This window comes from Schistocerca nitens, chromosome 6, assembly GCF_023898315.1.
Source record: "Schistocerca nitens isolate TAMUIC-IGC-003100 chromosome 6, iqSchNite1.1, whole genome shotgun sequence".
NCBI classification, from domain to species: Eukaryota; Metazoa; Arthropoda; class Insecta; order Orthoptera; family Acrididae; genus Schistocerca; species Schistocerca nitens.
This window is the reverse complement of record NC_064619.1, coordinates 144,420,712-144,709,069: the sequence shown is the minus strand read 5'-3', so window position 1 is coordinate 144,709,069 and position 288,358 is coordinate 144,420,712.

The following is a 288,358-nucleotide window of genomic DNA, read 5'->3' as shown; positions in this document are numbered from 1 at the left end:
CTTAACAATTATTTCTCAGCACAACACCCTTACAAACTATTGAGACTATTTCTGACCACCTTAGATAGATGAATGGAGAAGAAAATTAGGAACTTGTTAGATGACGCTTAGTTTTTAGTTTAGCGAAGGTAAAGGCACCAGGGAGGAAGTTATGACGCTGCACTTGATAAAGGTAGCCAAGACCGAAGGAAAATCAAAATATGTTCATAAGATCTGTCGACCTAGAAAACACGTTAGGCAATTTAAATGGAACAAAGTGTTTGAAATTCTGAGAAAAATAGGAGTAAGCTAAAAGGAAAGACTGGTAATACGCGAAATGTACAAGAACCAACAGGAAACAATAAGAATGGAAGACCATGAATGAAGTGCTCAAATTAGAAAGGATGTCAGAAAAGGATGCAGTATTTCGACCTTACTGATCGATCTGTACAATGAAGAAACAATGGCGGAAATTAAAAAAAATCAAGTTCAAGAGTAGGATTAAAATTCAGGGTGAAATGATATATTTCTATCCTTTGTGAAAGTGAAGAAGAATTACAGGACTTGTTGAATGAAATGAAGAGCCTGATGAGTATAGAATGTAGACTGAGAGTAAACCGAAGATAGAGGAAAGAAATGAGGAGTAGCAGATATGAGAATAGCGAGAAACTTAATATAAAAATTGGTGACCACGAAGCAGACTGAGTTAAGGAATTTTTCTATATTGTATTCAAAATGAAACATGACAGACGAAGCAAGGCGCAAGTAGAAAGCAGACTAGGACAGGCAATGAGGAAATCACTGCATCAAACATAGGTCTGTACTTAAGAAAGAAATTTCTGTGAATGTACATTGGAGTGTAGCATTATATGGTAGTGAATCGTGGACTTAGGAATAACCGGAAATGCAAAGAATCGAAGCATCTTAGATGTGATGCTACAGAGTGATGTTCAAAATTAGGTGGACTGATAAGATATGGAATGAGGAGGTTCTCCACAGCAACAGCGAAGAAAGCCATGTATGGAGAACACTGACAAGAAGGGACAGGATGATAGAACGTAGGGGAAGGCAGAGATTGGATTATATCCAACAAATAACAGGGGATGTAAGGTGCAAGTTCAACTCTGAGTTGAAAAGGTTGGCACAGGAGAGGAATTCATAGCGGGCTACATCAAACAAGCCAGAAGACTGATAACTGTTGGGGGTGAGCGGGCAGGGGGGAAAGGGTCTTGCTTTCAAAATGCGCCCACGGTCAACTGCACACGAACAAAACTTACGAGAAACTTACACTCTTTTGTAGTGCGCTGTATAGCCAGGCAATGGAGCTTACCGTGGAGCAACAATTGACCATCAATTTTGTGTGTGCTGCTCCGAAAACCCGTAACTGTCACACAATCAGGGTTTCAGCAGTCCTCTGGGGATAAGTGCCTCTATGGGGTCGGGAAGAGGTGGAGGACCAACTCCAATCAGGACGCCCACCCAGGGGAAATCCATGTGTGACCTTTTATTTAAAGACCGTCCATTTGCTGTCGAATTTGTATGGCTGAACAAAACCAGTGATCCCGAATATTTACGGCGGTTCTTACAGAAGTCTTCTAAACTGCAAAGCACAAACCACCAACCAGAAGCAGAGAGGTTAAGCAAGATCGTGTACATTTTTTCTTTGAAAGCAAAGGATCGCTCCATCATCAAGTTGTGCCTGAGGATTGACGTTTCAAATTGCAGAGGTTTGATAGCGATTCTCATAATCTGCCTGCTCCGTTCTTAAAATGCTAGACTATTGTTTTTCGACGATCCCTAGTCATAAAATACTACATGTATAATCCACCGACCTGAACTCGAAAATACGTTGTCATATCCTGAAGTAACATGATCTCGAATCACCATCGACCATCATATCACAATCAGACGAAAACCGCAATAGTATTTCTGGCTTTCAAGCAACATCCCCGTGATTTTATGTTGTTTGATCTATATTTATCCACATCTGCATTTATACTGCGCAAGCCACCCAACGGTGTGTGACGGAGGGCACTTTACGTGCCACTGTCATTACCTCTATTTCCTGTTCCAGTCGTCTATGGTTCGCGGGAAGAACAACTGCCGGAAAGCCTCTGTGCGCGCTCGAATCTCTCTAATTTTACATTCGTGATCTTCTCGGGAGGTATAAGTAGGTGGGAAGCAATGTATTCGGTATCTCATGCAGAAACGCACCCTCCCGAAACCTGGACAGCAAGCTATGCGGCGATGCAGAGCGCCTCTCTTGCAGAGTCTGCCACTTGAGTTTGCTAAACATCTCCGTAACGCTATGACGCTTACCAAATAACCCTGTAACAAAACGCGCCGCTCTTCTTTGGATCTTCTCTGTCTCCTCTGTCAAAACGACCTGGTACGGATCCCACACTGATGAGCAATACTCAAGTATAGGTCGAACGAGTGTTTTGTAAGCCACCTCCTTTGTTGATGGACTAAATTTTCTGACTCTCCCAATGAATCTCAACCTGGAACCCGCCTTACCAACAATTAATTTTATACGACCATTCCACTTCAAATCGTTCCGTTCTATGTATTCGCAATACATTACATTTGTCTATGTTAAGGGACAGTTGTCACTGCCTGCACCAAGTGCCTATCCGCTGCTGCAGATCTTCCTGCACTTCGCTGCAATTTTCTAATGCTGCAACTTTTCTGTATATCCTTTCCATTCACATATTGTACGCCACCACCATTGCTGCCACTGTCTACGATATGTTGAAGATGAAAATTTCGTACAGCATCACAATTCAAACTAGATACCTCAAGTCTAGTTGCACCTCACTACCTTGACTTACAGGCCTCGGCTACCTACAAAATACTACACTTAAATCATAATAAAGAAAGTTACACTTAATCTATACGAGTGATATAAATGCGGAGTTAAGTGCGTCTGTTACTTTTTCACAACTAAACCGCTTAACTGAAGAATGTAGGCTTCTTTAGAAAGTGTGTAGTACGTACAAGATATTTATTGAGCTGAAGAATATTTCGCAAAATAGGGGAAAAGTATTTACTCTTTGAAAAAGAGGTATTTTATCTTTGGCATTTCAACTTAATCATATATGTGAAAATACTTTTACTGGTTGACAGGTTCTGCGTAATATGATTCGATGCAAGGAATACTATGCTTCTACAGTTCTCAAAGCATTTAATACATACTTCCGAACTAACATTATTAAGCACAAAAGCACGTCTGCACCGGCCGCTGTGGTCGAGCGGTTCTAGGCGCTGCAGTTCGGAACCACGCGGCTGCTACGGTCGCAGGTTCGAATCCTGCCTCGGGCATCGATGTTTGTGATGTCCTTACGTTATTTAGGTTTAAGTAGTTCTAATTCTAGGGAACTGATGACCTCAGATGTTGAGTCCCATAGAGCTTAGAGCCATTTGATCCATTTGAAGTAAGTCTGCCTGTTATGTTTTCACTACAAAACCACTGAACCGATGTCCATGAAATTTGATACGGATATAGCTTGAACTCCAACGAAGAATATAGTCTGCCGGCCGCGGTGGCCGTGCGGTTCTAGGCGCTTCAGTCCGGAACCGCGGGACTGGTACGGTCGCAGGTTCGAATCCTGCCTCGGGCATGGATGTGTGTGATGTCCTTAGGTTAGTTAGGTTTAAGTAGTTCTAAGTTCTAGGGGACTGATGACCTAAGATGTTAAGTCCCATAGTGCTCAGAGCCATTTGAACCATTTTTGAAGAATATAGTCTACTTTATAAAGTAAAATAAACTTATACTCCCTAACAGGGTGAAGTAGGAAATGGAACATTTGTTTTACGTCAGTGAACACAAACAATATTAAAAAACGCTAAATATGTTGCATAATGTTTATTTTGTTTAATGTATAGCTACTTCACTAGCATGATGCACAGATACGTGTTCCTGCTCGAGCTCCTCTAGACGCATTGCTTGGCAGTGACAGTGTGCCGCCGCTTCACGCGTTAGGGCACTTTGGGGGAAGAGGGCAATACACGAGCTGTGCTCATCTGAGCATGCAGACACGTCAGGGCAACTGGCATTGTTGCACGTACAGCAGCTTAGTTGCCCACCATCACTCATCGTAATAAAACTACTGGTATGTGAGGGCAGCTACCGGCAACAGCTAGTTTTATTTATAAGATGCTAATGATGGAAAATATTGCTTCAAAACATAAACAGTTTGAAAGCTTTCGAAAACTTAAAAGAAGAACTGTGAGCTAATGGAATTTAACTCATGACATATTGACAAAATATTGTACGTAGAATGCACATGTAGATAGACTAATGCTAACGAAAGAAAAAAAGGAAACGGAAATCAACTTACGTACACAACTAACAAGGGGAAGGCCTCAGACACGGCCAACCGATTCGGCTCATATTTGGCAGGTCGCTTGTGTACAACCTAAAACTAAGGACTCTAAGATATTTCGTGTCAACACCCCCGCAATTTTGAGGCATTTTTCATCATCAGGTATGGGGTCCGAAAACGCATACTTTTCCAGAAATGGAGGTAAGAAACTTTCACAACTGCCGCTTCTGTACCCAGATGGTAAACGCTTTTCGTCGACAGCACCGATAGCACAACGGCCAAGGTAACTGGCTCGGGATCGGAGAACCCTCTTTCGAATCTCGAAGAAACGTAGCGGATGTTCTTCTTTTCGTTTGTACTTTTCCATATCTCAATTGATAGGGATAGAAGGGTTAATAAGGTAAGTAAATCAATAAGGAATGACACTAATAAGGTCAACAAACTAATTTCCCTTGGTGCTGCGAGTATACTTGTTTCGAATGTTTATATGACAAGTACCATCCATCTAGTTGTTCGAAGAAAAGTGAGGACACGTAACAGTGACTGGAAGAGCCATTGTAAAGTGACCTGGAGAAACATTTTAGTTGTTTACTATCCCAAGAGGTTTGAGAAATTTATTTGCCTACCTTATTATCATTCCTTATTGATTTACTTACCTTATTAACCGTCCGATCCCTATCAATTGTGATATGGAAAAATACAAACGAAAAGAAGAACATCCGCTACGTTTCTTCGAGATTCGAAAGAGGGTTCTCCGATCCCGAGCCAGTTACCTTGGCCGTTGTGCTATCGGTGCTGTCGACGAAAAGCGTTTACCATCTGGGTACAGAAGCGGCAGTTGTGAAAGTTTCTTACCTCGATTTCTGGAAAAGTATGCGTTTTCGAACCCCATACCTGATGATGAAAAATGCTCTATTTACAATTATCTATCGATCCCGCCAATTTGGAGTCGATTGCTCGTCATAGCGTTTAGGAGTGATTTTCTCAAAAACGCGGGGGTGTTGATCCAAAATATCTTAGATTCCTTCGTTTTAGGTTTTACACAAGCGACCTGCCAAATATAAGGCGAATCGGTTCGCCGCGTCTGAGGCCTTCCCCTTTTAAGACAAGAAACAATTGTACCTCCACAATCATAACTACAGTATTAAAACTTGCCTTTCTGTATGAATAAAGTCAGCTCTAAATCCACGCAAAAGAAATGCATCAGTTGCAACATTCTTTGTCGATATCGAGTTCTCAGTGACAAGGTAGTTAGATACTTGGAAACGACATCATAAGTCAATAATATTTTACTTCCATAATAAAAACAAATCGTTCATATAATATGCACGAGACACTTTGTTTTCAGTATGTGGCTCTACCGTTCACTTACGTCACGAATTAGAGCAGCAAATAATAGAGAAGGCTGTTAACTTGGCTCAGTCAGCTACGAATTCGCGGCCTCTGCCGTTATTTGTTACGCCAGAAGATTCAGATGACGTGGATTACAAAGGGGAGACCAATTTCCAGCGCAGGGCCTGCGCTCGCGTGCGCCACTCGAAGAAGCATCGAGTAATCCCGCCGGCCAAATGAGGTGTCTCCGAGCGGGCACGGCCAGGATTAATCACGGCCCACCCACCCACTGCTCTGCGCCGTGGAAAATGAACGCGCGTGAAATTTATAACGCCGATACTCGCAACTCCCTTCTGTAGGGCTGCGTGGCATTCAGAACAGGCGGGGTAGCGAACTAGCTCTTATCAGCAAAAGTGTCAGGCAAAGAAGAACTGTAAATCGAGTTACTCAGCCAATGATTTCGGAACAAGTTGCGGATATTTTACTTCGCGCAAAACGTAATACGTCGCATTATAATCGATGCACACCAGAACAATTATCATAAGATTCCTTTCTGTCCTGAACGATTCTCCGCAACGTGTTTACCAGCGATGCCTAATGGGTAATTTTGTCTCTGTACGCCCAATTTGTAACTACACGATGACGTGACAAAAAGACATCGTTTGTAGTGACCATTGCCTGGCTAAAAATCAACTATTGCTACTACTGACAATAGCTGCATAGAATTCACATCATAACGTCACGACAATGCGGCTGTGTACTTGGGCTGCTCTAGACACGGAAAGGAATCAGAATGGCTAGTTATGAAAATGGTTAAAATGAACAAGACCTTCCTTCGAATTTGCCGGCTGTGGTGGCCGAGCGGTTCTAGGCGACAGCTACGGTCGCAGGTTCGAATCCTGCCGCGGGCATGGATGTGTGTGATGTCCTTAGGTTAGTTAGGTTTAAGTAGTTCTAAGTTCTAGGGGACTGATGACCTCAGATGGTAAGTCCCATCTCAGAGCCATTTGAATTTCCTTCGAATTTGATATTCTTGACAACTGCGAATATATTTTTATAAGCTGCTCTTTGAATTCTGATCAAAAGTTGCCATTAAAGCGCAATCTATCGATGGGGTTTGTGTGTAAGTGTGAATGTTTGCATTTATTTGGCTTTCAAATAACTTACGGGTTTGCTGCCGGGTGACGTCGTTGACCACCGCCGATATTTCGACAGGAGCGCACCCTGCCATTATAAAGGCTCAACTGCACGGAGGAAGCAATATGCAAGGGAATTTAATACCTCGGTCCACAGAGGAGAAACAAGGAAGTTACCACACACAAAATAAGTAACCGCAGAGTCAACACACAACCAAAGATAACCAACATCAGAAATATCGATAGTGATAGTGACTATTAATCAACAGGTGAGGTAGCACTAATTCTGTCCCTCTGTTTTTTGATGAGAGACAGAGCCGGATTCCAAGCAGCATTTAAGCAAAATCCACCATCTCTGTTTATAAGGTTGCTTGATAGTTTGATTTCAACAGCTTCCTTAATAACACTATCCCAATAGCTGGACGTACAAGCCAGAATCTCCGTGTTGTTGTATTCCATACGGTGACCGATGTCAAGGCAATGTTCTGCAATAGCGGATTTGCTCGGCTGTTGTAAGCGTGTGTGACGCTTATGTTCAATACACCGGTGTTTCACAGTCCTGATTGTCTGACCAATATATGACATGCCGCAACTGCAAGGAATACGATCGACACCAGCCTTACGCAAACCAAGATCATCTTTTACGCACGCCAACAGGGCCTTAATCTTAGAAGGTGGTCGAAAAACACGTTTCACATCATATTTCCGCAAAATACGGCCAATCATTTTGGAAATGCTTCCTGCGTAAGGCAAAAAGGCCGTAGACTTAGGTGCCACTTCGTTGCTATCGTTACTCAGCCGTTGCACAGAAGGCTGATAGCGCAACACACGTTTGATCTGCCTCTCACTATAACAATTCTGACGAAAGGTGACTTCGAGATGTGATAGCTCAGCTGCTAAACTTTCAGGGTCTGCGATAACGGCAGCGAACCCGTAAGTTATTTGAACATTCAATTCGCCGGGAAAAGTTAAGGTCTCACATTTATTTGGCTTATTTAGAGAACATTTTGTTAATCTAAAATGCAGGATCATTAAAACAAACAATAAAAAACAAAAGTAGGTTGCCAGTCACGTTGTGGCCAAGGAGGATTAATAATTTCCCGAACTATACCTCAGCAAATCTCTGATCGCGACGCTGCAAATTATTTTTGTAACTACACGGTTGTTCTACTTCTTTCACCGGAAATATTAAACCAGAAAACCAGTTCGCGATACATAGAAAAGGGAAAACATTCCGAACTTCTATTTGGATTGTAGCTATAACTTTTTTCGATTTACAGCCGAAAAATTTTTAAAGGGCTATTCATTTTGTGCCTTTGCTGTATTTATTGACGATCGAGCTTTTATTACCCACGATTGACCAATTTCAGCTTCAAGCCATCTTCAAGTGAACACATGTAAAGATAATATAAATCAGTTATACATATCATGTACACTAATCAATTTGCAAGCATATGAAATTTCACACTGTACATATACAGATAAGCGCCCCAATGATGGTTAAAAACAAAACTCAGTATTGACACGAAATGATAACCAAGTTATGCGCCCCTCAAAGCTGAAATAATATCGGACCATGATTACTACCAATAGTAAAAAATTAACGTTCCTTAATTTGCAACTGCAATAACAAAGACTGAAAAGCGGCATTAGCAACGCTATCGCGAACACGACATCACACATGTCTGAGATGATCTGAGGAGACAGGTATGACGTCTGTCTCAATCCACGTGGGTAACGTACTCACACATGCACCAGACGTACACCTAGTTAGCCTTCATAACTGCGCCGACATGTCGTAGCATGGCTTCCACGAGATACAGAAAAACAGAAATCGTTGGGGAACCTCCCTCACACACACCAAAAAAGGAAAAAATGACAAAGATGAAAGGTGGGTCGGAGGCCTTGAGTCATCTCAGATGAGGCCAAAGGGGGTGTCTGGTTGGCCTATAGAGCCAGAGAAGCAAGAGAAGCAAATTCGTATCTTTGGAGTGCCCCTGAAACCATTCTGACAATTCTGCTTCAGTCACACGTAAATTTACTTGTGGATGTGACGTTTAGTTGTCACCTGATGATGGCCTGCGAAGCCAAAACTCGACTTTTTAATGAATAACCAAATAATGATTGCTATACACCAAAGAACTGTTCTTCTTTCGTTGTTATTTTCACGTTCTGCCAAGCACCGACGGAGAATTGGATTAATGTCGTTTATATACGTTCAAATGGAGGGCTCAAATGGCTCTGAGCACTATGGGACTCAACTGCTGTGGTCATAAGTCCCTTAGAACTTAGAACTACTTAAACCCAACTAACCTAAGGACAGCACACAACACCCAGCCATCACGAGGCAGAGAAAATCCCTGACCCCGCCGGGAATCGAACCCGGGAACCCGGGCGTGGGAAGCGAGAACGCTACCGCTCGACCACGAGATGCGGGCTCAAATGGAGGGAACAAGATTTTTGTCGTCAACGTACTTTGCCTCCTCGCCGCCTGGCTTTGTGAGAGGTACGTACGAAAAGTAAATTTTCCCTCATTGTCGTATTTCGCTACGCAGCACCAACAGTGATTAACCTTTGCTCTTAGTAATAAATAAATGTGTAAAATCCATCCTCGGAGTAACGTGGAAGGACCGAGTGACCAACGAATCAGTGCTATCTAAAACTAACTGCAACAGTATTTCAGCTATCTTGAAGCAGAGACGACTCCGCTGGCTGGGACACGTCCACCGTATGGATTCTGACAGATTACCACGTGAGGTGATGCTTGGAGAGATCTCTATAGCCAAAAGACCTGTAGGACGTTCTGTATTGAGGTTTAAGGACTCCTGTAAACGAGATATGGAGAGCTTTGGAATCGACACAAACAGATGGGAGGCACGGGCTTGCATGAGACCAGAGTGGCGTGATGATATATCATCTGGAATGCCGAAGCATGATGAAGGCTTGTTAGACAGATTAAGGCAGAAAAAGCTTCGCAATGCTACCACTGCTCCTACCTCAGCAGCCAGATACACTTGTGAAAATTGCGGCAAGAGATGCCGTGCTGTCATTGGCTTGACAAGTCATATGAAAAAATGCAACCCATAAACACACAGACACTGCAACTATAATCTACCAAGATGTCGTGGCCGATATATAAAATCAGGACAACTGCACGTAAAACTGACGTTTTGTGAAATTCAAACATTACGTTGGCAGAAAGATTAGCATCTGTAAACTAACTTATTATTTCTTTTTTTCCCCTAGTTGTATCCACAATTTGGCTTCATTGTGACTATTTTAGAACGTTTTCGTTCATTATGGAACTATTACTCGAGTTGTTCTGAAACAATTACTGAAGTAAGCATTTGAACTAATTCATCATTGTGTGCCCTTAATGTAAGTGCCTTTTATACACTGAGTCCTCTTTAGCTGACAAATCAGAGTGTAGTAGACAGCCGGCCGGAAAGGCCGAGCGGTTCTAGGCGCTACAGTCTGGAAACCGCGACCGCTGTGGACGCAGGTTCGAATCCTGCCTCGGGCCTGGATGTGTGTGATATCCTTAGGTTAGTTAGATTTAAGTAGTTCTAAGTTCTAGGGGACTGATGACCTCAGGAGTTAAGTCCCATAGTGCTCTGAGCCATTTGAACCATTTGTAGTAGACATTTACATTAAAGGCGCAGAATGTTGGAAATTGAACAGTTGTGAATAGCTAAAAATGTCAGATGTTATTTCATTATTCATTTCAGAACCACCCAGGTAATGGTGACCATTAACACAAACTGCCAGTGCTGCTGAGACTGAAAAATGAAGAAATAACTGAAATTTTGGATTTAATGGAAAGGGTAAACAAACAGCGATACACGAGTCAAATGACAATGTCGGCGACACGCGTAGTACGCTGTGCTCGTCCCGCGTGGATATCGCTACAGAGTACTGCAACACACGTGGATCCTACATCTACATCTACATGATTACTCTGCAATTCACATTTAAGTGCTTGGCAGAGGGTTCATCGAACCACAATCATACTATCTCTCTGCCATTCCACTCCCGAACAGCGCGCGGGAAAAACGAACACCTAAACCTTTCTGTTCGAGCTCTGATTTCTCTTATTTTATTTTGATGATCATTCCTACCTATGTAGGTGGGGCTCAACAAAATATTTTCGCATTCGGAAGAGAAAGTTGGTGACTGAAATTTCGTAAATAGATCTCGCCGCGACGAAAAACGTCTTTGCTTCAATGACTTCCATCCCAACTCGCGTATCATATCTGCCACACTCTCTCCCCTATTACGTGATAATACAAAACGAGCTGCCCTTTTTTGCATCCTTTCGATGTCCTCCGTCAACCCCACCTGGTAAGGATCCCATACCGCGCAGCAATATTCTAACAGAGGACGAACGAGTGTAGGGTAAGCTGTCTCTTTAGTGGACTTGTTGCATCTTCTAAGTGTCCTGCCAATGAAACGCAACCTTTGGCTCGCCTTCCCCACAATATTATCTATGTCGTCTTTCCAACTGAAGTTGTTCGTAATTTTTACACCCAGCTACTTAGTTGAATTGACAGCCTTGAGAATTGTACTATTTATCGAGTAATCGAATTCCAACGGATTTCTTTTGGAACTCATGTGGATCACCTCACACTTTTCGTTATTTAGCGTCAACTGCCACCTGCCACACCATACAGCAATCTTTTCTAAATCGCTTTGCAACTGATACTGGTCTTCGGATGACCTTACTAGACGGTAAATTACAGAATCATCTGCGAACAACCTAAGAGAACTGCTCAGATTGTCACCCAGGTCATTTATATAGATCAGGAACAGCAGAGGTCCCAGGACGCTTCCCTGGGGAACACCTGATATCACTTCAGTTTTACTCAATGATTTGCCGTCTATTACTACGAACTGCGACCTTCCTGACAGGAAATCACGAATCCAGTCGCAAAACTGAGACGATACCCCATAGGCCCGCAGCTTGATTAGAAGTCGCTTGTGAGGAACGGTGTCAAAAGCTTTCCGGAAATCTAGAAATACGGAATCAAATTGACGTCCCCTGTCGATAGCGGCCATTACTTCGTGCGAATAAAGAGGTAGCTGCGTCGCACAAGAACGATGTTTTCTGAAACCATGCTGGTTACGTATCAATAGACCGTTCCCTTCGACGTGATTCGTAATGTTTGAATACAGTACATGCTCCAAAACCCTACTGCAAACCGACGTCAATGATATAGGTGTGTAGTTCGATGGCTTACTCCTACTACCCTTCTTAAACACTGGCGCGATCTGCACAATTTTCCAATCTGCAGGTACAGATCTATCGGTGAGCGAGCGGTTGTATATGATTGCCCAGCGGTCTGCCGAGCGCGCCACGGCGTGTGAGCTGAGCTCCAGCTGGCAGCGTGCCAGTGAGCTCCTGACTCGCCTACCTGGCGTTACACCGGTGCGTCCTGACGTCCCACGTGTCCCACCAACGGTAACGGGCCGCCACTCCGTCCCGTGGGCCGCCAACTACTCCCGCAGAGGACACCCGACTCCAAGCAGGCGTCACGGGTCAAGCGACGTCTCGAATGTATCGAGACACACAGTTTGAGCCTTCTTACCTATCGTCATCATCATCATCATCATCATCATCACACTTATTATTATTATTATTATTGTAACTCCATTAGTAAGTTGTATAACTGGACATTTGAATCACAATGGAATTGGAATATGATATACCGATAACAGCGAACAGTTCCCTGAACCATTAGTCTCTATCTACATCCACATCCATACTCCGCAAGCGACCTGACGGTGTGTGGCGGAGGGTACTTTGAGTACCTCTTTCGGTTCTCTCTTCTATTCCAGTCTCGTATTGTTTCGTGGAAAGAAGGATTGTCGGTATGCCTCTGTGTTGGCTCTAAGCTCTCTGATTTTATCCTCATGGTCTCTTCGCGAGATATACGTAGGAGGGAGCAATATACTGCTTGAGTCCTCGGTGAAGGTATGTTCTCGAAACTTTAACAAAAGCCCGTACCGAGCTGCTGAGCGTCTCTCCTGCAGAGTCTTCCACTGGAGTTTATCTATCATCTCCGTAACGCTTTCGCGATTACTAAATGATCCGGTAACGAAGCGCGCTGCTCTCCGTTGGATCTTCTCTATCTCTTCTATCAACCCTATCTGGTACGGATCCCACACTGCTGAGCAGTATTCAAGTAGTGGGCGAACAAGCGTACTGTAACCTACTTCCTTTGCTTTCGGATTGCATTTCCTTAGGATTCTTCCAATGAATCTCAGTCTGGCATCTGCTTTACCGACGATCAACTTTATATGATCATTCCATTTTAAATCACTCCTCATGCCTGCTCCCAGATAATTTATGGAATTAACTGCTTCCAGTTGCTGACCTGCTATATTGTAGTTAAATGATAAAGGATCTTTCTTTCTATGTATTCGCAGCACATTACACTTTTTACATTGAGATTCAATTGCCATTCCGTGCACCATGCGTCAATTCGTTGCAGATCCTCCTGCATTTCAGTACAATCTTCCATTTTTACAACCTCTCAATATACGACAGCATCATCCGCAAAAAGCCTCAGTGAACTTCCGATGTTATCCACAAGGTCATTTATGTATATTTTGAATAGCAACGGTCCTACGACACTCCCCTGCGGCACACCTGAAATCACTCTTACTTCGGAAGACTACTCTCCATTGAGAATGACATGCTGCGTTCTGTTATCTAGGAACTCTTCAATCCAATCACACAATTGGTTCAAAATGGCTCTGAGCACTATGGGACTTAACATCTCTGGCCAACAGTCCCCTAGAACTGAGAACTAATTAAACCTAACTAACCTAAGGACATCACACACATCCATGCCCGAGGCAGGATTCGAACCTGCGACCGTAGCGGCCGCGCGGTTCCAGACTGAAGCGCCTAGAACCGCTCGGCCACATCGGCCGGCCACACAATTGGTATGATAGTCCATATTCTCTTTGTTCATTAAACGACTGTGGGGAACTGTGTCGTACGTCTACAGGGGCTGGAGGAGAACATGGAAACCTAGTGAGAAATGCATGCTTCAACATAAATGCAGACGCTTGTCAAGCCTGCAGATGGCGCAGTTGTATTTGACGACGAATGACACTCTACAATGTTCACAACACGTTGCAAGTGTCAGTCGCGGTCAGAAGAGTGTTCATTGAACTTGTGAGTGCACCATGTCGGAGCTAAGTGAATTCGAAAGTGGACAAGTTGGTGGTGCTCGTATTCTGGGTGCTTCCGTAAGAAAAGAAGCAAAACTATTGGGTGTTTCAAAAGGCGTCTCGGAGATATGTACCGCATACAGGGAGCCAGGAGTTATGGTCAGGGGTGGCATTTCACTTCGTAACAGAGCCCTTTGGTTGTCATCCATAACACCCTTAAAGAACAGCGGTACGTCGACGATATCCTATCCCCCGTTTTGTTGCCCTTCATGGCAAGCCGTCGTGGGCTTACATTTCGGCAAGATAACGCCAGCCCGCACACGGCAGTGTTCTACTGCTTGTCTGCGTGCCAGACCCTGCCCTGGACAGCAACGTCGCGGAATCTCTCCCCAATTGAGAACGTTTGAAGCACTATGGGCCGCAGCTTTCAGTCATTACTTACTAACTGATGACTGTGATACTCACGTCAGTCGGCACCTGCCTTCTTTTTGAATAGAAGTTACCATCTTGCTGTTGAAGCCTTAGAATGCTTCCCCTGTCATACATCTTGTGTACAAGGTACAATAGTTTCATGCTGCCTGGCTTTCCGAAGATTCTCAGTAGTACTTTGCGAATGTCTTCTACATAAGTGACCTCGTTTCAACTTTGACTTTTCAGTACTCTGTCAAATCCTTCTCGCATTGTCGTATCTCTTGTCGCATCTTCATCTACTCCCTCTTTTCACTGTATAACATTGTCTTCAAGTACGTTACTGCTATGTTGGCACTCTATACACCTTTCCCTTTCCAGTCTTCCCTTCTCTGTTTAGTACGGACTTGCCGTCTAAGCTCCTAATATTCATACATCAACTTCTCTTTTCTCCACAGGTTTCTAACTTTTCTATAGATAGCGTTTATCTCACCCCTAGTCATGCATGCTTTTACAGTTTTACAGTGCTTGTCCAATAATTTAGTACTTTCTGCCAAACCCATATGTTAAACGTCTATATTTCCTTTTTGTCTACTTCATTTCCCTATCTCTTCCCTATCAACTCGTGTTTCTTCTTCTGTCTCGTCATCAGGTCAAGTCCTCCACTTCAGAGAAACCCACAATGTACTCTTTCCACCCATCCGCTCTCTCGTCTGCATTTAACAGTGGAATTCCCGTTGTACTTGCAATATTACCTGCCTTGCTTTTACTACAGTATGGCTGCCACTGCACTCAGCACACGACAGTTTTTACTTTTCTATAATCTCGGTAGGTCTTCCGACAGTCATTTCTTTTTCGATTTCTTCACGGCCGGCCGAAGTGGCCGTGCGGTTAAAGGCGCTGCAGTCTGGAACCGCAAGACCGCTACGGTCGCAGGTTCGAATCCTGCCTCGGGCATGGATGTTTGTGATGTCCTTAGGTTAGTTAGGTTTAACTAGTTCTAAGTCCTAGGGGCTAATGACCTCAGAAGTTGAGTCCCATAGTGCTCAGAGCCATTTGATTTCTTCACATTTTTCATGTAGCCATTTTGCTTAGGTTCCTTGCACTTAAAGAGCTAAAAATCAACTAGGTCCGGCTCAGTCCAAGTGGTCTAAGACATCCCCTCTGCTGTAAAGACTGTCGTGTTCTGAGTGCGGTGGCGGCCATACTGTAGTAAAACCACTCGTGTGGGGTACCTAGCGAGGCTTCGTTTTTTAACAAACGCCGCTTCCGCTCGTCTTCTTACAGCGAGGCAGTTCTCCCTTTCTCGTATTTGTGGGACATCTGCTGCCCACATTTCCATTTTTTTATTTTCTTCAACATGTCACGGAGGGTTATTTGGGGGTTGGCGGGTGGGGGGAGGCGTGTCGGAACGCGACGACTGGGACGCAATCACGTGACAAAAGTTCAGCGCGTTGTCCTTCGCCGCCAGAACTTGCTGCGGCACGAAATGAAACTGTCAGAAAGTAAACTGCTCCATTATACAGGAATCGGAACGAGCGATGGTCTGTGGATCTGTTGCCGTGATACAAAAATAGGAAACTACAGAAGTTTGCGAACGACCAATGTCTGAATAAACGCTTTCGTCCTTCGTGGGAAATTCTAGCAGGCGCAATGTATGGTAATACCGTTTGAATATCTATGAAATGAGCACGCAGATGCGCAGAACAGAATTTTTGTAGTCAGTATATATTTCCTGCAAAAGTCATGTGAATTGTTGTTGTTGTTGTGGTCTTCAGTCCTGAGACTGGTTTGATGCAGCTCTCCATGCTAACCTATCCTGTGCAAGCTGCTTCATCTCCCAGTACCTACTGCTACCTACATCCTTCTGAATCTGCTTAGTGTATTCATCTCTTGGTCTCCCTCTACGATTTTTACCCTCCACGCTGCCCTCCAATGCTAAATTTGTGATCCCTTGATGCCTCAAAACATGTCCTACCAACCGATCCCTTCTTCTAGTCAAGTTGTGCCACAAACTTCTCTTCTCCCCAATCCTATTCAATACTTCCTCATTAGTTACGTGATCTACCCACCTTATCTTCAGCATTCTTCTGTAGCACCACATTTCGAAAGCTTCTATTCTCTTCTTGTCCAAACTGGTTATCGTCCATGTTTCACATCCATACATGGCTACACTCCATACAAATACTTTCAGAAACGACTTCCTGACACTTAAATCTATACTCGATGTTAACAAATTTCTCTTCTTCAGAAACGATTTCCTTGCCATTGCCAGTCTACATTTTATATCCTCTCTACTTCGACCATCATCAGTTATTTTGCTCCCTAAATAGCAAAACTCCTTTACTACTTTAAGTGTCTCATTTCCTATTCTAATCCCCTCAGCATCACCCGATTTAATTTGACTACATTCCATTATCCTCGTTTTGCTTTTGTTGATGTTCATCTTATATCCTCCTTTCAAGACACTGTCCATTCCGTTCAACTGCTCTTCCAAGTCTTTTGCTGTCTCTGACAGAATTACAATGTCATCGGTGAACCTCAAAGTTTTTACTTCTTCTCCATGAATTTTAATACCTACTCCGAATTTTTCTTTTGTTTCCTTTACTGCTTGCTCAATATACAGATTGAATAACATCGGGGAGAGGCTACAACCCTGTGAATATTGTATGGTATAAGTTTTGCCGTAGGCACTCCGCAGATTTTGAATGTCATACATCTCTAGTGTAGAGCGACCGCGTTCAAAAATATGTCGGATTTTTGTGCAAGTGTTTCACAGGACTCTTGATACGAGTGTGTGCTGAAGAAAATTGCCTCTCAATTTTTGTGTGAAAACTCTTACAGTTTCTAAATAAAACAAACGTTATTAACATTCTACATCTGTATTCTTCGTGTATTCATATTTACAGCCCACTGTCGCTAAAGGACTTGGAATTCTAGCGTGTAACAGAGTGGTGTGTGACGTAACTATGTCGGCGCGTGAGTAACGACATGCTGTAATAGGGTTTCGAATTCGAAGAGTTTGTCCTGCCGAAGGAGAAGATGTTCCACGTGTGGACGATGCCAGACCACACACGCGCACTGCGATATCTGCAACAATCCGACGCCTTGGGTTCACCGCCATCGATCATCCTCCATACAGTACCGAGTTGCCCTTCCGATTTTCAGCTGTTTCCAAAACTTAAAGAATACCTTCCGGTCCTCATTTTGATAGTAATGAAGCGTTGCAAGCGGAGATGAGGTTCGTCAACGAAGTCAAAGATTCTACACTGACGGGATCAACAAATTGATCTCTCGTTGGGAGAAATGTGTTCGTCAACTGGGTGAGTATGCTGGGAAATAAATATGTAGGCATGAAGAATAGAGATGTAGGATGTTGATAACGTTTATTTTATTTAGACAGCTTTAAGAGTTCTCACATAAAAAATTCGGAGGCATATTTTTCATCACGACCTCGTAATTTGATTTAGATTTCAACTTGGTTTATGGCTTTGAAGAAATGACTGCAAAGGCATTTTGCTTGTTTGCATCAGGTATCACAGTAGCTAATTTTTTGTAGTACGAAATGAAGGGATGGCCACAGCTATTTTTTAGGTTTTGTACTACACTAGATCGTATCGTCGACGCTTTTTTAATAATTCAGTCGGCGGTTACACTGCGAAATAGTTTCCTAGTACGCCAAAGTGAAAGCGTACCTGAAAACTATGTGTTTGTAGCTACACAAGCGGTGATTTATTGAATATTGAATTATTTTCTGGGATGAATTTCTTTTGTTTCACTTTCTGGTCCTCCACGTCTTGTTTACTAGTAATACAGTTTTCTAGGATCTGCCTTAAAATACGCACAATAATATGGACGTTATCGATCTTGTCTGCATTTCACAAATGCTCCAAATGTGAATACATTCAATGGATTGGCTCACAGCACCTCCCATACTATCGAATTTATCTAGCACTTGTTTCTCAAAACTATAGCCTTGTAGAAATGTAAATTAGTCCTATGATATTAACTATTTACTGTGACTCGATGGTTTTCAGTACAAAAATCATCTCTTCATTCTACGATGACTGAATTTTTACATGAGTCCATAGCCGCAAAAGGAATTTCCCACTGCTGTTACTAATGTGAAACAGGTAATGAGTAATATTTAGTTTTCTTACTAGTGCAATAAGTGAACAAACAGTGTTGTACAAGTCGCAAGGGCTATTTTGGTTCGATGTTGGTGATATGCGCAGTACGCTATGCTCACTCCATATGTGTTGCTGCTCTATAGCGTCGTGTTACGAAACTCTTCGATTTATCAGAAAAGTAACGACAAAAATAGTCGTATGGAACTGATAGGTACGTCAGTCTCTACAGAAAGGTTTTGTATCTCGGCGCTCTACGGGCTCTTTCCAACAATGTATCAGTGTTGTGTCTGTCGAGTAGCTTCATCATTTATATATTCTGCTCTTGTGTTTTCCGTGTTTGGAGTTGAAATTATTGGCTACAAGGTCCGCCAACTATGCAAAACACTGTTTTTTTTCAGGTAACCCAAACATGTTTCAGCACCTTTATGTCATTATCTACGGGATTGCGTTATTCAAATCTGAAATGTGAAAGTGTATTAAGTGATAACTAATCTACGAAAATTAGACCTAAAGAACAGTTTCTGCCTTTTTGTCATTACGTCAATTCTACATTGTACTGTTATGCAGGAGCATTTGTACATTATCACGCATTGGTAGAGTGTCATCTGCAATGTGAATTTGGTAGGCGAGTTAACACATCACGTTATGATTAAACGTGTTCACGTTTCCTTTTGGCAGATCATTTTTCTTTTGCCTTCTCATGAGCTGTAGAAAACTACAAACGAATACTACATACGTTTTATAGAACTGTGTTTGTAGCAAACTTTTCAGTTTGGTTCACGTATTCTCAAGTGAGTTTGGTGCTCGATTTGAATTCTGTTTAACTTCTCTCTCCCTCTCTCTCTCTCTCTCTCTCTCTCTCTCTCTCTCTGCGTGTGTGTGTGGTTTTAACTGTTTCTGTTTTATCCTTAAAGTTCGTTTAATGTGCTTAATACTGTGCCTTTACATAGTGTAGTGTAGCTGTGTATTCATTTCTAACCTATTTCCTTTTGCTATTGCCTTCTGTAGGTGTCTAGCAGAAGTAAAACAGGCTTTAAATGAATGCACTGCACTATGCAAAAGGACACTATTTAACACATTAAAGGAACTTCACAGAAAAATAACAAACAGTTGGAAAGCACCCACCCATGCACGCACCCACCTATGCACGCACACGCACACATACACACACACACACACACACACACACACACACACACACACACACACACACAAAGACAGAAAGAAAGAGAGAAAGAGAGAAAGACAGAGAGATAGTTTACACTACGTTTTCGCAAAGTGAGAAGAGATTTTATAAACAAAATTTTACAAAATGTGTGTAGTATTCCTGTGTGGTTCCCAATAGTTCATGAGAACTCAAAAGAAAAAATCTGCTTTGGAGAAACGTAAGTAATAACATATGTTCGAAATATCTTAACGCAAAATGATTGCGTTAAGACATTTAGATGCGTTAACTCCCCAACCAAACTCATGTTTACATCATTTAGTTACATTAGTACATGAATATGTACAAATGGTCCTGCACAACTGTGTAATGTAAAACTAAGAAAATGATAAAAAAACAAAAGCTGTCTTTAAGCCTAATTTTCGTAGGTTGGGTATTGTTGTGTTGGCAGAAGAGCCAACACCGTGTTACTAGTAAAGGCCGAAATGCACGCGTTTTAGCTCACGCAGGCTGACGTGAGGAGGGAAGGACTATACTGACGTGAGGTCTGGAACATGGCAAGGAATTAGAATTCAGAAAGCGGACGTAATTAGTTTGATACTTAACTTTAATCCATTAATGATGAACGTCGCTCTTGATGGTACATGATTCACAATATTATCGGTTCAGATTGTAGTAACTGAATATGGCGCCTTGCTATGCTAGGTCGTAGCAAATGACGTAGCTGAAGGCTATGCTAACTATCGTCTCGGCAAATGAGAGCGTAATTTGTCAGTGAACCATCGCTAGCAATGTCGCCTGTACAACTGGGGCGAGTGCTAGGACGGCTCTCTAGACCTGCCGTGTGGCGGCGCTCGGTCTGCAATCACTGACAGTGGCGACACGCGGGTCCGACGTATACTAACGGACCGCGGCCGATTTAAAGGCTACCACCTAGCAAGTGTGGTGTCTGGCGGTGACACCACAGTTTTCACGTGATATAGATTTACATTTCACAGATTTGAATGAAAACCCACTGATGCACAGAGGTGTTGAAACATGTTTGGATCACATGAGAAAATAGGGTTTTGCGTAACAAGGGGACCATATATCTCATAATTTTGTGTATGTTTGAGGTACAGATGACTGTGTTACGTGTTTCTATTTTGTGGAGTCATGTTTGCGCTTACGATGATGGAACATGGGATAGGGTGAAACCGTGTGCCTGTACACAAACTATACGTCTCGCATATCACCAGGTTAACTGCCGAGAGTGACGTTCCCAACCGGTGGACGGATCACCATCAACAGTCACATGTCTTCACTCCATGAGACATTGCGGACGTTCGTAAATTTAATGACGGATACTGGCGCAAGCTGTGGTGGTCATAAACCGTACGCCACTCTCTCCTCTCCTCGCTGGCCAAATATTGCGGGCGAAAACTTCTCCCAATACCGAGATTCGAACGGGCTACCTGCCAGCTGAGATCCACCGCGCAGTTACAGTTAGCAACCTCGGCTGCAGAGGCGGGTGGGTTGACCAGACATGACTGGAAACACCATCACACGTAGCACAAAGGATGTCGCTAGTTTCGTTTGTTTGACACACTGCGAAGTAATATACAGCGTAATCCTGTATGTTCTAGTTTTATAAACCTAAACATATACCGAGATAACAATAGTCTTGGGAAACCTCCTAATATAATTTCTGACCTTCTTTTGCTCGGTGTAACGTTGCAGCTCGACGTGATGTGGTCTCAACAAGTCGTTTGATGTCCCCTGCAGAAATATTGACCCATCCACATCTACATCCATACTCTGCAAACCACCTGACGGTGTTTGGCGGAGGGTACCTTGAGTACCTCTATCGGCCATGCTCCCTCTATAGCCTCCATAACAGCCAAAGTGTTACAGGTGAGGAATTCTGTGCATGAACTGATATCTTGATTATGTCCCATATGTTCCGGCATAAAGTCAAGCGCCGACACGCCGGTCGGGAATATTACAGCAGAGAGGGCTGTGAAAAAGACGTCAGCCAATTGCATGCGGACCGATCCCTATCTAGGACGACAACCTGACGTCAGCGCGCTCGACACGAAGAGGAAATAAACACCGCGCCGCCTGGCCGTGACCCAGTTGAATGATGATGATGATGTTTGGTTTGTGGGGCGCTCAACTGCGCTGTCATCAGCACCCGTACAAAGTCCAAATTTTTACGCAGTCCAATTTTTTTTCTACCCAATCCAATCTAGTCACTGTCACGAATGATGATGATGAAATGACGAGGACAACACAAACACCCGGCCGGGAATCGAACCCGGGACCTTGTCATCCAGAGGCAGGAACGCTCGCCACAAACCACGAGCTGCGGACGGCCCAGTTGAAGACTAGCCGTTCTGCGAGCTCTACAGTAGCGACTTAGGAACTGTTTTATTTCACTTGCATTAGGAAGTGTGTGTACTAAAGAGATTTTCTTATTCTGTCTGTCGCCCATTGTTTGCGTCACATTATTGTAAATTTCTCAGAGTTAAGTATTGTCATTTATTTTCTGTAAATAAAATTCATTAATACGATTTGTTTGAACTGTTGTCTAGTGATCCTAGAAGCAGGTTTGCTAGATACCTCATATTTGACAAGTAAGCAGGACACAACACCATAAATGTGGGATACGGTTGATGTTGGGCGATGTGGGCGGCCAAATCATTCGCTCGCATTGTCCAGAATATTCTTCAAACGGATCACGAACAACTGGAGCCGGGTGACGTGGTGTTGCTTAGCAACTGAAATTGGAACTCATCTGATCAGGCCACGGTTTTCAAGTTGTCTAGAGTCCAACGGATATGGTCACGAGCCCAGGCGATGTTGTGCTGTTAGCAAAGGCACGCTCGTCGGTCGTCTGCTACCATAGCCATTTAATGCCAAGTTTCGCAGCACTGTCCTCAGTTTGTCGTACCTCTCACATTAATTTCTGCGGTTATTTCACACACTGTTGCTTGTCTGTTAGCACTGACGCCTCTACGCAAACGCCATTTTTCTTGGTCGCTAAGCGAGGGCCGCCGGCCACTGCGTTCTCCGTGGTCAGAGGTAATGCCTGAAATTTGGTATTCTCGGCACACTCTTGGCACTGTGGATCTGGGAATACTGAATTTCCTAACGATTTCCGAAATGGAATGTTCTATGCACCTAGCTCCAACTATCATTCCGCGTTAGAAGTCTGTTAATTCCGGTCACGTGGCCGTCATCACATGAAAGACCTGAGTACAAATGACACCTCCGCCGATCCAGTCCCGTTTTATGCCTTGCATACGCCATATACACCATACTACCGCCAACTGTATATGTGCATGCCCTGTTGCATGACTTTTGTCACCATAGTGCACGTGTCGTACAGCGAAAATTTTGTATTCCTTTCTTCATGAGATACAAGCTCGATCTCTCTCTCTCTCTCTCTCTCTCTCTCTCTCTCCCTCTCTCTCTCTCTTTCTTCTTTATTAAGATCTCAAAACAAGCCTTTGACTACAAAAGATATCGTAACATGTGGAATGAAAAGGAAGTTATATGAAATGGATGGTATGAGGACTTCGTTAGTGAGGAGAAAACACAAATAGTAAATGATAGCAGCTAGGTTGCCAACGTATTTAGTAATCATCAACACCTGCATATTTTCATAGACAACCAATCTGAAGTGCTGATTCGGTGAAGTAGCTCAAAAGACTACTTTCGACAGTTCAAAGGATAAAGAAAAAGAAGCTATGCAAGAAAGGCTGCCGATGCTGCATACATACATGCGGATCACAATTAACTCCATGCCCTACCAAATAAAAATACAGGTAATCAACCATCAAAAAATTCTCATGGATTTTATATACCTCTAGTAATTTTCTAAAATCTTGGCCTTCAAGTATATGCAATTTATTGAGCCTCATATGCAATACGTATGCATATTGTGCGAAAAGATGGAGAAAACCTCGAGAAAATAATCATGGAAGTGAATATCGAGGGCAAGAGACTGCGGGGAAGAACAGCGAGCCGGTGTACAGATCAAATCAAGATTTCTGGTCTACCTCTTCAGCAGGTTCACAGAGAAGCTAGTAACCATCTGGAATGGAGGTGCTTGGTTCATGGGGTCACAACACACAGCAAAGAGCATAATGGCTCAGATGATGTTGGTGATGGTGATGATGATGATGATGCAATGCATAACGACCAAAGTGTAATTTCCAAATAGAAATTTGCCATTGTCGAATCCCTTAACAAGATTTAAATAATTATTGACCAGTTCCATCATTTCCTTCTCGATGATACTAGGAAAGTTATGTATACAAGAATAATAACTAACCAGATGAAAAATAAGGTAGTCTGTCTCAATGTGGATTTCGAAATAATCTTTTCATATATCATGCCATTTTTCGATTCACAAATCAGATTACTCGAAACTTAAACCACAAAATAGTGCCAAATGGTGTTGTCAGTAACTTCTCAAAAATTCAGTTTGCATTGTTTTACTAGAAAAGTTGAATTATTATATCAGAGATCTTGGCAGGAACTAGTCTTCACCCTATCAAAAGGATGCAGAGTATTACATTAAGAAATACAGGGGGTATATGCTATGAAAGAGAATCTTCAGAGTGAGGGTTAGACACTACTGGTCCCACATGGAATCACTATTAGGTCTGCTTTTGTTCTCATATGTTATATATATATATATATATATATATATATATATATATATATATATATATATATATATGTGTGTATGTTCAGGATCTCCTCCTAAACCTGTGAATCAATTTCAACCAAATTTGTCTCACGGACAGCACACATAATGAATATCAGCACTGTGGGATTTATAATGTCTTAACTCCAGCAGGAGCAGAAATACAGGCAGAAACGTGTTTTTTGCAACCTCTGGCATATACACCGCCCTGCATGACAGGCATGTTGTGTGGGAGCTGTAATGCAGGGCAGCCTATGTGTAAGGGAAAAGAAGCTGTTTTCTGCCTTGCATGACAGGCATGTTGTATAGGAGTAATATCAGCCTGCTTAATCGATCTGGTTTTCACAGGAGCTTGTAGGTCAGAGGCAAATAAAAGATTTTCAAGCCCCTGATGTGTAGCCTGCCCTACATGACAGGAGTGTTGGAGTGGTATCGGCCTGTTTCACTGAACTATATAGCAGGGACTACACATGCCAATGAGCATGGCTGGGGACTGGCTGAAATGAATAGAAGAGAGGATAGACAGAGCGAGGGAAGAGGAGGAAATGGACAGAAAGAGAGAAGAGGGGGAGATGCATGTAGTAGGTGGAAAGTGTAGATGGTAGTTGGTTGGTTGGTTGGTTTGAGGATTAAAGGGACCAAACTGCATAGGTCATCGGTCCCTTGTTTCATAAACACACAGAGCACAGTGAAACCATCCATTAGTCATTCGAAGCACAAGATAAAAATTCCAGGGGAAGAAAATTCCCAAGGTCAATAATAAAGAAACATGGAAAACGGAGCACAGCAACAAAAACAACAAAGAGAAGAAAGGCATAAGAATTAAAACTGTACAGCAGAGGATCGTGGCTGGCTGATCACGAAAATAATAGGATGAGCCAGCCACTCTGCAACACGTTAAAACCTCCAGCCTAAAACATTAGGATGGAGTCGAATTACAACAGAAAACTAATTAAAAGATACAGCTCAAAAGAGGGTGATGTAATGAAATTAAATGGACCTATAAAAGCCGCTTGCGCGAATCAAACTTAAAACCCGATCTGCCATAGAGACATTGTCACCTAAAAGAGAGGATAAATCACCCTGGAGATTAAAAGCACGCCTGAGAGCGGTTGAAAGAGGACATTCCAACAACAGATGGGCCACCGTCATGGTTGCACCACAGCAACAATGAGGGGGGGGGGGGGTCCTCTCGACGCAGCAGATGACCATGCGTCAGCCAAGAGTGACAAATGCGGGGCCTACAGAGAATAACAGAATCCCTGCGAGAGGCCCGCATGGAGGAACCCCACACGGTCGTGGTCTCCTTGACTCGCCGCAGCTTGTTGGGGACAGACAGAGTGCGCCATTCGTCTGCCCACATCCCAAAGACCCGACGGCGTAACACCGATCGGAGATCAGTTGCCGGGAGGCCGATATTCAACGGCAGTTTGCGGGTGGCGTCTTTATAGCTAAAGACGCCACCCGCAAACTGCCGTTGAAGATCGGCCTCCCGGCAACTGATCGGCGAGTTCGTTTCCCGCTATCTCAACGTGTCCCGGGGTCCATACAAACACCACCGAACGTCCCCGCTGTTCAAGAGCATGAACGGACTCCTGGATGGCAACAACAATGGGATGGCGTGGGTAGCACTGGTCAAGAGCCTGTAAACTACTGAGAGAGTCACTGCAAATGACAAAAGACTCTCCAGTGCTGGTACGAATACGCTCAAGGGCACGAAAAATGGCTGTTAGCTCTGCGGTGTAAACACTGCAGCCTTCCGGCAAGGAGCGCTGGTCTACATAGTCCGCTTGAGCGTAAGCGTACCCCACACGGCCATCAACCATCGAGCCATCTGTATAGATAGCCTCCGAGTCTCGGGATGCGTCGAGGAGAGCAAGAAATTGGCGGCGCAAGACTGCAGGAGGAACTGAATCCTTTCGCCATCGTGAGAGGTCCAGCCGAAGTTGCGGCCGACGAATACACCAAGGTGGTGTATGTGGGTGGACCTGAAAAGCAGGTGGAAGAGGCAAAGCCTCGAGTTCACTAAGGAGTGACCTAACACGGATCCCAATTGTATGGCCTGACCGCGGCCGCCGGTGTGGGATATGGACTGCTGCTTTAGCGAAAAGGAGACGGTAGTTAGGGTGACGGGGCGAACAACGGACGTGAGCAGCATAGAGGGCTAACAGTTGTTGACGCCGAACGCGAAGCGGAGGAACGCCAGCATCAGCAAGAAGGCTATTAACAGGACTGGTGCGGAATGCTCCTGTCGCCTGTCGAACCCCACAGTGGTGAATGGGGTCCAGCAGTTGCAACGCTGAGGGCGACGCTGAGCCATACGCCACACTCCCATAATCCAGTCGGGACAGTAAAAGGGCTTTGTAGAGCTGCAGCAGCGTTTTACGATCTTCACCCCAAGTTGTGTTGCTCAGGCAGCGGAGGGCATTCAGATGCTGCCAGCACTGACGCTTGAGCTGACGAATATGTGGAAGCCAAGTAAGCCGGGCATCGAACAGCAACCCCAGAAAACGGTAAGTGTCAACAACCCTGAGCATGGCATCCTGAAGATAGAGCTCAGGGTGGGGATGGGCAGTTCGACGCCGACAAAAGTGCATAACACAAGTCTTTGCAGGAGAAAATTGAAACCCATGGGCTAGGGCCCACGCCTGCGCCTTGCGTATGGCTCCCTGCAACCGACGTTCTGCAACACCAATGGTGGAGGAGCTGAAAAAGATGCAGAAATCGTCAGCATATAACGTGGGTGAGACAGACGACCCTACTGCTGCTGCAAGGCCATTAATGGCCACAAGGAAAAGGGGCACGCTCAATACAGAGCCCTGTGGAACGCCGTTCTCCTGGATATGAAGTGAACTATGGGATGTGCCAATTAAAACGCGGAATGTCCGAACAGATAAAAAATTCTGAATAAAAATGGGGAGAGAGCCCCGGAGACCCCACCCATGCAACGTGGCGAGAATATGGTGCCGCCACGTCGTGTCATATGCTCTGGAGAGATCGAAAAAGACGGAGACGAGGTGTTGGCGCCTGGAAAAAGCAGTGCGGATTGCAGACTCAAGGAAGACCAAAGTATCAGCGGTGGAACGGCCCTGACGGAAGCCGCTCTGGCACGGAGCCAGAAGACCCCGAGACTCGAGCAGCCAACACAGCCGTCGACTCACCATACGTTCCAGTAGCTTGCACAGAGTGTTTGTCAAGCTGATGGGCCGATAGCTATCCACATTAAGTGGGTCCTTACCAGGCTTCAGCACCGGAACGATGGTACTCTCTCGCCACTGCAACGGAAAGACACCATCGCCCCACAGGCGGTTGAAGATGGCAAGAACACACCGCTGACAGTCCGGGGACAGGTGTTTGAGCATCTGATTGTGGATGCCATCTGGCCCAGAGGCTGTATCGGGGCACTGTGCCAGGGCGCTTTGGAGTACCCACAAACTAAATGGGGCGTTATACGCCTCAGGGTGGCGAGAAGCAAAAGAAAACCGTTTGCGTTCCTCCCGGCGTTTTAGCGCGCGAAACGCGGGCGGATAATTCCCCGACGCAGAGGCCCGAACATAGTGCTGTGTGAAATGCTCGGCGATTGCATCGGCATCGGTGGATAGCGCCCCGTTGATGGTAAGCTCTGGGACACCTGTAGAGTGCTGCAATCCAAAGATGCGCCGAATCTTCATCCACACCTGGGAGGGTGATGTACGGGAACCAATGGTGGAAACGTACCTCTCCCAGCACTCCTGTTTCCGCCTCTTGATGAGCCGCCGTGCCTGAGCACGGAGACGTTTGAAGAAAATGAGGTTCTCCAAAGACGGGTGCCGCTTATGTCGCTGAAGAGCCCGCCGACGTTCTTTAATGGCATCAGCGACCTCCGGAGACCACCAAGGCACTGACTTTCGCCGGGGGCACCCGAACGAACGAGGAATGGTACGTTCCGCAGCGGAAACAATCGCTGCAGTCAGTGTCTCAACCGCCACATCGATGGTACCGTGGGGGAGAGATTCAACAGTGGCAGCAGAGGAGAACGTTTCCCAGTTTGCCTTGCTAAATGCCCATCTAGGCAGGCGTTCATGGGATCGACGCTGGGGTAGTGAAAGGAAGATGGGAAAATGGTCACTACCACACAAGTCGTCATGGACTCTCCAGTGGACCGATGGTACAAGCCCTGGGCTGCACAACGACAGATCTATGCGCCACACCGAAATGCGTGGCAGCGCCAGTGTTTAACAGGCAGAGGTCGAGTTGGGAGATGAGATTCTCGACATCTCTGCCTCGACCAGTAATCTTCGATCCACCCCACAGGGGATTTTGGGCGTTAAAATCCCCAAGGAGAAGAAAAGGCGTGGGAAGTTGGGTGACAAGTGCAGCCAATTCGGTCAGGGAGACTGTACCACCTGGAGGGAGATACACACTGCGTTTGGGCGTTAAAATCCCCAAGGAGAAGAAAAGGCGTGGGAAGTTGGGTGACAAGTGCAGCCAATTCGGTCAGGGAGACTGTACCACCTGGAGGGAGATACACACTGCAGACGGTTATGGCCTGGGTAGTCCTTACGTGGACAGCCACAGCTTCCAATGATGTTTGAAGGGGCACAGGAGCACTATATACAGAGGTAAGGACATACACGCAGGCTCCACCTGACACACTATTGTATGTGCTACGGTTGCAGTAATAACCGCTGTATCCACGGAGGACAGGGGTCCGCATTGCCGGGAACCAGGTTTCCTGGAGGGCAATGCGTAAAGCAGGTGTCATGCTTAGAAGCTGACGTAGCTCAGGTAGATGGCTAAACTAACCGCCATAATTCCACTGGAGTATTGTACAAAGCGTGTCCTGTAGGGGCATTCAGACACTGAAAAGGCAAATTACTTCGCAGGGTCACATGCTGCCACCGACTGAGTGACGGACGTCGCTACGGCCATCGTTTCTCAGGAGACGGCGATATCTAGGTCATCAGGGGACGCAAAGAGCTCGACCTCATTCTCAGAGGCTGAGCTGACAGGAAGCGGTGGTGCGGGAACCACTGGGTCCTTATCCTTCTTGGAGAGCTTCCTCTTCTCTCTCTTGTCTTTGGGAGGAGGGTTGGCATGCTGGGAGGGCTTTCCTGATGCATTATCAGGAACAGAGGAAGAGCGTGAAGCCCTTCGACCAGCAGCTGGTGGCTTCTTCAGCCACTGGCTAGTGTCTTGTGAGACACTGGGGAAGTCCTTGGAAGGGACTCCACCAAGGGATCCCTTCCGAACAAGTGAGGCCGGAGGAGGCTGTTGCATCTCCGGCTGAGCAGCTGGAGAGAGCTGTCGCTTCCCTGGCTGAGGATCCGGAGAGGGCTGTCGCCGCTCCGGCTGAGAGGTGGGGACTGACGTCCCCGGTTGCTTGGGGCGCACTGCTCCCAAACTGGGTGTTTTGGGAGCAGTGGAAGAGAGAGAGGCCTGTCCCAGTGGTGGGGCAGACGTTACTTGATTTCTCTGTGGGCCAACAGAGAAGGGAGTCTTTGCAGGAGCAGGTGGCGGCAGTGTGACGGTAGCATAACTCCTCAACATAGGTGTGGGGTTGAGTCGTTCTAGCTTCTTCTTTGCCTCTTGGTAAGTTAAACGGTCCAAGGTCTAAATTTCTTGTATCTTCCGCTCTCGTTGATAGACTGCACAGTCTGGTGAGCAGGGAAAATGATGCTCGCCACAGTTAACGCAGGTGGGAGGCGGAGCACATGGAGCATTAGGATGCGGAGGTCGTCCACAATCACGACACGTGGGGCTGGCAGTGCACCTGGAGAACATGTGTCCGAATTTCCAGCACTGGAAGCATCGCATAGGGGGCGGGACATAGGGCTTGACATCGCACCGGTAGATCATGACCTTGACTTTCTTAGGCAAGCAGTCGCCCTCAAAGGCCAGGATGAAGGCACCGGTAGCGACCTCATTATCCTTCGGCCCCCTAAAGACACGACGGACAAAGTGTACACCTCGTCGTGCCAGGTTCTCACGTAGCTCGTCATTAGACTGTAGCAGAAGATCTTTATGAAAAATAATCCCCTGGACCAAATTTAAGGACTTATGGGGAGTGACAGTAACGGGGATGTCACCGAGCTTGTCACAGGCGAGTAATGCCTGGGACTGTGCAGAGGAAGCTGCTTGTATCAGAATGGCCCCGCTCCTCATTTTGGAAAGAGACGCCACTTCCCCAAACTTATCTTCGAGATTGTGCACAAAGAAAAGAGGCTTAGTCTCCAAAAACGAATCCCCCATCAGTTCTGCTGCATACAAGGTATCACGGCGAATACGGCTCCTGTCTTTCTGCAGCCCTACGTTCCTCCCATGGTGTGGCTAGGGAAGGGAACGATTTCGGGTTATATGTCACAGCGTTAAAGTCCACCTTACCACGCTTAGAGACATTGGCGGTCGGGCGACCACGAGATTGAGATTTCACAAGCTTCATTGCGGGGCATCCGCCCCGGTGCAAACCCACTCCGACCAGGGGCTCTCCCCACGGGCGCCACCCAGCCTCAGCAAGGGCCACCTGGCAGGATGGCCGTTGCCGGGAGTCCTGATGCCCCAGAGAGACGGGCATCTACTCCTTGGCTTACGTGGGGAGGTGTCAGCTCAGGCATCGGCAGTACGATCCCTGTGTTGTCAGGGGGCTACAACCTAGAGGGTACATGACGACCCCACCACAACGGGCTGGATACCGTGCTGGATTTTGGGTGCCATGGGTAGTCCATAGTGATCGTGGGTGCAGATGGTGATGCACTAAGGGCGTAACTTACACAATCCATCAGGTGTGTATGCCCAAAATGAGGGATGGAGGGTGCAGTTACGACGCCAAGACGATAAAGAGTGCCAAGGTCTTAGGGCACAGAGGACTCATGGTGCACCACGTAAGGTGTCCTTCCCCAAAAGGCTCGTACTTCTGTTGAATTTGGAAAAATGGAGGTCAAACCCTACTGGGGACCATCACATTAAAGGCCGAAACAGTTGAGACTCCTTTTAGTCGCCTCTTACGACAGGCAGGGATACCGCGGGCCTATTCTAACCCCCGAACTCGCAGGGGGATAGAGGGTAGTAGGCAGATGGATAAGGAAGAGGAAAAGTTAGAGATGGAAAGAGAGAGAGGGATGAAGGAAGATATGGTCAGAGGGAGGAGGGAGGAAGGTATGTTCAGAGACAGGGGGGAAGAAAATGGATGAAGAGAGAGATGAAGAGACAGAAAGAGTGGATGGGGAAGGAGACAGACAAAAGTAATGACACAGAGGGATGAAAATGTGGACACAGAGAGGGAAAGGAAGATATGTCCTCAACGTGTGTGTTGTGCACATACACAGGTGAAGTTGCAGGGAAAATGTTAGTCACATATAAACGACTTGAAATCATATATGAAAGAAGCAGAAGTAGTTCTCGTTGCCAACTATGTTTCTGTTTTAATTATTATATTCCGTATTGAATCAAATAATTTATGTCATTTTTATGATCTTTGTTAAGTATAGTTACTAACTGGCCAGGGTAGTTGGTCCCGCGTTGTTCTTCCCGTCAACAGATGGCAGTACTTTCGCCAATCTAGTTCACAGTTTGCTCCCTCCTTAATGCACACTAATCCGTGCTCTTCTCTCGCTGGTGGTACACCGCATGCTATACTCGTCCACTGCGGCGCTCGGGGTGAATACACAAAGCGTAAGTGTCTTGATGTTCATCACATATTTCTTCATCCAGGCAGTCGTCTGTTGTGGTGTCTGGTGTCGCTTTCTAAAATGTTGTCTCGAACTTCTTTTCCCGTGCGTACTACTGCCTGTAAAAATGACTATTAGCTTCGGTCTCTTGTTTATTTTCAGTATCACGGCAGATGATGAGCATGTGAGAGCCCAAAACCGAGCGTGGTTTGAGTACTGGAAAAATGAAATGAACCTTGCAACTGAGTCGGTATTTTTAACCTCTTTTAAAAACAATCTGCAGCTGAGTGGGCTGTGTGTCCAGTTGCCTTGGTCGCAGGTTCGAATCCTGCCTCGGGCATGGATGTTTGTGATGTCCTTAGGTTAGTTAGGTTTAACTAGTTCTAAGTTCTAGGGGACTAATGACCTCAGCAGTTGAGTCCCATAGTGCTCAGAGCCATTTGAACCATTTTGTCCAGTTGCCATATGGAGGCCTTGGCTTCACTTCTCGGTATTGCCAGGGACTCCTCTTTGTTGAGACGACTGGGAAAGGGTGACTCGTGAGGGTAATTGAGGCTCCACGTGAGTGCGAAGCAGCGGCTTCAACGTCAGAAAAACTGTGAGAGCAGTGTGCTGATTTGATGACCCTCCCTACTGCAGCCCAATGGCACCATTAGCAGAAAATGACACAGACGCGGTCGCAGGCCCACTTTTAAATTTCGCAGTCACAATTAATTACTGTTTGCGATGTGTGCTTACCGAATAGGACAATAGTTGCAAGTGATGCTAATGAGCTGAGTTTATGGCAAAGTGGCAACTACCAAGCTTTAATAAAAGGAAGAAGAGTGCAGGAGTGCACGTTTGAGTTGTCGACCGCAAAAACAGCAGGGGAAACAATTGCGGCAACAGCTGAAACACCGCAAGTCCTTATTATTATAATGGATAATTATAGCCGACTGGATTTTAATTTTAGACAGGAAGCTGACAGATTCAAATGGTTGAAATGGCTCTGAGCACTATGGGACTTAACAGCCATGGTCATCAGTCCCCTAGAACTTAGAACTACTTAAACCTAACTAACCTAAGGACATCACACAACACCCAGTCATCACGAGGCAGAGAAAATCCCCGACCCCGCCGGGAATCGAACCCGGGAACCCGGGCGCGGGAAGCGAGAACGCTGCCGCACGACCACGAGCTGCGGACGAAGCTGACAGAAATTGCTCATTAACGACAGTAAATTAAAATATGATCCTACCAGTCCTGTAAAGAACGAATTTCCGGCCGTTAAAGTCGACTGTCTCTGAGAACAAAAGAAACTGGTTGCCATAGCAGCAGCCGCGGGAAACGAGGTAAAGCGAAAAGCAAGAAAAAAGGACACACACAGAGGCAAACAACGGATGCTCCTTCCTGTGTCTGGCAGGAAATCAGGCGTTCAACAGCTGGCGAGAAACACTGGTCGGCCGAGTGCGCGTGAGGCTATCCTTTGTAGGAGGAGGAGGAGGAGGAGGAGGAGAAGAAGAAGAAGAAGGACAACAAAAGAGCTGGGCCCTTATCAGAGGCAGGGACAAAGGCGCTCCCAGGAGAGATGCGGCGCCGTCGTCTGCCTGCTGTCGGCGGAAACGCGAGCACTCGGCCGGACAATCTTCTGAGCACCACCGTCACATGATCTCCGCCGCTCCTCTGCTGCAGACGTTCTCTTTCTGGCGGACCCAGCGTAGCCATGTCTTAGCACCTTGACGAGAAGCCAAGTGCAGGAAGTAACAAGGGATTCTTCGTCTCATCAACACCATTTACAGCAAAGCTTTTCGTAATGTTGGGCATATTCATATGGCCTACAATGGTACTTACAAGGGAACCTCCCCATCGCACCTCCCTCAGATTTAGTTATAAGTTGGCACAGTGGATAGGCTTTGAAAAACTGAACACAGATCAATCGAAAAAACAGGAAGAAGTTGTGTGGAACTATGAAAAAAATAAGCAAAATATACAAACTGAGTAGTCCATGCGCAAGATAGGCAACATCAAGGAGAATGTAAGTTCAGGAGCGCCGTGGTCCCGTGGATAGCGGGAGCAGCTGAGGAACGAGAGGTCCTTGGTTCAAGTCTTCCCTCGAGTGAAAGCCGGCACGGTAGCTCTGCGTTTTTGGTCAGAGGGTTGGGTGCCCTCTGTAATTAAAAAAAAAAAAAAAAAAACTGAGTGAATGGATCAATAACGAACTTCAACGGGCGTCTGGGGACGTCCGCCACGAACAATTGCAACGAACTATAACGAACAAAATGAGATTACACAAAAAAGTGAAAAGTTTAATTTATTTTATTTAATCTATGATTATCACACCCACAAGAAAACCTAAATCGAGCAAGGTAGAAGAATCTTTTTACCCATTCGCCAAGTGTACAAGTTAGGTGGGTCGACAACATATTCCTGTCATGTGACGCACATGCCGTCACCAGTGTCGTATAGAATATATCAGACGTGTTTTCCTGTGGAGGAACCGGTTGACCTATGACCTTGCGATCAAATGTTTTCGGTTCCCATTGGAGAGGCACGTCGTTTCGTCTACTAATGGCACGGTTTTGCGGTGCGGTCGCAAAACACAGACACTAAACTTATTGCAGTGAACAGAGACGTCAATGCACGAACGGACAGATCATAACTTTGCGAAAATAAAGAAAGTAAACTTTTCACTCGATGGAAGACTTGAACCAAGGACCTCTCGTTCCGCAGCTGCTCACGCTAACCAATGGACCATTTTTTTTTATTAATTTTGTTCGATATTGCTCGTACCGTTTTGTCTGGGCGGACGTCACAAGACATCCGTTCAAATGGATCGTTGATTCTTTGACTCAGATTTTTTTTATTACAGAGAGCATGCAGCCCTCTGACCGAACACGCTGAGCTACCGTGCCGGCTATCCACGGCGCTCCTGAGCTCACACTCTCCTTGATGTTGCCTATCTTGCTCATGGACTACTCAGTTTGTATATTTTGCTCATTTTTTTCATAGTTCCACACAACTTCTTCCTGTTTTCTCAATTGATCTGTGTTCAGTTTTTCAAGGCCTATCCACTGTGCCAACTTATAACTAAATCTGAGGGGGGTGCGATGGGGAGGTTTCCTTGTTAGCAACTTGTTTCTAATCTGCTACAGAGTTGATTCGAAAGTTGTAGCTCTTGGCTCGAGAAACATTACTATTTGCTCACCTCTGTGATAAACAACAGGCAACAGTCGGATAGTATGGGACACGTAACCTTTTTCTAAATTAAAATTTTCTCTGAAGATTATATTCATACATTATTCATACTTAACAATACTATGAAATATTACTGAATAGAATTATGAAATTCAGTGTCGTATCATACGTCCGCTGATTTTTTTTTCTTTTATACGCTATTTTATTTTCTGGTTACAGTCGTTTTAATATCCGGACCGTTGTTCAAGACCTGAAAATGTCACGTATAAGAAATTCATTTTTGTTACACTCAAGCGTTAATAGCTTCAAATGGTTCAAATGGTTCAAAGGGCTCTGAGCACTATGGGACGTAACATCTATGGTCATCAGTCCCCTAGAACTTAGAACTACTTAAACCTAACTAACCTAAGGACATCACACAACACCCAGCCATCACGAGGCAGAGAAAATCCCTGACCCCGCCGGGAATCGAACCCGGGAACCCGGGCGTGGGAAGCGAGAACGCTACCGCACGACCACGAGATGCGGGCTAATAGCTTCAAACATTAAACTACAGTAAGTACTAGCTGTACATCTCTGTACTAATCTTCCACTGCAAGAGACAGTTGGTTCAGATACAAAAAAATTATGATCTTTTATTTATATGTTTAGCGTCTTTTCTTTCTGACATACGCAGGGAGGAAAACGACGGATCCTGCTTCCTGCGCCGAACAGAAAATCAGGCATTCAACAGCTGCTGAGAAACACACGGCGGCCGTACATGACGGAACAGAAATTCCATCAAATGCAACCGGCATTCAAATAAATCCAATGGCGACAAGTGGAAATTTGTGCCGGACCGGGACTCCGTTCTGGATTTCCCTCTTATGGCTAGAGATCGCCTTAACGACTTCGGCTAAGCGAGCACGCTGCCCATGAAACTCAAATGAAGATAATGAAGATAGTGGACAGGGGATACTACAATGTAGTGTGCTCCACATGAGAATTTGGCGGACCGGAAGCGTCCTTGGATAGTCGAATGGATAAGGCGATAGCTCGGGATAAGCGGGAAAGCCAGATTTGAGTCCTCGTCAAGCAAAAATTTGTCCCACTGAATTTATTTCAATGCTCGCTTACAACTGCTGTCAGAATTTCTCTTTCGTCGTGTATGCGCCTTGACGACAAATAATGATACTTACAGTGCAGATGAATTCGTCGTTCGACGTTTTGTAGTAATCAGGTGAGGCTGCAAGCAGTGAGGATAGCGGTTAGGGCACACTCAGCATATAGTGTGCAACATGTGAGAATTTGAGCTGGGTGGGAAGCGTGCTCAGATAGCCAAGACTTTTAGACCGAGCGCAATGAGCCGGCAGTCGAGGTTCGATCCAAATCCAGCATAAAATTTTATTTGCCACCATTGGATTTATCTCAATATCCGGTTGCAGCCGATGTCGGAATTTCCTTTTCGTCATTTATTATTACATTTTTAAATTAAAGTTTTACCTGTTTTTAGCATAACACGCAGTGGAAATACAAACAATGAAGCAAATGGTAGCAGGCTACTAATTTCTCCAACGTTGAATGCTTGTTTTATTAACATGAAGACTGAAAAAAAGTACAGCCTGAAAGTTACTGGATAACAAACACACTGTTTAATGTATGTCAGCACATAAATATAGATACAATAAAAATGTATCTATGTATGTATGTAAGTATGTTTCAAATATCTTCCCAAACTATCGGAAACATTTTAATCAGACTTAGTACATCCATCACTCACTGCCTGGAAAGAAGCCCTCTGGGGTAAGGAACAACCACCTATCACAAATGGTTCAAATGGCTCTGAGCACTATGGGACTCAACTGCTGAGGTCATTAGTCCCCTAGAACTTAGAACTAGTTAAACCTAACTAACCTAAGGACATCACAAACATCCATGCCCAAGGCAGGATTCGAACCTGCGACCGTAGCGGTCTTGCGGTTCCAGACTGCAGCGCCTTTAACCGCACGGCCACTTCGGCCGGCCCCCACCTATCACAGGGGTGGCGGCGAGAAAGTATTGTAGCATACGATACGCAAATAGCAACGCTTTATTCATCCAGTATTTGAGAATGACAGCACTTAGTGGTTCAAATGGCTCTGAGCACTATGGGACTCAACTGCTGTGGTCATTAGTCCCCTAGAACTTAGAACTACTTAAACCTAACTAACCTAAGGACATCACACACATCCATGCCCGAGGCAGGATTCGAACCTGCGACCGTAGCAGTCGCACGGTTCCTGACTGCGCGCCTAGAACCGCGAGACCACCGCGGCCGGCTGGCACTTAGTGATCTGCAACAAACTTAATTGGAATTTCAAACCTGTATGAAAATGTATGTGCCCGACAACTCCCACAAAATGATGAAAGGAAAAAGTTTATCGTTTACTACTCTTTCGCTGATCGTGCAATAAAAATGGCGCATCAGGCATAACATTTTACTTTATTATTTCTTTACTACTAACTTTATTCGCAACCCATTTTTCAGGCAGTATTCACATATATCACTGAATGTACCTGCAAAAGTACACTATGTGATCAAAATTATCCGGACCCTTGGCTGAAAATGACTTACAAGTTCGTGGCACCCTCCATCGGCAATGCTGGAATTCAATATGGTGTTGGCCCATCCTTAGCCTTAATAACAGAGTCCACTTTCGCAGGCATACGTTCAATGAGGTGCTGGAAGGTTTCTCGACGAAAGGCAGCCCATTCTTCACGGAGTGCTGCACTGAGGAGAGGTATCGATGTCGGTCGGTGAGGCCTGGCACGAAGTCGGCGTTCCAAAACATCCAAAAGGTGTTCTGTAGCATTCAGGTCAGGACTCTGTGCAGGCCAGTCCATTACAGGGATGTTATTGTCGTGTAACCACTCCGCCACAGGCCGTGCGTAATGAACAGGTGGTCGATCGTGTTGAAAGATGCAATCGCCATCCCCGAATTGCTCTTCAACAGTGGGAAGCAAGAAGGTGCTTAAAACATCAATGTGATAGTGCCACGCAAAACAACAAGGGGTGAAAGTCTCGTCCATGAAAAACTTGACCACACCATAACACCGCCTCCGAATTTTACTGTTGGCACTACACACGCTGGCAGATGACGATGATCGGGCATTCGCCATATCCACCCCCTGCCATCGGATCGCCACATTGTGTACCATGATTCGTCACTCCATACAACGTTTTTCCACTGATCAATAGTCCAACGCTTACGCTCCTTACACCAAGCACGGCGTCGTTTGGTATTTCCTGGCGTGGTGTTTGGCTTATGAGCAGCCGCTCGACCATGAAATCCAAGTTTTCTCACATCCCGCCCAACTGTCATAGTACTTGCAGTGGATGTTGATGCAGTTTGGAATTCCTGTGTGATGGTCTGGATAGATGTCTGCCTATTACACATTTCGACCCTCTTCAACTGTCGGCGATGTCTGTCAGTCAACAGACGTGGTCGGCCACTACGCTTTAATGTTGTAGGTGTCCCTTCACCTTTCCACTTCACTATCACATCGGAAACTGTGTACCTAGGGATATTTAGGAATGTGGAAATCTAGCGTACAGCCGTATGATACAAGTGACACCCAAGCAGCTGACCACGTTCCAAGTCCGTGAGCTCCGCGGAGCGCCCCATTCTGCTCTCTCACGATATCTAATGAATACTGGGGTCGCTTATATGGAGTACCTGGGTGTAAGTGGCAGGACAATGCACCTAATATGAAAAACGCATGTTTTGGGGGGTTCAAATGGCTCTAAGCACTATGGGACTTAACTTCTGAGGTCATCAGTCCCCTAGAACTTAGAACTACTTAAACCTAACTAACCTAAGGACATCACATAAATACATGCCCGAGGCAGGATTAGAACCTGCGACCATAGCGGTCGCGTGGTTCCAGACTGTAGCACCTAGAGCCGCTCGGCCACTCCGACCGGTTTTTGGGGGTGTCCGACACCCATTTCATAAGATATGATGTCATAAACACTGAGCTGTGTGAAAGCAAAACTGGAGAGAGAAATTCGCTAGAGATATGAGTGAAATATATCTACAAATAAGCGTGAAATATTTTAAGTATACGTGAAATATTTTAAGTATACGTGAAATATGTGTAACTCGTGTTACACCGGTGAAGCTGTAAGTAAAAATTTCCTCCTAAACTCATGGATCGATTGCAACCAAACTCTGTACATACACTCCTGGAAATTGAAATAAGAACACCGTGAATTCATTGTCCCAGGAAGGGGAAACTTTATTGACACATTCCTGGGGTCAGATACATCACATGATCACACTGACAGAACCACAGGCACATAGACACAGGCAACAGAGCATGCACAATGTCGGCACTAGTACAGTGTATATCCACCTTTCGCAGCAATGCAGGCTGCTATTCTCCCATGGAGACGATCGTAGAGATGCTGGATGTAGTCCTGTGGAACGGCTTGCCATGCCATTTCCACCTGGCGCCTCAGTTGGACCAGCGTTCGTGCCGGACGTGCAGACCGCGTGAGACGACGCTTCATCCAGTCCCAAACATGCTCAATGGGGGACATATCCGGAGATCTTGCTGGCCAGAGTAGTTGACTTACACCTTCTAGAGCACGTTGGGTGGCACGGGATACATGCGGACGTGCATTGTCCTGTTGGAACAGCAAGTTCCCTTGCCGGTCTAGGAATGGTAGAACGATGGGTTCGATGACGGTTTGGATGTACCGTGCACTATTCAGTGTCCCCTCGACGATCACCAGTGGTGTACGGCCAGTGTAGGAGATCGCTCCCCACACCATGATGCCGGGTGTTGGCCCTGTGTGCCTCGGTCGTATGCAGTCCTGATTGTGGCGCTCACCTGCACGGCGCCAAACACGCATACGACCATAATTGGCACCAAGGCAGAAGCGACTCTCATCGCTGAAGACGACACGTCTCCATTCGTCCCTCCATTCACGCCTGTCGCGACACCACTGGAGGCGGGCTGCACGATGTTGGGGCGTGAGCGGAAGACGGCCTAACGGTGTGCGGGACCGTAGCCCAGCTTCATGGAGACGGTTGCGAATGGTCCTCGCCGATACCCCAGGAGCAACAGTGTCCCTAATTTGCTGGGAAGTGGCGGTGCGGTCCCCTACGGCACTGCGTAGGATCCTACGGTCTTGGCGTGCATCCGTGCGCCGCTGCGGTCCGGTCCCAGGTCGACGGGCACGTGCACCTTCCGCCGACCACTGGCGACAACATCGATGTACTGTGGAGACCTCACGCCCCACGTGTTGAGCAATTCGGCGGTACGTCCACCCGGCCTCCCGCATGCCCACTATACGCCCTCGCTCAAAGTCCGTCAACTGCACATACGGTTCACGTCCACGCTGTCGCGGCATGCTACCAGTGTTAAAGACTGCGATGGAGCTCCGTATGCCACGGCAAACTGGCTGACACTGACGGCGGCGGTGCACAAATGCTGCGCAGCTAGCGCCATTCGACGGCCAACACCGCGGTTCCTGGTGTGTCCGCTGTGCCGTGTGTGTGATCATTGCTTGTACAGCCCTCTCGCTGTGTCCGGAGCAAGTATGGTGGGTCTGACTCACCGGTGTCAATGTGTTCTTTTTTCCATTTCCAGGAGTGTATTTTGCTTACTACTTGAATGTTCAAATGTGTGTGAAATCGTATGGGACTTAACTGGTAAGATCAGTCAGTCCCTAAGATTACACACTACTTAATTTAAATCATCCTAAGGACAAACACACACACCCATGCCCGAGGGAGGACTCGAACCTCCGCCGGGACCAGCTGCACAGCTCATGACTGCAGCGCCACAGACCTCTCGGCTAATATGCGCGGCACTTACTACCTGGGAAGAATTACTATATACTGTGGGGGTGAGAACCACCAAACTCCTGTCGTGGGGAGGCCGATGGACAAAGAATGGTGGCGGAAGGAGGAGATGGCAGAGAGAGGGGGAGGAAGGCAGAGAAGATGGAAGGTGGAGAGAGACAGCAGAGAGGAGGAGGTGGACAGAGAAAGGAAAGAGAAGATGAAAGGAGATTAGGGGGAGGAGGAGATGGAAGGATAGAGCGGGCAGAGGAAGAGGGGTGAAGAACAGCGGAGTGGGGAAGGGAGAGGAGGAGATTGACAGAGATAGGGGAGAGGAGGAGATGGAAAGAGAGAGGAGGGAGAGGACGGATGTAGAGTCGGGCGTAGAAGAAGTGGGCAGGAGGAGGAGATGAAAGGGGAGAGGGGGAGGATATACAGAGAGTCAGGGAAGGAGGAGATGGTTAACTGAAGATTGGAATAAATAAATACCCATACAACACTGGGTCCTCAGCTAGTGCTTATTTGTATATAAAACACACCGTATTTTCATCGCCCTAACTATCCTAGCAATTAGAATAAGTTTACGTTAGCAGTTAAGAGTCTTTGGAATGTAAAGAACTAACAAGAAATCCGTTGAATGCCAGGTGGCAAGTTTAAGCTTTAGTAAGGCTCGTTTGAAAGTGTTGTGTTAACTGTTATGACAGGAAAAATATTAGCTGCCTGTGACTCTCAATGTGCATCATGAGGACACAGAAAATGAGTGCCCCAGAGGTGTAGGATCAACCTCCTATGGAATGAATGTATTACACATTTCACAAAATAGGCATCGTCAACATTCAAGAAATATTCAGAACAAACCAGTAACTCCTCCATGAGCAGTGAATGAAAATTAGCGCTCCACAGTGATCACAAAGGTTCATACCATCAAGACCGAAGGCGAACTCGTTTGGAGTTACAAAGCGAGCAGGACGTTCAGTTAGGTATCCAAGCTTAAGGAATGCATACAGAATCAAACTGGTGGAACGGGGTGATGAGCACTGGTGCAAGGTCATGGCATGCAACCGAATGCAAAACAGTGTGTCGGGGAACTAATCGTGAAATGGCTACCCGTTAAGACGTAGCTGCCGACAGTGCGATAATATCTTTTAACAGGCACGAAAAAACAAATATCCAGAGACTGAATTTGACCAGTGGTTCCAGGTGCTATGAATCGCAATGTGACATACTTTCAGGAGGGACAGATTGCTATAAAGGAGTACGGTTTTTATACACAATCCAGGAATCACGCAAAAGCAATTTATTTTGACGAGCTATTGGCCAAAAGCAGTGCTCATACCGTAATTGTAGTTCTCTTACGCCCATTTTCCTGCTCTTGCTTTGCTGTGAAATAAAAATTCCCTACTGTCGTTACAAGATCACGCACACAAGAAAGAATCGTAGGAGACAGAGCACCTCTAACTTCTTGCAGCAGAATAAATAATTTTCCAGTCAATTTTTCATATGATGTTAGTTGATCTTGGTACTACTTTCTTGGTACCTGTGGGCCGGCCGGTGTGGCCGAGCTGTTCTAGGCTCTTCAGTCTGGAACCGCGCGACCGCTGCGGTCGCAGGTTGGACTCCTGCATCAGGCATGGATGTGTGTGATGTCCTTAGGTTAGTTAGGTTTAAGTAGTTCTAAGTTCGAGGGGACTGATGACCACAGATGTTAAGTCCCATAGTGCTCAGAGCCATTTGAACCATTTTTTCTTGGTACCTTTAATCTCCAGTGTTCCTTTCATATTCATTTCCTCATCAAAGCCCGATTGGTCGAAGTTAAAAACAAATTTGTCAGTGAATGCTGACAATTGTGCATTGTCTAGTTGAAGCTTTGTGTGAAAATTATTTATCTCACATCTTCCAATTCTGTAGCACAGTTAGAAGTTATGCAACCAAGGCTGCTCTTGAAATCACTGTAACGTATTTCACGCGCAGTCTGATGTGCATAACGTAATAGGTCACCATTATGCACATCTGTAAATTGTATCGAGCAACCTTGAACTCGCAAACAGCAGTTTGTGAACAAGTGCACCTTCTCCTCCCTTAAATATTCGTAGTTTCTTTTATGCACCACATGGTCATATTGCTGCGGACTTATTCGAAATCCGATCATAATTGTTTATTTTTGTGGTGTGGATGATCTTCCATGTACGTAATTACCGTTACGACCCGCTCTTTGGACAACGGCTGTACATTACTACGTTTGACTGGAGACGGGATCTGTGGCTGCCTGTCCGACAAGGATGATGAACTACATGGCTCGACATCTACTTTAATTTCAGTTTCACTTGTTAAGCATGTATCCTCATCATTGTACTTCTCATTACATTGTCCACACAGTCGAGCGTATACGACACCACACATTCCACTGACTCATCTTGCAGGAACGCTGATATTTCATCTGTCACTTCTTTCTCACTATGCGAAATTCCTTGGGTTCCTCTCTCACGAAATATCAACCTCGGGAACTGCTGTTGTAGACAAAATGAAATGTTTGCTTTGTTTATCGTTGCCATTTCTCTGCTTTGTATCAACACCACTAGCACATTATCCCCGTTGTGCGTTACTCGTCGAATAAGCAGTTCAATTACGCTCCGTAACCCTATGCTGTGCTTAGCACTGGATCCTTCGAGTCGCGCCCCGTGTTTCAATTACCAGCCACTATTGTGTTTGCGTGGTAGACAATATGTGTGGCATCGAATGCCGTGTACATCATTGGCTTTTGTTACCCCTCACTCAATGGGTTCCTTGTTAAGTGTGGAACTGCAAAGTGATGATATCTGTGATCTCTTTGCCAGACAAAATAGATTTGCAGCGAAAATGTAAATAAATACATTCATGGAATAATTTAATCACTAAACTAACTTAAGGTATACACTAAAATAATTGAAATTTTCTGTACATGCTCAAGTTTCGGTAATAACCTCACCGGTAGACACAGAAAATGCAACTGTAAAGCACCTGACGATGGGAGCAGGCTACCCAAATGAGTACTGGTAATTAGTAAAACGTAACTGAAACAGTAAAATTACTTCACAAATTTCATAAAAATGTTAGACTAATTGCATCGCGCACAGAGACAGTGGAGCAGGCCGGCCGGGGTGGCCGAGCGGTTCTAGGTGCTACAGTCTGGAACCGCGCGACCGCTACGGTCACAGGTTCGAATCCTGGCTCGGGCATGGATGTGTGTGATGTCCTTAGGTTAGTTAGGCTTAAGTAGTTCTAAGTTCTAGGGGACTGATGACCTCAGAAGTTAAGTCCCATAGTGCTCAGAGCCATTTATGAACAGCGGACAGTGATTATTATATGTATGTGGAGAACAGACAGCAAATATACATAAATTAAGGAGACGCTGGCCAATGATCCCTTCAGTGCAAATGGACACAATGCTCGAAGTCTTACGGGAATCAATGAAATGTCGCGAGTTATGAGAATAATGGGCACGGGCACTACGTCAGTGGTGTGTGGATAAGTCGAGAACTTAGGTTCAAATGGCTCTGAGCACTATGGGACTTAACTTCTGAGGTCATCAGCCCCCTAGAATTTAGAACTACTTAAACCTAACTAACCTAAGGACATCACACACATCCATGCCCGAGGCAGGATTCGAACCTGCGGCAGTAGCGGTAGCGCGGTTCCAGACTGTAGCGCCTAGAACCGCTCGGCCACCCCGGCCGGCCGAGAACTTAGGTGTGACGGTAGGCGCGCTAGGGAAGTTCGTGCAGTCGCGCTGACCACTGTGTCCATATTGCTTAGTTGTCAGAGCATGTGGCTAGTTAACAGGAAATCCAGGTTCAAATACCGGTCCGTCACAAATTTTCAACTTCGACAGTGACGTAAGTCAATGCGCACTAGCAACTAAATGTCATTAATTCCTCTGAGTCTTGCAGTCATTATTCCGGCGCTGCGTATGCGAAAGAAAAGTTAGAGCCCTAATGTGTGATACAACAGAAAGTATCCTCCGCTGTGCACTTCACAGCGTTCTGCAGACTACGGATGTAGCTGCTGTTTGCGTCAGCCACAGACGTGACCGGAGAGCACAATTTGTTGAGGCGAGTGCTCGCAAACAGCAGGAGATTTGTGTTCGTCAGTGACGTGTTTATTGCGTCGCGGAATGTGTTGGCTCGACACGAGACGTGAATGGGCGAGCACAGCCGCAGGCCGTCGGTCAGCGTCCGGCGGTAACGGGACGTCGCGGCTCCCGCTGACAAACCTGTCTGCTGCGGTGTTGGCTGGCTGGCTGCGGCAACTGGAGCCGGCGCCCAAGGACCCGGCGGCAGCGCGCGCACTGCCGGAGGAAAAGCCGTCGTCACACGGACCGTGCATCCGAACGTTGAGCTTTGAGCGTGCCGAGTTTCTGACGTCAGAGCGTGGAATAGCACGGTAAGCCGTCGGCACACGGACCGTGCTGTCGAACGTTAACGTTGAGCGTGCCAAGTTCAACGTGCTGCTGAACGCTTAGGAACGATGCGACTTGTGCATACGGTAGGTGGGTCCCAACGTGGTATACGCGATCGCAACGCACTCCAGCGGCAGTTTGAGGGATGTTTCTAGTTCGTAAATCACACTGTTTACTCAACGGGCGCGCGTAAAATTCCCACGTTAGCTCTATTAAAACGCACATTTCCTCTATCGTCCACGAAAAGGAAAGTGCCATGTCCAATCAATAAGGACACAGGCTTATAAAAGTTCCATTACAAACAGTGCGGTACAAATTTAGAATACTTCTCCGAATAAGATAAACATTATTTCATCATTCCCACATTTTAGTAAAACCCCAAGGTCAGTCTTACTTGATCACTGTTCCTACCCAGCAGCAGAATCTCTGCAACATGTGAATTACGAAGCGTAAAAGAAAAAGGAGCAAAATATCTTTATACAAGTAGCGCAAGCTGTCCTGTAGATTAAGCCAATCCAACAAAGTCACCCCTCATAAAAAGGTGAATTACTGTTTACATAACATCAAATATTGTAGCATATTCTTATATTAAACTAATAATAAAGTATCAGAACCTAATAAAAACGCGAATGTTGGGAAACAAAATTTGGAACTGTTCAGACGCGAACCACCGCCCCAACAAAAGTTCATTACTGTACACAGACGCTACTCATTACGCTTTTTTTTTAAAAAAAATTCTCATTTTGTTCACATTTGTTCGTTGCATCTGCTCGGGGCGGACATCGTAATACATCCGTTTAATTTCGTTGTTGATCGACTAGCTCAGTTTTTTTATTACAGAGGGCTGCTAACCCTCTGACCGAACACGCTGAGCTACCGTGCCAGCTGCTAAACATACAACACAATCCTCTTTCTTCATCATATTGGATTACCCCTTGCCAGAAACGTTAATAGTAGATAATTATGTTACTAATTGAAATTTAATTATAACATATTGTACGAAGAACAATGCGTTTTGGATGGATCTTCAGTGTGTCGCTGCCTTCAAATAGCCTACTCTCATAATACGCTCGTTACAATAATTCTTTTGCCACGACTATGATGTTTCTCATTATTTCATTGGAACGAATCACACAGTTAACAATGGGGTTCCCAGTTATTCTCACTTCGCTGGTGCTCAGAAACGGCATATACATGTATAGACTCGAAATGAATGCCAATATGGCGCCTCACAACTCTGTGCTGAAGGGAGACGGCGTGCGCGTGACGTAGGTGGCGCTGTGCCATCTCATTGGTCAACGCTCAGACGCACGCTCAGAATATCTGACATGCTAGATATTGCTCTGCACGTTCGGAAAGGCTCCCGAGCGTGCTATTCCACGCTATGACGTCACAAACTGGGCACGCTCAACGCTCAACGTTCGGATGCACGGTCCGTGTGCCGACGGCTTTAGGGAGTCTTTCCGAACGTGCAGAGCAATATCTGGCATGTCAGATATTCCGAGCGTGCGTCTGAGCGTTGACCAATGAGATGGTACAACACCACCTACGTCACACGCACGCCGTCTCCCTTCAGTACAGAGTTGTGAGGCGCCATATTGGCATTCATTTCAAGCCTATATGTATATACGCCGTTTCTGAGCACCAGCAAATTGGGAGTTACTGGAAAACCCGTTCAAATGGCTCTGAGCACTATGGGACTTAACTGATGAGGTCATCAGTCCCCTAGAACTTAGAACTACTTAAACCTAACTAACCTAAGGACATCACACACATCCATGCCCGAGGCAGGATTCGAACCTGCGACCGTACCGGCCTCGCGGTTCCAGACTGACGCGCCTAGAACCGCACAGCCACACCGGCCGGCGGAAAACCCGTTGTTAACTGTGCGATTCGTTCCAATAAAATAATGAGAAACATATTCGTGGCAAAAGAATTATTGTAGCTAGCATGTTATGAGTGTAGGCTATTTGAAGGCAGCGACACGCTGAAGATCCACCCAAAACGCATTGTTCTTGGTACAATTTTTATAATTAAATTGCAATTAGTAACATATCTACGATTGAGGTTTTCAGCAAAGTAACATACTACGTTGCATGTTAGGGGTGTGTGGTTGGTTTAGTGTGCCCGCACGGTAGCTCAGCGTTTTTTTTTTTTTTAACTCGTTTTGTTCGCTTTCGTTCGTTGTATGTGCTCGGGGCGGACGTCGTAAGACACCCGTTTATTAGTTCGTTGTTGATCGGCGAACTCAGTTTTTTTATTACAGAGGGCAGCTAACCCTCTGACCGAACACGCTGAGCTACCGTGCCGGCGAAACAAGCGTGTTCGGTCAGAGGGCTGCTCGCTCTCTGTAATAAAAAAAACTGAGTTAATTGATCAACGACGAACTGAAACGAGTGTTTTGCGACGTCCGCCACAAGCAGATGCAACGAACGAAAACAAACAAAAGGAGATTAAAAAAAAAGCGTAATGAGTAGCGTGACTCTCTTGTAGCTTACGAAAAATTGATAATGATGGTGCGAGACAGAACAGAGGAAGCAAACGTAGTAAATAGAGAGGAATTGCAATTGAAAAAAAATAGCTAAGTGGTAACTGAAATTTTTGACGAGAGAGCCGGCCGGAGTGGTCGAGCGGTTCTAGGCGCCTCAGACTGGAACTCTGCGACCGCTACGGTCGCAGGTTCGAATCCTGCCTCGGGCATGGATGTGTGTGATGACCTTAGGTTAGTTAGGTTTAAGTAGTTCTAAGTTCTAGGGGACTGATGACCTCAGCTTCTAAGTCTCATAGTGCTCAGAGCCATTTGAACGATTTTTGACCACAGGAAGATCACTTGAGTGATGTTGAGTGTTGTAATATCAGCAAATGCCAGCAGTACAATTATCAGGAGAATTGACAAAACAATTCTGTCTGTCAACCAATATTGTTTTTAGTGAATTAAGAAAAAAGAATTACTTTTTCTGTTTCGTTATTTTTATTTCGTATGGCATGAAGACCAGTGCTACTGTAGGGCAATATGCTAATAGAAACAAGTAGGAGTTAGATTTCGATCAGCAAGTAACTAGGTATTGCTACAGCTGGATGTCCAGATTTTTTCAAACTTGTGATAACTTCGTGAGACAGACATGCATTTGACAGACAAATAGTTATGGCAGAAATAGACGTACATTTCGAAGTGGAAGCAGTTTTCTGCAGATGTGGTGTTCAATACAGTTGTCATTTAATTCCAACAACTGAAAGTGTGTTTTAATATTTAAAATAAACCAGTGTCTTAGAGTATCATTTATTGACCAGATTTTAAAGTCTGAAATGTAATTTTGATTGTATAAAATAATGATGTCTAATAATATTGCATTTAAGTACTATCCAAGAAATTCAGTCTCAGAAGTTAGGCTCGGCTCTGAGCACTATGGGACTTAAATTCTGAGGTCATCAGTCCCGTAGAACTTAGAACTACTTAAACCTAACTAACCTAATGATATCACACACATCCATGCCCGAGGCAGGATTCGAACCTGCGACCGTAACGGTCGCGCGGTTCCAGACTGTAGCGCCTAGAAGCGCTCGGCCACCCCGGCCGGCTCAGGAGTTACGTTTCGTTATGTTTTAAATGTGTGTTATTAAGGCTCCCCTCCATGGACCATGGACCTTTCCGTTGATAATGTGACTTGCGTGCCTCAGCGATACAGATTGCTGTATAGCTGGTGCTACAACAAAGGAGCATGTCTGTTGAGAGGCCAGAAATATGTGTGATCTATGAAGAGGGGCAGCAGCCTTTTCAGTAGCTGCAGGGGCAACAGTCTGGATGATTGACTGATCTGGTCCTGTAACATCAACCAAACACCGTGTAAGGCTTGTAACACTATTGCTCTAATGCTCTACTGATTTATTTTGCCTTTTCTTTTATTTAATGTTACATCATTGAGCTTCTGTAAATGTGTTTGAACCGATAACACAAAATTGTATACTCCTTTCTTTGTAAAAAAAAAACTTTGATGTCTTGTAGAGTGTAGGAAGTGTAATCTCTGTAATATATACAATATGAGCAAAGGATATGTTTTGTCTTTCTTACATAATCTCTTTGGTTATCTTTGAGGATGAATAATGTTGTTTAAATAATTTTTATAGAAATGTTAATATGTGCAAAGGCTCTGTTTTATTTTAAAATGTTTGTTTGCTGTTATGTAAACTGCTGACCTTCACTTAGGGTTCTTAGTTATTTTGTATGTAAAAGGTGTTGTGGTTCCCCTCGGGAACGGAACTGTGAAGCGCGCGCAAATTGTGGTTGGCCTAGGTAGAAAAGGTGGAACTAAGAATCAGTCGGGAACGAGCTACCGAACTGTGAACTGCCCATGTAAAAGTTGTATATTGTGCTGGTTCCGAGAGAGGCTTTTCCTGACGCTTCCCAATGCCTCGGATGGATGGATAAAGAGCTGGAACTATTCTGAAATTGGTATCTATCATCGCCACCAAGAAATGGCAGAGTTCACCAGTTCTACCTGAAAATCCACCTACCAACATGCATTCGCCACCGCATTGCGCAATCACTGTAACGGAACACTATAGTAATGTACAGTGAAGGATCAGCTTGTTGGATGTGTCAGTGTGCTCAAATATAAGGTAATTTATAACTGAATTTATGTACCTACCTCGATTTTTTTTTTATCATAACACCTCTCAGGTTCCTCTCCGTTTGAACTAAAGAGATTACCGAGTGTACGTATTGAAAGAACATTAAAGCCCAGTGTTTTAACTAATTAATGCCTCTTGAACATTGTAAATAGAAAGTGGCAAGAGAGTGAGTTAAAGTAAATGATGCTTGCTGAAAATAATTTTCCTATTAAAACTGCTTATTAATATGTTATTGCCATCTTCAAAATTAAAAGTTCTTAAAATTGAGGCTTATGAAGTTTTTGTTAGTAAATGGTCACAATGCTGTCTGTTGTAAATCTCAAAAGGTGAGTCAGTATCTTACAAATAAGTTAATTTTGTGTCTCACTGTAGTAAAAGTGGAAAACTGCAATAGTGGAAAGTTTTATACTCATGCTTGCTAAGCACTTGTTTCTTTTGGGTATTGAAAGTGCATATTAATAATGTAATAGGATCCACAGGTTATCCTTTATGCTCATGATAAATAACAATTAATAGAAAAATCACTATTTATGAAAACAATAATTTCTTTATTCAAAAGACAGTGAGAAATAACCTGTTAGTGAATCCCAATTAACTTTCATTCTAAATAGAATAATATTTAGTTGAGAGAGACTTAACCTGTAATCAGTTCATAATTTTGCAGTGATCTACATTTACAATTTTATGTCAGCTAGGAAAAAGTTTGAAAAGTAATACTGAACTTATGTCCAATTTGGGATTGGTTCAAATGGTTCAAATGGCTCTGAGCACTATGGGACTCAACTGCTGAGGTCATTAGTCCCCTAGAACTTAGAACTAGTTAAACCTAACTAACCTAAGGACATCACACACATCCATGCCCGAGGCAGGATTCGAACCTGCGACCGTAGCGGCCAATTTGGGATTCTACAGTGTTTATTAATAGTAATGTCATAAAGACCATTCAGTTCGAATAAGCCCTGAAAGTAATAGTGTGTATTGTTATCTGCTATATTTATGCAAATAATTTGTTCAACTCTGTCAATTCCGGACTTTACGTTAACATATGCAGGTGTCAGAGTTCATTGCACTCGCGTGTGGCAAAATATAGGTTGTGTTTGTCTGTGAAAGTTACTCATACCTACTTTCTTAAACAAGAATGTTAATCATTCTCTTGCCTAATTAGGCTGGCGACCGTTTTCTTTACTCTTTAAACAGTGTAGCTAGGTAAAATATTATTTGTTACTGTTTGAATATTTACGTAATTCTGGCTTTCACTTCAGATAAGCCAACTCCGTTACGTACAACGCGGTCAACATAACAAAATTCCTCTCAGAGGGTATCACTGCTCTGCTTCGGCATACTATAATTACTTGAATAAGAATAATTTCATTATACGAACTGCCTTCAGCTTTGAGGTTATGGTATAGTAGTAGCAGACGGTAGTGTCATAGGCTTCCGGATTTTATGGACCTTACATGAACTTGATCCATAACGACAGGACAATACAGTATGAGATCCTCAGAAAATAATAATTATATTATATCAACTAAAGGCAATTGCGGTTAATCTCATGTACCAAAAACTAACAAAACAATCTCTACCTATATGGACTCGCAAGAACAAACAAGTTAAGGAAACTTAGTTTGGAGATAAACCGAGCTGGTGGTTAGTGATATCATAAAACTCCCATTTACCAAAAAAACGGCGAGCTTCAGTGCAGAGAGGGATAAGGCCAGAACAATACATTATTCCTTTTAACGTAAATAAGGCCAGGACCAAGGGTAAGTGGCTGCACGTCATTAAGAGGGCTAGGCTGCGACACAGTAAGAAAAATAAAAATGTTTATTCACCTCTAGCGAGACGGTGATTGGCTGAAGCCATACTTGGCGACGCAGACGCGACGTGGTGGGGAAAAAACCCATTATATAAAAGCATTTTCAGACCTCAAATTTCTGTCTCTCTCTCTCTCTCTCGTCTCGTGGCGCACCGCACAAGTGTGTGGAAACAGGTGACGGCACTGAGAGCTTTGCTTTCTGTGAAGTAAGGAGGATACGCTTCATGTATCGTGGTGACAGATAGCAAAGCGGCAGTTAATTATTATTGCGGGAATTTTTGCATGAAAAGAAATTGTGTACGTCGCTCCAACCCATAGCAAGTGTGCAATAGCCGGGAAAGATTAACGGTCTATGTAAAGCAGAAAAGTTGCGACTGAGTGCATTCAGTCAAGGCCAGAGTAGAGAATTAGCGTTTCAGATCCAGCACAGAGACAATGCCGTTGCAGATGCCGCTTGGTAAAGTACTATCGCACATTAGGCCACAGTAAATGTGAGTCTAGATTTGTTCACTCCATCAGTCTGGAACCCCGCGACCGCTACGGTCGCAGGTTCGAATCTTGCCTCGGGCATGGATGTGTGTGCTGTCCTTAGGTTAGTTAGATTTAAGTAGTTCTAGGGGACTGATGACCTCAGCTTTTAAGTCTCATAGTGCTCAGAACCATTTGAACCCTTTGAGCCATTTGTTCACTCCAACTTGCGCATGCTTTGACCATTGAATATAAAAAACTAGGATACTAACCTATCCTCACATTGAGTACATGAGAGTTTTTTTCAATGGTTCAAAAAGTAAATTTATTCTCCACCAACTCAGTGCATTGACCAGCTATGACAACGTAGATTTAAATGAGCTGATGAGGATTTTTAATAATCATTCTTTCCTGTGATAAAAAATTTCATGCTTAGAGATAACGATTTTAATAATCGACATTTCAATATGTCCCAGAATTAAATATTTTGTTACCGAGTGTCAAAAGTAATTGAACGTGACTTGTTTTTTCACTTGACCCCTGAAAGCAACAGTTGATAAATTATATGTAGGATAAAAAAGGGAATAGTTGTGTTGTCTTTCTAGAATAGACCCCAAAATTTCAATTTTATTAATTCATGCATTAATTCATGATTTTTGTTACAATCTGCACCTGATATTAGCTACCTTACAGGGTCAGGGGCATATTTATTTAGAATGTCTATTTGACACCCTGTGCTTGAGAAGACAGTTCAGATGTTTTGTCCATTTGCGCGCTAAGTGGTAAGCTAATTTTGCACACACTGTGCACTCACTGTGCAGATACAAAGGTCGGACGTACGACAACCCCTGCTGTGCTGGCATTATGAACGACTGAAAAGAAGGGAAGCGTAAAATATTCCAGAAGTAAAATAGTTCCCTACTCGGATCTCTGGTCAGGGACTATTCAGGAGGACATCGTTAGCAGGAGAAACAAAACTGGCGTTTCTTGGAGCGTACTGTTAAATTATAGATCTCTTAATCACGCAGGTAGATTAGAAAACTTAAAAAGAAATATGTACAGGCTGCAGTTAACGTAATAGGATTTAGTGTAGTTCGGTAGCAGGAGGAACAGGACTTTGGGTCAGATGAGTACACAGTTGTAACTAAAAATCAAGTAGCAGTAACGTAGGTGAAAGTTTGATATTGAATAAGAAAAAAGAGTTGGTATGCCAAGTAGCTCCCCAGGTGACGAAAAGATTGAAGAAATATATGACCAGGTAAAAGAAATTATTCACTTAGTTAAGGGAGACTAAAATTTGTAACGGCAGACTGGAATTCGATAGCAAGAAAGGAAGAGAAGGAAAAATTGTAGGTGAATATGGACTAGGGGAAAGAAATGAAATAGGAAGCTGCCTAGTAGAATTTTGTACAGTGCATAATGTTATCATGACTAACGCTTGGTTTAAGAATCACGAAAGAAGATTGTAAGTGCGGAACAGACCTGGAGATACTGAAAGTTTTCAAATTGATTGTATAATGGTCACAACGGATTTTAAATTGTAAGAAAGTTCCAAGGGAAAGATGTGGACTCTGACCACAATTTATTGGTTGTGAACTGGAGATTGAAATTAAAGAAATTGCAAAAAGGTATGAAATTAAGGAGATGGGAGCTGCATAAATTGAAAGAACCAGAGGTTCTTGAGAGTGTCAGGGTAGCATTACGGAACGGTTAATAATAACAGGGGAAAGGAATACATTAGAAGACGAATGGGTAGCTTCTCAGAAATAAAATACTGAAGGCAGCAGAGGATCAAATAGGTAAAAAGACAAGACTTAGTAGAAATCCTTAAATAACACAGGAGATACTGAATTTAATTGATGAAAGGAGAAAATGTAAAAATGTGGCAAATGAAACAGGTGAAAGTGAATGCAAAAGTCTAGAGAAACAATCAGACTGGCAGGAAGTGGAAAATGGCTAAGCATAAATGGTTAGAGGATATATGTAAGGATTTAGAAGGATATTTCACTCGGGGATAGATAGATGCCACCTACAGGAAAATTAAAGAAACCTTTCGAGAAAGGAGAAGCAGCTGCATGAATATCAAGAGTTCAGATGGGAAACCAGTCTTAAGCAAAGAAGGGGAAGCTGAATGGTGGAAGGAGTATATAGAGGGCCTATACAATGGAAATGAATTTGAGGCACTGTTACAGAAATCTAAGAGGACGTAGATGGAGACGAGATGGGAGATGATATTGCGAGAAGAATTTGATAGAGAACTGAACGTCTTAAGTCGAAACAAGGCCCCAGGAGTAGACGATTTCTGTCAGAACTGCTAATAGCCTTGGGAGAGTCAGCCATGATTTCCAAAGAAAGCCGGTGTTGACAACTGTGAATATTACCGATCTATCAATTTAGTATGGCATGGTTGCAAAATACTAATGTGAATTCTTTATTGAAGAACTTGTTGTAGCCGAAGTCGGGTAAGATCAGTTTGGATTAGGGAAAAATGTGGGAACACGCGAGGCAATACTGACCCTATAATATATTTTAGAAGATAGGCAAAGGAAAGGCAAACCTACGTTTATATCAATTGTAGACTTTGGGAAAGTTTTGACAATGTTGACTAGAATACCCTCTTTGTAATACTGCAGGTAGAGGGGGTAAAATATAGGCAGTGAAAGGCTGTTCACAACTAGTACAGGAACCAAACGGAGGTTGTAAAAGTGGAGGAGCATGAAAGGGAAGTAATGGATGAGACGGAGGTGAGACAGGGTTGTACCCTATCCTCGATGTTATGAGCAAGCAGTAAAGAAAGCCGAAGAAAAATTTGAAGTAAGAATTAAAAGTTTAGGGAGAAGAAATAAAAGTTGTCGGGTTTGCTGATTCCATTGTAATCCTGTGAGAGACAGCAATGGGCTTGGAAGAGCAGATGAACGGAATTTACAGTGTCTTGAAACTAGGATATAAGGCGGACATAAACAAAAGCAAAACAAGGATAATGGAATGTAGTCGAATAAAATCAGGCGATGGAGGAAGACACATACAAGGAAACGAGAAACTTAAAGCAGTAGATGAGTTTTCTTATTTGGGCAGCAAAATAACTGATGATGGCTAAGGTAGAGAGGATATAAAATGTAGACTGGAAATGGCTGGAAAGGTGTTTCTGAAAAACAGAAATTCGTTAACATCTAATAGAATTAAGTGTTAAGAAGTCTTTTCTGAAAGTATCTGCGTGGAGTGCAACCATTTATGGAAGTGAAGCATAAACAGTTTAGACAAGAAGAGAATAGAAGCTTTTGATCCGATGCAATAATATTCTTCCACAGGCATGAGTCTCAACTTCATCTTCGATAAGGATAGAAGCTGAAGCAACGAACTAAAATTTGTGCTACAGCTGGGACGTGAATACGGTTCGCTTGCTTTCTAGGCAGGCGTGCTAGCCGTTACACCACCGCAACGTTGTGGCTACCATACCTGCACTTGCAACCTGCACATAGGCAGTCCGTTCAGCTGTTTTAGGCATAACGCTATGGTAATGTAACGGCCAGCACATCCTGCCCTGTGAGCAGGAGATTCGGGTTCAAGTCCCAGCTGTGGCACAAATTTTAATTCGTTGCTTCAGCTTCTATCTTTGTAGAAGCTTTTGAAGTGTGGTGCTACAGAAAAATGCTTAAGATTACGAGGGGAGATCACGTAACTTATGAGGAAGTACTGAACAGAATTGGGGAGAAAAGAAATTTGTGCTACAACCTGATTAGAAGAAGGGATCGGTTGATAGGTCACATTCTGAGACATCAAGGCATCACAGATTGATATTGGAGGGAAGTGTGAGTGGTAAAAATTGTTGAGGCAAACCAAGAGAAGAAGACAGTAAGCAGATTCAGAAGGTTGGTAGTTGCATTAGTTATTCCGAGATGAAGAGCCCTGCACAGAAGCGTGTAACATGGAGAGTGCTGCATCAGGCTAGTCTTTGGACTGAAGACCACAACAACAACAGGACGAAGATACGCATGGATGCATATCCTGATGTTTCAGGCATATTCTGAGGTCAAACAGCGCTTTATGCTTGCTTATAGATTACGAAACATGCAGTATTATTTGAACAATTAGCCTCCGTCATGTTAAACATCACCATGTAATTTTTGGTAGCATCTCATGATGGTACTGATTCTCTCGACTCTAACTGCTGTTTTCCAGCGGCAGAGTTGTAGTGGAGGAAACAGAGCGTCCATCATTGCCGACCAGGTAAATCTTTCCGTCCATAAACTGATTTTGTCTGCATATCTCCGGTGTTCCCAAGTTTCCGTGTTGGCGTATCTCCAACACCAGTGCGGCAGACCCACATTCCGCAAACATCTCATAAAATTGACTAGGTAAATGACGGCAGCCAACAAGGAGTGAAACGTTGGAGTGTTGACGTAGAGATGACATGAAGTGAGTTACAAATGTCGCTCCACGCTAAGACCATTGCGCGACAGCAGTGGTTCATTGTCATAAGAAAATCCATGTTCCGTGTTTCCTATACACACAGTTCTGCTGTGATACTGCTAACAGTCAGCTGTGTGTGAGTGAAATGGCACGGCAACTGCAAACTTACTCCAAAGTTGAAGTACAATATGACTTGTGAGCAAAACGGCTGCAGTGCACACCTTGAAAATTTTGGCTGTATATGGGCCAAACATAATGTCGCGTCCATTCGTGAAATGGTGCCAATAGTTTAACTAAGGCCACACAGAAGTGGATGACACTGATCGAGAAGGAAGACCATCAACATTGACCACAGACGATAAACTCCACGCATTCAAGAAACTGATCCGCAGCAAACGCTGAGTGACTATCGTGGACAATACCCATCTTAATAAGCAGTGCTCATTGCATCGTCCGAAATAGTCTGCAGTATAAGAAATTGTGCTCCCACAGGGTTCCGGAGTCACTGTCACCTGCATACAACGAAGCAAGGTTTATGCCGTCTCTGGAACGTTACTCCGTGGTAGGCAGTGGTTTATAAAGCCGCATCATTACGGGAGATGAGAAATGAATCCACCATTTCACGCCTGCAACAAAGGGAGCGTCCGTGGAATGGGGATACCCTTTCTCGCTTCCGCAGAATTGCGTCATCAGCCACCCTTTTCTTCGACTGTGAAAGAGTTGTGTACACAGAGTTTATGGAAAGAGCACACCATTAAGACAGATCCGTATTGTACAGCCCTGAAATTGCTGCACAAGGCCACAAAGAACAAGAGGCATGGAAAGTTAAGCAAAGACATTGTTCTCCTGCAACAAAGTTGACACCCCACGCGGCGCGCACAACAAATGCTTTCTCCGATGTTTCCGATGGCAGGTACGGAAGAGTCCGCTATACAGCGCAGAATTCCATATTTTTTTCTGCAAGCTGAAAGAACGTATGAGAGGAGAGATATTTTCCAAGGATGAGGACGTTCACATAGCCTTTTTCCACTAGCTCCATGGCCAAGGAGTGGATTTCCAGTATCGGGGAACTGAACGATTGGTAAAACTTTCCGACACTTGGTGACTACGTTGGAAAATACTGTCATGTATTTGTGATATTTTCAAGTGTAAAGCAGCATTAGACAAAAGATGCTTACTTGCTATAAAATGTGTAAGTTATTTTTTGAGGTTCCATTGTAACTGGAGTCTCTATGGAAAGAATGGCGATCACATTCTCGACCTATCATTCAAAATGCATCAGTTTTCGACCGATCGTAAGATTTTTTCTTTCTGTACTTTATCGATTCTTACACCTTCGGCTAATATTTGTTGACGCGAGAGGAGATAGTCTTAAGGTTTTAATTACCACCTCGAAAACATCCACCTGCGTTATGAAAACTGTGGAAGTGTTAGTTCTTCTCTACATATTCACACTTGAGTGCTGCGATACCATTTTCCCCAGCGACAGTTGACTTGGTGGACGTCTTCGTTGTAGAGGTCTGCATCCCAAAATTACTGTCGTAGTGCGCTCAGTAGCTCCTTGTTCCAGTATTATGCACATACGCAAGGATTTACTAATAACAAAAGGGTAAATACAGGGCTATTACAAATGATTGAAGCGATTTCATAAATTCACTGTAGCTCCATTCCTTGACGTATGGTCACGACACACTACAGATACGTAGAAAAACTCATAAAGTTTTGTTCGGCTGAAGCCGCACTTCAGGTTTCTGTCGCCAGAGCGCTCGAGAGCGCAGTGAGACAAAATGGTGACAGGAGCCGAGAAAGCGTATGTCGTGCTTGAAATGCACTCACATCAGTCAGTCATAACAGTGCAGCGACACTTCAGGACGAAGTTCAACAAAGATCCACCAACTGCTAACTCCATTCGGCGATGGTATGCGCAGTTTAAAGCTTCTGGATGCCTCTGTAAGGGCAAATCAACTGGTCGGCCTGCAGTGAGCGAAGAAACGGTTGAACGCGTGCGGGCAAGTTTCACGCGTAGCCCGCGGAAGTCGACGAATAAAGCAAGCAGGGAGCTAAACGTACCACAGCCGACGGTTTGGAAAATCTTACGGAAGAGGCTAAAGCAGAAGTCTTACCGTTTACAATTGCTACAAGCCCTGACACCCGATGACAAAGTCAAACGCTTTGAATTTTCGGCGCGGTTGCAACAGCTCATGGAAGAGGATGCGTTCAGTGCGAAACTTGTTTTCAGTGATGAAGCAACATTTTTTCTTAATGGTGAAGTGAACAGACACAATGTGCGAATCTGGGCGTAGAGAATCCTCACGAATTCGTGCAGCAAATTCGCAATTCACCAAAAGTTAACGTGTTTTGTGCAATCTCACGGTTTAAAGTTTACGGCCCCTTTTTCTTCTGCGAAAAAAACGTTACAGGACACATGTATATGGACATGCTGGAAAATTGGCTCATGCCACAACTGGAGACCGACAGCGCCGACTTCATCTTTCAACAGGATGGTGCTCCACCGCACTTCCATCATGATGTTCGGAATTTCTTAAACAGGAGATTGGAAAACCGATGGATCGGTCGTGGTGGAGATCATGATCAGCAATTCATGTCATGGCCTCCACGCTCTCCCGACTTAACCCCATGCGATTTCTTTCTGTGGGGTTATGTGAAAGATTCAGTGTTTAAACCTCCTCTACCAAGAAACGTGCCAGAACTGCGAGTTCGCATCAACGATGCTTTCGAACTCATTGATGGGGACATGCTGCGCCGAGTGTGGGAGGAACTTGATTATCGGCTTGATGTCTGCCGAATCACTAAAGGGGCACATATCGAACATTTGTGAATGCCTAAAAAAACTTTTTGAGTTTTTGTATGTGTGTGTAAAGCATTGAGAAAATATCTCAAATAATAAAGTTATTGTAGAGCTGTGAAATCGCTTCAATCATTTGTAATAACCCTGTACAAGGAAACTACGAACAAAAACTAGACGCTTTTATGTTTTATGTTTTTCAACGTCATAGTAACTGGGACGCTTGTTGTGACGGTTTAACAGCTCTAGCCCGTGTTTATCGTGTCGTGCCATCACGACATCTTGCAGTTCCTCGTCTGAGATACGTACTGGACAACAGACTGTACAGCTCGTCGTCCAGCCAGTCAAACTGTATTTACGGAAATTTCAAAATTTCTTCAGTGCCATCTGAGTTTTATGATCAATTGTGAGGCGATAGTATCGTCGCCATAGCAGAGGCTGTTTGTTCTCACGAATTACTAGCAGTAGATGTGCGTAGCCAGCAGGAGTCCTGGGGGAGAAATCGTGTATCGGTTACTGCAGCCACACGTCCCTAACGCACAGTTGTTTAGGACGCGCTTTGCCGCCCACTTCTAGGTGGACCTACGTCCCACACTTTCACCTTTTACACCCTCCAAGACTGACAGACTGCTTGGGCGCTCCCGTACGGAAATAAACCATTATTCTTGAAACGAAATTATTACGTTCTTCTTTGGCATTTGCCAGTGCTCATTCCTCAGTCTGTCCTCCCTAATTACAAATTGTGTACCTGTACAACGAGTCGGAAGATACTGTGAAGACTAGGATAGTCAGTTCAAAATGAAAGAATGTGAATGATGTCACTTCCGGTCCTTCTGCGCCACGAGAATATGATGCCGCCATGGCTAACCAACTTAACCAACGACGACTATCCGAACCTACAATCCAGATTTCATACCAACTCCCTTTCACGTTTTTTCTGAAGGCGAAGAGGTTGGACAGATATTATTTCACCTAACTTGAGGAACGACAGGACACAACGGTGAGCTGACTCGCCAGACGGGTGGCACGCTCATTTGTAAATGAGATATAAAGGCCGGTACATCGCCTTCAGAAATACCTCATCAGCCACGCTAACTGTCCGTAAGCGGAATACCTCCAAATGAAAAGACAGCAACTGGTTCACAAAATATGAAAACTGGTTAACTGTATTAGTACATTTTACGTTTGACGGCAGTGCTGCATGAGGGATTTAATTTTATTTGACGCTTCCTAAAAACAATGCCATGTAGGCTGTTGTAAGCAATTTAATATTACCTGAAGATCATCAGGAGTAATGAAGAAAGAATCGGTTTAACAGCAGGTCCTGAAAACTGTTCGAAAAAGTTGTACGCTGAAATCGACAAGTCGTGCATGGAATATGCAGAACGGAGCAATGAATATGAATTACCGTGTTATCTTTCGACAAAGCTTGCTGCTTAGTTCCAACAAAGAATGTGGGACCTACAATAGGCCTTGTGGAACAAGGCATCAATTCAGCTTACCTTAGTTAAGTTTCGAGTACACATCATCTTGTCCTATGGTAAAATAAATAATAACTGTCACACTGAAAATAATGTAAAAATTCACAAATAACAATGAAGTCATAGAACTACTGTACTTGGGGCAGTTAACAACTGGGTCAACAAGCAAGGAATAAAAAGGAAAAGTAAAACTGATGTATAGTGCTTTGGGTGGACTAAAAAAAGAACAGAGTTTTAACAGGAGCTTCCACTGAGTCCGGAACCGAAAATATGAATTGGTGCAACTTGTCAGTTTTGACAAATTGCTAGGTCATGAACTTTTAATACGAAACTCATTCAAAAACTGTGGGTGTCGTATCGAACGATGGATGTAAATTAACGCTCACTTGGAGAAGTCTTCTTCTTCTTTTAGTGTTCAGCCCTGAGGTTGGTTTGCAGCAGAACGCCATTCCTCTCTCCTGTCTGCCTTCCTCTTCATTTCTACATACGTGTTACATCCAACATCATTCACTGCATGTATGATATCCTTGGCCACCCCGCCGATTCCTTCCCTCAATAGCTCCTTCTGCTATTGTTCCAATGATGTTGTTGTGCCTTAGAATGTGCCCTACAAGTTTGTCTCTTCTTGTTTGGATGTGCTTCCACAGAGATCTGGTTTCCTGTACTCTTCTAAGCACCCCTTCATTTGTTACTTTGTCTCTCCAGCTGATCTTCATCATCCTTCTATAGCACTACATCTCCAGGGCCTCTAGCCGTCTTCTCCGTTCTCCTCCCATTGCCCAAGTTTCACATCCGTAGAAGTAGGAAAATGAATCTGGGAACAGATATGAGTGTAAGACATAATTATGATTTAACTGGAAATAATATGGCAGCGAATGCGACATGCACTCATGATAGGAAGCCACCTGCTGGATTCGAAGACGTAAGAAAAGACCGAGACGGCAAAATAGTGGAAGGTGGGTGCACGGCGTTAGAGATAACGTGGGTACGTATAGCTAAGGACCGTAATGTATCTGCATGTCTAAAGGGGGCTTTTATTCACGTAATCGTAATAAATCAATATTTTTCAAACAATTTATATCACCTTACTAGACTTTGCGCTGTGGAGAGTAGTCTAGATGTGAGAATATATACAAAGAAATTATTCGCTGCGCACTCTCTAAAGAAGTTTCAACTTGTACATTACCAGTTTCCATCATCAGTATACAGCCAAGAATGGTGAGGTTTACCTGCAAAAAGAAGAAAACAAGACTTAATATACAAGTGTGGTCAAGCTGATGAAGCTAAATTAAAAGTGCTTAATTTCATAAATGTTAACGTCAGTATCACAGATTAAAAACTGCCCAAAAACCAATAAGCCTGTGTAGGTGAGGCCGAATGAACGAATCATTTGTGTTCAAAGTTACTGGCCAAAGCACCTACCCACTTTCAAGGAGGTTCTGACATCCGACCACTGGACTGGAAAATGAACACCACTATCACACTGTTCACACGACGCCAAAAATGGCTCCCTGCACGTTCCTGCAACAATCTCCACAAAAATAAAATCATGGTAACTATTTAAACCCAATGGTTCAAACATCACGTTGATATATACACTTAGAGTTACAAAAAAAAAAAAAAAAAAAAAGTTGCTGCTGACGTGAGCTAGACTCACCACCAAGTCCATCTTTTCAATAAACAGGAGCTTCAGCTAGATAACGTTTCTATACGCTATCATGAGGGCTTTATTTAGCGAGTACATACACTTTTACCAAGCAGCTGCACTCGCCTAGAAAACCGGAAAATGACGCAGTTAAATTTCCTGTCTGCATCTCTTTCATAATTTTGTAGGCTTTCAGTACTGCAAACGTAACTTTGTTGGTCACTAAGGATCACTAATGTCCGACTTCAGGAATGGAAATGGAAATGCTGTGCGGCTGGGGCCTCCAGTCGAGTAGACCATTCGCCTGGTGCAAGTCTTTCGAGTTGACGCCACTTCGGCGACTTGCATGTCGATGGGGATGATAAGGACAACACAACAACCAGTCCCTGAGCGGAGCAAATCTCCGACCAAGCAAGGAATCGAACCTGGGAAGAGGAGGAGGGAAGTGGACACATTTGCCCAATGTTTTTTGAAATCTTATTCGAGAACACACATAGTTCTACGCGAAAAATTGTAAGTAATTTTAGTACATAATATATCAGCCTCACGCACGTACACGTTCAATATTGCTTTAAAAATATTCTCGTATTGATATACTGCAGCTATACATATGTATGTCTCAAAATCAAAATGAATAAGCAGAAGCAACTTTCTCCGACGTATTTCCCTCCAAGGGAAGAAAAGTAGATGGAGAAACAAAAGGAATGGATTACCACAAGGGAGTGTTCTTTCCCCTATTTTGCCGGCCGATGTGGCCGAGCGGTTCTAGGCGCTTCAGTCTGGAACCGCGTGACCGCTACGGTCGCAGGTTCGAATCCTGCCTCGGGCATGGATGTGTGTGATGTCCTTAGGATTAGTTAGGTTTACGTAGTTCTACGTTCTAGAGGACTGATGACCTCAGATGTTAAGTCCCATAGTGCTCAGAGCCATTTGAACCATTTTCCCCTATTTTGCACAATATGCACCAGATCAGCCAGCCACACGAACCGGAAATAAAGAGATTCATACATGCAGATGACGTTGCCATTGCTGGTTAAGTAAGACCATTTGAAGAGCTTGAAACAAAACTATCAGAGACTTTGCATGCCTTTGGGAACTACTAAGAGGAAAATCATCTGCGACCTAACCCAGAATAAAACACAACTATGCGCATTCAACCTGTGTAATAGAGAAGCCTCAGGACATTTGGAAATAGAATGTCGAAATTTAGACTACAATACTGCACCAAACCAAAATATTAGGAAGTCACCCCAGCCCGTGCAGGGTCATTTAAAAAAAATAAATAAAAAAAACACTACACTGATCCGAAAGGAAAATTTGTGCAAGAAATAATATCAACCGGTACAACATGGGGAGCTCAATCTCATGTTCTTCGATCACCAACAACAGGACTCTGTTTTTCAGCCAGGGAATATGCGGCACCAGTATGGGAGACGTCTGGCCACTCCAGTCAAGCAGGCGTCGCTTTAAATGAGACTGTCAGGATTGTTACCGGTTGCCTGAGGCCTACACCTACCCACAAGATTTACCCATTTGCGGCTATAGCACCACCAAATATCAGGCGCAAAGTAGCTAGTGAAACACACAGGGAAGAGCAGTAAATCTATCCACTGCACTTAGTGTATAACCGCAGTTCCAACACGTCGTTAAGTCAAGGAAAAGCTTTAACCAACGGCTGTCTTTATGGTTGGATTGTCTACAAAATATAAACCTGCACTCCAAAGAGGAAGAGCTCTGAACAGTTTAAGAACAAGCATCGCAAAATATGAAGTAAAGATAGTTAAGTGGGGGTTATTCTGAAGATAACCAGTGTCGATGAGGAGAAACACAGGCGATCGAACATTGCTCATGTGCTGGCCACGGATGGAGTTTGTTTGCACAGCAGAAGGTCTATTTTTGTGCAATGACAAGGTGTTTAAACCTGCAGAGCTTTGGAGGAAAAGAGTGTGGATGTTCTTGCCCGGACAAGGAAATTAAAGTAAGTACCCTAAGCAACTGAGGAATTATTATGAAATGAAATTAATGATTTTCGATTTACTATTTCATCCTGTCAGTCACACTGAGGATTTGTGCATCACCTACATATATACTTCACTTTGATTGCTAGCTTCGAAACCGGAAAAAGACAACGAACAATAGCACTGTTAGAAATTAAATAGCGCTAAGCTACTTCTTCAATGACAAGCTAAATCGTTCCATTCATTTACACTGCATTTGTGAATCGAAACGTCATAAAAATGTTCAAAGCAAAGTGATCTCTGGCACCAACTGAAGATGAGAAACCGCGCACTTTGTCAATGAACGAAACATGTTAGCAACGTCGAAACAGCATTGTGTAGTACCTCGCGCTCAGGCATTAGATGGCAGGAGTATGGCGGAATGAGTGACAAAAAGCCGGTGCATGAGAAAGCTTAAGAGTGCGCTTTCGGATGCCCATAGCTGCGTTAAATCAGAATTACGAACAAAATTTTCAGGCGAGATCGATTTCTGGGGCTGATGTCTTGTAATTGTGCATTTTACTCCCGAAAATATGAGGTCGAGTTTGGGATGTTACATCGTCAGGAGTAAAATACGAACACTTCCGTTCGTCATTTCCTTTTCCCACTAATAGCACTCATGTGTTTTCTGACAGGACTTTTTCTCAAATTTATTTCCAACACGTGATGGAAAATAGTTGCCTTAGCCTCTTCGCTAGCACAGTAGGCTTCACCCATAAACCACTTAGATGGATCACGGGATGTCTGACCCAAAATGTCCAGGCACCTTCCACCATATAACGTGCAACCCCCCTCCCCCCCACCTCTGCTATTAAAGAGATTGAAAACTGATTCTAGTTACTTATATACCTAGATCTCTATCCTAGCGAACCACCCTACTTAAACTAATCTCAACTGAGTTAATGAACGTTAATTTTTTGCTCCAGAAATTTGTCAATGGATGAGAGTAATTACTTGGTTTCTTTAATTATACACAGGGATGACTGTCTGTTGTTGTTGTTGTGGTCTTCAGTCCTGAGACTGGTTTGATGCAGCTCTCCATGCTACTCTATCCTGTGCAAGCTTCTTCATCTCCCAGTACTTACTGCAACCTACATCCTTCTGAATCTGCTTGGTGTATTCATCTCTTGGTCTCCCCCTACGATTTTTACCCTCCACGCTGCCCTCCAATACTAAATTGGTGATCCCTTGATGCCTACCAACCGATCCCTTCTTCTGGTCAAGTTGTGCCACAAACTTCTCCCCAATCCTATTCAGTACCTCCTCATTAGTTATGTGATCTACCCATCTAATCTTCAGCATTCTTCTGTAGCACCACATTTCGAAAGCTTCTATTCTCTTCTTGTCCGAACTATTTACCGTCCATGTTTCACTTCCATACATGGCTACACTCCATACAAATACTTTCAGAAATGACTTCCTGACACTTAAATCTATACTCGATGTTAACAAATTTCTTTTCTTCAGAAACGCTTTCCTTGCCATTGCCAGTCTACATTTCATATCCTCTCTACTTCGACCATCATCAGTTATTTTGCTCCCCAAATAGCAAAACTCCTTTACTACTTTAAGTGTCTCATTTCCTAATCTAATACCCTCAACATCACCCGACTTAATTCGACTACATTCCATTATCCTCGTTTTGCTTTTGTTGATGTTCATCTTATATTCTCCCTTCAAGACACCATCCATTCCGTTCAACTGCTCTTCCAAGTCCTTTGCTGTCTCTGACAGAATTACAATGTCATCGGCGAACCTCAAAGTTTTTATTTCTTCTCCATGGATTTTAATACCTACTCCGAATTTTTCTTTTGTTTCCTTTACTGCTTGCTCAATATACAGATTGAATAACATCGGGGAGAGGCTACAACCCTGTCTTACTCCCTTCCCAACCACTGCTTCCCTTTCATGTCCCTCGACTTTTATAACTGCCATCTGGTTTCTGTACAAATTGTAAATAGCCTGTCGCTCCCTGTATTTTACCCCTGCCACCTTTAGAATTTGAAAGAGAGTATTCCAGTCAACATTGTCCAAAGCTTTCTCTAAGTCTACAAATGCTAGAAACGTAGGTTTGCCTTTCCTTAATCGTTCTTCTAAGATAAGTCGTAAGGTCAGTATTGCCTCACGTGTTCCAGTATTTCTACGGAATCCAAACTGATCTTCCCCGAGGTCGGCTTCTACTAGTTTTTCCATTCGTCTGTAAAGAATTCGTGTTAGTATTTTGCAGCTGTGACTTATTAAACTGATTGTTCGGTAATTCTCACATCTGTCAACACCTGCTTTCTTTGGGATTGGAATTATTATATTCTTCTTGAAGTCTGAGGGTATTTCGCCTGTTTCATATATCTTGCTCACCAGATGGTAGAGTTTTGTCAGGACTGGCTCTCCCAAGGCCGTCAGTAGTTCCAATGGAATGTTGTCTACTCCGGGGGCCTTGTTTCGACTCAGGTCTTTCAGTGCTCTGTCAAACTCTTCACGCAGTATCGTATCTCCCATTTCATCTTCATCTACATCCTCTTCCATTTCCATAAAATTGTCCTCAAGTACATCTCCCTTGTATAGACCCTCTATATACTCCTTCCACCTTTCTGCCTTCCCTTCTTTGCTTAGAACTGGGTTGCCATCTGAGCTCTCGATATTCATACAAGTGGTTCTCTTCTCTCCAAAGGTCTCTTTAATTTTCCTGGCTATGAAATGAAATTCAAGGATATCCTGAGTTAATGAACGCAAGTTGATTTCGCTCTATACATTGCCAAGTAATTCAGTAAAAGTTACTTCACATATGACGAGAATACTGATAAACACAAAAAAAGATAAAACTGTAGTGACTTACGGTTGACAAAGTTCAGGAAGGGACGCACATGACAGCAAGTTCGGCTACCTAACATATTAAACTTTAACTGACTCAAATTAGCGACTCGACAACAGTAATTGCATTCAAGCTCGGTATCTAAGTGAAACTGTTGTGTAACTGTGCCAGCCACAGTGGCCAGGTAGGACGTAACTGTGAAATTATTGACGGTTGTTATATTCGCCGCGACCCACACCGCCGTTACTGCCCGTAAACCTCACCTGCGTTTGAGTGTGAGTGCGCTGGCTGCGAGAGGCGCCGATGGATCGCTAAGCGCAGCTGTGTGGGCGCCGCTGCTGCATCGCCCTCGGAAGAGCTCTGACCCAGGAGTCTGCTCGTCAAGTCTCCGCCTGCAGCGTCTTGACCGCAAAGTGCCCCAGCTGCGTGCGGAACCCGAAATGTTGCTACCGGGCGCAAGACGCGAGATGACTCTGCTGCGAACATAGGCCACAAGCAGAGCCTGAAGTCGCTCTACTCAGACCAAATCCGGACTGGAGCTAAGAGCACGAGCGCGTTAGATGTGCTCACATTTTTTGCGTCTCAAGCAGCAATTTCCAATCAGAAAGTTACATCTTTGTTCCACTAATGAAAAAAATTAAACACACGCCACTACACCACCACTTTAGGTAAACTGCGGCGCTTCTAATCAGGTGTATTGTATTGTATGTTAGCCGGGGAGCTAGAGACGACGGAGAGGCTCAGTCTCCGCCGCAGCCGCAGTGATCCACAACCCCACGACGACTACCGCAGTCCACTTCACACCGAACCCAGGGTTATTGTGCGGTTCGGCCCCCGGTGGACCCACCAGACGAGTGTAACCCCTATGTTTACGTGGTAGAGTAATGGTGGAGTACGCGTACGTGGAGAACTTGTTTGCGCAGCAATCGCCGACATAGTGTAACTCAGGCGGAATAAGGGGAACCAGCCAGAATTCACCGAGGCAGATGGAAAACAGCCTAAAAACCATCCACAGACTGGCCGGTTCACCGGACCTCGACACAAATCCGCCGGGCGGGTTCGTGCCGGGGATCAGGCGCTCCTTCCCGCACGGAAAGCCGAGCATTACACCGCACGGCCAAACGGGCGGGCTAATCAGGTGTACTGAAACCCATCCTCCAGAAAACTACGTCTAAACATTTAACGTGACGGTGCTCCAGCCATTCCAGAGGTGTTATATTTGGCGCTTTTCGTGCTGTTGTCTAGCCTGGGAACATAAAAAGAGAAAAGGGAAAGGCAAAAATATTGGGCTAGATGCTGCACAGGTGGCCGAAGCATGTGGCCCTCATTCCCGGCGTCTGGCTCTTTCTTTTCGAAAGTTATCAAGATCGTTACCTCTCTTTGAAAGTTTTCTTTTAACAATGGCTCAAAAAACTGACCATGTTACTTATCAAATCCTCTGAAACTAAACGTTTCGCAGAAAATGTTGCAGAGTGCCCCTGACTGACAAAGTCTCTCCAGGAAGCTGACAGATCTGACGCACAGCTGTCTGCAGCTTCCGTCCTCGCCCTGACCCCGAGTGCTGCACCACAGACCGATGCAGACCAGTGGAGGTTGGAACGATTCTTCTGTTGGACTGCCCTCGCTGCTGTCTCAGCATGCAGAAATCGTCTTAGTCCATATCCAGTACATGAGATGGAATACCTACGAGTACAAGTGTCTAGATGGAAGAAAAGGGAGGAATCACCTACAAAATCATTTGTGTTGTGATTCAATTGAAAATAAACGTCAGATTCCGCAGCCTCCGAGATTCAACTTGAAATGTAATTGATTTGGATATCAAATATACTGTAAGCTGTGTATAAAAATTTGGATAATTTGCACAGTGACGTATCGCCGGCATGAAAAGAGGCTACTCCGCTGCTTTTCAGTTGGAAACGCTCTGGCAGTCACAGGCTCACGCAGCGCATTTAGTGTGTTTAAAATCCTTCTCCAAATTAAAATTCTGATAGTGTAATTGTGTTCTATGAAGATCCGTTCCGCACAGGCTTGGAAACCATTATATATCTACATCTACGTGATTACTCTGCTATTCACATTAAAGTGCCTGGCAGAGGGTTCAATGAACTACCTTCATGCTATCTCTCTGCCGTTCCACTCTTGAACGGCACGCGGGAAAAACGAGCACTTAAATTTTTCTGTGCGAGCCCTGATTTCTCTTGTTTTATCGTGATGATCATTTCTCCCTATGTAGGCGGGTGCCAACAGAATTTTTTCGCAATCGGAGGAGAAAACTGGTGATTGAAATTTCATGATAAGATCCCGTCGCAACGAAAACCGCCTTTGTATTAATGATTGCCACTCCAGTTCACGTATCATGTCTGTGACACTATATCCGCTATTTCGCGATAATACAAAACGAGCTGCCCTTCTTTGTACTTTTTCGATATCATCCGTCAGTCCCACCTGATGCGGACCCCACACCGCACAGCAATACTCCAGAATAGGGCGGACAAGCGTGGTGTAAGCAGTCTATTTAGTAGACCTGTTGCACCTTCTAAATGTTCTGCCAATGAATAACAGTCTTTGGTTTGCTCTACCCACAATATTATCTACCTGATCGTTCCAATTTAGGTTATTTGTAATTGTAATCCCTAAGTATTTAGTTGAATTTACAGCCCTCAATTTTGTGTGACTTATTGCGTAATCGAAATTTAGCTGATTTCTTTCAGTACTGATATGTATAACTTCGTACTTTTCTTTATTCAGGGTCAATTGCCACTTTTCGCACCATACAGATATGTTATCTAAATCATTTAAATCGTTGTGATCATCTGATGACTTTACAAGACGGTAAAAGACTGCATCATCTGCAAACAATCTAAGACGGCTACTCAGATTGTCTCCTACGTCGGTAATAAAGATCAGGAACAATAGAGGGCCTATAACACTTCCTTGGGAAACGCCGGATATTACTTCTGTTTTACTCGAAGACTTTCCGTCTATTACTACGAACTGTGACCTTTCTGACAGGAAATCACGAATCCAATCGAACAACTGAGGCGATGCTCCGCAGGCAGGCAGTTTGGTTAGAAGACGCTTGTGAGGAAAGGTGTCGAAAGCCTTATGGAAATCTAAAAATATGGAATCAATTTGACATCTCATGTCGATAACACTTATTACTTCATGAGTATAAAGCGCTAGTGGTGTTTCACAAGAACGATATTTTCAGAATCCGTGCTGACTATATGTCAATCAATCGTTTTCTTCGAGGTAAACTAGTCTTTTGGAGATATTCTTGATGGCTTTGGACGGAGACTGAACAGAGAAGTGTCGTCGTCCCCCCCCCCCCCCCACCTTTCAGTTGATAACTTTTCACTGTGACAAACCTCTGTTTGGGTGCCGCTGAATATGGTTACTGCGGTGCACTCAGCAGCAGAGACGCCACGCCAGAGAGTTAACTTCCGTTCGCAGAGCGCAGTAGTGGGGCGGGGAGCGGCAGCATTGGCACAGTGACCGCAGAGCAACAGGTAGGCAGACTAGCTATACAGTGTAGCGGCGCTGCGAGGCTTCAGCGCGGCTTCCGCCAGGTGGCGGCCGCGGAGGCGCAGCGTTTCCTGCCGAGACGGGCGGCCGGAACAAGTGGTGGGAGTGCAGAAGCCGCCGGCCGCTGCGGGGTGCACGCTATGGGCTCCCACGGCTCCTCCACCAATGCTTGTCAGCCGGGGCTTCAGACGGAACCTGCAAGGAGCCAGGCTCCCACGCGAGTACCTTCCTCTATATCTACATCCACGCTCCGCAAGCCACCTGACGGTGTGTGGCGAAGGGTACCTTGAGTACCTCTAAGGTTCTCCCTTCTATTCCAGTCTCGTATTGTTCGTGGAAAGAAGGTTTGTCGGTATGCCTCTGTGTGGGCTCTAAGCTCTCTGATTTTATCCTCATGGTCTCTTCGCGAGATATAAGTAGGAGGGAGCAATATACTGCTTGACTCCTCGGTGAAGGTATGTTCTCGAAACTTCAACAAAACCCCATACCGAGCTACTGAGCGTCTCTCCCGCAGAGTCTTCCACTGGAGTTTATCTATCATCTCCGTAACGCTTTCGCGATTACTAAATGATCCGGTAACGAAGCGCGCTGCTCTCCGTTGGATCTTGGCTGGCTCTGAGCACTATGGGACTCAACTGCTGTGGTCATAAGTCCCCTAGAACTTAGAACTACTTAAACCTAACTAACCTAAGGACAGCACACAACACCCAGCCATCACGAGGCAGAGAAAATCCCTGACCCCGCCGGGAATCGAACCCGGGAACCCGGGCGTGGGAAGCGAGAACGCTACCGCACGACCACGAGATGCGGGCGTTGGATCTTCTCTATCTCTTCTATCAACCCTATCTGGTACGGATCCCACACTGCTGAGCAGTATTCAAGTAGTGGGCGAACGAGCGTACTGTAACCTACTTGCCGGCCGGTGTGGCCGCGCGGTTCTAAGCGCGTCAGTTTGGAACCGCGTGACCGCTACGGTCGCAGGTTCGAATCCTGCCTCGGGCATGGATGTGTGTGTTGTCCTTAGGTTAGTTAGGTTTAAGTAGTTCTAAGTTCTAGGGGACTTATGACCTCAGTAGTTAAGTCCCATAGTGCTCAGAGCCATTTTGTAACCTACTTCCTTTGCTTTCGGATTGCATTTCCTTAGGATTCTTCCAATGCATCTCAGTCTGGCATCTGCTATACCGACGATCAACTTTATATGATCATTCCATTTTAAATCACTCCTAATGCCTACTTCCAGATAATTTATGGAATTAACTGCTTCCAGTTGCTGACCTGCTATTTTGTAGCTAAATGATAAGGGATCTGTCTTTCTATGTATTCGCAGCACTTTACACTTGTCTACGTTGAGATTCAATTGCCATTCCCTGCACCATGCGTCAATTCGCTGCAGATCCTCCTGCATTTCAGTACAATTTGCCATTGTTACAAGCTCTCGATACACCACAGCATCATCTGCAAAAAGCCTCAGTGAACTTCCGATGTCATCCACAAGGTCATTTATGTATATTGTGAATAGCAACGGTCCTCTGACATTCCCCTGCGGCACACCTGAAATCACTCTTACTTCGGAAGACTTCTCTCCATTGAGAATGACATGCTGCGTTCTGTTATCTATGAACTCTTCAATCCAATCACACAATTGGTCTGATAGTCCATACGCTCTTACAGTTCCCCACGACTGTGGGGAACTGTATCGAACGCCTTGCGGAAGTCAAGAAACACGGCATCTACCTGGGAACCCGTGTCTATGGCCCTCTGAGTCTCGTGGACGAATAGCGCGAGCTGGGTTTCACACGATCGTCTTTTTCGAAACCCATACTGATTTCTACAGAGTAGACTTCTAGTCTCCAGGAAAGTCATTATACTCGAACGTAATACGTGTTCCAAAATTCTACAACTGATCGACGTTAGAGATATAGTTCTATAGTTCTGCACATCTGTTCGACGTCCCTTCTTGAAAACGGGGATGACCTGTGCCCTTTTCCAATCCTTTGGAACCCTACGCTCTTCTAGAGACCTACGGTACACCGCTGCAAGAAGGGGGGCAAGTTCCTTTGCGTACTCTCTGTAAAATCCAACTGGTATCCCATCAGGTCCAACGGCCTTTCCTCTTTTGAGCGATTTTAATTGTTTCTCTATCCCTTTGTCGTCTATTTCGATATCTACCATTTTGTCATCTTTGCGACAATCTAGAGAAGAAACTACAGTGCAGTCTTCCTCTGTGAAACAGCTTTGGAAAAAGACATTTAGTATTTTGGCCTTTAGTCTGTCATCCTCTGTTTCAGTACCATTTTGGTCACAGAGTGTCTGGACATTTTGTTTTGATCCACCTGCCGCTTTGACATAAGACCAAAATTTCTTAGGATTTTCTGCCAAGGCAGTACATAGAACTTTACTTTCGAATTCATTGAACGCCTCTCGCATAGCCCTCCTCACACTACATTTCGCTTCGCTTAATTTTTGTTTGTCTGCAAGCAGCGCTGCGGAACTAGAGTCCAACACCACTGATACTCAGCGGATTACGTGAGGGAACACCTCGTCTCCTAACCCCCTTATTATTTCTTGTTTTAGTGGACTACTTGAGGCAAGTGAGTCTACAGCAGCGCCCCTAGCGTTTTATTCCTGAGCAGAATACCGCCTGATTAATTGATTGACTGATTGATTGAGGGGGGCTATAAGGCTAAACGATGAAGTCATCAGTCCCGCGATTCCCAAGTTAATTGCGTAATCGGGAGGGCCCGCTAAAAGTGGACGCATCCAGTGTGACGAATGGTCGTTTTAGTTTGTACGTCAGCAACAAAATTGCGCATGAGGTAAGAGCTGTCTATTGTGCAGTTTGACACTTGAACGGCGAGCGTCAGTTTCTGAGGCATCATTCTTTATACGAAAAATTCGAAATATAGTAAGAGTCTGTAGGAACACGCAATGACAAAATTTATTGCGGTTACGTGGTATGGTTCATGGAGAAATAAAGGAACAGCGGAAGTGTCGTACATAGATTCCAAAATATCAACATACAAGGAGTCTCTCCTATGGGTCGTCAGGTGTAGTCTCTCTGGAGTTTCGGCAGATATTTACAGTTTTGTTTCGCACTATATAGCTGGAGTCAGCCCAAACAAATGCTACTCATCGAGTCTTCACGCGACACCCAATTCCGACAGAAAGCGTAGGTTCCTTTCCCGTTACGAAGAAAATTATTTTTAAAGTCGAATTTTATGTGCGCGTTCGATTGAGCGGTCCCAGATAAGTCTAGTTCGATATTTTTTATCGATATGTAATAACAGAGACAGTAAAACCTAAGAATACCATGTAAGCCGCGCGGGATAGCTGTGCGGTCTGAGACGCCTTGCCACGGTTCGCCCCTCCCCGTCGGGGTTTCTAGTCCTCCCTTGGGCATGTGTGTGTGTGTGTGTGTGTGTGTGTGTGTGTGTGTGTGTTTGTGTGTGTTGTCCTTAGCGTAAGTTAGTTTAAGTTAGATTAAGTAGTGAGTAAGCCTAGGGACCGATGAGCCCAGCAGTTTGGTCCCATAGCACTTACCACAAATTTCCCAAATACCTTGTAAACAGTATTCCAGCAACGACAGCGGAGCCCTGACCCGTGCTGACTGCTACCGCCGAACATACACCACTAATCAGTAACTGCTGCTGGAGTACTCATTTTTGTTCGTTTTTTCCTGTCACCGATGCAGATACATATACGGACAAAGATCAATAAACCAAATACCGCAATAGACTAATCTGGGACCGCTCAATCGAACGCGCACGTAAAAATGCACTTTAAAAATCTTTTTGCTCGTAATGTTAAACAAACCGATATTTTCTGTCGGCACCGGGCGTCGTATCGAGGACTTTATAAGTTGTTCTTATTTGGCTGACACCAGCTACACTCTCAAAATACGAAATTGCAGATATCCGCAAAAAAACACCAGAGAAAATGCTCCTGCGACTCTTAAGAGAGCGACGTATATTTAATATATACTTAATAAAACGTGAAATATAGTATTTACAAGTCAATAAATAGCGTCTTTCTACTTTATCCTTCGTATCTTGTTTTCTTTGTAAGAACTAAAAACATTGAAACATCGTTTACCTATTTACACTGTTATCTACACATAGTGTACTCCCTTTCTTTATCCAGGTATTACCAAACATAAATAACTTTTCCTACCGATGTTAGCAGGCGATGCCACTCTCCCACAACCAGTGTCAATGACGAATTTTCTTCTCGATTGTACTTGACGCTGACAATTCGTTCCGTGCCGTGCAGGGCGTGTGTGAATGCCACCATTTCAAATTCATTGTTGAGTGTTCTGACGTTCCGTTCCACGACGTACATTGTGAATCGAACCGTTAACAACGTAAACACACAGAAAATTCAATTTGCGCAATTGTCTAGACTCACACGAGAAACCTGGCCTTCGACCGTTAACAGGTAAGGTAAACAGAGTAGATAGAGAAGATGGAAAGGAGAGCATCACGTTTCAGCTCGCATACGTTTAGTAAGCGTGGGAGCGTCACGGGGATATTCAGGTAATTTCAGTGGCCGTGTAACAAGAGAGGCGAGATCATTGCAGAGAGGTTTAGGTAAAACTAACTGAGAACCTGGCGTTGCCCGGGTATGTATTCACTCAAGTCTTCAATTACTCTATCTCCTCTTTCCCTCTCCCTCTGTCCACCTCCACCACCCCCTTTCTTTGTCACCTTCCTCTACCCTCCATTCTCTATCCATCTCCTCCTCCCCCCCCCCCCCCCCATCCCTGTCGGTCTGCTCATCTCCCCTCTCTCCTTCTACTCCTTAGCCTCTCTGTCCATCTACTCCACCCCACTTTAATTCCATCTCCTCCTACTCTTTCTTTGTCAATCTCTTCCTCCACCTCTATCTGTATGTACCTTTCTCCCCCCCCTCTCCCTCTATCCCCTCCTCCCGTATCCTGTTTATCTCCGCCCCTTTCCTTTCTGTGTCCATTTCCTCCGCTCATCCCTCTCAGTCCATTTCTCCCTCCCCGTTTCTATCCATCTTCTCCACCACCTATCTGTGCCTGTTTCCTCCTTCTCCCTCGCTGTCTGTCAGTCTCCTCGTTCACCCTTTTCTCTCCACGTTATCACACTCAACCCAACAGGTGGCCTGTGGTCCTTATGCTCACAGTATTACATTCCTGGTCGCATTTAATACACTACTGGCCATTAAAATTGCTACAACAAGAAGATATGCAGATGATAAACGGGTATTCATTGGACAAATATATTATACTAGAACTGACATGTGATTACATTTTCATGCAATTTTGGTGCATAGATGCTGAGAAATCAGTACCAAGAACAACCACCTCTGGCCGAAATAACGGCCTTGATACGGCTGTGCATTGAGTCAAACAGAGCTTGGATGGCGTGTACAGGTACAGCTGCCCATGCAGCTTCAACACGATACCACAGTTCATCAAGAGCAGTGACTGGCGTATTGTGACGAGCCACTTGCTCGGCCACCATTGACCAGACGTTTTCAGTTGGTGAGAGGTCTGGAGAATGTGCTGTCCAGGGCAGCTTTCGAACATTTTCTGTGTCCAGAAAGGCCCGTACAAGACCTGCAACATGCGGTCGTGCATTATCCTGCTGAAATGTAGGGTTTCGCAGGGATCGAATGAAGGGTAGAGCCACGGGTCGTAACACATCTTAAATGTAACGTGCACTGTTCAAAGTGCCGTCAATGCGAACAAGAGGTGACTGAGACGTGTAACCAATGGCACCCCATACCATCACGCCACGTGATACGCCAGTATGGCGATGACGAATACACGCTTCCAATGTGCGTTCACCGCGATGTCGCCAAACACGGATGCGACCATCATGATGCTGTAAACAGAACCTGTATTCGTCCGAAAAAATGACATTTTGCCATTCGTGCACCTCGGTTCGTCGTTGAGTACACCATCGCAGGCGCTCCTGTCTGTGATGCAGCGTCAAGGGTAACCGCAGCCATGGTCTCCGAGCTGATAGTCCATGCTGCTGCAGACGTCGTCGAACTGTTGGTGCAGATGGTTGTTGTCTTGCAAACGTCCCCATCTGTTGCCTCAGGGATCGAGACATGGCTGCACGATCAGTTACAGCCATACGGATAAGACGCTTGTCATCTCGACTGCTAGTGATACGAGGTCGTTGGGATCCAGCACGGCGTTCCGTATTACCCTCCTGAACCCACCGGTTCCATATTCTGCTAACAATCATTGGATCTTGACCAACGCGAGCAGCAATGTCGCGATACGATAAACCGCAATCGCGACAGGCTACAATCCGACCTTTATCAAAGTCGGAAACGTGATGGTACCCATTTCTCCTCCTTACACGAGGCATCACAACAACGTTTCACCAGGCAACGCCATTCAACTGCTGTTTGTGTATGAGAAATCGGTTGGAAACGTTCCTCATGTCAGCACGTTGTAGGTGTAGCCACCGGCGCCAACCTTGTGTGAATGCTCTGAAAAGCTAATTATTTGCATATCACAGCATCTTCTTCCTGTTGGTTTAATTACCCGTCTGTAGCACGTCATCTTCGTAGTGTAGAAATTTTGATGGCCAGTAGTGTATGTGTACCAATTTGATTGAAAGCCTTCCAGAAGTTTAAGATAACCTTTTTACCGGCGGCTTTGCTCTCGTACGCACATTTCAAATACTTCACACATATTTAACGTATTTCACTATTATTTGTACACATATTTCACCTGTATGTCTAGTGAATGTCGCCCTGCAGTTTCATTTTCACGCAGCTCAATGTTTATGACGGCGTATCTCCTGAACTGTTGGCTGTACAGTGATATAACTTGATAGGTACATCCAGTTGTATGTGACCCCACTGTCTAAGAAATTTGTTGTGAATAAAGTTGGTAGTAAAGAAGTAATAAATTAAAACGTCATGAATAATGCGGCAGTTTCTCACGCATGGCTGTCCTTATTATCTCCTGTACTATGTGCCGTACAGTGGTACATTTTTGGGGTGCATTCATCGGCATATGTGGATACTGTCTGCGAAATATGTAGCGAATATAGTTAGTTGCAAAGAATTAATAAATTAAGACGCCATGTACGTTATGGTACTTTTTCACGCTTCGCAGTATTTGAGGTCATATCTCCTGAGCTATGAGTCGTATAATTATATATTTTTGTGGGTACATTCAGCAGGAGATGTGATACTGCCTGCGAAAGGCGTTGCGAATGAACGGTAGTTTTTCATGCACCTCAGTATTTATGACGTAATATCCCCTGAACTAAATGTCGTACAGTGATGTAATTTTTCTGGTACATTCAGTGGTATGTATGAATACCGTCTGCAACCGTATCAGGGATATACTCGTATTTAAGGTAAATGAGTAATAAATTAAAACGTCCTGCTTCATTTGGCGATTTTGCTCCATGAACAGCGAAATGGAGTAAGCAATAATCTTCTCTTCTTTCATCATTTTGTGGGAATCGTCAGCGAGAAGATGTTTCATAAGGTTTTTAAACTGCGTGCAAAGTTAGAGAGGAGTGTACTAGGATACACTTATACGAGGCGCCCGAATATTGTAATGATAAACTAAAATTAAATTATTATATTATAAACGATGTATGTCTCTGATGGGCTCTGTAAACTGGATCTCTGACTGTGCACGACAGCAGAGCCAAAGATTACTGCTTCTTGTCTGAGACTGAAGTGCTGCAGTAAGAGAGCGCGTGACGCACGGCAGTGGGTATCTGTCTGCGAGCGAAAGAGGATGCAGTAGGCAGTTTTTATGGTGTGCACTGTGAAGCCACCACGTGTTAGATCATTATGTAGCAATTACGGGTACATGTATTGTTGGAGGTATAAATGTGGAAGTAGGAGTCTTCTCGTAAGCAAGGTAAAGATATTAAATATTTATGACTTTCGTTTTGCCAGCGCGATAGTGTAGATGAGTTGGCTGACAATTGGATATTGTTGAGTATCCCCCGGATGTACGTAAACAGGTTTGATGTAAAGGTTAGTTGGACATTTCCCTTCTGTAATGTTTCTAAGATTTTTTTACAAGGTATATGTAATTTTATGATTTGTCTCTATGCTTTTTTAGTGAGGTTAGATAATAATTGCTGTATAAATGTCATTGTTTGTGACTCAATTAGTAGGAAGGATGTAATTTTTCTGAGTAATATAAATTTCAATTGTCAGATGTTTTGGAAAACCAAACTTAACTTCCAATACAATTGCACTATTGAAAAGGTCAGTGTTAGTAATTCACCCAAATTACTACCGCCTCTCTGCCAATGTAATATGTTCTTTAAAGACATTGAATTTTTCTTAAATGTCTTCATTCATCAGCCTAAAGAATTTCATGTACATTTCAAACTAATACGGCCAGCAATGCAGACCGCTGAGCGTGTAGCTAATATATTTTACTCTTATTCGTGATAGACCAGAATATATGGCGATCCACCGTTACTGCTTTAGAGGCAAGACAATTTTATTTATTTGTAACGCGCACAGGGACCAAAGTTACCAGTTTTGAACAGAGCCAGCGGATTCAGTGCCTAAGGGGCTGATTGTATTTTGCAGTCACTATATTCCTTTATTGGGATTTGCATTGCCCAATCAGTTCGCATTAAGTTTTTGCTGACAATAACACAGAGTAAATACACCACTTGTAGTTACATAACGCTACACGACAACTCCAGTTTTGTATGCATTCACATTTCAGGGACTCATTCAGTGTATTGCAGATTTTTTAAGGAAAGGTACACTTTCATACAAAGAATTACAAAGACGATTTTTTTTAACGTTAGAAGCTTATTGCCTTGCCGCAGTCGATACACTGGTTCCCGTGAGATCACCGAAGTTAAGCGCTGTCGGGCGTGGTCGGCACTTGGATGGGTGACCATCCAGACCGCCATCCGCTGTTGCCATTTTTCGGGGTGCACTCAGCCTCGTGATGCCAATTGAGGAGCTACTCTACCGAATAGTAGTGGCTTCGGTCAAGAATACCATCAAACGGCCGGGAGAGCGGTATGCTGACCCCACGCCCCTCCTATCCGCATCCTACACTGAGGATGACACGTCGGTCGGATGGTCCCGGTAGGCTACTGGTGGTCTGAAGACGGAGTTACAAGTTTATTGCAAGTTTCTAAATACTCTCATTTTGAAAGACTGGATGACTTAAGTATCGATATTCGCACGTCGTGGGCTACACTGCTTTTTCACCCCCACCTCACCCCTTTGATAGGTGGGCCCTTCTTACCCCCACAACGATTCTTTCCAGACAGCAGTTTATATGTGTATCAAGTTTGGTTGAAATCGGTCCAGTCGTTTAGGAAGCGATGTGGAACAAACACACTTACGTACATCCATTTCTATAATTTGTATGGATTCTGATATGAAACGTTCCAACTAGAAACGGGCACATCACTTCCTATGAAACACCTCTCATGAAACGACCACGGAAAAAGAATAAATGAAAATTAGCTTCAATGCCCTGCTCCATATACCGGAAAACAGCTTGCACAGTACTGATGTACACTTACAGACATTTTCTTGCGCTAGTGCTGAGTGCCTCAAGGCCTCAATCTGTCACCACCCAGCGACGCCACCACCGACGCACGCCCGCGGCCCCTCCGGTCCGCTGCCGAGAAGGGCCTGTTCTGCTGTTCTGTTGCATGCCATCGGTGCAGCGCACCTAGCGGCCGCTTTCACTCGCCTCAAATGCCAGGCCGGCGTGCAGCCGCCGCGAAATACCGCCGCTTTTTAATGCACTCTCCCAGAAACGCAACCGGCGCTCGCATTGTGCGCGAACTATTTATAGACGCCCCTCTGCAACAGCCGCGGGCGGCGTGGGCGCAAATCCTCACTGCTGCGGTGTACCACTTCTGCCGCCGAGTAGAGCCGCTTTCTGGAGTCTCGGCGCGGACCGGTTTTGCAGCAGGTGCCTATTGCCGTCCGGTGCATGGCAGCTTTGTGTAGCTGGATTCGCTGGAAAAGCGGCGACATTCGTGGTCACGGTATGGCAATTCCTAAGTGCCGGAAAGTTCCAAGGCGATGAATGGCTCCTGAAATTGTCCCTTGTAGGTTCAAATGGCTCTGAGCACTATGGCACTTAACTTCTGAGGTCATCAGTCCCCTAGAACTTAGAACTACTTAAACCTAACTAACCTAAGGACATCACACACATCCATACCCGAGGCAAGATTCGAACCTGCGACCGTAGCGGTCGTGCGGTTCCAGACTGTAGCGCCTAGAACCGCTCGGCCAACCCGGCCGGCTGTCCCGTGTAGGTGCTTAGCGAATATGCCTGCACGATATGCTGAATCCTCAGCCTTTCTGCATCACAGTCGCACTTCGGAGGTGTGTGTAGTCTCCATTTACACTGTGTCCGAAAACTGTCATGGTTGTTTCTTATTCGGTTTAGAGTTACCAACCGCGAGACCGCTACGGTCGCAGGTTCGAATCCTGCCTCGGGCATGGATGTGTGTGATGTCCTTAGGTTAGTTACGTTTAACTAGTTCTAAGTTCTAGGGGACTAATGACCTCAGAAGTTGCGTCCCATAGTGCTCCGAGCCATTTTTTTTTAGAGTTACCCAGTATTTTCTTGGCAAGTTAAAACCCGTCGGTTTTTCAGAGATACATCGTAATTTCTTCAGATTTTCAGTGACATATTTTCCCAGGCCTGCTTTCAGTACTGGCTCTAAGCACTATGGGACTTAACATCTGAGATCTTCAGTCCCCTAGAACGTGTAACTACTTAAACCTAACTAACCTAAGGACATCACACACATCCATACCCGAGGCAAGATTCGAACCCGCGACCGTAGCGGTCGCGCTGTTCCAGACTGAAGCGCCTAGAACCGCTCGGCCACACCGTTCGGCGCACGTCCTCCTTTTCTTCTGTTGTGTAGTTAGTGCCCAGTCATCAGCTATCCAAGTTTTACAGGTTTCGTTACCAGCAAATCAGCAATATACGTACGAAACAGCTGAAAATAGCTCAGATGGATCCTAGACAACGCTAAATAAAGTAGTTAGATAATTTGCTTCATCTCCTGATCGCTACAGATTACAACAAACAGTTACACTTCTGACAAGTTTAATGTATCTCTGCCACACTCCAAACTGATATCAAAATTCTGTACCGTTCTCTGATAGCTGCGGCTACCGAAAATTGCCTCAAATTCTGGTAGGAATCTAATGATATATGAATAAATACAGTCATGTAAGCTGTTTAACTGGCCAAAATTATTTTATGTTCCCATGCAAAGAAAGAGCAAAGAAAATATTTTATCATCACTGAAATGAGTCAGCTAAGCAAATAAAACTCAACAGGGCAACCTAATCGATTGCAACAACAGTGATCATTGCAAAGACGTCACAGTAGCGAAACAAGCCTGATAGCCTTGCGCTACTCCGCTCACCCCACCTCCCCCTACCCCAACCCTAAGGGGTGATATCAAAGTCGTAAAAATCTGTTTCCTTCATTTTATGAAAACTCTGTTTTTAACTTACTCATGAATCGGATTCCGACTTCTTAGGTTGTCATCAGATGGCAATTATACTTCAAAATAAATGATGAATGATAGAAAAAGTAGAGGCGCAACATTATACACGAGTTACGACATTTACAAATGTATAGTTAATGCTCTATACAAAATACACACGAAAATACACTGTACATTGAAAAAGTTAAAATAATACGCTTTCCTAATGTCTATTTCACATCTGTTCTCAGACGAGGTTAATTCTGGAACTTAAAGAAACAGAGGGGAAAGAAAATAAAACTGCACTTCTTCACTTAAACCTCAGCTTTTATTCTGTGTTGTACACTGATTGATATCTAGTATGTACAGAAGCTACCCTTCGTATGTATCTCTATGTAAAACGATACTCTCATTTCCATGTATCAAAACTACTGTCTTTTCTAGAAGCTCCGTCTGTTCAAAGGTTTTTGTCCATGCAAATGTGACGTTCAATTATCGCCTGAGAGTGAACTAAGAGACCGGAGATAGACCCGTGGATAAATAAAAAAATTTTACAGAGGTAAAGACTTTTTTCCCCACACATTCCATCCATAACGACTACATTTCATGTCCTTTTAATTCCGTAGCATTCTTTTAAATCACTAATTTAATAGATATACAATTTTCCTATTCCTCGGTTTTGACTTAGTTATCGTTCCAATTTCTCGTAAATTAATAGCTATGAAGATTAGATTAGACAGACTGTGTAGCATGTCACTTTTGTTTTACGATAAACCGATTATTTTAAAAGTTTCACAGACGGCTTTAAAGTCAATGAATTAACTGTACAGAAACTAACAGATCATGGTCACATCTGTCTCCATTGCAACAGTCATTAAATATGTGGAATAAATCAAACGTTTATACATAATTCTTTTACATATTCTGGAAAATATATAAATTTGTATACACTGATTCACGTAAGATAATTACTAGGCTATTGTAAAAAAACGTTGTAAAGGGAAAAAAAGAAAACTTTACAATGCTTACTAACGCAGACCACATTACTGCGCCGTAGAGGTTCCCAAGTCATATATTACATAGAATTCGTGTTATGTAATACTGGTAGTAATAAACAGATGTATTGGTTCGTCCTTAAGGAGTTTGTAAATAGAGCAGAAGGAGTTAGTTATAAATGTCTGAAATTCTCCTTAAACTGCACTTTATTTGTAGCTGAAATGTTCTGGTTGTCGGAAAACTGTTAAATATGTGCTGCTAAGTAACAGTGTAACTTCCTTTAAGCCTTCATGTAGATGGTTGTTATCCGAAGGATTAATTACAAGAAGCTGTTGCTTTGCGAGGAGATATATTATTTACTGCAGATTTAATTAGGGAATAAGTGTACTGAAACGTAGTAGTTAGTAGACGCAACTATTTAAAAAACTTTCTACAGGGCGTTCTTGAAAACATCCGTATTCCACTCATTTGGACTCAGAAAACCATTAGCTTGGCTTCACGAGTTCGCTGCAAATATTATACCATATTATACTATTTGTGTGCCAGATTCTACTGCTGACTGAAATCGCAAACGTCACTATTGCATTACAGGACCCCTTACGTCGCAGGCGAAATTTCAGTACTGTTGGAGGTTAGGAGATACCATTGTTGTTTGTAGGGAGATACAGAATATCCGTGGATATCTGGGATCATGATGCTCCAGTGTGTGGCATATGTCTACACATGTACAGAGTCTATAACGACACTACATCCCGAAGCCACTGGGCCCAAGCAACAACATTATTGTGATGAACAAAAGAGAAGAAAGATCAGATCCCTCACAAAATCAGAAAAGTCACCTGATACCCCAGCAGCAGAAAGTAGTCTTGAGTACCTTCTGCTGCTGAGGAATCAAATAATTTCTCTGTTTCTGTGGGTGTCCATCAGGGCTCTGCTCTTTCTACTCCTCTGTTCATCATAATAATGGAACCGTCATCGGAGGTCTTCAGAAATTAGTGTCTTGGACCTCACTGTTTGCTGAAGACATTGTACTGGCTACTGAAGACAAGAACGACCTTCAACGAGAAGTCCAAACCTGGAGGAGTCGCCATGAACACTCCACACTACGACTCAATGTAAAGGCCACTGAACACACATCAGCAGTTGCAAATAGTACAGGCACAATCGAGATCGATGGTACAGCTCTGCCAAAGACAAACACCTAAAAGTACCTCAGCTCAAAAACCGGTGCCGACGTCTCACTCGTTCGTGAAATCACAAAACGCGTTGGCAGTACATGGCTTAAACGGCGGACAATGTTTGCTTTATGATAAGAAAAGACCGACTCAAGTAGAAGAAATATACCCCACCGTAGTCCACACATTTCCCTTTTACCGTGTAGAATATCGGGCCGCAACAAAAGAATCAGAGCAATGACGGAAGAAAAATACTTCGATGGACATCTGGCCTGACACTTCACGATCATGTGACCGATGACAAAATACACAAGCTGTGCAGAGTGGCGTCTGAGAAGATGAGAGAGAGCCGTCTTTCGTGGCACGGACATGTACTTCAAGCAGACCAAGCTGCAATATCAAAACGCGTATTTTCGTTGACAGTGGATAGTGAAAAACATGTAACGAGAAAGAGGCAACGTTGGCTAGTAAGGCAGTACGAAAGAAAAATAGTGAGTAGTGGGGGTTGAGAATGAGTATCAATGTTCACTTGGAGGGATTTATGGATTTCTCGTCAAGTGAAACTGAGTTAACTATTGGATGTGACGCTAATAGTCTGTTTCCAAATCAACAGTCATTCCTCACATTAATTCTTCTTTCGATTACCCTTCTCCGTGTTAAGAGGATTACGTGTAGTTGTATCAATTTGTACTGGAAAAGCAGGATATGTGAGGGGTCTAGACATGTTCAGTCGCTTCGAGGTAGAACAAGGAAATGTTACAGTTCACTAACCTGATGTCTTGTACCAATTTGTCCATTTTATTTGGACTTTTGAGCTCCGTGGCCGTGGATAATGATATTTACTATAAAATAGCAAACCTGTTCCGAGGAACGGATATCAGAATCAGCTACTATACAAATAACAAAATAAAGGACAAAGCTATCCATAACATTAAAAATAATACCAAACCGTACAATCAATGAGGAATATACAAACTTAACTGCAACTCATGTACAAAAACATACATAGGCCAAACAGGGAGAAACTTCAACATACGGTTTCGAGAACACATGGATGCTCTTCGTTTAGAAAAACTTAAATAAATCCACGTTTGCCCAACATGTAGCAGAAGAAGAACATCAAGTAAAAGACATATCCCATAACCTACAAGTACTCCACCTAGCCAACAAAGGAAAAAGAATGAACCACCTAGAAGAAATCGAAATTTATTCACATAAACATGCATCCCCTTCTGACATACTTAACGACCAAACAGAGTTACCAAACCGAACATTTCTGAAAAACTTCCACACTCTACTTATCAAACCACTTACTAAGCACAATCAAGAAATAACATAATCTAATAATAATCTAATATAAACCCAACAAATGTATGTAATAATATACAACATAAAAATCTTAATTCTGTCTTTCTTATATTGTAAATGTATGAGTTACTGCTTTGTATAAATGTGTTATGTTAGTTTATTATCTTCAATACTGCCTAAGTAACAAAAAAAAATACGAAATTATATACATCGTACTTATAATACTTCTATCACCCAAGTCAATGTTTAGTAAACAGTAGCTTATCTAGAACCTCAAAACTTTCGTAAAATATAACTCTGTCCATAGATAAACTGCTTGTATGTGAACAAAAACTGTCAGTCGACAACATGGCGGATAACGCAGTGCGCCTGTGTAAAATACGTGACAAAAAGTGTTTGTGTTGTTACAAAAAAGAAGAAAACCAAGAAAAAGCAAGGACATGAGAATGTAAGTAAAATGAACAACTGATAGTGTGTAACTTTAAACTCGCGAAATTGAAGTAAGTGATTGGAATCGTTGCTTTTGCACAGGCCAGCTGCAGCATCCAGACTGCTGTCGAGATTGTACCACTGTAGAAACTGAAGATACACGTAATTTGCCAGCTGAAGATGGGTGCAAACCCGAAATGCATACTGGCATAAATAAAACGCATTAAAAAAAAGTGGCTGGTCGCTGTATTTTTATAGTAAAATATGATGTCTTGTATTTATGATGTTCTCCCACCGGAGGTAGCGCTCAGGATGCGCGTTCGTTATGCGCCGAGGGAAGCTGTAAAATAGCTGGTGAGGTCGCTAAGGCTCTCGATTCTATTTAATGACCTGATAAGTTCCAAACTAGGGATACAGATAGGTTTTAATGGACAACACATGAAGTAGATAAAGCTATAAATGGTAATGAGACGTTTTGCGCACGTTCGATTACGAAGTCAGACGTTTCACAGTTCATGTTAGAATCAGTCACAATTCTGTAACATTAAGTCACGTTAAAACATGTTAACTATAACTACACAGTTAGGCTAGTATTCTCTGCTTTGTACACAGAGTCGCGTTATTTGAATACCATGTTATGCGGCGTGCATACTTGATCTAAACTGGCCGGCTAGTAACGCGAACCGTATCGTTCAGCTCTTCGATCAAGACTGACCAGACAGCCTGAATCACTTCATTTCGGAACGCACTTTTGGCGGGAGCCGAAGGTGCACGAAGTGCTTCGTCTGAATATCGTTATTCTAGTGTTAATGAAAGCTGTTATAAAAATTACATCTGAAATAAGTGATTGAAGCTTGCTATTGAGACAGTGTTGGGCATGGTAGACAGTAAAATCTGAATAGCCATTTCTCACGAAGTAATAAATGAATTTAACAAATTTGTTGCCCGACTCCTGTGTCGGCAGCCAATCACATTATCCTCATACTAAATTGGTACAATTTCGCACGGAATTCGTACTCACTGTACCATCTGTTGTCTTCCACTCACCCCATCTCTTAGGGCATGCCTCATATGCCGCAATCTCAAACTATGGAGTGACTCTTGGGAAGGAACCTTTGGCCCCAAACCCAGAAGAATCACGCTAGACACTCTCCATGCTGACCTCCACCCTGACTAAGCACAAAATCGCGTCAAATGGAGACAGAGGGTCAAGAGAGCGTAGCCCGCAACACTTCAGGACAAACGCTGAAAATGAAGGAGAACAAGAATGGAGACTGAGCGTGCACTGGTACTGAATTAAAAGATTAAGACGATGAAACATCGTTGACCTCCAATAAACAGTCCATCTTCTCTTCTTTTGCTCGCAAATAGCACAAGAGAACTTGAAAACTGAAAAATGCAAAGCTTACTTGCAAGTAAAATATTCTAAAGAGCGCATTAGGAGTATCAAACAGCAAAGAATCGTTCTAAAAACGAAATCCTGTCGAAACGACCGACATTGTGATGTACATAGGCATTAGCGTGATAACTGTCATTTTTGATCTGCTGGTACGGACTAATTCCGCTATTAACTGGTTTGCATTTCCGATCCCAGTGACAGTTCCCTACACTGCTAACGACTGCCTCTCGCCTCCGTCCTGTGAGTAATAGCTTTCTTGCATCAGCTTTTGTTCACGATCTGTGCGCTTACACGCTCCCTCCCAGCAACTAACGACTTTCACTCGCGAACAGGTTAACCGTCAACAGCGTTGCGACTTGCCAGAAGCTGCTCAGGGCGGTGCCTGCATCCCATTTCTATTGAAGCTCCAACAACTCATTCTGCTTGTCCAGCCGCCGTCGACGAGAGCATAAATCGCGCACTTGCGTCACCAGACAGCCAGACTCGCACAGCGTGGCGTGTAACGGGATCCGGATACCTACGCGCTGCCTACTGTGGCACAACGGCAATAAGAAGGTAAATGTCCGGCAAGGAAAGAACAATGTATTCAGTGACAAAAAAAGAGACACGCACAGTTATTAAACACTGTCGTACGAAAAGCTGCTCGTGTACCTACCACAATTAATTAGAGCGCGTGTGATGGATGGGAGCTGTCACGACAGCTGACTACAGGTATGTCGCCGAGTGACCCGCGGTATCCAACGGCCGACTCAGTAATACTAAGTGAGGTTCATGACAGGTCCATTAGTGGAATTCCTTCCTAAGCACGTGCTCTATCAGATCCTGACTCAGTGAGTGGAACACATGTAAGTGGACAGCCGGACAAAGACCTCGCTTAATACAGTTCACGCAGTATGCTTAAATGCTGTCACACAAAATCTGCATAGGATTCCTATTACGAATAAGAAATGAAGGAACAGAGTAACTCCTTTTTTTTAAAAAAAAAAACAGTCCAGAGGACAAGACGTAAGAGTCGTTAAGAATCTCTCCACAAAGTATCTGTGCAAAACACTACTGCGATGTCCGAATTGCGGTGCATCTGTCTGTGTACACAGTGACTGAGGAGGTGTCCGACATGCATTGATAAAAAAAAATGGCTCTGAGCACTATCGGACTTAAGGGGCTCCGGAACGCCCTATACTTGCAATGTTAAAATAACGCTTATAAATTACATCTTTCCTCACAAAGTATTTGAGGTAGGAAGTTGAACTTTTTACAGATTATTTATTGGAATATGGGCTACAACTTATCACAGGGATTTTACAAAATTTTAGTTCAGTTATTAAAGATGATTTTTTTTCAATTGTAATGAAAATTCACAACATCTTTTTGCAATTTTTTATTTATATATTCAAAAATATACAGTTTTTTGGAAAAAGGCTATGTTAAATTATGCAGAAGGTACTGTGTAACATTTACTGAAAGTTTGAAACAAATATGTTTGGAAGATCCTTAGAAAACATGTAATTAGTATGAGAAAATAAAAGTTTTGGGAATCGAGCGACAAAGATTGGATTAACTTTTTAGTGCATTCCAGGTCCATAGGATGGATTATCTTCATCCTCTGCAAACTCCTCCTCCAGCTTCCTCTTGTTCCTCCTCCTGTTTACTCTTGCTTGTATTTCTAGACTCTTTAGAGCCCTGTCTGCAGCCCGAAGGCGTTCCTTGTCTAAAGCAAGCATCGCTCGTACCATGTTAGAACCTATCTTCATTCCCATATTTCTAAATACCTTGCACCTTACAATGTTGCCATCATTGAAAGTCGCAACAGCATCATACACACCAAAGTGAAGTGTTTCTATTCCAACAAATACAGTCTTGGGGATTCTCGACCATATAACACTATTTACACTTTCATTGGGGTTTTGAGTTTTTCCGTGAATACACTTTTTCAACAGTTCAGGTGCTGCTAAGTCTCTGAAAATAGGTTTTATCACCTCCATTATTGCATGAGGCAGACTATGCTTATGAGTGTACACTTCACCAGTTAGCAATCCTTTGTTATATTTACACCAACTGTCTTCTTCTTTGGGACACAAGCTATGTTGGGGATTTTCATCGTCTTTATTGTTTACAGTAATAACACATACCTTTAGCTTTCCAACATTTCTCCTTTTCTTAAAAGCCTTCAGAGGATTTCTAATAACTTTACTTTTACTCATTATTATACTTCAACAAAACAGAGACTCAAGAAACAGAATTAATTACGAATATTTTCGAGATAACGACAGAGTAAATAAACATGAAACAATCGACAATCACACCAGCGATATATATTGAACCATCACAGGTTAGCCACAACACATACTTTATCTCACATCACTAAAATGTACCTGATGAACACGGACGTTAATAATAACACCATTTGACAGCAGTTCAACAGCGCCACAGTGGGTCACGCCCATGTAGAACACATTTCAAAAAAAATTTAAAAATAGTTGTAGTCTTCGGAATTAAATAAATTATATATCTATTAAAAGGTAATAGTCTGCAGATTCAGAAAACGCAAAAAAGTAAAAATTGAACTTTTCATGATTCTGAGCCTTTCCGGAGCCCCTTAACTTCTGAGGTCATCAGTCCCCTAGAACTTAGAACTACTTAAACCTAAAGAACCTAAGGACATCACATACATCCATGCCCGAGGCAGGCATCGAATCTGCGACCGTAGCGGTCGCGTGGTTCCAGACTGTAGCGCCTAGAACCGTTCGGCCACCACGGCCGGCATGCACTCATCAGCCAGAACATTATGACCATCTACCAAATAGCTGGTACGTCCACCTTTGGCACAGTAACAGCGACGACGCGTCGTGGCGTGGAAGCAATGAGGCCTAGGTAGGTCGCTGGACAGAGATGGCACCACATATACATGCGAGTCACCTAATTTCCGTAAATTCCGGTAATGGGGCGATGAGTTCTGACGCCATGCGTCCCAGATGCTTTCGATCGGCTTCAGATCTGGCAAGTTGGGGAGCCAGCACATCATCTGGAAGCCGCCACTGTGTTCCTCGAACCACTCCATCACACTCCAGGCCCATTATATTGTTGAAAAATGCCACCTCCATTGGGAAACATGATCGTCATGAAGGTGAGTACATGTTCTGCAGCCACTTTGCGATATTCCTTGGCCGTTAAGATGCCTTGCACGAACTCCACTGGACCCATGCATGTCCAGGTGAATGTTCCCCAGAGCATAAAGGAGCCGCCACCAGCTTCTCTCCGCACCGCAGTACACGTGTCAAGAAGCTGTTCCCGTGGAAGACGACGGATTCGCGCCCTCCAATCGGCATGACGAAGAAGGTATCGGGATTCATCAGACCATGCAATGCTCTGACACTGCACCAACTTCCTGCGCCGATGGACATGTTCCCATTTCAATGATCTTTGGCCATGTCGTGGTGATAACTTTGGATATGCAAGGGTCGTCGAGTGCAGAGTCCCATTCTCAGGACTGTTCTGAGCACTAAGTGTTCAGGAACACTTGTACTCTGCCTAGCATTAAAGTCTGATGTTAGTTCCACCACAGACGGTCGCCTGTCCTGTTTTACCAGTCTGCCCACCCTACGACGTCCGGGATCTGTAATGAGGGGAGGCTGCACAAGCCCACGACGTCTGGACATGGATTCACCTTGGTTCCACCACGTGTTGGAGAGACTTCCCAGCAGCACTCCTCGAACACCCGACAAGTAGTACAGTTTCCGAAATGCTCGTTCCAAGCCTCCAGACCCTTACAATCTGCCCTGTGTCAAACTCGGATAGAACTCGCGCCTTCTCCATTGAACACACGGACAGCAGGCTCACTGATAATACATGCACCGTCCGTATGTCTGAGTAGCAGTCATTCCTCGCTAGGTGACGCTGCTATAACTTGAATGGGTTTATATCGATAGTAGGTCGATGGTCATAACGTTCCGGCTGATGAGTGTATATGGGTAACTAATTTGTTCCAGTAATGTTATATTTTTTTAAGAAATTGAAGTTCTAATGAGCTCTAGGTTAGTGTCCTTTCTTGGTGTTAACAGTGATCTACATATCATGGGCACGGAGCAACTCCTACCGCCTCCGAATATGAACTACATTACAGATCACGGGTGTCTGTCATTACTTATATTGACTGTCTCTTGCTTATGCCGACTAGACACCTACATAGGAGTCAAAGTTCAGCGGTTCGTAATCTTTTCTAAAATGCAGGACCGATGTTGTTTAAGGCAGTTGATCTTTGAAGGTGCACGGCAATTACGAGGGTCATTCAATAAATTAAGCCAAATAGTCTTTGTCTCAGAAAATATTTACTCTTAATAGTCAGAATTTGGAGACAATGTCGATCACAATTTCTTTTACACGTAGGTCTCTACTACATAGTTTCCATCACCTTGAATGACCTTAAGCCGTCGGCACACGGACCGTGCGCTCGGATGTTGAGCATGGAGCGTGCCGGGTGTCTAACATATCGTGGAAAAAGGATGCATGGGAGGCTTTACTAACATGCAGAGCAATACCTAGCATGTCAGGTATTCTGAACCTACGTTTGAACGTAGACCAATGAGATAGGAAAACACCACCTGCGTTACACGCCCGCCATATCTCTTTAATAAAGAGACACGAGAAGCCATCATGGCGCCGGCCGAAGTGGCTGTGCGGTTCTAGGCGCTACAGTCAGGAAACTCCAAGACCGCTACGGTCGCAGGTTCGAATCCTGCCTCGGGCATGGATGTGTGTGATGTCCTTAGGTTAGTTAGGTTTAACTAGTTCTAAGCTCTAGGGGACTAATGACCTCAGAAGTTGAGTCCCATAGTGCTCAGAGCCATTTGAACCATCATGGCTTTCAGTGGAAGCCGTATTGGTGGATAAAGAATTACGGTAACATGCGAATTGTGAGAGTCTGCCTTTTGAAGGCAACAGCAAAGTAAGGATTCACCAAAAATGCATTGTTCTAAGTACAATTTGTTATAAATAAATGTCAGTTAATAGGATATACACGATTAAATCTTTCAGAAGATCGCAAGGCGCAAAGTATGGTAGCGGATCAGAAACGGTCGGTGGAGTGTAATGAGTTAGTCAGGAAACTGTAAGATACCAGGTGCTCTGTTGCTGGTTCGGATTAGACTGAACCCAAATGTTCTTTTTTTACTAACCTTCGTGGTCTCTAATAGGTTCTGATACTTTCTTATTAACACGTTTCTTGTAGTGGCCATTTTCCCATCAGATGTATATAAATTGCAGTTTTTTCAAAGAAAATGCCTTTTTGCATGCTGCACATAAAATTTGTATTTTAATTTAATCACCCAGACACGTTTCGCCTTTTTTACAAAGCTTCTTCAGTGGGTATCAGGTCACTTTTAATTCACTGCATCTAAGCAAACTGCTTGCTTTTTCTCATCTGGCAACCAGGTGGACATCTTACAGATCATTTTCAAACTGTGTGCCCGACCGAGACTCGAACTCGGGAATATCAGCGCACACTCCGCTGCAGAGTGAAAATCTCATTCTGGAGTTCATTTTGAGTTCACTGCTTTCGTTACGCATCACTGTCACTGTACAGTTCACTGCTTTCATTACACATCACTGTAACTGTACAGTGGTGTGTAATGAAAACAGTGAACTGAAAGGGAACTGTAAGATGTCCACCTGGTTGCCAGATGAGAAAAAGCAAGAATTTTGCTTGGATGCAGTGAATTAAAAGTGACCTGACACCCACTGAAGATGCCTTGTAAAAAAGGCGAAACGTGTCTGGGTGATTAAAATACAAAATTTATATGCAGCATGCCAAAAGGTATTTTCTTTGAAAAAACTGCCATATACTTTCTTATTAGTTTAATAAAAATATATTCTATAACAATCGATGTTATGTAAATAGAAGAACGCTCTTTCTGAGAGAGTTTGGTTCGATTGGCTAAATCTGTAAGACACCTTGCACTACTTGCAGTAACACATTTTGCACTTTCTTGTTTTAAGTTTTGTATTTTGTGTGTTTTAAAGATTCTGATGCTTAACAGGAACAGTGATCAAGTACGAATGATCTGAAGGTTTTACTAAAAACTGAGAATGTGTGAAATAATTTTTATCTTATATGGAGAACAATTGTAAATCTGTAACGCACGATTTGCAAAGTAACTTTTGTAAGCCGATGTCCTTACTGTCTGCACACAGTACTTTCGTTTTTGCCTTATAATATGTTCTTGGATATTCAAGTTCTTATTTACATATACTGCAGGTATAAACATCAGCAGCATGTGGACAAGGGAGAAAATTTGCGTTTTGGTAGAACTGAAATAGCAATTTTACGGCCGTCCGTTTCGTAATCAGTGTGATTTGCGAACCAGATACAGCCGACAACTCCTGCTGGAGAGCGCTGCGATGGCGTATACCGGACTGACGCATACGTAACGATGCAAAAGTCAAATTATTCCTGAGCATCCAGCAGTACGTTGATCTCGGCGCGCCCAACGTTTACATTCAAAGAGCCGACGGCTTTGCGCTAAACTTGTGTAAGGCCGTGTATTCCACGTTGGAAGAGGCTCCTGTCGTGTGCTCGAAGCCGTGTTTCCACTGAACAAATTATGCTCTCATCATCTGCAAAGGGCATCCCATGTACAGAATCCTTAAATGCAGCCGAAAGAGCTGCCTCGAATTTCTTCATTTTTTGGTGACCGCGGGTGGTGCCACTCCAGTGACTGTCTTTTTCCTTGGTGTTCAAAGCGATGCAGGCAGGTTTTGTCACCTGCAACGATCCATGACGCAAGGGTCTCTCCATCGACCTCAAATAGTCTCAACAGTTCAGATGAAATGTCATTTGGAAGCATCTGGTCTGTTCTGAGCATTCGTGGAACTCATCCTGAGCACATCTCTGAATATCCGCGAGTCTCTATCATTGCACTTGCACTCCCGATTCTCACGCAACTGCTACAGAGCGAACTGTCGAGTTGTGATGTGCCGATCTGTACGAAATAAAGGCATCCGTGCGATTCGCCGTGTCGAGAACAGTGCCTGCGACGGGGTAACCTCCCATTTACTAATCGGCCTGTCCTGCTTGCGATATAAAATATGACTGTGGATCGCGTGTATGCTTAATGGAGTTTTTCTAACTGGATAACACTATCTTTCGCGAAGAAGTGATACCGATAAGTAGGAGGAAAGTGTACAACCGACCCTTTTGATGGAAAGTCTACTGAAAATAAAAAGTAATTAAATCGAACAGTGCTATAATTTGGAAAATGAAAGTTATTTTGTACATTCACTCACGAACAACACTGGACAGAAAAGGGGTGCCACTGATCATGAATCCACAAGTTACACTAATGAACGGAAAGGAAGTAATTAACGGTCGCCACCCCACGAGGGCAATTTACATCCAAAATCCTGTACAGGATGATGGGAAAGAAAAACATGTATTATTAAACACTGACGAGGCAACTGAAGGTTGTCACGTTTTTTGACACTAATTTTAAGTGAGTATGTAATGATAAAGATAACTGAGAAGTCACTCTTACGTTATGTTTGGCATTAAATTTTGGAAAAAGCAATCGAGTAATGATTTGAAAATATGTAATTAAACTGTATGATAGTACTGTACTTTGTTACGTGAATAATGACTTTCAGTGACCTCAACATAACGTCATCAAAGAAATTTAGAAAAAAAGAAAGCACTTTTTACTTTTCCTTTACTTATTTTGCAAATTGGATTTCATATTATTGTGTGAACAACTGAGCCTTTTCTTACTGACTTGAATAGAATTAAACACTAGCCAAACAGCCAAGTGCTCCAAGCTATATGTAGAATAAATAAAACTTCCGCAATTTAATTTGTGCATTTCTTTAGATTTGGATTTTTTCCAATGACTGATTCTCAAACTTGAAAAATGAAATTGCTTTATAAGTCATATACTGAAGCCTCTGTTGTGCAGCAGTTAACTGAAAGTAGATTGAGGCTAAAATTCTTAAAAGTGGAATTATTCATTAATAAACTGGCTGTAACTATTCAATTTCTTTCTAATGACACTCGGTTAGCATATAAGGGAAAAAAAAGAACAAGGATCCTACTGGGTAACAATGTCTGGGGGCAATGAGGACACAGTGGCCCTGAGTTTAACTGATTACTATTTAAATAAATTTTATCAATCAAATCACATTCTGTTGTGCTGCTGGTTAGCCATTAATACTTTCTACCAATGAACAGTCTTACTTCAGTGCTGTGTATACGACGAAACTCGGAGCCGACGATGAAACAGTGTTGCTGGAGCTGCTGCTGTTGTTAAAGACGGTAGCATCTTGTGGAGCCACGGATAAATACAGGGCCGGCCGTAGTGGCCGAGCGGTTCTACGCGCTACAGTCTGGAACCGCGCGACCGCTACGGTCGCAGGTTTGAATTCTGCCTGGGGCATGGATATGTGTGACGTCCTTAGGTTAGTTAGGTTTAGGTAGTTCTAAGTTCTAGGGGACTGATGACCTCAGAAGTTCAGTCCCATAGTGCTCAGAGCCATTTTGATAAATACAGGAACGGGCAATCGTAATTAATACAGCCTCTTCCACCCGTCCACTGTCCGTACTCCTGCTAATAGACATCTGGCCGGCGCGCGTACATGATGCCGCCGAAAATTGTACTCTTTACTGCGAGAGCGATAACACCACACCTCCGCACTACAAGCCCTGGAACCCGTCTCTCTCTCTCTCTCATTATACATCGGTAGCAGGTGCCATGCACCCTGCATTTTCTGTGTTACAGCGGGACGACCCGAATGTGGGCGATCCTGGAGTTCAGTTTCTGTAATTGCTGACGCTTTACCTCTCTTTACCCCTCTCCCAACAGTACTCCCATCAACCGCCTCATTACCATACACTGCACACAGAAGTTTATGGGTGTTCACCATCGCTTCTTTTTCCGCAGTCAAGAATTCAATTACAGCACATTGCTTGTAACGAGGATGTTGCGCAGACTTCATTTTCATGGATGCCTGCAGCTCTGCCATCTGCCGGAATTGTTCTAAACTACGCACGAATGCAGAAGAAACTTCACATCTGAAGCAACTAAAACGACGTTTTCCCACATATATTAACGAATGTAAAAAACTGTGTACCGTTTATTGAGCGACCCTCGTACAATTTATGAGTCATGTTAGCGTGTTCCTTGTGTGAGACTTCGTTGTTGTTCTTGTGGTCTTCAGTCTGAAGACTTGCTTGATGCAGCTCTCCACGCTACCCTATCCTGTGCAAACCTCTTCATCTCCAAATAACTACTGCAACCCATATCCTTCTGCTCTGCTTACTGTATTCATCTCTTGACCTCCCTCAACGACTACCCCAGCCCCACCCCCCACCAACCTGCTCACACTTTCCTCCAATACTATATTGCTGACACCTTGGTGGCTCAGAATGTGTCCCATCAACTAATCCCTACTTTTAGTCAAATTTTGCCACAAATTTCTTGGCTCCCAATTCTATCCACTAGCTCCTCATTAGTTACTTGATCTCCTCATTTAACCATCAGCGTTCGTCTGTAGCACCAAATTTCAAAACCTCATATTCTCTTCTTGTCTAAACTCTTTATCGTCCATGTTTCAATTCCATAAAAAATGGCTCTAAGCACTATGGGAGTTAACATCTGAGGTCATCAGTCCCTTAGACTTCGAACTACTTAAACCAAACTAACCTAAGGACATTACAAACATCCATACCCGATGCAGGTTTCGAACCTGCAACCGTAGAAGCACCGCAGTTCCAGACTCAAGCGTCTAGAACCGCTCGGCCACAACGGCCAGCTCAGTTCCATACATGGGTACGCGCTCTACATAAATACCTTCAGAAAAGACTTGCTAACACTTAAGTCTGAATTCAATATTAACAAACTACTCTGAAACGTCCCCTTAGAAAAATTATACATGACTGTGCTTAAATTGACACACAGAATTTTTGGCGCAACGCAATCTGACTTTCAAAAATCCCTACAAAAGAATGGCCCTGACTAACATTAACCTATATGTTTCACAAATCACTTACCTCACAAAAATCTTCGTTACTCGAACTACTGCAATACAGGGAGCGCCACTACTGCCAGCTAGATAAAAGATTCAAACTACTAAAGGCACTAACTACTGATAGGCATAGTTAGCAAATGAAAGATTTTAATAGAGAACAAACAATGTATTTACCTTAATAGTCATAATATATATAGCAGTTCATGACATCCATTCGTACAAATGTACTGTTTCTGATGGCCACACCTCCAGATTATCCATTCTCAAAAATCCGCCATCTCACTTCCCCACATCCACCACTGCTGGCGGCTCGCCTCCAACTGCGCAATGCTACGCGCTGTTAACATCCAGCTGCCCAACACTACAATAGCCAACAACAATGCAAACCAGCCACAGACTGCACACAGCACAGCCAGTGATTTTCATACAGAGCGCTACGTGGAGTTACCAATAAGGAAACCTAAATAGCCTACTTACATAGCCCCCATGCTCCCCAAAAAAAGTTTTACAAATTGTTTTGGGCACAGGCCAATACATATTTGTTACAATTTTTTCACAATTACAATAACAAAGAAATCAAATGCACACACTTATTGATACAATGTTGGTCAAAAGCTAAAATTTCTTCACAGTCCATAAAGACAGTCCTGATCATCCATCACAGTAAAATTGCAGTGTTTTTTTTAAAAAAAGACTGAGCAGTAAAAGAAAATGCACACGGAAGTAGTTGATTTCCATGCAGTCTTGAACAAGTAGTGTTGTCCTTCCAACGGAAAGACAGTGCTGACTCTTGACATGCAGACAGGTAATGGGCCACAACAGAGCAAACCCACAGCATAGTCAGTCCAAGTTCAAGAATATTGGTAGGTAGGTCATCACAGAGCAGACCCACTGTAGTCCTTGTAGAAATAATGGTATTGGTGAGTCATGAAAGGTGCAGACCCACTGCAGTCCTTGTAGAAATAATGGTATTGGTGGGTCATCAAAGGTGCAGACCCACTTTAGTCCTTGTAGAGACGGCCAGCAGCCATCTGTTGCGACTGTGCAGGTGCACAATCACCATCCAAGAGTCTTGCAGAGAATATAGCAAGTTCATAAACCACCACTTGTGCACTCACAAAGTTTTTGGAATTGTTCTTAGAACCAGCAATGCTGTTATCCATTCCCTTGCTGAATTATTAACACACGTGCAAACACTAACAGTCCTAACATCTCACATATTGTGCATTACTATGACCAACAGAAACATGTGCACTGAAATGAATGCTTACATGTTACTTAATTTGCTGAACTGGTGTGCATTACAATTTTATAACATGAGAATACAATTACAAAGATACAGAAAACATCATTAAAACATAATAATACAGATACCATTTGTAGTAAAACAGGCTTTACAAAAGAATAGACATAAACATATACATCAGTGTTACAAGAATTATGACATAAGTACATACATAAAAGATCAGAATAACTTTTGAAACATCAACTTCACACATGAGCATTAAAACAAAACGGAATAAATAATGTCTAAACATCTTTAAGAAGTAAACAACATATTATTAATGCAAATTATATTTGAGGATAACAGTATTCCTCATCATAGTGAATGTAGCTTAGTATTAGAAGAGAAAAAATTCTATGAAACAGTACACAGAGACAGGAAGAAAACAAATACACAAGGGTACACAAACACATAGTGGGATAACACAAAAGGAAAGGACAGGGTTTGTTTTCAGTGTAACATTTGGTACTGCAGTCCAACCCAAAACTTCATTCCATAGATCGTCCCTCTTATTTCAACATTTGCTCCAGCCAAAAAAAATCCTATCCAAGCATGCTTTCTGTATTCTTTTCACATCGTCTTTCAAAAATAGTTTTTCTCCACTGTGCACTACTTTTTTGGCCAAACCATTTTCTTATAGCTTCTCAATGTATTTCTTCCAATTCATCATAGTTAGTTTCTTATATAGTCTACCCCTCTTAAGCTATCTTAAATCTACTGAGCTCAGATGCTAAACTAAGGGACGACGCAATGCAGCAGCACAAAACAATTAACACAAACAGCAATGACAATAAAATGCAAATTGGCAAAGCAAGCAGCAATATATATATAAGTTAGCAAAGCAAATGCAACATTATCACTAATATGAGCCAATGTGCAGCAAAAAGAAAATAAAGCAGTAGTAAAGCTGGCTTAACAGAGTAATACAAAGTGAAATTCAGTAGCACTATGCCTGGCACACAGCAGCAGCAAATGCAATACCTTATACCTAAACATGACAAAGCTCAAGCAGAAAAAATATTACAGTAAAAATGGCCGTGTTTAATACCTATGTCACATCTTAACACTAGGGTGATGCATCACCTTAACTTACACTACTAAAAAGTTACCAGTCATTGACAAAAATTATGTAGGCAATTCCTGTGAAGAGAAATGTCTTTTTGTGCTCCCTCGTTTTTTTTTTTTTGGAAGTAGATCATAAAATAACTGTTTACTGGATCTGTAGGCATAAAATATCTATATTAGTACATCTATTAAATTTTATTTTAACCAATGCTGCAGTGCAGCTAGAAACTAGAAATTAAACAAATTGAGCAATCTCTCAACTAGAAAGACAATAGATGAAAATGTTTCTCATTATTTCATTAGGCATTTTAGTAAATATCATAAATTAAGAGCTCCACAGTGTAATCATATGTTTTCAAGTTTGAGCGTGTTGTATTTGCGATGCTTTCCACAAAGGAATGTCAATAGCGAGGATAATGGCCTTCTTTTATCTCCACCTGTGCCTCTGAAAGGCACACTCTAATGGATTTTTTTCCAGGCGACTGTCGCGCAGCTGGGTGCCCACGACGCATTACGTGAAGGTGGTCACTTAACTTTCTTACCGAAATATTTACGACACCAGTTTGCACTACAGTCGCAGTCTCATATAAAAACTTCACAGGTTGAGAATTTGCGTTGCAAATCTGTAGAAACAAAATCCTATAAATATAATAGTGTCCAAAAAATTTTCGCCGGCATTGTGATACATTCACGCATTTACACACATTTCATAACTCTTAAAGTACGATTCTCGGTTTCCAACATCCTTTTTCACAAACCAGAGTCCCTAACCACTATTCATTATTCCTTGCTTTATTACACATACACATATTCGTAGACACTTCTTCAATATTTCATCATAATAAATACGTAGCATAATCAAATTCCTCACAATATTTTTGGCGCAATGCAATCTGACTTTCAAAAATCCCTACAAAAGAATGGCCCTGACTAACATTAACCTATACGTTTCACAAATCACTTACCTCACAAAAATCTTCGTTACTCGAACTACTGCAATACAACGAGCGCCACTACTGCCAGCTAAATAAAAGATTCAAACTACTAAAGGCACTAACTACTGATAGGTATAGTTAGCAAATGAAAGATTTTAATAGAGAACAAACAATGTATTTACCTTAATAGTCATAATATATATAGCAGTTCATGATATCCATTCGTACAAATGTACTGTTTCTGATGGCCACACCTCCAGATTATCCATTCTCAAAAATCCGCCATCTCACTTCACCACATCCACCACTGCTGGCGGCTCGCCGCCAACTGCGCAACGCTACGCGCTGTTAACATGCAGCTGCCCAACACTACAATAGCCAACAACAATGCAAACCAGCCACAGATTGCACACAGCACAGCCAGTGATTTTCATACAGAGCGCTACGTGGAGTTACCAACAAGGAAACCTAAATAGCCTACTTACAACTCATTGTCAGACATGTTTTTGTTGCCATTTCCAGTTTCCATCTTATATTCTCTCCACTTCACCCATAATCTCTTATTTTGCTGTCCAGATAGTAAAACCCAACTACTGCTTGATGTGTCTCACTTCCTAAGCTAATTCTCTCAGCATGACCTGATTTAATTCGACTACATTCCGTTATCCTTTTCTTACTTTTGCTGATGTTGCCCTTATATCCTACTTACAAGACACTGTTCATTCCGTTCAATTGCTCTTCTAAGTCCTTCGCTGTGTCTACCAGAATTACAATGTGGTCAGCAAACCTCAAACTTTTTATTTCTTCTCCCCGAACTGTAATTCGTACTCCAACTTTTTCTTTACTTTCTTTTACTACCAGCTCAATGTACAGACTGAATAACATCGTGGATAGGCTACAACTCTGTCTCACTCTCTTCCCAACAACTTCTTACCTTGCACGCCGCTCGACTCTTATACCTGATGTCTGGTTTCCGTGCAAGTTGCCAATAGTCTTTCGCTCAATGTATTTTACCCCCGCTACCTTCAGAATTTCAAAAAGATTGTTCCAGCCAACATTGTCAAAAGCTTTCTCTATGTCTACAAATGATATAAACGTAGGTTTTCCTTTGCTTAACCTATCTCCTAAACTAAGTCGTTGGGTCAGTATTGCCTCAAGTGTTCCTACATTTCTACAGAATCCAAACTGATCTTCCCCATGATGGACTTCTACCAGTTTTTCCATTCTTTGGGAAGCGTGTTTTCATTGCCGGCTCTCTTAAGGCTATCAGGTAGTTCTGAAGGAATGTTGTCTACTCCCGGGGCCTCGTTTAGACGTAGGTATTTCAGTTCGCTGTTAAATTCTCTTGCAGATTATACTTCCCATCTCTTCTCATTTACTTTCTCTATTCTTTCTATAACACTGCCTTCAAGTTCATCTCCCTTGTATATACCCTCTATATATTCGTTCCACCTTTCTGCTTTCTATTCTTTGCTTAGGACTGGTTTTCCATCTGAGCTCTTGATATTCATACAGCTGCTTCTCTTTTTTCCAAGAGTCTCTTTAATTTTTCTGTATGTGTTGTCTGTCTTTCGCCTAGTGAAACATCCTTCTAAATGCTTCATTTGCCCTCTAGTCACTCCTGCTTAGCCATGTCGCACTTTGTGCCAATCTCATTTTTTAGATGTTTTTATTCCCTTTCGCCTGCTTCATTTGCAGCATTTCTATATTTTCTCCTTTCATCTATTAAATTCAATACCTCTTGTGTTATCCAAGGGCTTCTATTACGCCTTGTCTTATTACCTATTTGATCCTGTGCTGCCTTCATTAATTCATCTCTTAAAGCTATCCATTCGTCTTCTCCTAGTGTCTTTTCCCCTGTTCTAGTCACCTGTTACTTAATGCTTCCTCTGAAACTCTCAACGAGCTCTTCCTTGAACTTATCCACTCCCATCTCCTTAATTTCATACCTTTTTGCAATTTCTTTAGTTTGAATCAACAGTTCATAACAAATAAGTTATGGGCAGGGGCCACATCTGCCCTAGGAAGTGTCTTACAATTTAATATCTAGTCCTAGCGTCTCCAGGTCTCTTTCACGTATACAGCTTTCTTTAATGGTTCTTAAGCCAAGTGATAGCGATGACTTCCTCTTACATTCCCTTCCACCAGCCCATATTCAACTACTATTTTTTCATTTCTCTCCTTTGTCTGCTATCAAATTCCAGTCCCTTATTACTATTAAATTTTCGCCTACCTTAACTATGTGAATTATTTCTTTTATCTCGCCGTACATTTCATCAGTTTCTTCATCAATTGCGGAGGTAGTTGGCATATGAACTTGCACCGTTGTGGTAGGTGTGGGCTTCGTGTCTGTCTTGGTTCTGATAATACGTTCGCTATGCTGCTCATAGTAGCTTACCCACATTCCTATTTTCTTATTCATTATTATACTCACTCCTGCATTACGTCTACCTGATTTTGTATTTATAACTCCGTATTCGCCCTTTGATTGTGGCACCATACACAATCATTAACCTGGCTCCAGGGAGGTAGAGTGTCCTTCCCTATTCCTCCACTGGGGTAATTCCTGTCTAGCGCGTCCACGTCGCGGGGGTGGGCATCCTACACTTCAGTAGGACGGAGTGCTAGGATGGCTGAGTTCAGGCAGGGACCCAATCCCGTGGGGTATAACACGCAACCCATACCCAGAATTACGGGCGAAGACCTTAATGGCAGCGACGGTGGAGAAGGAAGACTTCCGAACGGCGTAGCTGGCAGATGAGGCAATCCTCCTTTCTGGGGATTAAATGAGACGGGAACCACTGCCTTGTGGTGGAGGAGAAACTCCAAAGGCTAACGGAGACAACCCCAACAGAAAATCCTTCCTTGCGTTAGGCCTAGCAAGCCAGTAGGAAAGTCTTCATATGAGGTGTGGCTAGAAAAAAAACCGGACTAGTACTGGTGAAACAATAAAACGAATGCAATAAGGCTGAAAGTCGCGTGGCCTGTCACGTGACTCTCGCTCCGCCTACTGCTCGAGTTTCATCTGCCTCCTGCAGTCAGTCTGCCCGTGGCATCTGTTTTAAGTAGTTGACGTTTTGTCTGTGCGTCGGAAAATGTTGAGTGTACAGAAAGAACAGCGTGTTAACATCAAATTTTGTTTCAAACTAGGAAAATCTGCAAGTGAAACGTTTGTAATGTTACAACAAGTGTACGGCGATGATTGTTTATCGCGAACACAAGTGTTTGAGTGGTTTAAACGATTTAAAGATGGCCGCGAAGACACCAGTGATGACACTCGCACTGGCAGACCATTGTCAGCAAAAACTGATGCAAATATTGAAAAAATCGGTAAACTTGTTCGACAAGATCGCCGTTTAACAATCAGAGCAGTGTCTGAGTTAACAGGAGTTGACAAGGAAAGTGTCGAACAAGTTTACCGATTTTTTCAATGTTTGCATCAGTTTTTGCTGACAATGGTCTGCCAGTGCGAGTGTCATCACTGGTGTCTTCGCGGCCATCTTTAAATCGTTTAAACCACTCAAACACTTGTGTTCGCGATAAACAATCATCGCCGTACACTTGTTGTAACATTACAAACGTTTCACTTGCAGATTTTCCTAGTTTGAAACAAAATTTGATGTTAACACGCTGTTCTTTCTGTACACTCAACATTTTCCGACGCACAGACAAAACGTCAACTACTTAAAACAGACGCCACGGGCAGACTGAGTGCAGGAGGCAGATGAAACTCGAGCAGTAGGCGGAGCGAGAGTCACGTGACAGGCCACGCGACTTTCAGCCTTATTGCATTCGTTTTATTGTTTCACCAGTACTAGTCCGGTTTTTTTCTAGCCACACCTCGTATATTGCTTTCAAATCACAGACGAGCCTCGGAACGAACCACTCAGGATTTGACCCCACTGCTTCTTCAAGTACTGGTGCAAATGTTGGGAGACCTGATGATGTTCATCAGTACAAGAAGATGAAACCAACTGGACTAAAAAATAACCAAAATATTGGTACTCTTAATATATTAACCCTCAATGGAAAAATGGAAGAAATGACAGATGTACTAACGGAGAGGAAGTTAGATATATTGGGATTAAGCGAAACAAAGTGGAAGGGAAAAGGTGAGAAGAATTTGAGAGGAGGATGAAAACTGTACTGGAGTGGGAATAACAGGTCTGGAAGAAATGGTGTGGCAGTGATGGTGAATAAGAATGTACAAAGCTGTATTGAAAATGTGAGATATATATCAGACATGATCATAATCTTAAACCTGAGATTCCAAAAAGAAACACTAAAAGTAATCCAGATTTATGCACCTCAAGTGGGATGTAGCGAAGAAGAGAAGATGGACTATGAAAATGTGTTAGAAAACCATATAGAGAGTGCTAATATAGTGATGGGAGATTTTAATGCACAGGTAGGCAAAGACAAAGGGATTTGAGCAAGTATTGGGATGTTTTGGATATGGATGCAGAAATGAAGAAGGGGAAAGACTCCTGGATTTGTGCCAGAGGAATGGAATGAAAATAGCGAACAGCTGGTTTATGAAGAGAGAAAGTCATGTTATCACCAGATACAGTTGGGATGGAAGAACGAAGAGTGTAATTGATTATCTTCTAGTAGATAGGGAATGAGGAGAGAAAATAACAATTGTGAAGGTAATTCCAAGTGTGAGTGCAGATGGAGACCATAGATTACTGGTGGGACAATGGAAAATGAATCAGTGTGTGAAAAATAGAAAACAGAAGAAAGTGATGAGGATACGGGATTGGAAATTGAAGGAGAGTGAACGTGCTGAGAAGTACAGAGAATTAATGACACAAAAATTTCCAAAAGAAGTTTTCTGCGATGTAGAAAAAGAATGGAGTTTATTCAAAGACACTTTAGTCGAAGCAGCACAAAATGTATGTGGCAGAATATCTGGAAAGGAAAAAATAAGACAGACAAGTTGGTGAGATGATACCACAATCCAAGCAATTAGAAGAAAAAACGGAGCATGGAGAAAATGATGGAAAACTAAAAATGACGAAGACCATAAAAGATATATAGAGGAAAAGAAGAAGTGCAAAGAAATAGTGGAAACAGCAAAGAAAAAGGCATGGGAAGAGTTTACAAAAAAACTTGAAGAAGATGTGAAGAGCAATAAGAAAATGTTCTATAAAACGATGAAAAATAAAAGGAAGGCTTCTGAAGTACCAGTAAAGATGGAAACAGAGGACGGTACCATTATTGAAGATCCAGGGAATATAAAAGATCTCTGGAAAGAACATTTTAAGAAGCTGTTAAACGCTGAGGAGCAGGTACATGAGGAAACAACAAATAATGGAGAAATTGAGAGAAGTTGGGAAGCAGAATTAGGACAAATTACATGGCAAGAAATGGAAAAAGCTGTGAAGAAGATGAATGGGGGGAAAGCCCCATGACCTGATGAAGTATCAGTGGACATGATAAGAGCAGCAGGTCCAGTGGGAATGCAGTGGCTGTATAGAGTACTATCAAGCGTGTGGAGAAATAGTAAAATACCTGACGACTGGAGAACAGGAGACATTGTTCCCATCTTCAAGAAAGGCAATAAAAGACTTTGTAAAAATTACAGAGGAATAACCCTCATGAGTCATACAGCCAAGATTTTTGAAATAATTTTACTAAATCGAATAAGTGAAAAGATAGAAAAGGAGCTGAGTGAAGAACAGCATGGGTTTAGGAAAGGAAGGAACACGATCGACCTGATATTTTCTATCCGTCAACTGATGGAAAAAAGTTGGGAGTATAACAAAAGGGTGATAATGGTTTTTATAGACATAGAAAAGGCATATGACTCAGTTGACAGGGAAAGACTCTGGGAAGAAATGAAGAAGATAGATATAGAAGATGGATACATTAATGTTATAAAGACAATGTACAGAGGCCACAATTGTAGAATTAGAACATCATTGGGGAACTCTGAATACTTCGAAATAAGACAAGGACTTAAGCAAGGAAGTATTCTATCTCCTGCGCTTTTTAATGTTGTGATGGAGGGAATGAATAGGGCAGTTAAAGATATAGTAAAATAAAAAGACAAAAAGATGATTTTTGCAGATGATGTGGTAATATGGGGTGATAAAGAGGTAGATATACAGTTACAGCTTGATGCGTGGAAGGAAATAATGAAAAGGTATGGATTAAAAATAAATAAAGATAAGAGTGAAGTAATGGTATTTGGAAGAGAGAAAGGAATCAATGGAAATATTACCTTGAATGGAGAACCCCTCAAAGTGGTAGAAAGTTTCACTTATTTAGGGAGTGAAATATCTAGGGATGGATGAATAACTAACGAAATTAACAGGAGGTTACAGAAGGGAGGCAATTTCTACCAAACAATAAAACATCTGATTTGGAATAATGAAGTTTCAGAAAGAGCAAAACTCCTTATGTATAAGAATTATTACATCCCTATTGTCACCTATGGTGGAGAAACATGGACAATGACAGAAAGGGACTGGAGCAGACTGCAAGCAGGGGAAATGAAATTTCTCAGAGCAGTTAAGGGAAAAACAAGAATGGACAGAGTAAGGAATGTGGAGATTAGAAAGGACCTCAAACAAGAAAGTATGAGAGAAAAAATTGAAAGAAAGAGATTAAGATGGTATGGGCATGTTAAGAGGATGCATGGGCAGAGACTCTCCAAAATTATGGAAAAAGTAAAGATGGATGGGAAAAGACCTAGAGGGCGCCCGAGAACACGGTGGAAAATGGGAGTGAGAATATCTGTTGAAAGGAGAGGTGTGACCTGGCAGCAAGTGGAAGAAGAAAAGTGGTGGGAGGACCGAGCCAAATGGAGAGGACTCGTCAGCACCCAGACCCGGCAGTAGCTGGAACGGGATTCGGATATAGATAGAACTCCGTATTCACCTAACCAGAAGCCCTGTTCCTACTGCCACCGAACTTCGCTAATTCGCACTATATCTGATCTTAACTTACGCATTTCCTATTTTAAATTTTTTTAGACTACCTGCCCTATTAAGGGATCTAGCATCCCACGTTCTGTTCCGCAGAAAGCTAGTTTTGTTTTTCTTGATGACAATATCTTCCCGAGTAGTCTCCGCCTGGAGACTCGAATGGGGGACTATTTTACCTACGGAATATTTTACCCAGGTCTTTTAGCTATGCAGTATAGCTGTATGCCCTCGGGAAGAATACTGCTGTAGTTTCCCCTTGCTTTCAGCCGTCCGCAGTATCAGGATAGCAGCGCTGTTTTGGTTCGTGTTACAGGGCCAGATCAATCAGCCATACAAGTTGCTGCCCCTTCATGTACTGAAAAGGCTGCTGCCCTCTTCAGGAATCACACGTTTGTCTGGCCTCTGAATAGATACCCCTCCGTTGTGACTGCACCTACGGTATGGCTGTCTGTATCGACAAGGCACGGAAGCCACCCATGGATAATGGGGTGACAAGTATCGTGCGTTGAACAGAATTATACCTTTAGAAGTTGAAGCAGTTTAAAAACTAGCAGCTATCATCGAAAATTGCAGTGCTTGATATGAAAGTTGAAATGTACTCTCACGAATGATATATAAAGAAAGTAGTAAAGGCTGAGACATAATATGAAACGTGAGTTAAAGTAACCCTACACATTAAGACGACTGTTTGCCCAAAAAAAAAAAAAAAAAAAAAAAGAATAAGCCAGCCACTTATCTGCAAGTTAAAATCTTCCTCATCCTTCCCAGTTTATCCTCAGTTTCTTGTGAAAACTCTTTTGTTTATATATATACAGTATGCAAAAGTTTCTTTATATTGAAGAAATGTGCCGATTGCAAGTGCAACACTAAATAACAAAACATTATTTACGTACGTGTCTGAGGAACAGACTGTTGACGATCCACAGCTGTAGGAAGTAATTCGAAATTAATTCGCTGAAATGTGAATTCCGTGAAATCAGCTGTATTAGGTATAGACCTACTACCCCATAAGGAGAAATGAAAATTTGTGCCGCACCTGAATTCAAACCCAGATTTGTCGATTATCGCGAGGGGTCGCCTTCACCACTTTGGCTTTCCGTGCACGCTCCCCGGACCGGCACAAACCGGTCCGACAGAAATTTTCATGTGTCACTATTGGGGAGCAGATCTATACCTAATACAACTGATGTCAAGGAATTCGCTTTTCAGCGAATCATTTTCGAAAATTGGTTCAGTGGCCGGGGTTCGATTCCCATACTATCTCGTATTTTTATTTGGTGTAGACGTGTGGAGAGGGGTCCACTGAGCAACGTGAGACCAAATAAGAAACTGTTCAATAAACAAGCAGCAAAACTGACAAGGAAGCCGCCGAAATGGCGTCAAATACAAAGGCTTGAACTACGCTGGCAGCGGCACGATAGTCATTCATTTCTTCCATGCTTAAAAGGCTATACACAGACACATTGACAAACAAAACTTAATGTTCAAATATCTCCAGCTGCAGAAGGTTACGAGTCTTCTCCTAGCTCCGGCCGTCTTCCATCTGCTAAGCATCAGCAGTAAGAAACAGAGTCTCTTTGTTTGATGTTTGTTTCTTTGTATTTGTCTAAACATTGCAGGCTGTTGAAACGAGATAACACTGAAGTGCTACAAAGTGTAGGGGCAATACTGTCTTACGATAACATCAAATAACACTCGAAGGAATCACAGTGTGACAAAAAATACATTTTTGCATTTCAACTACAGTAGGAAATAATTTCTAACGAAAAAATAAATTATTTAAAAAGGCTATTCCCTCTCCAGTTACTTTTCAGATGACATGATGGAGGGAATAAAATATGCCAGAAAATGCCAGTTGCTAAATTTCAGTCATAAATTATTCATGTGCCGAATATACTACACGCTTTAAAACAACCTCTCAGTCATGAAAACGAACAATTAATTTATTAGCCCCCACGACTTTCCAGCATCGCAGTAGCGAAATACGTACGTAAATCATCTACCATTTCATTGACAGCAAGCTCACAATTTTAATCCATTAAAATCTTCATATCCATGTATGTGCACAGTTTTTCAGAAGCTTTATATTTACACATTGTTCTCTAATAAAAAAATTGTTACCCTCGGAAATGCGAATCTCAGATTGGAAGGCAAGTTGGGAAACGTTTCGCGCCGAGACAGAATCCGTTAGTGACGGACGGCCCATCGACGATTTAGCGGTTACTGAAATCTGCAGCTGGATTCTTCTTCTCTTGTCGCATTTACGATTTATCCTAAGGAAAGAACGTCGCTGTCTTCGTAATATGAAACTTGCAAAGTTTTTTGGTCTTTCTGAAGTTGTCTTTTATCTCTTCATAAATGTTTTTTGTGACACTGTGGTGGGAAAGGGTCCGGACGTTTGCCTACACAAGTGAGGATAACCGCCTAAAATATGCACTCTGACTGGCTCGTGTACCTCACCAACGGTCGTTAATCCGATGCGATGATTCGATTTGGTTCGCGCTTTACTCCTCGTCTTAGGCTTCCTGGCGCTCATAGATAGGGTGAACCTAAAACTCCAGCAGCAATTTCCGGGTTTATCCAGGGATAGTTTGCGAGTATTTTGGTATACATGATCCATGGTCTCCAGTGACTGGTTCCAGAGTAAAAAGATATAATGAAAATTATTAGTTCTTGGGCTTTAAACAATAACATTGAAAACCTACAGATTTGCAACATACATTTCCTCAGAGATGAAGCAAGACTCTGCAGTGTTACGTGGCTTTATGCTTAATTACAGACTTATTATTTTATCAGTTGATTTGTTTTCACCACGTAATGCCCGCTGTTTACGTCCTTCTTCGTTGCTGAGCGATGTATCACTTTTCGATCTGACGCCGCAACTCTTCCTTTCCTATATCTTTACTACTTTTTATCTATATAAATGATGAACTATTGGTTTTGCCGTTTAACAACTTTTTAATAACTGTGGAAGTATTGCAGGCATCGGGTCCCACCTAATGTGTCACCCGCCTATACGTTTTACACGAACCTTTTTAAGACTCGATCGATCTGTTTACAAAGAGAAAGCAGAATATCTCTTCCTTTGACGTCGTCCAGCAACGACCTAGGAAGCTCGACGCCCTCGCGGCCCAGGCTCTTCCGTGGCTCGCGGTAGTTTGCAGCATTCCTTTTATTCCTTGCCCACTTGCCGCTACGTCGAACTTTCGTGGTGATCGTTGGGCAACGTCTTCCACGTTATCTGAAACATAAACGAACTTTCTTCCCACAGCATTTCTGAAAACCCAAAAACAAACTTAAAGAGAATAATAACAATAACTGTTCTTACAATTATTCGTATAAGTCTTGGTCGATTTAATGAGGGGTGGGACAGGCCTAAGCCTTGTGACACCACAACTCACTGACGATGACAGATTTGTGGAGAAGCATGTCGGAGTCAAAAGAGAAATGAAAGTAACTTTGTGTTAGAAGACGGAGTAACAAAATCCATATCTACTTCGCAAACGCAGAAAATAATACAAAGAAGCTAAAAAATTCAACAAGATGAAGAAAGAACGAAACGTACAGCGAAACGAGAAATTTCCCATTTGAGAAGAGAGGCAAGAAATCTAGCGGCGCACAGGAAGTCGTCATAACACGTCCTGGCAGGTAACTGTACCCAAACACGCTGCCCGTGATTGCTATGTGGTTACGCGAAAGCAACAGCGGGAGATACCTTTTTTGTACGGTGCCGTATTTCTCCGCTCGCACCTGCTCGGAGATCGGCCCGCGCCCCGTGTTTACCACAAACTAGAGCGCCCTCGGGCAGCTCATGAATCATGCAGCGTCCGCCAGCCGCCGGTGCGAAGAAGGCGACCACCGACCAGCCGGACTCGTTCCCGCTCGCTACGCCCACACTCCCTGGCCTCCTGAATATTCTTGTTTGCGCTTTACGACCTCGTCTTGCATTGCTCTCAGAAGTCGCTTCACACTCTACCCCTCTAAGAAATGAAATTTGCATTAAATTATGTAAATAGCAACAGAAAGCCCATGTCGACTAGAAATTCGGTGCTACGCGTCTCTACGAAATATTGCTTCCAGTCCCTCTTTCTTTCCCCGTGAGCTATCCTCTATAATCGTTATTAATCTATGACGGACGATTATTTCGTAAGAATTAAGGGACTTGATGGTGTAACTCAATATTATGTTATTGGCAATTAGAAGATATCTGATCACGTACACACAAACAGCAGCTATTGAAGGCTTATAATGGCACACGATGCAATGACCATGATCTTTTCTTTAATTTTTAGTAAAAGAGAACTACTGTCTTATAATGGTCTGTAACTGACACAGCCGGCCAGAGTGGCCGAGCGGTTAAAGGCGCTACAGTCTGGAACCGCACGACCGCTACGATCGCAGGTTCGGATCCTGCCTCGGGCATGGATGTGTGTGATGTCCTTAGGTTATTTAGGTTTAAGTAGTTCTAAGTTCTAGGGGACTTATGACCACAGATGTTAAGTCCCATAGTGCTCAGAGCCATTTTTTAACTGACACACAGTTTACATATTTAGAGAAATAGCACTGCAACGTAGTGGGCATGGAAGAGGAAATGATCGAACTTGAAATGTAGTGAAATAGAAATATGTTTGAACAGATCTTCTCCTTACAAATGGTTGACCACCTCAGCGGAATATTATTCGCGTTTTTCTGTTATTGTAAACATGGTGGTCGTATCATCGATATCGAGCCACCGCCGAACAGTCTGCTGCCATTAAATTCCACATCGTCTGGTAAACGTCTTCATTTTGTTCTTAGTTTGGTGGTAAGTTAGATAGAGCTCGTATATAATGTGAAGGGCAACCAAACAATTAAGATAAGAGATGATAAAACGGTCCATATTAAACTGAGTGACAGTCCAAATCTGCAATAGCTGTTTATTGTGTTCACGATGTATAACGACCGATTTCAAACCCTGGGAGCATACCTTCAGGTCATATATATAAACTATTTTACCATCTCTGATTTAAATTATGAAGAAGTTCTTAAGCTGTGGTTGCCCGATCTCTAAGTTCGTTTGTAGTACATTACTTGGAGCCGTTTGTGTCATTTGGAACGTAGTTGCCAAAACAAGATTCCTTCCTGTGTTTCATTGCCATTACGACCAAACGATTTGTGCCGCTACATCATTAGATGGAAGTGAGATTTTTAACAATCGGTGCTAGATCCACATTTGAGAACCCATGGACGACTACGTGAGTGCTTACGTACAAACACCACAGAAATCATTGACAACTTATAGCACTGCAGTATTAGCCACCAGAGTATGAATCTACAACTGTATGTACCACCGACGTAAGTCATTGTGGTAAAGCCGGCCGCTGTGGCCGAGCGGTTCTAGGTGCTTCAGTCCGGAACCACGCGACTGCTACGGTCGCAGGTTCGAATTCTGCCGCGGGCATGGATGTTTGTGGTGTCCTTAGGTTAGTTAGGTTTAAGTAGTTCTAAGTTCTAGGGGACTGATGACCTCAGATGTTAAGTCCCATAGTGCTCAGAGCCATTTGAACCATTGTGGTATAGTGACGCGTATGTGTTGGTTGTTTGCATGGAAACAGGGCAGTAGGTGGCGTCAGCTTGGAGACGTGACAGTGGCAGAAAGCAGCTATCGAGTTTGGACGTGCCCATAACCACACTGTGAACGAAGTTGCAAGATTTTTTTTTGTGTGTATTAATGCGAACTATTGCATGCTAACGCTGTACAAGGCACCAGAATGTTAAAATGTTCAGAGTCCCAGAGCAAAGCTATCTCGCTTACATAGTGGCGGTGTCGACACGAGGACAGGGCGAAGACTAACATTTCAGCACTGAGAATGAGTCAGTCGAAAACTAAACGACGTTACTGGCTAGCCACACAGCGGACCTCATCAGAACTGTGGTGGGGCATAACAGCTAGGCAGGATCACGTCACTTTCGTCACGTGATGAAAGTAACGCTATTGGTAATGCAATGATGCCTACCAAGAGCTTTTTCGAACCAGTCCTAATACTATAACAAAGTCGCTAAGCAAACACGGCAGAGTGAGAACTGCTGATACCTTGTGAGACCTTAACTTTTCCCGACGGATTGAATGTTCAAATAACTTACGGTTTTGCTGCCGGGTGACGTCGTCGACCACCGCCGATATTTCGACAGGAGCACACCCTGCCATTATCAAGGCTCAACTGCAAGGAGGAAGCAATGTGCAAGGGAATTTAATACCTCGGTTCACAAAGGATCAACAAGGAAGATACCACACACAAAACAAGTAACTGCAGAGTCAACACGCAACCAAAGATAACCAACATCAGAAATATCGATAGTGACTATTAATCAACAGGCGAGGTAGCACTAATTCTGTCCCTCTGTTCTGATTAGAGACAGAGCCGGATTCCAAGCAGCATTTAAACGAAATCCACCATCTCTGTTTATAAGGTTGTTTCATAGTTTGATTTCAACAGCTTCCTTAATAACACTACCCCAACAACTGGATGTGCAAGCCAGAATCTCCGTGTTGTTGTATTCCATAGGATAACCGGTGTCAAGGAAATGTTCTGCAATAGCGTGTGTGACGCTTATGTTCAATACATCGGTCTTCCACTGTCGTGATTGTCTCACCAATATATGTCATGCCACAACTGCAAGGAATACGATAGACGCCAGCCTTACGCAAACCAAGATCATCTTTTACGGACGCCAACAGGGCATTAATCTTAGAAGGTGGTCGAAAAACACATTTCACATCATATTTCCGCAAAATACGACCAGTCCTGTTGGAAATGCTTCCTAGGCCGTAGACTTAGGTGCCACTTCGTTCCTATCGTTACTCACCCGTTGCACACTAGGCTGATAGCGCAACACACGTTTGATCTGGCTCTTCGTACCTTGTTTCACAGGGCCCACGTTATCTCCGACCCTGAAAGTCACCTTTCGTCGGGATGGTTATAGTGAGAGGCAGATCATACGTCTGAGGTCATCAGTCCCCTAGAACTTAGAACTACTTAAACCTAACTAACCTAAGGACATCACACACACTCATGCCCGAGGCAGGATTCGAACCTGCGACCGTAGCGGTCGCGCGGTCCAGACTGTAGCCCCTAGAACCGCTCGACCACCCCGGCCGGCGTTGTTGGCTATCTTTCGTTGTGTGTTGACTCTGCGGTTACTTGTTCTGTGTGTGGTATCTTCCTTGTTTCTCCTCTGTGAACCGAGGTATTAAACTCCCTTGCATATTCCTTGCTCCGTGCTGTTGTGCCTTGAAAATGGCAGGGTGTGCTCCTGTCGAAATATCGGCGGTGGTCGGCGACGTCACCTGGCAGCAAACCCGTAAGTTATTTGAACATGCTGACACCTTAGTAATAGCAAAGCCTATGCGATCATGACAGGCGATGTCGGGTAAACACTAGCCACTACTTCGCTCCATAAACACCCAGCATTTTAGTTCGTGAGGCAGTGGTTCAGATGGCTCGATAGTACACGTACCGTGCGCACTTTATTCCCTGTTTACAGTAAAGCGCCTTCTGGCACAAGTCTGTTGCAGATTTCCTGCACGCTACTGAACAACGACAGCCGCTAAGGGGAGAGATGGCTACCTCGCCATAATCACCGGCCGCAAACTGTAGCATTTCACCCTTCCGCTGTCACAGGAGGATGGAACCAGTGGTCTTCTCTGCCGTCCCGGGTCAGTACGCCTGCGTTCCCGATACTTCGGCGGACTGACCAGGGCCTAGCTGAACGGTAAGCCGCTCTGATACACGGTAATATCATCGCAGTTTAACAGATGAAGAGGAATGGCGGTGAGCGACAGGGGACAGAGCAACTCTCAAATCAGCGAGTATAAGTCCAGCACACGCACCGCCTTCACTCACCGCCGGCGTCGAAGCCACCGGGGCGGAGAGCCGCGACAGAGACAGCCGGCCAGGAACGGTGAGTGTGGCGTTAGCTGTCTTGAGAGGACTGAAGGCCGTTTACGACGCGAATCCATCTACATCTACATCTACATTTATACTCCGCAAGCCACCCAACGGTGTGTGGCGGAGGGCACTTTACGTACCACTGTCATTGCCTCCCTTTCCTGATCCAGTCGCGTATGGTTCGCGGGAAGAACGACTGCCGGAAAGCCTCCGTGCGCGCTCTAATCTCTCTAATTTTACATTCGTGATCTCCTCGGGAGGTATAAGTAGGGGGAAGCAATATATTCGATACCTCATCCAGAAACGCACCCTCTCGAAATCTGAACAGCAAGCTACACCGCGACGCAGAGCGCCTCTCTTGCAGAGTCTGCCACTTGAGTTTGCTAAACATCTCCGTAACGCTATCACGCTTACCAAATAACCCTGTGACGAAATGCGCCGCTCTTCTTTGGATCTTCTCTATATCCTCTGTCATCCCGACCTGGTACGGATCCCACACTGATGAGCAATACTCATGTATAGGTCGAACGAGTGTTTTGTAAGCCACCTCCTTTCTTGATGGACTACATTTTCTAAGGACTCTCCCAATGAATCTCAACCTGGCACCCGCCTTCCGCCTTACCAACAATTAATTTTATATAATCATTCCACTTCAAATCGTTCCGTACGCATACTCCCAGATATTTTACAGAAGTAACTGCTACCAGTGATTGTTCCGCTATCATATAATCATACAATAAAGGATCCTTCTTTCTATGTATTCACAATACATTACATTTGTCTATGATAAGGGTCAGTTGCCACTCCCTGCACCAAGTGTCTATCCGCTGCAGATCTTCCTGCATTTCGCTGCAACTTTCTAATGCTGCAACTTCTCTGTATACTACAGCATCATCCGCGAAAGCCGCATGGAACTTCCGACACTATCTACTAGGTCATTTATATATATCGTGAAAAGCAATGGTCCCATAACACTCCCCTGTGGCACACCAAGGGTTACTTTAACGTCTGTAGACGGCTTTCCATTGCCGGCCGGTGTGGCTGTGCGGTCTAGGCGCTTCAGTCTGGAACCGCGTGACCGCTCCGGTCGCAGGTTCGAATCCTGTCTCGGGCATGGATGTGTGTGATGTCCTTAGGTTAGCTACGTTTACGTAGTTCTAAGTTCTAGGGGACTGATGACCTCAGAAGTTAAGTCCCATAGTGCTCAGAGCCATTTGAACCATTTGACACAAGACGCCAATCGATATCGGAGACCACCTTCAACTACGTGACTAACGTGGGAGACAGACACCCGAGAACGCTCCATATACTCCTGATCCCTCCCCTGCGATTATCACACCTTCGGTCCCTTAAAAAAAGGTCTTGATGTGTCGACGATTTGATTCCTGTCGGACGAGGATGTGCAGCAGGCAGTTAACAGACTTCCTCACGCAGCAGGACACCCTATTTTACCAAACGAGTATCTTCAACCTGGTGTATAGGTGGGATGATTGCCTCAATGCAAACAGCGATTCTGCGTCATTGGCAAACAAATTCTGGACTGTACGAGCTTCAAAAGGAAACTTTTTTATCGTCCCCTATACAAATTCCATATGATGATGAAAAGTTTCATGAGGCGCCATAATGCCACAGGCTGGTTCTTTGTTGTACTGTTACGGAAAAGCAACGTGATAAGGCAGTGATGGAGCAGATATCCATCAGAAATGAAGTTTTAGCAGCTGTAGGGGAACCAGAGCAGCAAGGCGGGTTTCGTAACACACACATAATCACCTGCAATAACAGCTTTTATCACGGTTCGCAGCTGTTGACAACGTCAGTGGGCACAAATCGTATATACTTTGGCGTGAGTGCCGTCCTCCGCATACGACGTAATGCACAGTGGGACAACGACTCAAGAGCACTTACGTGCAGCCTCAACCCTCTTGCGACCGCCCATCGAATGGACTGTAAAGGAAAGAGTTCCCACACCGTCACGCCTTTCAGTAGCGCACACTCCACATCAGTCCCCGGTGCTATAAAGTGTCCCTTACCATATATTTTACACGAACAATATAAATAACGACAAAAGAACTATACATGCGTAGTGCTGTTTGAACTTTAATGCCTAATTGTGATACGGACAAAGTGACGAAATAACTTAAAGACAATTTATCGATTCTGATAATAGAAAAAAGACATTATTCTCCGTGATATAAGCTCATATGTGTAAAGTAAAGAACTGAACACTATAATCTTTGTTATATTATAAAAAGACTAGAAGACAATGAAGTTAGTCGTCTTCTGATGTTTTCTTGTGTCTTAGCTATTGTTTGAGTGCACAAGGTACGACTGTATTGCGATAGCTTTTGTCTTGCTCTCGTTTAATTACTAGAACACAATTGATGTGTAAAAGAGTTACGAAAATATAATAAGATAATCTGGAGTGCAGAGTAATCATTTACGGAACCCATGCCACATTGTTATAACGCAAGAGTTTGTGTAGCATTTTTTGCAGCTGCTGCGGAGCTATCATCTTTGACTGAGGAAGTTGGCCGCCATTACGCGGCGCATTTAAACTTTTTATTTCCACAGGAAATACGACGAAACCGGAGCAGAAGAACTTATTTAAAAATAATATTAAAATTAATTAGCATCAAATCATAAGATTTATTTTATCATAAAGTGACTATTTTCAGTGATACAATTTGTTATGGGTCAAGTGCCTCTTTGCAAAAATTTTATTACCCTAAGGCATTTTATATTATTTGTAGGGAGCCTGGCGCTCGTTTTCAATCAGAATTTAAAGTTTAATTTGGCAACCTGCAAATATAATATTTTTCATTTGTAATTTTTTCTTACGAGGTTTTATCGAAGATAGCTTTACGAAATTTAACTTCACGAACTTAATGGAATCCTCATATAACTTATAGCAGAAAGAGATTTTACAGTTAGTTGCCCTTGCACCAAGAACGTGTCTCCACAGTGTAGTAGGGAAAAGGTGAGAAGCTCTCGGTCTCACAGCAATCAAATATGTTTTAGGTCAAAAATACAATCCTTTTTTCGATGAAATCCCATTTTATATCAATTAACTTTCTCTAACATACTTACAAACTTCAAAAGACTTTTTTTCATTCCTGCAATGCCATTGCACAGGGTTTGCAGAGTAGCTATTCAGTGGGCTTGAATTCCTTATCTTCAGCTTCTTCACATGTAGGAAGGATATGGTTAAATGAATGAAGGATATGGTGAGCCAAAGCTAGTAAACAGGCTAGATGTTCTCAACGCCGAGGAAAGGGGAATCGTCCCGAATAAAGACCATTACTAAACGGAGTAGATGTACCCTTATTTTTTTCACTAACGAACCACTTTAGTGCATAGGTGCATTGTTCTGAATAAGGACAATATTTTACTCTATTAAGCCTCTTCGCTTCTGTTCTTTCTGCCAGTTGGCTCTGAACATGTGCACTACATGACCTAGAAACTGCAACATCAAAAATTGTATCAAAATATTTCTGTTTCTTAATAAAGATGAGCATCTGGACCCAAACCACGTTATGACGTTCTTGAACTGTATCTAAGCTACTGAGCACCAAATATATACAACGTTCTGACACTACTTTATTGAGTAATTCTGATTCCAGTACATAACGATGATTGTAACTGTTCACCTACTGTAATGTCTCGTGTAGGATAAAGCTGACTCACTTCTTCGTCAGTCACTCGACTTTCTAGATTAGATTCAAAGTGTGCTTCCGGTTGGTCAATCGAGTTATTGTTTCCGTTTCTATTTTAAAGATCAACAGTGAAGCGCAGCTGGTAAAAAGAGGAAATTAGAAAACAGGAAATGCACTCAATCAGATGAAATGATCTACCCACCTATCTGCGTAGAGAACGAATGCTATCTGCTTCGAATTGGCAAGTGGTTCAAAGATAACGTAAAACACTTTGTCACACCCATAGCACCTCAGTGGCGATTACACTTCCGTTGTTAACACTTCAACTGGTAAAGCTTGCATAGTAATGCCACAGATACAGCATCCGGATCCTGTTGTTCAAAGCAGAATCGCCAGAGATCTTATAGCAACTGTGGATCACACACGGAATTTGGCAAACACGGTCATTGTATGTTTCTGATGATGGCGCCAAGAAGATGAGCTATATTCCTGCGGACCAATACAGAATTTAAAAAAAAACGTAGCAACTCTATTATAGCATCGGTTTGTGACATTTTTACTATGAAATGTAACGATGGTCTCACAGCTTACTACTACACCGCTGCAGAAGTTGCATCGTCCCGAAAACTCGTTTATTGGTCCCCGCATATGTTAGCACCGAAACAAGCCAGAAATATCGAGTCAGAAACATGAACGACCCTTATGTGCTTTTGAAAGATGAATACTACTAAAGTCTGTGGTATCATTTTTGTCTACATTCGTTTAGAGGAAAAGAAGTAGGTAGAAGCATTGTCTAAGGCAGCCAGTTTGATGCTGATGGCATCCTGGTGTAGGAAGGCAGCATAGTGAATCGTTATGCGGATCTCCACATCCCACGTGATGATCAGAGGTGTGCTACCAGTACCCACACGTGCACAGATGAGGTACTACAACAACACGTGAGAATTAGTAGAGAGATCCAGTTGGTCCAGACGTCCTGTTCGTGTACTATAACACCTCTTTGTATCACATTGGTCTGGTGGACTACTTACTCTCAGGCGAAGAAGTCCCCTACATGACGTTTCAGTTGCGTATCTTATAAATCAAGACAGGAATGGACTGGTTTCTATATTACAATCCTTCAGCCGTCTGCGAGGTGCATTGCAGATCTCCGATGCGTGGGATCTGTGTCTGTTTGGCTACCTGATATATACTTGTTGCATATGTACCTTTTTCTAGATTTTAAATAGTATTTCGAGCTCCAGAACTTTTCTAGTTACGTGTTAGCCTCGCGCTGACAAGTTAATTTACGTAGTGTGATTTTAATTACATGCACTTCTGGAGTATATTTTGTGCTGGCACTTTATTACATTAGCCTGTCTGACAGACTAATTAACATCACTTACAGTTATTAATTGTAGACAATAAAAATAAACAAACTTGTTGCATCAGCTATAGGAATGTAATTAATGAATCACGCTCCAGTTTTTATTTCCACAAAATTAATCTGTTTTAGACTACAGGTAAATTTATTATAATTACACTTTGAAAAGATACTAAATTACTTAGTCTGTAGTATTTTAACCAAAACAGTTATCATTTTTTCTGTCACACACTAAGATTTAAAACATAACAATAATGTAAGGGACTGTCAAATGAAAACAAGGGAGATGGAAAAAAGTAAATGAACTGTTTATTATTTTAAAGGTAATCGCTATAACTGTTAATACATTTATCCGACTGTCAGGCAAGATCAGTTCCTTCATGGAAAAATGGCTGTTGTTGCCTACGGAGCTATGATTGTAGGCCAGGTGTGCACCTCTTGGTTCGAAGCAAACAGACGGCCACGGACGTCTTTCTTTAGGGCTCCAAAAGTATGGAAATGGCATGGAGTGAGATAGGGACTGTATGGAGGACGTGTGAGGACTTCTCGGCGGCCGGTCGGAGTGGCCGAGCGGTTCTAGGCGCTACAGTCCTCGGGCGTGGATGTGTGTGATGTCCTTAGGTTAGTTAGGTTTAAGTAGTTCTAAGTTCTAGGGGACTGATGACCACAGCAGTTAAGTCCCATAGTGCTCAGAACCATTTGAACCATTTGCACTTCTCAGCGAAACGTCTGCAGCGTAGTCAAAACAACAGGCACGCCAGCACCAGGAAAGTCATGACGCCTTTTTTCTTTGACTGCAAGGGCCCGCTGCTCATTGAATTTTTGGAACATAGGAGCCACAACTAACAGACAACGGTAAGTGAACACTTTACAAAAATTGAAAGCGCCGTCAAGTCCAAACGCGCAGGAAAGTTGACGCACGGCACCATTCTGTTGCAGGATAAAGTCCACCCACACGTTGCCAACGTTTTTTCGACAACGACGCGTAAGTTTCGTTGGGAAGCCCTTACGCATCTTTCACGCAGTCCCTATCTCTCTCCACGCGATTTGCAAATTTTTAGAGCCCTGAAGAAAGACATTCATAGCAGTCGATTTGTTTCGGACGAGGAGGTACACGCCCGCGTCACAATCATGATTCCGTAGTCAACTGCAGACATTTGTCCATGAAGGCACCAACCGTCTTATCTGATAGTGGGATACATGTATTAACAGCCATGGTCTTTACTGTTGAAATGATAAACAGTTCACTTCCTTTTATCCCATCTGTCTCGTTCCAATTGAGTGCCCTTTATGTATCCTTTATATTCATAATTATGTCACTCTCCTGGATGTTAATTACGTTGAGATAAACATACCATTGGCAGGCTGATGTTTACTCAAACGGGCTAGTGCATTTCATGACCAGAGGATGCACAGCCGATGAGCTTATGCCAAGAGACCTGTGCGCATGCAATACAAAAGGATTTCTGGAGAGTGGGTTTTGTTTGCAATATTTTATCACACATATCTTACACTCATGACCGAAGTCTTGGACGAACTCATAGCAAATGTTCCAGTGGCTCATGCTTAGGTTATCAGCAACGTATATCACAATAGCGAAATATATGTCTCCACTCTCCACTAGCATCTGGCAAACGTTGCCCTGGACATGTCCTTACGTTTGATTCGCAAGCTTGTATACTTCATCTTGAGGGTCAAATTACCCATTTACTACTTTTTCCATGCTTAAAACGGATAATTGTCCGTAAATTTTTGCTCTAAAGATATTCCAGAGTAAAATGATTCACAAAAAGAAAATGAAGCACCCGGCGGAGGAGAAGGAAACCTAATGAAAGTTCAAGGTTTGAGAGGCTGTTTGATGTTATTTCAGTAACTGCAGAAGCAAGTCAACTCCGCACAGAAGTCGGCAGTGTAAGTCCAAATTATCAGTAAGACGTTGCCTCCCATCTAGCCCGGATGTACACGCAAATTATATTGGGAACGGTGTCACAAAGACCTTTTATACACTTCTGAGGCAATCTGGGCCACAATTCTGGTAACTAGTCCTTGATATCCTGAATATTGGCACTGGAACGAATTTGATGTCCGAGGTGCCCCCCCCCCCCCCAAACATACATATCTCAACGTCATGATGATATTTCGTAGGGACACGTACCATGTATGGTCGAGCATTGTCATACTGAATTGTTGAAAAATTTCACCATGACACTGTCGCATCAGAAGTAAAAAATGAGAATCCAAGATGTCTCCGGCGCTCTGTTGTTCGTCAAAGTTATCTCAGTGACTACCAGCCGTGGTCTGAAGTTATACCCTATGGTTCCTCACACTATGACGCTAGTAGTAACACTGGCGTGCCTCTCCAAAACTTTGAAAGAATGGGACCACTCCCCAGATACGCCAAACTCGCAGAAAGTTGTCACTCAAGGTACCCCGGAACCACCATTCATCGCTGAACACAATGTGACGCCATTCATCAGCGATTCATGCTTCCCAGTCACAACGCTGCTCCAAACGCAGCTCTTCCTGTAGTGGTATTAATGGCAGCCCACACATGGGACTGTAACTCTATAGTCCGGTTGCTCCTAGTCTACGAAAAATGGTGAGGGATGACACAGATTGTTGCAGGGAGTCTTTTACTTTTTCTGGGACGGCAGGCGCAGACGTGAAGGTGGTACGACGTGCCTGGTACACAATACGACGGTCCTCCCTGGTGGTGGAGACACATGGTCGGTCGGAATCTTGATGTCGAGAACTCCTGTTCTCACAATGCCATGCACTCCAAACCCAGACCACTGTCATATCCAAATGCCCCACAAACCTTGGTTCAAATGGCTCTGAGCACTATGGAACTTAACATCTGTGGTCATCAGTCCCCTAGAACTACTTAAACCTAGCTAACCTAAGGATATTACACACATCCATGCCCGAGGCAGGATTCGAACCTGCGACCGTAGCAGTCGCGCGGTTCCAGACTGAGCGCCTAGAACCGCTAGACCACCGCGGCCGGCCACAAACCTTGATAGTGCAACATTCGAGCAGAGGGTCAAATGGAGACCCACAGCCTTTCAGTCTTTGTCTGGTGCTGATAACGTTGTGTCACAGTGGTTACGCAACATGACGCTGTTCACGACCCTCATTTACCCAACGAGGCCTGGTAATGACACTTAAGATGAAGAAAACTAACACTTTATGATGGCCCTTGTACCTCCCACAGAGAATTGCAAGTCTAATCGTTTACATAATCGACAATGACGGGTCTCTTTGTTTGTGTGTACGAAGTTCAAAATGGTTCAAATGGCTCTGAGCACTATGGGACTTAACGTCTGAGGTCATCAGTCCCCTAGAACTTAGAACTACTGAAACCTAACTAACCTAAGGACATCACACACATCCATGCCCGAGGCAGGATTCGAACCTGCGACCGTAGCGGTCGCGCGGTTCCACACTGTAGCGCCTAGAACCGCTCGGCCACAGGCCGGTTGTACGAAGTTACTTTGACATGCGACCATGTTTCCTTGCTGCTTTACCATTTTTATAACTCATTTTCCCTGTATCTCCCACAGAATGTGAAAATAGTGTTGCGTCGAATTTTAACTCTTCTGGTGTCCTTGGATTGCTGTCTGTGCTGTGCATTATTGCGTTATTGGCTTAACTTGGAGAAGAACGAAGTGAGAGGTAAGTATTTCAACTACTGTGCAGAACTTCACCTGTGGTACTATTGTCCGGCGAAATTGTTTCGTGCCTGTCTTCACGTCTGCGCATTTCTCAGCACCCTACAATGTTTTGGACAGTTCTGTTCGGCAAACTGCTGTGATGAAGCTCTGCTTTCCCCTTCAATCCTTCCGAGAAGGTGTCCAGGCATTGCGATCTTATCTCCCGGTCACATTTAACTTTTGAACATTGCTGTTTGTGTATGGCTCGACTCTGTCGCTCTGGACATCTCAGCGTAGGAAGTGCTGAGTCACGGTATTACGTCAGTGGGCGCGTCGCGCAGTCCCGCCCACTGCTAGCGAGCCGTTGGGAATCTGGGGGCGGGGCGAAGGGGCTGTGTTGTGCTGTCGCCAGCCCTACGCCTCGCGCAGCTGCAGCCGCTGGCGTGGCGGAGGCGGCTGCTAAGTGTGTCAAGGACCTCCGGGAATGCGCGCTCCACGAACCCGCGTGCCCGAAATTCCCAGTTAGATATCTGGCAAGCATGGAGTCCATAACCTAATGGCAGGCGTATCCAGCGTACTACAGCTAGACCAAGGGTGGTCAACCTTAATTATTTACCATTACCTTTTGTATTCCTTTAGTAGTCAAATTTTCTACCCAACCACCGGTTCCACTGTATTTACTTCATAAAATTTACTATCGAACTGGGCAATGCTTCGTAATTGCTAATTGTCTATGGGAATGGTATGCACGTCCTAATCTCCTTCTCCTCCCTCTCTCTCTCCATCTTCTCCTTCCCCCCTATATTTTAATCTACTCCTCTTCCCGCTGGCAACGGCCTTGCCGCAGTGGATACACCGGTTCCCGTGAGGTCACCGAAGTTAAGCGCTGTCGGGTGTGGCCGACAATTGGATGGGTGACCATCCAAGCCGCCATGCGCTGTTGCCATTTTTCGGGATGCACTCAGCCTCGTGATGCCAATTGAGGAGCTACTCGACCGAATAGTAGCGGCTCCGGTCAAAGATAACCATCATAACGACCGGGAGAGCAATGTGCTGACCACACGCCCCTTCTATCTGCATCCTACTACACTGAGGATGACACGGCGGTCGGATACTCCCGATGGGCCACTTGTGGCCCGAAGACGGAGTGCTGCTGCTGCTGCCTCTTCCCTCACCCTCTTTATCCATCTCCTCCTCTTCTTCTCTTTGTCCATCTCCTAATTCCTCCCAACTCATCTCTCTCCATCTCCAACCCATCGCTCACTCTGCCCATCTCGTCTTTCAACTTCTCTCTGTCCACTTCCTCTCCCTCCCCCTCTCTCTCCGTTTCCTCTTCCCCTCTCTCTCTCTCTCTGACCTTGAGCCTTGTTCGTTGTCATTGCAAACGAAGCCTCGATTGGGAAATGAAGTCACTGAAGAATGGGTAAATCGGTTGGGATATTTAATGTAAGGGGTACAGGAGAGACCTCTCCAGCTGCTGGAGAGAAGCTTCAACGAAAGTATTTCTCATAACTTTAATATGTGAGGGGTAGTTCTGCAAAGATTCGGAAGATTCAGATTCCATAGTAGAGTATAAATCGTAAGTCGATAAGCCATATGTAAAACATCCCTCTTTCCTCGAAAACTGATTGCAACGACAAAAACAATATATATATATATATATATATATATATATATATATATATATATATATATAGAGAGAGAGAGAGAGAGAGAGAGAGAGAGAGAGAGAGAGAGAGAGAAGGTATGTGGAAGAAACAATTTGTCCAATGGTTTAAATGCTCTGATATCTAAGTTAAAACTGACTACGAGAAAGAAAAGGAATCCTCACATTTTCACATCACAGCACTTTTTTCCTCGCAATTTTTAATGTGTATATTGTTTTGCAAAATGTATGGCCCACGTCCGTCTGAATGTTAGTAGAGTATCGTGTAAAAATTTAAAGTAAATTGGTCAATACCTTTTTGAGGTTTCTGCAAATTGTAACACCTCCGTTTATTTATCCCGACCTGATCTGATCGAATAGCAGCCCAATAATTATTATTAATGTGACCGTGTACCTCATGGGGCTGGCAATCGGAATTGACTGCTACGGAAGTTGTTACTTTCCAGTTCGTCCTTCCCAATACTGTAATAATGAAATGTCTGGTAACAGGAAAAACACCAACACAGTTTCACTAATTACGAACCTATATTCGTCTCAAAAACACAAAAAGGAGGAGACAGCCACTGCCTTCGTCATACATATCTAATTACGGCTAATCTCAGCACAGGCTTCTTCATTTTCCATTATCATCACATGCTAATCCATCACTGCATCCAACACTGCAATCCAACACTGCAATCCAAAGTGATGCCGGCGCGGTAGACACGAAACCAAAATATCGGCACTAGAAATGTCACTGACCACTTCTGTAATGATACTTCTTCACTTTCCCGGTATTATTTCTAGTACAAAGGGGTCTAACCGCGGCGATGGCGACTCCCTTCTCCGTTAAAGCCTTGCATTACAACAACTGGCCTCCACACACCTCTACCCGCAACATGGCACTCGCTCAACTCCACACTCGCTCTCGCAACACGGCACAATCGATTGTTCGCTCTATCGACCTGTGCCGAGTGCAAATTTATAGTAAGGGCCTACAGACCCCTTACAAAATGTTTGCCAGTTATGCCTTACACCTACATTTATGTACCACATGTATTACAGAAATATGTAGCCTACGTCCATCCGAAAGTGTATTAGAGTATCATGGAAAAATTTGAACTAAATCAGTCAAGGACTTTTCGAAATTGTTGATAATAATGTTTCCTCCCGTGTAATTATGATGAATTATGTATGTTTCGCGTTAAATGTTGAAATATATAGCATACGTCCGCTAGAACGTTCATTAGAGTATTGCCTAAAACTGTGAAATAAATTGGTAAAAAATCTGCCGAGAATTTTTCTAACGACGTTTCCTCTTTATATAGCCAAAAAAAAAAAAAATGACTCTGAGCACTATGCGACTTAACTTCTGCGGTCATCAGTCGCCTAGAACTTAGAACTAATTAAACCTAACTAACCTAAGGACATCACACACATCCATGCCCGAGGCAGGATTCGAACCTGCGACCGTAGCGGTCGCTCGGTTCCAGACTGTAGCGCCTAGAACCGCACGGCCACTCAAGCCGGCTCTTTATATAGCACATATATATTTATATACTACATATATTTTAAAAATTGTGTAGCCTGTGTCCGTCCGAACATTTGGTAGAGTATCGTGTAAAAATCTGAAGTAAATTGGTCAAGAACTTTTTGAGATTTTTGTTAACAGCTTCAAACTACTACATGTCTTTATATGCGCAAAAAAATAGTACCCCCTTTTAGAAATTTTATTGTTGTAAAAGTGTGTATGGAGTACAAACAATGATTACGTTCACAGATGAACAGCATAAGCTGCCCTGAGGTGCCGGGTATCGCCTCATGCCGAAGCACCCGCTCTAGCTCTTGGTGTAGCCTCCACAGGCGGCACTGCAGGCACTGACTCTCATATCCAGTCGATCGCACAGGTGGCGAATACTGTCCTGGGATACGTTCTGCCATGATTGCTCGAACTGTTTAAATAGTTCTGTAAGAGTTGTTGTTTGATGAGGCGCACGAGTCACTTCTCGTCCAATCATATCATCAAACACTTGTTCGATTAAGGGAAGTCCGGAGATCATGCAGGCCAGGGAATTCCTGCATCTGCTATTGCAGCAACACATCGCCTTCCTGTTGCAAGAACTGGTCTAACAACATTCTACATATACCAAGCGCTGCTTAGCGTCCCCTCCAGAAACACCAAAGGTGAACGAGAGTTATAGGTCATTGCACCAAAGACCATAAGGCCAGTTCGTCTTGAACTAATGCAGTCTATGAAACCACACTCACCAGGTCTACGTCGTACAGAATCTGCTTTCTTTGCTGAAGACCTCGGCGCACCATTTCATCTTCCAGGTGATCATCTGACGGCAGCAGGCGATCCGTGCAAGTCGGTGTTGTGGCGCCAGTGGAAGACGGGCAAGAAGTGTGCGTGCCGGGATTCCCACTGCTAATAGCCAGTACGCAACAGCTCGTGTTGATACGCCTAGGCTCACAAGCGCTCTGGTCCTTGCCGTGGTATCTGTAAGATCTGCTACTGCTTCTCTAGCGGGCGGCTGTGCTGCGTGGACGTCCAGAACCCCTTCTACGGGTGTGAGAGTGTTCACGTGACCACCGATACAAGCATCGTTGCGCAACTGACGCAGCACGTCGAACTTGTGTGGCAGTTCTCCGAAAGGACCATCCCGCCACTTGCAGGACCGCAATTTGACTCCTTTCAAACTCTCTCATTTGGGTGCAGGAAGCATCAGTGCGACCCCATGACGTACCTCCCTGCTTACTACACACTTTTGCACCACACTGAACCTTCTGTCCGTGAGAATTCCATATATCGGGTACACACTGACGACATTCTGTTAGCTATGCCACTACGCTGTCTGTTGGCAGACCACGTTGAAATGGTTCAGAATGGTTCAAATGGCTCTGAGCATTGTGGGACTTAACATCTGAGCTCATCAGTCCCCTAGAACTTAGAACTACGTAAACCTAACTAACCTAAGGCCATCACACACATACATGCGCGAGGCAGGATTCGAACCTGCGACCGTAGCGGTCGCGCGGTTCCAGACTGAAGCGCCTAGAACCGCTCGGCCACGCCGGCCGGCAACGTTGAAATCATTAGCAGTATATTTACTATTCAGTCAGTGTAGTAGTATAGATAAAGCAGAGCAACAGCAAGCAGAAGAATATAATAATAATTACTTACCAAATACTTCACGTCAAAATTTTACGAAAAACCAAGGAAAATATCTTTAGGGTCCCTACCTCCTGTCGGCTATCATGAAAGCCGGAACACCCGCTAGTGTGCAGTAGGGACGAAGTTGGCTACCAATCATCTAGACAGAACTTTGTAGTCTGATTATTGATTTCTTTATTTATTGCTGGTATATAAACACGTCTGACAGGTGGAACGCGAAATGTAGCAGTGCTGCATAGCTCCTAAAAATTCTGAGATCTTCCTTTTGTCCGTACCTCGGAGCTTCCGTAGCGTCGCACGCAAACACATTCGCAGTCGCGACGAAAATCCAAGCGCCCTTGGCGATATGCGGGCGCGCAACAGAAATAACGCGGCGTGCTGCTAAGAGGATTTAATCAGAAAGGTTTATTGGCGGAACCTGATTACGTGTTTGTACTGCTACGTTACCAAATCAGTACAAATAACGGTTGCCAGTTTCGCTTTGACAACGAGGCGGGGTTAAACTTCACGCCCCCAAAGTCAATAATTAAAAGACCTGTAGCTGCCTAACTGGTTTCGGGAATGATTCAGAGATGAGGCCACTGGAGTGGAATACGTTTACCACTTATAGATCACACACTTTCCCCAACTGGGCCCTAACAACACCGCTGTAGATAACTTCCGCGCAGCAAATCAGAAACGCAGTTCAGAGTCAATAGGAAAAGAGCACACCATTAATTTTTTTTAACATCACCCTCTTTTGAGCTGTATCTTTTAATTAGTTTTGTGTTGTAATTCGACTCCATCCTAATCTTTTAGACTGGAGGTTTTAACGTGTTGCAGAGTGGCTGGCTCATCCTCTTATTTTCGTGATCAGCCAGCCACGATCCTCTGCTGAACAGCTTTAATTCTTTCTGCCTTTCTTCTCTTTGTTGTTTTTGTTGCTGTGCTCCGTTTTCCATGTTTCTTTATTATTGACCTTGGGGATTTTCTTCCCCTGGAATTTTTATCTTGTGTTTCGAATGACTAATGGATGGTCTCACTGTGCTCTGTGTGTTTATGAAACAAGGGACCGATGACCTCTGCAGTTTGGTCCCATTAATCCTCAAACCAACCAACCAACCAACCAACCAAAACATAACTAAAAAATGGTTCAAATGGCTCTGAGCACTATGGGACTTAACATCTGTGGTCATCAGTCGCCTAGAAAAAAAATGGTTCAAATGGCTCTGAGCACTATGGGACTCAACATCTGTGGTCATAAGTCCCCTAGAACTTAGAACTACTTAAACCTAACTAACCTAACGACATCACACACATCCATGCCCGAGGCAGGATTTGAACCTGCGACCGTAGCGGTCACGCGGTTCCAGACTGAAGCGCCTAGAACCGCACGGCCACACCAGCCGGCAAAACATAACTCTAAAATTTGCAAGTGGTGAAACGAAATTTGTTAGGTATCAATTGACCCTAGCCAAATCCGTCACTTTTACGGAAAATTCGGCTCTGGCTAGTTACTGTTTCAACGCTCTGCAATGTAGTCTCTCTTTTTATCGAACAAGTCCATGCTCAATAGCCCGCAAGACTCGCCGGGAAAAACAGGAAATTACCGTAGCGGAATTCGACGACCGAGCACAGGAATGCACTCTCGAATGCTTCGTAGGCTTTCCGTATCGGCAAAGCAACCTCGCTGATCACATAGGATCCCTCACTCCGAAATGATAGCCACTTTAAAACACAAACTCAGCCCCAGACGTCCCACAACTTGATAGATCCACACGACGAGTGCTGCCGGTCGACTCTTCGATTTCACTGAGCTCCAAAACCGCTCCCCGAAATTATTTAACATAAGGGCCTTCCAGACAGTCGGAATCAAATAGTTCAAATTGCTCTAAGCACTATGGGACTTAACATCTGAGGTCATCAGTCCCCTAGGCTTAGAACTGCTTAAACCTAACTAACCTAAGGACATCACACACATCCATGCCCGAAGCAGGATTCGAACCTGCGACCGTAGCAGCAGCGTGGCTACAGACTGAAGCGCCTAGAAACGCTCAGCCACAGCGACCGGGTCAGTCGGAATCAGAAGCAGAAATGTGGATATCCTCTCTGGTCAGTTCCTTCTCCTCTTCTCATAGCACTTCTGTAACTTGTAAGGTGCTGCTCTCTGATAGGTCCTTTAGAAATTACTCTAAGAACATCCTGGCAGATTAAAACTGTGTGCCGGACCGAGACTGGAACTCGGGACCTTTGCCTTTCGCGGGCAATTGCTCTACCAGCTGAGCTACCCAAAAACGACTAACGATCCGTCCTCACTGCTAGCAAGTTTGGAAGGTAGGAGACGAGGTACTGGCGGAATTAGAGCAGTGAGGACGGGTGGTGAGTCGTGCTTGGGTAGCCCAGAGTGTAGAACACTTGCCCGTGAAAGGCAAAGGTCCCGAGGTCCAGTCTCGGTCCGGCATTCTGTTTTAATCTGCCAGGAAGTTTCGTATTTGCGCACACTCCGCTGAAGAGCGAAAATTTCATTCTACTCTACAAATAGTGCTGGAGGCACCGGCTGTCGTAGGAACAGACTCGCCATTGAAATCCGCCTAGTCTCTTCCGACAGGCATCCATTAATGCGAATTAGGGAAATGTCCCCTTCCCCCTGTAGGCGGATGGACGGCCAGGAATTCTCTTTCTTTTTCTTTTTTTTTTTACACTCATCTGTCGTCTTTTCTTCTAACCCTTTATTTTAATAAACATTATAAACCCTCTAAAATCTGTTAAAATCAACTATCTTCAGTCGTGTAACGTCCTAATGCTTCGTAATGAACCTGAACGCTGTCGGCTTGGGATCAGACTCGGGGCTTATTTTCCAGCTGCTGTTACCCAGCTGATAGTACGCTGCAGTGTGGTCTTAGCAGCGGCAAGACAACTGCTGCACGTAGTAGCAGATAGAACGCTAGCCTGTATCTGTCCTTGGGTGTTGAAGCACATCGGCGAACGCCTATGAAGAAACGGTTAAAAATGTACCCGCCATATTGCAGCACTGCTGAAACGATTTCATCTCTGCTTTCCCATCTATCGTAAAAGCAATTTATTTCCATGCCACTAGGTTACATCTTACTGTCCGTCCATAACATAATCAACACTGGTATTTCATAAGAAATCATAAATACACTCCTGGAAATTGAAATAAGAACACCGTGAATTCATTGTCCCAGGAAGGGGAAACTTTATTGACACATTCCTGGGGTCAGATACATCACATGATCACACTGACAGAACCACAGGCACATAGACACAGGCAACAGAGCATGCACAATGTCGGCACTAGTACAGTGTATATCCACCTTTCGCAGCAATGCAGGCTGCTATTCTCCCATGGAGACGATCGTAGAGATGCTGGATGTAGTCCTGTGGAACGGCTTGCCATGCCATTTCCACCTGGCGCCTCAGTTGGAACAGCGTTCGTGCTGGACGTGCAGACCGCGTGAGACGACGCTTCATCCAGTCCCAAACATGCTCAATGGGGGACAGATCCGGAGATCTTGCTGGCCAGGGTAGTTGACTTACACCTTCTAGAGCACGTTGGGTGGCACGGGATACATGCGGACGTGCATTGTCTTGTTGGAACAGCAAGTTCCCTTGCCGGTCTAGGAATGGTAGAACGATGGGTTCGATGACGGTTTGGATGTACCGTGCACTATTCAGTGTCCCCTCGACGATCACCAGTGGTGTACGGCCAGTGTAGGAGATCGCTCCCCACACCATGATGCCGGGTGTTGGCCCTGTGTGCCTCGGTCGTATGCAGTCCTGATTGTGGCGCTCACCTGCACGGCGCCAAACACGCATACGACCATCATTGGCACCAAGGCAGAAGCGACTCTCATCGCTGAAGACGACACGTCTCCATTCGTCCCTCCATTCACGCCTGTCGCGACACCACTGGATGCGGGCTGCACGATGTTGGGGCGTGAGCGGAAGACGGCCTAACGGTGTGCGGGACCGTAGCCCAGCTTCATGGAGACGGTTGCGAATGGTCCTCGCCGATACCCCAGGAGCAACAGTGTCCCTAATTTGCTGGGAAGTGGCGGTGCGGTCCCCTACGGCACTGCGTAGGATCCTACGGTCTTGGCGTGCATCCGTGCGTCGCTGCGGTCCGGTCCCAGGTCGACGGGCACGTGCACCTTCCGCCGACCACTGGCGACAACATCGATGTACTGTGGAGACCTCACGCCCCACGTGTTGAGCAATTCGGCGGTACGTCCACCCGGCCTCCCGCATGCCCACTATACGCCCTCGCTCAAAGTCCGTCAACTGCACATACGGTTCACGTCCACGCTGTCGCGGCATGCTACCAGTGTTAAAGACTGCGATGGAGCTCCGTATGCCACGGCAAACTGGCTGACACTGACGGCGGCGGTGCACAAATGCTGCGCAGCTAGCGCCATAGGACGGCCAACACCGCGGTTCCTGGTGTGTCCGCTGTGCCGTGCGTGTGATCATTGCTTGTACAGCCCTCTCGCAGTGTCCGGAGCCAAGTATGGTGGGTCTGACACACCGGTGTCAATGTGTTCTTTTTTCCATTTCCAGGAGTGTATTTTGTTTCTCTCATAAATCTGTTTTCTCATCACCATTACTTTGTGTTATCAGGGGCAGTCAAATGAAAACGAGACAGATGGAAAGAAGTTAGCAAACTGTTTATTATTTCAAGAATAATCGCCGTAACTTTTAAGACTGTCAGTGCTTTGATGGAAAAATATTTTCGGTTGCCTGAGAAACACGATTGTCCCGGTCGTGCACCTCTTCGTCCAAAACAAATTGGCTGCCACATGTTGCCATTGTTGTTTCGATTTAGCTGCAGAAGTTTCGCTGGAAAGCCCTCAGTGTCCTCCACAAAGGCACGATCTCTCCCCATGCGATTTCCGTAATTTCGGAGTCGTGAAGAAAGACATTCGAGGTCGTCGATTTGCTTCGGAAGATAAGGTGCACTCCTGGGTATAATCGCATTTATTTTTTCATGAAGGCATTAACCGACTTTTTTCACAGTGCGATAAATGTATTAACGTAATGGCGATTGCTTTTCAAGTAATAAACAGCTTACTTACTTTTCTCCCACCTCTCTCTGTTTCATTCGACTCCTTTTACATATTTTTGACAGGTGTAAATTGAGAATAGCGTCAACAGTGACAGATGTGGTAAATTCGGTAGACAATACCGACACGATATTGTTGGTGTTCCTGTGGGTGTGATGTTTACGTTTACCGAGTGTACCAGGTTTGTTGCACGTTACTTGAGTTGAATAATTTGCTGGTGATACCGAAGTATCACAGAAACCTGAACTGTGTGTGTGTCTAGTATATTTTAATATTGTCAGTACGTCAAATACCTACACTTAGGACAAAACATGTAGGTTTTTTTTAATGCTGCGGAAGCAAATGACTTGAGAGACCAGTTGAATGGAATGATAATGTCTTGAAAATAGCGTATAATATGAACGCTAACGAAAGTAAAACAAGGATAACGGGTTTAGAAAGTAATTCGGCTCCACCACACTTATAATGTTCATTAATGCCGGAGCACATTAAAATTAATGCGTTTCGGAGGAAGAAGCTTCAGTCTTCAGATTAACACTATCTCAAGAATCAGGTCAAAAACAAAGTTGGACATCATAAAATTGTAGGAACCGATGCGTAATCAAACTTCGTTGTCCATATTTCGACTGTAAACGGTTTAGGAGTCTTTATGCCGAACCTTAAAAGACTGACGGTAACGCCTCGATGTTTGGATTTTATAGGGTGGAAACACCACAGGGCGATGTCCATCTGACTTCCAGCATGGTTTAATGATTAACTCAGGTGGCGGTTTTTATGTATCTGAACGATTGTTGGCACGTATGATTGTTGTGTGCAACATATTACAGGCAAAATTATCAGTTGAGTGTGGAGATAGATCTTTTATTTGAAGTGTCGGTTTAAAGTGTACCTAACTGGTGAGTGAGATAGTGGGGTGAAGTGGCAGCCTTCTTGTGGTGTCACCGCTAGACACCACACTTGCTAGGTGGTAACTTAAATCGGCCGCGGTCCTGTAGTACATGTCGGACCCGCGTGTCGTCACTGTGTAATCGCAATCCTAGCGCCACCACATGGGAGGTCACAAGACACGGACATGACCTCGCCCAGTTGTACGGACGACATAGCTTGCGACTAGACCTACCAAGTCTTCCTCTCATTTGCCGAGAGACAGATAGAATAGCCTTCAGCTTAGTCCATAGCTACTACCTAGCAAGGCGCCATTTGTATCAGTGCTTATAGCTTACTACTATTCAAGAGATGTATTCCAACAAGAGAATAAAAGTTAAGTAACATCTACGTACTTTTCCTCTTATTCATTAATAAGTCTCATGTTCCAGAACTTCAAGCCCGTCTGCGTTAGTTTAGCGTGCACCTAGCTACCTCATTGTGTCTATGCTGTATGACATAGACACAACACTTCTCATAGAGGTGTCCAGACTTTGTAGTTCGCCTAGTAGGTCCCTAATATGTGCGTTTGTCGTGTAACGGTCGGCGTCTGTGATGGTGCGAAAAAGATGTTGTAAAGATTGTACTTTGCTTAGGTGTGTGCTTTCTACCACAGACTATGCCTCTGACTCATACAGGGTCTTTGGCAGGATGACTCTCCTGTACAATCTTAACTTTTTTCTGTCGTCAGCTTCCCACAGCTGGCAATAAGCGGCGCAACCCTTGCTTTTTGCTCTATTTATTCGTTTTTCGAATGTCAGGCTTCTGTCCAGTCGTAGGTCCAGATAGATGACAGAGTCACTCCACTCCAATATTCTGCGGGCCACAGACGCCTGTCGATTTGGGGACGTTTTTGTACTCATAAACATCACTAGTATGGATTTATTTTTATTTTCCAGATATTACACCATTATGTGATAGTGGGAAAATTGATGCAACAGTTTTCGCGCTATAAGATTTACGTTGGTGGTTTCACTACCCGCCAATCATGGCAAGGCGTTAGTGTAGAGTGTGAAATGTACGGGGCTCAGAACCGAGCCCTTTGGGATGCCGCCACAGCATTCCTGAGCGTGACAATATGTTTGCCGCACATAACAGAGTAGTGCCTTACTGCTAGGAACGAATCAGTCATTCTGAGCATGTGTCCTAGAATTTCTGTGACACTTAGCATATTAAGCCATCATGCCGGACTTTATCGATATCTTCGCCAGTGATAACATCGAAAAAGTACAAAGAAGGGCAGCTCGTTTTGTAGTATCGCGAAATAGGGGAGATAGTGTCACAGACATGATACGTGAATTGGAGTGGCAATCACTAAAATAAAGGCGTTTTTCGTTGCGACGGGATCTTCTCATGAAATTTCAGTCACCAGTTTTCTCCTCCGATTGCGAAAACATTCTGTTGGTTCCCACCTACATAGGGAGAAATGATCATCACGATAAAATAAGAGAAATCAGGGCTCGCACAGAAAAATTTAACTGCTTGTTTTTCCCGCGTGCCGTTCGAGATTGGAACGGTAGAGAGACAGCATGAAGGTCGTTCATTGAACCCTCCGCCAGGCACTTTATTGTGAATAGCAGAGTAATCACGTAGATGTAGATGTCGAGAAAGACGGCTCCTGTACTGTGTTTTCCGTCTCTCGCCCTACAAATGTGCTCCACCAGACTTAGGGGTTGGTGGACGGTGCTGTACTCAGGACGGAAATCAGACTGGTCAAGGATGATTGTGTTGTCATTTTTGAGGATCTTGGTGGGGGCTCTGTGGATGAGGCACTCCAGTATTTTCCCTAGAAAGTCCATGAGTGAAATAGGTCAGTGGCTTCGAGGAAGGACGAGGTTCTTAAGTTATCCAAGTTGTAACCTGAGCAGTTTTCCGGAGGTTGGGAAGTAGATTAGGGAGCGGCGTTCGTTGTAGATTGTGATGAAGTAACTGCTTGCAGAAGGAGGTGGTTGTTTTAGGTGGGAACACGGATCTTGTCAGAACCGGGGAAATTGTTACTCTCAAGACGTCTGATGTAGGAACTCATAGGGCGATCGGAAGCCGGTGTGAACTCTGTTTCTGGGTTAATCTCTCCCAGTTGAGCCATTCATCCGATCATGTCTCTTTTTTGCCTTTCACTCTCGTCATCTGCGATGATGATGTCGCCAATACTTTCACTTTTTGCTTTCCTTCGTAGACTAATTAATTTTCTCCTCGGAGTAGCCTGTATAACCTTGATGTAGCTTTCTGCGATTTCATTATGTTCCAAACTTTTTTCACGTTTTTTTCTGCCTCTCTGAGTTGTCTTCCTTAACAGAGGGCTCTGTGCTCTTGTAGTGTTTCCTTCACGTGGTCTTCAGGTCGCCTAAGCAACCGACGATCGGAGGCATCGCTGTAACGGTACCAATGTCTCCTCACCCGCCTCCTAGTGACGGTGTAACATTACGAGTCAAGACAGCTGTAACGGAACTTGAATAGCGTAAAGTTGTCGTTAAAAACGCACGCCGCGCGATTTGTTACGATTTGGTCGGTCATAATAGTAGTAACATGCTTTTGAATACAATTAAAATATAACGGCGATACCTGTTTAGCGTTATTGGAAATAATATGTAATAAATTAATGAGTAAGGTAGCCGATCCTATAAGAAGAGGTAAAATTGGGCATATTAAGGTGTTTTGCTTTATATCGACTAAGCCGATGATACGGCGTCTTTTTTTTCCGTTTACTCTTAGAAGAAAAAAAAAGAAAACAAGTAACGAAGTGCTAATTGTGCGTTGTGAAAAATATGGGGGCGAATTTTAAATAGCTACAGTGTATAATCAGACTAACAAATGGACATTCAGTTACGCGAAATAGCGGACAGTGAAGTGTGGTCATTAAATTGAGTACACCTACAGGGCAGTCAATTCCGGGATAAGTCTATTCGCATCTCACGAGGGACGCGGTATTGAGACCGGTTTTTTTTTTATTATATCACGGAGAGCGGGCTTCAGTTTATAAAAAGGAGAAAAGCTGTATCATTATCATTGACTGTTGGTGTTAAGCAACCAAAACTGTTCATCAAAGGGTTCCGGTGAATGAGTGGTGAATGCGAAATGAAACTGTGAACGAAGTTATGTTAAATAAAGCAGAAGAGACAAGACAGTTTGGTCGTATCTGTTATTATTCCATAAACCGTAACATCTATTCTCGTTGTACGAAGCCTTTATAGACGATCGTTATGACAATTTGCTTTGAAGGGATCTCGTTACGAGTTAAGTTTTGGTGACCTGGTCAACAGGGGATAGTTCGTAGATCTTAACTACTGCAGCTATTCTGGAATCAGGTGCTACCGTGACCGTTGTGTGTTGTCAATGGCTTAAGGTCATCATATCTCATGCTCTAAGATCGACGCGCCTTTCCTCTTGGTATAACGGTGTCTCACGGTAACCACGAAAACGCCGACGGCGAAGGAAGATACGGTAGAACGGTCAAGTTCCAGATGTCAGGGGGCAGGTCCCTAGCTCCAGATTCGGTGGTCATCCTGGGGCTTCTTTCAAGTGAAGATCTGGAGGATGATTGTACAACACTTGACTGCAGTGTCCACCTCTCTTTCGTTTCGTGTATGCGGCACGTCCTATAGATGTTGTCCTACCAGGGTATTACACTGCTGCCAGTCGGTCCCACTGCTGGGTCTTCGATATTAGCACATTCCCGGACAACTGGCTTGTGGTCTGTATCCAGCTCACTGTAAACAGCGATTGCAGTTCTCCGCGGCAGGCTCTTGCACAGGCAGATTTAAAGGCTATTCAGCCTGAACTGGGATTGGTAGGGGATGAGAGTAGGCTCCTCGGAAGAAATTACCTTCGTGGTACCATCTCGCTCTCCTGCCGCTGGCCTTTATGGAGTTGCAACCCCAGTCCCTATTCAAAACTTTTCTTCAGGTAGCTGTTATCAGCCTCAATATACTTGTTTAAATGCATTATGAACACAATGCTGTCTTGTATATCAATTTATTCACAACCGCTTTCAGTCATAGGATCGTTTTCACAGTGAAAAAATGTCTTTTACGAAGACAACATCACATCGCGTTCATGTTTTTTAAACATGACTGAAACACTGAATGACATGAAAACTATAAATAGCATGAGCATTCAGTATTACAGCACTATCTCCAAAAGCAACGAGTAGACAATGTTCATATCATGTTTGAAAAGCATGAATGTGTGATGATATTGCCTTTGTAAAAGATATTTTATCCACTATGAGAGAAACCGATCGTGGATAGATTAACAGCATTGTGTACATCGTGCGTTACAACCCAGTCAGTACGTTTGGCGTTCAGGTCTCCTGCTGCTACTGCACGCTCGATATAGCCGGTCAGTGCTGAAGGTCATGTGTGGTGATGTAGCTGTGGCGAGGGCTGCAAGCTGAAACTATCGTGAGGAAATAGTGTCCTGTTTTTAATTCTGTATCAGCAGCCTCGACCGCGACCAGGTGAGATATCGATCGTTGGGTGGCACAACAACGGCTACCCATCCGAAATAGTGATAACGGTCGCATCTATCCGTTCAGTGGATAATGTATCTGCGCGCCTTAAGGGGCTCCGGACCGCCCTATACTTGTAATGTTAAAATAACGCTTATAAATTACATCTTTCCTCACAAAGTATTTGAGGTAGGAAGTTGAACTTTTTACAGATTATTTATTGGAATATGGGCTACAACGTAACACAGGGATTTTACAAAATTTTAGTTCAGTTATTAAAGATGATTTTTTTCAATTGTAATGAAAATTCACAACATTTTTTAGCAATTTTTTATTTATATATTCAAAAATATACAGTTTTTTGGAAAAGGGCTGTGTTAAATTATGCAGAAGGTACTGTGTAACATTTACTGAAAGTCTGAAACAAATATGTTTGGAAGATCCTTAGAAAACATGTAATTAGTATGAGAAAATAAAAGTTTTGGGAATCGAGCGACAAAGATTGGATTAACTTTTTAGTGCATTCCAGGTCCATAGGATGGATTATATTCATCCTCTGCAAACTCCTCCTCCAGCTTCCTCTTGTTCCTCCCCCTGTTTACTCTTGCTTGTATTTCTAGACTCTTTACAGCCCTGTCTGCAGCCCGAAGGCGTTCCTTGTCTAAAGCAAGCATCGCTCGTACCATGTTAGAACCTATCTTCATTCCCATATTTCTAAATACCTTGCACCTTACAATGTCGCCATCATTGAAAGTCGCAACAGCATCATACACACCAAAGTGAAGTGTTTCTATTCCAACAAATACAGTCTTGGGGATTCTCGACCATATAACACTATTTACACTTTCATTGGGGTTTTGAGTTTTTCCGTGAATACACTTTTTCAACAGTTCAGGTGCTGCTAAGTCTCTGAAAATAGGTTTTATCACCTCCATTACTGCATGAGGCAGACTATGCTTATGAGTATACACTTCACCAGTTAGCAATCCTTTGTTATATTTACACCAACTGTCTTCTTCTTTGGGACACAAGCTATGTTGGGGATTTTCATCGGTTGAAGAAGTATGAAAAAAAAAAGAGCCCAAACAGCCTTCTTCATTTCGTCGACACTTTGTGTATTTTGCCTAATAGCCATTCCATAATAGTTCTGTATTTTGTCAATTACACTGTCAGTTAACCTTCCCTTCCCATCCAACCCTTTACCATCACTGAGTTTTTGTTTTTTGTACGAAGCTTCCAGTCGCCGAAGTCTTGTTCCCATTCGCTTCTGTACGTGTCCAATACACTCAAATTTCTGCACTACAACATCATCACCATAGGGCTTCAGTCCTTGAACATGTCTGAAACTTTTAGAATCACCGTCACCAAGGTAATTAACATATCGCACTTTATCACACGCCTCAGAACGCTGGAATATACTGGCAACACCAGCCACTTCCATTCCTCCACTATTGCCACTATAGTTAGCTTTGCAATTATTTTCATGTGTACCCTTATATTTTTGTGGACATCTACAATACTTTGATATTACTGCTACATCTAAAACTTTCCCTGTATACATACTGGTGGCAGATACTACACCATGAAGAGATGTGTGTCCCCGTTTATGCCAGGTACCATCGAACGCTGCAGTCAAATCTCTGTTACCATTATTTTCCATTACTGCCTCTTCCACAGCGTTCTTCATAGATTCTATACAGACATCTTCTACTTTAGACCCTATTAATTTATTATAGGTCGTAACTTGGTTGGGGGATTTGGAAGATTCATGATGCCACAGAAAATTGCACCTGCAGTAGCACCCTTACCAACTGAACGCAAGGAATAAACAAATCTAATGTTGTGTTCGTAGATTTTGCTACCATTTTCTTCAGTTGCAGTTACTGCAACACTGTTCCAAAAGGTGGTCATGTATGAACACTTATCACATTTCAGTTGTATTTCACTAGCAAGTCCTACGTGCTTTATTATGGAGAGTTCCAGACCAACTTCACTACAATGAATACATCTTACGCAGTTTGAAAACATTCCTTTGAGAACCGACATATCAAATATTTCATTCACATCCGATTCGCCCATAAAACATTCATAGTTTTCACTCATTGAACCAAGCTTCTTCTATGAAGTATTTTCTTTCCCACTTTGACTGCTATGGGCAGGTGTACTTGAGAGGTTAGGTTCACTCACTTGGTCATCGTCTTTATTGTTTACAGTAATAACACATACCTTTGGCTTTCTAACATTTCTCCTTTTCTTAAAAGCCTTCAGAGGATTTCTAATAATTTTACTTTTACTCATTATTATACTTCAACAAAACAGAGACTCAAGAAACAGAACTAATTACGAATATTTTCGAGATAACGACAGAGTAAATAAACATGAAACAATCGACAATCACACCAGCGATATATATTGAACCATCACAGGTTAGCCACAACACATACTTTATCTCACATCACTAAAATGTACCTGATGAACACGGACGTTAATAATAACACCATTTGACAGCAGTTTAACAGCGCCACAGTGGGTCACGCCCATGTAGAACACATTTCAAAAAAAATTTAAAAATAGTTGTAGTCTTCGGAATTGAATAAATTATATATCTATTAAAAGGTAATAGTCTGCAGATTCAGAAAACGCAAAAAAGTAAAAATTGAACTTTTCATGATTTTGAGCCTTTCCGGAGCCCCTTAAATCGATTGGTCGGTTATAGATACCTCTCTGTAATGCAGGCGACATCTAGAAAAGGCTGTAGTTGGATGGTTTTATCAGGAATGCCGTTCCTATGTCTAAAGGCCATCAATGAACGACAAGGTGGCCTCTGCAATTAACATCACCTTGGCAAATTTATCTGGCACAGCGAGGAACAGCTGTCATGGATTCTTAAACATTTTAACTATGTTGCTAAGGTTCAGACCAGCAAATAGTCCCCTAATCTCCCTGAACTGCTGCATCAGGTTAGCGAGCTCGCTTCCTGATATTTGCGTCTTTTATTGTGTTGTCACTGTGGGTTGTGGACGCCACTGCGTGCATCGCTGTTGGTAGCTGGTGACTGAGCTGGTGATGGTGAGGGAAACAGTAGTAGGAGTGAGCCAGTCTCAGGCGCTACTGGAGGGGACACCGCGGCAGTGGAGTGGAGGGAGGAGTTCCCTAAGTTGTCTGGACAGGAGTGCTGGAAATTGCCCTCGGTGTAGTCCTAAATCTGCTTGCCGGCGAACGGCTAGAAGCAGCGGTAGCAGTGGGGGCTGGTTTCAGCTTACTCTGGTTGCGCACCAGTTTCTGGTGAGCATTGCAACCTCGGTGATTAGCCGGGTGTTTGGCATACAGTTAGCACGAAGGGGGTTAGTTTTCGTGTTCTTCCTGCATAATTTAGTCAAATGTAAACCTGCACTCTTCACTCTACATTTTGGGTATACGCTACACTTCTGAGTGATGTGGTTAAACCTCTGACAGCAGTGGTGCTGCCCAGGATCTTCAAGTTTTAGACCTTTCTGTCCTGACCGGGAAGCGAAGTATATATCTGACGTTAAGAACTCTCCGGATCTCATCCTTAGCCGGCCGCGGTGGTCTAGCGGTTCTAGGCGCTCAGTCCGGAACCGCGCGACTGCTACGGTCGCAGGTTCGAATCCTGCCTCGGGCATGGATGTGTGTGGTGTCCTTAGGTTACTTAGGTTTAAGTAGTTCTAAGTTCTAGGGGACTGATGACCACAGATGTTAAGTCCCATAGTGCTCAGAGCCATTTGAACCATTTGATCTCATCCTTATTTACGAGGACCTCTAGGAACTTCTGCTCTTTCTTGCGGCCGATTCCCTCTGCCCTTTGTGGAGTTCGTTTTGTGAAAAACAGGCCGACCGCAGCGGCGTATTCCGCCTATTTACATGTCTCTGTATTTGAATACGCATGCCTACACCAGTTTCTTTTGCGCTTCAGTGTACAGGGTGAAAATTATTTAAACCGACAAACTCTGGGAGGTTGTAGGGGACGTAAAAAGAAATATTTTTCCCTGACGTCATTTTTTCCTATGAGGAGTATTTAAACCGGTAGACAAATTAATTAAACCAACAAAAAAGTCCAGAGGGGACATATCTGGGGATCGAGCAGGCCATGGTACAGGACCACCTCCACCAATCCACGTTTCTGTGAACCGTCGGTCCAGGAATCGACGCACACGACGACTGAAATGTGCCGGCGCCCCGTCATGTTGGAACCACATGCGTTGTCTTGTAGGGAGCGGGACGTCTTCCAGCAATTCTGGCAATGCTTTGGCGAGAAAATTGTAATAGTGCCTTTCATTTAATGGCCTAGGTAGCAGATACGGCCCAGTTAAACAGTCCCGAACAACACCGACCCACACATTAACGAAGAACCGCACTTGATGAGCGCTAGTAACTGTGGCATGTGGGTTATCCTCACTCCAAACATGCGAATTGTGCATGTTGAAGACTCCATCACGCCCGAACGTTGCTTCATCGGTAAACAACACAGAGGATGGAAATGTAGGATGCATTTCACAGTGTCCCAGGTACCATAGCGAAAACTGTACTCTGGGTGGATAATCAACTGGTTCCAGGTTGTGGACACGCTGTAAGTGAAATGGACGTAACAATTGCTCTCGAAGGACTGTTCTTACATTCGTCTGATTCGTCCCCATGTTACGTGCAATTGCACGAGTGCTGATTGAAGGATCCCGCTCCACATGCTGCAAGACAGCTTCCTCAAATTGCAACGTTCTTACCGTGCGACGGCGTCCCTGTCCAGGTAATCTGCTAAATGACCCAGTCTCACACAGCCGTTGGTACACAAGAGCAAAGGTCGTATGATGCGGGATACGGCGATTAGGATATTGTTGTTGATAAACCCGCTGTGCAGCTCGCCCGTTGTGGTGCGCTACGTAGTACGCACCAAGCTTGTCAGTGTACACACTCCAGGTGTATCAAAAATGGTTCAAATGGCTCTGAGCACTATGGGACTCAACTGCTGAGGTTATTAGTCCCCTAGAACTTAGAACTAGTTAAACCTAACTAACCTAAGGACATCACAAACATCCATGCCCGAGGCAGGATTCGAACCTGCGACCGTAGCGGTCTTGCGGTTCCAGACTGCAGCGCCTTTAACCGCACGGCCACTTCGGCCGGCCCCAGGTGTATCGATCCATTAATAAACAGAGACAATGCACTACTACACTGGTGGGCAGCAGTTGCCTACAAGTGAAGAGCGTAATACGCCCTCTAACAGCTGAAGATCGTAATACGGCCTCTAACAACTGAAGAGCGTAATACGGCCTCCACCGGTTTAAATACTCCTCATAGGAAAAAAGGACATTAGGGAAAAATATTTGTTTTGATGTCCCCTACAACCTCCCAGAGATGGTCGGTTTAAATACTTTTCATCCTGTATATTGGGACCGACGAATACACCACACGCACACATCTGCCGTCGATGTGAGCGACCTCATGTCTGCATTACATTTAATGTCAAAAGACAAAGTCGGTCCATAAGATATGTTCTGATGCATCAAGGAGGCGGAAAGTTCGAGATCTCCATCGCTACTTGTTTACAAGAACTCCATGCTATTTTCAGATCCCGTAATGTGTGCGCGAAAATGCCTACTTACGCGGTAGGTATGATGTTCTTGAGCAGGTTGGCTGTAACACAGTCTCCATCTCTAATGACCTCGTAGTCGACGGGGCGTTAATATCCAACCTTTCTTTCCTTTTTGCAACTCACTCGCAGTGGAGCGTTTCAAAGCGCGATGATATAGGACGGAGAACGAATTAACTGGCGGTGTCAGTGATATCGCGGCGTAGATTAGCGGCGCGCTGCGCGTGGCATCGCCAGGCGTCGAACCCGGATCCTCGGTCCGGGGCCCCCCCGCGGCGGCGCTTCCGCCGGGGTCGGCGACCGCGGGGACAGAGCCAGCCAGCCTGGGACACACCAGCCCGCCCTGCCCTCCACCAGCCGCTGGTCTCGCAGGGCAGGCGTGTTCTGGAAACGCAGCTCAGTGTGAGCAGGTCGTCCGTACTTCTTTCCCAACTGGTTAGCGTCATAGCTACCTTCTAAATCTCTTGCAGCTGATAAGGCAACCTCCCCATTGCACCCCCCTCAGATTTAGTTATAAGTTGGCCCAGTGGATAGGCCTTGAAAAACTGAACACAGATCAATCGAGAAAACAGGAAGAAGTTGTGTGGAACTATAAAAAAAATAAGCAAAATATACAAACTGAGTAGTCCATGTGCAAGATAGGCAACATCAAGGATAGTCTGAGCTCAGGAGCGCCGTGGTCCCGTGGTTAGCGTGAGAACCTGCGGGACGAGAGGTCCTTGGTTCAAGTCTTCCCTCGAGTGAGAAGTTTGATTTTTTTTATTTTCAGACAATTATTATCTGTCCGTCCGTCCGATACGAGGTAACTGCGCCGTAGTATGGGGACGTTGTATGAAAACGTTAAAAACATATGTTTTGGCAGAGCACAGGGAAAATTGTGCGACTGTGAAACTGTTGCATTCATTTGTTGCAGTTCATGTGACAAACTCTTATGTTTTCATCACTTTTTTGGGAGTGATTATCCACAAGACTTATCCACAAGAAAACCTAAATCGGGCAAGGTAGAAGAATTTTTTTACCCATTCGCCAAGTGTACAAGTTACGTGGGTCGACAACATATTCCTGACATATGACGCACATGCCGTCACCAGTGTCGTATAGAATACATTAGACGTATTTTCCTGTGGAGGAATCGGTTGACCTATGACCTTGCGATCAAATGTTTTCGGTTTCCATTGGAGAGGCACGTCATTTCGTCTACTAATAGCACGCTTTTGCTGTGTGGTCGCAAAACACATACACTAAACATATTACAGTGAACAGAGACGTCAATGAACAAACGGACAGATCATAACTTTGCGAAAAATGAAGAAAGTAAATTTTTCACTCGAGGGAAGACTTGAACCAAAGACCTCTCATTCCGCAGCTCCTCACGCTAACCACGGGACCACGGCGCTCCTGAGCTCAGATTATCCTTGATGTTGCCTATCTTGCACTTGGACTACTCAGTTTGTACATTTTGCTTATTTTTTTCATAGTTCCACACAACTTCTTCCTGTTTTCTCGATTGATCTGTGTTCAGTTTTTCAAGGCCTATCCACTGGGCCAACTTATAACTAAATCTGAGGGGGGTGCGATGGGGAGGTTCCCTTGTGAGTAGCGCTTTTTGCCAGTTACTGGTTATCTCATTTAAGTGGACTCCGCAAAATGATGAGTTATTGGAAGACAGTTTTTAAATGCCTTGAAGAGCAGATGTTTCAGTTTCGCTTAAGTGTACCTAACTAGGTCGTAGCGAATGAAAATTTACGATCAACGGGGATTCGAACATGTCTTTCCAGGCTGTCACGTCACCACTGAGCTATATCACCACGCCTGCCTCAAGTCACAAGACATGCGCTACATTGTCGTTTCAATATTTCCGAATAGTTTCTTCTGATGGTACTTTATATCATTCCCACTTTATTACTAACTTGATTACAAGGTATTAATGTGACACAATAATATTTATTAGTTACTTATGAACCGGCGTGCGACTTCTTAGACCATCTCAGATGACTTACGCTAAAAAGATAGTTCACACAACTTCAGCGAGAATTCATAGCTGCACAAAGAATGCTGTACAAAGATGTGTGACTTTTCTGACTACGATACAAAATACAAGCATGATGTAATACCTAAAGAGACACTGAACAAATAAATCTTATATTACAGTCTATTAAAATATTAAAGCTATGGGAGCATATGAAACAGAAATATTCTACAAGTGAACAATGGCCAAACTGGTGACTGTGACGAACAGACCAAATAAAGGGAGGGGAAGAAAGACATCTATGGAATGTGCATGTGGAAGAGCTATAAAAAGCTTATTAGCTAATGGTGAGAGGAATAATAACTGGCTGCTACATTAATAAGGATGAGTAATGGAACTGTGTTTTGTTATCAAGGACAAGATCAGGATTCTTTGATTGCTGTTTATTAATGGCCCAGAATTTCAAGTAATGTTAGTTCTCTCCCTTTAGTTCCTTTATGGAGGACATAACATTCACATCACTCATTCAGAACACGTTCAGCAAAGGAGAAGTCTTGCTTTCTCCACCTCCAACTTCTTTCACGCTTAGTCAGTTTAGTAGTTACAAATGGTTCAAATGGCTCTGAGCACTATGGGACTTAAAATCTGAGGTCATCAGTCCCTTAGCACTTAGAACTACTTAAACCTAACTAACCAAAGGACATCACACACATCCATGCCCGAGGCAGGATTCGAACCTGCGATCATAGCGGTCACGCGGTTCCAGACTGAAGCGCCTAGAACCGCTTAGCCACTCCGGCCGGCAGTAGTTACAACCCTACCTGATTGACCTACGTACAATTTGCCATGCAGATTGCAGGATATTCTATAAATTCCACTCTGTTCGGAAGGTGGAATCATACTGTTGAATAGAAGGTGGGAAACAGTACTCCTAGAGTAAAAATACGGAGTATATTTCCTGGAATTTTTATTCGTTACACCCACATGGGTCCACTGATGTCATTTCAGAGCATTTAATTCATGTCATATACACAGAGTGTACGATAATTAATAGCGGAAATTGACTCAGGTTAAAGTATCCTATAACAGAAGCAAAAACATTCCGATAAACAAGGTTCCGCAGACGAAACGTTTCGAGATAACTATGTGTGGTTACGAGCTGCCACTGACTGAAGTATCAAACGTTGCCCTATGGAAAAATGACGTTCCGTTTAATGAGTCGCTGACTTACTAATTATAAAGTTTTGTTTATTTTTGTGCCAGTCAGTTTTTACTACAAATATAACCACTTTCGACCCACAATGGCCACCTCCGGATCATATACACGGCATTTTCTGAACAAATATTCATGCGTTGTCGTGTTTATGATAACACGTGAACATTCCTTCACCAGATGCATCCCACAGCATCTGAAGATGACCATAGCAGACCGAAACCTGGTATGATTGCGCCATAAAAAATGATTGTGTCACAAATAAAAACCTTAACCCTTTCTTTGACAAAATTTTTCCTCCAGCATAAAAATGAAATACATGTTGGTACGTACTCTGAGAATTGCAAACAATAAAACGGCTCAATTTGTTATGCATTTCGGAGTCCACCATGAGTTTCGGGGTAGTAAATATTCGCTGCATTCAATCAGCGAAATTGTCAATGTCAACTTCTGCTAGTAAACATACGTTCTACGGAGGGATACATATCCTAGAGGACTTAGATTCACGACCACGCATATTAGTCTACGTTTGCAGCCACGTCATTGTCACAGTCAGTTCTACGACTTTCATAAAATGCTACTTCAAGCACACGCAAACAGACCGCATACCTGCTGCATCTGTACTAGGAATTTCACCCACTGGTCCATTTGACACTGTGACATCTGGACCACGATCAGCTACTGTTTTAGTGTTTGAAACTGTGAAAACAATGGCTACATCACCTGCGTCAGAGTCAGCCCCTAATTCTGAAACGTCTGCGTACTCTCCTGTAACCTGTCCCCAAAAGTTCATTATACGATCAATCAGAATTACATTTTTATAGATCTAAAAGACAATTCGCTAATGCTAGCATGATCCCTCTGACTATACAAATCAAACAAAAAAGAGAAAATAATATTCCTGTTACATTCAAGTGAGTGCATAAACTGCTTTCGTCATGTTGCGTATTTTCAATAACATAATTTATATTATTTCAGCGGCTAATATTTTCGAGATAATTTATGAAGCAATATCATTTGCACTGTTCATTTTTGATCAGAAGAATCATTTCACAGCATATAATCAGCAAAACTTGGTGTAATTAGGAACTAAAGTCTTGACAATCTATTTGTTTCCATATACACCCGGGAAGAAAATTAGATGTTAATATGCCTACAACCAACTCCCGCATCGACCTGAAACTTTATAATGTAGGAAATGTTGCTGTGAATTGAACTTATCGTCGTTTATATCAGAAGAGTAAATCCACAGATGATAAATGCTGCCTGTACACAAAACCAGCCATGAAAGCGAGCGCCTCAAGGGCTATCAGTAAATATTCATACCTTTATTCACGTGTTCATTGATACGTCAAGAGTGCCGCCATAGAAATATAAATAAGGTATTCATACATACTGGAGAAACTATTGCGAATATCGTATTACTACCAATAAAATCGAATGTTTGCAATGAATAAAGTAATATACTGCTTTTAAGGCCAGGGGTATACCTATTTACCAGTGTCACTTAAAGGGTTCAAATACTGTTCTAGTAATTATAAATGTTTTTGAAATTGGTTATTTGGTACAAGCTTGATGGAGCAAGACATTTAAAGCACGAATGTGGTCCTAGACGGACGGGTCGAGAAGGGCCTTACTTTGTCTTCATTATCAAGTGACATCTGTCCTCGGTATTTGTCGGTATAGTCCCATTTCAAAAGTGAAGTGTACAGCACTCCATCTGATACTATTGAAGAATTGGGGCAGCGAATGTACAGTCTTGTCGAGCTCTGGAGGTGTCTGAAAGAATTCGTAGCTCGCCGCAGAGCTGAGTGCAGGTTTAAGTCAAAATGCGGGGACGGCACGTGCAACACTTCAGGTAACAAGTTACCTTTAACATGCAACGTGCCGAGAGAGTACTGTATTTTTTGTTAAAGCACGTAGTGATTGACATTTGAGTCCAATTATTGTATGGAGAGTTAATTGAAAAGTTTACATTTCGAACACATGTGCACTTCATTCATAACTTTCCGTCATGATCTCATGTGCTGTGCAATTCACAGTGACAAATCAGTTATAAATACGAAGAAGAAAAAATGGTTCAAATGGCTCTAAGCACTATGGGACTTATCATCTGAGGTCATCAGTCCCCTAGAACTTAGAACTACTTAAACCTGACTAACGTAAGGACATCACACACAGCCATCCCCGAGGCAGGATTCGAACCTGCGACCGTAGCAGCAGCGCGGTTCCGGACTGAAGCGCCTAGAACCGCTCGGCCACAGCGGTCGCTACGAAGAACATTAAAGTGGCTGAGAACTAAATTTACAGATAATCTAGGAATGCATAAAAAGATAACACTGACGCTGGTACTTTGTATCAGAATACTTTCAGTAGTATACAGGGTGATTCAAAAAGAATACCACAACTTTAAAAATGTGTATTTAATGAAAGAAACATAATATAACCTTCTGTTATACATCATTACAAAGAGTATTTAAAAAGGGTTTTTTCACTCAAAAACAAGTTCAGAGATGTTCAATATGGCCCCCTCCAGACACACGAGCAATATCAACCCGATACTCCAACTCGTTCCACACTCTCTGTAGCATATCAGGCGTAACAGTTTGGATAGCTGCTGTTATTTCTCGTTTCAAATCATCAATGGTGGCTGGGAGAGGTGGCCGAAACACCATATCCTTAACATACCCCCCATAAGAAAAAATAGCAGGGGGTAAGATCAGGGCTTCTTGGAGGCCAGTGATGAAGTGCTCTGTCACGGGCTGCCTGGCGGCCGATCCATCGCCTCGGGTACTTGACGTTCAGGTAGTTACGGACAGATAAGTGCCAATGTGGTGGCGCTCCATCCTGCTGAAATATGAATTGTTGTGCTTCTTGTTCGAGCTGAGGGAACAGCCAATTCTCTAACATCTCCAGATACTGTAGTCCAGTTACAGTAGCACCTTCGAAGAAAAAGGGACCAAAAACTTTATTGGCTGAAATGGCACAGAAAACGTTCACCTTAGGCGAGTCACGTTCATACTGAGTTGTTTCCCGCGGATTCTCAGTGCCCCATATACAGACATTGTGACGGTTGACTTTCCCGTTAGTGTGGAAAGTTGCTTCATCACTAAACACAATCTTTGAAACGAAAGATTCATCTGTTTCCATTTGAGCAAGGATAAAATCACAGAAATCGATTCTTTTAATCTTATCAGCTGCAGACAGTGCTTGAACCAATTTCAGACGATAAGGTTTCATAACTAACCTTTTTCGTAGGACTCTCCATACAGTTGATTGTGGAATTTGCAGCTCTCTGCTAGCTCTGCGAGTCGATTTTCCTGGGCTGCGAACAAATGCTTGCTGGATGCGTGCTACATTTTCATCACTCGTTCTCGGCCGTCAGAACTTTTCCCTTTGCACAAACACCCATTCTCTGTAAACTGTTTATACCAACGTTTAATACACCACCTATCAGGAGGTTTAACACCATACTTCGTTCGAAATGCACGCTGAACAACTGTCGTGGATTCACTTCTGCCGTACTCAATAACACAAAAAGCTTTCTGTTGAGCGGTCGCCATCTTAGCATCAACTGACGCTGACGCCTAGTCAACAGCGCCTCAAGCGAACAAATGTACAACTAAATGAAACTTTATAGCTCCCTTAATTCGCCGACAGATAGTGCTTAGCTCTGCCTTTTGTCGTTGCAGAGTTTTAAATTCCTAAAGTTGTGGTATTCTTTTTGAATCACCCTGTATATGGCTGGTGTATATGACTGTTAGCAATGTTATCTTTTTTATGTATTCCTAGATTTTTCTTAAAACAGTCCTCAGCCAACTAAGATTATATTTGTCACATTGGTTTTTTTGTTTGTAACAGATCTGGTGATCGCGGACTCGTTTACAGACGTTATGTCTTTAGCTGATACATCTGTACTTACTAGGACAGTATTTCGTACTGAAGTCAGAGGCAGCACGTAACCACGAATACGCAACTGTCTCGCAAATGGCTCTTTATGCGGACCCACATTCACTGGAGCGTGTGTTTTCTTCTGTCGTAAAGCTACTTATTATTACACCCTGCACCCCCCCGCCCCCCCCCCCCCCCCTCACCGACACTGTTCCCCCAGTGGTGCTGTTCTCATGTAAGCTGAAGAAGAACATCCGCTGTTAGTGCTCAGAAATCATTGCTGGAAACATCAATGACAGCCAAAGAAGGACTCCAGTTGTGAGCAGTGTCTCACTGCTCTAGGTGGCTGCTCGCGAAAAGCTGGACACCCTATTTCTACTTCTAATTCATATTTTCATAGGTCACGATATATTCAAGACGGTGCCGGTTCAGTAGTTCTGAGCGCATTATGATAAAGTTTCATGTCACTGAACTTTAAATGGTTTCAAATCAATCGCTCATTCATTTCCTTCCAGCGATCTAACAACTGATATACTAAGCGCACCTGTTTCAGTACCATTTGTGACCGCTTGTGCAGACAGAAAATTGTTTCTATTCGTGCGAAACAATAACAGTAGCTTTTTCCATAGTTCTGAGACCATGGAAGCTGTGGGACTCCCAATAAGTGGCTGGAGAAAATAAAGTTCAGCCACTCGTGAATGAAAGAGGAAATGACCGAAAAGGTAGTGTACCAGAAGTACCCCCTGCCACACACCGTCAAGTGAATGGTCGAATGAAGATGTGAATGTAGATAAAAAGCACTGACATGAATAAAAATTATTCCCTTAATCTGATGAGGTGGTGAGGCATTTACATTGAAGCTGGAAGAATTGTGGTGCTGTGGCCTCCAGGCAACGGTTTCTATGTGGAGGATTTGGATAAACATGGAAAAAGCAAACAGGATCAGCGTTTCGAAGGATCTAGAGACAGGACGTAAGTCGTTTTCTAAGCGAACACCTTCGTTGCTGAATAAGATGTCCTTAGACCTCTTCCACGAATCTATTGTCCTGGTTTATACGCACATCAGGACTGTTGATTCTCAAAAGTAAATAGCAAGGAAAAGACCATGAACGTCTTGCAGGCACTATGTGGTTGATGGATTATATTTCACTGACACGAATGCATTGGAGTTTTGCTGGTAACTGAAATGGGAACTCTTTCAGTCAAATGTTTGGATTTTTCCCGCATTCGTATGTTAACTATCTACATTGGCCCCTTCACGTAGTTATTGTCAGAAGCTGTAAATCAAAACAACCAGTTTCCGTTATGATATCTGAAAATTACCTACATCCACGAAATAGAATTTTCCACCTGATATCTATTTAGTTACGAGCTTACTTTTACACCAGCAAGTAGAGGGACATGGTCTTGTTCTCTACAGGGTATAATTTCTAAAAACAATCATGTGCAGTGATCCAGAATTGAGAAGGATGAGACTCGTAAGTTTAGGAGAACGATAAGTCTGTACCAGCAGTTACCTTTATATTGGCACCCTCTCTGCCTTTCAAAACCAAGTGAGATACTGCAGTGCTCAGAAACTGGACACGTTTTAGGAAAGACGGCGGTTAAAATTCCTTCTGGCCAACCAGATTTAGATTACCTGCAGTTTCCCTAAATATCTCAATGCAAAAGAGGGGACGGTTCCTTCTCCATGATTCAGATTTGTTTCCCGTGTCCAACAATCTCTCTTCGGCGGGGCGTTAAATCGTAGTCTTCCGTCCCTAATTTTTTCGTTTGTAATTCAGAAAAAGAACTGCTGATTTGTGAATAGTTTGGGCCTCTCGACGTCCTACCTTACGTTATAAGAAACCATTAACTTTGCTCTTGGAAAAATAAAACCGCTTAGAGTATATTTCTTCACATATCCTAGATCAAGCAAGCTATGCGCTAACAAACATTGAGAAGGATGGTGCTTAAAATTCCTTCTAACCAGCCAAATTTAAGTTTTCATTACGAAAGACTCTTACTTAAATTCTTACAGACACCTAGCCTATGGAAAAGGTTTCGACGCAGAAGAAAGCTTGTCTGTGATTGGTCTAATGCTGAGGTTCGGACACATCATGAAGCAGTTGATACCTGTCGATGTCTGATGCTTAGTTGAAGTCTGAGACTAAGGACTCCACCTTTATGCATGAAACTGTGTCCATCAGACGTGAACTCACTGCAGTTGCAGTAAACACACCTTGAAATTTATGTTTCAGTTACTGTTCTCTAGTTTCTATTCTATCAGCTCCTACTTTCAGGAACGTATTACAGAAAAGCTATCACAATATTCAACTTTACATTAGAAGGGCTGATTTACCAAATGAGCTAGTGGCGACGATAGTTCATAAAATTGACGTGGCGCAAAATCGCAGGACTCAGTAAAGTAAAGTGCATAACACTGCGGAAGACTTTTCGAGAGAAATGCAACGACCTTTGTTTGCCCGTGAGTCAGCAGGAGTACGCCGACACCCTTTCCCGTTGTATTAGCGCCTCCTTCCGTCCTTCCGTCCTCCCCCTCAGGACACGGATTGCTTTCCACTTGCCGCCAGCGCGAGGCGAGCCCTTGAACCTGCGGAGTGCCGTTGCGACTCCGCATAGACGTCGCCCGGTACAGCGAGCGGACGTCGCCGTGAAAAAATAGCTGACTCAGCATCGCCGACGCGCGGAGTTCCATTACGGCGGTAATAACGAGTCGCCCCAGGCGTGGGCGGGGCCGCTGCGACACGCCAGGACTTACTGCACGTATGTGTGCACGTATGCAGTAGAAGCAGGTGGCGACAGGCGTTCCAGCTGACCAGATACAGTACCGTCTTCTGAGTTCTTAAATGGCAACTACTCATTCAAAAGAATGTACGGGTTAAAGTTTGTTAATGAAATTTACTTTAAGCTGTTTCCCAGAAAGTCATACTTTGTGACTTTCTTGGCAAGCTCAGACACGCTTCTGTGTCGAAATACAGGGTGCACACAATGCACTCTAAGGCTAAGAGAAGATGCATCACGAAGGAATTATCAAAGTGGGACGAAAATCGGTTGATGTCATGTACATGTACAGACAAACAAATGTAATTATGAAAAATCCGCCTCGATTGCACAAACTACCTGGTGTTTACCTAGGTTTCAGCGTGGGTAACCACGCCTTCTTCAGAACAAATATAAAACAGCTTGCCTAAAAAGGCACAGTCAAAGGCTAAAATCAACACCTACAGCGGCAAGACCCCCCAAAAAAATTTTGCAGATACGCGGTACATATGTACCAAGTCAATAATGTTACTTATCTCAACCCTGTGTGTGCTGGCTCGCCCCAGCCAACGTACGATGGTCACAGGCTCTCCACCGAACTGAGGCGCCGCAGGCTGCTCACATGCGCGGCTATCGAAATCACTGCGCATGTGCGCGTTCAGGAAACGCTCTTCTTATGCATGGCAGCGGGATTACAAAGTTAACACGGATCGGGACCTAAATGGCTCTGAGCACTATGGGACTTAACATCTATGGTCATCAGTCCCCTAGAACTTAGAACTACTTAAACCTAACTAACCTATGGACAGCACACAACACCCAGCCATCACGAGGCAGAGAAAATCCCTGACCCCGCCGGGAATCGAACCCGAGAACCCGGGTTCTCGCTTCCCACACCCGGGTTCCCGGGATTTTTTTAAAATTATTTCGAAACTTACGATTGCTGACGCGCTGCAATGCTGAAAGTTCTTAAACAAACAGATGTTACAATTTCAGAAAAATTGGATGACTTATTGCAGAGAAAAGCAAGCAGGTGTTCGGAGTGGCACTGGTTGACAGAGTTGTTGGATGTCCTCCTGTGTGGTATCGTGCCAGAGCTGTCCAATTGGCGCGTTAGATAGTCAAAACCCGAGTTGGTTGGAAGCCCTCCACATAATGATCCAAACGTTCCAAGTTGGGGGGAGACCAGGCGATCTTGCTAATCAATGTAAGGTTTCGCAAGCATAAAGACAAGCAGTAGGAGCTCTTGTCGTGTGCGGGCGAGCATTAGTTTGTTGAAATGTAGGACCTAGATGGCTTGCCATGAAGGGCAACGAAACGGGAAGTAGAATATAGCCGACGTACAGCTGTACTGCGAGGGTGACAGCGTAGCAGTCGCGCGGTTCCAGACTGTAGCGCCTAGAGCCGCTCGGCCACCCCGGCCGGCTAGCAGTGGGGTACCAACCTGTTTGTCGTCTGCCATAAAGTCGGACACCCTGAAGTGATGGTCTGGGGTGCCATTTCTTTTCATAGGAGGACACCTTTAGTTGTTATCCGCCGCACCCTTACGGCACAGCGGTACGTCGACGATATTCTACGCCGCTTTAATGCAAGCCATACTGTGCTTCAGCAAGATAATGCCAGCCCACACACGTCGAGAGTTTCTACTCCTTGTCTTCGTGTTTGCCGAATCCTACGTTTGCCAGAAGGTAGCCAGATCTGTCTCCAATTGAGAACTTTCGGAGCGTTATCAACAGGGCCTTCCAATCATCTTGAGGTTTTGACGATCAAACACGCCAGTGGAACAGAATTTGGTACGATATCTGTCAGTATGATACGCAACGACTCTGTCAATCAATGCGTAGTCGAATAACTGCCTGCATAAGGGCCAGAGGCGGACCAACACGTTGTTGGCTTGCTCAGTTTGTGAATCTATTTCTCTTGAAGAGATCATCCAGGTTTTTTGAAGCTTTAATCATTTGTTTCTCTGTCAATGTTTCACCTCGGCAGGATACCGTCTACCGGCAGGACAATGCAATGCGTCACACAGCTCGCCGTGTGCGTGCCAGGTTCAAAGAGCGCCGGGATGAGTTTCTCGTACTGCCCTGGTCACCAATCTCCCAGCATTTAAACCTAGTCGAGAATCAGTGGGGCCAACTCGATCGGGCTGTTCGCGTCTTGGAATCTCACCCGAGAAACCTACCGCACCTGGCCACGGCACTGCAGTCGCCTGTATTCTACATCCCTGTCGCTACCTCACGAAACTTCACTGACTATTCTCGCTGCACGTTTCGCACCAGTCCGCGCTGCAAAAGACGGTCGTTTACGTCATGACAGACGGTTACACAAATGTCACTGGACAGTCAACATTATCAGTCATGGTGAGGGTGTGTATAATTTGACTGTAAATATTGTTGACCCATAGTACAAAGTATCCGCAACAGTGTAACTTATTTCTGTTATTATCTTCCTACCTCTTTTGTTATCGAACATAATAACTCTACCTGTTAAATCTGTAATACTGCACTGTACTTAAGACTCAACCTCTATTGTCACATTGTGTCAAAGCAACAATGTCCGTCTGCTTGCCTACAAGGCAACTTCCCAAACTGCCGATTTTCTTAATTTAACATTATTTCAGTCAATTAATGTGTTCATTAAACATGTAGCTGCTCAGATGCAGATACCTGCCAAAAAACAAAATTAAATACAACACTATTATTACAGTTTATGGCCGTAGCTATACGGTTTGCGGAATACCGTGTCTTCAGGGCTGTCCGCAAAAGGAAATGGCACGAGAATCAGTGATTACTTCACACAAAAACATCAAAACGCGCTAACCAGTTTGTAATATTATACAATAAAGCATAAAATACGCTAAGACAAACGCAATGGACTAGGTGGGACGAATTACCGAAAATATGTATAATCCGAAAACATTCTTCTAATTGTACCACGGTATACAAAACTTTTATTCCATCTGTAAAATGACACACGTTTTTGGCACTTAAGCTCTGTATTTACTGTAGTCTACTCACATTTATATACTAAAGTAGTGTGTAAGCTTCTTTCCTTCCAAACTTGTGTGCCGCTTAAGAGCAGAACGATCGCGCAGACTGTTCACTAACATGAGTTCAGCCGTAGTTGTTTCCAGTTGACGTTCTAGGTAAACCATTAATTTTTCCAGCTGTGCCGTTGCCTCCTCATTAAGCGTTACTTCTCTCCCTGAAACGCCACTTTCGTTGTCCATTTCACCATCACTGTCGTTTTCTGTAGTACAACAGGCGGCAGTACAACTTTCGTCACCGGTCACCATGCCATAACCAACATCGTTGTCATTCTGCAAACAAGCATCTACGCAACAATCCAATCGTCTACCGTGGGACCGTCGATCTCTGTGCTAACTGCGGTTCCAGCACAACAACTGCGCGTATACCGTACCGTTACAAACACTACGCCGCTCATTTTCTAGTTTAAGAAAGGGGAAAATAAAACCAAAAAAATCCGTATAAACCGGAAATCCCGATTAATGAGGGTCGAATAGACAAGGTTCTTGTGTAGTTGTAAAAATCAAATCACACTTGGAGTAAAGAAGATAGCAACACTGTTTATGAATACAAAACCATAAACTGTAAACCGACGTTAACTTCTATCATCCAAGATAGTCGTTGTTGGGGGTAAAGCGCTATGGCCGTTTATATGAAGCAGGCTTTTGTCCCCCTATCGGCAAGAGAATTACCGCCTTCGTCTACGAGAATGGACTCTGTGACTCCAGCTGTTTGATAAAGAACATCGGTTTTTCAGCCTATGTAATTTAAACTAATTTTGATTTAAGATCACAATTTTTAACTGAATTGAAAAAAGTATCTCACACCAATTGTTTCACACATTTTTACCCATGAATATCACTTATCACATGGTGTGAGATAAATCCTCATTGTTCCCACGGTCCACACATGTAGAACTCTCTACAATTTTTTTTTCTCCGTAAAAATGTGTATATTTCCGCATATACAACGATCGACCGTGAGTGTGGACCTCCTAGTTCTTAGTTTTAAAACCAGGGCGCAGCACCTTCCAAGGAACGATTTGTGTGATACTTTACAGCCAGTCCCACGCAGGAAATGGTTACTTTACAAATCGAAAAAGAATGTAAATAATTATTATGCCTGAAAATTAGAATGAGAATCTGCGTTTTTTACCTAACGTTTGCTACTATTCTAGATGTTAGTTCAAATTTGTATAGATTTTGTTCGTTACTATGACATAATCCATTTTCTGAAGGTCACAATGCGTACTTGCTAGTTTCAATTTGGTCTTCGACAATGGAATACTGAAATAACAGGTATTTCTATGCTCTATATCAAAGCATGAAAGATCAACGGCTGACCAGTTAGCTAGTCTTAACGACAGCAATGCGGAATTATCTGATTGTGAAGCTGACGAATAAATTCCCGTTTTCGACTCGAGATTTTCTTGCTGAGCATGAGGAAACTAACTGGTAAACAATAAAAACCTTAAGCTGTCGTGGTAGTAGCTAGGGAAAGAGGACGTCTTTACACAGTGAGTTCGTCTGACAATCAAGAAATAAATGATGTAGAAAATGTGATTAAAACCAAGAAGAGTGTGTTGCAATCAATTTCAGAAATTAGGTTTTATAAAGTTGGCCAAATACCAGAATTTGTTGAGGTAAGGAATGCAAAACGGCAGAGTCATGTGCATCAAATATGGAATGGATTCATGTATTTACAAAAGCAATTATTTTGAAGCTTATCATAAAACGTACCGTAAAGAATTATTTATTGGCAGTAGCAAATTATTACCCGCCAAAAATTATTGCATGATTATTACTTTCCTGCACTTATGAAGTTACTTTAGGGCATCAAAGACACCTGTAATTGACAAAATATAATTCAAAAATATTATCATCAAGAATCCTGTTATGTGTGTGCATTATCAAATACAATTTATTGTTTAAAATAAAATATACATAATGCCGAATAAAATGTTTTTATTGAAGAAAGGGGAACGAAAATAAAAGCAGAGTCTAGTGCATTTCCCCATAAGCGAGACGTGAGGTCCACATATGTGGACCTACAGTTATGCCTTAGTGAATCTTAAAAAAATATTTGATTTGCATTTGTGTCATGCTTTTTTATTATTTTGCTGGAAATTCGAAAAGAACAATTTACTGTGACTCTTTTTTTTTATCTCAGGAGTGAAGAGGATATAGCTATCACATGTTCTCTTTTTGTATAAATACTTCGTATAAATGTCAAGGTATCAATAGTATGAATGCGTGTGTAGGGTCCAAATACACGTTACTTCTAAAGACACGATAGGGTGCATGTCGGGGGAGGGGGCGGGGAGCGGTACTTCAGTGTTAACGATTTTATGTCGTATTGACTGCGCGTCATCAGAGACGGAAAAAATTAGTGTGTGCCTGTGCTCTGAACGCCTTCTAGTCTCGCTTATCTCATTTCCGTGATCCCCACGCCAGATATACGATGGCGGCGGCAGGATTATGGATCGCTCATACTCGAATACCGCTTCTCTGAATTTAACCACCGAAGTTTCACTAGAGCAACGTCCCCTATCATTTATAGATCCCTATTTGATTTCGGAGAGCACCTCTGTTGCATTTTCGTGTGTATAAAACAAATCTGCTATTTGGTATAGCAAGTGTAAATAACGTCCAAGTCGTCCCGCATTTCCTTACAGACGCCCAGTGGTTATTCTTTTCCGTTGACAATAGTATCGTCCACGAACAGTTGATGGCCGATCTCGTCCCAAACCTTCAGCAGCATTTTGGACAGCCGTTATGAACCTCAAAAGACAGAAATCGTATGATGGGAGAGGCTGTAGTCCGGTCCTGGAAAGTAGTTTTCATCGTGGTGGCGGCGGATTACAACGACCCCCGTCTGGTAAACAAGCGACATCAAACACTGTTTCAAGCTAGGAAAAGAAAACCATTTTTGTTCCGACAGCTGTACAGTTTAATTTATTCTTCACTGGTTTCGGTAGTGGCTCACATCTTCACAGGAGGTGATAATGTAAACTGGTCAAAAATACAACTCTGCCTAATACGGCAACGTAAAGTATAAAATTTGACTAATTATTACTATGATGGTTCCAAAGAATTTCCACTGCAGAAGATTTACACAATCGAAGTAACACGCTCACGCTTCTTGACTGAGCCTGTATTAGTTACTCGATGTTAAGATTAAGTGTGTGCATGTTACCACACTTCGATTGTGTAAATCTACAACAGTGGAAATTCACGAAATAATTATGGTGTTAACTAGCCACATTTTGTACTTCATGTTGCTGTATTTGGCAGAGATGTATTTTTGACCAACCGACGTACTTTATTATCTCATCTGAAGATGGTAGCCAGTACCGAAACCGGTAGAGAGTAAGTGAAATTGTACAGCTGTTGCACTTAAAGAAAGCTTTATTCTTACATGCCCTGATCGTGTAGTATAATTCATTTTGATGATTATTTTACCTTCGTTACCAGCCACTAACGGGACTCGACGATACATTACGCCATTCGTATAGAGGTTGCATTTCTGCATTCAGACAATTTTGAGAATAAGACTAAGGTCACAGCAAACTGCTATTATTGACACTAACAGATGTATATTTACCACTACTGAGCTTTATTTTGAAACCAGCGTCGTCAGTAATCTATCCCTCCTATTCCTATGCAAAACAATTACTAACCTAAGCCATACTGAACAGCGCGGTATGGAGGGGATCAGGAGACATAGTGGTGGTAGATGCAAAGGAGCCGTGGGGAGGAGGTGTTACTGTGTATTTGAATTTAATTCAGACGCAGTGAGGATGGTTATATAATTGAAACCCTTGCACAAACAATTCGGACTCCTTTCTTCACTAGCGGAAAAGGTTCGTGTACTGGAAGTTCGTTTTGTTAGTGGGTTTCCCGTTTACCGCTTCTTGCAAGGGATAAGGTATCTCCTTCTCCTTCCAGTCGCCGTTACTCAACACAGACAAAGTGGTTTATTGAAGCCTTCAGCAGTGATAATATACCCTCAGGTGACAAAAGCCACGGGACAGCGATATGCACACACACACATGGCGTGCACAAGGCATGAAGGCACTAGTGAAGCTGTCATTTGTACTCGGGTGATTCATGTGAGCCGGCCGCGGTGGCGCGCGGTTCTGGCGCTGCAGTCCGGACCCGCGGGACTGCTACGGTCGTAGGTTCGAATCCTGCCTCGGGCATGGCTGTGTGTGATGTCCTTAGGTTAGTTAGGTTTAAGTAGTTCTACGTTCTAGGGACTTATGACCTAAGATGTTGAGTCCCATAGTGCTCAGAGCCATTTGAACCATTTGATTCATGTGAAAAGGTTTCCGACGTGATTGTTGACGCACGACGGAAATTAACAGACTCTGAATGAGGATTGACAGCTGAAGCAAGAGGCACGGGACATTTTTGTTGTTGTTGTGGTCTTCAGTCCTGAGACTGGTTTGATGCAGCTCTCCATGCCACTCTATCCTGTGCAAGCCTCTTCATCTCCCAGTACTTACTGCAACCTACATCCTTCTGAATCTGCTTAGTGTATGCATCTCTTGGTCTCCCTCTACGATTTTTACCCTCCACGCTGCCCTCCAATGCTAAATTTGTGATCCCTTGATGCCTCAAAACATGTCCTACCAACCGATCCCTTCTTCTAGTCAAGTTGTGCCACAAACTTCTCTTCTCCCCAATCCTATTCAATACCTCCTCATTAGTTACGTGATCTACCCACCTTACCTTCAGCATTCTTCTGTAGCACCACATTTCGAAAGCTTCTATTCTCTTCTTGTCCAAACTATTTATCGTCCATGTTTCACTTCCATACATGGCTACACTCCATACAAATACTTTCAGAAACGACTTCCTGACACTTAAATCTATACTCGATGTTAACAAATTTCTCTTCTTCAGAAACGATTTCCTTGCCATTGCCAGTCTACATTTTATATCCTCTCTACTTCGACCATCATCAGTTATTTTACTCCCTAAATAGCAAAACTCCTTTACTACTTTAAGTGTCTCATTTCCTAATCAAATCCCCTCAGCATCACCCGATTTAATTTGACTACATTCCATTATCCTCGTTTTGCTTTTGTTGATGTTCATCTTATATCCTCCTTTCAAGACACTGTCCATTCCGTTCAACTGCTCTTCCAAGTCCTTTGCTGTCTCTGACAGAATTACAATGTCATCGGCGAACCTCAAAGTTTTTACTTCTTCTCCATGAATTTTAATACCTACTCCGAATTTTTCTTTTGTTTCCTTTACTGCTTGCTCAATATACAGATTGAATAACATCGGGGAGAGGCTACAACCCTGTCTCACTCCTTTCCCAACCACTGCTTCCCTTTCATGCCCCTCGACTCTTATAACTGCCATCTGGTTTCTGTACAAATTGTAAATAGCCTTTCGCTCCTAGTATTTTACCCCTGTCACCTTCAGAATTTGAAAGAGAGTATTCCAGTTAACGTTGTCAAAAGCTTTCTCTAAGTCTACAAATGCTAGAAACTTAGGTTTGCCTATTCTTAATCTTTCTTCTAAGATAAGTCGTAAGGTTAGTATTGCCTCACTTGTTCCAACATTTCTACGGAATCCAAACTGATCTTCCCCGAGGTCCGCTTCTACCAGTTTTTCCATTCGTCTGTAAGCAATTCGCGTTAGTATTTTGCAGCTGTGACTTATTAAACTGATAGTTCGGTAATTTTCACATCTGTCAACACCTGCTTTCTTTGGGATTGGAATTATTATATTCTTCTTGAAGTCTGTGGGTATTTCGCCTGTCTCATACATCTTGCTCACCAGATGGTAGAGTTTTGTCATGACTGGCTCTCCCAAGGCCATCAGTAGTTCTAATGGAATGTTGCCTACTCCCGGGGCCTTGTTTCGACTCAGGTCTTTCAGTGCTCTGTCAAACTCTTCACGCAGTATCTTGTCTCCCATTTCATCTTCATCTACATCCTCTTCCATTTCCATAATAATGTCCTCTAGTGCATCGCCCTTGTATAAACCCTCTATATACTCCTTCCACCTTTCTGCCTTCCCTTCTTTGCTTAGAACTGGGTTGCCATCTGAGCTCTTGATATTCATACAAGTGCATTACATTTCGGAAATCGTTAGGGAATTCACAGTGTCAAGACTGTGCCGAGGATATGAAATTTCAGTCATTAGCTTTGCCTCTCACCAAGGATAACGCAATTGCCCACGGTCTTCACTTAACGTTCGAGAGCAGCGGCATTTCCGTAGTGTCGCCAGTACGAACAGCGAGAAAGAACCGCAGAAATCAATGTGTGAAGTACGACGAACGCATCGGTTAGGACAGAGCGGCGTAATGTGGCGTGGGCTGCGGCAGCAGGCGACCGACGCGAGTGCCTCTGTTAAACAGGACGACATCGTCTGCTGCGCCTCTCCTAGGTTCCTGACCGTATCGGTTGGACTCTAGACGACTGGAAAACCGTGGCTTGGTCAGATGAGTCCCAGTTTCTGTTGGTAAGAGCTGATAGTAGCGTTCCAGTGTGGCGCAGACCCCACGAAGCCATGGATCCTAGTTGTCAACAAGGCACTGAGATAGCTGGTGGTGGCTCCATAATGGTGTGGGCTGTGTTTACATGGAACGGACTGGGCCTTCTGGTCCATCCGAACGGACACTGAATGGAAATGGTTATTTTCGGCTACTTGGGTACCATCTGCAGCCATTAATGGTCTTCATGTTCCCAAAAAACGACGGAAGGCTTTCGACACCGTTTCTCACAAGCGTCTTCTAACCAAACTGCGTTCGTAGTAATAGACGGAAAGTTATCGTGTAAAACAGAAATAATATCCGGCTTTCCCCAAGAAAGTGTTATAGGCCATCTGTTGTTCCTGATCTACACTCATGCTCATAAATTAAGGATAATTGCAGAATGTGGTGCCACACAACGTGGGACTACACAAAATTGGTGCTAATAGCATAGGCACATAGGGAACACACGCGACACAGACCTGTAAGTCCACGGTATTGGTGATAAGTTGAGAAAACCGTCTCGAAACACACGTGCTACAAAACGCCACTGCTTCCTGCGCATGTACCCCGACTTCAATATGGAATATGATCACCATGCACACGTACACAGGCCGCACAACGGGTTGGCATACTCTGGATCTGGTGGTCGAGCAGCTGCTGGGGTGTAGCCTCCCATTCTTGCACCAGTGCCTGTCGGAGCTCCTGAAGTATCGTAGGGGTTTGAAGACATGCAGTGATACGTCGACCAACAGCATCCCAGATGTGCTCGATAGGGTTTAGGTCTGGAGAAACAGGCAGGCTACTCCATTCGCCTGTTATCTTCTGTTTCAAGGTACTCCTCCACGGTGGCAGCTCGATGGGGCCGTAAGTTATTATCCATCAGGAGGAAGGTGGGACCCGCTGCACCCCTGAAAAGGCGGACATACTGGTGCAAAATGACGTCCCGATACACCTGACCTGTTACAGTTCCACTGTCAAAGACATGCAGGGATGTAGGTTCACCAATCATAATCCCACCCCACACCAAGAAACCACGACCTCCATACAGGTCCGTATCAAGGACATTAAGGGGTTAGTATCTGGCAGCTTTACTGTATGATTCCATGATGATGGCGTCCTCTTGGGTAAAATATTCCGGAGGTAAAATAGTCCCCCATTCGGATCTCCGGGCGGGGACTAACAAGAGGACGTCGTTATCAGGAGAAAGAAAACTGGCATTCTACGGATCGGAGCGTGGAATGTCAGATCCCTTAATCGGGAAGGTAGGTTAGAAAATTTAAAAAGGGAAATGGATAGGTTAAAGTTAGATATAGTGGGAATTAGTGAAGTTCGGTGGCAGGAGGAACAAGACTTTTGGTCAGGTGATTACAGGGTTATAAATACAAAATCAAATCGGGGTAATGCAGGAGTAGGTTTAATAATGAATAAAAAAATAGGAGTGCGGGTGAGCTACTACAAACAGCATAGTGAACGCATTATTGTGGCCAAGATAGACACAAAGCCCATGCCTACTACAATAGTACAAGTTTATATGCCGACTAGCTCTGCAGATGATGAAGAAATTGATGAAATGTATGACGAGATAAAAGAAATTATTCAGGTAGTGAAGGGAGACGAAAATTTAATAGTCATGGGTGACTGGAATTCGTTAGTAGGAAAAGGGAGAGAAGGAAACATAGTAGGTGAATATGGATTAGGGAGAATAAATGAAAGAGGAAGCCGCCTTGTAGAATTTTGCACAGAGCATAACTTAATCATAGCTAACACTTGGTTCAAGAATCATAAAAGAAGGTTGTATACCTGGAAGAATCCTGGAGATACTAAAAGGTATCAGATAGATAATATAATGGTAAGACAAAGATTTAGGAACCAGGTTTTAAATTGTAAGACATTTCCAGGGGCAGATGTGGATTCTGACCACAATCTATTGGTTATGAACTGCAGATTGAAACTGAAGAAACTGCAAAAAGGTGGGAATTTAAGGAGATGGGACCTGGATAAACTGAAAGAACCAGAGGTTGTAGAGAGTTTCAGGGAGAGCATAAGGGAACAATTGACAGGAATGGGGGAAAGAAATACAGTAGAAAAAGAATGGGCACCTCTGAGGGATGAAGTAGTGAAGGCAGCAGAGGATCAAGTAGGTAAAAAGACGAGGGCTAATAGAAATCCTTGGGTAACAGAAGAAATATTGACTTTAACTGATGAAAGGAGAAAATATAAAAATGCAGTAAATGAAGCAGGCAAAAAGGAATACAAACGTCTCAAAAATGAGATCGACAGGAAGTGCAAAATGGCTAAGCAGGGATGGCTAGAGGACAAATGTAAGGATGTAGAGGCTTGTCTCACTAGGGGTAAGATAGATACTGCCTACAGGAAAATTAAACAGACCTTTGGAGAGAAGAGAACCACTTGTATGAATATCAAGAGCTCAGATGGCAACCCAGTTCTAAGCAAAGAAGGGAAGGCAGAATGATGGAAGGAGTATATAGAGGGTTTATACAAGGGCGATGTACTTGAGGACAATATTATGGAAATGGAAGAGGATGTAGATGAAGATGAAATGGGAGACAAGATACTGCGTGAAGAGTTTGACAGAGCACTGAAAGACCTGAGTCGAAACAAGGCCCCGGGAGTAGGCAACATTCCATTAGAACTACTGATGGCCTTGGGAGAGCCAGTCATGACAAAACTCTACCATCTGGTGAGCAAGATGTATGAGACAGGCGAAATACCCACAGACTTCAAGAAGAATATAATAATTCCAATCCCAAAGAAAGCAGGTGTTGACAGATGTGAAAATTACCGAACTATCAGTTTAATAAGTCACAGCTGCAAAATACTAACGCGAATTGTTTACAGACGAATGGAAAAACTGGTAGAAGCGGACCTCGGGGAAGATCAGTTTGGATTCCGTAGAAATGTTGGAACAAGTGAGGCAATACTAACCTTACGACTTATCTTAGAAGAAAGATTAAGAATAGGCAAACCTAAGTTTCTAGCATTTGTAGACTTAGAGAAAGCTTTTGACAACGTTAACTGGAATACTCTCTTTCAAATTCTGAAGGTGACAGGGGTAAAATACAAGGAGCGAAAGGCTATTTACAATTTGTACAGAAACCAGATGGCAGTTATACGAGTCGAGGGATATGAAAGGGAAGCAGTGATTGGGAAAGGAGTGAGACAGGGTTGTAGCCTCTCCCCGATGTTATTCAATCTGTATATTGAGCAAGCAGTAAAGGAAACAAAAGAAAAATTCGGAGTAGGTATTAAAATTCATGGAGAAGAAGTAAAAACTTTGAGGTTCGCCGATGACATTGTAATTCTGTCAGAGACAGCAAAGGACTTGGAAGAGCAGTTGAACGGAATGGACAGTGTCTTGAAAGGAGGATATAAGATGAACATCAACAAAAGCAAAACGAGGATAATGGAATGTAGTCAAATTAAATCGGGTGATGCTGAGGGGATTTGATTAGGAAATGAGACACTTAAAGTAGTAAAGGTGTTTTGCTATTTAGGGAGTAAAATAACTGATGATGGTCGAAGTAGAGAGGATATAAAATGTAGACTGGCAATGGCAAGGAAATCTTTCCTGAAGAAGAGAAATTTGTTAACATCGAGTATAGATTTAAGTGTCAGGCAGTCGTTTCTGAAAGTATTTGTATGGAGTGTAGCCATGTATGGAAGTGAAACATGGACGATAAATAGTTTGGACAAGAAGAGAATAGAAGCTTTCGAAATGTGGTGCTACAGAAGAATGCTGAAGATAAGGTGGGTAGATCACGTAACTAATGAGGAAGTATTGAATAGGATTGGGGAGAAGAGAAGTTTGTGGCACAACTTGACTAGAAGAAGGGATCGGTTGGTAGGACATGTTTTGAGGCATCAAGGGATCACAAATTTAGCATTGGAGGGCAGCGTGGAGTGTAAAAATCGTAGTGGGAGACCAAGAGATGAATACACTAAGCAGATTCAGAAGGATGTAGGTTGCAGTAGGTACTGGGAGATGAAGAAGCTTGCACAGGATAGAGTAGCATGGAGAGCTGCATCAAACCAGTCTCAGGACTGAAGACCACAACAACAACAACAATCTGGCTCGTGGTTCACGCCAGATGAAAACCCGTCGAGAATCAGTGTCCAGACTAAACCTGGGCTCGTCTGTGAACGTTACCTGGGACCACTGTTCCAATGACCACGTACTGTCTTCGTGACACCAGGCTTTACGGGATTTCCTGCGACGAGGTGTCAGTGCAATTCATCTTGCAGGTCTCCGGCGAATAAACCATGTCTGTTCAGTCGTCTGTAGACTGTGTGTCTGAAGACAACTGTTCCATTGGTTGCAGTAACGTCCCGATCAACGCTACCTGCAGTACTCCGTGGCCGTCTGTGGGCACTGATGGTGAGATATCGGTCTTCTTGTGGTGGTGTACACTGTGGATGTCCCGTACTGTAGCCCCTGAACACGTTTCCTGTCTACTGGAATTGTTGACACAATCTTCAGATCACACTTTGTGGCACACGGAGGGCGCGTGATACGACCTGCTGTGTTTGACCAGCCTCCAGTCGCCCTAGTATTCTACCCCTCATAACGTCGTCAATATGTGTTCTTTGAGCCATTTTCAACACACAGTCACCATTAGCACGTCTGAAAACGTCTGAACACTTATTCGCTGCAACGTACTCTGACATGCACCAACACACCTCTGCGTAGTGGACTGCTGCCAGCGCCACCGTGCGACGACCGCAGGTCAGATGCACCTCCTGGTCATACCCCGAGGTGATTTAAACCCGCAAACCGCCCACAGAGCGTTGTTTCATCATGTATCAGCATTATCCTTAATTTATGAGCATGAGTGTATATTAATGACATAGGAGACAATCTCAGTAGCCGCCTTAGATTGTTTGCAGATGATGCTGTCATTTACCGTCTTGTTAAGTCATCAGATGAGTAAACAGAACTGCAATATGATTTAGATAAGATATCTGTATGGCAAATGACCCTCAATAAAGAAAAGTATGAACTTATTCACATAAGTACTAAAAGAAATCTGCTAAATTTCGATTACGCGGTAAGTCACACAAATCTGAAGGCTGTAAATTCAACTAAATACACTCCTGGAAATGGAAAAAAGAACACATTGACACTGGTGTGTCAGACCCACCATACTTGCTCCGGACACTGCGAGAGGGCTGTACAAGCAATGATCACACGCACGGCACAGCGGACACACCAGGAACCGCGGTGTTGGCCGTCGAATGGCGCTAGCTGCGCAGCATTTGTGCACCGCCGCCGTCAGTGTCAGCCAGTTTGCCGTGGCATACGGAGCTCTATCACAGTCTTTAACACTGGTAGCATGCCGCGACAGCGTGGACGTGAACCGTATGTGCAGTTGACGGACTTTGAGCGAGGGCCTATAGTGGGCATGCGGGAGGCCGGGTGGACGTACCGCCGAATTGCTCAACACGTGGGGCGTGAGGTCTCCACAGTACATCGATGTTGTCGCCAGTGGTCGGCGGAAGGTGCACGTGCCCGTCGACCTGGGACCGGGCCGCAGCGACGCACGGATGCACGCCAAGACCGTAGGATCCTACGCAGTGCCGTAGGGGACCGCACCGCCACTTCCCAGCAAATTAGGGACACTGTTGCTCCTGGGGTATCGGCGAGGACCATTCGCAACCGTCTCCATGAAGCTGGGCTACGGTCCCGCACACCGTTAGACCGTCTTCCGCTCACGCCCCAACATCGTGCAGCCCGCCTCCAGTGGTGTCGCGACAGGCGTGAATGGAGGGACGAATGGAGACGTGTCGTCTTCAGCGATGAGAGTCGCTTCTGCCTTGGTGCCAATGATGGTCGTATGCGTGTTTGGCGCCGTGCAGGTGAACGCCACAATCAGGACTGCATACGACCGAGGCACACAGGGCCAACACCCGGCATCGTGGTGCTCTAGAAGGTGTAAGTCAACTACCCTGGCCAGCAAGATCTCCGGATCTGTCCCCCATTGAGCATGTTTGGGACTGGATGAAGCGTCGTCTCACGCGGTCTGCACGTCCAGCACGAACGCTGGTCCAACTGAGGCGCCAGGTGGAAATGGCATGGCAAGCCGTTCCACAGGACTACATCCAGCATCTCTACGATCGTCTCCATGGGAGAATAGCAGCCTGCATTGCTGCGAAAGGGTGATATACACTGTACTAGTGCCGACATTGTGGATGCTCTGTTGCCTGTGTCTATGTGCCTGTGGTTCTGTCAGTGTGATCATGTGATGTATCTGACCCCAGGAATGTGTCAATAAAGTTTCCCCTTCCTGGGACAATGAATTCACGGTGTTCTTATTTCAATTTCCAGGAGTGTACTTAGGGATTACAATTACAAATGACCTAAACTGGAACGATCGCATAGATAATGTTGTGGGTAGAGCCAACCAAAGACTGCGATTCATTGGAAGAACAGTTAGAAGGTGCAACAAGTCTACTAAAGAGACTGCTTACACCACGCTTGTCCTCCCTATTCTGGAGTATTACTGTGCTGTGTGGGATCCGCATCAGGTGGGACTGACGGACGACATCGAAAAAGTAGAAAGGAGGACAGCTCGTTTTGTATTATCGCGAAGTAGGGGAGATAGTGCCACACACATGATACGTGAATTTGAGTGGCAATCATTAAAACAAAGGCGTTTTTCGATGCGACGGAATCTTCTCATGAAATTTCAATCACCAGTCTTCTCCTCCGATTGCGAGAACATTCTGTTGCCACCCACCTACATAGGGAGAAATTATCATCACGATAAAATAAGTGAAATCAGGGCTCACACAGAAAAATTAAAGTGCTCGTTTTTCCCGTACGCCATTTGAGAGTGGAACGGTAGAGAGACAGCTTGAAGGTGGTTCATTGAACCCTCTACCAGACACTTTATTGTGAATAGCAGAGTAATCACGTAGATGTATCTGTGGAATTTTTATGGCTGAAGATGTGCCATGTGACTGAGCCACCACTGTTCGTGATTGGTTCGAAGAACATTCTGGACACTTCGAGCGAATAACTTAGCCACACAGATCGCCCGACGTGAATTTTATCCAACATCTATGGGACATAATCGAGAGGTTAGTGCACAAAATTCTGCTCTGGCAACAGTTTCGCAATTATGGACATCCACATTTCCCCAAGGGAGTCCATACAATGTCGACTTGCTGCACTACACCGGGCTAAAGGAGGTCCGACACGATATTAGGGTGTATTCCAATACTCTTGCCACCTCATTGTAGTTGTTTATTAAATGGAAGTTAGCAACTAGATGTGGGCAAAGGGTACACTGAAATTAAAGGAAACAATACGATTAATACATCCGATGTAGCTCACACATATACACACATCGTAAACAAATGTTCGTATGTTGTGATGGCGGCTTCTATGGAGACGGACCGAAAGCGTCTGCATAACTGATTTCCTTAACATCGATACACTGGCGGCTTTATAACGTCGCTGTTCACATTTTTCTGCAGAGCAGATCTCCAACTACGTGGTCGCGGACGGAAACTTCAGCAGCGGTGACCTGAAGTAACCACCCTGGACTCTTACCTTACCCAGTCCAAGGGGCGCAGCACGCAGTCACAAGTGCCGAAAGCAGCGGACATTCTTTGTATGCTGTCTCCTTGTAGTCAGGATGTCGCGAATCTCGGCATCCCTACCGCTAGCGGCAAAAATTGAAGCCCATTTAGGAGATATAAGACTTTCGAAGCAGCTTTCCTTGCCTCCGCAATTACCCTGCAAGCCGCTTCTGTTCGTATGTGAAAAGCCTTACGAAAATCTAGAAATACGGAATCAATGTGAAATCCCTTGTCTATACTACTGAACACTTCGTGCGAATACAGAGCTAGTTGTGTTTCACAAGAACGGTGTTTTATAATTCCCTGTGTCAATAGACCGTTCTCTTCGAGGTAATTCATAATGTTCTAAAATCCATCTGCATATCGACGTTAATCATATGGGCCTGTAATTTTGTGGAGTACTCCTGTTATCTTTCTTGAATATTGGTGTGACCTTCGCAACTTTTCAGTCTGGGTGCGGATCTGTGATCGAGCGAACAATTGTATGTGATTGTTAAGTACGGAGCTATTGTATCAGCATATTCTGAAAGGAAATTAACTTGTATTGCAGACTTGCTTTTGTTAAGTCATTTAAGTTGCTTCACTACACCGAGAATATCTACTACTACGTTACTCCTGTTGGCAGCTGTCCTTGTTTCGAATTCTGGAATATTTACTTCGTCTTCGAAGGAATTTCGGACGGCTGTGCTTAGTAACACTGCTTTGGCAGCAGTGTCGTAGACAGAGTTTCCATTGCTATAGCGCGGAGAAGGCACTGTTTGTGCCTTGCTGGTATCATACTTCACATACGACCAGAATCTCTTTGGATTTTCTTCCAGGTTTCGAGACAAAACCGCTCTGGGATGCAACTAGTGAATTCCTTGACATTTAGGTTAATTCAGCCGGTGGAATAGCAGTCCGATACAAAGGAAGAAGACTTACGCGGATGGCGTACGGAGTAAGCAGCTTGCCCTGCGGCGCGACCTTGGTGGTAACGCATTACACAGCGCACGCTTTACGTCTGCTGAGTGTCGCGTGGAGGCGTCCTTGAGAGGCGGTCCTTGTCAGGTGGCCTCTGACCGTGACCCTGCGAGCTGCACCGCCGACGTTACGAGTGAGAAGGCGGGAATAAAAAGGGAGCCAGCTCCTAACGGCGACCGTGAACTCAAGGTGCACCTCGGCTGACAGCAGACGCGCGAACGCCTGCCTTCTGATGCTCACTACTGGCGGAGCTCAACCGAGTCTGTTCGGTAGCTTCAGAGGCGGACAGATAATGGATGTTATAATTAAAAAACACAGTCTTGATCGCAAATTTCTTTTAATCAGAGTGACCGGTTTCAATCCTTAGGGATCATCTTTAGGTTCCAGTCAGTCCAGCGTCGTGGGTCGGCGCAGCTTGCTCCATGGAAGTCCACCTGCCGTCTTGGAGTCTTAAGATGATCCCTAAGGATTGAAACCGGTCACTCAAAAAACACAGTTTTGATCGCAAATTTCTTTTAATCGGAGTGACCGGTTCAAATCCTTAGGGATCACCTTCAGGCTCCAGTCAGTTCAGCGTCGTGGTCGGCGCAGCTTGCTCCATGGAAGTCCACCTGCCGTCCTGGAGAATGAAGATGATCCCTAAGGATTGAAACCGGCCACCCCGATTAAAAGATATTTGCTATCAAGACAGTGTTTTTTAATTATAATATTAATACAAGTTCGCTCATAATGTTTTCAAAAATTTTACATAATGGATGGTAGTGTGGAAGAGGGGCAGGAATGGAGGGAACACCGCGAAGGGCCTCCGTGTAGTGACGAGCGTCCAGATACCTATGACAGTGGAACACATGTACTGGTACTGTTATTGCTAAGACTGTAGAGTAGGTAACTTTCAGAGGTGATAGTATGGACCAAAACAAGGAAAAACGTCCAGTAAACATGGGCTCTAAAGTGCAAACCTGAAGAGTTACACTACTGGCCATTAAAATTGCTACACCAAGAAGAAATGCAGATGATAAACGGGTATTCATTGGACAAATATATTATACTAGAACTGACATGTGATTACATTTTCATGCAATTTGGGTGCATAGAGCCTGAGAGATCAGTACCCAGAATAACCATCTCTGGCCGTAATAACGGCCTTGATACGCCTGGGCATTGAGTCAAACAGAGCTTAGATGGCGTGTACAGGTACAGCTGCCCATGCAGCTTCAACACGATACCACAGTTCCTCAACACTAGTGACTGGCGTATTATGACGGGCCAGTTGCTCGGCCACCATTGAGCAGACGTTTTCAATTGGTGAGAGATCTGGAGAATGTGTTCGCCAGGGCAGCAGTCGAACATTTCCTGTATCCAGAAAGGCCCGTACATGCGATCGTGCATTATCCTGCTGAAATGTAGGGTTTCGCAGGGATCTAATGAAGGATAGAGGCACGGGTCGTAACACATCTGAAATGTAACGTCCACTGTTCAAAAGTGCCTTCAATGCGAACAAGAGGTGACCGAGACGTGTAAACAATGGCACCCCATACCATCACGCCTGGTGATACGCCAGTATGGCGATGACGAATACACGCTTCCAATGTGCGTTCACCGCGATGTCGCCAAACACGGATGCGACCATCATGATGCTGTAAACAGAACCTGGATTTATCCGAAAAAATGACGTTTTGCCATTCGTGCACCCAAGTTCGTCGCTGAGTACACCATCGCAGGCGCTCCTGTCTGTGATGCAGCGTCAGGGATAACCACAGCCATGGTCTCCGAGCTGATAGCCCATGTTGCTGCAAACGTCGTCGAACTGTTCGTGCAGATGGTTGTTGTCTCATGGATCGAGGCGTGGCTGCACGATCCGTTACAGCCATGGTGATAAGATGCCTGTCATCTCGGCTGCTAGTGATACGAGGCCGTTGGGATCCAGCACGGCGTTCCGTATTACCCTCCTGAACCCACCGATTCCGTACTCTGCTAACAGTCATTGGATCTCGACCAACGGGAGCAGCAATGCCTCGATACGATAAACCACAATCGCGATAGGCTACAATCCGACCTTTATCAAAGTCGGAAACGTGCTGGTACTCATTTCTCCTTCTTACACGAGGCATCACAAAAACGTTTCACCAGGCAACGCCGGTCAACTGCTGTTTGTGTATGGGAAATCAGTTGGAAACTTTCCTAATGTCAACACGTTGTAGGTGTCACCACCGGCGCCAACCTTGTGTGAATGCTCTGAAAAGCTAATCATTTGCATATCACAGCATCTTCTTCCTGTCGTTTAAATTTCGCGTCTGTAGCACGTCATCTTCGTGGTGTAGCAATTTTAATGGCCACTGGTGTATGAGCACGTGTTCAACACAGGAGATGTGTTCTAGTCTTAACAACAACAGTACCAGTACATGTATTCCACTGCCAGAGGTATCACAGTGGTTTTCGCTTATAGCTTTCAACTCGTTGTTTTCAGTACAGTGCCCTTACCACACTTTGATAAATTTATTCTTATCCATCGTCCTTGAAAGGTTTTACCATCACCACGGAATCTCCCTGTATATATACATAACCGAAAAGCCAAAGAAACTAGTACATTTGCCTAATCTCGCGTAGGACTCCCGCGAGCACGCAGACGTGTCTCAACCCGACGTGGCATGGACTCGACTAATGTCTGAAGTAGTGCTGGAGGGAACTGACACCATGAATTCTGCAGGGATGTCCATCAATCCGTAAGAGGACGAGAGGATCGATGTCTCTTCTGAACAGCACGTTGCAAGGCATCCCAGACGTGCTCAGTAATGTTTATTCTGGGGAGTCTGGTGGCCGGCGGAAGTGTTTGAACTCAGAAGAGTGTTCCTTGAGCCACTCTGTAGCACGTCCTGCTGGAATTGCCCAAGTCCGTTGGAATGCACAATGGACATGAATGGATGCTGGTGATGAGACAATATGCTTACGTACGTGTCACATGTCAGAGTCGTATCTAGACGTATCAGAGGTCCCATATCACACCAACTGCACGCAGCCCACACCAATACAGAGCCTCCACCAGCTTGAACAGCCCTCTACTGACAAGCAGGGTCCATGGATTCATGAGGTTGTCTCCATACCCGTACACATCCATCCGCTCGATACAGTTTGAAACGAAACTCTTCCGACCACGCTACATGTTTCCAGTCATCAACAGTCCAATGTTGGTGTTGACGGGCCCAGGCAATGCGTAAAGCTTTGTGTCGTCCAGTTATCAAGGGTACACGAGTGGGACTTCGGCTCCCAAAGCCCATATCAATGATGTTTCGTTGGATGGTTCGCATGCTGACACTTGTTCATGGCCCAGCATTGAAATCTGCAGCAGTTTGCGGAATGGTTGCACTTCTGACACGTTGAATGATTCTCTTCAGCCGTCGTTGGTCCCGTCCTTGCAGGATCTTTTTCCATCCGCAGCGTTTTGGAAGATTTGATGTTTTACCAGATTCTTGATGGTCACGGTACACTCGTGAAATTGTCGTACTAGAAAATCCCCACTTCATCGCTACCTCGGAGATGCTGTGTCTCATCGCTCGCGCGCTACCTATAACGCTACGTTCAAACTCACTTAAATCTTGATAACCTGCCATTGTAGCAGCAGTAAGTGATCTAGCAACTGCGCCAGACACTTGTAGTCTTATATAGCCGTTGCCGACCGCAGTTCCATGGTCTGCCTGTTTACATATCTGTGTATTTCAATATGCATGCCTATACCAGTTTCTTTGGCTCTTCAGTGTATTTCTACAGGTGCCGGCGCCTATACCTCTGACGTTTTGTAACGTCGTTGGATGACGTCTCCAGCCATGGGATCATATGGAAAACTTGATCTACTAAGTTCCCTATACAGCCTCTAGTAGTGTGTAACGTGAATTGTGAAACACTCTGCATGTCTAGATGTGACGGCTCCACGGCATCCTCTTCTGTGTGGATGCACAAATATCGTCCTAACTCCTAAAGGAATCAATAATTTGCGACCAGGGGTTTAATGGACTAGGGAGCCGGACTGCGAGCGATAAGTTGGATGATTGGCTCGGTCACGAGCCATGCCCGGATGGCCGAAGCCGTCGTCGGCACGTTAGCTCAGCGTGTTCGGTCAGAGGGCTGCCTGCTCTCTGTAATTAAAAAATAATAATAATAATGAAAAGAAAAAACTGTGAAATACTCAACGATCGACTTGAAGGGGTGTCCAGTGAGATTCACGTAGATCAAGTGCCGAGCACAAAGACGAACAAAATGAAGAAAATGGAAAGAAAAGAAAAAAAAAGCGGTTAAGGCACCTGCTCATGAGAAGCAATAAATCCGGGTTCGGGTCCGCGGCTAGCATAAATTTTCAACTTTCGCCATTACATTACCATAATGGCCTCTGCGGGTGAAAGTCACTAGTTTCCCACCCACCCTCCTCCTTTCCTTCCCAATCCTCTATTTCATACACGAAGCAGCTACTAACTAAAATATTTTGAAAATATTCACCTGAGTCCGTAGCAGTTAAATGCTGTTACTATCCGCTCCACCGTTTACACTCAACGCCGTTTTCTCAGTTTGACGCAGATCTCATGGAGGGCATACTGAAAGTGACTGTATATGCGAGAATTAACTTGCATCACACCGTCCGTACTGCTTCAGTAGACGAATGTATACAGGCTGTTCCTCCGAAGAGTTGTCAGGAGCATTTTCTGTGCAGCCTCGGAAGGTATTTGCAACTTCGCTTTTGCGATGTGTAACTGGAGTCAGCCCGAGCAAATACTGCTCATCATGTCTTTCTTGCCAGACACAATGTCGACGGAAAGCGTCGGTTTTTTCCCCGTCACAAACCAACTGATTATTAAAGCGTAATCTTACGTTCCCACTCGATGCTGTCCCAAATTAGTGTCGTGCGATATTTGTTTTATCGATATGTATTAAGAGGGACAGTGAAACACGAAGAAGTCGCTGCCGGAATACTGGTCATTCTTCGTGCTTGACTGTCCCTGTCGATACGTTAGAGTGATTTGGAATCACTCTATCGAACGGGCAAGTGAAATTTCGCTTTAGAGTCATTTTGTTTTTAACGTGAAGCAAACCCGCGCTTTCCGTCGACATTAAGTGTGGCATGAAAAAGGTGATGAGCTGAGAAAATGCATCTGACGACTCTCAGGTGGGACGCCCGGTATATTCATGCTCAAAAGCTGGTAGCACATAACGCGTGAGCCTCTGTTTCTGACGCGCACACCACACGAAATCAAACGTTAAACATACAAAAGCACTGGGAAAATACATTGATAGCGAGTTCACTACGTTGTAAAGAAAGATTACGAGAGGCAAGGAAGGCGACATGGGCCTGAAGACGCTCGGAATGACTAGCCGATCATTAAACCAGCTGTGATTCAAGTGCAGGACTCACGAACGCCAACTAAGAGCATTTCCTTACCCATAATATAGACAATAAAGAATCCACGAAACATTTAATAGTTCCGCAATATACCCCCATGTGCTTGCCTGAAATGACTAAGATGAGAGAAAGCGTTCCTTTCGTGAGAAAATACACTATTTACGTCCCCCTGCTAGACGAGAGGCAGGTTAAAGGCCATCCACAACATATTAAATTAACAGAGAACCTTACAGCATGGTCCGTGTAATGTGCCAGAAGCATAGCATCTCACAATCACGATTACCAGCCATGTGTTGTTTCTTCACACAAAGTCTTCTACCAGCGTTTTCGCTGACGGAAGGTCACGTCACATTCCCTGATCAGCCTCACCTAAGAAACCAAGTAATGCAAGCGTCGTCCGGACCTGCTTTAGGTGTACCGACAGTATAAGGATATCACTGCTTCAACAGCGTGGGTCTCAGTGGCACTTTTTCACACACATCACATGTGTGCCATCAGACTTTTGGGCACGTATATCTGTGTACTGTCTGTAACTGGAAAAACCTATTGATGTTCCTAATTTTACTTACTGTATACTTATTTATACAAGATCGCTTATCGGTTACTTGAACCCAAGCCAATAATTTTCGGCATCTTTCTCCCCATTGTACCATAACTTCTAATTACATACATGTGGGATTGCTAACAGAAATATAAATTCATTCTCTTTCAGAGTACCAGGTATGATAGTCACTTTACGAGGCTACGAAATTTTGCTAACTTAGCAACTAAATTATGAAGGTCTAAGGACCAGTTATGCAGTAAATGCATGGGCTTCGGAGCACTGGTGTATGACTGACTTCTATGACACTCAGACAATCAAATAGTCGAGTTTGTACATTTCCCATACCGACTTCGGATTTGAAGACCACTGGCGCACTCGTAACTGGCAAACGACATTAGCCAAGCACTTGTTATAGGAAAGCGGAAGGAGGAGGAAATTGTACGATGGCTATCAGAATACTACGCCACGGGCTGCTGTGGATGAGAGGGAAGTTTAAGCCTCAACTGATTTATGAGACTTTCCTGAAAGCCAGACAGAGGTGATATAACTGAAGTGTTTGACTCTCTCGAGATTGGGTTAACCCATATATGGTCTGACAGACAGCAAAAGGGATGTCCCAAGTCGCGATCGCGTGGGGACACTTGAGCAAAGCATAGACATTCCTGCTACAAACACGTGGATTTATTGGCAGTTTGCTGCTCTTTTGACAACTTAGGAATGCAGACAAATACACGAAGATGAAGACAAAGAATCATTTGGCTAGTCAGTCAGTTATATGTTCAGTTGGTAAGCCAGTGATTAGTTTGAGTAGACAGTCAGAGAAATCAGGTGGACGATAATGAATGAGCAGAGCAGGACACATTTAACAGACAGTGATGAGACAGTGACAAAGTGGTGAGAGGAATCAGAAGAGACAGTGAGCTGTCTTCGGGAGCGATGACAATCTGATTTCGACTCAGTCTTTGGACTCTGAGTCAGATCCGTGCTTTGATTCTGATGTTTATTGTCGCTTTGTGACATACTCATTTTCGTTCCATGTAGAATGGACGAATCCCTGAAGTCCGATGTTTGAGTCTTTAAATATGCTACGGCATTTCCTTCTCTGACCTTGGCTTCCAATTATTATGCTAACGCGACTTTTGCGAAACACTTACCACAGGCCGGAAGTGCAAACACAGAAACACCGCACTGGCTGTCAAGTAGGCTATACCTGAGGGATTAAAAAAAAAAAAAAAAAAAAAAAAAAAAAAAAAAAAAAAAAAAAAGGTTCAAATGGCTCTGAGCACTATGGGACTTAACATCTATGGTCATCAGTCCCCTAGAACTACTTAAACCTAACTAACATAAGGACATCAGACAACACCCAGTCATCACGAGGCAGAGAAAATCCCTGACCCCGCCGGCAATCGAACCCGGGAACCCGGGCATGGGAATCGAGAACGCTACCGCACGACCACGAGCTGCGGACCTGAGGGATTCAGTTAGCCAGTGCAGAAGAGGAAAAGAGTTAAGTTACCGCGGAAAGTCACCGCAAAGCCGTGAAACATGGAAAATGAAAGCTGCCAGCTGTCTACGCGTTACCACACAAACGCCGAAGGGTGATCGACGCGTCGCGCCTACCTTGCATTTGCTGTGCACGCCGTTATGCAAAACTGTCTCCGTCGAATGGTGAGGTGAGGGAATTGATTTCCCGTCTTCCTGCTTGCTCGTTTACTGTGTCTTCTCTACGCCCAATAAAATCGACTCTGACATTTATATCTGCATTGGTGATACAACAATGAACCTAATTTTTTCCATGTTTCAATCATTTAAGTGTTTTTACTGCGAACTGGTTTCCATACGTATTTCCATGACTTGTATATCAATATTTTTGTTTTAATACACTTTGACGCCAAACCCTGGTTGATTTGCATCTCATTTTCCATTACATGCGTATCAACATTTTTTTTTTCCATTCGTTACATTTTTGGCGTTCAGCGTGCCGGGATTTTCACATTGATTTCCATGATTCAATCTCAATTACTTGAATTCAATACAATATGAAGGCAAATGTAGTTCAGAATGCGGTCTACTGAGGCGACCGTTGACAGCTATGCAGTCATGGAGGTAGTTCTGATGTTGATGATGGCATGATCGTGGTGGGGTTGATGGTGGTGGTGGTGGTGGTTGTGGTGGTGACGATGTAGATATGAATAGTGACGATGATAGCGACGATTATGGTGATTCTTATTGAAAAAAAAAGAGGACTCTACATAACAATTTAAGCGAGGATTCACTATACAATAAATAGTGAGTCCAGATTATTTGTGAGATTCACATATAGTTATTTCAGTATTTACGAATTCTTCTCTTATGAAAAGTGTTATAAGCAATTTATAATTTGAGAGCTCTAATGTTAGTAAATAAAACACGGCGAGATTCAATGATGCATAGGAAATGGGTTTTTTCCCTCATTTAGTGAGATAATAGTGAAGCATTGTGTACGTTGGTTGTCAACTTGCGTTGCTACCTCAATGTGTTTTTCCGTCAAGGTACTTCTGTTAAAACAAAATTAAAAAAAGTTCTCATTTCAAACTATAAACGACATTGTCATCTATTTTAATCAGTTATATTGACTCCGCCTACTTACATCCATGTTTTGCTGCCGTTGAAAGCTCTGTAAATAAACTTTGCGCTTTAATGTAAAGAAAGGAACTGATTTACACTGGTTTGCGACCAGCCCCGAAGTAGTTACTTTCGAACGAAGTTCCGCGCCCAGGGTGTCACACACACACACACACACACACACAAGCGAATTTATAATTTATTTATTTATTAGAGGGGTTTTTAAAATGTCGGAGTCCGTCCTCCGGTGTTTTGCATAGTATTGAAAGGAACACATAGAAAATGTTGAGGGGAAGGCTAACCAAAGACTGCGTTTTTATTGGCAGGACACTTAGAAAATGTAACAGACCTACTAAGGAGACTGCCTACACTACGCTTGTCCGTCTTCTTTTAGAATACTGTTGCGCGGTGTGGGATCCTTACCAGATAGGACTGACGGAGTACATCGAAAAAGTTCAAAGAAAGGCAATACGTTTTGTATGATCGCGAAATATGGGAGAGAGTGTCACAGAAATGATACAGGATTTGGGCTGGACATCATTAAAGAAAGGCATTTTTCGTTGCGACGGAATCTTCTCACGAAATTCCAATCAGCCGGCCGAAGTGGCCGTGCGGTAAAAGGCGCTGCAGTCTGGAACCGCAAGACCGCTACGGTCGCAGGTTCGAATCCTGCCTCGGGCATGGATGTTTGTGATGTCCTTAGGTTAGTTAGGTTTAACTAGTTCTAAGTTCTAGGGGACTAGTGACCTCAGCAGTTGAGTCCCATAGTGCTCAGAGCCATTTGAACCATTTTTTTTTTTAAATTCCAATCACCAACTTTCTCCTCTGAATGCGAAAATATTTTGTTGTCGCCGACCTACATAAGTAGGAACGATCACCACGATAAAAATAAGGGAAATCAGAGCTCGTACGGAAAGATATAGGTGTTCGTTCTTTCCGCGCGCTATACGAGATTGGAATAATAGAGAATTGTGAAGGTGTTTCGATGAACGCTCTGCCAGGCACTTAAATGTGATTTTCAGATTATCCATGTAGATGTAGATGAAGATGTAGATGTAGATGTAGGTAGTATATTTCTGAAGTCGAGAGAGGTGATCCTTCGCGATCAACCAAGTTATTTTTTACAGTACGGAAAGCACGATTCCACATGTGCTTTCACGTATGCAGGTGCATATTGCAGGTTGAACCGCTCCAGTTTTCTAGGCGTGTGCTGCTGCTTAGCGAGTGGAGGATGCTTGATGTGTTAAGCCGTCATAATATTAGGTTGTGGAACCAAGTAGCTAGCTGGACTTTGGTCTGTGGTGAACGAGACGGACCTGACGAATTCTTCAATGAAGCTTATAAATTGTATTCGAGACTGGAGAGTGATTTCTTTGTGTGGCTGTTTCCCCATGAATTTTGTTGGTGTGGGCATCGTCGGTGGGATTCTGCCCAGGCGCAAATGTGGTTTCGCGGGGTGTGTGGGGCAGGGAAGAAAACAATGTATCAAATTATGTGTTATTGTACGAAAATTAATGGATATGAACATTTCCGTGTATGGTGACTAACCATAAACATAAAATTGTTAAGGCTTTCGTGGCCACTTGTTGACAAACTGCCTATTGGCTTCTGTCTCGGGTTCTTCGGCCGACGTTCATCTAATGATTTTTCTGACGTTTCGCCAGCACGAGTGGCTGGCATTGTCAAAGCTTCACCCTCCATTGCCGGTGGTGAACTGGAGGCGAGCTCGCGGCCGCAGACTATATGTACCTGGCGCGCCAACGTCCGAGGGCTTCTCCGCGGTCATTTCCGGTGCGGTTCTCCTCTTGCTACCTGCGACGGTCGTTCGCTGCAGTACGGGAAGCCAGGATCCGTTTACCTTAAGGCTTTCCTCTTTCTTGTTGAAACTGTTCGCGTGTTTTTGGATTTCTACAGTTTCTCTGAACAAGCGCGTGTGATAGTGCTTCTCTACAGCCAGAACTTCCGTGTCGGCGAATTTTATTACGTGGTCGGTCTCATTCAGTGCGTGCTCTGCCACGGCCGATTTCTCCACCTGCCCCAACCTGCAATGTCGCTTATGCTCTTTGATCCTGGTGTTAATGGATCGTCCAGTCATTCCGACATAAACTTTTCCGCATGTGCAAGGTATACGGTATATTCCCGACATTGCAAGTGGGTCTCTTTTCTCCTTCGCCGATCTAAGACACTCTTTGATCTTCCTTGTCGGTTTGAAAATCGACTTTACGCCTTGTTTGCGCAATATACGGCCGATTCTGTCCGTCACTCTGGGAATGTATGGCAGAAAGGCCGTACCCGACATTTCTTTTTCTGGTTCCTTACTTTGCCGAGTGTTTAGCTCTGTTACACTTCTAATGTAATTTGTGGAGTACCCATTGCTCCTCAGAACAGTTTCCAGGTGTTGCATTTCTCGTTTGAGGTGTTGAGGCTCACATATGCGTCCTGCTCTCGTTACGAGCGTACTAATCATGCCTCTTTTCTGGCTCGGGTGGTGGTTTGACAGTTTGTGCAGGTATCGGTCCGTGTGTGTCGGTTTTCGATACACGCTGTGTCCCAGGTTTTCGCCGTCCCTTGTGACCAGCACATCTAGAAATGGCAGTTTCCTGTCCTTTTCTACCTCCATGGTAAATGTTATGTTGGCATGGAGGCTGTTCAAGTGTCTCAGGAATTCACCGAGCTGTTCTTCACCATGGCTCCACACCACGAAAGTATCATCGACGTACCTGTACCACACCTTAGGTTTGCAAGTCGCCGAGTCCAGTGCCTGTGCTTCGAATTGTTCCATGAAGAAGTTGGCCACCACTGGACTGAGAGGACTACCCATGGCGACGCCTTCCAGCTGTTCGCAGAAATCGCCATTCCACGTGAAATAGCTCGTGGTGAGACATGCATGGAAGAGCTTTTTGATGTCTTGCGGGAACATGGAACCGATGTGCTCCAGAGCGTCGCTGAGTGGCACTTTCGTAAATAACGAAACAACATCAAAACTGACCAGGATGTCGTTTGGCGCAAGTTTCAGTTTCTTCAGCTTCTCAATGAAATGTCCTGAGTCCTTAATGTATGTGTCGGTCTTTCCCACGTGTGGCTGGAGCAGAGAGGCCAAGTGTTTCGCCAGTTTATACGTTGGTGCGCCAGGAGCGCTAACGATCAGTCTCAGTGGAACGTTGTTCTTATGGATCTTGGGTAATCCATACAGCCGAGGTGGTAGGGCTTCTGTGTTGCGCAGGTTTCTCTGTATGTCCGCCGGCAGAGAAGACGCCTTGATTAATCGATTCGTATTCAGAGTGATACGCTGCGTCGGATCTGCGCTTAGTTTTCGGTACGTCGTCGGATCTAATAGGTCTCGGATCTTTTGCTCATAATCTTCGGTCTTCATTACGACGGTCGCATTCCCCTTATCGGCAGGCAGTACCAATATACTCTTGTCGGCGTTGAGATTCTTAATGGCTTGTACCTCTTCTTTCTTCAGGTTGCAAGCTGGTGGTTTTGCTCGGCGCAGTATCCTGGCTGTTTCAGTGCGTATTTCCTCTGCCCTTTCACAAGGAAGGGTCCGAATGGCTGCTTCGGTGTTGGCAATGATGTCCTCCATAGGTATAGTTCTCGGGATGATAGCGAAATTCCCTCCTTTTTGAAGGACTGACACTTCCTCTTCGGTCAATTGTCGTTCAGTGAGGTTGACCACTGTGTGTGACATGTCGGGAATCGCCTTGTCGGTCTGCTTCCGGCATCTTTCAAACTTTTTCTTTTGCCGCTCGGTGCAGCGCTCGAGTTCGTTCTGCATGCTCCTGTGAGTGATGCTGTCGATCTTGTCCCATTCGTCTCGATGCATTCTGCTACTTAGTTGATAGAAAATGTCCAGAAGTTCCTGATCCGTTCTTGCCAAGTCTCTCCGTGTTGTATGTATTCGCTCACGAAGAAAAGCTCGTTCCATTCTGTCGTAGATACGATGTGCTTGGGCGGTGGTGAATAGGCGCTTGCATCTCAAGAACTTCGGTGTATCACATTCATCTCGGCACCGTGACAGAAAGGCGAGAGAGGACATCAGTCGCGCTTTCTTCTTCCGTCGTTGGTCAAGGCGTCGGTACAATCTGCAAATCTCCTCCCGGTAGAAGCGTAATACAAAATTGTTAAGGCTTTCGTGGCCACTTGTTGACAAACTGCCTATTGGTTTCTGTCTCGGGTTCTTCGGCCGACGTTCATCTAATGATTTTTCTGACGTGAATGAGACCGACTGAATGAGACCGACCACGTAATAAAATTCGCCGACACGGAAGTTCTGGCTGTAGAGAAGCACTATCACACGCGCTTGTTCAGAGAAGCTGTAGAAATCCAAAAACACGCGAACAGTTTCAACAAGAAAGAGGAAAGCCTTAAGGTAAACGGATCCTGGCTTCCCGTACTGCAGCGAACGACCGTCGCAGGTAGCAAGAGGAGAACCGCACCGGAAATGACCGCGGAGAAGCCCTCGGACGTTGGCGCGCCAGGTACATATAGTCTGCGGCCGCGAGCTCGCCTCCAGTTCACCACCGGCAATGGAGGGTGAAGCTTTGACAATGCCAGCCACTCGTGCTGGCGAAACGTCAGAAAAATCATTAGATGAACGTCGTGCGAAGAACCCGAGACAGAAGCCAATAGGCAGTTTGTAACCATAAACACATACTTTGAACGGAATCTCTTTTCCTTTTGTACAAATAACATAATTTCACGACGTAACATTTCTTGCAAATTCAGGGGGGGGGCGGAGTGGCCAAAAATATGGAAACATCAAAAAACACATTACCATGCCTAATACGGAATAAGAAAACCGTTGGGATACGAAACATCTTCCAGTAGTCTCAGAATGCAAAATAAAGGTCACATACGGTTTCCAAATGAATCTAATACTATTCTTTCTGCAAATCAGTGGCAAGTTGAGGTGACTGATAAGAGCTGGTTAGCGATCACGCTCCCTTCTTTCCAATGTATGCCACAAAGCCTCAATAATTTTGAGATCTGGAGACAGTGGTGAGCGGGACAGATGTGGCACTTTACACTTGTGCTCACAAAACCAGTCCTGAATCATGCGAGATGTGTGAACAGGGTCCCTGTAGTCTTGAAACGCAGCATCACCGTAGGGGAATAAACTTTGTATAATGGGATGGATCTGATGAGCCAAAAGTGTCACATAATTCTTGGCAGTAATGCTACCTTGAAAAGTAACCATGGGCCCATGGAATACCACGATATGGGTGCCCAAACAATCACCGAATCCCAGTCATGCTTCACTTTTGGGACGTAAACTAAGCCAGAAGTTGAAAACTGACTGAGCCCACATCTGACCAAAACATTCTTCCATTGCTCTACAGTGCAGCCTTATGGATTCGCTACCACGTTTTCTTCTTACGGGCATCTGCATCACCGATATGTAGTATTGTAATTCCAGATCGCCCTGTAGCTCCCTGCCTTCAGAGCTCCATTCGCACTGTTCTGATGCTGACAGGATTCGAGAGTTTGACATTCAGTTCTGCAGAGAGTTCGGCAGCCGTCCTCCTGTTTCTTTCACCATTCTCTTCAGTGGGCGTCCTTCACGATAACTGAACACGCACTTTCGTTCGCTTTGTGACGCAGCGTATGACGTTTTTCTGGTCTCCTGTACTCGATACAGTGCATATTGAAAAACAAAACACTTGGACTACCTGAGTTACGCATACACATGTGAAGCGAGTACCAACAAAATTGCCACCTTAGAATTCGCTTAGTTCCGACGTAACACAATCACAATTACTCAGAACACGGTTTTGACCATGACTGGCAGTTGAAAAGTAATTCGGACATTGTACAGGTGCTGTTTATGGTCAAATTCAACAGTGCAACTTGTCGACTTGGCTAAAACCTACATGTGTGTTCAAGAATCGATTTCTCGCGGTGTTCTCATATTTTTGTGCAACCCCTGCATATGAGGCATAAGCAGATATTTAAATGGGATGCACATTAATTTATTTTAAGATTTCTATACAGTACACGGATATTACAACGTAGCGATCACGGTAACTTCTTATCGACAGAAAATGTGTAGGAACAGCGCTGCTCACATAAACACTGGCCTTCATCCACTTCCTCCTCTGTCCTTCTCTTCTATACGCCGAAGACAAAAAGTAATTACAGTAATTTCCACTGCTGTTGGCGTCCTTGAAAGGAACATTATTTTAATTGTAGTTCACTTAAGATATACTATAATAATGGATAGCAGTGAAAAAGTTACTGCCTTCAATTGAAATAAAATGTAAGCTGTGCTTACGTTGCAGTGTATGGATCTAATAGGTTCCTACAGTGTCTTTACCTTTTCCTCGCAAGTTATTAGTGCAGAAAGCTCTACAAGAATTAGTCCATTTGTAAGGCATCCAGATATTATGGACCTTACTTGAACTTGAACCATAACGACAGGAAAACACAGTATGCGATCCTCAGTAAATAATAATTACATTATATCTGTGGTGTCACCGCCAGACACCACACTTGCTAGGTGGTAGCCTTTAAATCGGCCGCGGTCCGTTAGTACACGTCGGACCCGCGTGTCGCCACTGTCAGTGATTGCAGACCGAGCGCCGCCACACGGCAGGTCTAGAGAGACTTCCTAGCACTCGTCCCAGTTGTACAGACGACTTTGCTAGCGATGGTTCACTGACAAATTACGCTCTCATTTGCCGAGACGATAGTTAGCATAGCCTTCAGCTACGTCATTTGCTACGACCTAGCAAGGCGCCATTATCATTTGCTATTTATCTTGTGATGCATGTACCGTCAGACAGATGTTCACCAATTATGGATTAAAGTTAAGTATTCCAGAAGCTACGTACTATTTTTGCTACTACAATTCCTTTAACTGTTCCAGACCTCACGCCAGCCTGCGTGAGCTTAAACGCGTGCCTTTCGGCTTCACCTCATAGTGGCCTGGCTGTCTTGCCAAGTCACAACAATATCAACGAAAGGCAATTGCAGTTAACCTCATGTACTGAAAACTAACAAAACAGTCTCTACCAATATTTATAATGCATGAACCAAACAAGTTAAAGAGAAACGCATTTTGGAGATGAGCGGAGCAGGTGGTTAATGATACTGTAAAACTCCCATTTAGCAAAAGAACGGCGGGTTTTAGCGCAGAAAGGAATAAGGCGGCCGGCCGGAGTGGCCGAGCGGTTCTAGGCGCTTCAGTCTGGAACCGCGCGACCGTTACGGTCGCAGGTTCGAATCCTGCCTCGGGCATGGATGTGTGTGATGTCTTTAGGTTAGTTAGGTTTAAGTAGTTCTAAGTTCTAGGGGACTGATGACCTCAGCTGTTAAGTCCCATAGTGCTCAGAGCAATTTGAACCAGTTTTTGGAATAAGGCCAGAACATTACATTATTCCTTTCAACGTAAATAAGACAAGGACCGAGGGTAAGTGGCTGTAAGTCATTAACAGGGCTAGGCTGCGCCCACCAAGAAAAATAAAAATGTATTCACCTCTAGCGAGACAGTGATTACCTGAACCCATACTTGGCGACGGAGGCACGACATGGTGGGGAGATCCCCATTATATGAGAGCATTTTGAGTCCTTAAGGCTCTGTCTCTGGCCAATGGCCTTGCCACACTGGCATCACGAGTTCCCATCAGATCACCGAAGTTAAGCTCTGTTGGGCTGGGCTAGCACTTGAGTGGGTGACCATCCGGTCTGCCGAGCGCTGTTGGCAAACGGGGTGCACTCAGTCGTTGTGAGGCAAACTGAGGAGCTACTTGATTGAGAAGTAGTGGCTCTGGTATCAGAAACTGACATATCGATGGGAGAGTAGTGTGCTGACCACATGCCCCTCCATATCTACATCCAGTGGGCTGAGGATGACATGGCGGCCGGTCTGTACCATTGGGCCTTCATGGCCTCTTCGGGAGGAGTTTTTAATTTTAAGGCTCTGTCTCCCTCTCATCTCATGGTGGACCGCACAAGTGTGTGGAAATAAGCGAGGACATGGAAGGCTTTGCTTTCTGCGAACTGAGGACGATACACTTCACATATCGTCGCGACAGATAACAAAGCGATAGTTAATTATTCCTGTGGGAATTTTGTGGGCAAAGAAATTCTGTACGTTGCTCCAACGCATAGCAAGTGTGCAATAGCCATTATTTCGACTAGGGAAAGATTAACATTTTACGGAACGCAGGAAAGTTGGGACTGAGTGAATTCAGTCAAGGCAAGAATAGGGAATTAGCGTTTCAGATCCAGCGCAGGTACAAAGCCATTGCAGATGCCACTTGGTAAAGTACCATCGTGCATTAGGATACAGTAAATGTTGAGTCCAGATTTTTCTCACTCCAACTTGTGTACGCTTTGACCATTGAATATATAAAGCTAGGATTCTAACCTACCCTCACATTGAGTACATGGGAGTTTTTCATTGGTTCAAAAAGTAAATTTATTCTCGACCAACTCAGTGCATTGTTCAGCTACGACAATGTAGATTTAAATGAGTTGATGAGGATTTTTAATAATCATTATTTCCTGTGATAGAAAATTTTCATTTGTAGAGATAACGATTTTAATAATCGTCATTTCACTATGTCCAAGAATTAAATATTTTGTTATTAAGTGTCAAAAGTAATTTAACATGATCGTTGTTTATCACTTGACCCCTGAAAGCAACAGTTGATAAATTGTATATCGAATAAATAAGGGAATAGCTGTTTTGTGTTTCTAGAATAGAACCCAAATTTTTGCTTTTATTAATTCATGCATTCTAGGCATGTGACAGCAGCATTTCTAACGATTTTTGTTGTGATCCACACCTGATATTAGTTGCCTTACAGGGCCAGGGTCATATTTATTTAGAATGTCTGTTTGACATCCTGAGCTTGAGAAGACAGTTCAGATGTTTTGTCCATTTGCGTGCTAAGTGGTAAGCTATGTTTGCACATATTAGTACACTCACTGTGAAGACAAAAAGGCCAGACGTACAACACATTTTTTTAGCCATCAGATTTTCATTTGGCACGATCCCATTCGGTGCTCAAATCATGTCTCAATCTTGGCATGCCTGTTACAACCAACGTCATCGATACTCCAATGAGCCAGGTTGTCAAGACAAAGCATTCGCATTCTAGAGCTGCATGGTTAAAAGTGCTGTCGGACCATCTAGATTTAAATTTTTCGTCGTTTTGCTGAGGCGCTTGCACTGAATTGCAGGAAGGTTCCTGTGAATAGGTCGCGGCCAGTTTCCATCCTCATCCTTTTCAAATTAGCTTTGTGCCCCATTTCCAATGACATCATTATCAAAACAACGTTGCACCTAAATTTTCCTTACGTGATAAGCTGAGTTACATACACTAAAGAACCAGAAAATTATGTCAATCCCTTAAATATCGTGTTGATCCGTCTACGGAACGCAACAGACCTGTGATCGTACGTGGCCAGCATCACCAAGCCCTTTGTGGATTTCCTGAACTATGTGGCATTATATTTATACGTATAGGACACAAAATTCTCGTAAATTAAGAGCCGGTGTTTTGCGAGCGCGGAACTGACACCCACTAGCATCCCAGATATACTCTACTGGATTAATATCAGCCGAATATGGCGGCCACATAATCTGCGTGAGTTCACTATCATTTTCCTTAAACACCGCAACACGATTCTGGCCTTGTTTCGCTGTTTCGAAATTTTTACTTCCCAGAAGAATTAGCCATTCGCCGCTGGAATGATTCCCCACTCCTCTTTGTTCCTCTTACACTCTTTCTCTGTTGCTGTCAGATGCCATCGCCGTCGGAGAAGAAATCAAGGTTGGAGGTATGCAGGTGGTCCACAGTAATGTTCACACAGTCGACATCTGTCATGATGCTTTCGATTACCACCAAAGGACCAAACGAAGCTGATGTTAATGTCCTCCATATCATAATACTGCCTCCACACGCATGTGTTCATAGTGCCACTGACGGTTGGAGCAGCCGTTCGCCTGAATAAGGGAATATCTGGACACGACCATCGACCTGATGTAACAAGAAATGCGACTCATCCGGTCAGACGACACACTTTTGTTGGTACACGGCCCAAATATGATGACCTCGTGGCCATCGCAATCGTAATGGACGATGTCGTTGGGTCAACATGAGAACATGTGGGGTTTACTGCTGAGAACCGCCAATTCAAGAATGTGCGTTGGATGGTGTGCTCAAAAGTGCTTGTGCCTGCACCAGCATTGTAGTCTGTCGACAGATGTGCCATAAATCGTTGCCAATCTTGTTTTACAGAATGTGCAGGCCAGAGACATCTACATTTTGTGACGAGGCGTGGACTTCATCACCTGGTCGCCTACTCTTTGTTTCACCGTCCTTCAATCACTTTCAAAGACACTGATGGCTGTAGCACGCGAATGGCCGGCCAGTTTCGCTGTTTCCAAATTATTAATTCCCAGAAGAATTCGCCATTCGTCGCTGGAATGTTTCCCCATTCGTCTCTGTTCCTCTTACACACTTTCGTTACTGTGTCAAGTACCCACAACGCCACAGGCGGCACGCAACCTAGCGAATAGCAGTGGTCTTAGTGTTTTGGGTCATCAGAGCACATTTGTTAATCGTTACGTTCCATGCCATGTAAAATATCTTTCCTGCTCATGAGTATGTGGTCATCCTTTGGATGCTGTGTACAACAGAGCTGATAAACGATAGACAGGGGTAAAGGACCTTGTGCAGCGAGGAGATGATGGAAGGACTTAAGTAGACTGTGGCGTTTTTTCTGCGTTAAGGTTGAGGGGTTTTCCAGTGATGGCACATGTTTTCCAGTTCCTGTTGGAAATAAAACTTTCAAGGAAGCCACACTTTGCCAAGGAGTCGTAATAGCAGGAGCAGAAAATGGATGTTGGAAACGCCTGCATTCTGCTTCTGTGGTTTATTGATTGAAAAGTAGGAAAGTTGAAATGATTTAATGGAGCTCACCCAATTGGAGGAATCCACCGGCAGCCCTCGCAATAACAGGCAGTGAGTAGTAAGCCCTATGGAACGAGCTGCTATTTGAATAATGATTGGAGTGTGATCCTCAGTGATATATTAATTTGTTAAGCCAGTACAGATAGCTCTGAAAGAGTAATATTAAGCTGAAAAATAATGCACTTGGCTTAGCTGGGTAAAAATTGAGACACCTTCCCTAGTAACGTAAGAAGCCACAGAACCGAAGAGTGTCCAACAATGCCATAGTTCAGAGCACTCAACCCTCTGAGGCCAATGCAGCCAGTGATGTTATAGGGAGGGAGGTTCCATCACTGTGGTGACCAAAGCCTATGAAGCAATAAGACTTACTCATACTGCAAGAATACTCATTCAGGAGGCTGACTAAGTGGAAGGAACTAGCCAGTGGCTCTGAAGGGTGATGTTGATGTGGTGTCTTCATTATATTTGCTTTAAAGTCTGTAAACTGCTCTCTTAAAGGTGATGTGATGCAACTGCAACATACATTTGTGAAGAGATTTTTGGTAGGACTGAGCAAAATCTTAAATATTTTCACAGACACTATAAATAATAATAATTAAATAATTGAAGGAACGTGAATTTAAATGTATGAAGGTATATTAATATTTGCAACAATACAGTGTGCAACGACATGGCAGTGCAATCAGTTACAACTATGCATAATTCATCTCTCATAGTTACTTAGTTCGAACCACTAATCAAGAAAGATTTGACACCAAAAACTTCATTGCAACACCGACTTCAATATGAAATCTATAGAATATTATGAATGGCATATTTTTATGGAAAGTACAACAACAAACGATAAAATTTCTGTTCTTCACCTTTTCTACAGATATATATTCTTGACTGTGGCAGAAAATTATAACCAGCAGTTTACAGTTGCTTCCTAGCAGTATCTGTCTGTAAAGATGGTAAAGATGGTCAGCACAAGAAGAGGGATGAACAACCTACAAGATGTTTATTCAGGAGACGACTAAACAAGAAGAGCAGAATGAACATCGACGACTGCTGCGACAACCTGCTGCCTACTCTGGGATGAGGGAGCTGTTGTCTGAGGCTAACGGCCACCAGACTCTCATAAATACTTCTCCAAATCTGTTTGCTGAGATTTTCGCAAACGTGCTCAGCCCACCTACGTCCAGCTACCAGGAGAAGTCTACGATGGCCCGCCATCTACTCATCTAGCAGTCTACAAACTTCTATGGAATTGCAAATCCCACTGTGGGGCCTTGGCCGGTGTTAACCATAGCGCCAATGTTCGTGAGAACTCCGATGTGGTGTACTCAGCACCTTTCGTCCAGTGGGCTTCCTGGATGCCTACAGAATGAGCCCGGAGACGCGCAACCACTTTTCTGCTATCACCAGGAGCGAGCGGATTCCTTGCTGCCCACTTTTGCTTATGTAGGCTGTCTCAGCTGTTATCGGTTAGCGTGACCTGGTTTGTCCCAGTGCGCACGAACTGCAATACAGCTCCTCAATGCATCCTGCAGGTGCTCAATGGAATTTAAGTTGGGGCAAAGGACACGCCAGTCCATTAGCCGAACATCCTCTCGTTACCAGAGCTTCTCCATTGGTGTTGCTCAATGAGATCTTCATGCATAAAAATGAAGTCAGGGACGAACGTAGCCCTGAAAGGATGCAAACGGAAAAGGAGTACAGCGTCACAATAGCGTTGACTACTAAGTGTGCCATGTTCAAAGACTTGGAGTTCAGTAGGTCCTTGCACCATTATGCTCCTCCACACCATAACACCTGGACCACCAAAACGACCATGTTCGACAATGTACCTGGATGTATTATGTATGAAGGTACATACAGAATTACTTCCCGGACTGAATCTGCTGTCATCTGCGAGGGGCATGCGACTCTCTCCTCGCTGGTCCAGTTCCTACGCTCTTGGCACCGTCGCAAACGGTGTCATCGACGCGTGGGTGAAACTGAACACAACAGCTGGTCGCCGGTGAAAGGTATCACCCCAATGCTGTCGCCGTGTCATTGTGGAGCGTCAGATTGCGTGCCTTTAAAGCGCTGTTAAAAGTGGTTGCAACTGCGCCCGCTGTTCTACGTGGGTCCGTTCTTGTCGGTTGTACAATATAACGGTCATCAGTTGCCGTAGCTGACTGTGGCCGACACCTCATGTCCTTCACACAGCAGTGAAACAATGCTGTGAGCAATACTGAACTCCCGGCAACACTCGTCACTTTTCGCCCTCTGTCCAGTTTCCCGATGTCTCGTCCCCTGTGAATCATCCAGATGTCTTCAGGCCTTTGTAACGAACAACACAAATGTGTTCAAATGTGTGCGAATTTCTAAGGACCAAACTGCTGAGGTCATCGGTCCCTAGACCTACACACTACTTAAACTAACGTATGCTAAGAACAACACACACACCCATGCCCGAGGGAGGACTCGAACCTCCGGCGGGAAGGGCCGCGCAGTCAGTGAATGAAGTACACAGTCACATCACACACTAACTGCTCGCTGACTGACAGAGAATATTTTTTCCAGTTCCCTCAACTGCCTCGTGTTGTGGGGCCACTCTCATCTGGTGATATACGAGTAGTCAAGCTGACCTTACGCCATAAGACGTCCAGTTTCCTGTGCGCGGCTGGGATACCTCCGTCAACATGCCGCCGCACATTCATTTATTGTCACCAAGTTGTTAATACGTTATGTTCCCTTATCTACCTCGTCTTTAAGTTTTGAAAGCTAGAGTATTTTACGGCTTCTACTGAATCCTTACCAACTTTGACTTCAATAAATCGAAGTTCTTTCTGCCATATTTCTTGATTTTCCTTATTCTTCTGTTTATTTTTAGTGAAATTCTGTGCTATGAATGCTCTCCGTTAGAATTACTTTTTTTCTCAACATTCCATACTTCCAGCCAAAAGGTTACGTCCCATCATTTTTTCCCCCTTAAACACATTTCTCCCTATTTAAGTTTCCTTTCGTGTGTATAACACACGAATTATACAGCAATGGTCATGAAATGGACTCTGCCACATAATCTTCTTCATATTTATCTGCCTCTCTTTTCTGCTTTTATTACAAGGAAGCGATTTTTTTGTGATAACTTCTGGATCTCTATCAAGCATCTATGAGTTACTCGCTGACCAGGTTTCATATTTAGAACGATTTTCGCACTGAAAGTCAACGCTTCGTTGTCGTAAGCGAAAATTCTATAACACGCACTGCTTGTAATCAGTGAGTTTCAGAAACATCGTAAGCTTAGTTTCAAAAATTCTTTCCGGGTCAGTTTTACTCTCGTGTTTATTTTTTTTTTTTTGTCGCCCAGCAACCTTTTTGTCTTTGAACTGTCCCAAATACGAAACATCAACTGGGTCTACAGCTTCGTTGTTAATTCGTTCTATTGCACATTATTGTAACCACATATAGTGTCCTGGATAGCTTTCTGCCTGCTGCCAGTATCTTTGATCTACATCTACGTCGATAGTCTATAAACCACTGTGACGTGCGTAGCAGATTGCACCAATTGTTAGGGCTTCTTCCCGTTTCATCATCCACGTGCCGAGCGCGGAAATAATGACGCTTCTATCCGCGCTGTAATTAGTCTGATCTTGTTCCCACGATATCTGCAGGAGCGGTACTCATGGGGTTTTGGTATTTTTCTACAGATTTGACTGGGAGCTGATTACTGAAACTTCATGGGTAGGGTTTCTCAGGATAATTTTTGCCTGTCTTCCAGCGTCAGCAAGTTCATTTTCTTCATCATATCCATGACGCTCTGGCGTGGATCAAACAAACCTGTGACCATTCGTGCTGCCCTTCTTTGCCTAGGCTCAGTATCCCCTGTTGGTCTTGTCTGATATATTCCCACACACTTGAGCAGTATTCTAGGATGGGTCGTACAAGTGTTTTGTAAGCAATCTCTCTTAAAGACTGACTGCATTTCCCTAGTTTACTGCCCGCGAACCGAAGTCCGCCACCTGCTCTACCTACGACTGAGACTGTGTGATCGTTCCATTCCATATCTTTCCTCGTCGACTGCACGAAGCACTGTTCACCTACTGTAAGGTAATCTGTTATAACAGGGCGACACGGCCAAGCACTTCGAGGTTCTAGTTGTAAGAAAACGTCGAACGTCAGTAATGAGACGTATCGGTACTTTCTGGAAATACTGACTCACGTGACAATGGACGTAGTCGAAACAAATATTCAAATAAAGAAATATTCGTACAAGTTGAGATGATTTTCTCCTAGTGTGGTTTTACTTGTTTTGCATAAAACACGACTGCGGCGCTTAATATGGCGACAAAAATTTGCTCACAAAGGAATGTGTTGTTAGTGAAGTGCCCGCATCTCGTGGTCGTGCGGTAGCGTTCTCGCTTCCCACACCCGGGTTCCCGGGTTCGATTCCCGGCGGGGTCAGGGATTTTCTCTGCCTCGTGATGGCTGGGTGTTGTGTGCTGTCCTTAGGTTAGTTAGGTTTAAGTAGTTCTAAGTTCTAGGGGACTTATGACCACAGCAGTTGAGTCCCATAGTGCTCAGAGCCCATTGTTAGTGAAGTTTGGTTTGCTCCATGTTTCCCAAATTTATTCTTCCTGTATTTCAAACTGTAAGGCTTCTTGAGGAATAAATGTTTAAGCATAAAAACGAGTTCACTTTGATAACACTTGAGGTAAGTAAACGATACGAGGTCCGTTCCATCACCGGTTTGTGTAGAAAATATGTCAACGTTCTTCCTGCACCACAGAAGGGCATTGTTACACGAAACGCTAACGGTCAACGTCTCCCTCGTTGACGATTAAACATTTCACCGAACTGAGCTTTTATTCATGATTATCACTGTTCTCATATATCGTGCTCACAAAACTCCTTTTCAGTCATGTGCTCAGTTTTCCCCATATCGTAGAGAGCGTTGTAAGTGGTTAGTTTACTACCGCAGTGAATAAGACTTACCACTCATACTGCAATCACGACGGATTCAGAGAGAAAGCTACTTACTGACACAAACCAATATGAACAACGACAAAGTAATATGATAAGATACGGAATTTAGGATATTGCAGTGCCTGTGTTATTCTGAATTACGATGCAAAGTTCCTTCGGACATGCATGCACGACTCACGGCCAGACCCAAACTTTCGTATGTCGTCGACCCCGTGTCTGCAACCTGTACATTCGTTACGTTCGTTCCCGTACTGGCGAGACATTCATACATGCATGCATGTCCAAAGGAACACTGCATCGCAATTCAGCATAACACAGGCACTGCAATATGGTATTTATCCCCCGACACTGGGCAAGCGACTTTCAAGTAAAGAGTGTCCTTTGTACGGGAATATATACACTACTGGCCATTAAAATTGCTACACCAAGAAGAAATGCAGATGATAAACGGGTATTCATTGGACAAATATACTATACTATAACTGAAATGTTGGTACATTTTCACGCAATTTGGGTGCATAGATCCTGAGAAATCAGTACCCAGAACAACCACCTCTGGCCGTAATAACGCCCTTGATACGCCTGGGCATTGAGTGAAACAGAGCTTGGATGGCGTGTACAGGTACAGCTGCCTATGCAGCTTCAACACGATACCACAGTTCATCAAGAGTAGTGACTGGCATATTGTGATGAGCCAGTTGCTCGGCCACCATTGACCAGACGTTTTCAATTGGTGAGAGATCTGGAGAATGTGCTGGCCAGGGCAGCAGTCGAACATTTTCTGTATCCAGAAAGGCCCATACTGGACCAGCAACATGCGGTCGTACATTATCCTGCTGAAATGTAGGGTTTCGCAAGGATCGAATGAAGGATAGAGCCACGGGTCGTAACACATCTGAAATTTAAAGTCCACTGTTCAAAGAGCCCTCAATGCGAACAAGAGGTGACCCAGACGTGTAACCAACGGCACCCCATACCATCACGCCGGGTGATACGCCAGTATGGCGATGACGAATACACGCTTCCAATGTTCGTTCACCGCGATGTCGCCAAACACGGATGCGACCATCATGATGCTGTAAATAGAACCTGGATTCATCCGGAAAATGACGTTTTCCATTCGTGCACCCAGGTTCGTCGTTGAGTACACCATCGCAGGCGCTCCTGTCTGTGATGCAGCGTCAAGGGTAACTGCAGCCATGGTCTCCGAGCTGATAGTCCATGCTGCTGCAAACGTCGTCGAACTATTTGTGCAGATGGTTGTTGTCTTGCAAACGTCCACATCTGTTGACTCAGGGATCGAGACGTGGTTGCGCGATCCGTTACAGAAATGCGGATAAGATACCTGTCATCTCGACTGCTAGTGATACGAGGCCGTTGGGATCCAGCACGGCGTTCCGTATTACCCTCCTGCACCCACCGAGTCCATATTCTGCTAACAATCATTGGATCTCGACCAACGCGAGCAGCAATGTCGCGATACGATAAACCCCAATCGCGATAGGCTACAATCCGACCTTTATCAAAGTCGCAAACGTGATGGTACGAATTTCTCCTCCGTACACGAGGCATCACAGCAACGTTTCACCAGGCAACGCCGGTCAACTGCCGTTTGTGTATGAGAAATCGGTTGGAAACTTTCCTCATGTCAGCACGTTGTAGGTGTCGCCACCGGCGCCAACCTTGTGTGAATGCTCTGAAAAGCTGATCATTTTCATACCACAGCATCTTCTTCCTGTCGGTTAAAATTGGCGTCTGTAGCACATCTTCGTGGTGTAGAAATTTTAATGGCCAGTAGTGTATATAATGGATGTAAGGGTACAGATTGTAGACACATAGTTGACGACATAATGGAAGTTCGAGTGCGGCCGTCAGTCGTGTACTGACAGCCAACTGGTAAGGCGAACGGTCGCGATAAGCAGGAAATCCTGATTCTAGTCCCTGTCTGGCACAACTTTTCACTGTCGTAATTTCATTCTACAGCTGATAGTTGTCCATATTCGCAGTGGCGATTACATTTAATGTAATATGTCTGCAGTTTATTTCGGGGATGATTTAGCAAAGTAGGAAGATCAGATCCCAACGTCCCATCGAATACACGAGGCGGAGCGCAAGTCGAGATTGGACAAGGATGGGGCGGGAAATCGGTAACGGAACCAGCCCGTCATTCAGCGTAAGTGATTTATGGTAGCTGCGGGGAACCTAAACGTAGATGCCCATTTGGTGCTTTGTACGTCGATCCGTGTCCAGCGCCATAGCCGTGGCATAACGTCACTCAGTTGTTGATGAACTCGTAGCGATATCCGTTTCCTGAACGATTATCAAAGTGGCTGGAAGAGGCAGACAGTAAGCTCAGTCTAGTACAACCCACAGAGCACCCGTGGTGTACCCCCTTCCAGCCACGCACATGGGACGAGGTTCTCCTTGGCTGTCTTCACACGGGCCACAGGCCTTTGACGGCTGGCTCCTCGCTCCGGCAGCAGGACCCGCCGGCGTGGCGTACAGATTACTGTGCGCCACATTTTATTAGACTGTGTTTTAGTTTCACATCAGTTAGCAGTAACTTCAAAATCCGCTTATATCAATCGACCGTTTGTAACGCCGGAAATGCATATCCTCCTATTTCCATCAATTGCACTGCAAATTTTTTTCCTTATTTTGTTACCTGAAGATATAACATTTCTGTGTCTTTGTATATTGTAATTGTTTTACTATTTGTATATATATGCATTTATGTCGATGTATAATTGGTTTGTTTTGTGAATATTATTTGTATTTATACGCTGGATCTGGCCTAGGGAAAACTATGCTATCGAACGAATACATCGATAGGTCGTGTGGAGAACGAAAGTGTTTAGGATCTTTGGTAGTGTTAACTCTGTCGCGTGGAGCGCGGGCAGAGAGGGTCTGGCTGGGGTAGTGCAGTGGAGCAGGTGTGGTGTGACGCTCCCGCGAGTTGCCGCGCTTTCGGGGTTTGGCAGCATGTAATTGCAGTGGACTTGCTATGATAGTTTCTGACACGGTGTCGCGGACGGGAAGCATTAGCTCCGCACATCAAGAGCCCGTTTCGCCTGGCGACCGTGTCGAGAAGAAGGCGCGCCAACATCCAGCTTCTGCAACAGCGACGGCCGACAATGAGTGACTGTCGCCACCTCCTCGATCGACGGCTTCAAACCTTCAATCAACTAACAAGGAAGACTGGAAGCACGTAAAGTTTTAGTACTGTATGGCAGACCTCAGCTTTTCAAACTGTTCCATTTTCGTAAGTATAATTACAGCAACTTATCATGAACATTTGTTGCTCATTGTCCCAATTGCATTACCAAGCAGGGTCCCTTCCTTTTCCGGAATGAAACCGAGTGTCGTTGAAATTCAAACGCCAGCATTAAAGTAATAATATTCCATTTCACTGCTTTAATTTCAAAGTTCAGTTAAAGTATTCATAGCTGGCTACAATATTTAGATTACACAAGCACAAATTAAGAGTGCGAGTTTTGTTACCGTATTTTAGCTTATCTGTGACTGCAGCTCAGCTTGGTACGTACTAAATTTTACTATTGTTAATCGTTCAGAATCATTTAATTCAAGTCCAAAGTTAAATCTCTTACTTCTAAATTGCGTAGATTCAGGTAGCTTTTGAAGTGATTGTTGAGGTAGCCCAAGACTAACCGTATTTTACTGAATTTCGATGTGCTTCAGAAACAAAGCTCACTATTAATTTCAGTCACTAAATTAACTTTCAATTTTCTGGTTTTATTAATTCTTTTGCTAAATTAAGTCAGAGTGTAGCGAAAGTTATTACTTCTGACAAACTTTCAGTTTTCACACTACACGTGTCAACCTTCAGTTGCCACGCTTCTAGTGCTAATTATATGTGTAATAACCTTTCTTTTTCAGTTACTATAGTAATTGTCCTTAGGACTGGCGACCGTAATTTCCCCCAAATCTCAAATATCTAATTACCGCTGGTTAACGTAACGGCCGCACATTTACTTTCTTTACTAACTTTACCCCTTTTCAAAATTAATTTCCACCAGTTTCCTTTGCATTTTTCCTTTCATTTAGATGTAACCCTTTCCTCCCTCTTTACCGACAGATTAACTTCGGTGACGATTGCTTTTTCCCAATTTTCCATTAGGCACACGCGGTTTAATTTTTCACTGTCATTAAGGTCGATAAGTGAGGGGGAGGTTACACGTTATACCTGTGATGTTATATGGATGTGAAACATTAATATTTAGAAAGAAAGATGAAGAAAAACTGTTAATATTGGAAAGAAAAGTACTAAGAAAAATTTTTGGACCTGTATACGACGAAAATAACATGGAAAGGAGAATAACAAGAAATGAAGAATTAAGAGGGCTGTACAAACACCGTAACATCGTCGAAGTGCTCAAGAGGAGAAGGTTGAATTGAGCAGGCCATATAGCTAGAATGACAGAGAATAGACTACCCAGAATGGCATTCAGCAGAACAATAGATGGAACGAGAGGAAGAGGAAGACCTAGAATCAGATGGCGGGATAACATTCGGGAGGACACAACTAGGATGAACAGCAGCAGCAGCTGGACAAACAGCGCATTGGACAGGCAGAAGCGGAAGAGGCTCATAGAGCAGGCGTATGGTCGTTAAGGCCCTTGCCACATGTAAAGTAAAGTAAAGTAAGTTTTAGTTTCAGACCAGAGGCCAGCGTCAGTCTTGCCGATAGATCTGTCCTCCATTTAAAGTAACAACCAAATGAAAGTGGTGAAAGTTTTAACTTCTTGTGATTTTTTCAACTTGTCTCCTCACATTTTAGAGAGATGTCCTTATTCTGTTAACAGGGTGACTGCCTCACCCATGTTTTTTGTAAGTGGTCAGCCGGTCACATTTCCCTGTGCCGCCCTTTCAGCTCCTCTGTTGTTTTACTTGTGTTTTCATCCCAAGTACAGCACCTTTCACCCTTTTTTCGTCTTAAGGCGTATGAAATAGAGTGATTGTGTGGGTCAGCGCGTGTGAGGTGGGACTGAGTGAATGGGTGTCATTTTAGAGGTTTCCTCCCCACTGTGTGACAACAATGTAGTCATTTCACCCACTTTCGTTTCTTTTAATAGATTTAAGGGCGCTGATAACTTCGCTGTTGAGTTAAACACACACACACACAAAACAATTATCAACCAACTACCACTATGTTTTTCATTATAAAATTAATGGTATTGATTAGTAGCCTGAAATTTTCCCTTTCCTGCATGGTATCTTCTCAGATCCCCTCTAATCTTTTCCAATCATCCCGTGGAGTGTTTTAATTTGGAAATGAAATTTAAAATTTTCTCTGTTAGCCTGCTGTCATTTATTCTATGATTATGACCGCAAAACTTTAATTTCCTCTTCCTTATTGTGTCTGTGACTGTTTGTACATTTCTGTCTATATCTGCAGTTCTCCTCTTTCTCCACTTGTTAACTTAGTTCTTTTGTGATGCTAAAATTTTTCTGAGTACTTTCCTTTCTTTCTTTCCAGCTCTTCTTGGTCAACTCTTTTATTCGGCGTAGAGCACCCAGATCTGTACGGTGCTTGGGTTAAACTACTGCTGCGCAGTGTCTTTTTTTCTTGCCTGGTACGATAATCGTCTTTTATTGTATGAATATTGGATGAGTTTCTAATTTTGTATTCTATTTCTATTTTCTTTAATCTTTCTTTACTTGTGGTCTTATCTAACCCGTTTTTATCGAATTTTATATTCTTTTGATGTTTTCGTGTTATGTTTGTATACAATTTTCTCCGACATGCTCGTAGCTGCAAAGTTCTGAAGTGTTTCTGTCATTGTCTTACCTCTGTCTGCTAGTATATATTATGGAAACAAAAAGGAAATGACTGCACGGCAATTTCGTCATCAGAGGCTGACACAACCGACGCCTGAACGAATCGCGACCGCAATGCATATCTCGCGACTTGGTGGCATTGACGGATTCCGCTCTCTTCCTTTCTCCGTGGACCACTTGGCCCTTTTTTCGGGCTACCTCTAGCTGCGCAGCTCGTGATTTAGCGAAACCGCCACGGAGGCCTCTTGCCGCCTGCCCGGCTCTGTGACCGCTCTGTCCTCGTTTGTGCTCGTTCGCGTAAACGGCTCCAAGTGCTCGGAAAACCATCAACTCCTCACTCACTTCACACCTGTCACAAAGTTGAACCTTCAAAATTTGTAGCCCCGTCTTAAGTGTCTAGTACACAATGAACATCTCACGCAAAAGTGCAGAAACCCACTCTATTTCTACCTTGTTTGAAGTCTATCAAGCTTAGCACTGTCCCAACCTAAAGTCGAGCTTGATCAACAGCACCACACTTCATATGAAAAATTAACAGCGAGACCTCTTTGTGCTAGTCCAGATTGATTGCTTCCATCTGGTCTATTGACATTTCTCTCCACTGTAACACCTCAGCCCTCTCCCATGCTTACGATACTAACAGGCTCGTAACAATAACATATAACCTCATCGGTTCTTCTTATTGTCTCCCAACCTTCGACTGGGTCACACCAGTAAGCAAACCCACTTCCCTCTGACGTATAAGCCACGCCCTCTTACTCCTTATTTGGCTTCCCCTCTTTAAACATAAGCATTTTGGGCATAAATATCAGACTTTATTCTCCCATAAATTCATTCACTACTCGAACTTTTATCACAGTCAGAAGCCACATCTAGAGCGTCCACCGCCAACCTGTCGATTGTAAACCTTCCGCCACGTGACCACTTGCCCCTAGTGTCTCAGCCGTGACCAGCGACAAACTATGCGCTCTTCAGGTGCAATAACTGTGGTCTACCCATCTGCAATCAGTGTCATCATCGCTGAATTACAGCACCACCTGGGCTGTCGCAGCTGTATCATCACCTAAACCAAATCTTGAAACTGACTGAGAAAGGTTAATCGCTACAAATCTCCACAAAAACCAACGTTAAAGCAAAGCTTCGCAAGACTAGATCCTATGTTCTTACGTTACTAAACCAGATATCAACTCTTCATTTACTTATTTTCAGGTCTTAATTATTACGTACCCTTTGGTGCGGAAATGCCGTGTGGCGAGGTCCTCCCGTCAGGTAGACCGTTCGCCTGGTGCAAGTCTATCGAGTTGATGCCACTTCGGTGACTTGCGTGTCGATGGGAATAAAATAATGATGATAAGGACAATCCAACACCCAGTCCATGAGCGGAGAAAATCTTCGCCCCAGCCGAGAATTGAATCCGGGCCGTTAGGTATGACATTAGGTCGTGCTGACCACTCAGCTACCGGGGGGAACTACACTTGGGTGAAGAGCCCACTCATCTCCACCAGTTTTGGGGAGGAAACCGGAATGATCAACAAAGAAAAATACGAGTCATCTCCTATATGCTATGAAGCTGAAACCGTGCCCTCCGTTTCAGTGTCCATCAATTCCTTGGAGTAAATTCTCTCCCGCCTTCGTTTTCAAACTTGTCCTTTCCTTGTAATCCATTCTCCTCTCTCTCTCTACTCGATGATGACAGGTTTATATTTATCAAATTGCTTTACACATTGATGGATCAGCTTCTGGACGTCATGAATAACACAGTTCATTGTAGCAGTACGTTTCCAGGGCAGAGTTAGTTGATACACTGGAGGGTATTTACATCTACCCTCCCCCCCCCCCTCTTCCTACTTCAAACACACCGATCTTTCCCCCTCCCCGTCCTTCCCACCATTCCAACTACAGAGCTTCGTCATCAACATCTGAGGAACATTCCAGTGTCTATTATATGATCCCCATGTTTAGGATCGCAGTTATTTGCCAACGTTCGTCCCCCTGTTTACAACAACCTTCTACAATTTCTGTAGAAAATACAATTGGCTAGAAAACCGTTAATTATTTAATGCATCAAGGGCATATGACAAAAATTTCCAAAATTTAAAACTGAAAAAGAAATTTACAAATTTCTCTCACAAGTTCTCAAATTCTTTTTGCGTTTTAACAAATTATTATATGTGATACTGTAAATACATTAAGAACAGGTAACAAAATTGGCAGGAAACGAAATTAATGCTCAGTTATTTGGGACGAGTTATGTTTACCTGAACTCATAATAAATAATTTTATTTACTACATATAAATTTTTATCCAGCAACAGTCATAATGGAATTCAACAGCTGCCGAGACCTTTACACTAAAATAAATCCGTGTAACATGTCAAAATATAATACTGCACCGATATTCGAACCGAAGTGTCAGTTTCGATAGCGCTGCATGTATTTGTCTCCAAAAGAGGTATTTCAGGGTTCGAATCCCGGTTGTTACTTTTCGCAAATATTCAGTGGTTGTGATGTAAAAATGGATAGCAGGAAATAATATTTTGATCATTTTCAGCAAACAGTTGTGTTTATTTATTGTTTTCATTTATGAACAATATATTCGGATTGTTTATTTACTGTTTCGTTATGCATGTACTGTAAAATTATTTCTCTCCGGATAAGTTTTGGTTTGTTATTTTACTATGTAAACAAAGTCAAACAAGTAAATACTTACCTCTCATACAGTGTCACCGTATGGTCTCTAGCTGAGCAGACCCCAGACAACACGTTACGGTGGGATACCCTAGCAAGTTCACCAAGCGGAAGCTTCAGCACTCGCGACACAACACAGAGACGCGAAAACACACTCAGAGTTCGCGGCGGGATGCGACCCACGGCCCGCTGTCTGCACGCCGCGGCAAGACACTCGCCAAGCAAGCCACAGACGGACTGGCACGCTGCACTCCGCAGCTTCACCGCTGACAGTTGCCATCCGACAGGAGCCGGGCCGGGCGGAGGCGCTGCCATCTGCCGCCGCCGCGGCCAACCGCGTCCGCTAGCGACCGCCGCCGGCGCGCTCTCCAGACTTTCGGACGCACTTCGCACCCCGCCGGGACCCGACAGCGTCAAATGCCACGCTGGGCTATCTAATTGCACGGCGAAATGATCGAAAGGTTAAACAGCCTTTTCGTCTCGACTCGTTGGCTGGCAAACTGCTGCCATGAAGTTTTTATCCCCTTTCGCACCTCGTCGCAGAAATGTCAGGCGTGCTGCACCCGAGGGAAATGGGGAGGCACAGCGCGCAGGAAGCTTTTACGACAAAAGACTGCGCAGCACAGAGCAAATGGCCCGTGTGGCCCCGATCCACGGAATAAATTTTAACCTTCCACTAGAAAAAAAAAAACGCCAACCCCTTCTCGATTATAGGGGTGCTTAACGTTGATGGTCCGGTAAACTGCTACACGTGTTTCAGGGCAGCGCATGCGACAACGACGGAAAAAAGTAACAAAACAGGAGTTAGTTGCTTTGCTTCTAGGAGACAGTTTGTGCCACGCAGCTGGTCACAGGTTTGGACAGGCTGAGTGCAGCAGTAAGGTATACCTCGCTAGGTATGCTGTATTTGGGCAACAACAGGAAATTAACCAGACTTTAAAGAAAAGAACAGAAATCATATAGTACGGTAGCTGCGGCCAAAAGGTATGTTGCCTGAGAATCCGCTTCAAAAAACGATTTTTTTGTTTTTCATCTTAAATAGACATTTAGAGTTTTTTGAACAATATGGTTGGTTTAAATAACTGAATTCGAGATCAGGAAATTGTTTAAAAATCAATTTAAAAGTTTATCAGTGCGCGTTCAAACCTGTTTCCGTCACTTTCACACGTCCATTGCATTAGCATACACCATACAACTGTTTTCAAGCAAGATGATACGCTTTGCCTTGTATGTCTTCAGTCTTTAGAGCGTTGTTTCCTTTACAAATCTTCTGTAGTTTGAGCTGCTGCTATTTTGTCATTCTCGGATGTTATTATTCCTGTAGTTTGTTTTAATGTCGAGCAATTAGCAGGTGTGAAGTTCTAGGGTAACTATGAATATATTCTGGGTTTAATATGAGACAATTACTGCTGGTAATTGATTCCATGTGAGTGGTCGAAGCTTATAAGTAGATCCTTGAGGCAACTAAAGATGCCAGAACAATAGGGAGAAACAAGAAAATGGAGAAAGAAGAGGAGGCTCTCAATGGCTCTGAGCACTATGGGACTCAACTACTGTGGTCATTAGAGAAGAGGAGGAACATGTAAACTAAGAAGTTTATGCAACTGTGGTGTGTTAGGAACTACAGAGGTGAGAGGCGAGTAATAGATCAAATATAACTTTGAACTGAATTTCACGAGAGTTAAATTTAGTTACATATTTATTTTATGCACAAAAATCTATTTGAGCTAGAGGTCTGAAATTTTTTGTTATGTCTCACCGTACTGTATGGAGAAAAGTAGACTACAGGCACCAGCGTACTATCAGCAGGATGGAAAATACACGCCGACTAATTTTAAAGAAGTAACCTTAATTTTGATTACAAGATTTAAATATTTCTAGAGTAACAACTTGTGGCTGAAATGATATGATTGTAGTCTGCTTTTTAGATAGACATGTTGTTAATATATTCCATGTTTCAAGCATATAAGTGAGACAGTTAGTCAGTGAATACATACTAAGTATGAACTGGCGCATAAAAAAGTAGTTTACTGATATTCACCAAAAACTGTAATAAAGTGTGTGTGAGAACTAACGTGATTAATTGTAAATAATAATGTTCATCAAGAAACACTCCTATTGTTCGACAATTTTCATTCTACTAAGAGTTCACGTTTTGTACTTAGAGACGTCTAAACTTTATGAAAATTATTAGCATTTTCCCAGGAGGTGACAAGCAAGTTATGCTAAGCCTGAAGACTGGTTTGATACAGCTCTCTGTTCCCTGTATGCCACTCTTTCCATCTCTGCGCACCTATTGCAACCTGTTTCACTTGAATCTGCTTACTGTACTAATGCCTTGATCTACAGTTTTTTCCACTACATTTCCCTCCATTACCAAATTCACGTTTAGCTGATTTCAGAATTCTTCTGTAGCAACACATTTCAAAAGCTTCTATACTCTTCTCGCATGATCCACTTATCGTCCAGTTATCCACTTTTAACTTCGATACAAGGCTACACTCCACGCAGTCACATTCAGAAAAGATTTACTAACATTTAAATTTGTGTTAGATGTTAACATGATAGACAATGTTTTCATCGCTGGTGATTTTAATGGGAGAGTTGGAAATACCAGCAATAGGAGGATTATTTGGAGAAATCTCTCTTAATAATAATGAACAGCAGTGACGTCAGTTTGCCTCTTTCAGTAATTTTAACATTACTAACACATTTTAGACAAAGAAAGACATTCGCATGTTTCACGTACTGCCAGAGGATCAAGATCCATGACATACTATATTTTAATTAATGATAAAATGAAGAATCTTTCGACCGATATATGTATTTATAGAGGAAGCAACAAAGGTTGTAATAAGATAGTGCTACTGTCAAAATGGAAGAAAACAAAGAAACTTCAAAAGAAGCCACAGCTCGAGTTGTTCAAAGTAGGCCAAAAACATCTCCTGTCGGAATGTGGAATTAGAAAAGTTTATCAGCACAGATTCCACGAAAAGCGTTCTTCAATATCAGTCAGTAAAGAAATCGATATAGAATGGAATGATATTAAGACTTGTGAACTGAAGCACTCTCGGAAACACTTGGTAAAAGGAAAAACACAGAGGGCGTAAGACGACTCTGAGTTCGCAATACACAAATTAAAGAGGCCATTAAAAGAAAAGAAAAAAGAAAAACACGTAGCTAATAGTAGGTTTCCACTAACAAAACAGAGAGTTGGGTAACGTAACGAACCGAAAAGGAAGGCTGCGAAGTAAATAGTCGGTAAGGCACACCAAGAGTCATGATACAGGTTCATAAAGGACTTTTCAAGGGGATCATATGGCAGTCGGACTTTTATAATTTTTTATATTTTTAGTACGTGCTGTTCAGATCTCAAATATCACTTTCCCAAAGCAGTTCGATGCAACTCTCATAATTGTCGAGAAAATCAACTTTGAAGTTTTAGAACGTCTTTAATTTGATGAAGTTAAACAGTTACTCGATAGACAGAGTTTCTCCGTGGTGGAATACTACTTCTATGCACCGAAGGCGAGGGGGGGGGGGGGGTGGAAGGATCCGAATTTGATTCCCGGCATAGTTAAGTTTTTAAACGACTGTGCATGTTCTACAAGCATTTCCTTGAAGCGTAAAATACACAGAGATGAAAAAAAAAGGGTAGCGTTCACGCGTAGTATTCGCTGGTTCGAGTCCCGTTTTGGTCATTACCGTACAGTTAGCATACCAATGTTTTTACATGTAAAACTCATCAAATATATGCTAACTGAAACATCTAATTATCGTTTTTATGCAAATTGCATTGACCTGAGGAGAAACTAAATAAAAATGCAGCATCTGTATGGTGCACTCGACGTTGTTAAAAATATTGCTTGCCGTGTTTTTACGATGCATATAATTCTGCTCTTGTATGACATCATAATGAGTATCTCATTTCTCATTTCTTCCCCAAAAAATTTATTTGTGAAGGTTTGTTTCTGTTTATACTACCTTGTTAACAATATTTTACAACAGATCGGTAGTTAAGTTTATATATTTGCAATTATAAATAGAATATTTCCTGCAATATGTAGTTTTGAAATAAGAAGATGTGTATTTCTCATAAAAATGACAATTACTTATCTGTCGGTTAGCATATAATTGATGAACTTCATATTTAAATGACATAGGTATTCCAGTTGAACGAAGAAAAAGGGAAACAATAGTGACCGAAACGTGACTCGAGCCAGCGATTACCAGTTTCGAACGCTACCGATCTGTTTCTATCCGAGGGTGATTTACATTACAGGAAATTGCTCGTAGAAAATGAACCACCATTTTGAAATGTTCCCCTGCCAGGAATCGAACCCAGACCGTCCATAGCGCATCAATCATTCCGTCACCGAACTACGTGGCATATCGAAAATTGATTTACCTTTAGTGAACTACAGACGCCCGGAAAACTTCAAAGTCGTTTTGCTTGAGAATCTGTGAGAGTTGCATCGAGCTACACTGTGTGATAAAAGGTATCCGGAAATCGGGCTGAAAATGACTTACAAGTTTGTGGCGCCCTCCGTCGGTAATGCTGGGATTCAGTATGGTGTTGGCCCACCCTTAGCCTTGATGACAGCTTCCAATTTTGAAGGCGTATGTTCAGTCAGGTGCTGGAAAGTTTCTTGGGGAATGGCAACCCATTCTTCACGGAGTGCTCCACTGAGGAGGGGTGTCGATGTCGGTCGGTGAGGCCTGGAACCAAGACGGCGTTCCAAAACATCCCATAGGTGTTTTATAGGATTCAGGTCAGGACTCTGTGCAGGCCAGTCCATTACAGATATGTTATTGTCAAAACAAAAAAAAAAAAAAAACAAAAAAATGGTTCAAATGGCTCGGAGTACTATGGGACTTAACTTCTGAGGTCATCAGTCCCCTAGAAATTAGAACTACGTAAACCTAACTAACCTATCACACACATCCATGCCCGAGGCAGGATTCGAACCTGCGACCGCAGCGGTCGCACGGTTCCAGACTGAAGCGCCTAGAACCGCTCGGCCACTCTGGCCGGCTTATGTTATCGTCGTGTAACCTCTCCGCCACCACAGGCCGTGCATTACGAGCAGGTGCTCAGTAGCGTTGAAAAATGCAATCGCCATCCCCGAATTGCTCTTCAACAGTGGGAAGCAAGAAGGTGCTTAAAACGTCAATATAGGCCTGTGCTGTGGTAGCGCCACGCAAAATAACAAGGGATGCAAGTCCCCTCCATAAAAAACGTGACCACACCATAACACCACCGCCTCCGAATTCTACTGTTGGCACTACACACGCTAGCAGATGACGTTCACCGGGCATTCGCCGTACCCACACCCTGCCATCGGATCGCCACACTGTGTACCGTGATTCGTCACTTCACACAACGTTTTCCCACTGTTCAATCGTCCAATGTTCACGCTCTTTCCAACAAGCGAGGCGTCGTTTGGCATTTACCAGCGTGATATGTGGCTTATCAGCAGCCGCTCGACCATGAAATCCAAGTTCATGGTTTCTGTTTCTTCTCCCTAAACTTGTCCTTTTTAAATTTCAACTTAGTTTACTTTACTTCTTACTCAACGAGCAGACTAAAATACTCTTCAAAGATCCATATTTTTCCACAAATTTTCGTTTTACATATGATTGTTATTTTTTAAAAAGTAAGTCCAAATGAAATCTGAAATAGCATTACTATAAATTATTATATACATAAAACTAAATTTTTCAAGTTTCAGCACAATGTAGGAGCGAGGACCAGCAACTCGGGTTACTAAATTTTATTTTTTTCCGATTTAAAAGTTTTCATTTGTGGTGAAAAGTTTTGGACTACATTGTCTATCCTCAAACCATAGCCTTTGTTGTAAACGTTAACATACACTTCCACCAATGCGTACATGTGAAGCAGTCATAAATAGTATTCATACATATGTGTAAAATAGTAATGCTTCTACAAGATCCAATAACTTCACAACGAACAGAAATGACTGCTCCTTCCAACTGCCCTTAGCATACTGCCAACGAACTGGTTCCTCACACCTGCTGCCCAGACAGCCATCCTGCAACGGCACCACGACTCGTTAAGGGGTCATTAACTTTCGGACCATACTTCTCCGTAATAAATGGCGTCAGAAATGACCAGAAACATCGAGAAACGTCTAGGGCCAACATACAATAATCAAGGCGTTGGGTCAAAATAAACTAACTTTCCGGCTGTGATTTTTTACAGGTACCGCATGATGGCAGACCGACTGAACTAGCGGACTCATTTGAGAGTTAAATTTGTCAAGATTAATGAGAATACAGGGTGTTACAAAAAGGTACTGCCAAACTTTCAGGAAACATTCCTCACACGCAAATAAAGAAAAGATGTTATGTGGACATGTGTCCGGAAACGCTTAATTTCCATGTTAGAGCTCATTTTAGTTTCTTCCACCTACGCTCAATAGAGCACGTTATCATGATTTCATACAGGATACTCTACCTGTGCTGCTAGAACATGTGTCTTTACAAGTACGACACGTGTTTCATGCACGATGGAGCTCCTGCACATTTCAGACGAAGTATTCGTACGCTTCTTAACAACAGATTCGGTGACCGATGGATTGGTAGAGGCGGACCAATTCCATGGCCTCCACGTTCTCCTGACCTCAACCCTCTTGACTTTCATTTATGGGGGCATTTGAAAGCTCTTGTCTACGCAACCCCCGTACCAAATGTAGAGACTCTTCGTGCTCGTATTGTGGACGGCTGTGATACAATACGCCATTCTCCAGGGCTGCATCAGCGCATCAGGGATTCCATGCGATGGAGGGTGGATACATGTATCCTCGCTAACGGAGGACATTTTGAACATTTCCTGTAACAAAGTGTTTGAAGTCACGCTGGTACGTTCTGTTGCTGTGTGTTTCCATTCCATGATTAATGTGATTTGAAGAGAAGTAATAAAATGAGCTCTAACATGGAAAGTAAGCGTTTCCGGACACATGTCCACATAACATCTTTTCTTTCTTTGTGTGTGAGGAATGTTTCCTGAAAGTTTTGCCGTACCTTTTTGTAACACCCTGTATAGACGTGAATATATTCGGGGGTAGTATAAGACAGGCTTATGCCGGCATGCGTCCTGTTAGGTGTATTGAGTGTACTTTTTAGGTCGTAGTATGCCCTGTAACAAGCTTCATGTGCAGAAGACATGGACATGATGTCAGGCAGTGTGACGAGTGTACGTAGTTTGTGCTTGGGCAGAAAACGTAATTTGTGTTACGGTAGTGATGAAATTAAATATGCTTGTGTTTATTCCATTATTTGGCCTAGTGTAAGACTGTACAGTGACTGAGTCAAAACCACAGATAGTTACCACCCAGCACCTGTTCAGCCTTTATTGCATCAGGTACCTCAACCGAGAGCGGATAAGAGTGACCAGCATAAGCAGTTAGATGCTTTGAAAGAGAACAGAGCCTTCTCTAGTTTGTCTGTACCCATCCTAGACGCAGCTACCGCTAGCCTAGTTGATCTTTTTTTCAGATAAGACAGTGGAAGACGTATTAACACTTGTAGGTTACCTCGTGACGGCTGCAAAGGTACGCTGTCAGGCAGACGAGCCAAATAAGATTTAACGGCGGTCGTGAAGACTTACGCAATGTACCATGACAACCTCAGAAATGCTCAACCATTTGATGTGTTGAAGAGAAGTCTGGTGCAGTTATACAGAAGACAGAATACCTGTAGATACTACTACGAGCAATGGTATAGTGTGTCTCAGAAGCAGAGCGCATGTATCGGGAGTTTCGCGGACAGAATACGAAAACTCTGTGTTAATATCTAGGAAATCACAGACAGTGACGACACGAACAGGGTCCAGAACAGAAGACATTAGATGCATTTTCACGGAGGTTGCCTCCCGATGTGTCTCGCAGAGTTCGCACAGAATTCCCTCCCATTAACTACCACCTCAACTTACGCACAATGGAAAAATGAACGCTTAGAGAATTAATAAAATGACCCTGCAGGTGAGTAGTAAAAAGGGTTCCACACACGCTGTAATGTAATAAAGTTACTAATCACTCTCTATGCTCAATAGTTATAAAAATGGACAGGAAATGTAATTTATCATCTGACTATTAAATGATGGTCAAATCAAGTATCACAAACAGATTCAATTTATCTAATAACATGTAAATATGCGATTAATTGAACAATGCTTCAATAAAATAAGGGCACAAAATAATTATGGAGAGGATAAGTAGTTCGCAGGTTTTTTAAAGGGGCACCTACTCTGAAGTACTGAAAACGGTAATCTACACTGAAGCGCCAAAGAAACTGGCATAGGCATGCATATTCAAATAGAGAAGTATGTAAACAGTCAGAATACGGCAATGCGGTCGGCAACGCCTACATAAGGCAACTGTCTGGCGCAGTTGTTAGGTCGGTTACTGCTGCTACAATGGCAGGTTATCAAGATTTAAGTGAGGTTGAACGTGGTGTTATGGTCGGCGCACGAGCGGTGGGACACAGCATCTCCGAGGTAGCGATGAAGTGGGGATTTTCTTGTATAACCATTTCAGGAGTGTACCGTGAATTCAGGAATCCGAGAAAACATCAAATCTCTGACATCGCTGTGGCCGAGAAAGATCCTGCAAGAACGGGCCAAACGACGACTGAAGAGAGTCGTTCAACGTGACATAAGTGTAACCCCTCCGAAAATTGCTGCAGGTTTCAGTGCTGAGCCATCAACAAATGTCAGCCTGCGAATCATTCAACGAAACATCATCGATATGGGCTTTCACAGCAGAAGGTCCAATCGTGTACCCTTGATGACTGCACGACACAAAGCTTTACGCCTCCCTTGGGCCCGTCAACACCGACATTGGACTGTTGATGAGTAGAAACATGTTTCCTGGTCGAACGAGTCTCGTTTCAGATTGTATCGAGCGGATAAATGTGTACAGGTATGGAGACAACCTCATGAATCCATGGACCCTGTACGTCAGCAGGGGTTGTTCAAGCTTATGAGGGCTCTGTAGTGGTGTGGGGCGTGTGCAGTTGGAGTGATATGAGACCCCTGATAAGTCTAGATACGACTTTGGCAGGTGACACATACGTAAGCATCCTGCCTGATCACCTGCGTCCATTGATGTCCATTGTGCATTCCGAGGGCTTGGGCAATTCCAGCAGGACAATGCGACACCCCACACGTCCAGAATTGCTACAGAGTGGCTCCAGGAACAATCTTCTGAGTTTAAACACTTCCGCTGTCCCCACCCAAGACATGAGCATTATTGAGCATATTTGAGATGCCTTGCAACGTGCTGTTCAGAACAGATCTCCACACCTTCGTACTCTTATGGATTTATGGACAGCCCTGCAGGATTCATGGTGTCAGTTTCCTCCAGCACTACTTCAGACATTCGAGTCCATGCGACGTCGTCGTGTTGCCGCATTTCTGCGTGGTCGGGGGGGGGGGGGGGGGGGGGGCTGCACCTTGTTGGACAGGTGTACCAGTTTCTATGACTCTTCAGTGTATTACGAGTGTGTCAATCAACAGAGATAATGATAGACTCCGATTGCGAGACAGTGTGCCAATCGGAAACGCGAACTCATTGAAAAATCCACAAGAAAAATGATGGATAGCGTAGCACCAAAACGAGAGTACACGCTGGTGATGACGCGAGAGAAGATTGACAAGTCCCTACTACGCCGGTGCTGGACAAACTTTATCACCAAGATCTCAGGCAATGTGTGGACAGCAAACAGTAGTCGGATGGTGCAGCCCCGGACCTCTGTACTGCTGGTCTCTCTGATGATCGATGACTGCGGATAAAACTCGATGAGATAAATCCCATAAAGAATCCAAACTGCTGTCTGGATCTCCGAGAGAGTCTTACTCCGAAGTCTGCCAAAGAGTGTCTCCAGGAGGAGACACTATCAGTACACCCACCGTCCCTTGCGATCCACAGGAGACTTAACATATCTCCTACACACGCAAGGACACTAAAAGCTAGTGCCTCATGACCCCATCACACTCGGATGCATCCAGTTGTAGCAGACCGCGGAAAATGTGCCAGTCATCTTGTTGTGTCTAGACCATACAGCCTAGACACAATGCTGTAGCCGATAGGGCACGCAAGGCTAACGCAGACGGGCGTGAAGTCTGGAACATGAGAACTTATAAATGAATAAGAAGAAAAGTACGTAGATGCTTGTTACTTAACTTTTATTTAGTCCTTGGAATACATCTCTCTTGAATAGTAGTAAGCTATAGACACTGATACAAATGGCGCCTTGCTAGGTGGTCGCCAGTTAACTTAGCAGAGGGCTATTCTACTGTCTATCTCTCGGCAAATGAGAGCAAGGCTTAGCACGTCCAATCGCTAGCTATGTTGTCCGTACAACTGGGACGAGGTCTCCTCAGTCTCTCGAGACCTGCCATGTGGTGGCGCTAGGTTTGCGATCACACAGTGGCGACACGCGGGTCCGACATGTACTACAGGACCGCGGCCGATTTAAGTTACCACCTAGTAAGTGTGGTGTCTAGCGGTGACACCACACATCTGTGCTCAAAGAACTCCGCAAAACCCCACCAAACTGGATAGCAACATTTTTGTAGCAATCGTGGTCATTGCCGCTCGCCGACGTCACATCATGTCTTCTTGAATTGTCCAATCAACTCACTGCATTTCTCGGCACGTGTGAAAACAGCCGCGAAAACCGCCGCCAAAAACGAACAAAATATCGCCCGGACGCTAGGCGCTCGCCTCATATTTGCAGAAAATCCTGCCCGGCCTGACCTCACGTTTTTCTGCCACACTCTGTGCAAGTGGCCGTCATCCAGCCCCAGCTCACCCACACAAGGAGGACTGAGGAGCAGGTAACGTCTGAACACCAGCTCAAACATCACGAATAAAAATCAGAGCCCTCATTAAGAGTTTCATTTATAACAATGACCTATCTCGGGCCGCTCCCATTGAGACACATCAATAAAATTATATCAGATAAGAAAGAAAAGAGAAATGTGAGAGAAGGCGGACCACAAGTGACTTGCAGCCTCTCAGCCACACTGGATACCGAACGCCTCTCTTGCAGCTCCAGCCACTGATGTTGACTCAGTGTCTCTATGACGCTTTAGTGCTTATTAAATGAACCCGTAACAAAATGCGCTGCTCTTATTTGGATCATCTCTATTTCCAATAAGAATCATATCTGGTGCTGATTCCAAACTGACGAGCAACATTTGAGTATTAGTTGTCTACATCTACATGGATACTCTGCAAAGCACACTTTAAGTGCCTGGCTGAGGGTTCATAGAACCACCTTCATGATGCTTCTCCATTATTCCAATCTCGAAGAGCGCACGGAAAAAAACGAGCACCTGAATCTTTCCATGCTAGCACTGATTTCCCTTATTTTATTATGATTATCGTTTCTCCCTGCGTTGGTCGACGTCGACAAAATATTTTAGCATTCGGAGGAGAACGTTGGTGACTGAAATTTCGTGAGAAAATTCTGCCGCAACGATAAAAGCCTTTGCTTTAATGATGTCCAGCCAAGTCCTGTATCATGTCAATGACACACTCTTGCCTATTTCTCGATAATATAAACGTGCTGCTCTTCTTTGAACTTTCTCGACGTACTCCGTCAGTCCTTTCTGGTAAGGATCTCACACCGCGCAGCAGTACTCCAAAAGAGGACGGACAAGCGTAGTGTAGACAGTCTCTTTGGTAGATCCATTACATCTTCTGAGTATTCTGCCAATAATTCTCAGTCTTGGTTCGCTTCCCCACATTTTCTGTGTGTTCTTTCAAATTTAAGTTGTTCGCAACGACAGTTTTAGGTATTTAGTTGAATTTACGGCCTTCAGATTTGACTGATTTATCGTGTAATCGAAGTTTAACGGATTCCTTTCAGCACTCATGTGAATGACCTCACACCTTTCAGTTTACCATAATGTTCGGCTCTTACGTAAGGTGAAGTGATTAAGCAGCGTGCAAGATCAATAAGGACCAATTAGCGCAATAAAGTACCGCAAGGTACCCGAAAACTACTGTGGATCAGTATGGGAACGGATCTTCCTGTATACGTACTATGTGTGCTGAGCTATTAGGAGAGGACAATGAGTTAGATAAAGCGTGGTGTTTTGCACACAGGAATATTGCACACATACAGGAAACAGGTGTCGAGCAGGTAGTGGCCATTGGTATTGGTAATTGTGTGACTGAAGACGTCGATTTGTCTTAGGGATTGTTGGTCAGATATTTGGACATTCGAGATGAAGGTGCTCTAGATAGGACGAATTCAATACCTAGCCACAAACAAGCTGCCAGCATAATACACTACGTAAGAAATGAGGAGCATTTAAAGAAAGCGCAAAGAGTAACAACGAAGAATTTATTGTTAGAGTACGACGTCATGTTTAAGCCTCGCGGGTCTTTACCAATGACCACGGTGACGCAAAATAGAATCTCAATTGAGAGGCCAATACCAAGGCCGCTGAACATAAGGAGCGGATGCAGCAGCTCAGAGCTAAACTGCCAGAGTATCGTGTTAGTCAGTGTAGATTGCTGACAACCGCATACACACCAAAGCGGAAAACGATGAAATCAGTCATCCAGTATCAGGGTCCGTACTATGTACCTGAGATAACCCCACCAGTGAACGTCAAACTGCAGCTTCCGACAAGTACAACGGTTATACATGTCGGACGTATATGTTCTATTTGCCCTCCCGCCGGAGGTTCGAGTCGTCCCTCGGGCATGGGGGTGTGTGTTGTTCTTAGCATAAGTTACCTTAAGTTAAGTTCATATCAGTGCACACTCCGCTGCAGAGTGAAAATCTCATTCTGGAAACATCCCCTAGGCTGTGGGTAAGCCATGTCTCCGCAGTATCCTTTCTTTCAGGAGTGCTAGTTCTGCAAGGTTCGCAGGAGAGCTTCTGTAAAGTTTGGAAGGTAGGAGACGAGGTACTGGCAGAAGTAAAGCTGTGAGGACGGGACGTGAGTCGTGCTTGGGTAGCTCAGTTGGTAGAGCACTTGCCCGCGAAAGGCAAAGGTCCCGAGTTCGAGTCTCGGTCCGGCACACAGTTTTAATCTGCCAGGAAGTTTCATATCAGTGCACACTCCGCTGCAGAGTGAAAATCTCATTCTGGGCCTATCTTAAGTTAGTTTAAGTAGTTCCTGGGAGTTGTACTCAAGGCTGTGGCGGGTAAAACTACATCTACAACTAGCCAATCATTTTAATTCCGGGACGTGGGACTGGATTGATGGGGTAACCTGGGTGACCGCCGATGCTGCACATAAGAAGGCCTCGGGACGTCAGATATCAAAATTTTCTCGTCTCTCTGACAAACCATCGCTGGAGGCCCCACGCAAGACGGTCATCAATCTCACGGACATTGAGCTGACTGGTGATGCAGTCTCTGTTCAGGAGAAGGGACTTAATTTTGCGCCCATACCTAGGTTCACGCCGGTAGCGGACATCGTCAGTGCAGTTGAACAGGTTGCTGCGCGACTACCATCTGAAGCAGCAGAAGAAGTGCGCCGGGAAACCTGCCGGGCTCTGACCAGAACTAAACCGATCAAGTCGAATATTACCTGCAGGAATAGGGCAGCCATTCGAGACCTGAGACAGAGCCCTGGGATTGTCGTCTTACCAGCTGACAAAGGCAATGCTACAGTTCTCCTTTCCCATAAGGACTACGTTGAGAAGATGCAGAGCCTACTAAGTGACAAAAATCTTACAGGAAGATCAACGCTGACCCCACAAAGATGGAAGACTACGGCTCTTGTCAAGGACGCGGATTTACCAGAGGGTATCGCCAATAAATTGACACCTCAAGGATCTGTAACGCCAAGACTAATCCACAAAGAAGGGGTGCCGTTACGCCCAATTGTCAGCAACATTAGGGCACCTACATATTTGCTGGCCAAATACCTGGAAGAACTACTAAGCCCATACGTGGGTAAATGCCCTCATCACGTTCGAAATTCTATGGATTTCGTAAAACGTCTCGAGAACTTCAAGCTGAAAGACTCAGATATCCTGGTGAGTTTTGACGTTGTCTCGTTATTCACCAGGGTGCCTCTTCGAGAGTCAGTTGAGCTCATTGCACAGAACTTTGACGAGAAGACGTCTGACATTTCCAGGCACGTTCTGACCTCCACGTATTTTCTGTTTAATGGAGAATATTATGAGCAAACAGAAGGAGTCGCAATGGGGAGCCCACTTTCGCCTTTCGCGAATTTCTATATAGAGTATTTCGAGGAGGAAGCTATGGCGTCATCCAAATGGAAACCTACTTGTTTTCTACGTTATGTTGATGACACGTTCGTGATATTGCTGCATGGAAGGGACAAGCTCCTAGACTTCCTTACACACCTGAACTCCATACATCCGAACATCAAATTCACTATGGAGACCGAAGCAGAAGGAAGTTTACCATTCCTGGACGTCATGGACAAAAGAAGAGCGGATGGCACCCTGGACCATGGAGTTTACAGGAAGAAAACGCACACCGATCTGTATTTGCACGCAAATAGCTGCCACCACCCTTCGCAGAGGAACGGGGCACTAATAACACTGGTGCACAGGGACCATCTCGGACGCAGAGAGTCTGCCCCATGAGCTGGAACACCTCAAATCTGTATTTCGGAAAAACGGGTACTCGGAATGACGGATCAGATGCGCTCTCCGCCCCACCTCTGCAGTACAGCGTGTGGAGATGGACGAAGTCACAGAGGAAGAGATAGCCACCGCCTATATACCGTATACTGGCGCGCTATCGGGGAAAATAGGACGAATATTGAGGAAACACCGAGTAGGAACTGTCTTTTCCCCGCCCAATAAAACACGAGCATTATTGGGAAGTGTCAAAGACGATCTCGGTTTGCGGAAGGCCGGCATATACCAGATTCCCTGTGAGTGTGGGAAGACTTACATTGGACAGACAGTGCGTACCATCGAAGATCGTTGCCGAGAACATCAGAGGCACACTCGACTTATGTACTCCAACAAGTCGGCAGTCGCAGAGCACTGTTTGTCCGAAAATCACGAAATGGACTACCAACATACCAGGGTCTTGGCACAGACATCTAAATACTGGGACAGCGTCGTTAGAGAGGCTATCGAAATTCGTACCAGGGACGGACTCATCAACAGAGATTTCGGCTATAGCCTCAGCAAGGCATGGGAACCAGCACTGAGTCTAATTAAAAAGAGGCTCAGCAAAGGAAACGAACGAGCGACCAGGGCGGACGAGGCAGTTACACCGACGCCACCACAGACGCCGACGCCAGCCTCTCAGCGACCGCCGACGCGCGGCCGCGGCGCGGACCGCGGAGAGAACGCCTCGCGGGGGAAGGGGATTTAGGACGGCCGCCCGCCCTCAGGATCTCAGTTCGTCAGCGCACCTGACGATGGCGACATGTCTGATCGCCGAAATATTGTGCCCGTTGGACACTATGGACCGGCAGTACACCCGTGGACTGTTCGAGCAAGACATACGCCGCGAGAAGTTGAAGAATCACAGTATAAACCTGATATTTACAACTTCCTGTGATGTTACCTTAAAAGACTTTGTGCGCTGTATTTGGTTACTTTAAGGGAGTCCGGAAGTGAGGAGGCAGCCTGTGACAGAGGTAGATGTTAGCAATCTCTCATGAACCAAAAAGGAGTTTAGCATTCTAATCCTGTGTTGTAGGATGTAACAAATATTAAACTGACTAGAGCAGACAGAGAGGAAATGTAGCTTATGCCGCAATGTTACAGGATTTCAGAATAAGTAACAATACCTGAGCGGTGTGAAAAAGCGTGTATGCCTTGATTTCTTCTGTGTCCGAAAATAACTTGCATAAAATGGAGAAAACTATATTTAGCGTGACAAATTCTGTGTGTTTGGTCAAAATTACCGTTGTCTTGAATTGCGTAAAGTGGATTTTGTAAACTGGAAAGTTCTATGTCAAGGTGGAATCGTTTAGAGCTACGTATACATCCGAGCTACAGCTGTTTGTGTTGCAAAGCATAACCGCTGGCGGCGTTTGTTTTACTGTGCATGGCAGCTGTTGGCAGAAGTGTTCATTAGGCTTCAGCGACCAGAAGCTGCGGATTAGCTCAGCCTGTGATGGGCGTTTAGGTGCAAAAAGTGTGCCGACCAGTCTGATCTTGCCCACAGCAGCTGCAGCCAGCAGACTGAGCAATGTATTGGGTGAGCGGCGACAGAAGCAGACATGTGTGTTGCGTGAGAGAAGGTTCAAATAATGGGTGATTGCATTGGATTTATTGATAACATCCATATTCTTACCACTCCTATCATTCCTGGATGCCCTCCATCGTTGGGGCTGGTGCACTCTAGCATAACGTGTGTCAAAGGCTGCGGCGCTGCAGCAGTCGTTTTCACTTGTAATTTCTCCTCCTATCTATGTAGTTCTCAATTCGTTCGAGTAATCAATCATTCATGATAGGAAACACAGTCATAGCTCAGTCACTCAAAATGATTCAGAAATTTTACTTGTTAGAATGAAATCAGGCGATGATTCTTCTTCTCTGGAGGCTCGTGCTTTGCGGCAGTCTGCTAATCTGTACAAATAAAATGCCTCGTAATTTTGGGAGCGTTGTATAATCAGTCGGGAAACCTCAGATCAAGCGGATATTTGGCTTTGATGAAGTTTAACCTTCCGAAGAAATAATGGAGCTCTTGGATTATTAAATGCAGGTTCGTATCCAGTCTTTCGGAAGTTCCCTTCTGATTAACAACTACGCAATATATCGATGAATATAATTAATTCTCAAATGTCAAATACACACCTTTTGTATGAGGGAGCAATATATATATCCCTTTTAATCGTACAGTTCGTATCAGTTATCTTCTGTCATAAATCTCAATAATCAGATTACAGTTCTTCAAAATAAAGCTCAGGCTAATCGGCACGAAGACAATCTCGGAAGCTTTTTTCTTCTAACAACCACCAGAGAGAGTACTACAAAGAATAATTATGCGCTCATGGCATAGCTATTGTATGAAACTATTTTGCGCATGGATTCTGCGAGTATGAAGATAGAAAATTTGTAAACGTCATTCAAGGGTAGAATTGTATCAGAATAATTCATCGAATATAAAGAGATATTACACACTGACCTCTGAGGATTGGCGCCGGTGGTGCGCTGCCTGTGGACATCGCAAAATGAGTGCGTGAGATAATCGTGTATTTCAGTGATTTCAGTGATATCCAACATCTGGTCATGACAACTACTGCTGTGGAATAAATCGCCTCTTAAGTGTGTCGTGTTTAGTGCTTCTCAATACATTGCAGTGGACTCTGTCGCCGGCCGCGGTGGCCGAGCGGTTCTAGGCGCTTCAGTCCGGAACCGCGCGACTACTACGGTCACAGGTTCGAATCATGCCTCGGACATGGATGTGTGTGATGTCCTTAGGATAGTTAGGTTTAAGTAGTTCTAAGTTCTAGGGGACTGATGACCTCAGATGTTAAGTCCCATAGTGCTCAGAGCCATTTGAACCATTTTTTGGACTCTGTCTTGCAGTGGTATTTGCTGTTGTCACTAGTCTATCACGCGTACACCCTTCCTCCACCTTCTGAATGTAATGGAGAGAACCAGTTTAGTAATTCTATAATACTTTAATAACCCAATCGCAACTTCAAATTGCTGACTGATCAATTTATTGTTTCTGGTAGTTGTATTCTGATCACACATTCCTTCAGTACAGGCAGGCATCGCCTGCGTGGGTTGGGTCTCTCTCCCGGCCAGCGTGGATGGTGCTACCCTGTTTGACAGCAGATGGCGCGCGCCTTGCGATTGCTAGTTTGTCTCACCAGTAGGATTTTTTCACCAGATATGTTTAGTGGAGACATTATAGTGGAGGTGGGTGTCTGTGCTGTCAAACGTTGGTGTAAACAAGACCTCAGATACATTATGCGATCAAAAGTATCCGGACACCTGGCTGAAAATGACTTGCAAGTTCGTGGCGCCCTCCATCGGTAATGCTGGAATTCAGTATGCTGTTGGCCCACCCTTAGCCTTTATATCAGCTTCCACTCTTGCAGGCACTGGAAGGTTTCTTGGGGAACGGCAGGCCATGGAGTGCTGCACTAAGAAGAGGTACCGATGTCGGTCGTGAGGTCTGGTTTGAAGTGTGCGATCCAAAACATCCCAGAGGTGTTCAGGTCAGGACTCTATGCAGGCCAGTCAATTACAGGGATGTTACTGTCGTGTAACTTCTCCACCACAGGCCGTACATTATGGTCAGGTGCTCGATCGTGTTGTAAGATGCAATCGCTATCCCTGATTTGTTCTTCAACATTGGGAAGCAAGAAGGTGCTTAAAACAGCAATGTAGGCCTGTGCTGTGATAGTGCAATCAAAACAAGGATGCAAGCCCCTTCCATGAAGAACACGACCATACCATAACACCACCGCCTCCGAATTTTACTGTTGGCACTAAACAAGCTAGCAGATGACGTTCGCCGGGAATTCACTACACCGACACTCTGCTATCTGATCGCCACATTCTGTACCGTGATTCCTTACTCCACACAACGTTTCTCCGTTGTTCAATCGTCCGATATCTACGCTCCTTACACCAAGCGAGGCGTCGTTTGGCACTTACTGGCGATGTGTGGCTTATGAGCAGCTGCTGATGAAATCCAAGTTTCCCACCTCCCGCCTAACTTGTAGTGGATCCTGACGCAGTTTGGAAATCCTGTGTGGTGGTCTGGATAGATGTCTGCCTATTATACACTGCGACCTCCTTCAGCTGTCGGCGATCTCTGTCAGTCAAGAGACGAGGTCGGCCTGTACGCTTTTATGCTGTACGTGTCCTTTCACGTTTCCACTTCACTATCACATCGGAAACAGTGTACCTAGGGATGTTTAGGAGTGTGGAAATCTCGCGTACAGACGTACGACACAAATGACATCCAATCACCTGACCACGTTCAAAGTCCGTGAGTTCTGCGGAGCACCCCATTCTGCTCTCTCACGATGTCTAATGACTACTGAGGTCACTGACATGGAGTACATGGCAGCAGGTGTCAGCACAAAGCACCTAATGTGAAAAACGTATGTTTTTGGGGGTGTCTGGATACTTTTGATCACATAGTGTATGTTTAGTGCTACGACGTGTTTATGGAGGAAATTTCATTACTTGATGTGCATAACGTTTGTGTGTGATAGTCAAAAGCTGAAAATATATTTTATTATGAAGAACGATCATCACAAGTTGGAGGTGAGTGTTTTGGGCAATCTGTTTGACTCCTTAAATTGTTAAATAATTAATTTCTCAAGGTAGTGAAAATGGATTATTTTTCATATCAAAATTGCATCAGCTCTCCCTTTGTTTCTAGCATTAGGCAATAGGAACATTGTATTCTGAGGAGAGATGAAAGCCTCCATGTGTATGTTTTGAGACATTGATTCACACAGAATAAAGGCAGGGTATGGTCTCTTGAGAAAGGCAGAGACCGAAATCGGGTCTAGAATTCCCGAATCAACAGAATGCCGCCACTTCATGCTTTCTTTGGGGACCACGAAGTCAAAGGAGACTGATATTCGGTCTTTGGTCGGTCTTATTTAGTAACGTGATCTGCAATTAGGACATTGAGCGGTTTTGACCTTCGTGGCGGCACCCTGACGATACACAGATGCCCGGGTGACCGCAAACAGTGGCTACTATACTGCACTTTATCCATTCATTTTCTGCGGACCCTTTTTGCAGGGTTTAACTTTCAGTCAGTATGACTGCTGTACATTTCTCAATCTGTACAAAATACTCGTAGTTTACCGCTGGGAGTATAGATTTTTGTCTGCGTGCAGGAAGTGGCACCGGGTTTCGAAATATGTCATTAAATTTTATAAATGTAATTGTTCTGGTCTGCTTGTCTGTGCTTAGATATCAGTGTGCTTCAAAAAGTGAGGAATATAAAAAAAAAATACTAGCCTAAACACCCCTGACTCTGGCAGGTTTTATAAACTAAGCCCACTCAGCTTTTCCAAGTGCGATCAGAACAAAAAAATGCCACAATTGTTTAAATATTCCACATTACCTTGTCACCCATAATTTGTTTAAATGGATGGTATTCCATACACTGCAGTCAATTTCCCAATAAATTTTTTCACTAGTTAAATAAACTATATTCTAAACATGGCACTGTATCACATAAATTGTTTAAATAAACAATATTCCATACATTACCTTGTCCAGAAGAAGTTTTGAAACATTATTCCATACACTGCAATTTATTTCCCACCAATTTCTTTAAATAAATAAATAAACTATACTCCGTACACTGCCTTGTATTCCATAAATTGTCTAAATTGTTTACACAGTGTTTTATACATTGCAAACAATTGCCTACCAAATGGTCAGCCAAATTGGTCTGTTCCCTGCCTTTTTCCAGATGGTGTAGGAAGGGGGGGGGGGGAGGGCTGCGGGTTTCCCAGAGGGGGAAGCGATTAAGTAATTGATCGATTTACTTAATTAGTCAATCAAATTGGTATCGAAAGTGTGCATATCAACGAGAGCTGTTACCAGGGGAGCGGGGAAGGAGGAGGTGAAGGGGGAAGAGCATTTTTTTTTTTTTTGGAAAACCACTTAACCAAACAATAGGTTAAGAACAGATTATCGCCATGGATTCATAAACCTCTTAGCAGATCAATAGGTTTAGGACCTGTGAATCAAAAAGCAACAATAGGTTCTCTCTGAATGTCTACTTGCTCCTGATGTAGGCAACCTGTACTGTGGTGCTATGCTCTCTTTGCCCTACTGCTACTGCTCCATACACAGCTATCGCCCTCAAAATGGCTATTGCCACCGTTTTGTAGTTTTAAAGCTAATTTTAAGTTCTTTTAACGTATCTCTCTAATTTATGTCGTGGATTATATTACAGCTGTAGATCTAATGATGATCGTGTGATGATCGAAACTGGTCATCTTTCACTAATGGTGCTTTGCAATGTAGACTGTTACAATTATTTTCTAGACACAATCTTGATTTTATTACTAATCGTCACGTACAGAATTTGTTCATTACGTGTACCAGACAAGCCAACAATATGCCGCTTCCGAAAACGACGTGATCAACAGTTGCTTGCAGCAGTTCCAGTGGAGTTACGTCCCTGCTAATCGCGCTATTTTAGATATCCCGAGAGCCAGAGATCACATGGATTCAAATCAGGTGATCTTGTATGCCATGCAGCTGGAAAACCTCTGGAGATGACATGTTCGTGGAAGGTTGAATTAAGAAGATCTTTCACTGGGCGAGCGACATAGGGTGTTGCCCCGTCTAGCACGAAAACAGTGGTTTCCACACAGCTGTGCTCTTCCAAAGCAGGAATCACATACTATAGAAGGAAGTATCGATAACGTGGACACGTCGCGCTACACCTGACAGGCTCTCTGGGTGCATTCATAGAAGCACAAACCGAGAATAAAGGTGCTTGTGAATCCACACCACTCAGTCACTTACGGAAGAGTGCAATGCATCTTCGTGCACAGCACACACCGTAACAGTACCCCGGATTTGGCAGTTCTGTGTTCACTGTACCCTCTAGTGTAAAATTTGCCTCGTTACTCCGCAGTATATTCCCCTGTCACACGCCTTCAACTTCGCTCTGTGGCAGAAACCGAAGAGCGAATTCAGAAAGTTGCCGCAAATCATGAGGCTTTTGTTGCTACATTATCTTCATCTTGAACGGGTACCAGTGTAAAGTAGACCATAAAACTTCACGAGCAGTAGCACTACTGGGGGAACCTGCTACACGGTCAGTTGCATCAACAGCAACCTTGTCAATAACTTCCACTGGAATAAGACACCTTCGTCTTCCAGGTGACACATGAAGCTCACCAGTGTTTTCGAATTTCATTCTCATCTTCTTTAAACTATTTGACGGCATCGTACCTCTCCTCATAGCTTTCAGTTGGTGATGCTCTGCCAATGCAGCACTGTAATTGCTGCTGTTCACATAAAACAGTTTCACTAACAGCGCACTGTCTCTTCTCGATAGCCGTGCTGTCCACTCACGTTATGATTCGTCAAATGACAGCGTGAATATCATACCTTCATACAAACAGCGTGGAGCAGCAGATTTACACCAGATGGCCCCAGTCGGAATTGATTTGTTTTGCAGCTTACATCGGTTGTGCACTGACGCTTTAGCATATCTACCACGTTCCGCTGCCATACGATAATTACAGGTTACACAGGACCCCCGTGAGTGGCTGCACTTTAATTATACCCACCCGGTATGATCTGATGAACGGCCTGTTGGTCGCGGCTTAAGTGACTAAAATTTTTCGTAGACTTGTAACATTCTGTGCAAGTAGTTCTGGGCGATCTTTGAGCTGAATCGCATTTGTACTTGCGAATATTTCGACAGCTATTCCGTGGACTCTGAGAACAGGATCACGTTTGGACTTGTAAATTTATTAACAATAACTTCACGAACTTTTAACTGTAATATGGTATGCCGGACTTAGCACTTCCGTGATCCGATCAGTGACCCCACTGTCGTTGTTGCCATCTAAGGATAAGGGGGAGTTGGAACGCCCAATCCCGACAATGTTCGATTTAGTGACTTGGCTTCCATGTATTTCAGGAACCACTGCAGCCATTGACATCAAACTTTTACAGGGCATTAAACTGTATGTTCTGAGTCTACTGAATGACAATAATTGCTTTTCAGCCACTGCTTTCGGAAATACATTTTTTTTAATTACATGGTTAAAATTTTGCGTACTTTTTTTTTACGTTATCCTAAATAAATTTAATTATACACAACATTTTGCTCTTCTTTTAGTTCAGTAGACTCAGGATATGTATGTTATTACTCTGTGAATATCTGAATACTCTGGTCGAAGTGGTTTCTGAGGTTTAGGGAAAAATGCAACAGAAAATGAAAATTTTCAGGAACAGCTTCTAAAGTTTCAGAAGACTGTAACTCACTTAATATATTCTTAATGTTTTTTTTTTTTATTTTTAGGCACTCAGAAGCACACTACACCATACTGTATATCATCCTATTGATGTATTTCCTATTTTTTCTTCTTTCTGCACTCCTTAGTGGCCCACTGTGCTGCATACTCTCCTTTATTAGTGAGAACCTTCCCCATCTGTTCAAGTTCACTGATGCAGTTTGCTCCAGGATTAATTTCCATGTACTGTAGCACTTTCACCCTACCAATATTGCCATCTTTAAAAGCAATAACAGCATCACTCACTGGAGCCGAGCGACCGCTCCGGTCGCAGGTTCGAATCCTGCCTCGGGCATGGATGTGTGTGATGTCCTTACGTTAGTTAGGTTTAATTAGTTCTAAGTTCTAGGCGACTAATGACCTCAGAAGTTAAGTCGCATAGTGCTCAGAGCCATTTGAACCATTTTTTGAGCATCACTCATCGTCTGCCCCCCACTTTAGTGTCTTCGTTCCAACAAAAATATTTTTTGGTAAGCGAGTTCGTATAAGATTATTGAACGACTCATTGGGATTTTGAGTCTGACCACGCAGACACTTCTTCAGTAATTCAGGATTTGCCAGGTTTCTGTAAATAGGTTTTATGATATCCATGACTGCTGCTGGGATGGAATGTTTATGGCTGTATGAACTGCTTGACTACTAGACACTGTGGTAATTGCACGATGAATCAGGTCCAGGAGGGCGAAGGTGGTGTCCTGGTTTTTCATCAGCTGACAGTCTGTGGAAGACGGTAGCCCATACTGCCTGCTTCATTTTCAACGAATCCTCAGTATTATTTGTAATGACCATCCCATAATATTGCTGCAGTCCATCAATTATTTTGTCTGTCAGCCTTCCTCTTACGGTTTTACCTCGGAAAGTTTCTTGTTTCTCAAACTTTGTTTCAACTTCCTCAGCCTGGTGCCCATCCTCTTCTGGACATGGCCAACACATTCCAGCTTTGCGATAATCTTCTCACCATAAGACTGAGCGTCTACTACACTGTTATATGCTTTTGAGTCTCGATCACCTAAGAACTTGGTGTAATACACTCCCCTTTCGTTCAAAGATCGGCTAAAAAATTCAATAGCTGCAGAGGCCTCCATACTACCATTTGCTCCTCCATAATTTCTGTCACAGATATGCCCTTCTTCATTCCCTGTTCTACACTTATAACAATTTTTCGTTAAAATCTGGAAATCTATTACGTTTCGAGTATCCATACTGGTCACCACAGCAACAGAATTCTTGAAACTGTAGCTGCGCTTCTGCCAAGTGCTATCAAAAGCTACTGGTATGTCAGTCATACCATCATTTATTTCAACAGATTCGCTTGGAGCACCCTTCATTGACTCAGATGCAACAGATTCCACAGCAGCTCCAATAAATCCTGCATACTTGTCGATTTTACAATGTGGGCGTGGCATATTCATCATGGTACACATTGTTTCTGCTGCAGTGTGTCCTTTGCCAATAGTGTCCTTTGCCAATAGCTCTCAATCCATAAAACCACCTAACATTTACTTCAAAATAATTATCTTTACACTTATCAGAATTCCAAAATGAATGAGTATATTTACAGCTGGCACAATTAATGCTAAGTTTTTTGGCTAGTCAATTTCATACCTCACTGTCTTCATGTAAACTAACTAACCCTCCACATATTTTACAACACACACATTCACCTAACACCCTTGTTGGGATGTGTAACTCTATCAGAATATAACATAACCTACCATTTACATCACTTTAGTTTTGAGAAAACTGTGTATCACAACGTTTTATTTTAATCTTCGATGCGCTAATGGTGTTTCTCTAGATGCTGACGAGTTTGCCTGTATTTCACACACCACTTGTTGAACACAATATTTCCCTTTATTGGAAAATCTATTACCATGAAATCCACGTTTCTTAAAAACACTTCGTTTTGGCGTCATACTTTACTTTTTGAGAGAGTTACCAATCTATTCGTCACTTTTCCTTCGGAAAAACGTTAGCACTTCGACATACAACGCGTGTTTATACTACGAAACGATACGATACTGCTTTTGACAGTGATACCACTACAAACACCTAATTTAACGTTTATAACACAGCAATCCACAATCTTCTATATAAAAATTAACGATTTTGTTAGATCCGGAAGTAATGCACGTAAAAATTTTAACACTTTCAACCGATGTAGATCATATTTAAAAAAAAAAAATACTTCCCATGTAAGTTTATAAGTGATATATATATATATATATATATATATATATATATATATATATATATATATATATATATATATCATTTTATTCAGAAAATTGCAAATTTTATAATGAGATAAAAATCCGAAAATGTGAAAGAACATTCCGTTCTAGCTCCCCTTAAGGGGCTCCGGAAAGGCTCAAAATCATGAAAAGTTCAATTTTTACTTTTTTGCGTTTTATGAATCTGCAGACTATTACCTTTTAATAGATACATAATTTATTCAATTCCTAAGACTACAACTATTTTTAAATTTTTTTTGAAATGTGTTCTACATGGGCGTGACCCACTGTGGCGCTGTTAAACTGCTATCAAATGGTGTTATTGTTAACGTCCGTGTTCATCAGGTACATTTTAGTGATGTGAGATAAAGTATGTGTTGTGGCTAACCTGTGATGGTTCAATATATATCGCTGGTGTGATTGTCGATTGTTTCATGTTTATTTACTCTGTCGTTATCTCGAAAATATTCGTAATTAATTCTGTTTCTTGAGTCTCTGTTTTGTTGAAGTATAATAATGAGTAAAAGTAAAGTTATTAGAAATCCTCTGAAGGCTTTTAAGAAAAGGAGAAATGTTGGAAAGCCAAAGGTATGTGTTATTACTGTAAACAATAAAGACGATAACCAAGTGAGTGAACCTAACCTCTCAAGTACACCTGCCCATAGCAGTCAAAGTGGGAAAGAAAATACTTCACAGAAGAAGCTTGGTTCAATGAGGTGATAAAACCTATTTTCAGAGACTTAGCAGCACCTGACTGTTGAAAAAGTGTATTCACGGAAAAACTCAAAACCCCAATGAAAGTGTAAATAGTGTTATATGGTCGAGAATCCCCAAGACTGTATTTGTTGGAATAGAAACACTTCACTTTGGTGTGTATGATGCTGTTGCGACTTTCAATGATGGCAACATTGTAAGGTGCAAGGTATTTAGAAATATGGGAATGAAGATAGGTTCTAACATGGTACGAGCGATGCTTGCTTTGAAAGGGTACAGTACCGCCCAACATTGAAAATAGGTACGAAATACTTCATCATTTTTGTCAGAACAACACATTTTTTGTGTAAAAATAACTCAATTTCAATTAATACAATGAAGCCGGATACCAGTGTGGGAAAGAATGACAATTTATTTATTTAATTGATCACATGTGCACTCCCACAAAGTAAATCCCTACATCCAGTTTGGTGAGATCTGTGAAATGAATGAATGTATGGTCGTCTGCTAACCGCAGATAGTGAATGTGGATATATGATCATCTTTGAGTCGATCCTTTGGCCACCTTTGGTGGGACCAAAGAGATGAAAGGTACCAGAGCTTTGAGCGCCTGAAATGTGGTTGACCAATACTGTAGCAAGGTGCTTCCCCCACCTCGACAGAGATGGGAGACGACCTAGAGAACGGCCATATTTCAGCACTCTGCCGCTGGATCTTGTGCTGTTAAGACCTGTTTTAGTTGTGCTCCGTAATGACGAAAGAGTGGAGACATGGTATGCATGTGGAATATTTAAGAGTAGTTTGAACTAATAATTTCTCTATCTCAGGAACTTTTGTGGGGAGAATTAAATGTCAGGCAGGTAACATTAAAGGTATTGTAGTAATCTTCGGAAGTGACCAACGGTCACAATGAAACCACGTGTAGCAATAAGTTGAAATACTTCCATGTGCTTAAGTTAAGCTGAATTACTAGCGTGTGTACAATAAGTTGAAATATTTAAGAAATAGCGTGTGTACCATAAGCTGAAATATTTAAGAAACGGCGTGTGCAGGACTTGAAATTAGAGACGAGTACTTCCTCGTGGTGAGTACTGTGTGAGTCTCAATCTGTGTATGAGACAAAGGATAAAGAGAAGTACTCGTCCATGGTATCAGTTGAGGACTCGCGTGTGTGATGAATATGTTCTTAATGTTATTCCGTGTGACGCTAGATTTAAACTCTGAGAGAGAATCAAGGTGAGTCGGCCGTCTATCCAGCAACGCCACTTGGCTTGCATTGCACAGGAAGACGTGCATATATCTCCAGAGTTCATAGTAGGAAAGTAGAATTACAAAGTGGGGCAGTGTCGTGTGAAACTGGGATAAATATTGATTGAAGTGGGAAAGCTGAAAGTGATAATGTTGTGACTATTTAGTGTTTAGTATTTCATATTGTTGTGTGGTGTATGTCATGTAATTTGGGTATGTGTGGTTTGCATGGGGGAGTAGCAAGGTAGTTTCAAAAGATTTGTGGGTTATGCTTGTTCCTTCTGTATCGCTCGATCTGGAGGAAAGTTTCGTGATGATTGTGAGAGTCGAAGTGTGAGGTATAATAAAAGATCCACCAGCCTATCCAGAAAGTGCACTGTAGAGTTAAATAAATTACGAGACCATAATATAGAGATTCACTAATGTAAAGCCATGCCCACTGGGCGGAATTTCTCATGTGTTATTGTTGTAGGTTATAGAATTTGTGTGTTTAGGTTAGAGAATTTATCGGAATAAATCAGATAGTGAAAAGAAAGAGATTGGTAGACTTTTCCTTCAAATTGTATGTTGCCATAATGTCCCGAATTTATAATGCGTGTGCCATTCATATTCAGTGGGATGGCCATGTGTTAATAAAAGCCGTTAAATAAAAGACAAAAAGAAAATGTGGTATTGCCAATGCGTAGTGTACAGTAAGAGTTCCGTAAATCACTGATAGTCAGATATGCGTTTCCGTTGCGTATTATTCATACAGGAGGATAATTTGTAACTAAATAGTAAGATACTTGATAAATTAAGAAAGAATCCACTCGCTTGGCGGACCACTCATCTTGCAGGCCTGACTGCTTGATGCCACAGTATGAGCAAGGCATGTGGGTGCCTCTCATAATTTCGACCCTGCCAGGATATTTTTTGCTGTTAAGATTTTTTTTTTAGTTTTTGATGGAATATATTGTGATAGCGCTAAGAAGTAAAATTTTTTCTGTTTGCAATTTCTTTCTGGGTTGGTGAGGATCTTTTATTTCTTTTATGTAATTAATTGCTATATCGTCCAAGGCTGGAAGATCGTGGTATATTTTTTTTGCGTAATGTCCGTAGTAACTAGGTCGCAGTCGAAAAGTGTAGTCACCATGGAGAATAGTGATTCTAGGGCGAACGTAGCAGTGCAGCAGGAAGTAGCTGTTGACCATGGGTTAACGAGCGAGAAAGACAAACACTCGAAAGGGGTTGAATTGTTCGGTGGACCGCTGCGAGGTGATCCTTTATGCGGCGGGCTTTGTCCACAAACGCGGGCTTTTCCCGACGACGCGGGCTCGGGACTAGGTCAGGTATTCAGTGAAAGTGAAGCTACCCTTAGCGAAGCTACCGTTTCTCAGGCGAACGAGGTGAGCGCGTCGATGGTAGCAAATGACAGTGTGTTACTGCAGTTTTTACAGAGGATGGACGAAAGATTAGAAGCTATGAATAGAGATAATAAGGAGAGAGATAGGGAGAATAAGGAAAGATCTGATAGAGATAGGGAGAGAGATAGGGAGAATAAGGAAAGATTTGAAGCAATTAATGATATATTGGACGCGATGGATAGAGATAATAAGGAAAGATGGGAAGCGATGGATAAAGATAGTGAGGAAAGTATGGAGGCATTGGATAAGGGAAATAAAGAGGCAATGAGGAAGCTACACACAGTTATCGATGAGCGTCTGCCCGCAATTAATAATCGGTTAGATGAGGGGGAGAAGAATCTGGGTGCGTTGAAGGAAGTATGTGACGCCGTGAAAGAAAAAGCTAATAATTTGGAGGTACAAGTATTTGCAATAGAGAGTGATACTACTGAGCGAAGGGACGTGTTGCCAGATGAGCGAATCAAAGAGGTAGTGGTCAGAATGAATACGATTAGTGCAGATGCAGAAAAGATCAGTACAAGAGGCGAGACAGGTTCTGACAGTACGCAGCGAGAGGTTTATGCCGATCAGGAGGAGATACAACCACCATTACAGTTTAAAGAGGCACAATTAGAAATAAGTAGGAAACATAGTGAAGAACTAGCGCAGTTGCAATTAGCGTGCAGTAGCGAAGGTGACACACCACCAGGTAGATTGCAGAGGGAGAGTGAGATAAACTCAAAAGGCGAAAATAGGCAGAAAGAGCAAGACGAATTCAGAGAGTCAGAAGAACGGTTGTGTCGGATAAAACAGGTGACAAACCCAACTGGGTATAGTCCAAGGCTGTCTGAATTTCAAGATTCATTACCTTCATCGTGGGGACTGCTCCTCAAAACGAAGTTTGTGTATAACTATTTGAGGGACGAGGCTACAGCGAAAATGCAGGAAGACATTAAAGACTGTAGTACCTATTTAAATGAATTCTGGTCGAAAAGTAAGCAGGACCAGGTTAAGCAAAGCATATTGATGATGCGAAATTGTAGCGAAGGTGGTATAAGAGATCCAGTATCGTGCTATCAGGAAATGCTGAGACGAAATAGGTATTTGGATGTGCCATACGAACCTGGGGAGCTCTTTAGGATCTGTATAACGAAGTTGCCAGTGAAATTGCGCAGAGGTATAGTGATGGCAGGCAGAGGCGTAGACGATTCTGCGTCATTTTAACAATTGTCACAGGAACTGGGTGATGAGAGCAATATTGTGAACGGAAACGCGACTCATAGGTCAGTTAGTGTCGAGGATAGGAACGGCGGAAACTGTCAGAATGACAGGAGAGCATGGAATCCTGGCATTTCATTCTTGTCGTAATAGATTGAAGGATAGGAGAAACTAATCCAACATATCAGCCCTTAGCATCTTGCCTTAAAACACATGCAGCTGGCACTGAAAATTGTCTATGTAGCAGACATACTCTACTGATATGTAGGAACGCAAATACCTTACTTCTGAACAGAGAATATAATGAGGTGCTGTGTATGGTTGTTCGGAATCTGGTATTAGTGAGAGAGGGCACTAGCACCAAAGTTACTAACACTTGGGTTGCCCATTTCTCCCAGCTTGTATATTCTCTGCACACTTTAATTTTCATGTAAGCACAGATTCCTAACTAGGAAATTCTTTACTGTGTATAGCGGACCATTCAGAGTGAGGCGGATTGTCCATGAAAATGCTGTACTGATTGAGACGATCAAGGGAAAACAATCGCGTGGGCTTCATCACATTTCTAACATCAAGTTATGGAAAAGTTAAGGATAGATCGAAAGTAGGCAATTTATGGTAGATAGTCAGTGTATTTATTTGTGGTGTGTAACGTTGTGCAGGGTCAAATCGAACATAAGAATTTTCAGGCGGGATGTCAGGAAGTCTGACGGAATAGACTGGTTGAATGAGTCATGAACAGGAGTCGACAGAGTGGTGTATGTACATATTTTTTGTCATATGAATAAGGATCAAGCAGAAACGACGTGATGATTAATGAGTGGATAAAGATGGTAGATAGAGAAGCGACGTGAAGCAGTGTGATTAATAAAGAGAGATTCGACGTGATGAAACAGTGGTAAATAAAGGTGAGTAGAATTAATAATGTGGAGATGTCTTAGATGTATGTTACAGAGAGGCCTGTGTATGCTGCAATAGAGATTGATGCCAATGGCGAAGGAAGACCAGGAAATGATGGAGTAATGGACGGACGGAGAGCCGAAATACGAATGAAGAGATGAGGACAACTGCACAATGTGAAAGGACATAAAGGGAGTATGAGATCCAGATGGTGAACGTTGTGGAATACTGACGTAAGATGTAATATAAGTGTAGATCTAATTCTTAGCATAATATTTGCGATTTGGCAAAAATAATATTTTTTGTTGTTGTTGAAGCCTGGTACCAGTATAACTAATCAAAACGGTACCAATAATGTGTACTGTTATTTTGCAGGTTGAATAATTTGTGTATTTTTTGTTCTTAGATGAAATGTCGCAATTCTAATTTGATATTTAGCATAAAGTGAATGCAGAGGTAAGCCGATGGAGAGAGGTGCCAGAGTGAAAGGACGAATTCGGAGACTGGAATCCTATCTCCGAAACAGCTTCATGTGTTATGTGGTTGAGTATAAGGGAGGAAAGGTATGGTATGTTGTCGTGAGTGTGGTGGTGTTAAGGTTAGCTGACTTCTAGACCTATTCTGTTAGTGTATTAATGGGTTGAATGAGAAGGAAAATGTGATGTCTGGTGAGTGAGAGTCGTAGAATTTAGTGTGATCAATGCACACACTCCTGTAAAGGGGATGCTACCGATCGGTAAATAAAACATTATTGTGTATTGTTTGATTGGCACGAACCACGATGGCAGGTCAGGATCTGACATAATGTGGATGGTTCGTACATGTCCTAGAAATGTTGTTATACATAATAAAAAAGGTAAAATATATATAAAAAAATATACTAATTTCAGTCTGTCACAAGCACAAAGGTTCATTGTACACTCCTGGAAATGGAAAAAAGAACACATTGACACCGGTGTGTCAGACCCACCATACTTGCCCCGGACACTGCGAGAGGGCTGTACAAGCAATGATCACACGCACGGCACAGCGGACACACCAGGAACCGCGGTGTTGGCCGTCGAATGGCGCTAGCTGCGCAGCATTTGTGCACCGCCGCCGTCAGTGTCAGCCAGTTTGCCGTGGCATACGGAGCTCCATCGCAGTCTTTAACACTGGTAGCATGCCGCGACAGCGTGGACGTGAACCGTATGTGCAGTTGACGGACTTTGAGCGAGGGCGTATAGTGGGCATGCGGGAGGCCTGGTGGACGTACCGCCGAATTGCTCAACATGTGGGGCGTGAGGTCTCCACAGTACATCGATGTTGTCGCCAGTGGTCGGCGGAAGGTGCACGTGCCCGTCGACCTGGGACCAGACCGCAGCGACGCACGGATGCACGCCAAGACCGTAGGATCCTACGCAGTGCCGTAGGGGACCGCACCACCACTTCCCAGCAAATTAGGGACACTGTTGCTCCTGGGGTATCGGCGAGGACCATTCGCAACCGTCTCCATGAAGCTGGGCTACGGTCCCGCACACCGTTAGGCCGTCTTCCGCTCACGCCCCAACATCGTGCAGCCCGCCTCCAGTGGTGTCGCGACAGGCATGAATGGAGGGACGAATGGAGACGTGTCGTCTTCAGCGATGAGAGTCGCTTCTGCCTTGGTGCCAATGATGGTCGTATGCGTGTTTGGCGCCGTGCAGGTGAGCGCCACAATCAGGACTGCATACGACCGAGGCACACAGGGCCAACACCCGGCATCATGGTGTGGGGAGCGATCTCCTACACTGGCCGTACACCACTGGTGATCGTCGAGGGGACACTGAATAGTGCACGGTACATCCAAACCGTCATCGAACCCATCGTTCTACCATTCCTAGACCGGCAAGGGAACTTGCTGTTCCAACAGGACAATGCACGTCCGCATGTATCCCGTGCCACCCAACGTGCCCTAGAAGGTGTAAGTCAACTACCCTGGCCAGCAAGATCTCCGGATCTGTCCCCCATTGAGCATGTTTGGGACTGGATGAAGCGTCGTCTCACGCGGTCTGCACGTCCAGCACGAACGCTGGTCCAACTGAGGCGCCAGGTGGAAATGGCATGGCAAGCCGTTCCACAGGACTACATCCAGCATCTCTACGATCGTCTCCATGGGAGAATAGCAGCCTGCATTGCTGCGAAAGGTGGATATACAGTGTACTAGTGCCGACATTGTGCATGCTCTGTTGCCTGTGTCTATGTGCCTGTGGTTCTGTCAGTGTGATCATGTGATGTATCTGACCCCAGGAATGTGTCAATAAAGTTTCCCCTTCCTGGGACAATGAATTCACGGTGTTCTTATTTCAATTTCCAGGAGTGTATATTGTAGCTTTACGATAAACAGTTTCTAATATTTTCACTGTGATAGGATGTTAGAGTAGTCTACTATTTTATATTGTAATTATGAGTTGTGTAGATTGTTTCTTATTCCTTTTGTTTTTTATTTTACACTTTCATGTTTTGTATGAGGGACAACAGGTACAATCAATAGCACAAGTGTGGGCTGTATATAGAAGAGAGATAAATGTTGATGTTGTATGTGTAGAAAACTAGGGTGTATAATTTTATGTTTTTTAGAACAAAGATTCTTTTATTACCAATGTATCTAATAGATCATACATGTAATCAATGAGTATTTAAATAATGTAAGAATATCCTTTTGTATGTAATGTTGCGAGATGCACGAAAGGGTCTGACTGATTGGGTGTCGTAACGCCCATACCGCTAGCGGGCCGAGCTGACGTCGCCATCGCGACGGGCGACAGAGCCGCGGCACTCCCCACTCCACTGCCAGTCGAGGTACACTCCACGCGCCCACTACAGCAGGTCAACGGCCTGGGGCGACACGCACGTACCACTGGCCATTCATAAGTTCCGCCACCCTTACGACTGGGGAAAGTATCCCGCGGAGGCAACAGCGGGTGGTTTCTTCTGCTCAACGGCGCGCGCAGCGGCGCCACGGCAGAATGGACGACGCGCGGCAGAGCCCGGCGGGCATTTGTTACCAGCAACTATCAACTAGTACTGGACTGTGGACTGTGAAACAAGATGACTGCTCGTTACGTCTCCATAAGGTGGAAAGTGAAGGACTGGTGCTTCCACGTTGTGAGTGGTGGAAAAGATTTTGTCTTTAGCAGACAGGACGATCGTTTTGTTTTGTCTTGACCATTGAACGGTGGGATCCATAAACTTTTGACAGTGACTTGTTAAGTGTGCTTTGTGAACTGCATGTGGGACGCTTGGTATTCTTGAAGAGAACAGTTGTCGTTTGGTGACTAATTATTGTAATTACGCAAGAAACTAGAGTGGGACATTGACATTTGCGTCTGTAGTAGGAGACATTTCTTGAATTGGCACGGGAATGAGTGCTGTTTGTTGGAACTTACGACTTTTAATTACACCATGAACTGAAAGGACAGAACCGTGGGTAATAGTAGTTGTAGGGCCATTTCTGGACAACCAGATTCGTGTGGATGGTGCGCTGAGAGTGACTATGACATTTGTGTTTAATGTGAGATACAGTTTACTGTTCAGTGCGTGTTCAAAATGCCGATTTGAGTGACTTAAAGACTTTCGTCCGGGTAACCATGGGAGAGCTTTGACACCGAGACAGTGTTTCTAGGAAAACTATCAGCAACTTTTTGACGCCAAGAAAATCACAGAATGAAATGTTTCCGTGTGACTCGCAAGATAGGGGATAATGTATTTGTAATTGTGTAAATGTTTTCTTTTTTTATATGTTTCATTCCTGAAGGGACAGCAAGTGTAATTGTATTTCATTAACATTTGTGTTTAGAATAGTTAGTGTTTGTTTTTTGGTTTGTTCTGGGTTGTCAAGTTCACGTAGCATGTTTATTAGAATATTTGGTACAATGATGCTTTAATTATTAGCCAGTGGCGTAATACTAACGTAGTGGCTGGCTCTTGTAGCTTTGATCAGTAAGGTTGTCACAGGGGACAAGAGTTTGCATTGCACAACAAATATCGGAATTAATTGATGCATTTTGATGTCGTGGACAGTAATGATCTTGTTGGTGTGTTGACTGAAGCCACTTATTTTATTATCACAGTGGTGATATTTCACATTAAAGTGTAACGAAGGCTAGTCGAAATGCAAGTTCTTGTCGTCTAAATGTGTGACAACAGAGAAATAAGCAGTAGAGTAAGATAAGAGAGCTACTGGTGGATTCAAGCACTTATTGCTAAACTATTTACTGCGTGTATTGATCAAAGTTGATTTGTACTGGTGGATAAGGATAAGGTTAAACTCACTGTCGAGTAGTTGTGGCAATTGCTTAGGTGATGACAGTTAATGAGGTATGACATGATGTCTTAGACGAACTATATTACGTAACCAGTATGTAACTTGTATATTTCATTGTTTTTCTTCTCAGTTTTATTTCTCTGTAGGTTTGAGGTATATTTTAGAGTAATGGTATGGAGCCTGACATTCTACGTGTAACTAGTGTACGAAATTTTTTCTTTTGCTGATTTTGTTTTGTATTTAGACATTGCCGTGTAAAGATTATTACAACGCAATTTATGAATGTCAGATTACTTGTTCTGTGTTTGGACGGTGAGCTATTTAAAATTTCATGAGTACAATTTAGTATTTTTCATTTGTTTTAGAATTATTGAAGTTTGGATTACTCCTAAAAATAACGGAGATCCCGGTACCTAAGCCAATTTTTATCTCACCATTATTTTTTATTTGTATCATATAATGTTTTATTTGTCATGTGGATTGTTGTAAATTTGTATGTGTACGTTACTCCGGATTGTGGAGAGTACAATAATGCAACAACTGTCATAATTTGGTAAAGTAACAACATTTGGTCGTCAATTTGAGGTCACCAGGGGCTAAGGTCTCCTCCTGGGTATTTTGATAACTTGCTACGTTTGTTCTAATACAGTTTTCTTAAAAAAATGTTCGGAACTACCCTCGCATTGCAAGGATAGTACCGTGCCATTTTTTTCTGCATGGGTAGCCGGTGGTGAAAGGGTACAGTACCGCCCAACATTGAAAATAGGTACGAAATACTTCATCATTTTTGTCAGAACAACACATTTTTTGTGTAAAAATAACTCAATTTCAATTAATACAGCGAAGCCGGATACCAGTGTGGGAAAGAATGACAATTTATTTATTTAATTGATCACATGTGCACTCCCACAAAGTAAATCCCTACATCCAGTTTGGTGAGATCTGTGAAATGAATGAATGTATGGTCGTCTGCTAACCCCAGATAGTGAATGCGGATATATGATCATCTTTGAGTCGATCCTTTGGCCACCTTTGGTGGGATCAAAGAGATGAAAGGTACCAGAGCTTTGAGCGCCTGAAATGTGGTTGACCAATACGGTAGCAAGGTGCTTCCCCCACCTCGACAGAGATGGGAGACGACCTGGAGAACGGCCATATTTCAGCACTCTGCCGCTGGATCTTGTGCTGTTAAGACCTGTTTTAGTTGTGCTCCGTAATGACGAAAGAGTGGAGACATGGTATGCATGTGGAATATTTAAGAGTAGTTTGAACTAATAATTTCTCTATCTCAGGAACTTTTGTGGGGAGAATTAAATGTCAGGCAGGTAACATTAAAGGTATTGTAGTAATCTTCGGAAGTGACCAACGGTCACAATGAAACCACGTGTAGCAATAAGTTGAAATACTTCCGTGTGCTTAAGTTAAGCTGAATTACTAGCGTGTGTACAATAAGTTGAAATATTTAAGAAATAGCGTGTGTATCATAAGCTGAAATATTTAAGAAACGGCGTGTGCAGGACTTGAAATTAGAGACGAGTACTTCCTCGTGGTGAGTACTGTGTGAGTCTCAATCTGTGTATGAGACAAAGGATAAAGAGAAGTACTCGTCCATGGTATCAGTTGAGGACTCGCGTGTGTGATGAATATGTTCTTAATGTTATTCCGTGTGACGCTAGATTTAAACTCTGAGAGAGAATCAAGGTGAGTCGGCCGTCTATCCAGCAACGCCACTTGGCTTGCATTGCACAGGAAGACGTGCATATATCTCCAGAGTTCATAGTAGGAAAGTAGAATTACAAAGTGGGGCAGTGTCGTGTGAAACTGGGATAAATATTGATTGAAGTGGGAAAGCTGAAAGTGATAATGTTGTGACTATTTAGTGTTTAGTATTTCATATTGTTGTGTGGTGTATGTTATGTAATTTGGGTATGTGTGGTTTGCATGGGAGAGTAGCAAGGTAGTTTCAAAAGATTTGTGGGTTATGCTTGTTCCTTCTGTATCGCTCGATCTGGAGGAAAGTTTCGTGATGATTGTGAGAGTCGAAGTGTGAGGTATAATAAAAGATCCACCAGCCTATCCAGAAAGTGCACTGTAGAGTTAAATAAATTACGAGACCATAATATAGAGATTCACTAATGTAAAGCCATGCCCACTGGGCGGAATTTCTCATGTGTTATTGTTGTAGGTTATAGAATTTGTGTAAAATCCCTGTGTTAAGTTGTAGCCCATATTCCAATAAATAATCTGTAAAAAGTTCAATTTCCTACCTCAAATACTTTGTGAGGAAAGATGTAATTTATAAGCGTTATTTTAACATTGCAAGTATAGGGCGTTCCGGAGCCCCTTCAACAACGATTTAAAAACCAATTTCTTTATTTCTAGACGTTAACTTGCTAGTGTTTAGATCATTTTTCTTTAAGTCAGTGTTCATAATCCTGCCTACGACTAATAATTATTAGAAACTGAATTGACAACAGCTGTGTGACATTCTCTTGACACCTAACGAGCCAATCAACATTAAATCGATCATACACTTAATAAACCTTTGTCTGACCAGAACACTGAAGAAGTAACCAGTAAGTGCATCGCTAGTGATGACTAAGTTAATTACTAACTCCAAGGAAAATGGGTTGCTCAGAGATTATTCAAACTGAGTTTCGCTATTGACTTCTGTTCCATTCCATGATAACCTGAGAGACCTTCACGACGAAATTTCAGTATTAAAGGAAAGTCTGTGTCCGTTCAACTCCCTTGGAGTAAATCCAAATCTATTTGTCCAGCAGAACTAGTAGTTTAAATTGCGAAATCAATGAGAGACGCCGCGATCAATAGCGGCTTCTGTCTCCCTTAAACTCCGTCCCAAAGCTGACGAGAACTGAACTGATAACTACTCCGTCATCGGATTGATGCCTTATTCCCAGATTGCGCCTTCCTCGATGTGGGAGATGAATTCTTTCGATTGGCAGTTAATCATCTCTGTGACGATTGGTAGTAAATGACCTCAGTGAGGCATGCATTCCTGAACCCTCCATCTTCCCTTTCTCATGAGTTACGCACCGTTTTCTTCGTCTGAAAAGTGCTATTCCAGGAATTTTGACTGGCTTGAGTGCAAGGCTTTACTGTCTGCTTTATGCTCTGGCTTACGGCCAGTGAAAACAGTTACACATTCTCGCTGTTTCGTCAGCTACTGTTGTAGAAGGGGCTTGTTTCTGTGTTTTATGCCTGAGAAGTTGACCTCCAACTTCATAATACAGAGAATGTGGTGTATTTTATACCAGGATTTGTTTCTCCCTTTTATGTTCGACAATTACTTTTTAGTTGCCAGAACGCAGGCGTACATGTGATGGTTATTATAGAACTCCATTCGGTAATAAAGCTCTGCGTTCCCGTCTTTTATTAGAGATTTTACGGTTCATCGTCGCACAGAGATTCCAAATCTTGCTTTTCCTACAGTATTACTGTTCACTTCCAAACGATTAGCTTCCCCTTCCCGTATATAACCGTCGAATACAACAGCAGGACATACAACGGCACTACACGAATAGCACAGTATGTACTGAAAGAACCCGCTTCGAAGATAGAGACTGGATGCGGCAGATATCAGGATAGTAAAGGACCAGTTGTTGTCTTAGGCATTTTCCCCGCTAACAAATCAACAAAGTATGAAACAGCAGTGTGATGTCTCCGTAAAGGGGAACGAGACGTCGTTCAGATGTTTTATGTTAGAACTGTCACAGTCAGCTAGACCACTTGACCCTGTTTACCAGGCAATAGGAAAAGTGTAGCAGTCGAAACGCTCATACTTCTTGAATAAAATTAGGGAAGGAACGAAACTAGGACATGTTGATCCTAATCAGTGTATGGTTTATTACCCTTCAGGCGATGGACCAAGATGACATTGATATGTGTGACGTGGTGACTCTGACAACGCGCACATGCAGGTATTACAGAAATGCTCCGTGAACTCAACTAGAAATCATTGGATGGAAGACGACGTTCTTTTCGCGAAAAGCTATTGAGTAAGCTTAGAGAGCCGGCATTCCGATTATACTACCATCAACATACACCATACGTAAAGACTGCAAAGACAAAATACGAGAAATCAGAGCTCATGCGAAAGCAAGTAGACAGTAAATCATGTAGTCACTCTTTTCTGTAACTCCATTGTGAGTGTAACAGGAAAGAGAATGACCAGCTATAGAACAAGGCAGCTTCTGCCTTGTATTGTGTGATGTCTTGCAGAGTGCGTATTCAGAAGTAACAACATTCGACCGGCAGCCGTCTGTCCCTTGTACACTACCGCATATGTTTTTCGTAAAACAGTGCGCACACACACGTGAAAGCCCACGCTAATCTCACAAAGTAAAGATTGTCAGGACAGTTATCGACGAGAGTGGTTAAAGAGCTAGATTTCACTTGCTGCAATCTTACTAAAATGTAATAAGTCGCCCGGTCACGTACATTCAGAAGTGCTCAGTAAAATTTTAATCACCACATTAATTCTAAACTACGTAATTCATACTCCAGGCCCCAAAAATTATTGCGAAGGTAAGACTGATTACGACGGTGCAACTCAGTCACAATGCAGAACGCATAACCGATAAAACACGGTTTAAATGGAAAATGACCCTGTCAGCCCTTCACTCACCTAAGCACATACATTCTAGACTAACGTATTAAATGCAACTGTCGGTACTACGCTGACCGGTGACTGCCGAAAAAAAGTGAAGATACGGGATGTGATGTCACAACGTGGCCGAAAAAGAGTTGAGTTGTCGTGACAAACTGTCAATGAGGAGGATTGTGACGAAAGTAAGAGGATAACATCTGCAAATGTCGCTGCAGAACTGAATTCGCACTTACGAACCACGACAGCACCAAAGCAACACGAAGGGAGTTCCAGCAGTAGGAATTGCAGAGCAAGTTGGAATTCAAATCTCCTCATCAGTGACATAAATGCCCGCAACAGAAAAATGTGACGCCGGAGTCATAGAAGTAGAAATATGGAGCAGCAGAAGGAGGTCATTTGGTGGATGAGTTTTATTTCCAACTTCTAGCCGAGTTTACGAAACAAGAGTGAAACATGTCAGGGGTTCGGTGATGATTTGGGCACCTATATTGTGGTACTCAACGGAACTCATGGTTACTCTGCAAGGTCCAATTACTGCCAAAGTCTGTTCGACTATTCTGTCTGATCAGATCCATCTCAATGGTACAGTCTTTGTTCCACTTCGTTGATGCTCTGTTCCGAGAGAACAGGGCTGGTTTTTTGAGCACGCGGATGACTTGTCTCATCTCCCATTGGCACCATAGTCGAAAAATCTGTATATTATCGAGACTTTATGGCCTACTTTGGAGAGAAGGGTACGTGATCGCTATCTAGCTCCATTCCAAGACCACTGGAAGCTGTATTGAAAGTTAACGAGTTTTGTACGCCGCATTAGGAAAGGCAATGTGTTGTGTTCTTGGTGTTTCCAATTTTTTGGGCACCTGTGGTGCGTGAAGACTCCAGTGCTGTGCTGTGTAGTGAAGAGAAAGAAACAAGAACGCTCGAAGTGGGAAGGTCGGCTAGCGACAGGCAAATCATGTGGCTCTTCATTGGAGACAGCTGGGGTCACCTTATTTTGTGTTTGCTCTACCCCAACTTCACTGTCATGAAAAATGTGTAATTCGTGAATAGCATGTGAGTTTAATACAAATCAGCGAGTGCAGAGTTTACACGTAATGCAGTTACTTCCAGCCCATTACAGCCCCTCATATTCGTTTGTTCTCAATGACAGCTGTTGAGGTACAACATGCTGATTTCGTAATGTCGAGTTCCAGCCCTGTACTCTTGGCCCCTGTACTCGTGTGACCCAATCATGAGTTTTATCTAGTTATCAAGTTGGGGAAACTTTTCGTGCGGCCCATGGGCGTCCCTACCCGCTCGGGGCGGCTGCCCTTGTTTTGGATTGGTGGCTCGGCTGACCTTTCCTAGTCTTAGAGTATAAAATACATTGTATGGGCGAAAACCTAAAGAAGAAAGGTAACAATTGATGTCTTAGTTACGAGAGAGAACTTGAATTAAAAACTATCTGTGATGTTGACCGTAGATTGGAATATGTGGACGATCTTCCGATCTATGTATAGAATATTAAGGGACTGATATGCTTCTAAAGGTGTTTTGTTAAATATAACAGTTTTGTCAGCTCTCTTTGCAACACTGCAACTATGCAAGAGGATACGAAGTTCATCACATATTTAGGGTACCGGTTAAAGGCCCCCGATCAGCAACAAAGTATATTTAGGAGACCGGAATATTTCAGAAGGTTCCTGACAGCTCTACAGATCGTAATAAGCAATGTATGGGTTGGTAAGGAAACAAATCCTAGTCATATGGAAGAATAAACTCATCGCACTGTCAGTGAACCCTGACAAGGCTCACATATACCCTATACTCTGTGCCGGATGAAATAACACTCGTGGACACGATGGTAGGTTCTTAGAATACTTCTGGAGGAGGCCGAGTAGATGCTGTAACACATACAAATTAGTAGATTATTATAACTTAAACAAGATGGAACTTTGAAACAATCCATAGCCAAAGGAATGTCATATGTCTTTGTTACTGTCACTGAAGACTTGCGGTGGAGTGGGTTGGTCTCTCACTATCCTTCAATCAATCAGTACACCTACCTGGATAGGTAGGCGTTGGCGAAATTGGACTAAGTAACTACCACGCAAAGGCCACATAATTCCAGTCCATGGGCAGTAGCTGAAAGTTAGTTAAACTATCGAGCGTTCGGGATTCTTGCAGGACTCATTTGAGAAAATGTCTGAAATTTCCTTTAAATTGGTTTATTGTCTTTAAAACACGGAAAATGGCTCTCAAGTCCGTATTTAAATATCGCAACATCAATTATGCAATGTCACTGATTGTCTCTGTTACTAGTTCACATCCGAAAGCAGCCAGAAGATATTTAGTCCGATCCGATGTATTGAACGTCCTTGACAGTCATTGACCCACGACCACTTGCGACTTAACACAGTCAGTCGTTCACTAGACTTGTAGAGAAGTGCTCGCCATAATATTTCGTAATCTGTATGAAACACGCCTAGCGGAGTTTATGTACGACATGAAATGTTCACACTCGAATATCTCGTAAAAGTCAACCGCCTACAAAGTTCAAACTTTCAAAAAATACTCAACACTGTATTAGCTTTTCGTTAACGACACGAGAACCAATCAAAAGCGCGAATTTCTTCATTTTGGTATAAATTTGATCAGCGCTGTTTAACATAGTTGTTTACCAGAAGAAGGCTCCCGATTGACTATCTCGACTCATATATCGGAGGTGCGAAGTCCTGCTCAGACGCGCGGGAAATGCTGAATTCTATTGGTTCATGTGTGAAGCAGCCAATCAGATCTTCTCGAGCACTTCTATACTCGCCGAGTTTCTAATGTCAGGCAATCGGGTTACCACAAGTAATTCAGGCTAGAAATCTGGTATTTCCGAAACTGAATACAATTAAATGAAAGCAAAATGCGATTCCTTTCCACAAAATAAACTTCTAATAAATTTAATACTCAATGCCCCTTCTGGCTGCTTTTTACAAAATCAAGCTCACTCGGACGTACGTCACAAATTCCTCTATTGCACAGCAACTTCCTCATGCATACATTTACACAGTTTTAATAAAATAACACTTTCTCACTTGACGTATGTCCTCTATTGACTCTCTGTCTCTCCAAAACACTCCCAGAACCAAAACACGACGAAATAATGATTTTCAAAGTTATTCTCAATTACTTCCGAAATATGTGGTAATTAAACTAAAGAAAATCCCAGAAAATTAAATTATATAAATCTATCCTCTTGGTTGTAGTTACAACTGATACTATAGATGAATACATTGCAGTCCCTAACTCAGTTTCACAATGCCAGCCCGGTTAAGTAAGTGTTTTAGGGAAAAAAATATATCTCCGAAAGTACTGAAGTCACTGATTTGAAATTTTAACAGTATGATTGTATTATCCATATAATTTGATATACTAAGTATGAAAAAGATACACTCCTGGAAATGGAAAAAAGAACACATTGACACCGGTGTGTCAGACCCACCATACTTGCTCCGGACACTGCGAGAGGGCTGTACAAGCAATGATCACACGCACGGCACAGCGGACACACCAGGAACCGCGGTGTTGGCCGTCGAATGGCGCTAGCTGCGCAGCATTTGTGCACCGCCGCCGTCAGTGTCAGCCAGTTTGCCGTGGCATACGGAGTCCATCGCAGTCTTTAACACTGGTAGCATGCCGCGACAGCGTGGACGTGAACCGTATGTGCAGTTGACGGACTTTGAGCGAGGGCGTATAGTGGGCATGCGGGAGGCCGGGTGGACGTACCACCGAATTGCTCAACACGTGGGGCGTGAGGTCTCCACAGTACATCGATGTTGTCGCCAGTGGTCGGCGGAAGGTGCACGTGCCCGTCGACCTGGGACCGGACCGCAGCGACGCACGGATGCCCGCCAAGACCGTAGGATCCTACGCAGTGCCGTAGGGGACCGCACCGCCACTTCCCAGCAAATTAGGGACACTGTTGCTCCTGGGGTATCGGCGAGGACCATTCGCAACCGTCTCCATGAAGCTGGGCTACGGTCCCGCACACCGTTAGGCCGTCTTCCGCTCACGCCCCAACATCGTGCAGCCCGCCTCCAGTGGTGTCGCGACAGGCGTGAATGGAGGGACGAATGGAGACGTGTCGTCTTCAGCGATGAGAGTCGCTTCTGCCTTGGTGCCAATGATGGTCGTATGCGTGTTTGGCGCCGTGCAGGTGAGCGCCACAATCAGGACTGCATACGACCGAGGCACACAGGGCCAACACCCGGCATCATGGTGTGGGGAGCGATCTCCTACACTGGCCGTACACCACTGGTGATCGTCGAGGGGACACTGAATAGTGCACGGTACATCCAAACCGTCATCGAACCCATCGTTCTACCATTCCTAGACCGGCAAGGGAACTTGCTGTTCCAACAGGACAATGCACGTCCGCATGTATCCCGTGCCACCCAACGTGCTCTAGAAGGTGTAAGTCAACTACCCTGGTCAGCAAGATCTCCGGATCTGTCCCCCATTGAGCATGTTTGGGACTGGATGAAGCGTCGTCTCACGCGGTCTGCACGTCCAGCACGAACGCTGGTCCAACTGAGGTGCCAGGTGGAAATGGCATGGCAAGCCGTTCCACAGGACTACATCCAGCATCTCTACGATCGTCTCCATGGGAGAATAGCAGCCTGCATTGCTGCGAAAGGTGGATATACACTGTACTAGTGCCGACATTGTGCATGCTCTGTTGCCTGTGCCTGTGTGCCTGTGGTTCTGTCAGTGTGATCATGTGATGTATCTGACCCCAGGAATGTGTCAATAAAGTGTCCCCTTCCTGGGACAATGAATTCACGGTGTTCTTATTTCAATTTCCAGGAGTGTAGATTAACATTTAATAGTACTTCTTCAGACTCATAGAGAGTATGTGTAACGTATTCCCCGCAGCGTTAAGCGAGTAACACGGCTCGCCGGGTCCAGCAGCCAGCGTTAGCTGTGCCTGCGTGAGAACCAAAATCTGCTCTCTTCCCAGCTCCATGGAAAGGTACTCTTAATAGTTTGCTACGTTATACACTAACGTATCGCTTAATGCAGTACAAGATAATGGTTTCTTCTTTAAACCACAACTGGCTGTAAACTTTGTTGCATAGTCTATCACAACTCTTGCTATGGTGAATGTAGAGACAGGACGCTTTCGTCTTCGGTGGTGATTGCAGGCTGTGCTGGGATGCACTCCGCCCAGACGTGAGTAATCATTCTGCAGCAGTGGTCTATGGAACTCTTGAGGGCCTGACTCCGCCGACTTCTCTTATTCGTCACTGCGTCTTGCAGCGACTGTGCTTACATGTGGTCCCGTCGGGAGAAATCATTCTTGCCTTCCCACCTCGTTCTTTGAACACCACCACACACCGTATTTGAGTTTTAATTATGACCCATCCTGCCTAACCACCCAAACTCTCAATGCTTGTATACTGCCATGGCCAGTTTTTCATTGCACAAGAGTTTTACAGTGTTTCCTAATGAGCAAACTGATCAAAGTATTTATAGTTCGTCAAGTTTATAAATTATGTGACAGGTTTGTATATTTATTTTTACTTATCAGTCTCAGACAGTTTCTGATTAGTTCACTAAGTCTGAAGTACAAGTATACGTTGATAAGATTTCATATACACTACTGGCCATTAAAATTGCTACACCAAGAAGAAATGCATTGGTAAACGGGTATTCATTGGACAAATATATTATACTACAACTGACATGTGATTACATTTTCACGCAATTTGGGTGCATAGATCCTGAGAAATCAGTACCCAGAACAACCACCTCTGGCCGTAATAACGGCCTTGATACGCCTGGGCATTGAGTCAAACAGAGCTTGGATGGCGTGTACAGGTACAGCTGCCCATGCAGCTTCAACACGATACCACAGTTCATCAAGAGTAGTGACTGGCGTATTGTGACGAGCCAGATGCTCGGCCACCATTGACCAGACGTTTTCAATTTGTGAGAGATCTGGAGAATGTGCTCGCCAGGCCAGCAGTCGAACATTTTCTGTATCCATAAAGGCCCATACAGGACCTGCAACATGCGGTCGTGCATTATCCTGCTGAAATGTAGGGTTTCGCAGGGATCGAATGAAGGGTAGTGCCACGGGTCGTAACACATCTGAAATGTAACGTCCACTGTTCAAAGTGCCGTCAGCGCGAATAAGAGGTGACCGAGACGTGTAACCAATGGCACCCCATACCATCACGCCGGGTGATACGCCAGTATGGCGATGACGAATACACGCTTCCAATGTGCGTTCACCGCGATGTCGCCAAACACGGATGCGACCATCATGATGCTGTAAACAGAACCTGGATTCATCCGAAAAAATGACGTTTTGCCATTCGTGCACCTAGGTTCGTGGTTGAGTACACCATCACATGTGCTCCTGTCTGTCATGCAGCGTCAAGGGTAACCGCAGCCATGGTCTCCGAGCTGATAGTCCATGCTGCTGCAAACGTCGTCGAACTGTTCGTGCAGATGGTTGTCGTTTTGCAAACGGCCCCATCTTCTTCTTGTCAGTTAAATTTCGCGTCTGTAGCACGTCATCTTCGTGATGTAGCAATTTTAATGGCCAGTAGTGTCCTATGAAAAATCCGATTACTGCTCTATATCATTCCGGTATATTGTTGTGTATTGTAGTGCGTTATAATTGTGGAATTTGAGGTTCCAAATACATAATAGCTTGATCTGATGGGATTACTATTTCTTGGTACATATGAACATATGAATGTCAACTTTATCTTCGATAAGGATATAAGTTGAAATAATGAATTAAAATTTGTGCCACGGCCGGGACTTGAATGAAATTTGATTCATTACTTCTGCTTCTACTCTCATCGGACATTACACAAAGAAGAGTCTTAAGTGAGTCGGTTATGAGGTCAGACGAAGGACGTAATAACTCTAATAGCATCATCCACATAAAAGCAGTATGGTAGTCATGCCAATTTATCATCTCTCTCTCTCTCGATCAGCTTTCTCTCGAAGGCACAGCACCCTTCTCCACGTTTTTTCGATAGGAAAATGTCGATAGATGATATCGATTTCTTCATTTACTAATTTGCGAAGTGAAATTTACGATACATTCTGATGTGTCTAATCTACCACACTTCAGAATTTGGAAATGACAGAGAGGTATGGATAGAATTGAAGCTATGAGAGGGAGTGGTGACTGGTGCTTACGTAGCCCAGTCTCTAAGAGCATTGTCTGTAAAATCAAGGCTCTGTGTTCGACTATCATGTTCTGATCGTAAGGAAGTTTGAAGCGTTCTGTGAATTACAAACATATGTTTCAGCAATCTTAAATTAATAACGGAATCTGTTGTATGGAAGCCAAGAACGTGTTGCACAATTTCTATCCAACGGTCTTTTATGAGAATATTTTGGACTAATTAAGGTGACAGTTATTTATTCACACGTGCAGAGAGCCACGGAAGATCGGAACATGAAATCCTGTTAGTGAAGTGACACAGAACATTTACGTAAACTCGATCGGATTCTATTAACACGCTGTTACCTTGAAGCTGTAAGCACGCTAATAAGCAGTTACATTAGAGACACATACCTATGGTCGTGCGGACAGTGAAAGAAGATCTCTGACAGCTAAGGCGAGCAAGCTTCTTGCAACTGCTTCGCTAGGCTGCCACAACCAATCACGCGATTTTGTAGACGTTTCCAGGGCAACGCATCAGTGTTGCCGCAGCTCCATAGACGACTGTTGTTTTGAACTTAGGGGATTACCGTGGAATGGGATGCAATCCGTCGGCTTTGACCAATGACGTCAGAAGTTACCATAGACTGCGCATTGCACAGATTTAACAGCAAAGACGAATGTTGAGAAACAAAAGAACGCAAGACAGAGAAGACATGGTAGACACATATCACGTACATTAATATTTCGAACATAATGTTAAGTATATCGCTTCTTTGAGTACTGGTATCCTATTCTCCAGTTGACCTATATAGTTCAATTGAAGAATGGGATAGTAGTGCAAAAAAAGAAAGAAAGAAAAAGGGACAGAAGTAACGTTAGCATGGTGTACCTCTGTTGACACATATGAGTTGCACCCCGAAATTCAGGTTAACTGCAGTACGGGATACAAATTTAACGTATGTCGACTTTCTCGTCTTCGCTAGAACTAGTATCCCATTCTTCAACTGACTATATAGGTCAACTGAAGTATGGATACAAATTTTACAGGTGACGCTACTAGCATCCTATTCTAAAGCTGATACTAGAACTAGCGAAGGCGAAAATAACGACATACGTAAAATTTGTATCCCATACCTCAGTACTACTTCATACTATTTATGTAGGTCAACTGAAGAATAGGATACTAATGCTACTGAAGAAGAAAAAATCGATGTACGTAACATTGGTATCCTGTATCTCAGCTGAACTACGCGAAACAGAGAGGAAAAAAAAAGACGTACATAAAATTTGTAGCAGGTCAGCTCCAGAACGGGGTATTAATGCTAGCGAAGGCGAAAAAATCGATGTTCGTTGTATTGGCATCCTGTACCTCAGATGAACTACGAGAAGGCGAAAAAAAATCGACATGCAAAAAATTTATAACCCATACATCAGTTGATCCATATTGTATTGTATTGTATTGCATGATAACCGGTGGCCTAGAAACGACGGAGAGGCTCCGTCCCCGCCACAGCCGCGGTGGTCCACAACCCCTCGACGACTACCGCAGTCCACTTCACCCCTCCGCCGCCCCACACCGAACCACTCTTGCAGGGTTATTGTGTGGTTCGGCCACCGGTGGACACCACCAGGGAACGTCTCACACCAGACGAGTGTAATCCCTATGTTTGCGTGTTTGAGTAGTGTTGGTGTACGCTAACGTGGAGAACGTGCTTGCGCAGCAATCGCCGACATAGTGTAGCTGTGGCGGAATAAGGGGAACCAGCCCGCATTCGCTGAGGCAGATGAAAAACCTCCTAAAAACCATCCTTAGACTGGCCGGCTTGCCGGACCTCGACACAAGTCCGCCAGGCGGATTCATGCCGGGGCCAGGCGCTCCTTCCCAATCTGGAATCTGGAAAGCCGTTGATCCACATAGGTCAACTGAATCATGGGATACAAATTTTTTTCGCCTTCGCTACTAATACCATGGATTGAAAATTATCATAGTAGTACTACAGACGGCGAAAAAACCAACAACAGTAAAATTTTTATCTCTTACTTCAGTTGACCTATGGAGGTCAGCGGAAGAATATGTTACTAGTGCTAGCGAAGGAGGAAAATTCGACAGAGGTAAAATTTGAATCCGTACTTTGGTTGACTTATAAAGGTCAGCTGAAGAACAGGATACTACCTTTGTAATACAACTGACGTACAGAAACCAATGTTACGTATGTCGCTTTTCTCGTCTTTGCCGGCACTAGTAACCTATTCTTCAGTTGATCTATTTAGGTCGACTGAAGTACGGGATGGAAATTCGTATGACGGTCTTTTTCGCCTTCGATAGTACTAGTATCGACTGAAAAATATCGTAGTAATAGCAGTGCTAGCGAAGGGGAAAAAATCGACAACTGTAAAATTTGTATTCCATACTGCAGGTGACGAATCCTGCTTCAAGTTTTCCACATTCATAGGAACAGAGAAATCCATACCTACAAACAAAAATAAAAAAATAAAAATTGAAAATTGTCCATAATGAAAAACAGTTCTTCCAAAACATCTCAAACTCACTAAGAATGAAAACAAATACCGAATGAATTGGAACGAACAAATGATTTAATAAAAGCGACAAAAATCGTACACCATGTCTAGCCCTGTCTTTTAAAAACAGATTCATTTATTTCAATTTACAGTGATAACGCTATGCCACAAAAGGAAACAGATTTATTATCTACGGCACGGAAATAAATACATTAATATCTTTGAGTAAACTACGACGACATTGGTCAAAACCGACGGATTTTATCCGATTCTTCAATTACCAGGTGTCAGGTGTCCTCTTTGGCTACACTGAGTGTAGCGGAGTCTAGCAGCGTGTAGCAGCCTGGGGCGGTAGCATGGACAGCAACACGTCGTAGCATGGACCTGTGAGACGTGAGTGGTGGGAGGTTGCCCTAATCCAAGATCGCTCAGCTGCAACCCACAGTCCACTGGTCTTAGTGGGCTTCAATACGTGCATACATCATTCCATGGCGCCACAGATGTGGTCAATAATGCCGAAGGCAGCTGACTCTGCGAGCCAAGTAAATACTTTTAAAGTTCATGAAGACATCGGTGATTACCAACATCACTTGCAAACGATACATATCGGGTTTTGTGTTATATATCTATCGCATCAGTTGACTCTCCTGTTCGTTGAACTTTTCTGACATTTCGTACAACATAATTGGAACGGAAAATCAACATTGGTCACTTATTTACCAAGCTTCTCCCCATGAAAATTCACACAATTCCTAAAATCGTGATTTGGCAATAAACCAATGAGAAAAAATTTTAAAAGAAGAAACGTTGTTTCTTTCGGTACTGATGATTCATGGCACGCTGATCTAGTTGAAATAGACTCAGGTAATCGGAAAGGATTATTTAAAATTAATAAAGGATTATTAACTGTTACTGAGGTTTTTTCAAAATTTGCTTTGGCTATTTCAGTTAAAGATAAAACAGGTAAAAGTGTACCAGAGGCTTTTGAAAAATATTTAGGAGAGAACACCAAAAAATCTATAACAAAGAATTTCAAGAACTGATGAAGAAATTTTATATTAATCATTATTCAACTTTTACTGAATTAAAAGCATCTGTTGTTGAAAGATTTAACAGAACACTTAAAGGAAATATGTGGAAAAAAATTTGACTTACAAGGAAATTAGAAATGGGTGGACTTAGTTTTGAGATTAGTTGACAATAACACAAAACATTCAACAATAAAAATAAAACCAATAGAAGTCAAAGAAAATAATTACAAGATAGGCACAGTTGCATGTAAACGTAGAAACAAATTTAAAAAAGGAGATAAAGTGAGAATTAGTAAACTGAAAGGAATTTTCAAAAAAGGATATACTGCCAATTGGGCAACTTTTGAAATTCAATCAGTAATTCAGTCTAATCCAATCACACACAAATTGAAAGCATTAGATGGAGAAGAAGCAAAAAGAAATTTTTATGAGTATGAATTACTGAAAACAAACTATCCAGATGTACATCTGGTTGAAAACGTTTTGAGAAAGAAAGGAGATAAGGTATATGTCAAATGATAATTCACATAGCAGTTAGGTAAATAAATACAATCTAATTTTAAATAAGACCAGTTAAACTAATATCATATATATATATATTTCGATTCAAATTTATCTTGAATACCTTATGAAGTGTTCAGATAATTTTTTACACTCTGATATTAAAAGTTTCCATACATATTCACTAAATGGAATTTCCTTTTTAATATAATCAACAACCATATTTCTATACATTTCATTTGTTAAGTACAACTCATATAATTGTCCAAAACTTAATTTCTTACACATCAGATGAATCATTTGAATAATTTGTTCTTCTCTAGCTTTCAGTTCACAGACTTCCAGACTATTTAGGCTCACCATTTCTTAGAAATAATTATTATAAACTTTGAAAAAAATGAAAAATTAAAATATGTTAATAATAAATTATATTAGTTTAAATGGTCTCATTTAAAATTACATACTGTTTATTTACCCAACTGCTATGTGAATTATCAAAACCTAGCCATTTAACATATAACTTATCTCATTTCTTTCTCAAAACTTTTTCAACCAGATATACATCTCGATGGTTTGTTTTCTGTAATTCATACTCACATAAATTTCTTTTTATTTCTCCTCCATGTAAAGCTTTCAATTTGTGTTTGATTGGATTAGACTGAACAACTGATTTAATTTCAAAAGTTTCTGTTGACCAATTGGCAATATATCCTTTTTCAAAAATTCCTTTCAGTTTACTACTTTAAATTCATTTCTACCGTTATATGCAACTATACTTACACACACGCACACACACACACACACACACACACACACATACATACATACATGCATACATACATACATGTTGTTGTTGTTGTGGTCTTCTGTCCAGAGACTGGTTTGATGCAGCTCTACATGCTACTCTATCCTGTGCAAGCTTCTTCATCTCCCAGTACCTACTGCAACCTACATCCTTCTGAATCTGCTTAGTGTATTCATCTCTTGGTCTCCCACTACGATTTTTACCCTCCACGATGCCCTCCAGTACTAAATCGGTAATCCCTTGATGCCTCAGAACATGTCCTACCAACCGATCCCTTCTTCTGGTCAAGTTGTGCCACAAACTCCTCTTCTCCCCAATCCTATTCAGTACCTCCTCATTAGTTATGTGATCTACCCACCTTATCTTCAGCATTCTTCTGTAGCACCACATTTCGAAAGCTTCTATTCTCTTCTTGTCCAAACTATTTACCGTCCATGTTTCACTTCCATACATGGCTACACTTCATACAAATACTTTCAGAAATGACTTCCTGACACTTAAATCTATACTCGATGTTAACAAATTTCTCTTCTTCAGAAACGCTTTCCTTGCCACTGCCAGTCTACATTTTATATCCTCCCTACTTCGACCATCATCAGTTATTTTGCTCCCCAAATAGCAAAACACATTTACTACTTTAAGCGTCTCATTTCCTAATCTAATACCCTCAACACCACCCAACTTAATTCGACTACATTCCATTATCCTCGTTTTGATTTTGTTGATGTTCATCTTACATCCTCCCTTCAAGACATCATCCATTCCGTTCAACTGCTCTTCCAAGTCCTTTGCTGTCTCTGACAGAATTACAATGTCATCGGCGAACCTCAAAGTTTTTATTTCTTCTCCATGGATTTTAATACCTACTCCGAATTTTTCTTTTGTTTCCTTTACTGCTTGCTCAATATACAGATTGAATAACATCGGGGAGAGGCTACAACCCTGTCTTACTCCCTTCCCAACCGCTGCTTCCCTTTCATGTCCCTCGACTCTTATAACTGCCATCTGGTTTCTGTACAAATTGTAAATAGCCTTTCGCTCCCTGTATTTTATCCCTGCCACCTTTAGAATTTGAAAGAGAGTATTCCAGTCAACATTGTCAAAAGCTTTCTCTAAGTCTACAAATGCTAGAAATGTAGGTTTGCCTTTCGTTAATCTTTCTTCTAAGATAAGTCGTAAGGTCAGTATTGCCTCACGTGTTCCAGTATTTCTATGGAATCCAAACTGATCTTCCCCGAGGCCGGCTTCTACTAGTTTTTCCATTCGTCTGTAAAGAATTCGTGTTAGTATTTTGCAGCTATGGCTTATTAAACTGATTGTCCGGTAATTTTCACATCTGTCAACACCTGCTTTCTTTGGGATTGGAATTATTATATTCTTCTTGAAGTCTGAGGGTATTTCACCTGTTTCATACATCTTGCTCACCAGATGGTAGAGTTTTGTCAGGACTGGCTCTCCCAAGGCCGTCAGTACTTCCAATGGAATGTTGTCTACTCTGGGGGCCTTGGTTCGACTCAGGTCTTTCAGTGCTCTGTCAAACTCTTCATGCAGTATCATATCTCCCATTTCATCTTCATCTACATCCTCTTCCATTTCCATAATATTGTCCTCAAGTACATCGCCCTTGTAAGACCCTCTATATACTCCTTCCACCTTTCTGCTTTCCCTTCTTTGCTTAGAACTGGGTTTCCATCTGAGCTCTTGATGTTCATACAAGTGGTTCTCTTATCTCCAAAGGTCTCTTTAATTTTCCTGTAGGCAGTATCTATCTTACCCCTAGTGAGAAAAGCCTCTACATCCTTACATTTGTCCTCTAGCCATCCCTGCTTAGCCATTTTGCACTTCCTGTCGATCTCATTTTTGAGACGTTTGTATTCCTTTTTGCCTGCTTCATTTACTACATTTTTATATTTTCTCCTTTCATCAATTAAATTCAATATTTCTTCTGTTACCCAAGGATTTCTACTAGCCCTCGTCTTTTTACCTATTTTATCCTCTGCTGCCTTCACTACTTTATCCCTCAAAGCTACCCATTCCTCTTCTACTGTATTTCTTTCCCCCATTCCTGTCAATTGCTCCCTTATGCTCTCCCTGAAACTCTCTACAACCTCTGGTTCTTTTAGTTTATCCAGGTCCCATCTCCTTAAATTCCCACCTTTTTGCAGGTTCTTCAGTTTTAATCTACAGGTCATAACCAATAGATTGTGGTCAGAGTCCACATCTGCCCCTGGAAATGTCTTACAATTTAAAACCTGGTTCCTAAATCTCTGTGTTACCATTATATAATCTATCTGATACCTTTTAGTATCTCCAGGGTTCTTCCATGTATACAACCTTCTATCATGATTCTTAAACCAAGTGTTAGCTATGATTAAGCTATGCTCTGTGCAAAATTCTACCAGACGGCTTCCTCTTTCATTTCTTAGCCCCAATCCATATTCACCTACTATGTTTCCTTCTCTCCCTTTTCCTACACTCGAATTCCAGTCACCCATGACTATTAAATTTTCGTCTCCCTTCACTATCTGAATAATTTCTTTTATTTCATCATACATTTCTTCAATTTCTTCGTCATCTGCAGAGCTAGTTGGCATATAAACTTGTACTACTGTAGTAGGCATGGGCTTCGTATCTATCTTGGCCACAATAATGCGTTCACTATGCTGTTTGCAGTAGCTTACCCGCATTCCTATTTTCCTATTGATTATTAAACCTACTCCTGCATTACCCCTATTTGACTTTGTGTTGATAACCCTGTAGTCACCTGACCAGAAGTCTTGTTCCTCGTGCCACCGAACTTCACTAATTCCCACTATATCTAACTTTAACCTATCCATTTCCCTTTTTAAATTTTCTAACCTACCTGCCCGATTAAGGGATCTGACATTCCACGCTCCGATCCGTAGAATGCCAGTTTTCTTTCTCCTGATAACAACATCCTCTTGAGTAGTCCCCACCCGGAGATCCAAATGGGGGACTATTTTACCTCCGGAATATTTTACCCAAGAGGACGCCATCATCATTTAATCATACAGTAAAGCTGCATGCCCTCGGGAAAAATTACGGCTGTAGTTTCCCCTTGCTTTCAGCCGTTCGCAGTACCAGCACAGCAAGGCCATTTTGGTTATTGTTACAAGGCCAGATCAGTCAATTATCCAGACTGTTGCCCTTGCAACTACTGAAAAGGCTGCTGCCCCTCTTCAGGAACCACACGTTTGTCTGGCCTCTCAACAGATACCCCTCCGTTGTGGTTGTACCTACGGTACGGCTATCTGTAATCTGTATCACTGAGGCATGCAAGCCTCCCCACCAACGGCAAGGTCCATGGTTCCGTTCATATATATATATATATATATATATATATATATATATATATATATATATATATATATATATCGATGAATAATAATGAAGAACAAAATGATGCACCAACAAAAAATGTAAAGGCTGTCAAGAGATTAAGGAGTTAAGTTTTTTCATATAAATCCATCACATAAAGATAAACATAATAATAAATGTAAAAAAATGTACTTTAGAGTACATGAAAAATAAGAAATTAGAAGCATCTCATACTTAATAATTAAATGTCTATTAAATAAGGATTCCCTCACTGATCAGTTTTGAAAAATTAATTTTTACAAATCAAATGAATTTCATTTCATTTAAATAGAAAGACCAAATGGAGAGATTCACAGTTGTTCAAGTTTATGATTATTGTAGAATGAATTACTTGAGAGGACATAGTAAATTAAATAAAGCTGATGTAATTAGATTTATTAAAAGGCATTACACACCTAAAGTGGGTTCTGTACTTAACGACAATCTTTGGAAGCCATTACCCTATCATAAAACAGAAAATGGTGTTGATGTTTTCCAAAATAAAGAGGAAAAACTATTGAAAGAATTATTTCCATTTTCTACAAATGTGTTTGTGAAACAAAGAACAAAGAGGAAAAACCACTGAAAGAAATATTTCCATTTTCTACTGATGTGTTTGTGAATCAAAAAACCATAAGTAATAAAGTAATATTATTTCGTTTTTATACCAATTTATTTGAGAAAGCAAGAGATAGAAATTCAGTTATAGATTATATAGTTGATACTGCATTTACAAACTATTAATTTTGAAAATAACATGAACGCAATAGAATGTAACCATTTCTTAAATAACCAAAAATTATGAAAATTGTAAAAGAATTTAAAAATCTATTGTGGACTGAAAACAACCTTAAAACATTTTTGTGAGTAACAAGTGCAGACTGACAGATATGAAATTTCAGTTCCAGACAGAGACCTATGGGATCATAAAAGAAAGAAAGATATTTAAAATTCGTAAACAAAATATTTTATCAAGAATGGGTGATTTCCAAACTCGTGGAACAGGATGGACATTAAATGGAATTACTGGTTTGCAATTAGGAATGAACAGGTATATTTTATTGAGAGGATCAACGTAAATTGAATACCAGATAAAATAAAAAGGAAAAGTGGGTATTAATGTCAAAAATAAAAGTCAAAAATGTTTTCTCTGGGCTACAAAATCAGCCTATATCATGTAGATAAAACTTCAGAAAGAGTTACAAAATATAAAGATATTGGTCTTGATCTTAATCAGAAACTGGAAAATATTGAATTTCCTGTAGTGGTTTATCATATTCCAAAAATTGAGAGGAGAATTAGTGTATCTATACATCTTTATTCATTTCATGAAAAATATCAAGTGTATCCATTAAAAATTACGAAAAGTTAGAGAGAGAAAAATGTAAATCTCCTTTATTTTAAGAATGAAAATAATTCATATTGTTGGTGAATAAAAGACTCATCTTGCCTAGTTTATGCTCAGATAACAATACATAAATAGACAAAAATTTTTTGTGGTAAGTTTTTAATTCATTTCTCTAGTAAAGAAAAATTAAATAATCTCACATCAAGTTGTTTCATTAACAAAACCATTAAAAGTAGAAATTCCAGAGAAAGGTTAATATGCTAATTTTAAAAATTATCAACATACACAAAATGTTCCATTTGTTATTTATGCTGATTTTGAAAGGAGGCATTGAATATGGAGAACAGTCAACCGAATCCAGAAAATTAATATACAATGAAATATCAAAAACATGAACCAAGTGGGTTCTATTATTATAGCATGTACATTAATGGACATTATAAAGATCCTGTTGTTTATACAGGACCAAACTGTCATAAGAAATTTATTGAATACATGAATAGAGGCTGAAGAAATTTGAAGAAAATATGAAATTGAACAAATGAGTCTATTGACTACTGAAGAACAATCAAGACATAACAACTCTATAGTTTGTAGACTATGTGCATGTCATTATACAAAAAATAATAAAAAGATTCGATATCATGATCATTTGACTGGAAAATATTATGTAATAAATGTAATTTACAGTTAAAACATCTGAATTTTGTACCAATTTATTTACATAATGTATCTAGCTATGATTATCATTTATTTGTGACAGAACTTGGGTATGATAAGAAAGAGATAGATTTAATACCCAACAATGAAGACAGATATATTGGTTTTGGTAAAAAGATAGAAAGTCTGAAAATGAGATTTATTGATACATTTAAATTAATGGCTTCTTCACTTGCCAACCTTTCATCAAATTTGAAGACAGATCAAATGAAATATTAAGAAGTTTTTCAAAGCGGAATTTTTCGATTTAGTAATCAGAAAAGGTGTATATCCATATGATTACATGAAATTCTTGGAAGAAACTAGGAGAGACACAATAACCAGCAAAAGAAGAATTTTACAATAACTTGAATCACTGAGAAATAAGTGATGAAGACAACTGACATGCAAAATTAGTTTTGAAAAAATTTAATACGATAAATTTTGGTGAATACCATGATCTGTATCTTCAAACTGTTGTACTACTGCAAGTTGATGCTTTGGAAAATTTTAGAAAAACTTCTATAAAAGCATACAATTTAGACCCATCTTGGTATTTTACCACACCCAGTGTATCTTGGGATGCAATGCTGAAAATTACTGCACAACCTCTAGAATTATTACATGGTTACAATATGATTCTTTTGGTTGAAAAAGGAATAAATGGTGATACATCACAATGTTGTAAAATATATGTAAAATCAAATAATAAATATATGAAAAATTATGATGCAAAAATATTTCAAATCGTTAAGCATATTTTGATGCAAACTATTTATATGCTTATGCTATAAATCAGTATTTGGATTTGAATGGGATGAGTTTTGATTCTACAAAAATAAGTGAAATTTCAAATACTGCTAAAATTGGATATATATTCGAAGTAGATCTTGAATATCCAAAAGAACTGCAAGATTTACTACTCGTTCCTGAAAATAAAATTGTGCCAGGTACTAAAGAAAACAAATTGTTAACTACTCTGGAAAACAAAAATGATTATGAAGTTCACTACAGAAATCTTAAAACAATACCTTTCTCTAGGAATGAAGATAACAAAAATTCACAGACTTTCAAAATTTAAACAGTCTGATTGGTTGAAGAAATATATAGTTGTGAATACACAAATGAGGTTGTGATCTAAGTATGATCTAGAAAAGGATTTCTATAAATTGATGAATAATTCTGTGTTTGGTAAGACAATAGAAAATATAAGAAACAAAGTGGATATAAAATTAGTATCAGATGGAGAAAAGTGTGATAAATTAATAGCAAAGCCACACTTTAAAGTAACAACTATATTTATTGAAAATTTTGTTGCCATTCATATGAATAAGACAAAAATCACATTTAATAAACCTATTATGTTGGAATGAGTATACATGATTTATATAAAGAATTGATGTATGATTTCGCTGTAGAATAATGAAACCAAATTATGGAGAAAATATTGAGTTGTGTTATCTAGATACAGACCATTATATCTACAGTATACAAACTGAAGATTTTTATGAAGACATGAAATCGATGATTTATTACTTTGATATGAGTGATAATCCAGCAGATAATATTACGGAATTCCAGAACTAAACAAGAAAGTTTTATGAAAAATGAAAGATAATGCAGTTTGGAAACTAATATAATAATTCTGCATTCCAAGAGCAAAAATATATCCTTATGAAGTTGGTGATAGAATGGAGAAAAAAATTTAAAGGAGTTAAGAAATGTGTTGTTAACAACAGAATAATCTTGGAAGTTTAGAAAGATTGGTTGTCGAACAAAAGAGAACATTACAGAAAAATCATATGATTTGAAGTGAAAGACATAAAATTTAAACAGTTGAAGTAAATGAGAAAGCATTGAGTCCACATGATGATAAAAGATATGTTTTGGAAAATAAAATACATTACCATATAGATATTACACTGTTATATTTTATGTTCTTTAAATGAGCAACACCAACAGCTAAAGCATTGTGATAATTGCACAAAATATAAAAATATTAATGATTTTCATAAAGGTAGGTATCGAAAAGATGGATTATGTAATACACGTAAAGAATGTGTATATAATTACCAGACAGTTACAGTTGCATGTGGTAAAACTGTAAATAAAACTTATCTCAAAAAACATTTAGAAACAGCTGTTCATAAAAATCTTATGGTTATTAAAACAGAAAGTAATAATTTTCATTCACTTTGTTTATTGTCTTACGTTCACCTCTTATAAAAATGATATTAAATTTATTTTATTACATTCACCTTTTATAAACAATATATATTAAATTTATTTTCTAACATTCATCTGTATATGAATTAATTATTTTAGAGTGAGTTAGACCTGAAAATGTATATGAGAGTAGAAAGATTTTAGGGTTTTTGGATAACAAGCTCAGTTTTTGGGGAAACCCAGTGGGTGAGCCATAATGTGAGATAGTGAGCCAGAACCCCCCCCCCACCCAAAAAAAATCTCTCTACTCCCTTCTGTAGAACAAATACTTTTCCAGTCTTAGCTGTATGGTTCCAGGTAGTTATGCCTTAGGACAGTACTAAGAAAAAATATGTAAAGTATGCTAGCAATATCGTCTGTAGAATAACACGATGAGATATAAGGCAGGCACAACCGAGGTTTTTCATTAATTTATCTATGTGCTGGCGTCACCTCGTTTGGTCATCCACTTGACGAGCAATTTCACAGAGGGACCGTTCATTTAGTGTGTGGTCATTGATTTCCACTTCCAGCACAAGTAAATAATTTTCATTTCTCTGGATCTGCTTAATAAAAGTTAAGATTTTTGCTGTGTGTCAGTTGTATGTATGTTCCAGTATTCTTCTGCTTGAGCATGGTATGTTATTAACAAACATCACAATTTTTGAAGAAGGCCCTTTGCCAAGTAATTACATTGTAAAGCGTCTGTATTTGTAGTGTTAATGAGAAGGACAGAAGGGAGAACGTCTGCCGTACAGGAGGAATGCTTCAGGGCTGTGCAGGTGTTCCTAACCGTAATCCTCTTGCACCTACTATGCATATGTATAAGCTAAAATAAAACCTACCTCATAATGTGTTTTGCAAGGGTAAATGTCCAGACGCAGATAAGACTAGTATGTAAATCATCACAGAAATAAAAGGGGCAGTATAATTGTAATTTATTCTAGTGCTGAGCTGTCAAGCTTTTACGGTTGTATAATTTATTCAACAATCACCTCGAATACAGAGTCTTGTACGTACTCGTTACAGTTCCATGAATCTCTAAGAGCAGCCGCCTCGCAGTAGTATAAATAAACAAATAAACACTGTCAATGACAGCGACTGCCTTCATAAAAGCAAACTTTTTCGCAATGGTCACAAAGATCGCAGTGACGAAGACACGTATTAAGTGCAGACACACCGCATGTTTCGAGTAACAATTTCGGGAACAGTTACTACTGTCTGTTAACGCAGTAAGCATATATGGCAGTTAACGAAAGGCCGATAGGAACTACAAGAGTAAAAGTGCTAACAGGCTTGAGGTGAGAGAGACTTCCAGTTTAAGAATTAGAACTAAACACAAACATAACGACTGCATAATCGTATCCAGTACAAATTGTCACTCTGCAATGGAACGTGCGCTGATTTGAAACTTTCTGGTCGACTGAACTCCGGTACTTTACTGGAATTCTAACATGAATCACTTGCCTTCCGCGAGCAAATACTTTACCATTTGCCTGAGAATGGCAGAGATTCCTCGTTTTAGCGTAATGTGTAGAAGACCAAGTTGACTCTTCTTTAAATCTGTATCTGCAGACCCAGCTAACGGTGTGTGGAAGAGGGCATTTCGTATACTACTATTATTACCTTCCTACCCCCCTCCCCCCCAATCCCCACTCCTCTTCACATTTTCTTTCGTTCCTGAAGGAAGCACGAAAAAAGGAAATTGGTAAGCACCATATCGGCCTTAATTTCTCAGACGTTTTCGTCTTCATAATTTCACCAAGTGTACGTGGGTGGTAGAAATATGTTGTGTGATCTTCTTGGCAGCTAAACTACCGGAATTTTAACAGTAAAGCCATTCGTTATGAACAAAGCTGGTCTTGCAGCGTCTGCCAATTTGACCACCTCAGCGATGCTCTCCGCTTTTAGTGAAATAAGCTGGATGAACGGTTACAGTCGTCTTTGCACGTTCTCTGTTTTTTCTATTAAACGTAACTGATTTGAGGATCAAGACAGGGAAGCACTACTGAGAATGGGACTAACAAGGGTTTAAGTTGCTTTTAACTTATCACTCCTGGCCTCGGGGGGGGGGGGGTACCTCTTGGGCGTTAGGGGCACTAGATCGGCGAGCTCGCGGCGTCCAATGGATGTAGGTTTGTCGAGTCTCGAGCTGATGGGTTGCTTTTTCCATTGTTCCGTATAAACGGTCTTATACTGGAAACTACCAGGGGCTTGTCACTTTGCCACGAAGGAAGGCTGGAGTGATACGAATATTTTAATTGCTCACCACGATATTGAGGCAATGTTAGGTATCTACAGGTGGCTTTATTTTATTTTATTTTAAACTGTCAGTGATATGAACGAGGAATGACAAGCGAGGAACAGCAGGGCGCACATTTGACGACACGTAGTGTAAGGTAACGATATCTGCGGAAACCTCTGATATCGCCTTCCGTTTCATTCATTGACAAACTTTGTTCATACAATATAATAGCTAAACGAACTCTGAATTCAAATCCCAGAGTATGTACCAGTCCGGCTAGAAGAAATCACCACTGAGAAAACGAAATTATTGAAAGAGTATGTAATGTTGATGCATTAATTTGTTCTGAAAGCGGTGCTGATATTCAAGACAATAAAAGCGGGTTAAAAGCTGTGAGCTATCTGGGGAAGTTAACTTGCATTACTGAGCAACTGTTTCGCCAGGTATCCAATCTAGCTTACCAAATTCCCAACCAGACTAACATTAATTATAATCTTTTAGTAGTCATCTTACGATAACCGGTGATATATAAATGAATAGACAATTTAAATAAAAAGAAATAAATCAGTTTATATTTGGACATTTATTTTAACATTGATCATTGTTCCGTTAAAATTTCAGCATATTAAACTTGATTCATAACTAAACTGGTGCCTTATTTAGGACTGTGAAAATGTGAGTTAGTAATCTTACGGAACACATCAAATATGGAGCCAAGATTTGGAGACTGCATACAACACTGAATTCATAAAATAACACACGAAGAACATTGAAACATATGGAAGAGGAAATTAACCACAACCAACCGATTCAATTTTCACCAAAAATAAGTTACGTTCGTAGCGCAATCCTGTCCGTCATGAAATTACCACACACTGGTATACTAAATTCATACTAACTCTCTGTGAAATCTTCCTGAAAAGACTAGCTGAGGGTTACATTCATGATTACACTACATGCTTCACGTGGTCAACTTGGTTTACACAGAGAGTGTAACTACACAATAACTTTGATAATTAAAAGAAATTAAATCGAAACACAAACTACAAAAGAACAACCTCGCACTGGTTACTATCGTCTTATTATTAACCTGATGGTTCGAACAACTGTATAAGCACGTGGTACTGGTCTCACAAAGTACACCCCACGAGGGTTGAACATAAAGAAAAGTTGCTATATTGAAAAATATTGTCAAGACTAGACATTATAATCTCATGCACATTCGCATTTAAGATTGATGATCTTAGTTAGAGTTACGGATCATCCACACGTGGTTCCACTTCACTCAAAAAGTAGTGACAAAGCAACTACTGGAAGATATTCTGAACTTCACACTCGAATTACACTGCGTTGCAATTTAAGATAACATTAGATAATTTAGATCTAAACCTGAAATAAAGGTGATTAAATTTTCAGTTAGGCTGAACTTAAATCCATTGTCCTACGGACTTAGCAGAGACGCTCTTATGCGGAGATCTTAGCACTTCAGACGCTCGCCGCGGACAGACTTCCATGGGCCCCTACCAAGGGTGCTTAACAGATACAAAACGGAAGTGCCCAGAGAGGCAGCTTCCTATACCAACATGACAAGGGACGGACAGGACCATACTAAGAATAGAAACCTCTCTGCTTTTAGAAAGCGTAGCTACCTGATCTGACGTTGGTCCTACTGTTCTCTAGCAGACAGGCTTGTCTGCTACCATCAAGCATGCAACTAGAAATATATTTTCTCATTCATCCTTTCACACACAAGGGAAGGGGGATGACGGTGTCTTATCATATACAGTATATAAAAGAAAGCGGATGTAGGTTTCATATGAGACTGTGTGACGTGAATTACATATAAACTGTGTTTTAAAGTGTAGTAGTGCGACAGATCGTTCTTGTTTATGTGTAAAAGTAACACGTTCCACTGCTCAGTCTCCTCCCAGATAGGCAGAAACACCACAGTAAATTTAGAAGAGGAATTTATGCAGTAAATGACAACAGATTTAAGAAATTAACATGAAAGGAATCCAACAGAGACCTTTCAAGTATCTTTCATCGTGAATTGATGCGAAACCATATGTAGTAATAAGTAAAAATCATCACACACGATGTAGGGACTCTACCCAGTGGCGTCAGCCGAAAAGATATTCCCCTGACAGTGATGCCAAGCCGGGAGAGAGTTGGTACCGGACCTTAATAGGATACAGACTGCTGCTAAACGTATCATCGCTCTTCTTCTGTGTGTTAATTTTTTAAATATTTGTTCTAGGGAATAAGATAAACAAAAGAGAGAAAGTGCGATTATACTGATGGCGGGAGCAATCGAAATCAGTGAAACCTGTATTGGCGGCCCATCTTTAGCACAATAATGCGTGACGTGAAAAAGACTTAAGAATTTCAGTGTCTGTATTAACTTCGGGAAAGGATAACTCTTCAGAATAATAACGATTTCGTGGGGACAAAATCTAAATGATTGCAGGTTCTAAACTCGATCGTGACATTTGCACTTTAAGCCACGACGATGACGGCCGATTCATTGCATCCTAGCACTATGACGACCGACAAAGGACAATCAATTTCCTGAAACTGTTTAAAAAAAAACACAGATTTGGGCAAGGAACGAACCCAATGACAAACGATTGAGGTAAACATTCATAGTTTCGTAGTTTAAGTCACTTTTACATCTTAAAATCACACAACCTTTCCATTTCATCATTCCAGACTGAACGCTGACAAATGAGAGAAGAAAACGCAATCTTGAGGCACTAGCACTTATCTTTAAAACGACCCACTAATGAAACTGCACTCAGATGACATATATAAGATTCATGCTCTCTTTGAGATCGGGAAGACTGAGGATGACAATAAAATATAGGTTTACAAATGTGAGCGTTGACGTAGGCGAGTGAGATCAAATTACGTGAAGATAGAGTAAGATAATTCATGGTTTTTAGGTAGAATACTGAGGGCGGAAAACAGTGCTGAATACTGAATGTAAAAGTCTCGAACTAGATTATTTTTGACAGGGTGCAACGTAGGTAAAACATGTGATCATAAGGCCGTTGCAGCATCCCTGAATATGGAAGTTAATAGGAATATAAAAAAAGGGAGGAAGGCTTATCTGTTTAGCAAGAGCAATAGAAGGCAGATTTCAGACTACCTAACAGATAAAAACGAAAATTTCTGTTCCGACACCGACAATGTTGAGTGTTTATGGAAAAAGTTCAAGGCAATCGTAAAATGCGGTTTAGACAGGTACGTGCCGAGTAAAACTGTGAGGAACGGGAAAAACCCACCGTGATACAACAACAAAGTTAGGAAACTACTGCGAAAGCAAAGAGAGCTTCACTACAAGTTTAAACGCAGCCAAAACCTCTCAGACAAACAGAAGCTAAACGATGTCAAAGTTAGCGTAAGGAGGGCTATGCGTGAAGCGTTCAGTGAATTCGAAAGTAAAATTCTATGTACCGACTTGACAGAAAATCCTAGGAAGTTCTGGTCTTACGTTAAATCAGTAAGTGGCTCGAAACAGCATATCCAGACACTCCGGGATGATGATGGCATTGAAACAGAGGATGACACGCATAAAACTGAAATACTAAACACCTTTTTCCAAAACTGTTTCACAGAGGAAGACCGCACTGCAGTTCCTTCTCTAAATCCTCGCACAAACGAAAAAATGGCTGACATCGAAATAAGTGTCCAAGGAATAGAAAAGCAACTGGAATCACTCAACAGAGGAAAGTCCACTGGACCTGACGGGATACCAAATCGTTCTACACAGAGTACGCGAAAGAACTTGCCTCCCTTCTAACAGCCGTGTACCGCAAGTCTCTAGAGGAACGGAGGGTTCCAAATGATTGGAAAAGAGCACAGGTAGTCCCAGTCTTCAAGAAGGGTCGTCGAGCAGATGCGCAAAACTATAGACCTATATCTCTGACGTTGATCTGTTGTAGAATTTTAGAACATGTTTTTTGCTCGAGTATCATGTCGTTTTTGGAAACCCAGAATCTACTATGTAGGAATCAACATGGATTCCGGAAACAGCGATCGTGTGAGACCCAACTCGCTTTATTTGTTCATGAGACCCAGAAAATATTAGATACAGGCTCCAAGGTAGACGCTATTTTTCTTGACTTCCGGAAGGCGTTCGATACAGTTCCGCACTGTCGCCTGATGAACAAAGTAAGAGCCTACGGAATATCAGACCAGCTGTGTGGCTGGATTGAAGAGTTTTTAGCAAACAGAACACAGCATGTTGTTATCAATGGAGAGACGTCTACAGACGTTAAAGTAACCTCTGGCGTGCCACAGGGGAGTGTTATGGGACAATTGCTTTTCACAATATATATAAATGACCTAGTAGATAGTGTCGGAAGTTCCATGCGGCTTTTCGCGGATGATGCTGTAGTATACAGAGAAGTTGCAGCATTAGAAAATTGTAGCGAAATGCAGGAAGATCTGCAGCGGATAGGCACTTGGTGCAGGGAGTGGCAACTGTCCCTTAACATAGACAAATGTAATGTTTTGCGAATACATAGAAAGAAGGATCCATTATTGTATGATTATATGATAGCGGAACAAACACTGGTAGCAGTTACTTCTGTAAAATATCTGGGAGTATGCGTGCGGAACGATTTGAAGTGGAATGATCATATAAAATTAATTTTTGGTAAGGTGGGTACCAGGTTGAGATTCATTGGGAGAGTGCTTAGAAAATGTAGTCCATCAACAAAGGAGGTGGCTTACAAAACACTCGTTCGACCTATACTTGAGTATTGCTCATCAGTGTGGGATCCGTACCAGATCGGGTTGACGGAGGAGATAGAGAAGATCCAAAGAAGAGCGGCGCGTTTCGTCACAGGGTTATTTGGTAACCGTGATAGCGTTACGGAGATGTTTAATAAACTCAAGTGGGAGACTCTGCAAGAGAGGCGCTCTGCATCGCGGTGTAGCTTGCTCGCCAGGTTTCGAGAGGGTGCGTTTCTGGATGAGGTATCGAATATGTTGCTTCCCCCTACTTATACCTCCCGAGGAGATCACGAATGTAAAATTAGAGAGATTAGAGCGCGCGCGGAGGCTTTCACACAGTCGTTCTTCCCGCGAACTATACGCGACTGGAACAGGAAAGGAAGGTAATGACAGTGGCACGTAAAGTGCCCTCCGCCACACACCGTTGGGTGGCTTGCGGAGTATAAATGTAGATGTAGATGTAGATGCAATAAGTGATAACAGTGTTTGGTGTCAGTTGGTGCCGCAGTGTAGGAGTCGAAATAATAGGTGATAAATGCATCGGGCATGGATGTGTGTGATGTCCTTATGTTAGTTAGGTTTAAGTAGTTCTAACTTCTAGGGGACTAATGACCTCAGAAGTTGAGTCCCATAGTGCTCAGAGCTATTTGAACCAACAGGTGATAATCCAAAAAGAATCGCTGTATGTCGCGCTTATTCCTGTAAATTATTTGTTTACATATTTACCTCAAGAAAGGAAAGAGGCACTCCATAGCAGCTCAACCTCTTATTACGATAAGTAAGCACCTATTTTTAGTATAGGAATTGTAGCATAGTTTTAAAACGAAGAAGACACCTGTTAAAGATAAAGATCTGGGAATGTCAGTGTTGTTTATAAGTCGCAGACGGGATAAATAAATTTCTTTTCAGTCAAATTCTAGCCGTAAACGTAGTCAGATTAAAAAATATTGACAGATAAATTCCGTTGCACATAAACATTAATATTTTTTAGCCAGCTACAAGTAGACATACTGTACTTGACTTTCCATAGTGGGATATACAGGTAAAACGAAAGGAGAAGTTATACTTGCCGACCCATGCCAAGATAAGGTAGCACACACGTTTTACTAGTCGACATGTGCCAGTATCATGTGGTGCATGGTCACTTGATGGTGCGATTTTGTACAATGGCCGCTTCTTGGAACGGGAAGTGACTGCGAAGCTAAATTCAAGCCCAGGGCAGGACACAGAGATAATGCCAGTCACAGGCCACATGCAAAATCGACTTCAGTAGTGAACTTAATGAGACAAATTCTTCTGTCATACCTGGAGAATGAGTATGCCTGTGACATCCGTTGAATGGGAATACTGAGAAATCACACACGTCCAAGGAAAAACAAACAGAAATCTTCAGGAGATACGAAAAACATCCAGGTCTTAAAATTATGATAGAATTCTAGTTTTCTTCTCATTTTACTCGAAAATGAATGTCAAAGGAAGAATGCCAATGCGCAGTAGACAATCGGGATATGTTTTCTTGCTATAAATTAAAATTTATTTGGTAAACATGTGGGCTTTCTCAATGTTTTGTAATAATTAAGCATAGATCATGACTTAACTCGTACTTTATTGCTTGTATGGACAAAATGAAACAAACTATTCATATTTTCCAACTCTTTGGAAATGTACCGCTTCATTTTTTGGAACAAGTGGGCGAATTGTATATATCACTGTAGAAGTTCTGGATGATTTCTTCTTAAGGTAGAAAAGGTAGAAATCGCCTTAGGTCATGCATTTTCTTTTCTCTCATAGACATGTATCGATTATTCTCTCTGCTAAAAACAGCGCTGAAAACATAAAATTTTGAGAATGCCCATATTTTTTTGTACCTGAAGGTGTCCTCTTCGGTTTATGACATACTAGGGCCGCTTAACAACACAGGAAATGTCAGAACATTTGGAGTTCCCTACATCATCATGGGCCTAAACGTTTAAGTGCAAAATCATAGGTAACTCAGTTTTGTCAAAAATAGACATATGGGTTTTCTGAACGTTCGATTCAAATGGTTTGGCTATCTGGGATGGACCAGTGCAGCAGATTCTGTAAGTCATTAGTCGAAGGTCGGCAGTTTTAGGGGCGGCACAACACCCCACTTATATACGTAAATTATTAGAGAGAAGACGACTCCTGCTGCCATCTCCACGAAGAACGGGCCTCTGATACAGACGCTGGATCTGTACACTACCGAGGCCATTGCCGCCGTTACAAACCACTTTGCAGTATGCAGATAAACACTCCGTGCGTAGCAAAACCCTGGCACAGTTGTTTCTCTGATTTCTCCTACGCTCATCGGCCTACTGTGTTATCTTTATCGCTTTAGCTTGTACACTGAAATGCATTAAGAGTATATGCAGTTCTTACCGGGATCCCTTTGCTCATAAATTCTTTGCATGATCATCTCGAATAACAGATTCTGTGTTGCTAACCCTCTGATTTGCAGTTCTGGAATAGATTCACTGGCACTATGTTGCTCTTATACCCTGTAAGTAGAATCGAACAGTGGCCCTTGAACCAGAACATTTCTATTTCTATGAGTGTGCGTGATTATCTCCGTCTGGTGAATCGTTCAAAAAAATGGTTCAGATGGCTCTGAGCACTATGGGACTTAACATCTATGGTCATCAGTCCCCTAGAACTTAGAACTACTGAAACCTAACTAACCTAAGTACAGCACACAACACCCAGTCATCACGAGGCAGAGAAAATCCCTGACCCCGCCGGGAATCGAACCCGGGAACCCGGGCGTGGGAAGCGAGAACGCTACCACACGACCACGAGCTACGGACGGTGTATCGTTCACCATCATTATTCTGGTGACCATATTTTATGGAGATACTTCACACAACCACAGTTGATCGAAGTAATCAATGGGGCACAGCCAGTTAAACTCAGACGGAGACCAACAGAGCGGTATTACGACGAAATATGGTAAATACACTTGCGGAAAGTCCTGGCAGAAGCAATACTTTCCAGAACAGTGTTATTAGTGGAAAAGGAAAATCCACGTGAAAGCGCATTCAGCAATGAAGCACGCAGAAGATATGGTCGAATGTCAGTGTAACTTCTTTTACGTACACACTATGGTCGAGTATATAAACGATTAGGGTTGTAGTTCTCTGCGACAGGTAGAATGGCCACCAGAGTGCGCTAGTGTTGTTCGTGTTTAATGTTGTTATCACGCCTGGTACGGCTTATAAGGGACTGAAAAGCTTCAGATGTTGACTGGTCACTGAAGGACACGGAGATGCCACATACTCATGTGAGAGAGCGTAATAAGCACATGCCAGTGTTGTGGGTCTCCATTCGGCCGACTGGTCGAATAACGCATTATCCAGATTTGTGGGGCATATGACAGTGGCCCGACGTTCGACTTCATGGGATCTTTAGAGCAGGCATGCTAGTCGTCAAGGTTCCAATTGACATCAGAAGTGAAAATCGCAGTATTGTGCATCACGTTAGCAGGGAACCGATTGGGGGGGGGGGGGGTCTCCCAGTTGAAACCTGTAGTGTTGCACATACAGTAATTGTAACTTATTAAATTATGAAACTTTTAATGGGAAACTCATATGATGAGACTTACGATATGTTTCTTGCCTTTAGTAATGAGTGGCTCTATCATGAACAACTATCATCTCTGACAGCTGTTAATCCGTAACTTTTGAAACTTTAGTTTCTCGTGGCGTGTAAAATGTAACCAAGTGACACCTTCGCCAACCGCCGATATTTCGATATTTTGACAGGTGTAAACCCTGTTATTTTCAAGGCACCAATGCATTTGTGTCTTAAAAGTGACAGGGTGTTGTGGCGAAACAAGCGCTGTATCAACTGAGAGACATAGGGGCGAGCGAGTGTGCCGGGACTCACCGCAGTCCACTGCCAGTAGCGCCACTTCACCACAACGCATCTCTGCGTAGCACACGAGTATTGCACCGTAATTTAAGATTGTAAATAAAAGCTAAAGTTGCTTTGCCAAACTTTGTCAGCATGTGCTTTAGTATATAAATGTTTAAACTGTCAAATCTCAGCTTTATCAGATGAATATTTTTCCCTAAATACATAATTAAAAAAATAAGTGGTGCTAAATAATGCAGGTAGGAACCCAAAAACTGGTCATAATGTGCAGATGTATGTCATAATTTACTGGTACAAGTCTCAACACGATTAAAGCAATATTTTGGTCATAATCCACGATTTTAAGAAAAATTGAAGGCTCTAAATATTATACTTAGAAATATGAAAATTTGTATGAAGCTTCAGTTTAGTATAAAAACAATAATTACGTAAACCCATTGGGCTACCCGTAATAGTTTTCGAGTAATTCACTGAAAACTAAATTTGGAACAAAAGCGTCCTTATTTGTGGTAGATCTGTTATATTAATGCTAGAAAGCTGTGTTACAGCACGTGATAAAACCTTTTAAATAATAGAGCTACAACAAGTTTCAATGCCTGGATGTAAATAATAACTGATACAAGGTCTCTTAAAGTTGTCGTTTAGAGGTCATGCTCTACTGTCAGTTCTGTTCTAAAACTTCTAGAGGGCAAAGTTTATATGTAGGCGAGCTAAACCTTTTTCTGTGATTTCAACTAGCTTAAATACATTCGTACAAAAATGAAGAAAATTCAAAATTAATACACAACCGTGTTATAAAATACACTCCTGGAAATGGAAAAAAGAACACATTGACACCGGTGTGTCAGACCCACCATACTTGCTCCGGACACTGCGAGAGGGCTGTACAAGCAATTATCACACGCACGGCACAGCGGACACACCAGGAACCGCGGTGTTGGCCGTCGAATGGCGCTAGCTGCGCAGCATTTGTGCACCGCCGCCGTCAGTGTCAGCCAGTTTGCCGTGGCATACGGAGCTCCATCGCAGGCTTTAACACTGGTAGCATGCCGCGACAGCGTGGACGTGAACCGTATGTGCAGTTGACGGACTTTGAGCGAGGGCGTATAGTGGGCATGCGGGAGGCCGGGTGGACGTACCGCCGAATTGCTCAACACGTGGGGCGTGAGGTCTCCACAGTACATCGATGTTGTCGCCAGTGGTCGGCGGAAGGTGCACGCGCCCGTCGACCTGGGACCGGACCGCAGCGACGCACGGATGCACGCCAAGACCGTAGGATCCTACGCAGTGCCGTAGGGGACCGCACCGCCACTTCCCAGCAAATTAGGGACACTGTTGCTCCTGGGGTATCGGCGAGGACCATTCGGAACCGTCTCCATGAAGCTGGGCTACGGTCCCGCACACTGTTAGGCCGTCTTCCGCTCACGCCCCAACATCGTGCAGCCCGCCTCCAGTGGTGTCGCGACAGGCGTGAATGGAGGGACGAATGGAGACGTGTCGTCTTCAGCGATGAGAGTCGCTTCTGCCTTGGTGCCAATGATGGTCGTATGCGTGTTTGGCGCCGTGCAGGTGACCGCCACAATCAGGACTGCATACGACCGAGGCACACAGGGCCAACACCCGGCATCATGGTGTGGGGAGCGATCTCCTACACTGGCCGTACACCACTGCTGATCGTCGAGGGGACACTGAATAGTGCGCGGTACATCCAAACCGTCATCGAACCCATCGTTCTACCATTCCTAGACCGGCAAGGGAACTTGCTGTTCCAACAGGACAATGCACGTCCGCATGTATCCCGTGCCACCCAACGTGCTCTAGAAGGTGTAAGTCAACTACCCTGGCCAGCAAGATCTCCGGATCTGTCCCCCATTGAGCATGTTTGGGACTGGATGAAGCGTCGTCTCACGCGGTCTGCACGTCCAGCACGAACGCTGGTCCAACTGAGGCGCCAGGTGGAAATGGCATGGCAAGCCGTTCCACAGGACTACATCCAGCATCTCTACGATCGTCTCCATGGGAGAATAGCAGCCTGCATTGCTGCGAAAGGTGGATATACACTGTACTAGTGCCGACATTGTGCATGCTCTGTTGCCTGTGTCTATGTGCCTGTGGTTCTGTCAGTGTGATCATGTGATGTATCTGACCCCAGGAATGTGTCAATAAAGTTTCCCCTTCCTGGGACAATGAATTCACGGTGTTCTTATTTCAATTTCCAGGAGTGTATTATGTGTCCGAGAAAGCGGCCGTTTAGAGGCTGCTACTGAGGGCATAGAGCGGATAACAGCAGATGTTCTCTTGGCCGTCCTCTGTGCCCATATATGAATGCAGCCCGAGAAGCAAGACTGTTCGTTACTCCACATCCAGGCACCGTAAGATCCACGTCAGTCAGTACACGAGGCCTCGGATGACGTCACAGCCAGACCGCAAATAAACTCTTGTTTTAGGTACAAATAGGAAGTGAAATCTCAAGGACTTACACCGTCCCGGATCGCTTAGATTTCGCAGAAGTAACTGTTAGTGTGCCGCCAATAACGTTAGAAAATCCGGGTGGCAAGTGGTGATAATTATTTCCCACTTTTGAGGCGAGCAGTTATTTTGATTACCAGAAGTCAGAGCGAAAGACAGTTTAATAGGAACTTACCGTAGAGGTCGCCTCTGCTGTTTAGGATAGAGAGGTTTATTATTAGTATTAACATAATGATAATGAATATTGCAATGTTGTGCGTGTGGAACTTTACCAAATATACAATTAGAGCTCAAAATATTCATTTATAATCATAGTCCTGAACCCGCAGAGTAAAACAGAACAGAAAAATTTCTTTCAGTGGGTTGGACAAGAATGTGAACTTGCAGACTGGGATCTATGGTCAGTATGTTCTCCGTCGCTTTCTGGCTGACCACAGAAATAGTTTCCGGGCTCTATCAAAAGATACGGACAATATTCTAATATTTCCTCCTATTATCTATGACTGATCATCATTAATATTAGTAACCCGCCGCACCACAATGTCTTCTTGACGAAATATCGGCGGTTCTCGAAGACGTTACCCGGCTGTATTTCCGTAAGTTATTTGATCAATTCGTAACTTGTCTTTCAACAATTAAGGTTTTACAATGTGAAATTTCGTAAACTAAACGCTTGTCGTTAACAGCTATTGTTTCTACCTTGGCGTTTATACAGAATTGGGCAGATGCTGTGCACCAACAATGGAAAATATGAATCTGCTCTGCTCTGCAACAGCACGTGATATGTAATAGTCTGCATCTGCACTTGGAATAAATCACGCCGTTGCTTGTGGATTTGAAATACATTTTGTTGCTCTACAGTGCAAGAATAATTACCTAATCAAGAATCTGACGTCCAAAGAATAACTTGAAACAATATTATGCTGTCCTAAGCAAAGTACACATTTTTTTGTATTAAGGGTTAAAAATCTCGAAGTCAAGATCGCAAACAAATCGTATTGTGATTACCACTTTCAGCTACATACTAGCAATCTTCAGATCATAAAAACATACGATCAATTAGAACGAATATCATAAAACTTAGGCATCACACTGTTAAAGTCTGATAACTGACGCATAAGTTTTGTCGATGTAGTGTTTCAATTTTATGACCTAAGTTCTAATTCATTGTATACAAACGATATGTCGAATTATTCCACTTTCCACCTATACATTCTGTATGAGTGTTGTCGTCACTCAATATATGTATACAGTTTGTCTCACCTAACTGTGCCACCTCATATATCTCTGGAACAACAATAGATATTCAAAAATGGTTTTCACCAGCATGTATGTACGACAGAGGCTTAGGAAACCAAACACTATGAGAAATTTTAAAACGTAAACAAATACTATTTTCAACACAAACTTGTGTATTTTTATATGGAGAAGCCCTATTATTTCATATGCAATCAATAGCATGAAAAATCACAAAAATAATGGCGTTGGTTGCATCCCAATACGTCAATTGCATCCCGAGAAATTGCGAATCGAAGTTGACGCTTGAAATAAATGAAACGCACAGCTAGCGCACGTCCTGAGACTCAAGCGAGCAACTCACGCTGCCGGAAATCGTGATGTGATTGACGTACTACGTCTGTAGGGTTTTAAGGTATGGTGTGGTGTTGTATGACAACACATCATTGGCTCATATCTGATTGATGGCACTCCTGAAGGGGGATAGTGTAGTCCCTTCTTGAGGTGATCCTTGCTTGAACGGGTCCACCTCTTATAATGTGCCTAATATTGCGATATCAGAATGATGGATGTCCTGAGCATAATGTTTATTGCTGCGAAATTACAACTGAGGTACAATTACTGGTAACACACTTGGTTTCACGTTCCTAAACCTCATAAGTTCTGAAATATGTCGCTTGTAAAGGATAGCAACGGCGTCACAGTTTCTGACGCAATGCATCACATGTAGTACTCCCGTAAACATACCAGTATCATCACGGCACGCTCTACCTTCAGTGTACAAGTGTCTCCTATTCTGGTCTGCTGAACTGCTCTAATACTGTAACGTAATTGACATACGTTGCCACATTAAAACCTGTTTTCTTGTGACTTGTTATATTTGCCGTCATCTAGTCGATATGGCGGCCTTCAATAACGAAAAAAAATCTAGATATTATTTTCATTTATGGAGAATGTCACAGAAATGCAACCGCAGATGTGACACTGTATGCTGAACGCTACCCAGATAGGCGGTGTCCGTCACCTCGAACCATTGGCAACATCTGCAAGGCAATAACGGAAACAGGAAGCTGGGCTCCCACGAAACGTCGACGTACAACGCCAGCGACTGGTAACGGGAACGAAATTGCTTTTCTGGCTGCTGTAGCGCACAATCCTCACGTGGCTCTACGAGAAATTGTACGAGGTGCAGGAAGAAGCCACAGTAGTGTGTGCAAAATCTTGCATCGGCATCGGTTTCATCCGCTCCGTATCTCACTGCACCAAGAACTGAACGGGAATGACTTTGAATCCCGCATAGCATTCTGTCGTTTTGCACTTCAGCAGTTGCAAGGTAATCCAGTATTCCTAAGCAATACATTGTTTACGGACGAGGCTTCATTTACAAATCATGGTAACGTGAATCTGCGGAACATGCACAACTGGTCCGTGCAAAATACCTTCCCATTGTGTGAGCCCCTGGCAAAGGCAGCGTGAGCTGCTCGCTTGAGTCTCAGGACGTGCGCTTCATTTATTTCAGGCGTCAACTTCGATTCCCAATTTCTCGGGATGCAATTGACGTATTGCGATGCAACCAACGCCATTATTTTTGTCATTTTTCATGTTATTGATTGCATACGAAATAATAGGGAGTGTCCATTTAAAAACATACATGCTTGTATTGAAAATAGTATTTGTTTACGTTTTTAAATTTCGCATAGTATTTGGTTTCCTAAGTTCCTGCCGTACGTTCATGCTGGTGAAAACCGTTTTTGAATGTCTATTGTTGTTCCAAAGGTATTTGGGGTGGCAGAGTCAGGTGAGACACCCTTTATAAATTGCTCGTGGGTAGCTGAAATCCTTTATAGGGCAGGTGGCGGTAAAGTCGCGCAGTTTTCAGTTATTTACTATTGTGGTCAATGAGGGATAGGTTAGGAGTTTACCTATAAACCATCTGAATTTTAGCTCTGTTCGATCATTAATTACAGGTAAAATTACAATTTAGCGAAAACAAAAATTCCACTGTTTTACCCTTGCCCCATTTGAAATAAAAATGGATAAAAAAGGATAGCTGCACAATAAAAACACTTAAAACACTGCCTTTAACGTTGTTGTATTGTAGCTAACTTACTCAACTCAGTATTGAATTGAAATGTCTCGTAATTTTGAACATAATGCTTAAAAAACTTGTACAAAAAAATACTTTCCTCTTCATGGAATGAGGACTAGTAGGGTAACCTGAAAGATTTCAATCACTGAGAATAATATATCTACGTAACTTGTAATAGTGTGCATTTTTAGTTACTCCGATTCTTCCTTGAAGTCTCAGGGTCTTTTTCATCATTATCAGCATCATCTTCTTCTTCTTCTTCGGATGCTTCTTTGCCAATTAATAAGTTCTTATTGATATTTGAGATAGTGTTATGCTGTGAGAAGTCCGAAGAATAATGAACTGGTTGTTTGGCCCGTTTTCTTCCTTCATTTGGCAATGGTGTAGTGAAATGTCGCTTATTGACATCTTCAACTTTTGTAGTCCTGTCTTCCTCAGTTGCGTGTAATATTACGGTATATTGATAATTTTTACGCGTATGGCACTAAAATTGTGCTTTATTCAGTTGCTGTCAGACGGTCCATAAGTAAAAATTATCAGTCTACCGTAAAATCTCGCTTAGTTCATTTTGTTTCTCTAGCACCCATTTTCTTTCTTTGGCACGTCTTTCCTTCTCAGTAGCGAGTTTTTCTTTTCCCATACACTCCTCTTCCATTCGTTCTTTATTGATGTCTACGTTAGTAGCATTGAGTTCAGCGCATTGTCAGAAAGTTTCCCTAAATCTTTACCTTAGACAGAGGAATTTTAACTTCAGGTGAGATAATCTCACGCAGTATGAGTTGAATGTCGTCTTTTGCGGGGGTTGTCAATGAAGAAATGTCGTCACATTGACGGAACTGCGGAGATTTTCCCCTTTCGCCATTTTCTGAAAAATATGCCACTGATGATTTTGGGGACCAAATGGAACAATTGTTTTCACACGAAAGTAGAGCTTAAATGCAGTAGTATAGACGAGTAATTTGTTGATTCTACTTTTGAACCCCTATATTACACAAAGTTCAAGTAAAACATCAAAAAGGTTAGATCTAAGTAGTTTGGTTCTCATTTTCGCACCGCTGGAGCAACCGTTCAGGTATGAACTTCCATGGAACAAAAAGTTGCAGAAAGACAAACCTGGCATCTGGTGGTCAACTCCTGAATCGATGGCACTCAGTTCTAAAGCTAGGACGGATTTTTACTCCCTGCAATGCAATACCACCACCCATTCTAAGGGGGAAAAAGCAGAATGCTCGTCTGGAACGGTGAAGTGTCAACTAATATAATACATTAGAGAATTCCGGAGATCGGCGCACACGTAAGAGTATCCATGCACATTACCACACTGCGAACGGCGGACAGTCATGGACACACGATATCCAGAAAACAAGCGTCATTAAGCCCCGCTGACGGTTTATCCTACCGCTAACTTGGCCTGGAAGACCTCCAACGCCAGCTAATACCAACTTAACACTGGTTGCTATAGAGATCTACTCTACTCGAGTGTTCAGTTACAAGGCTCTTTGATTTTGCTAGCAGACGATAGTTGACACCGTAGTGCCAAAGATGTAAACTTAACTAAAGCTGCACCAGCCTTTCATTGTCCGTGGATAATGCGTCGTTTTTCTTCAAGTTTTTCTGCATTTGCTACGTTACGACTTTTTCGCTATAAACAGCTGATGGTCCTCTGACATCCCTTGTGCTACGTCCGAAGTTACTTTCTCATCTAACAAGACGTGCTAAGTTTGGTCTGCTAGGAAGCTCTGAATCCATTCACAGCATTGGTCGAATGTTCTGTAAGCTCCTATTTTGTTGACTAGTCAGATGCGAGGAATTGCATAGAACGCCACCCATAATCAAAGGAAATGACTTCCGCCAAAGCTTCGTTATGACCTCTGCCTTCTCGACCTCACGGCCGAGGAGTACCGGCCGAGATTCACAAGTGTGCTCTTACCGATATTCATTGATCGCTACAGTACATATTTTTGTTTTCTAAAGCAAGCCATAACCCCACAAGCGGTATTCAGTAAGAAATGAACACATTTTTTCTCGGCAAATTTCGATTGAAAAAATGTAGAATTTTTTGTGGGACTTGGTAGAATATTACCGCTTCAGCCCCCATAGTTTCATGAAATTTCGGAAGCTGGTGGAGCTATAAAAAAAAAGGCTTCTGTGACGGAGATGCGTTCCAAGTAGGCAGCTGTCACTGAGCTTCATTTGGCGGGAAACCAGAGCATCGCAGATATTCACCGGCGCTTGCAGAATGTCTAAGGAGACCTAACTGTGAACAAAAGCACGGTGAGTCGTTGGGCGAGGCGTCCGTCATCATCGCAACAAGGTCGCTTCAACCTGTCCGGTCTCCCACGTGCCAGACAGCCGCACGCAGCTGTGACTCCAGCGACGTTGGGGACACGCTCATTAGAGTTGATCGACAGATCACAATGAAACACATCGCTTCTCAACTGGACATCTCTGTTGGTAACTAGACTCCCAAGGTGCGAGCATATGGGGTTGGTTCCCAAATACGTGAGTGGCTCGAAGACTTCTTAAGTAACAGAACCCAGCACGTTGTCCTCGATGGTGAGTGTTCATTGGAGGTGAGGGTGTCATCTGGAGTGCCCCAGGGAGGTGTGGTAGGTCCGCTGTTGTTTTCTATCTACGTAAATGATCTTTTGGATAGGGTGGATAGCAATGTGCGGCTGTTTGCTGATGATGCTGTGGTGTACGGGAAGGTGTTGTCGTTGACTGAATGTAGGAGGATACAAGATGACTTGGACAGGATTTATGAATGGTGTAAAGAATGGCAGCTAACTCTAAATATAGATAAATGTAAATTAACGCAGATGAATAGGAAAAAGAATCCCGTAATGTTTGAATACTCCATTAGTAGTGTAGCGCTTGACACAGTCACGTAGATTAAATATTTGGGCGTAACAATGCAGAGCGATATGAAGTGGGACAAGCATGTAATGGCAGTTGTGGGGAAGGCGGATAATGGTCTTCGGTTCATTGGTAGAATTTTGGGAAGGTGTGGTTCATCTGTAAAGGAGACCGCTTATAAAACACTGATACGACCTATTCTTGAGTACTGCTCCTGCGTTTGGGATCCCTATCAGGTCGGATTGAGGGAGCACATAGAAGCAATTCAGAGGCGGGCTGATAGATTTGTTACTGATAGGTTTGATCATCACGCGAGTGTTACGGAAATGCTTCAGGAACTCGGGTGGGAGTCTCTGGAGGAAAGGAGGCGTTCTTTTCGTGAATCGCTACTGAGGAAATTTAGAGAACCAGCATTTGAGGTTGACTGCAGTACAGTTTTACTGCCGCCAACTTATATTTCGCGGAAAGGCCACAAAGATAAGATAAGAGTGATTAGGGCGCGTAGAGAGGCATATAGGCAGTCATTTTTCCCTCGTTCTGTTTAGGAGTGGAACAGGGAGTGAAGATGCTAGTTGTGGTACGAGGTACCTTCCGCCACGCACCGTATGGTGGATTGTGGAGCATGTATGTAGATGTAGATGTAGATGTAGATGTAGATGTAGTGCTGGCACACTCGCCGACCAGTTGGGGTACTGAAAGGTGTGTGTCCGCTGGTTTCCTCGCCGCTTAACGCAAGACCAAATCTGTGCAGAAATGCTTGCGCGTTAGGAGACTAATCTTGACAATTTTTTGTCGAACATCGTCACAGGCGATCAAACATGAGTACTTCTCTTCGAACCGGAAACAAATGGGAGTCCATGTAGTGGCGCTTTATCACCTTTCCTCTGAAGAAACAGTTCAGTGCCGCAGCCTCAACTGGTACAGTCACGGCTACGGTCTTCTGGGACTCTGTTTGTATCATCCCTCAAGGGGCAACGGGCAATTCGGAAGTGTATTGCGCTACCCTCAAGAAATTGAAGAAACGACTTCAGCGTGTTCGTCAGTACAAGAACGCAAACGAACTTCTTCTGCACGACAACGCAAGGCCTCACGCAAGTCTGAGGACTCGAGAGGAGCTCACAAAACTGTTCTGGACATTTCTTCCTCATCCGCCGTACAGCCCGGATCTCACACCTTGTGGCTTGTATGTGTTTGGCCGAATAAGAGATGCACTCCGCAGTACGTGAATGAGGGGGACGTTACTGATCCAGAAAGACGTTGACTGCGACGTCGACCAGTAGAGTGGTACCGAGGGGGCATACAGGCCCTGCCAGTTAGGTGGCGTAAAGCCGTCGCATAGAACAGAAATTATGTTGAAAAATAGAGTTTTGTAGCCAGAAGCACTGCGAATGATAGCGTCATTGGAATACTGAATAAAACCATCTCGCTTTTAGAAAGAAAGGTGTTGCATTGCTTATTGAACGCCGCTCGTATGTAAGCACATAACGTAGTCACAAAACGGGTGAGATCGTCAATGCAGAAGCAACGAAAAAGGCATGCCATATTTAAAAGAACGCAAAATCCCGAAGATTGGCAAAGCTTTACAGAAGTTCGAAATATGGTGCGTACTTTAATGCGAGATCCTTTTAATAATTTCCACAACGAAATTCTGTCTCGAAACCTGGCAGAAAACCCAAAGAGATTCTGGTCATACATAAAGCACACCAGTGGCAAGACGCAATCAGTACGTTCACTGCGCGATAATAACGGTGAAGTCACTGATGACAGTGCCACCAAAGCAGAGTTATTAAACACGCTTTTTCCGAAACTTCTTCACCAAAGAAGACGAAGTAAATATTCCTGAATTCCAATCAAGAACAACTGCCAAGATGAGAAACATAGAAGTAGATATCCCCGGAGTAACGAAGGAGCTTAAATCACTTAATAAAGGCAAGCCCTCCGGTCCAGATTGTATACCAGTCAGGTTCCTCTCAGGGTATGCTGATAAAATAGCTCCATATTTAGCAATTATATACAACCACTCTCTCACAGAAAGATCCGTACCTAAAGACTGGAAAATTGCTCAAGTCACACCAATACCCAAAAATGGAAGTAGGAGTAATCCACTGAATTACAGGCCTGTATCACTAACGTCGATTTGCAGTAGGGTTTTGGAACATATACTGTATTCGAACATTATGAAGTACCTCGAAGGAAACGGTTTATTGACACATAGTCACCACGGTTTCAGAAAATATCGTTCTTGTGAAACACAACTAGCTCTTTATATTCATGAAGTAATAAGAGCTATCGGCAGGGGATGTCAAACTGATTCCATATTTTTAGATTTCCAGAAGGCTTTCGACACCGTTGGAAAAAACGTGAAGTTATTCACACGAGTACTAAAAGAAATCAGATAAATTTCGATTAAGCGATAAGTCACACAAATCTGAAGGGTGTAAATTCAACTAAATACTTAGGGATTACAATTACAGATAACCTAAATTGGAACGATCACATAGATAATATTGTGGGTAGAGCAAACCAAAGACTGCGATTCATTGCCAGAACACTTGGAACGTGCAACCGGTCTACTAAAGAGATTGCTTACGCCAAGCTTGTCTGCCCTATTCTGGAGTACTGCTGTGCGGTGTGGGATCCGCAACAGGTGGGACTGACGGATGACATCGAAAAAGCACAAAGGAGGGCAGCTCGTTTTGTATTATTGTGAAATGTGGGAGATAGTGTCACAGACACGATTCGTGAATTGGAGTGGCAATCATTAAAACAAAAGCGTTTTTCGTCGCAACGGGATCTTCTCATGAAATTTCAATCACCAGTTTTCTCCTTCGATTGCGAAAACATTCTGTTGGCACCCACCTACATAGGGAGAAATGATCATCACGGTAAAATAAGAGAAATCAGGACTCGCACAGAAAAATTTAAGTGCTCGTTTCTCCCGCGTGTCGTTCGAGAGTGGAACGGTAGAGAGACAGCTTGAAGGTGGTTCATTGAACCCTCTGCCAGGCACTTTATTGTGAATAGCAGAGTAATCACCTAGATGTAGATGTAGATGTAGTCCACTTCCACATCTTAACAAATATGTCACGTTCCATTTTGGCAGCTAGCATGTACACAAGAATGAGCACTTGAGAATGGGTGCTGCAACTATCATAAAAAGAAGAAGCGTCTCCCCAACACGGCCAAAACTGAGGTGTGTGCATTTCACGTGAATAACTAATGAATGACTGAAAGTTACATTTTGCAGGTAGAGACAAGACTTCCATCCTAAATACCTCAATGTTTTCCAAGACCGCTTATTAACACACAAAGACTCCCCTGTACATTCGAGCCACAAA